Genomic DNA, 240767 nt, shown 5'->3' with positions numbered 1-240767 from the left:
ACTCAGACTGAATCACGCCACCAGCTGGCTTGGGTCTCCAGCTTGCACACCGCATGCTGTGGGACCTCTTGTTCCCGTAACCGGTCCCCTCCTCTGCATCTCTGTAGAGCCTGTTGGTTCTCTTTCTCTGGGGGACCCTGATATCTGCTCCATTCTAAACACCTTTTGCTAACAAGGTTCTCAGCCACCTTGTACCAAGGGCTGTTCACACACCATCTGCTATGGGATAAGACATGCTTTGACCCATGTTCCCCAAGGGCCCATGTGTTGCAATTTTTTAAAAAGATTTATTTATTTGAAAGACAGATGTACAGAGAGGCAGAGGCAGAGAGAGAAAGAGAGAGGTCCTCCATCCGATGGTGCACTCCTCAGATGGCTGCAATGGCCGGAGCCAGGAGCCAGGAGCTTCCTCCAGGTCTCCCACGCAGGTGAAGGAGCCCAAGGTCTTGGGCCATCTTCCACTACTTTCCCAAGTCATAGCAGAGAGTTGGATTGGAAGTGGAGCAGCCAAGACTCAAACTGGCGCCCATATGGGATGCCAGCACTGCAGGTTGTGGCTTTACCTGCTACACCACAGCGCTGGCCCTGATGTGTTGCAATTCAATCTCCATTATGAGGCATTGAGAGGGTAAAGCTGAATCTGACCATGGTGTTTGGATACAGGGCCTTAGGGAGGTGACTGGGATGAGCTAAGATTCTTGGGAGGAGCCCCCATGACTGACTGCAACTCTGGAAGAGAAGAGACCAGAGAGACCCCTGCAGGTGCACCCCTTGTGTCTCAGCATGCGACGCCAGCAGGCCCTTGTCCACAACTGTGAGCCGAAATAAACCCTTTCCTTCGGAAGGGCCCAGGCGCTCGAGTTTCCTTGTGCAGTGACAAGTGGCCCAGTACGTCCTCTCCCGAGGCCGTGGCTGTGGACTGAGCTGTCAGAGCCGAGCCGGCTTTCTCAGACCACTCCTGGTGCAAGCTGGGTCCTCTGGGATGCAGCTCCTGGGTCAGGGTCGAGAGTATGAGAGTTTGCTGGGAAGTGGTATCTGTGGGAGGAGAAGGGAGCACGTGGGGTGGGAGGGGGAGCCCCCCCCCCCATCACAGGGAGACCAACAGTCTCTACCGAGGGGCTGGGAGCGCTGGGCGCACGCTGCAGGTGGGATGAATCCACCATGGGCAGGAGCGGGCGGGCTCTCGTCCCCTGGCCTTGCTCAGCCCCAGGACAGGGATGTCCCTGAGCAGAGCACTCAGAAGCAGGGCCCAACCCTGAAAGAACAGCCGGAGGCTGCTAAGAGCCAGGCTGCTGCTCTGCGGATCTGTTGAAGCACCGCTCTGCCCGCCATCCGGGCACCTTTCTCCCCTGGCAGAGACGAGGCGCAGGTCCAGCCACATGAGCCCATTCCAAGCCCCTGCTTGCATCGCGTCTGCTAACCCCAGGTGGGCTGCAGCCAGTCAGGTGGCCCAGCCCCCCGGGAAGGGTCACAGAAACACATCCAAGCCCACCATGGGGCTTAGCAAGGGCGGAAGAGTTCCAGGCGTGGGAAGAATCGGGACCACACATCAGGTCCACTTGGGATAAAGGCCTTTGGAAAGTGCTGGGCACTGGCCTCACGGGGTTACTACTGTGACCACGTGGCCAGGGGCCCAGCTGTGCTAGGCCTAGGAGTGCCACAGACACCCATGAGGAGGGGCAAGCTCTTGATGACATCCCTGTAGATCGGCTTTGCTACCTGGAAGTCACAGCTGCAGTTTGGGCATGGAAAAAGCCCAGTGGACACAAACTCACGCTGTGTCGTCCGCCCAAGACCCCTGCCACGCAGACTGGGGCTGGCCGCGAGGATCGACAGCAGCGTGGGGCGCCAGCAGGGGCGCCAGCCCAGCTTATCAGATGAACCGAACGCCCTGAGTTCCGGCTTCTTCCCGAGGGGAAGCCCGCGCCCTCCACTTAGTGCTGGCGCCTGGCCATTCCCCCGGCACTCATCCTAGCGGAGCCCGGAAGCTCCGCCTCTCATAGCGGCTCCTCGGCTGGGCCCTGGCCCTGCCCCGAGCGCTCCAGGGAGGATGGAAGCTTCAGGGCCGCCCCAGGCCAGGAGGTGCGGCCTGGAGACCCTGGGGAAGCTTTTCCCCAGCTTCTGCTTCCTCGGCTGCCTGGTCACCTATGCGCTGCTGGGAGCTGTGCTCTTCTCGGCCATCGAGGGCCACCCGGTGCTGGGGGCGCCGGACAATCGGGAGTTTGAGGAGTTCCTGGAGACGCTCTATGGCATCTTGGACTGCAACAGAACAGGTAGGAGCGTCACCTGCCCCGGGCAGGCCTTTTCCCCAGGTTGAGAACAGAGGCCGCCCTGCTACAGGCTGAGGCTGGGAGCTGCCTGCTGGCGTCCTCCCCTTTCCTGGGTGGGTGGCTTTAGGCCAGTTCTCTCTGCACTTCAGTTTTCTCCTCTGGGAAATGAGGAGAATGAGGACCCCTCTGGGGTGCAGTGAAGAATGCAGGAAACGCACTGAGCCCCCAGCTTCATGATGCCTCCACCAGAGGGGAAACTGAGGCTCAGAAACCTCTTCCCCAAAGGAAGCTTGCGAAGATGCATTTCACAGAGCAAGCTAAAACACGAGGGGCACTGAAACAGAAGGCAAAGACAAACCAGGCTGTAGGAGTCAGGGGAAGAACAGGGCAGGGAGTCCCCAACCTGCCCGGTCCAGTGGGGCCCCAGCTGCCTGCCCAGGGCTCCTCCCAGAAGCTACCCCTTGCTTTGCTCCCAGGGACTAAAAGGTCAAGGCAGGCAGTCTTCTGCAGTAAAGGGGCTACTCCCTGCACCCTGCCAGACAGACGCAGGTCTGCTCAGTAGTCCTGGGAAATACCTCAGTCGCTGCCCAGTTGCTAGAGGCCATCACATCTGGGTCGCCAGCAAGTTCCAGGCTCTCCCAAGCAGCCCACACAGGACAGTCATCCAAGCAGCTTGTATAGAATACACGGGTTCCTCCCCACCTCTCCTTACTCAGCCTTTCAGGGCTGAGCTGGGCATCTGATGTTTTCTGGCTCATTCCAGTGCACAGCGAGGTGAGGAAGCCCAGGGCTGGTTCAGGCCTGTTGTGCACCGGGTTCACCAGAGGGGGTTAGAGGGGACCCTTGGGGGCCCCTTTTCACATATCATCTCATTTAACCCTCCAAAGGCCCCTTAGGAGCCGGGTATGCCTTGTCTTCCTTTTACAGGAAACAGAGGCAGGGGGAGGTTAGGGAACTTGCCCCCAAGTCCACACTAGCAAAATGGAGCCGGGGATTCAACCCCAGGCATTTGGGCTCCAGAGTCTGGACTTTCAGCACCATGTCCTGCTGCCCCCCGCCCCCACGTCCCCCGGGAAGGAAGCGGATGCTCAGAAACAGACCTCAGAGGCCGGGGAGGATCAGAGCCGGGTCTACACAGCAGGCGTCCGACTTCCAGGCTGGTGCCATTCAAACGAATAGAGACTTGCACTCGGAGCTGGCTTGGTGCCATCCTCCCCCACTGTGCCCCAGTCTGATGGGTGGCTTCTGGGGACAGGCTCACCAGCTGCTGAGGCCAATAGAAGCACTTAGGAATCTGTCTGAGAAGCCAGGGTCCCCAGGCACTCTGTCGGCCCTGGGACCAGTGTTTTGGGAGCCAAGGCTTAGGAGTTGTGGAGGAGAAATCACACACAGCCAGCCCAGTGTGATGAGCGTCGCCAGCCCTGTAAAGAGCTCCCACAGTGGCACCATTGGACCCCACGTGTCAGTTGCATTTCTTGAAAGAGTTTTTGCTTTTGATTTGCAAGAGTGCCACGGGACAGCACGGTAGTAGTCATCCCCCTTGGAAAGGTGAGAGAAGCGGAGGTTCAGAGAGCTAAGACGTCTCCCCGAGTCTGGCATAGCTCAGGCATGGCGCCCACAGACCTCTGCTAGGCTCTCTGCCTGTGGGGCCACGTGGCTGCCTCACACCACACGGATCAGATGTAGGATCTAAGCTACAAGATCATTTTAAAGGCAGGCTCCGAGGACCAAGCTGCGGTGTCGATGGGGCCACGGGGTGGGGGCCGCTTGTCCTGGGGGAGGACCCTGCCCGCTGGAAGGCGAGCCCCTCCCTCACTGTGCTCTCTCCTCCTCCAGCGGTGGAAGGCAGGAAGGAGGCCGTGCGGGTGCACCTGCAGCAGCTGAAACCACAGTGGTTTCACGGGCCGGCCGACTGGACGTTCCCCAGCGCGCTGTTTTTTTGCTGCACTGTGTTCAGCACCGTGGGTGAGTGCGAGGGCAAGGGCAAGGGCAAGGGCAGGCCTGCAGGAAGAGAGGCCTGGGGAAGGGTGGGGAGCGGGGAGGCTGGGCCCTCGGGTAGCGATGCTGGGACACTCATGTAATAGGAGGTGAGGCGGTGGCGGCGTGCCTACCCTGGCCCAGCCTCCTATGCCTGGGCAGGCACCATGAGCAGGGCTGCCATGGGCCCTGAGGTTCCTCTGGGAGAATAACACGAGCGTCCTTCCTCCTCTCGGGTGGGTGCTGCCCCTGGCTCAGCCCAGTTGGTTTGGGGACGGGGGGAGGGCTTCCCGGAAGTGGCATTGGAGTTAGTGTCTGAGGATCTCAGGGATTCACCCTGCAAAGATGGGTGAGAGAGTCTCCAGGTGGGGAAAGCCTCCAGGCCAACCCCCCCCCCCCCGGGGTGCACAGGCCCCTTGGAGGCAAAGCTGAGTGGGTGGGCAGAGTCAGGCCTCCTGGGCTGGGAGGATGGGGCTGGTCTTGCACTGGGCCAACAAGCTGTGCTCCAGGTTGGGCTGCCCACCCTCGGCTTCCCTTCAGGGGGTGCAGCAGGTGGGCCAGGATGCAGGGTCTGAGCCAGGCCAGGTAGGAACTGACTCTGCGGGGCAAGGGTCACAGAGAGCGGGGGAGGTGGAGCTGCCCCCAGCCTCTGCGCAGGAGCTCTTGGGTGTGACCATGCCCCAGCCACCACCCCTCTGGGCCAGCCAGAAAGATTGGGACCTCCGTCTCCATCCCAGACAGCCACAGAGCTGGGGCTGCAGCTGGTCCTGTGGCCTGTCATGCTCGGGGTGGTGGTGAGCCTGGGGCCCCCACCCCTGCTTTTTTTTTTTTTCTTAAAGATTTGTTTTATTTGTTTGAAAGACAGAGTTACAGAGAGAGGTAGAGACAGAGAGAGAGAGGTCTTTCATCTGACAGTCACTTCTCAATTGGCCACAATGGCTGGAGCTGGGCCAATCTGAAGCCAGGAGCCAGGAGCTTCTTCCTGGTCTCCCATGTGGGTGCAGGGGCCCAAGGACTTGGGTCATCTTCTACTGCTTTCCCAGGCCATAGCAGAGAGCTGGATCAGAAGAGGAGCAGCCAGGACTAGAACTGGCACTCATGGGATGCTGGCGCTTCAGGCCAGGGCTTTAACTTGCTGAGCCATAGCGCTGGCCCTGGGACCCCCACCCTTAACCATGTTAGGTGTGCCTCTTGGGGGACACTGAGGGTCAGAGGCTGACTTCCTGTAAAAGCAGCAGCCAGGAAGCCCGCTACCCCCTGCTGCAACCAGCAGAACACCCAAGCCAGCTGGCTTGCAAGTTCAGGGAAACGTGCCACCTAGGATAAAGAGGGGTCTAGGGGGAGGACAGCTGTGGGGCCGCAGCTCGGCTGTGGCACTGAGCACGGGGCTTCTCTATCCTCCTGCTCAGACAGGGTCACGAGAGGCCACCGAGGCCCACGCCCTACCTGACCGTAATGGCTTCCGGCACAGAAAGGACGCCTGTTCCTTCCATGGGTGACAATCAGCCAGGCACTCTTCCCAGAAGCCCCCACTGGGCCTCCCAGCCACACCCAAGCTGGGAGCCTGAAAGAGGGCTGGACCACACCGGAGCTCCACGAGAGAGCCCCCGCCCCCCTGCCCTCGGGGTTCCTCTTCTTCAAGGGGATGTAGATGTTGGCAGGGCCAGGCGACAGGCAGGAAGAGAGCTCATCACCCAGCAGGTGCCCCACATGGGCAAGGTGCGTGAGGGACTTTGTCGTATTTAATTCTCACAACTCTCTGAGCTCAGGGTGATGGGGCTCAGGTGACGGGGCTGAGATGGGAGTTGGACAGAGCCAGCAAGGCAGGGGCAGGGCTGCGGTCCAGCCCCACTGCTGGGCCTCCGGGGGCAGCTGGCCCAGCTTCTCAGACACCTCTCCACTGGATAATTCTAGGGTGTGGGTGGGCTGGCCTACCCATTGCCATTTTTAAAAAGGATTTATTTATTTTATTTGAAAGGCAGAGTGACAGAGAGGCAAAGTCCAGGAGAGAGAGAAACAGAGAGGGAGAGGGAGAGATAGAGAGATAGAGAGAGAGAATCTTCCACTTGCTGGTTCACTCCACGATGGCCAGAGCTGGGCTGATCTGAAGCCAGAAGCCAGGAACTCCATTGAGGTCTCCCACATGGGTGCAGGGACCCAAGCACTTGGGCCATTTTCTACTGCTTTCCCAGGCATATCAGCAGGGAGCTGGATCGGAAGTGTAGCAGCCAGGACTCAAACTGGTGCCCATGTGGGATGCTGGCACTGCAGGCCAGGGCTTTAACCCATTGTGCCATGATTTCTTAAAAAATTATGTTGAGGGCCAGTGCCATGGCTCACTAGGCTAATCCTCTGCCTGCGGTGCTGGTACTCCGGGTTCTAGTCCTGGTTGGGGCGCTGGTTCTGCCCCAGTTGCTCCTCTTCCAGGCCAGCTCTCTGCTGTGGCCCGGGAGGGCAGTGGAGGATGGCCCAAGTCCTTGGACCCTGCACCCGAATGGGAGACCAGGAGGAAGCACCTGGCTCCTGGCTTCGGATTGACGCAGTGTGCCGGCTGTAGTGGTCATTTGGGGGGTGAACCGATGGAAGGAAGACCTTTCTCTCTGTCTCTCTCTCTCTCACTGTCTAACTCTGCCTATCAAAAAAAAAAAAATTATGTTGAGAGGCACAGAAACAAAGAGACAAGAGACAGAAAAAGAGAGAGGGTCCCCATCTGCAGGTTCACTCTCGAATTCCTGCAATTGCCAGGGCTGGGCTGGGCTGAAGCTGGGAGCAGGGAACTCAACCCAGGTCTCCCGTGGGGAAGGTGGGGACCCCAGTACTTGAGCCATCACTGCTGCCTCCCAGGGGGCTGCATTTGCAGAAAGCTGGCGTCAGAAACTGGAGGGGGTACAAACTCAGGCCCCCTGATGTGAGATGAGGGTGTCCTGGGGGCCAGGCCAAATGTCCACCCCCACCCCCACATACAATGTTGAGTGGCAGGCTGGTCTCTACACACAGAATCAGATTACCTCTTACCACCCCCACCAGAAGTGTCTCCAGACTTGGCCAAAGGTCCGTTCCCCTGAGACGCTGATCCATTGCAATGGATCCGGACCTGTAGCTTTGACATCACTGTGGAACTTGTCAGAAATGCAAGTTCATTCTCAAGCCCCATCCTAGACCTCCCTACCCCACCGAGCCAGAAACCATGGAGGCGGGGCCGCAGGGTTCTGATGCGTGCTGATGTGTGCGAAGCACCAGGCCAAGGCACAGGTTCTCAGCGGTGGCTGCACATTGGACTCACCCAGATGTCTTTTCCAGGCACCTATGTCCGGACCCTGGCCCAGGCCACGAGAGCCAGAGTCTCCAAGGCCAGGCCAGGCCTGGGCGGCAGCGGGCTGCAGACGCCTCCAGGTGGTTTTACTGGAACTCCAGCCTGTTAGACGCTGGTCTAATGGAAACGCATTAGCTGCCCTCAGGACGGCCAGGCTGCACTCCCCATTGTCCAGGGCAATTAAGACCTCAGGCCACGCGGTAATTAAAGCTGGAAGGGGATATGGGGGATGCTCCGATGGGTGCCTCCTGCCCTCATCTCCCAGTCACCTGAAATGCACCTGGCCTTGGTGCTAAGAAAGGGATGCCCAATAGGTATGAGCCCCCTCAACCGCCCCCCCTTATACCCCGCCCCAGTCAATCCCAACCGGGTCAGCCTCTTTCAAGGAGAAAGGAGAGTGTGCGCACTATTAAGTCCTCACGGGCTAGGGGCAGTGCGCAGTGAGCAGATCGGGTCGGGACACGCAGATGCGTTCCGGGAGATGATAGGACTTTGCACTGTGTGCATCTTGGCATTTGGGAACTGGGGTGGGTGTGTTCTTCCTGACACAGGGGCTGTGTGCTCTGAGACTTGCTTCCACGGTGCATTTCCTGGCCTGAGCCAGGCGCAGCTTTCGGCTGCAAACAGCTCATCCACCCTTCCAATGAGAGTGTGGGGTTGCGCATGCGTGTGGGGAAGGTCTTGGGAGGGGGAAGTAGGGGATGCAAGTCCTTGCTGGCTCTGGGCTGTGTGGCCCTCAACACATCACCAGACTTCTCTGTTCCTTATCCATTAAAAGAGGAAAACAGCTGAGGTTGCCAGCTTAGTATTGCTGTGCAGATTTTGACTCTAAAAGTACTGTACAAATTCTGCAAAAAAAAAAAAAGCATTATATTCTTTAAAAAGATTTTATTTATTTATAAAGCAGAATAACAGAGAGATCTTCCACCTGCTGGTTCACTCCCCAGATGCCCACGATAGCAGAGCTGGGCTAGGTCAAAGCCAGGAGCCAGGAGCCAGGAGCTGTGTCTGGGTCTCAGGCCGTCACCTGCCACCTAGCTGGGACAGAAGAGGAGGCAGGACTCCATCCTGGGCACTGATAGGGGACGCGGGCACCCTGGGTGGCAACCGAACCCACTGCACAACACCTGCCCCACTCTCAAGAGAAATCTGACGGGGCCCCTGGCCTGGAGGCTGCGGGGGTTACTAGTTCCTATTGGCTGGGTGGGAGGGGGCCTCTCCTGACTTTCCCTGTGGGGACACAGAAACAGGGGAGCTTGCTCGTGTTCTCAGAAGTGGGTGGGACACGCTGCGGGTGGGTGCTGCTGCCAGCCGCTGATGTCTCAGAGGGCTGGCGGCCCTCAGAGCCCATGCCAGCCTGGCCACAGGGGTCCCTGCTGAACCCCTCGGGGCCCTTGCGCCCCCAGGAGCAGTTCCAGCACCCTCTGGAGGGCACTGACATCTGCCGGTTCCTCCTCGAATCCTTCAACCCCGCCCACCAGTGACTGGCACACAGTAGGAGCTCAATAAATACACTCATTCAGTCAACATCTCGTTACCCATGTGCCAGGCACCGTGCGAGGCACTGAGGGGTCCAGGAACAAAACAGACAAAAGTGTCCGTGATGGTGAAACGGGCAGTAACCAAGTGCACACAGTAGGTCGGATGGTTATGGGAGTTAGAGGCAGCAGCTTGGAGAGGATGAGTCTAGAGTGTGAAATGGGGAGGGAGTGGCCTGGAAATATCCCCCTGAAAAGATGGCGTCCAAACCAAAGACTGAAGGAGGTGGAGCAGTCAGCCGTGTGGCTCTGTGGACTCTGTGGAGTAGGAACCTTCTAGGCGGAGTGAAGACAGTGCAAAGGTCCTGGGGCAGGTCCCGCCTGGCTTGTTGGAGGGGCAGGAAGCAGGACGGTGTGGCTGGGGAGGGTGGGACAGGAAGCTGGGGTACAGGGTCTCACAGGCATTGTGAAGACTGGATTTTATCCGGCATGAGATGGGAACCTGCAGAGGGTTCTGGTCAGCTTTGATTAAAGGGGATTATTCATCTGAAACAAGAGAACGAATTAATGAGTGAACCAAGAACACGGCACTGGTGTGGTCACAGAGCCGGGCCGCTCAGCTGTGCTTCCCTCCCAGGTCCCTAGGAGCCTGGAGTTGGTTTTAGATGTGGTGGATGCAAGATGGGCAGTTCCCGCCCCGCTGTTTTCCCACGGCAGCCCGGGCTGTGCCTGGCCCCCCACCTGCAGGAAAGGCACAGGAAGACATCACCGACGACACCTCCTGTCTGTGGTCCAGAAAGCTGAGCACTCCTCCTAACAGCGGGACTCTCCACCCACCACCCTGGACCCGGGGACCGGCATTCCTTCCCCTCTTGTGCACAGGGGCACCAAGTGATAAAGCCCCTTGCCCCAGGTCACACAAGGTCACAGTGTGTGAGTCACCGAGGGAGGGCTTTGCGTGATTCAGGTCTGATCCCAGGGCACCTGTTCCCAGCCACCCAGCTGCACCGCCTGTTCTCTATGATGGCTGCGGATTCTGTGAGCAATCAAAGAATGAACCCAGTGATCCAGATTCGGGGCTGCCTGCTCTCGCCTCCATCCCTAACTCCGTCCTGGCCTCCCCAAGGTCCCCTGTCTCCCACCCCATCCCGCTGAGACCCCTTGTGATGTCATGGAGGCGTCTGCAGGGTCCTGCTCCTTGGGAGGCTCCTGGGGGCAGGGGCTCCTTCCTGGGCCCCTCCAGCTGCGGTAGCCCCTGTTTCTTGCCTGGTGACCGCATCGGGCTGGTCTCTGTGAGGGAGATCTCCCTCCGCCTTTCCTGCAGGGCGCGGATGACGGTGCGTGGGGCCCACATTGGTGGTGCAGGAAAACCGCCTCCTCTCAGAGGCCCTTCCAGATTGCGGTCGCTAAGACTCGGGCACCTTTTAGGGGGCAGCGCCATTTTGCAGCCTGCCATGCTGATGAAGGCAACTCCCCCACCCATCTGGCACCTGAGCCCCTGGACCCTGCCCACCTCCCTGGACACTGACCCCACCCACCGGCGTTTGCTTGGTGCCCTCAGCCAAGCTGACAGCCACACCCTGGGTGACCTTGGTGACGAATTAGAAGGTAACATCGCTTTTAGGCAGACACAGTCCTGCGTCCTGAGCCCTGAGCTCCTGGCTTGGTAAGTACACCTCAGACTAGATTTCAGCTGCACACACTGCCCTCCCACCATGGGAATGTCCCCTCCTTAAACCTGTCACAGGGCCTTTGCGCCTGCGGCTGCTTCTCTCCTTACCTCCCAACCTCAGCTGCTGGTGAGTCACCGCACCAGCAAGTGTTCCCGGAGCCTAAATCCAGGAGGCGTGCCTTTGTTCTAATCACTCATAGAACAGTCTGCTCTTACCGTGGCTGATCACGTGCTCACTAGTGTGGTTATTTGGTCACTTTGCCTCTCTCAGCAAGCTTGGATCCCATCTCTACTTTGCTCAGCCTGGTGACGCCAGTGCATGCAGTAAGTGCTTAATACATACTCATCAAACAAATGAATGCACATGTGGCCTGAGTGGCCGTGGAGCAACCTGGGACAGAGCCCATCCCATGGCTCCCCGCCTCCCTGGTGGGGTGGGCACCCCAATGCCGCACGGCCCTGGAGGGCAGCACTTCAGGCTAGAGCTTGCTGTGGGCAGCTTCGGTCCTGGAGGGGCAAGGGCTCAGCCAGCCCGGGCATGGGCTGCACATTAATTTGCATAACCGGGCTGAGTTTTTCTGCATTACTTGTCCTCATGACCCTGGCATTTCAACACCGGCACTGAGCACAGAGCTGTCTCTTCTGCCTGTTGAAGTCTCGGAAGCTTGGCCAGCCCGGAAGTCTCTCTACTCCTGCTCCTTTGGGAATGTGAGGGTGGAGCTGGGGTGGGGCGGAAGGAGGGGCCCAGCGGCCCCTCCCTTTTCTTGGAGGACCAGGTCTGACTGGCTCATGGGCCCCCGCCCTGGGCTGCACTGCGCTGCACTCCCAGCCCCGCCCCTTGTCACACGGATGCTGTGGCTCTGCGCTTCAGTCTCCCCACCAGGGAAGGCTGCTTGGTTCTCAGGGAGCAGCCACTGCCAGCCCTCAGCGCCAACACGCACCCACGGCACGGCAGGTGCTCCCCCAGCCGGTCTGTATGTGAGTACGGACGGGCACCCCTGCTTTATAGCTAAGAAGCCTAGAAGTAGGACAGGCATTTGGCATGGCAATTAAGATGCCACCTGGGACACCTGTGTCCCAGGTGGGGGGTGGGGGTCAGAGTCCTGGCTTCTCACCCTGAAGAGGAGCCGCCCCTCCCACTGCAGGCACGTGGACACTTCCCGACCACTGCTTCCAGCCCCGCGGGTAAACAGCACGCCAAGGAGGGGCCACGACGGAGGTCTCTTTAGAGATTTTTTTTTGGGTGGGGGGAGCAGACCACTTCCCAGCCTCGGTCTTGTTTCTCAGGTTACAGCCGCATCTTCCCGGTCACCAGGCTGGGCAAGTACCTGTGCATGCTGTACGCCCTCTTCGGCATCCCGCTGATGTTCCTGGTCCTCACCGACATCGGCGACATCCTGGCAGCCGTGCTATCCGCATCTTACGGTCGGCTCCGGAAACTGCCTTTCCTCACCCCCCACCCCTCCAAGTGGTGCTCGCGACCACCACCGCCGGGGAGACAGCCAGAGGCCACTCGGGGAGGGGACGCCACCGCCGGCCCGCAGATCGTCATCAGCGCCGAGGAGCCCCCGGACCCCAAGCCTGGCAGGTGTCCCGCAGCCGCAAGCTGCAACACGGAGCTGTTCGAGAGACTTCTCACCAGGGAGAAACAGAACAGCCTACAGCTGCCGCCGCGGGCTGTGGAGAGGAGCAGCTCGTGTCCCGAGCTGGCCATGGGGCGCTTCTCCTACTCCATCATCAGCAACCTGGACGAGGTGGGGCGGCAGGTGGAGACCTTGGACGTGCCCCTGCCCGTCGTCGGCCTGGTCGTGTTCGCCTACATTTCCTGTGCGGCGGCCATCCTCCCCTTCTGGGAGACGAAGCTGGACTTCGAGAACGCCTTCTACTTCTGCTTTGTCACCCTGACCACCATCGGGTTTGCGGACACAGATCTGGAACACCCTCACTTCTTCCTCTTCTTCTCGCTCTACATCCTCGTGGGCATGGAGATCCTGTGCATCGCCTTCAAGCTGGTGCAGACCAGGCTGGTGCACGCCTACAAGAGCCTCCTGCTCTTCTTCGCCAAGGGCAAGTTCAACGACCTCGTGCGAGAGTGAAGGCTCCCGGGATGAGCTGGGTTCTGGGCCCTGTCTTCCGGGGCAGCGTGGTCAGAACTGGTGGCGCTAAGTAGCCTGTCACCTGAGACTTCGGGGTGTGGAGACACATCCATGGGGTGGGGGGGGCTTCGCTCAGTCTTGAGGTCCCGTAGAATGCACTGACCTGCTTTCCTGGTAGGATATAAGGGGAAAAACAAACCCTCTCACCACCCTCTGAAGTCCAGTTAATTCCCGTCTGCATTTTTTAAAAAAGGCACATGCCCCGTATCCAGACAAAACAGTCTCTGGGTGCCACTGGTTTCCTTGTGACATGAGAAAAAAGTCACCCTCACTCCTGGGATTCGTCCTTCCAGCTACGGTCGATGTCTCCCCGAGTCACTCCCTGTTCCCTTCCGTGAGCAAACGGCTGCACGAATGCATGCATGAGCAGCCCGGCCCCGGCCTGGGGGAGCGCACGGATGCCACCCGAGATCACAGTGGCCTGGGTACCTCCTGCTCGCCCCTCTTTCCTTACATGGCCTGGGGATGGCGCCTGCAGAGTGAGCTGCGTTGGGCACAAGTTGACACGTAGGTGGATGGTTAGTTCCTGAAAGGGTTGGCGTGCACTGGGTGGACGCACACCTGAGCTGTTCCTGGATGGGGTGGCACTGGGTGGGCAGCTCGGGGTCGCTGTCCCCGCACGCCCTGGCACCCCAGCGCCATCTGCCTGAAGACTTTCTGCTTTATAACATGGGCACAACCAGGGCCACACAGAAGCGCCCAGGTGTTGGCATTTTGGGAAGCAGCCCTCAAGCAATGACTGACGAGAGCCCGCCTTCCCTCCCTGCCCCTGGGCTGCCTGGGGCACTTCCCCCGCCGGCTCCACTCTGCGTCAGCCTCCCTCAGGTCCTGTGCCATTTCTCGGCTCCCTGCTGGGGCTTCCCAAGACCACCCCACAGAGAGCCCACTCACGCCCACATCCTCGTCTCAGGGTCAGTTGTGGGGACTCCAGCCTGGGCGCACACACACACACACCCGCACCTGTCTTACTAGTTCCCTGGTGGGTTTTTAGAAATGTCCAGGACGAGGTCTGAGTTCATGGGGAGAATCCTGCAAAATCCACCCGTGTCCTGTGATTCCCGGGGGACTACGGGTGTTGCGTGAGCATGGGAGGCCCGGGGTGGGAAGAAGGCCAGCACCTGGCTTTTGAGGTTTCTCTGTTCTGGCCTAGGTCCTGGCCAAGGCCCAGGGAGACCTCGGAGGGGTCTTGGATTTCCCTTTCTGGATCTTCCCGGCCTTCCCCACAACTGTTGGACCTTCTGCCCCTCACCCCTTGAAGACAACGGAGAGCCCCGTAGCTGCATCACAGGCGGCAGTCCCCAAACTCACATTTGCCCCAAATCTGTGGTTCATGCATCGCTCGGTCTAAAAATCAGTGTCCTGCCCCCATGAGCCTGGTCCTGGGCCTGCGGCGGGCTCAGGCTCCTCGTCCTGTGTCCCCTGGTGCTGTGGCATTGGAGCCCACCTGGACCCCACCTTCCACCAAGACCGGTGCACTTGGGTGCAGGGGTGAGGACGGCCCTGCTGTGGGTGCCCGCTGCTCGGGTGACCCAGTGCCTGGGAGTGCCCCTGCCGGCCACTGGCGATGTGAGGCTGCCCACCCAGGCCCATGGCGCTGTGGGAGGAACAGTCAGCTGCATGGCTGAGGTCTTGGAGCTGGAGTGGGGATTCCTGGTGCATACGTTCCACACGCACAGACCCCATGCCGCTTCCTCTCGTAAGGGCCCCTGTGACCCCATCTAAACCTAGTCACCCAAGGCCCCAGCCCCACATCCCAGCACAGGAATTTGGAGGGGCCATTCAGTCCCCACAGCACCCCGGGACTCAGTCGTCATTGGTCTAGGGGGTCCCCTGGACACTGGGATTTTATTATTTGTTTGAAAGGAGAGTTACACAGAGAGAGACAGACATGCTCCATCCACTGGTTTACTTCCCAGATGGCTGCAACAGCCTGGCCCAGCCGAAGCCAGGAGCCTTTCTGGGTCTCCCACAGGGGTGCAGGGGCCCAAGGACCTGGGCCATCCCCCGCTGCCTTCCCAGGCCACAGCAGAGAGCTGGACTGGGAGTGGAGCAGCCGGATCTTGAACCAGCGCCCACATGGGACAGCTCAACCCGTTGAGCCACAGCACTGGCCCCTGGTGCTGGGGTTTTTAAAAGGTCCTAGGGGACCGGTGTGGCGCTCTGAGTTGAGAAACAGGGCACGGGCTGCTCGCTGGGCCTGCAGCGCCCTTCTTCCTTGTGGGGTCGATGAGGCCGTGCCTCCCTGGCGAAGCCCCTGCGTCACCCCTCTGGGTGGTGTCCCTGACTCCCGGAAGTGGCTGCCCTTGTCTCTTCCAGCGGCGTCCCCTGCCTCCCTCCGCTTGTAACCGGATCGTAAGCCAACTCTGAGCTGCACAGATACAGTGAGCGTGTGTTTTCCCAGCATTGCTGTCTCTCCTGCATCTCTGCCGGCCACCGGTGGAAGAAGTCAGGGGGGACCTCAGGCGCACACGGGGCCAAGGAGAGCAGCCGGCCCTGATGGCACACGCGCCACAGGCCAGGCCCCGCGCCGAGCCCCTCATGGGCACCATCTCACCCATGTTACAGGTGATGAAACTGAGGCCCAAGGTCTGGGGCCAGGATTCACGGCCAGGTCTGACCGGAAGTGGATGGGCAGCGCCAGCTTGCCCGGAACTCGGCAGACTAAGATTTGCGGCCCTGCCCAGGCCTGCGCAGGCAGAGCCGAGGTCTCACAAGGCCTGCGGGTGATGGTGATGTTGCCTTTAAACTTTGATTCTGAGACTCACAGCTGGAAGGGGTCCGCTCGCAGCTTCCCTGAGTGGAGCCGGACTGCAGGAGGACAGCGCGTGGGCAGGGGGCGGAGGAGACGGTGAAGGCGCAAGGCTGCCTGCAGGCTGGGCCCTCCACCGCCTCCGTCCCTGCCCCTGCCCCCGGGAGAGTGACGTCACTCTGCAGCCGCACGTTTCTCCTGGAGTTCGGGTGAGGCTGCTTCCTGCCTGGCCGGGCCTCACCTGGGCCCCCAAGCCCTGGCCGGCGGGTCTCAGCGGGGCCACAGCCCCACCCTGGGAATTCGGAGGCCTGGAAGTTGCCTTGGTTGCTCCAGCCTCGGGCAGCGAGGGCGTTAGGGTGTCACCTACGGCTTCCACCTCCCGCACCTGGACCAAAGCCCATGGTGGCCACGGGGGCCTAGGCTGGGGGGTGTGTGTGGTGTCGTGCTGTCCAGGTGTCCACCAGCCTCTGCGCGTGGGAGGGTGAGTGGCCCTCGAAGTTCCAGGGTGCAGGTGATTCCATCCCATCAAGGAGATGAGGCGCGGCTGAGGGGGGCGCTCCGGCGGGCCTAATCCCTGGGGGCCCCAGGGGCTGCGAGGGCAGGCGCGGTCAAGGGCGAGGCCGCGGGTCCCGCAGGGTCAAGTGGGGACTAGGGTTGTTGGAAGAACCCCAGTCCTGCGGCCGGGCTGCGCTTCCGCGAGTGACCAGCAGGTGGCGCCGCCAGACCGCGCGGGGCCCGCGCTTCGGGGCCAGCAGGTGGCGCCTCCGGGCTTCTCCCGCCGCATCTGCGGGGACAGCGCCGTCGGGGGTGGGCATCTCCCGCCAGCATCTCCTTGTCCCCCGGCAAGGGCGCTTCGGAGCGCTGTCCCCTGTGCCTGAAAGTACAAGTTCTGCCCGGCTCGTCTCAGGGCTAGACAAGTTTCCTCTTGGCAGGTGCTGTGCTGTCAATCATCCCACCAAATGCTCCGCCCCCCTCCCCCCGCCCCCCAGCAGCCTCACTTGCAGGAGATACCCCGGGGCATCCGCGTCCCCAGAAACACCCAGGAGGCCCAAGAAGGCCGGGGGCTTGGAGTGGCTCTGCTTCCTGGCGTTTTCCACCCGACCTGGAGCGCTGGGGAGAGGCGGGCCAGGAGCAGGAAAGCCTTGGGGGCGGGTGCTGGGACCCCAGGGAAACCTGCTGTGCCCCGTCCTGCTGGGTGACCTCAGACTGCGAGGTCCGGCCTGAGGGGAGGGGTTGGCCAGGACAGCCGCACTGGACTTTCCCAGCTGCTTCCAGACACGCGTGCACCCGCCCTTCCCCCGGGCTGCAACCCTAAGGTCCGGCCACAGCCGACAGGAGCCACAAAGTGGCTTTCCGCCCTGGGTTCCTCCAGGTGGGAGGACCCCCACTGTGCCCGGTGTGCAGAGGGAAGGTGACTGATGGAAGGCGTCAGGCCAGGCCGGTCCAGAAACTTCCACCGTGCTTACCTCTCACTCCCCTGCGGACCGAGAAGTGGTGTTGCCCCGTGGTTAGAGCCCCTGCCTGGGGAAACCGGCGGCCTGGCCAGCCTCGGGGACTTGTGGGATGGACGTGGACCTGCCGCCCACATCCGAGTGCTGTTGAGGAGATGGGAGGGGCTGCCGCGTGGGGAGTGCTGGAGCTCTGGCCCGGCCTTGCGGGCTCCTAGAGGTGAAGAAGCCCACCTCCCCTCTGCGAGCAACTGGGTTCCAGGCAAACTCCGCCCCCAGTTCTCGATTCCTGCTGCCGCACCCTGGGGGAGGCATTAGTGATGGCGCCTGTCGCTGGGTTCCTGTCACCCACCAGGGAGACCTGGATGGAGTTCCCTGCTCCTGGCTTCAAGGACGTTTGGGGAGTGAACCAGCAGATGGGGACTCTGTCATTTGCCTCTCAAAAGAAATTATAAATATTAAACCATCTCAGCTGTCCTGACGGCTGTACTAGGGGCAAGCAGTGGCACCCTGCCACTCCCCCCAGCAGCCCCCACTGCTTGAGATGGCGAGAGCAAGAGCCTCCGGCTGGGGCTGCCATTGGGGCACAGTGGGTTAAGCTGAGGCTTGTGATGCCGGCATCCCACATGGACGCCGGTTCGAGTCCTGGCTGCTCCAGGTCCGATCCAGCTCCCTGCTAATGTGCCTAGGGAGGCAGCAGATGATGGACCAAATGCTTGGGCTCTTGCACCCTCGTGGGAGACCTGGATGGGGTTCCAGGCTCCTGGCTTCAGCCCAGTCCAGACCTGGTCATTGTGGCCATTTGGGGAGTGAACCAGCAGACAGAAGCTCTCTCTCTGTCTCTACCTCTCTCTGTCACCCTGTCTTTCAAATAAATCATTAAAAAAAAAAAAAGGCTCAGGCCCGATGGCTTTTGGCCTGGCCTGCAGGCTACTTCCAGTTTGACCCCTGCTGAGACCCCAGTCTTCCAGGCCCAGCGAGAATGGGCAGCCCCCCCACCCCCGGCACACACTGGGCACACACACAGGCCTCCCCCACCCCCACCCCGCACACACAGGGCACACACACAAGCCCCCCCCCCCCCCCCCTGTTGGCACACACACAGGCCTCCCCCCACCCCCGGCACACACCGGCGGCCGCCTGCTCAGAGGCCAGGGGTCCATGGACACCATTGTCCTTCCCAGCCTGTCTGTCACTTCCTGCTCTGCCCCCGGACTCCCTCTCCTCCACTTTGCTGCCCCTTCCATGAGCCTGCGTGCTCTGAGCCTTGCGCCCGGGACCCTGGACTACTTAGCTGTATCCGTGGCCACCTTTGGTCTCAGCACTCAGCCACACCCCCGACTTCTCCCCAGAGCTCCAACTCCATCGAGAGCCAGGACCTCCAACTCCACCGCCCCAACCCAGCTCTGCCCCGCCCCTCCAGGCCTGCACCCCCCCTCCCGGGGAGCGGCAGCCCCAGGCTCCACTTTGTCTGGAAGGCACGGGTGCCCACTAAGAGGCCCAGGCCTGAGTCCACCCCTTAGTTCCAGAACAGCCCGTTTCCGGGGGAGCTAGTCTGCTTATTTGAGAAGCTCCCAGCTGACTGATCGTGTTTTCATTCATTTTCTGCACCACAAGCTTTTGGCTGGTGCCCTCTGCATGCCCAGCATCAGGGTTCCGCCCTCATGGAGTGAACAGCTGGCGTCCAGGCAAGCATTGGCTACCTGGGCACAGCCAGTCCAGGTGGTGACCTGCACCCCTCCCCCAACCCTGCCCAGGGGTGAAAATTCAGAGCAGCCAGGCTACCCTTGGTCCCTCTGCCCCTGTGTCCCAACCCAGCTCCGTGGAAGCCCAGCACCCTCCGAGGCTTGAGTGGCCGGGGCAGCTCAGCGGTTGTCATGGTGACCGGCATGCACGTCTGCTCAGGAGAGAACTTTGAAGTCGACTGGGATGTGAGGCGACAAAGGGCGTCTCACTCTTGGATGCAAATTGTGGCTCCCTCCCTCCCTCCCCCGGCTGACGTCCCTGCTGGCTTTTGTTCTTGCTGTCCAGACCAGAGAAAAACCCCCTTCAAGGGCTGCACACGCAAGGCATAGGCAGTTAAGGCCTCTCTCCGAGGTCTGAGCTCCCGTAGTCCCGCTCAGAGGGAGGCAGGGGTGACGGTGCCTCTGCCTCTTCCATATTCACCAAGCACCCACTCATGCTCAGCTGGACTGCAGTGAGTGCTGGAGACTCGGTGACACCCACCTGGCCTCTGACCTTCTGAGGCGTGTGGGCAGGCCTGTGCCTCAGTTTCCCCAGAGTACCGCAGCGCTGACGGGACGCCGGAGTTTCCACGCAGTGTTTTCTGCAAGTCAGCAGGAAGAAGCTTGTCACCCATGCCTGTTTTGGCAGAAGCAACTTTGCTCTGTCTTACACATTTGGCTCCCCTCTAACATTTTTCTCTTTTTTTAAAAAAAATTTGTGTATTAGGACTGGTGCTGTGGCATAGTGGGTTAAGGCTCTGCCTGCAGTGCCAGCATCCCATTTGGGAGCCAGTTCAAGTCCCAGCTGCTCCACTTCCAATCCAGCTCTCTGCTGTGGCCTGGGAAAGCAGCAGAAGATGGCCCAAGTCCTTGGGCCCCTGCACCCAAATGGCAGACCTGGAAGAAGCTCCTGGCTCCTGGCTTTGGATTGGCACAGCTCCGGCTGTTGTGGCCATTTGGGGAGTGAATCAGTGGATGGAATATCTCTCTCAATCTCTCTCTCTTTCCCTCCCCTTACCTTGGAAGTGGAGCAGCCGGGATTTGAACCCATGCCCATATAGGATGTTGGCACTGCAGGCAGTGGCTTAACCTTCTATGCCGTAGCGCCAGCCCCTACAACATTTTTCTTGAGGAAAGAACTCCATAACTGAAAAGCATAGCATGGGGTGAGGATGAAAACCAGTGGCCAAGGGCTCACTTGAGCACTTTCCAGATGGCAGCTTCTGTGTGTGTGGCCAGCCTAGGGGCCTGCAGTCCAGGGCTGGTGCACAGGACAAAGGAAGACGCGTGTGGCAGGGAAAGCTGCTGGGACCACTGACATCTGCCTGCCTTTTTTTTTTTAAGATTTATTTTATTTATTTGAAAGAGCTACAGAGAGAGGTAGAGATGGAAAGAGGTCTTCCACCTGCTGGTTCACTCCCCAGATGGCCACAATGGCTGGAGCTGCACCAATCTGAAGCCAGGAGCCAGGAGCTTCTTCTGGGTCTCCCACAGGGTGCAGGGGCCCAAGGACTTGGGCCATCTTCTGCTGCTTTCCCAGGCCACAGCAGAGAGCTGGATTGGAAGAGGAGCAGCTGGGACTAGAACCTGGCGCCCATATGGGATACCAGTGCCTCAGGTGGATGCTTAGCCTACTGTGCCACAGCACCGGCTCCCCCGGTGAGAAACTTGTAGACAGTTTTATTGTGCACTTGGCCTTGCTGCAACAGAGCTGCATGTTGGTTGCACACTTTGCCAGCAGTGGTTCGAAGGCGTGCAGTGTGAGCGCACGAGGACCGACCGCCTTGCTCCCAGTCTGTGATAAACAAGTCCAGGGCCACACCTCTCACACCTGTGTGCTCACCACCCACAGCAGACGCCCAAGAGTGGCGCTGTCGGATCCCAGAGCAGCAAGTGTCCCTCTGTGGACAGAGCCCATCTCCAGCCTCACACAGCTGCTTTCTCCCTGGGCGGCAGCAGGACACCAGGGTTGGGCAGGTTGAGGAAGCGCTGGCTGGAATCTTGTCTTCCGTGTATCAGTGCCATCTCCCCTCTTCCCCTGGGCATCAGCGCTTCCCCCTCTACAAGAAGGTAACTCTCACCCCTCCTGCCCCAAATCAGATGGCAGGGTACATGAACAGGTGCTGGGAGCCCCACAGCTGTTGGCCGTGAGAGGTGTGGGGTGTTTCCCACCTTGGCTATGTCCTGGCCAGCTGTCCCCAGGTTCCAGAACCTGGGTCAGCGAATTCCTGAAGTTTCTAGAAGGATGCTGGCCAGAGCAAGGCCCATTCTGGCTTGCCTCCTCTCACCTCTGGGTCCTTGCCCACTCTTTCCTAGAGTGAGTAGGCCAGGCCCTGACTCAGCATGCAGCCAGCCCAGGGTTCGCTGCCTACTCGGGGTGCCTCACTGTTTGTGTGGTCTGGACACATACTTAAGACCTGCCTGTGCCATCGGATGTGTGCTCGCTGGCTTTCAGGGAGCACCTGCACCGGGGGCGCGGTGGTGAGCAGGTCAGTGGGCTTGCCGTGCCGGAGGTAACAGTGTCCTGGGGCCTGGCACTATCAGAGGGCAATTTTAACTGGACAGAAGCCCATGCCCAAGTCCACACGCCTGCCATGCTCTGGGGGTGAGCAAGAGGCTTCTGGTATGGGCTCAGGTATTAAGGCCCACATGCAGGGTCACCCGGAGGGAACAGGTGCATTGGAGCTTAAGGGAGAAGCCAGCTCAGAACAAAGTGCCCAGGCAACTGGGGCTGTGTGTCTCGGGCAGGGTGCACCCTGGAAGCTGGCACCGCCGATGCCCACCCAGCCCAGAAGGCCAGGAGCCAGCGGGCCATCCAGCAGGCCCTGGGCTTTGCGCTCCTGTCCTCCAGGGGCTCAGAGCCAGACAGGGCCAGGGAGGGCTCTGAGAGCTCCCTGTGACTCGGGCTGAGACAGCCCAGGAGGCACAACTTCCTAGGGAAACACAGGGTTTACGTTCTTGCGTGGTGGGAGGTGCAGTTGGTAACAACCACCACACCGTGCGTGCAGTCCTGGGATGCAGGTCCAGGCGCTCCAGCACCACAGCCTGGAAGGCCTAGAAGCAGCGGAGAGTTAGCCTCACGCTTCTGGAGGCTGAAGTCCAAGATCAGGCTGCCAGCGTGGTCATGCTTCGCCGAGGGCCGTCTTCCTGGCTGCAGGTGAAGCTTCTGTCCCGGTCACCCATCACCGCCGCCCATCACCCAGCCTGAACTGATCTGTGTGCATTTAGCCTGGACACACGCATGGCTTTTGGAGTACCTGTTTTTAAGTTTTCCTAAATTGAGTCATCCCAGACATGCTGCCCTGGGAGCTTTGTGTTCATGGCTGAATAATGCATCTTTGACATTTCTCCCTGGTAAACACCAGGCCGCTGACTTCTCCTAGGCGGTCACGGGGTGTTCTGTGCTACAAGCGGCCACTGCTCTGATTTGCAGGCCCCTGTATGCAGGAATTGGGTTTCCAGGTTTTTGCCTCATGCAATTCTGAAGTCATACAAATAACTTTACCCACAAAGATTTTTCAAACAATTATTTCTTTCCTGAACTTATTTGAAAAGCAGAGACAGACAGACCTCTCATCTGCTGGTTTACTCCCCAAATGCCCACACAGCCAGGGCTGAACTAGACCAAAGCCGAGAGCCGGGGTCTCAGTCCAGGTCTGCTGCGTGGGTGGCAGGACCCAAGCACTTGAGCCTCACCTGTCTCCTCGCAGGCACGTTAGCAGGAAGCTGGAATCGGGAACCAAGCTAAGACTCAAACCCGAGCGCTCTGATGTGGGATGTGGGTATCCCAGCAGTATCTTAACTGCCAGGCCAAATACCTGCCCCAGCATACAGATATCCCCACAGTTTCTGAAAGGTCTCTGTCCTTCATCCTCTCCCAACATCTGGGGTGTTGGCCCAGTGCGGGGGGTTTAGCAGACGTCTGTTCACTCCACACTGCCCCCTAGAGAGATTCGTAATCTGGAGGAATTAGGGTTGTGTTGCCTTGAACTTCAACACTGAGCCCCAGGGGTCACCTTGCCAACAGCAGCCCTGGCCACCGGGCAAAAAGTGTGGACCAGAACCTTCCCCAAAATCTCCTAGAAAAGGGAGGGCTGTGCGTGAGCACGCATGTGTCATGCATGTGTGTGTCATGCTCGTGTGTGCCATGTACACGTGTGATGCGTGTGTCATGCTTGTGTGTGTCATGCTTGTGTGTGCCATGCACACGTGTGATGCGTGTGTCACGCACGTGTGTGTCACTTGTGTGTGTTTGTGTGTCCCTACAGCACCCAAACAATGGTTTCGCTGGGAGACAGCATCTCCTACAACAAGACAGCAGTCGATGGCAATCCGATTGAGATAATGACTGGATTAGCTCTCCCGCCTCGGAGATGGTGACAGTGATTTCTCAGGTGCCTTTTGGTTACACACAAGTTTCTGCACAACGAAATTAGGTTTGGGTCTTTGCAGCCTGCCTATCAGACTATCGATTACCCACTAAAATGTGCCCGGCAGATGTCTGGGTGGGTGTGCAGTCGGCATTGCAAGTGGGTGAGGACGGCTCTGAGAACGGGCTGTGGGAGCCACCGCAGAGGTGTATCCCAAGGCTCGGCTCCCTCCCAGGCCCCACCTGTCTACACCCGCCTGGCAGCGCCTACAGGGTCACACATCAGCCGCTCCCAGAGCACGAAGCCTCAGGACACAAGGTCCCAGTTCTCACCGCCCTGACCCCAGACCCCTGTGTGACCTTGCACAAGGCACCCTCTAGGGTCTGTCCCCGCCCACGGGTCTGCTTGTGTGTCAGAGGCAGCCACACGACTTCAGCACCTCTAAAGCCCGTTCCAGCATTCCCAGTGGAAATGCAGTGTGGGGAAGCCACAGGGGCAGCTTCCAGCTGTCCAGCAGCCCCATTTGTAAAGCAAGAACAGGTGAGATTAGTTTGTATATATATATATATATATACACATATTTATATATTTTTGACAGGCAGAGTTAGTGAGAGAGAAAGACAGAGAGAAAGGTCTTCCTTCCATTGGTTCACCCCCCAAATGGCTGCTACAGCCGGAGCTGTGCTGATCTGAAGCCAGGAGCCAGATGCTTCCTCCTGGTCTCCCATGGGGTGCAGGGCCCAAGCACTTGGGCCATCCTCCACTGCCTTCCCAGGCCACAGCAGAGAGCTGGACTGGAAGAGGAGCAACCGAGACAGGACCGGCCCCCCAACTAGGACTAGAACCCGGGATGCTGGTGCCGCAGGCAGAGGATTAGCCTACTGAGCCGTGGCACTGGCGAGTTTTAATATATTTTATCCAACCCAATGTCTCTAAGCTATGACCATGTCAGCTTGCAAACAACGTAAACATTACTAATGAAATAAGTACCTTTTTTCACACGGTGTATAGGAAGTCCGGTCCGGATCGTCTCCCATAGCTCATCTCAGTTCTGCCTACTTGCATTTCAGGCAGTTCATGGCCACGTGTGGCCAGTGCCTACCGGCTGCACACACAGCTTAGGTACCGGCCGGTCCACAGACCCAGCTCTGGCCTCAGGGCGCACGCTGCTCGTCCCACGCCAGCCCCGTGGATCTGTGCGTCTGCTCTGCGTAGCCCTGCACGAGCTGCTCTCAGGAAAGCAGAAGGTGGGGCAGGCCACCTTCTCGGCCTCCAGGGGCTTACGGCCTGGTTGGAACAAAGAAATGAGAACGCACCCAAGTGAAGCTCCTGGGGAGCGGTGTGGGCTGCAGAGGTGTGGGTGGGAATAGCCCCAGGGCCCCCTGTGCTCCTAGAGGCAGAAATGCAGGCCGGGCTCTGTGGTTCTCTAGCGCCTGCCTTTTGTAGGCAAGAGAACATGGTCCCTGGATAGCAGACAGCAAATGCACCGCGTATGTGATCAGGGAACTGGCACATAAGGCCTTGGCCTTTCTTGGTCTCTTCCTCTGCACCAGGCAGCTGGAGGCCCCGCCCTCACGCAGTTCAGCGGTGGGGGGATGCAGAAGCCAGATGTTAACCAGGCACACTGGAAAAGCTGTGACTACAAGGACAGGTGCCGGCTGAAAGGTTTGGGGACCCCCAATACGGCAGGGACTGGGTATCGGGTCCCAGGAGTAGCAGCTTTCTCATCTGGGTACTTCCAGCTCACTGTGTCTGACCACAGTGGTAGAGGCTTAGAGAGAATTGACCAGAAAAGGAGGAGGAGGGAGGGCCTTGCAGGCGGCAGGCACAGCCTGAGCAAAGGCCCTGGGGTGGGAAGCAGCACAGAGTGTGTGCACAGATGGCAGACCAGGAATGGGAATAGATAATCGGATAATGGGACACAGAGCGGGGAAGAGCATCCCCGGGGGAGGCGGTGTTGTCGGGAGAGGTGAGGCGCCCCAGGCTGCAGCCCCAGGAATACACAACAATGCAATCACAGAGACAGTTGAGGCCAGGCAGGAGCCCAGAGTGGCTTCAGATCAGAGAGGCCAGGCTGCAGGTGGCAGGTGAAGATGCTCAGGGCTCGCCAGACACGTCCCGGCTGTGCGCCACTGAAGGGCTCCCGACAAGCGGACGGCCCGGCCAGCTTGGTCTTCGAAGCTCTCTCAGCCGGCGAGGAGAGTGGACCACGGTTGTCTGGGTGGCTGGCAGGCACTGGGGCGACCGTCACAAGGCTCCTGGCGGGCGTGAAGCGGCAAGGCACGGGGCTAATGGAACACAGCCCCGCACAGCTGACTGGCTCTCCGGCAGCCTCCAGTCGCAGCAATGTCCCCAGACAGGTTAGTGATTCTATTAAAGCAGCCAAACCTGGAGAGCCGTATTTACAGATAAGGCTGCCGAAGCCCTGAACCCAGTGATTGAATTATTAAGTTAGAGCATCTGTGACTTAATTTCACTGGCCATCAGCAAGGCATCCTTCAAGTAAATTGACGTTTGCTTTGCCTTGCCCTCCTGGAACGATCGATTTGGTTAGATTTTAGAGAGAAAATGTTCTTTGGAAGCAGCTACTTGGAAAGCCTCAGCGAGGCATGGGAATGAAATGCATGAATTGCAGTCTCATTAATGATATGAATGTTATGCAGCTGATAGAGTTGGCATCAAGGATGAGACGTGGCCTGCTTGAGACCTACCTTCTGTGCACACTTGAAGTGAACGCCACGTTTGCGGCTGTTCCATGGCAAGAAAGATCCCCGGGCCCGGGGCCCGCTGTTGTGGTCTCGCGCGCGTTTCTGCTCACGTGTTGTAGCACTTGTTGGGAAACAGGTGCTTGATTCCTGCGCTTTGTGGACCCGTCCGCTTCTCCCTCTGATTCTGTCCATTTGTGGTCCCCGTATTTGCAGCCCCATCCCTGGGGGCAGGTGCACGGAGACCGTTGTGTCTTCCCGCGACCCTTGTTATCATTGTCAAAGCTGCTTTCTGTATCTCTGTGTCCGGTTTAATTTTTTTAAAGATTTATTTATTTATTTGAAAGTCAGAATTACACACAGAGAGAAGGAGAGGCAGAGAAAGAGAGAGAGGTCTTTCATCCACTGGTTCACTCCCCAGGTGGCCACAATGGCCAGAGCTGCACCAATTCGAAGCCAGGAGCCAGGAGCTTCTTCCGGGTCTCTCACGTGGGTGCAGGGGCCCAAGGACTTGGGACATCTTCTACCGCTTTCCCAGGCCATGGCAGAGAGCTGGACAGGAAGTGGAGCAGCCGGGACTAGAACCGACGCCCATATGGGATGCCGGCACTTCAGGCCAGGGCGTTAACCCGCTGTACCACAGCGCTGGCCCCGTCCGGTTTAATTTTGACATTTCTGTGGATACTTTCGAAGTTCGTGGAAAATGAAAATAAAAGATAAGTTTATCTTGGTAAAAAAACATTTCAAAATCCCTGCATAGTTTTTCCATCAGACACACATTTCGCGTGGACTTATTGTCCGCGTCGTTGATCTGAAGTCGGTGTTGCTGCTCAGCTCTGAGGCGTCTAGCGTGGGTCCGTGTCATGGTTTTCCCAGTCTTTTGCTTTCCACCTATGCTGCCTTTGTGGTGAGGAGTATTTTACACACAGCATGTGGTTGAGACTTTTTAAAAAAATCCATTCTGACAATTTCTTGCTCCCAATTGCTGTGTCCGTGAACGTACAGTGGAATTTTGGATCCAGCTGGAGTCGGCCATCGTTTAATGTTTGTTTTCTGCTTTTTTTTTTTTTTTAACTCACCTGTCCCTCTCTTCCCACCCTTAGCTATGTGAATACTTTTAAGAAGTCCACTGAGTTTTTCTGCTGGCTGTTTAGTCATTCTGGGCACTGTGTTTCCAGGGCTTGCCCCGGGGTGACCTCCTACACCCTTCTCTGTTCACAGCCCGTTCACAGGTAATTACAGAGCAGGTGGCACAAAATTTAGAAATGTGGCCGCAGGATACCCCACACCCCTTCAAGTTAGAGCTCTGTGGCTCCCTGATCTATGGCCATGTTACAATGACAATTTTAAAGATTTATAAAGAAAGTAAGAGGGAAAGGCGGAACACGACATAAAATCCAGCCAAGAGTCTTTTCCACTTAGCCAGATTCTCGCTTTCCCCGTGCCCTTCGTTCTTTACTGAAGCTTGAGACAGAGCACAGCCCCGCCTGCCCCTGGGGCCCGCTCTGGACAGGAAGCCCGTGCCTCTTCTGGGCACCCCTGGTCCACAGCCCCTTTTTGATGGACACCTCCTTTGGGCGCGGTGGGTTGGCGTGAGGGTGGGAGGAAGGCCTCCCGCATGGAGAGCCAAGTCCATCACCTGCAGCTGGGGCTCGTGCTTCTGGCACGGGCCCTGCAAGTGGTGAGTTTCCATTCTCCTGCCTCGTCCCAGGGCCCCTCCTGGGCTCCTCCCTGACAAGCGCATCCGCTCTGATGCACGTGATACCTGCTCTTGACCCAAGGCTGCCTAGAGTCGGCAGCCGTGGGCGTAGCTCTATGGGGGACTAGTGGCCACGTGGTCCTTCTCCGTGGGCATCTGCAGCTCCTCACTAATTTATCGGCTGGTGGTGGACACCAAGGTGGCCGCAGACACCCTGGCGGAGAGGGCTTGTTTCAGGTCCCCGTGTCAGCCCTGGGTCCTCTCGCCTCCTCTGGCCCATCCTTCCTGCCCCAGCCTGACGGGCTGTGGAGATGCGGAGCAGAGACCCTCCCTGAAGCCACCCAGTCGCACGCTGGCTCCCCAAGGGTCAGCTCCGGGAGCACAGGCCTGGTTCTGCACGAGGCCTCTGCTGAGCTGGCGTTCAGTCCGGCTTCCTGGGGGAAAGGGAGACTTTCTGGGCCAGAGGGCAGGCGCTTACTTCATCCCGCCCGGCTCCTCCTGATGGCTCTCCCGAGGGGCGGTGCCAGGCCCCACTGCGCCCAGGGAAAGGTCCTGCTGCCTCGTGGCTTCCCCCACAAATGCCGGCTTCCGCTGTTGCCCCGGCTACGGGCGTGGCACTGTCTCACCACGGGCAGTCAGCTGCCCCTTGTCTGACTACTGGGGTCTCTGCGTGTCTCTTCCTGGGACTGGCAGCTGTTTGGGCTCCCCTGCTACCACCTGCCTGTTCTTAGGGTGTCCCCTGCTCTCTACGCTACCTCCGGTCTCTCCCCTGTGTTAACTAGGACAGCAGGTGCAGCTGCCTCGGGACCACCGTGCCCCTTCTGGACGCCTGTGTTCTGATCCATTGTTTGCACTCCACAGCTCCCTGGCCATGGAGTGAGTTTGCCCTCCTTAGTTCCAGGTTCTGTGACGGGGGTGGGGGGACATCTGAGGGTCTTCCTTGTGGGTCGGCAGCCTCCCTCCTCTGTGCCTTGGATTTCCCAATGACCGAGACCCCGATGACGTGCCGGGCGCTGGGCAAGCCCCCTCCCTTCTGATCCCGGTAACCACTGGGAGGAGGGACTGGTGTGAGGCTCGGGGCCAGAGGAGAAACTGAGGCCCACGTGAGGGTTACATGGCACGCACAAAGGCAAACACCTTGTGCACATGCCCCAGCCAGACGCTCGCCACAGCTTCCTGTGGGTGTCCCAGCCGGTGCCACACAGCGCCCTGGCGGCTCCACGCCTCACCCCTCCTCAATGTGGAAACCTAACGGAAAGCCAACACTGGTGGTAGCACTATGCCTTCTCAGTCCCTGCCGTCTACACGGGGTGTGGGGCCGCCAGACTGGGTTCCCTGGGGAGCAAACACAGGTGCGTGCCCCGGGCAGCATCCTCAGGGCCTGGGGGAGCTGTGGCTGCCGATGGCAGAGAAGGAAACTGCCCTTTCTCAGGTCCCCACAGCTGTGCATGGCAGGAAGGGACCCCTCCCCATCCCCCCATTCCCTCTTTGTGAGGGTTTCCTGAGCACTGTCTGTGTTTTGGACCATCGGTAAGGAATGAGCAAAAAGGAATGTCCCAGTCCTGGTACCCGGGGAGACAGAAAACAAGTCACACTCATGGGGAGACGTACTCGGGGGACAGTGGGTACATGAGGGCTCATTAGGGAGGGACCTGACACCGAGGCGAGATCCAGGGAAGATTGGCTTCTCCCAGGAAGGGAGTTAGGGTTGGAAATGAGAATACGAAGGAGGAAATGAGGAAAGGAGTGAGGGCGTCTCAGGAAGAGGAAAAAGAACGTGCAAAGGCCCTGTGGCAGAGAAACAGGGAGAGGAACCAATGAGGCAGGACAAGAGGCAGGGGCTGAGTGGTACAAAAGGAGGCTGTGGGGACTGAAGGCCCAGGCCAGGCAGGGCCCCCAGCTGGGCTCTTCAGCCTGCGGTGCCAGAAGCCTGGGTGTGTGTGAAGGCCGGCTTTCTTTGTTCTTTCTTTCTTTTTTTTTTTTTTAAGGTTTATTTATTTATTTGAAAGTCAGAGTTACAGAGAGTGAGGGAAAGAGAATGAGAGAGAGAGAATCTTCCATCTGCTGGTTCTCTCCTCAAATGGCTGCAGTGGCTGGGGCTGGGCCAGGCTGAAGCCAGGAGCCTGGAACTCCATCCAGGTCTCTCATATGGGCGACAGGGACCCAAGCACTTGGGCCGTCTTCCGCGGCTTCCCCAGGCGCATTAGCAGGGAGTAGGGTCAGAATGGAGCAGCTGGGATGTGACCTGGTGCCCACATGAAATGTGGCGTCACAGGTAGTGGTTTAACCCACTGCGCCATAGTGCTGGCCCCCATCTTTTATTTGAAAACTGATCTGGCTGAGACAGAGCTGAGTGGAGACAGGACGATGCGGCTTTCCTGTTTTGTCCCCTCTCAGCGATCTCCTGTCTCCCACTGGACAAAAGGAAGGCGTTACCTCTCATCCAACTTGACCACCTCACCTGTGCTGGTGTTCTGAGGCATTAAAACCCGCACCATTGGTGTCAAGTCTCCGAAAATCCTTTCCCTGGCCATCTCACTAAGTAAAACACTTTTACAAATATGTATGCATGCATGTATGTATGTACTTAAAAAGGAGAGAGAGAGAGGGAGAGAGAGAGAGAGAGAGAGATCGTCCATCTCCTGGTACATTCCTCAAATGCCTACAACAGGTTGGGCCAAGCCGCAGCCAGGAGCCAGGGGCCAGGAACTGCATCACGGCCTCCCATGTGGGTAGGACCAGGCACGGACCCAAGCCCTTGGGCCGTCATCTGCTGCCTCCCAGAAGGTGCGTTAGTAGGAAGCTCAGCCAGAACTGGAGTAGCTGGTGCTGGAATCAGGCACTCTCATCCGGGTTTGCAGGCGTCCCAGGTGCCAGCTGAACTGCTGTGCCATTATGCGCTTCTGATACAACTTTCCTTTGGATGTTTAATAATTATTTATCAGAATCCATATTAAATGTAAGACAAACACACCACTTAGGCACCACTAATAAATGTTCAAATCATGTAATCTTAAAGGGAATTTTAAAACTGAGAGCCTGATGGCCCTAAGAAAGCTGTAAAAAGTTAATGCATATTCATGTATTGCAATTCACCTAACAGATAATATTGGGAGTAAAGAATTTAAATAGGGGCTGGCATTGTGGCTCAGTGGGTAAAGCCTATGATGCCGGCATCCCAGATGGGCACCAGTTCGATTTCTGGCTGCTCTACTTCCCATCCAGCTTCCTGTTAATGGCCTGGGAGAGCAGCGGAAGATGAACCATGTGAGAGACCCGGATGAAGTTCCTGGCTGCAGCCTGGCCCAGCCCTGGCCATTGGAGCCATTTGGGGAGTGAACTAGTAGATGGAAGATCTTTCTCTCTCTCTGTAATTCTTGACTTATAAATGAATAAATAAATCTTTTTTAAAAGGTTTATCTATTTATTTGAAAGAGATACACAGAGAGAGGAGAGGCAGAGAGAGAGGTCTTCCATCTGCTCATTCCGCCCCCCCCCCTTTTTGGCCATAACGGCTGGAGCTGTGCCAATCTGAAGCAGAAGCCAGGAGCTTCTTGCAGGTCTCCCATGAGGGTGCAGGGGCCCAAGAACTTGGGCCATCTTCCACTGCTTTCCCAGGCCACAGCAGAGAGCTGGATCGGAAGTGGAGCAGCCAGAACTTGAACTGGTGCCCATATGGGATGCTGGTGCTGCAGGTGGCGGCTTTACCTGCTATGCCACAGCACCGGCCTCATAAATAAATCTTTAAAAAAAAAAAAGAATTTAAATAAGGCATTATGGTTGGAAGAGGAATGAAAACATACTTTAAAAGTGTAATGGACACAATGTACATTGATTGCAACTGTGGAGGAGAAATTTGTATTTTGAAGTCTAATATGGTGGTCTTTCATGTTTTAGACTATTTTTATTGCAATGGGCACATTTAAGAGAGATATAACATTTGTATTCATGAAGGTCAATATATACAATATACCCCAAACTATTTAAATTTGTGATTTATGAAAAAGTTCAGATGCCAACCTAAACACATGCAAGGCACATATATTTTGTTATTTATTTTTTAAAATTTTTTAAAGTTTTATTTTATTTATTTGAAAGGCAGAGTTATAGAGAGTAGATACAGAGGAGAGGTCCTCCATCCACTGGTTCACTCCCCAAATTGCTCCCAGCAACCGGGCCTGGGCCAGGCTGAAGCCAGGAGCTTCTTTCAGGTCTCCCACGTGGATGGCAGGGGCCCAAGCACTTGGGCCATCCTCTGATGCTTTCCCAGGCCATAGCAGCGAGCTGGATTGAAGTGGAGCAGCTGGGACTTAAACCAGCGCCCACATGGGATGCTGGCACTGCAGGCCAGGGCTTTAACCCGTTGCACCACAACTCTGGCCCTAGGCACATATATTTTATTTTATTTTTTTAAGATTTATTTATTTTATCTGAAAGGCAGAGTTACAGAGAAGCAGAGGCAGAGAGAGAGAGAGAGAGAGAGAGAGAGAGAGAGAGAAATCTTCCATCTGCTGGTTCACTCCCCAGAGCTGGAGCTGAGCCAATCCAAAGCCAGGAGCCTCTTCCGGGTCTCCCTCGTAGGGCACATATATTTTAAAAAAGTGTTTTGGAGCCCCTGGTGCAGGCCGTGGTGCTCTGGGGGTGGCAGCAGGGACCAGGAAGAGGGGCACAGGGACGGGGATGTTCCCAGGAGCCACCTTCTTCCTGCTGGCGGGGCTGTAGTGTCCACCACAGCGGGATGACTGCATACAGGGCAGAGGACAGGCTCTGTGCTGGGGCCCTTCCTGTCTGGCCAGTGCCAGCCACAGCGTGGGCACAGAGCAAGTTCTCAACGAGTGTTCAGCGCCCAGAAGAATGAGAGGCCGACAAGTACTGGGCACCCACTCAGTCATACTAAGGACGCCCCGCACAGGGCGCATCAGCCTCCCCATTTCAGACAGAGGGGTTCCGTCATCTGCCCAAGGTCAGGAAGCAGCAGACTGGGGCACAAGAATCCTGGCCGGGGCCCTTACCTGTGAAGCCTGCCACCCCCCAGGCCCCGGGCAGAGCCCACACTCGGGGCATGCCGCAGACGTGACGCCTTCACAGCCATTGAAACCGCTTTCTGCCGTCTGCCGGCTCCTCCCCAGCGGTTTTCCTTCTCTCCTCTCCGTTTAATATTTCAGTTGCCCACTTCCTGGGACATCCCGGGGACCCGTGTCGCTGACCTACTTACCTATCCAACCGTCTTTCTCACATCCTGGGCAGGGAACACAGCGGGGCTCTTTAAGGCAGCAAGGAGGGGGACAGAGCGGGGACACACGGGGGCTCTGCTGCTCAGCGCAGGCTCCTGCTGACACAGGCGGACATGAATAAAACCAGGTCAGCGGCGTCTGCCGGGAGACCACGACAGGGCAACGCTGATGCTCGTGTGGCTTTCCAAGAAAACAGCTTCCGGCCCTTCAGCCGCCCAAGGAACTCCCAAACTCCCCCGGTGTGTGTGCACCTGTGTGTGTGCGCGCACCTGTGCGCACACAGGGGCGCGCTTATCGGGCACTGTTTGTCTCTCCTGTTTATAAAAGGAACTGGGACATCGAAAGTGGCCTCTCCCCCTTAAGAGTGAAGACAACAGCTCCAAGCAGGCGCTCTGCTCCCTTAAGCTCCATAGCTCTCCGGCAGGCACGGCTTGGAGGGGCGGAGGACGGGCGGCACAGCTGTCCCCTCCCTCTTTACCAAGTGTCCAGGAGCCCTCCCAAGGCCAGCTGCTCCTGGTGGTCCCAGAGGCCCCATCCTACTGCCCAGACTTTCTCAGACCTAGACACAGGGACCTGGGGCTGTTTACCGTCCCTCTTTCCCAGTGTGTCCCCTCACCTGCTCCAGGGTGCCCAAGGCTCAAAGCCTCCCAGAGGCGCCACTGGCTGGAGAGGGGCGCGATGACGATCAGGGGTGAGAGGGGAGCTTCTTCATGAGTCTGTCCCTGGCTCGCAACACCCCAGGACCCCTGTGCCAGGCACTCACCCACCCTCAGCGCCACGTCACCGACATTGGGGAGCAAGGATCCAGAGAAGTAGCTCCAAGCAGCTCCAGCCGCTACCGGGGGCCACAAGACAGCACCGGTCTCTGCCTCCTCCCCTTGGCCCCTTCATTCCGGGATCTCACGGTGGCCCCTCGCCCTGGCTCCTGATCCTGTCCCTCGGCGCCCCTCGGCCTCACCCGACCCAGGTCCCCAGGGCGCAGAGGCGGCCCCTCCCCGCGGAGACGGTGGGGCGGGCGCAGAACCGCACCCCCCGCCCCCGCCCCGCGTCGGCCGTGACGTCAGAGCCGGACCCGCTAAACTGAGCAGCGGCGGCCGAGAGCGGGGCGGAGACTGCGACCAGGAGCCGCCGGCACGGACGGAGCCCACAGCGGCGCAGGCACGGAGGACACCTGCCGGCAGCTGCACCCGAACCCGAGGTACCGCGACCCTACCCTCTGTCCGCCGGACTCGGCAGGGAGGAGCGCGGGGCTGGGGGAAGACGAGGAGGGTTCCCCCCAAGGCGCCGCGCGCAGGGCTCCGGGGACTCCGGAGGCGCAGAGCGCACGGTGTGCGGGACCCCGCGGCGCGTTCCGAGCGCGCCGTGCGGGAGGCGGGAGCCTCTGGGCGGCGGGGAGCCGGCCAGCGGCTGTTGCTGGGTCCCCGACGGCGCGCAGCGGGTGCTGTTTCGCCGGCTCGCGGGCGCTCGTGGGCACGCGCTCGGGGCAGGTGCGCGCGGCTGCCCGACGGCCCTAGTGCGGCCGGCCACGTCGGAGCGGGCGCGGGAGGGTGTCCCCGCCGCGCCCACCCTCACCGCGCGCTGCGCCCCGCAGCCGCGCCGCGAAGCCATGGCCCTGAGCGAGCTGGCGCTGCTGCGCTGGCTGCGGGAGAGCCGCCGCTCGAGGAAGCTCATCTTGTTCATCGTGTTCCTGGCGCTGCTGCTAGACAACATGCTGCTCACCGTCGTGGGTACGTCCGCGCCCGCGCCCGGGGTCCCCTCCCGGCTCCCACTCCCTGGCGCGCAGAGAACCCACGCGTTGAGCAAAGCTCGGCCCCCGCGCACGGCCGCGCCCGGGCTCCGAGCAGCTGCATTGTGGCTTCGCTTTCCTGGTCACCAACGACGACATCCGATAAGACGCGGCGCGCGTGTTTCCTCCCGATAGCGCCCGGCTTCCCCTCGCCCACCCGCGCCGCGATGAGAAAGATTTCCAGGAGAGGAGCCTTTCTCAGAGGTCGGAACGGTGGGCGGGGGTGCTTTGGCTACCGGAACAGGTGGGACGCGTCGCCGTTCCGAGGTAGGAAAGGCAGGGAAGGAGTGACGTGGAGAGACGTCGTCATGGAGGGTGACACGACAGATTCGCCTCTGCGCTGCGGGAGCGGACCGGACCTCATGTTCTTTAGTCTTTTTCTTACGTGGAGGTCTGGGAAGTTCAATGCAAGTGGAAACCCCAAGTCTCTTAATTAGCCCAACCGAACAAGGGTGTGGTATGTTTTCCCCTAAGGGTAGCCTGGTGTTTAATGACTCCAGTCATTTAGGTTCCTCGCCACTTGCGCGTTCTCTCACAGCTGCGCTCACGGCCACAGTCCGGTTTTCAGATCCTGGATTATGGAGAGCTGTGAGGCTGGTTCGGGGTCTCCCTCGGGGTCTCGGTGCTCCTCTGTCCCCGGGTTGACCGCCTGAGGCTTCCCCTGTACTGAAGAGTTCACTTCTCCTTTGAGGGTCGTAGGAACCCTTCGGTGTGGGCTCCCGCTCAGGTGGCAGAGCTGAAGGGGACCTGTTCAGTCTCAAGATCCTAACTTCCTGCAGGTGCACTGGGTTTTTTCCACAGCGCCTAATGCAGTTGAGCTCTCTGTTGCATTAAACCATTGGGAAGTGTCTTGGGAGCCTCCTGGGGGAGCGTTGGTGACCCCAGGTCAGCCTTGACTTCATGCTGTTTCACTTTGCTGAAATATCCCTGGGAAGGGACACAAATGACAAACATCTCTGAGGTCATTTAAGTCGGCCCAGCCACCCGCCCTGGTAGCGAATGGCTGCCCAGGGCCTCTGGGGGGCTTGATTTCTCGTGGGAACTGAGCAGGGTGGCAGTGTGTGAGGCTGGGTCCGGTGCCTGGGGGGTGGGGGAAAGCACACCACCTCCCTGGGCCTGAGCTGGCGTCCGGCCCCTGAGCAGCTGTGCTGGTTTTGCCCAGGGAGGGTTTCAGGGTGCTCACCGCTTCCTGCCCTGCTCTTGTCTCCAGTCCCCATCATCCCCAGTTACTTGTACAGCCTTGAGCACGAGAATGCGACAGAGACCCAGACGGCCAGGCCCGTGCTCACGGCCTCCTCCCCAGGCCGCTTCCACAGCATCTTCTCCTACTACGACAACTCCACCATGGTCACAGGGAACGCCACCGGAGGCCTTCCGCAGGGGCAGCCACACCAGGCGTCCGCCACCACCCAGCGCCCGGTGACCAACGCATCTGCTGCCCCTGCCGACTGTCCCAGTGAAGACAAAGACCTCCTGAATGAGAATGTGCAAGTTGGCCTGCTGTTCGCCTCCAAAGCCAGCGTCCAGCTCATCACCAACCCTTTCATAGGGCTGCTGACCAACAGGTGGGTGCTGTGCTTGTCCCGAGGGTTCCTGTTGGTCCCCACTGCTGTCCCCCGCGGCAGTCCTGCTCAGTCCTTTCTAGAACCTGGAGGGCCCGGCTGGTCTCCTTCCCCCACGTCTCTGACCTCAGCTGATCACCATTTCTCGTGTGTTCTGTCTGTCCCTGCTCCCCTCTGTTGCTCAAATAAAATGATTAGCTTCTGTCTGCATGTGGGTTTCACCAGCGCCTTGGGCAGCCACTGTGGCCATTGCTGGGTGTCTGCCATACAGCTTCCTCTCATCTGACCCCTTTGGGCACACACTTTGTTCTAGGATGAGTGGTTTCTCTCAGAGAGCCTGGGTTGTGCTGGTCCCCTTCCACTGCACAAGGGCAGAGAACGGGGGCTGTGGTCTGGGGCACGCAGGCTGCCCGGGGCAGCCCTGTGGTAACCTGGGTGTCATGGAGTCTTTTGGGCCCTCCCTTCTCTATCGCTGGTGACTGTCCAGTCAGTGTGTGTCCTACAGCTGAGACAGCCCAGTTTTACCTGGTAAGGTAAAACCCCTGCAGGACAAGGGGCAGGCAGTCCTGGTGGGGCTGAGCGAATGGTGGTGGCTGCCGTGTGCCGGCTTACAGAAGCGGTAGACGGGGAAGTGCCCAAAGGCCAAGCTGTGAGCCGGGCTCTGAGTGGCATCAGCGTGAGCACAGGGGGCCGAAGACAGGAGGAGGTGGGAGAGGAACTGAGGAGGGCAGGGCTGGGAGGACTGGAGATCCTACCAGAGGGCAGTCGGGAGCCCTCGGAGATGGCTAAGCCAGAGGCTGGCATTTGGCATTGTAAGACACTGCTTGGAACATCGCGTCTCATACTGTGTTCCGAGTCCCGTCTCTGATGCTGACTCCAGCTGCCTGCTAATGTGCACCCTGGGAGGCGCGGGTGAGGGATTGAGTACCTGGGTCTCTGCCACCGACATGAGAGACTCCGGTTGAGTTCCTGGCTTCAGCCTCACCCAGCCCTGATTGCTGCAGGAGAGTGAACCAGTGCGTGGGAGAGCTCTGTCTCTCTCCAATCACAGATTTTTTTTTTCCCAAAGAAAGTGATTCCAAAGCCAAACTGAAGAGCAAGTGAGCTAAGCTAAGGTAGGGGAGGAGGGATGGTTTCATGATTTGCGGGGCCCGATGTAAGGTGAACATGAGAGCCCCTGGTTCAGATATCGGGCGTTTTAAGATGCAGCAACAGAGCATGAAGGCAACTCGGGGCGCCCTGTGCAATCCTGGGCTTGGGGTCTGGGAGCTGAGGAGCCCTGGCAGGGGCTCCGAGGGGTCAGCTGCCCACGGTGGGAGCAGCTCAGGCACACGGAGGTTGCTGCTGCTGAATCGTAGTGAGGTGCTCGGGAGTGCCGTTGGATTTTCAAATCATTTTTAAGAATCTCAAGCCCTGTCCAGCCCTCCAGCCTGTGCAGAGCCGTATTATAAGATCCTCAGCAGATTAGCCCAGCCACAGGCTCATTGTGAGACCCCCAAGAAGCGCCATTATCCAGGTGACACTCAGGGGCTCGTGTCTTCCCCAGGAGGAAAACCAAACAGATGCGAGCGGTTGCAGGATTGTGTTCTGTCTTATTTAACACCAAGCGCGCGTCTAAAATGCATCTGGTATAATTACAGAAAACGGCTCAGGGTTTTGTATTCTGAGAGAGCAAATACTGGATGTGAAAATTGAGGACATTATCGTAATAGTGCCTTGCCAATCACTTGGGCAGGCACGTGAGTAGCCGTACAGTGGGATACTTAGAAGCCTGGCTGAAATGATGCGAGTAGTCTAATCTTCCAAATGCAAATGACAAATGAAAAACCTTTTAAAAATCCCATTCTCGTGTTTAATGACTTGCTAGGCTATCGGGGGAGAAGCTTGTTTAAAAGCGCAGAGGGCTCTCCCCTATTAAATACTGCACGTGCTTTGAGGCTGCAGCTACCCAGGGCTCTTGTTGGGAGGTTCCCAAAACACTGTCTTCCACGAGAAACCTAATTTTGTTTCCTGCATTGCGAAATGTAGTCTCTTCTTCCCACGAGTTCCCACTTTGATCTGGAGCAAAAATTCAGTCCCTAACTGACTCCCCCAGCGACCCTGCACATTTAAAAATGACCTTGGTCTTGATGTGCTGCCTGGTCATGTGGACGTGCAAGCAGGTTCTAATATCGACCTTGGCAAAACGATCGAGTGAACTCTGTCGTGCCTTAAAATGATAGTGATTTGTAGCTCTTCTATTTCTCAAGCCCTGGGGACATGAAACTGGGGACTGGCTGCTCTGCTTGGCTTCAAGACTTGGCTCTCCCTGCCCTGCCCTCACCCCCCCCCCCCGAAGTTCAGATGGGAACTGACAGAAAGGGACAAATACATCCCACTGTCCCCGGGAGCTGCTGCACACCGTCTTTGGATGTAATTTGCACCAATCACCCTCAATTACTAACAAGAAGGAATGACGTGTGTTGTCAGTGTTGTAAGCAGGTGTTTCTAACAGCCTTTTAGATGTGGTGAATATGTTTCCGATGAGGGAGTCACTAAAACTCTATGTAACTCACCTTGGCGATGTCAAACCAGTGGTTCCTCTGTAGAGACATCGGAAAGTTCACAGTAAATGGATTTAAAGGGTGAGTTTGGGGGCAGACATTTTTGAAGTCCATGCAGTTTTTTCCTAATGCGCATATTCCATGAACTTTTTGAAGCCTCCTGTGCGTTCTTGGTGAGAGCGTTGTTAACAGCGCAGGGTGTTGGAGCCCGCAGGGCCAGTCCATGTACCTTCCAGGTGCAGGTGTTTGCAACACAGGCGGAGTCCTGTCTCCACTTCTCATTCTCTCCAGCTGCTCCCTGTTAGCACAGTTTGTGCCCTTAGCTGTTAAAGAATGTGAGAGAAATCTTCCATCTGCTGGTTCACTCCTCACTTGGCTGTGCTGATCCAAAGCCAGGAGCTTCTTCCAGGTCTCCCACGCAGGTGCAGGGGCCCTAGGGCTTGGGCCATCTTCTGCCTTCCCAGGCCATAGCAGAGAGCTGGATCAGAAGTGGTGCAGCCGGGACTTGAACTGGCGCCCATATGGGATGCCGGCACTGCAGGCGGCATCTTACCCGCTATACCACAGCGCCGGCCCCCAGATTGCTTTTCTAAATCAGCAGGGAAGTTAGAAAGCAATCAGATGGATTCCTAGCGCGTGGACCCTCGCGGCCCCAGAAAACAAAATCTTGCCAGCTTTTGACATGAGCTGCTCCAGCGTGGCTCTCGCCATGCCCCTGCCCCACGTCAGGCTGCTGCAGCCCCTTGTCTTAATTTAAGTGGGACCCTCTCTGAAATGAGTCGCCCCACGCCTGTGTTCATGGCCGTGATGGTGCTCCGTGCCCCGGAAGCAGGAAGGAAGGCTGCTTTTCTAAGATTCAGATAAGATCTGGTGCCAAACCCTGAAAAGACAAAGCAGCAGTTTGTGGGAAGGCTGGACATGTTGGCGTGGCTGTAATAGGTCTGCGTTAGTCTTCACCACACTTCTCTGTAAGAAGTGGTAGCGGGTGTTGAAGTAACGACAGCTGTCATGATTTGAGCCCGTGAGTGAGGTGTGTGAAAAAGCAATGTTCTAGGCACACGAATGGTGTGAAAACTCCTTTGTGTTTCTCTGCTGTGCAAGCCAGGTACAGATGTCACGTCGTTAGCTTCACCTGCTTAGCATGAAGCAGATGCAGTGCGTGCGTCTTTAGGGCCGGAAGATCTGGCAAACCCATCGGGAGAGGAGCCCCTTGCTGGGGGCCGTCTCCCTGGGCTTCTTCCTTGACTGCAGCGAGGTCTCGGTGGTCTGCTCTTTGTCAAGCCAGTGGCAGTGGCTTAATTTATTTCCATAGTTACCTAGTATATTTCAGAGCGGCTATTTTCCCTGGCACATCTTAGCTTCCATCCCAAGGGCAAGGAGGAAGCCACAGGGCATGAAAAAATCTCTGGGAAATCGACTGTGGTTATTTTCTACCCCCAGTGGCAGCCAGTCGGCCAGAAGTGGGCTTGGTAGGAATTGGCCATGACCTTTGCAGCTCCCGTGGGGTGAGGAAACCAGCGGTTCTGGAGAGGGATCTCCCACTCTCGACTGTGGATGATGTGAGGATGGCGGGGGGTGGGGGCGGGGGCTGATAGAGTCTCTGCTTCTGCGGCGGGAAGAAGTTGCCAGTGGAGCTAGAATGTTCCTCATGGCATTGTGGGAACCAGGGGAAGAGGGCTCGCCCCGGGGAGTAAGGAGCCGGCGTGACCCCCTGCGTGGATCCACTGGCTGCGGAAGGCAGGCAGACCCCAGGGCCAGCCCTGAGAATTTAGTTGCTTAAGTGACAGATGTCGTTTTCTCCTTGAGCAAATTTGGAATTGCCTTCTGTTTGCCGACATTGAGGAGCGTGCTGAGGCCACTGGGAGGGGGACATTCCCTCGCCTCTGGTGTCACTTTGCACCTTGCAGAGTCATTACTCTGTGTCTTTGGCACGTGCCCTGGTAGAGGACACGTAGCTCCTGGCCAGCCTGAGAGAGCAGCTGTCGGACAGGGAGGAGCCTGTGTTAGTGTCTGTGGCTGGGAGAAACTTCCTGGTGTTGGGAGAGAAAGGGCAGCTCATCAGTGACCCCAGGGGACGCGTAAGCAGCAGAACTTTTGTTGGTTTACGCATTTTTCTAGGGATTTCAAATGTGATTTTAACTCTCGTTCTAACTGGATTCACTGCCAGGGGGCAGTGAATTGTCCGATGGCCGTGGGCTGGGATGACTCACGGAGATCCTCATGGGACCTTTGGTTAAAGGTTTGCTGAATCTGGTCTAGCTCTGCTGAGCAGCACTTTAATTAAGATGGCATCGGATTGAGACGAGGGTTCTGACACAGATGTTTATGACTAATATCAGTTACGTTTCCGTCCGTTTTGGAGACATTGGAAGGAAGAGGGCCTGTATGTTCTGCCCACTGCTCGGTGGCCCTGGGGCACTGCACAGCCCTCCTACATGGGTGTTCAGAGGGCCAGAGGAGGCTGAGGGTGGCGGTCTGGGTCCAGGGACGTCCCTGCTGCCTGCGGTGAGTTCCTCACCAAGCTCCAGGAACGATGCTGCCTGGTGCTAACCACTGGGCAGCCCTGCTGGCCGCTTGACCTGTACTGAAGGTGCAGGAGAGGGTGGCAGCCCCAGCCCTTGGCCTGCTCTGAGCTGCGCCGTCCCCAGACCTCCGCTTTCTCGTGGACCTTTGGGTTTCCTTCCAGCCTCGCTCCCAGTTATTACCCCCGTGTGCTTTCAGAAAATGCCAAAGGAATTAAAGCAGTAGCAAGCCCAGTGTCTGGTGTGCTAAGGGCCTAGCCCGTGGCTTCCAGTGAGACGGTGCCCGCTGGGCCCGCTGGCCGTCGGGGACCTCCGCCCTGTGGTTGGCAGCTGCCCCCGAGTGGACACCAGCGGGGCCTGAAGCACGTGAAACACGGCGTGCTCCTCACCATGAATTTGGGGCAAACTCTCTACATTCCCCGAGCCTCAGGGGTGGCTGTGTGAAAACAGGGGCAAAGCCAGCTCCTCCCAGGATGCTGGCTGCTCAGGAAGGCGGAGGCGGCGGAAGCTGTCCTTCGAGGGCCCCCACCCTGTCATTCCCAGTCTTTGGCCCCGGGGAACGTGGTAAAGTTTGAGTGGAGTGCCCTGGGCAGGCGGGCGTGCCCGGGTGCGCTTGGCCTGTAGACCTCTGCCTGGTCTCTTTCTTCATGCCTCGGGCTCCTCCTCTGTGAAATGGGGAGGTGATCATTGCCCTCCAGCAAATCGGGGAGCTGCTGGTGCAAGAGCTTGGAGACCTGAGTGTGACCTTCAAATGAAGGTGTTCATGGTTCTGACTTGAGGCGCTGCCTGGGCCCTGGGACACTCAAGCAGTTGGCCCTCGTAGCTTCGTTGGCTCCTCCCTCTCCAGGTTCCTGAGGGAGGGTGCACGGAGCCTGGAACTGCTATGGGCTGTTGTGGGTGGGATCCACCTACTACAGGTGTTGGCATCCTTCTCCGGGCAGGCGGCCAGGGAGCTGCGTGTCAGAGACCCAGCTACTTAATCCAGGAGGAGGAGGAGGGAGGAAGTTGTGTGTCTTTAAAAAAAAATGAGAAAGGCAGAGCACTGAGAGAGAGGAAGGTGGAGAGATCTTCCCTCTGTTGGTTCACTCCCCAAGTGGCTAAAACAGCCATGACTGGACCAGGCCGAAGCCAGGAGCCTGGAATTCTGTCTGGGTGTGTGTCAGGGCTCCAAGCACTTGGGCCATCTGCTGCTGCTTTCCCAGGTACATGAGCAGGGAGTTGGATCGGAAATGGAGCAGCCGGGACTTGAACTGTCAGCGTTCTGATCTGGGATGCCGGCATTGCAACCTGCCGTGCCACCATGCCTGCCCCAGGGAGTGACATTTCTAAAGCACCAAAGCACTGCCTATGCCCTGGGCGCTCTGGTGGGTGGACAGCTTGACACGCGTGTCTTCCCTTCTGCCAGTGTGGGGAGTGGGGCGTGGTCTCTCCATGGGCCTGAGAGAAGACTCTGCTGGGTTAAGTGGCAGGGCCAGGAGTCCAGCCTGATGTGGGACATGGGAAAGCCCGGGCCCTCCCTCTGCCTCTGCCCGTCTGGTGCCTGAGCCCCTTGTCTGATAGTGCACCTGCCCAGCAAATTGGATTTTGAATTTTTTGCACAGCAAGCGAGGCCCCGTTTTCTAGGCAGGGCTCGCCAGGGCCTCCAGGAAGCAGATCTGCAGTGTTGCTTCCTAATGCCCCTAAGACGCGGCACGGTTGTCTTTGAGTCACTTGGTGGCCTTTATCAGCATCGCTTGGTTGCAGCTGTCTCTTTGGGGAAGCTCTGGCAAAGACTATCATGAAGGGAATTTGTATTTTTTAATGACAGAGTAGGGGCCGTGTATTTGTGTTCCGGCCTCCTTGCCAATAACGTGTTAACATTGCTTGCAGCTCCATTTCTCTTCGGAGTGCCCGTCCGCAAATGTATTCATGTTCCGAGACAGTCAAACACAGAAAGGTCACGTAGGAAGCACTGAGTAGATGAATTTTGAGAATAGCCGACCTAACACTTGTTCACTTGATCCCAGGGGGTGCCGGGGGAGAATCGGTCTAAGCCTTAGGAAAACACCCGCAGTCACCAGGTGTTCCGGCTTGTGTTTTGCAGAATCGGCTATCCCATCCCCATGTTTGCGGGGTTCTGCATCATGTTTATCTCAACGATCAGTAAGTGTGCAACATCTCCCTCCCCGATGCGGCCACCTGTGGGCTGACTTGAAGGACACAGCCTGGGGGTGTTGGGAGTGACAGTCGCTGGAAGGAGCGCGTGGGGAGGGGGCTGGGGGGGGGGTCTCCAGCAGTGCCCCCGCGGGCTGGCGCTGATGCAGGCCTGGGCTCTTGTCCCGGCAGTGTTCGCCTTCTCCAGCAGCTACGCCTTCCTGCTCATCGCCAGGTCGCTGCAGGGTGTCGGCTCCTCCTGCTCGTCCGTGGCTGGTAGGTGTGGAAGCACCTGTGGGGGGGGGGGGGGTGCAGGGGTGGGTGTGGGGGGAGAGTGCCCCTGGTAACCCCGCTGGGCCCATTCCAGGTATTGGCCTGGTGGTGCAGATTCCCGGGGAAGCCGTGCACTCTCCCCTTAGGTCCTGGTTGGCTTCCATGGCAGGTTTGGGAAGACTGGAAGTCTGTGGGAGGGGAAGGCCAGGCACGGCCACTGTCTTGGTGCGCCCCAGAGCCGGACTGCCACCATCTCTTTCCCCGTTCAGGGATGGGCATGCTTGCCAGTGTGTACACAGATGACGAGGAGCGAGGCAACGCCATGGGGATCGCCTTGGGAGGCCTGGCCATGGGGGTCTTAGGTGGGTATGGGCCCCATGCAGGCAGCAGGGGACTGTCTGGTGCTGGACCTCAGCCAGCACCCCAGGCCCGGTGGGACCAAGGCTGCTTTCACATGGACAGACTGCCCAGCACCTTCCTTTGGTTGGGAAAGGGTGGGACGAGCCCTGAGCTGGGAGGACCTGGGCTTCCTCGCTCCCTGTCCCAGATCTCCCCAGACCCAGGTGTAGACATGAGGATGGAGTGGAATGGTGCACCAGACGTTTCTCTCTGGAACGTTCTGTGAGTTACAACCAGAGAGACATCCGCCTTCCGCTTCTGCCTCCCCCTCCTGCCCTGCCGGGGGACAGCTATCTCCCTGGCCGGGGGCTCGGCTCTTGTCCCCTCCGCTTGTTTGCTCCCAGCCCTCGTTTGGAGCCCGCAGTTTTGCACACACTGGTTTGTGAGCAGGGATGTCCTTGTCGCGCTGTGCTACACAGGCGGCACAGCCCCGTGACCAGGCTCTCACTTCCCTCGATCTTAGCTTTTGGGGTGACTCCAGCCTGTTCGTTCTTGGGGAGTTGCTCAGGCACCTTGACACTAAAGGGAACCTAGGGCCACCACCCCCAACTGTTTTGAAGCCAAGCAGAGAACCACAGGGGACAACAGATGATTCTGGGGGGTGGGGGCCACGCTAGGTGCCGGCGCCAGCCCCTCTCTCGTCCTCGCAGTGGGCCCCCCCTTTGGGAGCGTGCTGTACGAGTTTGTGGGGAAGACGGCTCCCTTCCTGGTGCTGGCTGCCTTGGTGCTCTTGGATGGAGGTGAGTAAGGCCCTGTGGGCACCTTGGCCGTGACCCTGGCATCCCTGCCGGCTGTGCCAGGGCCATGGCCACTGTCTGACTGGGGGCCGTCTTCTCTCCTTGCAGCCATTCAGCTCTTCGTGCTGCAGCCGTCCCGCGTGCAGCCAGAGGTAAGCGGTGGGGGGAAGATGGCCTAGTGGCGGCCACAGCCCTGGTGACTCGGCTGACACCCGCTTTTGCTTGACAGAGTCAGAAGGGGACGCCCCTCACCACTCTGCTGAAGGACCCGTACATCCTCATCGCCGCAGGTGGGCCGCTCTGCTTCTGCTTGGTCACGGCTGTGCTTGGGAGGAGGGGTGGGTGGCAGGGTCGCTGTTCATTTTGCTGGGGAACGTGGCTGGGGACATCCTAGCCTGAGAAAGCCGTAAGCTGCAGGAAGCCGTGTCTCCCAAAGCTCAGCCAAGGTCTTTGTTTTTCATTTGTTTTTGGGGCCTGCCAAGTGCTTGCATAGGCTACAGAGATGCTACTCCCCGCGAAGGCCGTCATTGTTTGGCCTGGAACTTTCTGGAAGAGGTCTGCCTTCTCACTCAGGCTGAGGTGCGCAGACTGACCTTGGCTGTGTCAGAGACTGGCAGCAGAGACCCAGAGTGCGGACTGGGCGCCTCTTCCCGCGGAGAGCGCTTCCCTGTACCGCAGCCAGGGGGCGCTGGAAACCCCTTGGGTCCAAGGCCCAGGTGGCTAAAAGAAAGCCCTGGGGTTCTGGGGAGGGGTCATGGGCTGCATGCTTCCGAGGGACTGCCCCCTCCGATGGCCCAGTCGCAAGCCGGCGGCCTCCCCGCCAGGCCGGGGCTGCCTGTGAGGGACCAGCCTTGTGCAGCTGCTGCCCGGGGCCTGGTGGCTGACGTCAGCAGCCACCCTGTGCTCTGGGTCTGGGAGGAAGAGACGTGCTGCTGCCTGGGGCCGCTCTGCAGACCTGGCGAGGGTGACATTTGCCTAAGCAGGGCTCACACTGGGAGGCCTGGAGGGGGTCTGGGAGAGGCGGTGCCTGCCCGTACTGTTTGCAAAGCAAAGCCCTAGGCTGGTTTTGTGGACCCCTTCTGGTCAGGGTGGAACGCAGGGGACCATGGCCCAGCTGCTGCCCCTCGTACTTACCGGTCAGAGTACCAGAAACCCGGTGCCCAGATCTCTCCGTGCTGGATGCACAGATCCCCTGGGGCCTGGCCGTCTGTGTTGGGGATGTGGAGGGTGTGTGTGTGGGGGGGCACAGATGTGACACTCCCCGCCCCCAACCCTAAGGTTCTTTCTCTTGGAAGCTCACTGCCCGATCCCTAGTCATGCAGGAAGTCGAGAGATCCACCCAGCACTGCTGGGCCTTGCACAGTGCCAGGCAGCCCTGGTGGGGGTGGGGGGAGTTAGAGCACGGGGAGTGGGAGGAGCCCAGTCATTTGTGTGTTCTGCTCTAAATGTCACAGGGAATGAAAGAAATCCTGTGTCAGGATGCACGTACCTGCTTCACGATTGCACAGTGTTCTTTGGGTTTGTTCTAGCAAATTACAGGTTCCACAGGCGCAGCTACGCAGGAAGCTCGCAGAGCGAGGGAGACGGTTCCGGGTGTTTTTTCCCATGTGCTTCTGTATTTACAAAGGGTCCTGGGTAACAGTGATAATGAGTGTGTGCACAGATACCCTACCTGTGCAGCTGACTTTACACCAACCTTCCACAGTGCACCTATGCTGAACACAGGGGGTCCTCCTGGGACTTCTGGCATCTCGGGGCATCATGAGAAATGTCCATGGGCATCGCACAGCAGAACACCTGCAAGAGCCTTCGGTTGCCCGAGACAGGAGACAGGGTGTGGTCAGGAAGCTGCCTGGCTGCCGAGCGGCCTCAAGTTACTTTGTGAATAAATTGGAGCTCCCTTCTTTCATCAACAAACTGGGTGGTGATTGCTGGGGCTCCCTCAGTTCCCAGGATTCTGTTTACCATCATGAATGGTGGTCGCCCCTCCCTACCCACTTGACTTGCAGGTCATCTCTCTCTCAAGCAGGAGTGGTTCTGGCCGCCCAGGCTGGGGGCTTGGGGTCTCCCTGGATACAGCAGGGACTCCGTGTGGAAGCAGAGACTCTAACCTCTTCCTCCCTTAAAGGCGCCATCTGCTTTGCAAACATGGGGATCGCCATGCTGGAGCCGGCCCTGCCTATCTGGATGATGGAGACCATGTGTTCCCGGAAGTGGCAGCTGGGTAAGGCCCCCGCGGCTCTTCTGATTCTAGAACTTTTCATGCCGGGATGATGGAGTGAGTGCTCTGCTGGACTCTGGAAGGGGCCAGTGCCTTGGGTAGCACTGGGGTGGTCTGTCCCTGTGCTGGTTTTACATCATGCCTGGTAGATGTGTCCTCTAGATGAGAAGGGGACAGTACATTGATTATATTCACATAACCTTTTTTGGTCATCATTGTTCTGTTTATTTATTTATTTATTTTTTTAACAGGCAGAGTGGACAGTGAGAGAGAGAGAGAGAGAGACAGAAAGGTCTTCCTTTGCCGTTGGTTCACCCTCCAATGGCCACCGCGGCCTGTGCGCTGCGGCCGGTGCACCGCGCTGATCTGAAGGCAGGAGCCAGGTACTTATCCTGGTCTCCCATCGGGTGCAGGGTCCAAGCACTTGGGCCATCCTCCACTGCACTCCCGGGCCACAGCAGAGAGCTGGCCTGGAAGAGGGGCAACCGGGACAGAATCCGGCGCCCCGACCGGGACTAGAACCCGGTGTGCGGAGGATTAGCCTAGTGAGCCGCGGCGCCGGCTCTGTTATTGTTAACCTCTTCCTGTGCCTAATTTATAGACTAACCTTTATCACGGACATGTATGTGTAGGGAAAAAAAAACCAGTCTACGTAGGGTTTGATGCTGTCCTCAGGTTCAGACACCCACTGGAGACTTGAAATATAGCCCCTGGGAACAGGGTGGGGGACTGCTGTAATCGTGTTACAGTTTCTGTTAGACTGGGTTCAGCGTTGATGCTTGTGTGACTTGCAAATACTGTTCCAAGCTGAGGTGTGTAGGGGACTGTGATGCAGTTCCTTTCTTTTTACAACTTGTTTTTCCTGGAGTTAGCATTGCCTTGCTTTTTCATTTTCTTCCTTTTCCATGTGACGTTTGTGAGTCCATCCCCCAGCCCCTGTGGCAGAGATGAAAGGGCCCCTCAGCACAGTCAGGCGCGTCCCCGAAGCTTCTGGGTCTTCACTTGTTTGCGGGTGTGGTCCTGGCTTCTCCACTGTAGGCCTGCTGCTTTGCCGGGACTTCCTCCCTCATCACCTGGGCGTCGTCTTAGCCTCTCGTGCATCTCCGTGTCCTTGTCCCCTGGGGCCTCTCTCAGCCCCTCGTGCATCTCCGTGTCCTTGTCCCCTGGGTCCTCCCTCAGCCCCTCGTGCATCTCTGTGTCCTTGTCCCCTGGGGCCTCTCTCAGGCCCTCGTGCATCTCCGTGTCCTTGTCCCCTGGGGCCTCTCTTGGGTTTGCTCCCGCGTTGTGGTAGAGCATAACCTACAGCAGCTTTCTGAAGGAGGGTGTGTGGCAGGCGAGGTGACAGTCCGCGTGTGGGATTCCTGGTTGGCAGTGACTCCGCGTGTGGGATTCCTGGTTGGGAGTGACTCCGCGTGTGGGATTCCTGGTTGGCAGCGACTCCGCGTGTGGGATTCCTGGTTGGCAGCGACTCCGCGTGTGGGATTCCTGGTTGGGAGTGACTTCCCACTGGCGTTTGGAGCTGGAATTCTGTTGCTGTGTAGCACCCAGCGCTGCAGTCGGAGACCGGTGTGGTTTCCTTCCTGCTCCCCAGGTCTGAGAAATTGTGTGCAACCCGACGCTCCCACCCGTTTGCGAGAACTCTCTCCAGCAGGTTATATGTCGGACCTCTAGATCTCATTCTTCTAGTTTATCTTGTCTTTTGCTTTGTACCTTCATCTTTTAAACTATTGGATTTTGAGAATTGGTGCTATCATGTCTTAAACTTGAAGAGTCCTTTTTCCATATACCTGGAGTGGTTTAAGTTTTAAATTTTTCTTGACAATGAAACAGTCTCTTATTTGGCAGGAAGGCTCTTGTTCAGTTTCGGTTTTCAGCTTCTCCTGTTGCCTCTGGCTTCCAGACTGCCTGGGGTTCCAGGGTCCCTAAACCACTCAAACTGTCCCCTGTGGGGTGACGGCAGGAGGACTGCTCGGAGGGAGAGGCGATCCCGTCCCTGTCCCCGCCTTCCTCCCTGAGTTCCCTGGGTTATGGGGCCAGAGTGTCCCTTCTCACGGAGCTCCCCACGCACGGCGGAACATTCCGGCCCTCTGCTGCGTCCCTCACTGTCCCCTGCTTGCTTCTCCCTGTCACCGCTGTGTCTCCTCTTCTGTCTGTCCTAAGGTGATGTGTACGGGGAAGAGGGGGGAGGGGCATCTAGAATTTTCTTTTATTCATTGACTAATATTTACATGTTTGGCATTCAGTGTTGTTACTGTGACTGTAAAGATTGTTCCAGGCTGAGGTGTGCGAATGTGACCTTATCATTACTGTTGTTATTTATTTTGAGGGGTGAGAGACAGACAGGTGTGCTGAGAGCGCACCCATCTGCTCGTGCATTCCCCGGATGACTGGGCTGGCCGGGGCTGTAGCCAGACACCGGCCATGCAGTGCAGGCCTTCCACGTGGGTGGCGGGAATGCAGCTACGTGAGCCGTCACTGTGGCCTGCTCGGGGTTTGTATCAGGGAACTGGAGTCGGGAATCGACCTGGCGCGCTGCGGCAGAGTGTAGGTGTCTTAGCCACTGGACTGCATACGCGCGATGACCCCAGATTCCTTACCGATGAATTTGGGCCATTTTCCTTTGGAGTTGTTTGCTCTTAGAATTTTAACTGTTCCTAGTGGACGAAGATCCTGGTCCTTGTCAGAGGTTTCACCGATATGGCCCTCACTTCATTGCATGTCTTGGACTTCGTGGGTGCTGTTTTTTTCTACTTGGAACATTCAACATGCCACTCTTAAGAGTTCGCAGTCTTCACTTTTGTGTCATTGTCGCTTCAAAGCCTTTCCCACGCCAAAATTACCTACTAAAAAAAAAAAACATGCTTTTCTCTAATACTCATGTGATTTTTTACATTAACATAGTGGCCTTCTAAGGCATTTATTCTGGTACACGCACGGCTCGCGACCAGGGTGCGGTGTGTCGTCTGTGTGGTCAGCTTGTTGTCCAGGCTGTGGTCCCCTGACTTCTCCTGTCTGCAGCAGCCTCGCGCTGGCCGTGTGTTCTCGGCTGTCTTTCTGGATCCTTCCATTCTGTTGATCTGCTTGCCAATCCCTGGGTCAGTCCCCGCCACCTCCCTAATCATAGTAGCTTTCAATGCTGTTTAATATCTCTAAGACCAATCCTTCATATGTAGCTCTTTATGACCCTAATGATTATTCTTCCGAGAGATTTCTTTTCGTAGTTCCTCCATCACACAGGTGGACATCTTTAGGTGGAGCCCCAGTCCTGAGCGAAGGCAGGTGGCTCTGTTTTTCTCGGGCCTCAGGTCCCCGGTGGAGTGGGGTGGGGAGACACTGCCTCCTGTTGTAGACTTTCCCTGCCCTGCCTGCCTCGGGCCGGCATTGAGTTGTGTTTTCAGCCCTGAAAAAGCTCCGCCTGGCTTGGGGCAGGGACTGGTCGCGGGTCGGAGGACTGTGTTCAGGAATCAGAGTCAGGATGGTCGTGTGACCTTATGTACACACTAGACCTTATGAAAAGGTGGATTTTAGAGTGTGAGTTGTAGCACACGAGAAAACCAAAACAAGCCCCACATAATGGGAGTTATTTGGTGACGGAGGAAGGACTTTTGGAGCTAAGTTAAGGACAGGCAGACTTGCTGCTCCGAGCTCCCGGGGCCGAGAGGAGACCACCTGCAGGGGCTGGCGTTGCAGCAGGGGGAGTTGCTACTTGGGACGCCCCAGTCCACATTGGAGCGCTGGGAGTGAGTCCTGGCCACTCAGCTTCCAGCTCAGCTTCCTGCTGATGTACGCCCTAGGAGGCTGTAGGGGATGGCGCAAGTGTTCGGGACCCTGCTACCTTGGTTGGAGACCCAGATAGAATTCCTGGCTCCTGGCTTTAACCTGGCCCAGCCCCAGCTATTGCAGGCATTTGGGGAGTGAGCTAGCGGATGGAAGATCTTTTTTTCTCCCTCTCTTGTTCTGCCTTTTCCATTAGAAAAAGAGGAGCCCTTCAGAGCTCCCAGAGCAAGCGGGCCACTTGGCGGGGGTTGGGGGGACATCCTTCCAAAGCTGGGTGAGCACCCGCGAGCTTTGCAGAGGACAAGGACACCGTGTCGCCTTGTCGCCAGTGCTCATGCAGTGCCTTCCAGCTTTGCCTTCCCTCTGATCCTGGTGGCAGCCTGAGCGGCAGGTGTTCTGGGGAGGGGCCCCCATCCAGTGGGAGTGGGGGATGTGCAGAGCCGCCTGAGTGGAGCCCCTGCCTTTGCTTTGCAAGTGCTCTTGGGCAGACACTGCTTCGATGCTTCCGCTGTCCCTGCCTGACCGACTTATGATCCTAATTGAATGTGTCCTAGCCGTGCCGGGGCACTTAGCTGCTGTGCTCTCGGCCTCGCCAGACAAAGCCCGAGGCTCTTCCTATAAAGTCTTTAAGGTCAGTCAGAAGGCCAGGGCCATCCGGTGAGATAGCCGAGCGCAGGCTGCCTGTGTGTCACCGGGAGAGGCCTCGTGGCTTTGTCGCTGAGCGAGATGCTCGGGATTGGACCAACCGGACCGGTGCACTGCCCGTTGCCTCCAAGACACACTTGCCTTTCGACAAGAGAATCTCACTTGTGCATCTGCTCCGGGATGCGCTCCTTTGTGTGGTCCCTGCAGCTGGCAGCTCTCAAACCCTGGGCCTGGGGATGGTGAGTGTGGAGGAGCCAGTGCCGAGGGCCGGGCAGCCCCACGGCTGTACAGGGACCACCTGCCTTTCTGCTCCCCTCACTGTCCCTGGAGAAGCGCCCTCACATCAGAGGTCAGAGCAGAACATTATTATTTGCACCATGGATGACACGCGATTGCTCCTGTGGGCGTGGGTTTCGGGGCAGAGACAGACGGCAGCGCGTGCTCACTCCCGAAGGCCCTCTCACGAGTCTGCCCATGCGTGGAAGCTCTGGGTTTGGGCAGGTGGAGAGAGCATCTTTTCTCTGAACCTCAAGTTCTAGGTCTGGACCTTTCCCAGACAGCTGGAGACCCAGGAGGCAGAGCCGGAGTCCAGGGGGAGGTTTGTAGGCCCCAGAAGCAAAGCGTAGGCCCTGGGGAAGAGGCCCCAGGGCAGGCTGGAGCCAGTCTTTGTTCTGGCTCTTCTGGCCCATTTGTCTATGAGATGTGGCACAGTGAGGGTGGACCCAGGGACCCTGGCTGCGGGGCGGGACCCGCTATGCTCTGGCCAGCTGTCACCTCGGGCTGGTCCCACGCAGCCCCGCTGGGCCCCAACATGCAAGGAGCTTGCCAGCATCCTGTGGCTCTGGGCTGTGTGACTCTCAGTCCCCCGAACCTCCTGTGGGGTGGGGCAGCGTGAGGCCATCGCCCCGCCCTTGTTCCAGGCCCTTGGGGACCCTCAGTCACAGCTGTGGCTGAGCAGGCTTCTCCCCTGGGTGTGTCAGAGGCTGGGGTTGAAGCCCAGGTTTATTAATTTTTTTAAAGATTTCTTATTTGGAAGGCAGAGCCACAGAGAGAGGGGGAGGGGAGGGATGATGGAGGGATCCTCCATCCGCTGGGTCACCCCCCAAATGGCTGGGTCAGGCTGTAAGCCAGGAGCCTCCTCCAGGTCTCCCGTGTGGGTGTGGGGTCCGAGCGCTTGGGCCTTCCTCTGCTGCTTTCCCAGACACATTATCCAAAAAGGAGCTGGATCAGAAGCAGAGCAGCCGGGACTGGAACGGGCGCCCATGTGGGATGCTGGGATGCAGGTGGAGGCTCTGCCTACGCCACAGCGCCGGCACGAGGCCCGGTTTTACAATGGGCCAGGGAGACACACTCTCAGCGTGAACTCTAGTGTGGGCGGAGAGAAGTGGGGAGCCGTGGAGCTCCAGTGAGGGGGGCAGCAGCCAGCAGGAGGAGGCCTGCTGCACGTGGCCGTGGGCACCGGGTTGGTGTGGAGTGCGTGGCTGTTTCTAAGGGTCTTATCGTGCAGGTTCCCTTCTCCTCTTCAAAGCCACCCTTGTGGGTGTTCTTGGTGGGAGCGGTGGCTGTTCCTTGGGCGCTGGAGAGGGTGGGGTGACCTCCCTTAAGCCCCGGCTAGCAAGCTCACACTGAAGCCGATGCCTTGCTCCACACGCCTTCTAATCGGTGCTGTTTCTTGAGAATCAGGAGGTGGAGTTTGCTGTCCTAGAGCTCGGGCTGTTCATGGAAAATAGCACGCACCCTGCTCCTGGGCCCCAGCTAGGCCCTGGGCACTGCACAGGTGCATGCTGGGAAGCGGCAGCTGTCCTGCGCACCTGCATTCCTGCTCGAGGCCTTGGTTTGGGGCTGTGGCGGGGGCCCTGCTCCCAGAGTCGGGACCCAGCAGGTGGTCTGGATCTCAGGCCGGGTTCTCTGGGAGCCACTTCTGTGCCAGGGCTCCAGACGGGCTGCCCGGGGACTGAGCTCCGCCCTGAATTAGGTTCTGGTTGGCTGGAGCCGTGTTGGCCTGCATGGGGTTTCTGTTTTATGAAACTGAATTACCAGCATTTGCCAGAAGTGGCAGCTGCTTTATCAGACGGCGTCTGGGTGCTTTGGGCCACACTGTTAATTTTCCTACGGTTGGCTTGCTTGGTTCGTTTGTGCCTGCCTGGGCCTTGGAGACACTTGTCCTGAGATTGGGGTCATCACAATTTCTTACCATCCAGAACCACACCCTCTCTAGAGTGGGGAGTCCGCCAGGTGCCTTGTGAAGCCAGGTTTCAATGGCGTCTTCTGGGGCGGGGAGGGGGGACTTTGCCAGCTGTAGGCTCCGGGGCCCGAGAGCAGGGCATCTGTCCTTTTGTTCTGTTCCAGTCACAGTTCAAAGGTCATCTGATTCTTTCCTTTGGAGATGCTGTGACAAGACAAGAGTCACGTTGGCTGTGTCTGTGCTGCGGGCCAGTGCTGTGTTGGGCACGTGGCTGTCAGAGCAAGTTTGCTGAGTCAGATGACGCTGAACAATTATTTGGCCACCGCGTATTGATAAGCATGAAAGAAATGACTTCCCGGAATATGAGATTCTTCTTTATTATTTCCCAGAAGCTCCGTGTCTGAAATGATTTGGTTTGTGATTTAGTTCGTGCCACTTGTCATTTTGAAGTCCCTATTGCATTGGGAGGCTCCGCTGTTTCTGGGTTTGCTAGGTCGCCTTAGTGCTTTGCCCTTAAAGGGACAAGGTCACACTTGTCCATTCTGTGCTGGTGAGCTCCCGGGACCAGAAAGGCCTGCGGCCAGCTGTGTGCTCAGGCAGCAGGCACTGGCCGACCGCCTACCTGATTTCCACATGCCTACGCGATTTCCACAGTCATAAGTTTGAGAACAAAGCGACTTTACCACTGTGGTCCAAGGCTTGGAATCAAATGTACATCCAGTTTGTAGAAAAAGCTTGAAGAGCTGTCTGTCAAGATTGTCCTAATACGGTTTGGGGACCAGAGGGAGCGGTGTGGACAAATCCCCCAGCAGAGGGCACGTTCAAGGCCACCCACTGCCAGCGTGAAAATGTTGGACACATATGACTTCGCCACGCAAACTGGCTGCATAATGTATGGTTTTTCCATGAAAAGAGATCGATAAAGCTATAGAAAAGGAATCAGGATGTAGAACAGAAAGTATAGTAAAAACCTATTTTTTTTTTGAAAAAAGAATCCTGTGCACATATATCTAGAAACATGTATGAACTCGGACAGGAAAATCACTGGTGGTGATCTGAAGGCTGGGGTTTGGGGTAACTTCAACTTCGTCCTTCTGGCTAACCTCCCCCCTTTTCCCTAATTCTTGTCATGATGTCTGACCTCTGTCACATGAAATCACAAAGAGAAGGGACCGGACACTGTGCGAGGCCGCGCTGCAGGTGGGCCGAGGGAAAGTGGCGGCAGGCGCTGCCCTGGTGGTCCCCACGTCCGCCCCCGCCAGGCCGAGATGGAGTGTGATAGAGCGGCGATGGCGGGGTGCTTTTCATTTCTGGAGTGTCGCAGCTGCTGCTTGTGAGACCGATAAGCCCCGTGGGGTCCAGACGGAAGCCGGCCGCCACCGGATATTAGCTGCCCGGGTGCGGGCCCTGGGGCGCCGTGTCAGCGGCTCTCATCAGCGCCGTGGTGTCTGTGGTTATTAGTTTTCTACCCTGGGACTGATGTCAGCACTGATAAGGTGTCCTTTTCATAAATTTCCAGGCATTGCTTTCTTGCCAGCCAGCATCTCTTATCTCATTGGAACCAATATTTTTGGGATCCTTGCACACAAGATGGGGAGGTAAGATGGAAACCTCGCTCATCCTGTCGGTCGCGTGCTGCTTCAGAGCGCTGCTCGGTTCTCCTGCCGTGGCTGCTCGGGGCCGCTGCTCGCTTGCCTTTGACGATCTGGGCTGGCGAAGAGGCCGAGTGCGCGTGTCCTGATGGTGCCTCTTCTCCCGACAGGTGGCTCTGCGCGCTCGTGGGGATGATCGTCGTTGGAGTCAGCATTTTGTGTGTGAGTAAACAATGGCACTTGACAAACGTTTGTGACAAGTCTGTGACTTGACCATTCGGACAAGAATCACCAAGCCACATTATAAAGCCGTTTGTTACAACTTTCTTATCTTCAACATTTTTTTGGACAAGAACTCTCCAAGTGGTGTATTTTCATTCTGTCCAAGGTCATTTAAAATGTTTGCTTACTTTGCTTGCAGTTGGCCACGGCTCCTCCACCTCCATCACCTTAAACATTGCAGTGCTTGAAACACCTCAGGACAATGAGCCTGAAACAGCACCATGGTTTTCTAGAATAGGACATTTTCTACCAATGGCCAGTGTCCACGCCAGAGGTGGCCTTCTGTCCGTGTCAAGGCCTGAGCGTGGACTGTGCTGATCGCCACTTGTGGCACTGGCTGCTCTTCCTGGTAGTCATGGAACCTGTTTCTAGCTTCGATGGTCTCCCCAGACCCCATCCTTTCTCCTCCCGTTCCCTCGGAAGGGAACAGGCACACCACGCAGAGAAAACATTTTCAAGACGATTTTGAGTTGGATATCTTGATATCTGACACTAACACGGATTTTCCTCTTACAGATTCCTTTTGCAAAAAACATTTACGGGCTCATAGCTCCCAACTTTGGAGTTGGTTTTGCTATTGGTAAGTCACGTGGGCCTGTGCCTCCGTTTGCAACTACTCTTGCGCCAGGAAAGATCTCCTCTCCCTTTGATCAGCTGTTAGGTATTCCGCCTCAGTGTGCAGGGGCTCAAAGCGGCTGAGGGCAGCTTGGCTCCACCTCATCCTTACATCGTCCGCGTCCTAGCTGGTTATTTCCTGAAAACCAGCATGCAAAAAGCCCGATATTGACAGGAACAAAGCCAGCTCTCCAATGCTGTGTGCTTGGACAGTGGAAGGAGGCCCTTCCCCAGGGCACATCTGCCTGGCTCCCGTCTGTGAGCAGGCCTTCCCGGGTGAGGCTGAGGGAAAAGACCAGTACTTCTTGTAGGGTTGGAACAGGGGAAGCAAGCTGATAATCATGGCCATCTGTGCGGTAGGGGTTTTCACAGGCAAAGCAGCTGGGTCTCTGTATTGTTAGGGACAGCAATGAATACGTGAGGAAAAACCCTTGTTCGTGTTGTGAAGAGTATACTTCTGTTTGTTATCCTTACCCACTGTCATGATACAAGTAAGTGCAGAATCCGTCCCCCATCGAGGCCGGGGCTGATCTTTGAGTGGCACAACAGAAAGAATGACCTGAGTCTTTCTGACCCCCGGCGAGGTCAGGCTCAGGTAGTAGGTGTGAAGGAACTTTAAAAAGTTGGTGGAAAGTGGAGTTAAAGGAGAAGTTGATTTTGGTGCAAAGAAATTTTGAAGTCTGTTTTTTTCATAATATACAATTTCCATGAACTTTTTTTTTAAAGACTTATTTATTTATTTGAAAGGGTTACAGAGAGGGAGAGAGACAGAGAAGGAGAGAGACGGAGAGGGAGAGAGACGGCGGGGGGGGGGAGGTCTTCTATCTGCTGGTTCACTCCCCAAATGGCCGCAATGGCCAGACCAGGGCCAATCTGAAGCCAGGAGCCAGGAGCTTCTTCCAGGTCTCCCGCACGGGTGCAGGGACCCAAGCACTTGGGCCATCTTCCCCTGCTTTCCCAGGCCACAGCAGAGAGCTGGATTGGAAGTGGAGCAGCTGGGGCTAGAATCGGCACCCACATGGGATGCTGGCACTGCAGGTGGCGGCCTTACCCACCACGCCACAGCGCCGGCCCCTCCATGAACTTTTTGAAGTACCCTTGTCTGTTCTTACAGTGTTGTCATAGCATCCGTCCCCGCTGTAGTTGATTTTTCAGCTCTGCCTGATGCCCAACTCTCACATTAGTTTTGCATACCTGTCCCAGCACCTTGCATGCATGAGACAGTGAGCAAACACCACTGGAGTGAAGGCCACTGCCGCCGTACAGCTGAGGGTGCTATCATTTGAGTTCCCTGCTCGGTGGACTCGGGGATCTTAGCTCATTGTCATTGTAGCCGGTCGTTAGCAACCCATTTTATAGGTGGAGAAACTGATGTTTACAGAGCTGGGCATGACCACACCCACACAGCCCAGTTCTGGGATTTGAACCCAGAACTCTGAAGGCATGCACTTTGTCTTTGCTGCTTGTCGCAGACCCGTCAAGAACCGGGTGACAGAACCGCTGGTTGTGGTGGTGGTTCTTAGGTAACTAAAGGAACCGACCTCTCCGAGTTCCAGTCTGCAAGACTCCGCTGGGTACCTCTGTGCATTCTCCACCTTCGTAACCCCTCCGGTCTCCGTGTGAGGCCCAGTGTGGATGGGGAGGCAAGGGGCAGAGCAAGCACTCGGAGGCCCAGCAAGGACTTGGGGACCCTGGAGTTCCCGCGCAGTTTTCGGCCATGTGTGCTGGGGGAGAGCTGTGCTGTTGGGCTGTGCCACGAGGCTCGGCAGGGAGGGTGGCACAGCGCAAGAGCCGGTGGGGCACTGAGTTCAGGGCGGTGGGGTGACTGTCCGGTTTCTGTACACTGCCCCCTGCCTGTCCCCAGGGATGGTGGACTCGTCAATGATGCCCATCATGGGCTACCTCGTGGACCTGCGGCATGTGTCTGTCTACGGGAGCGTGTATGCCATTGCGGACGTGGCTTTCTGTATGGGATACGCGATAGGTAAGGGCACGGGCTTTTCAAAGAACCTTTTACCTCGGTGCAGAGCAGAAAATGCTTACGAAAGTGATTGAGTCTTTGCACCCTTGTATCTCCAAGACGCCTGGAGACGGCTTTGTCTAATTCTCTGTCCCTGAAAGGTCCGTCGGCCGGCGGGGCCATCGCAAAGGCAATTGGGTTTCCCTGGCTCATGACGATCATCGGGATCATTGACATTCTTTTTGCTCCTCTCTGCTTCTTTCTCCGGAGCCCACCTGCCAAGGAGGAAAAAATGGTAAGAAAAATGTAGGGTGCAATGAAGCACTTCTTGTTTTCGCATGGTCTTCTGGGTAATCCCTCATAGTTATTTCCTCCTAGTTTAACTCTGAAATGTGTTTTTGCTCCTTTGGGGCAAAAGCCTCCAAACCTAAATAATGAGTTTTTTAGTTTGTACCACATGGGGAAGTTACTTTATTTTTGATTTATTTTATTTATTTATTTGAAAGAGTTAGAGGTAGAGACAGAGAGAGAGGTCTTCTGTCCACTGGTCCACTCCCCAATTAGCTGCAACGGCCGGAGCTGTGCTGATCAGGAGCCAGGAGCTTCCTCCTGGTCTCCCACGTGGGTGCAGGGGCCCAAGCACTTGGGCCATCCTCCACTGCTTTCCCAGGCCACAGCAGAGAGCTAGATTAGAAGTGGAGCAGCCAGGACTAGAACCAGTGCCCAATTGGGTGCTTCAGGCCAGGGCTTTAACCTGCTGTGCCATGGTGCCGGCCCCTACTTTATTTAACTACTTTCACACTTAAACTTGAAGAGTGAAATGATTGTATAAATTAGCAGCCATATAGCTCTTTCATCAACCAGATAGAAACCCGGCATAGTTCAGTTCCTATGGTTCTGGTGAATGGTGGACATCCATTTCCTGCCTCCTGGACTAACTCCCAAGATCAGCCGTTTGTGGTGCTGTTTGCTTTTCTCTTAACCCTTACAGCCTTCTGTGAGAGTTGACGTTTTGGTCTGTACTGTATGTAGGATTCCGGTAATGGGCTCAGGCTTTTAGAAGTGGGAAATCATAGTGTAGATGGTTGGGGTACACATGTGAGTCTCCCTACAGCTGTTGAGGTCATAACTTCATGAGCAGAAGCATCACCAGGGACAAGAGGGAAGGTGTCCCTCTGAACAGGTGCATGGCTGTTGTCTCTACTTGGAGTCTTGAGTCGTTTTAAGTTTACCTTACCCAGCAAGGAGAAACTTAGTTTCTGGTCATCCATGATGATCGGCCATGTTGCTGCTGTCTGAAATGTCGGATGCTACCAGGCACGTGCCAGCTGCAAGGGGGAGCAGGAACTGTTTCTGAATGGATGTGAGCTTCACTGGGGGTGCTTTTGTGGAAATGTATCAGAGATTCTAACGGCTGCACTGAGTGTGTTATGATGCCCTTTGATGGTTTTCTCCAAAAGTGAATTTACAGGCCCTGAAGTTAGGTGACTGCGGATGTTCGTCTAGGGCATTTGTTAGTCATTCACCCACGCAGCACAGGTAAAGAATGCACCACGCGCTGGGCACTGGCCTCGTGCCCTGCATCATTCAGGATTTAACCGCAGAACTTTGAGCTACCCAGGGCCTGTTGGGCTCCTGGAGAGTGGAAGGAGCTGGGGAAAAACATAGACGCCCCCTCCCTCCCTCCCTCGATGCGTCCCTGGCCCTGAGCAACTGTGGCATTTTCTGAGCCCTGTCTTAAGGGACTTAATTCTTTTCCAGGCTGGTCGTATAAATTCCCAATCCATCTTTGTTTGGCTGACTAGCACAGTAGCTTGTCCGAATGGGGGTCAGGAAGTTCCTGGCACAACAGTGGAACACAGTCATTCTGTGCTTCTATAACGATTTGATTAAGGCTACATGAAGGTTAATTTCAACCTTTCAAATGGCTAGCAGCTGCTTCTGTCACCCGGGAGACTGTTGAGGGCTCTTGGGAACTGAATCGGCCCTACCAGGCAGGGGCTATGGGATTCTGTTTCCTTTTGCTTTGCATCCAGTGGGGAAATGGTAGCATCTACCTTACGGGTTGTCGTGAGGGTTTTGAAAGCTGAGATCGCAACAAACTGCTTGGGAAACTGGCTCAGTAAATGTATTTCCACCCTCGCTCCATTCTTCATTCTTTTACCCAACAGCGTCAGGCCAGAGAAACCCGAATTTTCTCCCTTTCTTCTGCACTTTGTGCGAGAGTTTCCTTTTGCGATGCAGACCCAGGACTGCTGAGCAGGGGTGCCTTGCCGTGGCAGCAGATGTTAGAAGCTGCCGCTGCTCTGTGTGTGTGTGTGTGTGTGTGTGTCTCTGTGTCTCTGTGTGACAGCTTATCTGAGGCAGCGGGCGTAAAGGGTGAAGTCAGGGTGAGTTTCACCGCCATGTTCTCAGAATGGCAGAAGGCAGGCCTCAGGAGCTCCTCTGTCCCCATTTAAGCCAGTTCTTTAGCTCGTCTTAGAAAGCCAAAGGAAGTGGACGAGACAATCTTGAAGGCAAAACAATAAGAACTACAGTGAAAGCCAACTTTCATTGTAAAATGTCTCAAGTACCTAGCCAATCGTTAAAAACTTGAAGTATGATCTTCCTGTCCACATTTGAGATATTATGTTGGCCATTTGACTGCCGTAATGGCAGCATTTGAGGGGGGAAGCCATGGCCGCTGTGTGCTCATTGTGCACGCAGAACGGGGAGTAAGCGGACGAGGCCGACGGACCCTAATGATCAGGGGCCATGCGGGCGGCGCAGCAGTGTGCTCTGGGGGAGGAAGAATCCATCACTGTGCACTTGAGCAAACCCGGCAGGGCTGAGCGCTGGTGTTCGGGGGCCGGCGGTCACCAGGTGCAGGTGGACTGAGTAAGGAGGCGTTCAGCCCTCAGCAAGTAATTGTCTCATTAGACAGCATCTTGATCATAAGGGGTTTGGACTTAAGCGGCTCTGTATTGAAAGGGTTCACGGATCACAAGTCATAGAATCGTGAACTGTTTTATGAGCGCGCACATTTCTTCTGCTTGGTTTACTTGATTTCTGTTTCTTCTATAATGAGTTATTTGGATTGGTGGAGAAAGAACTGTTGTCAGCAAGTGTAAAAAATGTCAACACTGTCATTGGAGAACTGCGTGCCAGTTGTAGTCGGTCACACGGTAGCCCTTCGCTGTCCAAATGCCCAGCTGAGAGTAGCTGTGTTTGGTGAGGATTTTTTCCAGGTTGAATTACTTTTCTGAGTCTGACTTACTCTTGGAAGTTTCTAATTGGTACCCAGAAGGGAAAGCAGGTGGTTTGAGAATGGCAAAGGCCCTCCCATCACCAACTCTGCTTTCTGGATGCTACAGGCTGGCCAGGATTGGCTGACTAGAGGCTAAGGAGAGCCAGTGTGCTTTGCATGTTATAATCCACTTAAAGGAACTTGTCCCTTTGCAGGGCATGTATGCAGCAGATGCAAAACCACTGTTTTCTCTAGGTATGTGCAAGAGAGTGACATTTGTCCAGTATGAACCCCTGGTGCCTTTCCAAGTCTCAAAGCCTGGAATTCTTACTTTTGAACGTTTTTGCTTTTGCATTTCACTTGGTGCAGTCATGCGTTTGCCATTGATTCTGCCCCGAGTCAGACGTGAGCTAGGCACCTGGTGGGGGCAGAACTCGGCTCTCTGTAACTAGGCTCTGCTTCAAATCCAACAAACTCCCTTCCTTTGCATTCTCTCGTCGTAGAGGGCACACACCTTTCTCCCTACAGCAGAGCGTGGAGTGTTGCTTTAAATTACCTGCCTGGCTGTCGGGCCACTCTGTGTTCCTTAAGCCCTTGACTCACACACACGAGTTCATGCTGACTGCACGCTACCTGGCTTGATCATATGTAATGTAACAAATACCACTACTGGTCCATTTTTTAAAGATTTATTTAAGAGACAGAGTTAGAGATAAGAGGGAGGGAGAGAGAGACAGAGAGGTCTTCCATCTGCTGGTTTGCTCCCCAGATGGCTGCAACAGCCAAGGCTGGACCAGGAGCCCAGATCTCCATCTGGTTCTCCCACATGGGTAGCAGGGACCCAAGTATTTGGGCACCATCTGCTGCCTTTCAGGGTGCGCGTTGGCAGGAAGCTGGATTGGAAGCAGAGTAGCCAGGACTCCAACCGGAACTCTGATGAGCAATGCAGGCATCTGAAACAGTGACTGGACCACTGTACCCAGTGCCCCCCCCCCCCCCCCCAGTGCAGCGTTTTATTCAAAGTCCATAGATGTGCCAGGCCCTGGACCTCCGCGTCCTTCAAAAGATGACACATATGTGCAGTCAGGTCTAAGGTGGGGGGGGGACCAAGCAAAGAGAGGCCCTTGTGAGCTAGAGCAATGGCTATTTTTTCCAAGGCACCCACTTCATGTGTTTCTCAACGCTACACATGAGTGGACCTGGACTTTCATTTTTAGCCTGCTCCATCCTCCCTGGCTAGAGTGATCCTTGGGCATATTTGAGACTCACTCATCTGGGGAGGTGAGACATTGAGCTGTCAGGGGCCAAGGCTTTATGTCACACAGGGAGAAGGGTTCTGTGTCCAGTGTCTGCTGCCTAATTTTTAGAAACTGAGCTCTGTGTTAGATACATGTATCCATGCACTTGGAAAGCAGAAGACAGAGTTATTTGAAGCTAAGTCTGAGCTGGCGCAGGGGATCAAGGGAGTCCTTGTCTTCACGTGTCACACAGACGGGTCATTTGAGAATCTCTTGGGAAGTAAGTGGGTTAAGCACGGAGTGGAGTCATGTCAAGTCTGCAGGATAAGAGCTGGGGGTAATAGCTAAGACACCAAGAAAGGTTGTGATAGGCCAACGTCAGGAACGTTTTAATCTGTGTAGACTTGACAACTGCATGAAAGGGTTCTGGGGGAATAGTTCATAGTGGGCAAACCCCAGGAAGACACACCTGATGAGGAAGAGAATTCGCTCGAGCCGTACGCAGCACCCCACTGCCAGCCACAGCACTCGGGCTCCCGTGGAGTTGTGCAGGAGTGGACTGTGCCACGAGGCTCCACAGGCTCCTGCGTGCCCCATTCTTGCGGCACAGTCAGCCCTCCGTATCCACGGGTTCTGCGTCCATTGGCTCAACCAACCACGGCTAGAAAACATTCAGGAAAACAAACCCACTGGTCTATGCAGAACAATCAGATTTTTTGGTCATTATTCCCTAAGTAATACAGTTTAACAACTGTTTACATAACATTTAAGTACTAGACATAATCCAGAGATGATTTAAAATCCACAGGAGAATGTGTGTGTTTTATATAAATACTGCTGTTTCATATAAGGAACATGGGCGTCCGTGGATTTGGACATCTGCTGGGGGCCACGGACCGGTCCTCCATGCATACTGGGGGCCAACTGTACACCCCTTGGTCATATTCTTTACCTGTTCTGTGCCTGTGTCCTCAGCCCACCACAGGGTTACTCTGAAGTTGCCGGATTGCGTCTAGAATGCTCAGTGTGGTCCTGGCATGCGTGGTGTCTGCTGTTAGACTCGAGCTTGGTTCTCTGCACATCTAGGAAGAATAAAGCCCCCGAGTGTTTCAAGCATCACGTTTTAGCCCCCAGTCTCTGTTTTGTCTTTTCAGGAACAGCAGACGACGGCGTGACTTTCCATCACAAGAGGAATTTTTTTTTTTAAATCAGAATTTGTGAGAAGGTGAAAGCCCTGGAATGTTTAGGAAAAGGTCTCAGGGGCCATGGTGACAAGGTCTTAAACTATTTCAGGGGAGTCTGAGTAGACAGCTGGTGTGAGAACCCGACCCGTGCGTCCAGAGAACGGAGACTGCAGCCTAGCCTCGGGTGCGTCTCTAACCTGAGTGTCCCCTCTTCCGGAGAGGGCGCTCCCCGAAGGATGCAAAGACACTGGACTGGATTGCTTCCAGGATCCCTACTCCAGCTGCAGACTTCTAGGTTTAACTCCTTTTAAACTCGGCCCTCTCAGCCGTGCTTCCTAGGCTGGGTTCAAGCGCGGACTCGCGGTCCCGGAGAGGCGTAACTAAAGCCGCACCGAGACCGCTTCTACAGTCTCCTGTTGGCTGGAATTGCCACTGAGTGAACTCCAGGTCTTCTAGGCCAGGCACCTGCTGATTCCTCCAAATGACTGGTTAACAGCAAGTAACAGTACAGAGCTTTCAAACCAGTAATCCTTACCAACAGGTAAAAATCCAGCTTACCTTTTACAAAACACGAAATTAACACACTTGTACTTTGCTTTCTTGTAGGCTATTCTCATGGATCACAACTGCCCCATTAAAACAAAGATGTACACTCAGAGTAACATCCAGTCTTATCCACTCGGTGAGGAGGAAGAATCCGAAAGTGACTGAGACTCACATACTCCAAGTGTTTAATTGTATAAAAGTGTCTCCCGTGACCTGACTCGTCCAGAACCATCTTAGTCATGCCATGCATCCCTGGCGAGAGAGTAAACCAACCAAAGGTTATTATTTCTTTTCCATGGTTATGATTGATTGCCAATAGCCTTATAAAGAAAAAGCTTTTCTAAGGGTTTGTATAAATAGTGTTGAAACTTTATTTTAAGTATTTGATTTTATTAAATATTATACAATATATTTTCACGAAATATGTAAATCTATAAATATTTGAATCCAAATCAAGTATTTTTTAACTTACATTCACAAACACTTGGGCAAAAAAAATCTTATATTTTTTCTGAATATTGGTGACGAGTGTTTAAAGCATACACTGAGACTTTTCCGACAATGAGAAAGTAGAAGTCTGAAAAACAGAATCGAGTAAGACAGCGTTAAGTTACATAGTGACACTGAATGAGTGTTGCTAATTTGACGTGTAATTACCATCCATATATTCGTTAGAAGCTAGTTAAGTACAGAGGACAAAGACTTGAATCAGCCATCTATTGGATTTATCCATAAATCTCAGCTGGCATAGATTTCCTATGTCATTACCTGCCTGGAAAGAGATGGCTGTCAATTATGTTGACTTTTCATGTGGTTGGTGGTAAACGTTAAAGCCACAAGGGAAAAACAGGATTCTGGAAACAGAGAAAAGCACCCACGCATTCAGTTATGAACTAGCTTTCCTGTTAAGATGTACTTTTTTATGAGATAAAAGAAAATTCAAAGTGTACCTTACACCGTCAGCTATACTCAAGCATGGTATAGTTTATCAACACCAAGTTCAAGTTTTAGAAAAGCAAACTTAAAAAGCTGCTGTGATGGGAGAAATCAGATTGTTTCTAGATCATCCAAGTGTTTTCTAGGGATCTGTTAATTTGGGGTTGTCGGAAACTATTTCTTTCCAGACTCCTGAAAGTTGTTCTTATCTTTAGTGTAAAAACAAATTTTAAAAGAAGGTAAAGGAATGAAATTGTTTATGTCCTGAATCACTTTAGGAGAAGAGACAAACGTAGGGTGGTCAGAACACATCCCCTTTCCCAGAAAGAAAAGAAAAAGCAAACATCTAAAAATGTGCCCCATGTCATCTAGTGTGCTGTGTCCTGTAGTTTTTCTAAGCATGATAGCATTGATGTGCCTTTTCTGTGAACAGCAAATACAGTTAGTGAATAATTGCCAGTCTCATTGTTCTGTATGATTGGAGAGTGAAAAAGCGTGGAATACATCTCCAGTATAATACTTAATTCAGCAGTTCTGTAATCAAAAGTTCGCCTAATGTCGGTTTTATTAAGCTGAGTTGTGCTTGTGTTCACCTGGACATCGAGGAGCAAACAATTTTAGAAGAGACTCAGCAAACTACTTGTTCTCTAGGGTGAAGCGGCTAAGACTTCCCTTTGCTTTGTGAACCTTTTCTGGGGGGCTTGTGACAATTTGAAGCCTGGTTTCCAAGCAGCTTCATGCAACCATGCTTCCTGCTAATTGACATTGGGCAGTTCACACACGTGTGCCCTTTTGGGAGATGGCTCTGGCGGGGAGGAACTCTTATGTGACTAAAAAAAAAAAGGCAGGAGCAGTGCTATTTCCACAGGGGGACAGCCTTCAGCACTGGTTCTCTTGGAGTTTGTGGCCCTCCTTGCCACCAGTACCACATAGTTTCTTCCTGTTTTATTTTTGCCCTTAAGGCCTCAGCTTGTGAGGCTGGCGAAAGCTGGCCTGCTACTGATCTGGCAGGAGCTATGCATTTTACAGAACTGCTTTGTGAGCAAGGGATATGTTCTATATGAGGGGAAAAAATGACAAGGTCTTGAATGTTCTGGGCTAGCCAGACTGTAGAGGGTTTTCTTTTTTTGATTACAGCTACAGAACAAAACACAGTTCTCCAAACATTTGTTTGAAAAGTTTTTTTTTTGGTGGTGGTGGTTGGTGCCTGGTAATAGAGAAACATCTTAAAAGAATATTCAACCATTTCTACTGACTCCTAAGTGTTATCTGTCCAAATCATGTTTTATGGTTTACTTAATAAATATTCTCAACACCGTACCATGCCTATTTGTATTCCTTTATAAACCAAATATTGCTGTTGGAATAAAATACATGATATTGTTTTGACGTGGGTAATGTTCTGTTATGCTTGTGAGCATCAGGTAAGAGCAATTCCAGGTTAGTTTGAAGTCATTTTTGGCTTTCTATAATTGTGGAACTACCCACATTAATGTGGGAGGGGGAGCAGCAAATTATCCTTGCATCTCTAAATTTCTGTGGTTGTCCTGGTAACTGAACATATGATGTCCAGCCAACTGACATAACAGCTTAACTTGGGGCCCCCAGATGCCTATACATTCTCTAAAACCTGTGGAATTTGGGACGTTTTGAATGGCTTTTAGCTTTTGTAGCTCAGTTTGTGAGCTTTAATCGGCTAATAAAAGGGATCCACAACTCAAAAAGGATTAGGGGAATCTTATTTTGTTGCTGGTAAAGCTGTTATGTTAACTTAGAATTTCTAAGTCCCCTAAAAGTGAATAAACTTAAAATCACTTAAATATATTGTCTTGAGAGGGAGAGAAAGAACGAGTGTTCCCATGTACTGTTTCCCTAAATGTTTCCAACAGCTGCAGCTGGGCCAGGCTGAAACCTGGAGCCCAGAACTCAACGTAGGTCTCCCAAGTCAGTGGCAAGGACCTAAGCACTTGAGCCACCACCTGCTGCCTCCCAGGGTGTACAGTAACAGGGAGTTGAATTGGGAGGATTCAAATCCGGGTACTCTGATATGGGATACTATGTCTCAACTTGCTAGGCCAGAGGCCCATTTCCAAACACTTCAGATTTTATTCTTTATTAAAATCTCAGGGCCAACTAGTTTCAAACTGCCTTTCAAAAAATTTAAATATAGTTAAATTTTGAGTTTGACAGTAGCACCCAAAATATCCACAGTATTTCAACAAGTTCCCATGTTGAATATAAGGCTTGATATTAAGAAATGTAGCATTTAATGATTTTAAAATAATGTTAATTTTGCTCAGTATGTCTAATATTTCATCTAAATATCAAAGTATGTACTTTAAATAGACTAATTACTAATATATATAGCACAGGCAGTCCCACAAATCTGATATTTCACAGGTTAAACAGTTAAATTTTAATGCCTATAGGCAGTTTGCAAAACAGTTATTTTGTTTAGCAAAAGTGGAATCTGTATGCACTGTATTCCACGGCGATACAACAGTTACCTTTTTTAGATGTTGTCAAATGAAGATTTCTTGTTTTCTGCAATAGGCTTTATTATTTCTTAGCTATTGATAACATAGCATGGCAGCAAGATTACATCGGTAATGTAATATAATACAACTGTTTTCATTGAAGCCATACATCTTACTATACTCTAGGCTGTTTGGAGTGTTCCCCCCTTGCACTAAGGTACAACTGTGATGCCGCCACTGCCTCTTCCAGTAGATATAAAATATTGCACTACATTGAAGATATACTTTACCAATGTCATTAGCAGCATTACTGAGCTTTCCGTAACTGGGGTTCTACAGAGTTAAATACTTTTAAAATGAGAAGATTCTTAGGTGAAACCAAGTGTTAACATTATTTCTACAGCTCTTTCAAATGCAGCAGTTTCAGCAGTATGCTTGGGTATCACTACACTTCCATGGTTTAATCCATAAACACCAGCCACTTACAGACACCCCACTTCCCAGGCTGTCAATGGTAGGTTACTGTTTACAAGACGAAACATGGTTATACATCAGGTAGATTGAGTAAGCATACTGAAACAACATTTTAGCGTTCAGAGAATTCGGTGTGTCATCTTCCATAGCAGTGTCCTCTTAAAATGCAAGCATGCTTAAATAAACAACAGAAAGAGGGGCATACAGATATATTTTTGTTATAAACTTAGCCAAGAAAAGTATTTAGTGTCCTAATATTTCACTTAAACAACAGGAGTGACCATTAGCTATTGGTTTTAAGTGGAGTAATAACTTTTCTACCCGCAAAAACATTCTCTGTTAAGCGAGACCTTTGATGTGTACGGTCCTGTACTATTCAAAGCACTTCTGTGGCTACACCGCTGTTTTCCTCATAATCCTGTGATGTGGTTCATCTTTCCTACTTTAGAGACGGGGAGCTGCAACACGGGGCCTTTTTGTGATTTGCCTATGGTCAAACAGTTCTTTAATGGAAGCCCTTGAACTTAAACTCTTGGCATCCTGGACTAAAAACCTGAGTCACAATTTTTAATAGTATACTATACTTTTTTTTTTGCCAGCTATAAAAGCTGTCCCACTAAATTCCTGTCAGTTTCACTACATATTAACTATCGCAGCAGTTACCTACAAAAGGGAAAAACACAATCTTTCAGAGTACGTAACAGGCCCAAGCTTGCATGTTTTCCTCACTCATGTGTTACTGGAACCCCCAAGATGGAATATCGGAGTACATCCTCACTTCAGAGAACTGGTCCCAATTCCTGTGTGTCTGTGTGGTCCATTTTTATTTAACTTAGCAGTCTGAGTTACAGTGGTATTCAGAATGATCACCATTTCTTTAAGCCTGTAAGATGCCAGATGAAGCAAAAAATATATTTTGCATGATTCTTCACAACACACTCCTGCATGAACATGTTTTAAAACAAAACCAGCCAAAACTTAACAGTCATTTTAAGAACAGTCCTCTGAAACTTGAAATATCCTTGTACATGCTTTATTTCCTATGGGAGAACTGAAGATGAAAAAAATCATCATGAGTATTTAAAACTTCCACTTAAAAGGAAAGCGTCAACATTTTGAAAGATATTTCAAAATCCTACTGGTTACTGCTTTTCAGTAATTAAAATTTGTTATCCTACAAAATTATTGACCAACTACATTCTGTAATTCCCAATTATATGTTGTTTTTTCAGTGCAAGCTCTTCAAAGTAATCACTTATTTTTACTTTAGCTGCACAAAAACTTTAGAAAAAAATTTCACAAAGCATAGAAAGCAATATATGTAATTTGTTTTTACTAAATCAGCATAACAGACTAAAGCTGTGCATCTGCTTTTATGTTACATTTGGCAAAACAGAAACCACCCTCCTGAACCCCCAAATAACAAAATCTCAGGTCTATCGGGATGATAAACTTCCTAACACAAAACAATGAGTCCTTTCATGACTGCTACTGTCACTCCGGGCATGCAGCAAGCCTGTGATGGAAATGAAAGGTTTCAAGACTAGACAGTATCCTACCTAAAACTAATTCAAAAACTAAAAGGAAGGAGAATACAGCGAGGCATCACACATACACAAACATGGAAAGTTAGCTTATTACATAATTACACAATTAGAAAAAGGTAAAAATAAATTAGTAAAAATGAATTCCCAGTATAAACCCAAAAAAGCATAGCTATAAATGCAACCCGAAACCACCAATTTAGTGAGCTGGTCATGTTTTTGCAGGAAAACAACCTTTTTCATTCTTGTTCTTACACAAGTAACTCTAGAGAAGCAGGCCAGAGTGCATTGTAAGAGGAGTTTAACGTGGTTGTAGCTGAGTACTTGAGATGCGACCTTCCCCCAGTCATTTAAAAGTTGAAGCAGCTTTTGTGTTACACAGACTCAGAGGGGCCAAACAAGTCATCTGATATGCTGCTGAAAGGCTGCGCGTCTATTAGCTGGCTTATTTCGTTATCAAGGTCCTCTTCTGCATCATCTGTGTACTTGCTTGCTTTTTTGGAGTGCTGGTCTAAAGACAGGCTTTCTAAAGTTTCGATATCTTCAATGCCTGCTCTGTAGTGGATCATAAGAAGGGTGAGAGCTTGGAGTCTTTCACCTGATTTAGCTAAAGCAGCAGAAAGAAGGGATTTTTTCCTTGTATCAGTTGTCTCTTTTTCTTCTCTAACAAGGGAATTATTGTGTTCCAACTCCTGATCAATTTCATTCTGCAGTTTATCCAACATGAACTCCAGTTTCTGGACCCTCTCCTCTGTGGGCAAGCCCCGGTACAGGTCCCGGCCGATTTCCTTGACTGCAATGAAAACGCTGTCATCCAGCCCGCCTTCCTTTCTCACTAACTTGATGCCTGCACTGCTTCCCCGTTTGGAAGGACTGTTTGGACCACAGACCTCTGTGTCACTGCCTTCATTGTCTGATGTATTGGGTGTGTGTTTTGGTGAAGGTTCTGCAAGATCAGTTCCTGGTTCAGAAAGGCGAGTTTTAGAGACTTGACGCAAATTTAACAGACGTGAGCTAGTATTGATGATGTGTCTGGTTAGACCTGTTGTTCTATTGACTGACTTGTTAGCTTCTGCATCAACACGAGGCAGGCCGACAAGGGGTTCCTGTCCGTCCAGCCTGAGGTTTTTCAGGGTCCGGTCTATTCGCCTGTCAGTTGCTCCGCAAAGAGGAGTCTCGGCCAGACACTTTTCTTGACATTTTTTATGGCAAACATACGCACAGAACATACACTGGGAAGCAGCTTTAGTCCAGACTTTTTTCTTACAGTAATCGCACCAAGTTGGGTTCTGGAACTGGGTATCCTGGAAATTGTGTTTATTTTCTGTGAAACCCATCTGCCCAGTAAGGTGCTCTTCTTTAGGGAGAGCAGAAACTTCTTCCACCAAATGCAGTTCTTTTTCTTTTTCTATGTTAGGAACTATATGGTGGTCTGGTTCTCCTTCCTTCAGATATTTGAAGTGAATAGTAATGTCACCAAAGCAGAATTTGTCATTGAATCCCTTTTGCACACTCAGATTGCGTAGTGCAGTTCTAGTGACAATAGCCTTAGGGGAGGGGGCTTCCAGTCTGAACTTTGAAAGGTATTCCATGTTTGATGTAGCTAGGCATCCTAAAGCCACCTCTTCAAGTTTTAAACTAATGTGTCCTAAACAGATGAGACCCCCCAACTTGAAAGGATCCTTGCACCACAATGCAACGTTTAAGTATCTGTGGCAGGCTTCTATGTCAAACAAACAGGATGCTCTGGTTCTTGTCCATTTTCCCAGCTTATTACGATAAAGAATTTCTGACGATTCCCATGTCTGACGATCATCCGAACTCTCCTTGGTAGGGCAGGAACTTTCTGAAGCAAATTCTTTCGCCACTTCTTGCTTTGCTGCAGCTGGCTTGGGTACAGTGGCATCTTCTCCGTGTTCCACAGCTTTTGCTTGCTTTTCAGCAGCTCTGTCTGCAGCAGCGGGGGGCAGCGCCTTCTCTAGCTTGTCAACAGGAACATCTGGTTCTGCCTGATTTGGGGCATCAGCAGACGGCAAGGGAACTTTCACTTGGGGTCTTGGTGGCACAGGTGGTTTGACAGTGGATCCTTGGGTAGGTTTTGACACTTGCGCTGGATCTGTTACCTCAAAAGTTTTTAGAGTTGAGGGTTTTCCTTCTTTGGGTGGGATTTTTGGTGGTAGTGGGTGACTTCCTGCAACTAACTTACGGTTTAAAACTGGTGATATAGCTCCAAGGGGTTTAATAGAAAGCGTTGTTGGAGTGCGTTTGGGACTATGACTCAATGACTGTGCCTCATCTTTGAACTCACTTTGTGTTCTGACATCACCTGCCAAGTCTTCAAATTCAGAATCCAGGTCTCTGTTTTCAGCATCTATTGCCAATCCAGGGGCTTCCTCTTCATAATTCGGTTGACACGTGCTTGACAGGAAGTTTTCTTCCAGCTGGCCAAAGTTCTCTTGCAGCACTGCGCCTGCATTACTCTGGCCAACAGGCCTTTCATAGTACACCAGGACTCGGTCACCAGCCTGCTTGATGAGCTTCAACACTTGCAGTGTCGATGTTATTTTCACACCTGTTTTAAGACATTTAAAGGGAATTCATGTAGATTATTGCAATAAAATTGCCTACAATTGTTGAATATAAATGTCATTACCTCATGGTTATTGAACTAATGGAGAAGAAACAGGGAAACACCAAAAATTTTTTATTTGGCTTTTGGATGACTGATTTGCAAAGCTGGGCACACTGCTACCCTGGAAATGTCAACCGTTTAGAACCAGATGTAACACAGTTCCTCTGACAGTTCCAAGCTGCTGAGCTCCTAACTGCTTTGATCCCCTCTGGGGTTACAGACAACAGATTTCTCAGTGTGAGCTGAAGAGGTGAGCAGAGGGAGACCCACTGGAAAGGATTCCACTAATGCTGAAACCAGACTCCCATTGAGGGGAAGTGCCCAATATTCTAGTGATGACAAGCTATGTGACAAATGAGTCAAATGAAGACTAAAGCTTGAAATAAATACAGTAAAATACTCCTCTATGAATAGTGGACTGTTTCACAGATTCTTTTCAGCCCTGCACATCAAACTCATCTTTTCCAGGACCAAAAAGAACGCTAAGGGATAAACTGCTTTAAAGTTACTCAAGTTGGAATGCTCTCCCACTGCAGTTGCTTGGGGAAGATGAGGCTTTCAACTTTCATAGCTTGGAAAACTTTCCACATCCAAGATCCACTTTCAGTTCATCTCTGACCAGTCTCCTATTTTTTTTTTTTTAAACTCTTATAATCTGGTCTGCTAAGTGGGTATTTTTAGGTAATTTCCCAGCCCAGTGATTCCTTCTTTCTTTTCATGGTCCTGTTGCTCTGATGCCACCTACTCTTCTACGCGGCCTAAGTCCAAGATTACATGATGTTTCGATTTGTTGAGCCCTCTCCTCTTCTACTCTATTCCTGCCTTTTTGGCAGCTTTGCTAGTCTCACCATCTCCCTTTCCTGCTCCTCAGCTTACCACTTGGATCCAGCATCAAGCCATGCTAGACATTCAGTGCTCATTTTTTGAATTGTCTCTAAACAACTGAGCCTCCAAAGCACCCGCTTCCAACTTGTCCTGTTCCCCCAAAACCCCCTGCCATACTTTCATTCTACAGATGATGCCACCTTATTTACCAAAAAGATGAACAGGAAACCACCTCTTCTCTTTGCCAATGAAGTTAGTGTTATCTTCTTTCAGAGGAAGAAGTATCCCTTTATCGGTACTGTGGATCCTATTTTCCCATCTCCCTCTGGATTTCCTCAATTATCCTCACTCATTTTTTTCTTTCTTTCTTAAGACCTTCCCTTTCCCTTTGTTTCCATGATGCTGTACTAAATTGATTCTAATCATTTTTCCTGTGGTTTCTTTTTACCCACTTACACCTGCTTTTTATAAAAAACAGTACCAAGGTTTTCCTACCATTAGTTTCCTTAGCCTTTTTGCTAAAGTAATTATGTCCACTCCAATAATTTCAAAAACTATCAATTTGTCTTTGGTTGTTTCCCTTCCTCTTCACTCTAGCCCAGTCTTCCCAACTAACACTGGCTATCACCACCTAGAAGTTTCTTTGGTACCACATCTTCAGCACAGTTAAACCCCTTTTAGACCATCTCATCCTTCTGCCCTCACCACTATGAATCAACCTGCCACTCTCCAGTTAACCCAAGTGGAATCCTGGAGATAGCTGTCCCTATAGCCATTTAGTTGTCAACTGCACCTTGGGCTTCCAGTCCATTTCCCTTCCCTCGTCAGATCCTCCTCAGCGCTGGCCTCAAGTACAGTAACAAACAGTTCTTAACTGCCAGCCCCTGCTCAGACCTTCTGGAATCACAAGCGTCATGCTGCAGGTTTTCTAAAGCTTCAGCTCAGTAACCTTCAGCCTCCAGACTTGATCACCCTGAAATCCAGAGCTTCCTACCATGGTTCTTCATGATTTTTCTAGCTTAACCTACTATTACTTCCCTTGAAACACAGTGTCCCAGCAAAACTGTAGTTTGGCATGCATAAATTAAAAAAGAATCCACCTAATAGTCTGTAGTAAGCAAAAATTTCGACTCAACCTAAATCCATTTTTTTGGTGTGTGACTTCACATCTGCCCTCATCTCATCTCTTCCCCAACCGCTGGGTGCTTTGTACAGATGGCCACTATACCGCTCAGCACTGAGTCATCCAAACTGGAATTTTCTTTTGGAATATTTCAAACATACCCCAAAACTTAGGAAACACCCTTGAGCTTCATATATAACATTTTGCCAATCTTATTTTAACTATCACCAATCCACTATTAAATATTTTTAGAACTACTGCATATTTATATAAATAAGTCAATTATAGCTATAAAATTTTTAAAAAATGCTGCTTGATATGGGACAAAGTTAGTAACACTAAAAGACTACTATAAAAAAATTATAAAAATACACTATAGGGGCCAGTGCCGTGGCTCACTAGGTTAATCCTCCGCCTTGCGGCGCCAGCACACCGGGTTCTAGTCCCAGTCGGGGCGCCGGATTCTGTCCCAGTTGCCCCTCTTCCAGGCCAGCTCTCTGCTGTGGCCAGGGAGTGCAGTGGAGGATGGCCCAAGTACCTAGGCCCTGCACCCCATGGGAGACCAGGAGAAGTACCTGGCTCCTGCCATCAGATCAGCGCGGTGCACCGGCTGCAGCGGCCATTGGAGGGTGAACCAACGGCAAAGGAAGACCTTTCTCTCTGTCTCTCTCTCTCACTGTCCACTCTGCCTGTCAAAAAAACAAACAAACAAACAAAAAAAACCAAAAAACAACAACAACAAAAAAAACAAACACTATAGGATTTCAGTTTGTTTCCTGGGGTTGGGGCAGGAGAAGTAATTCTGTGTAGAAAAAAAAGCCAAAAGAGAGACATAATAAAGTTCTTCTGTTAAGTCTCAAGTTTCTTAACAATCTACATATTATGTACAACATATAGTTCCTAATTTCAATACACTTTTACAAATGTTATATGTAAAGGGATAACTTCTGGCTTTTGGTTCTGCATATATTTATATTGCTTGGATTTATTCATTTCTAATTTTATTTCTTTGAAAAGCAACAGCTGGTGCTGGACTGGGTTGACGCCATGAGCCAGGACTCAATCCAAATCTCCCGTGTGAGCAGCAGAGACCTAGGTACTTGGGCCATTACTGCTGCCTCTCGGGTGCTCATTAGTGGGAAAGGCACTCCAGTGTGAGATGCAGGTGTTCCAAACAGCATTTTAACCAAGTTAAAATGGCCAAATGCCTGCCTCTGTTTACTTCTGATGATATTTACTACTTACGAAACTGAAAACAAAACCCTAAAACAAGATATAAAAAAAAAATTTTATCTTTTTGGTAAAATCAAAATAGGTTATATGTGAATATATAAACTTGACACTGAACTGTAGTTTTAGCTGGGGGAGAATAACTAAGACAACTATGTGATGGATGAGGTTTCTCTTATGCCCTTGTGGTGCATCCATGGGGCTGTAGCAGCAGCATCTGGAAGTTTGATAGAAGCGCAGATCTTGGGCCCTGTTGGTCTGCTAAATCAGATACACATTTTAACACCAAGTCTGGATGACTGGTATTTACATCAAAGTGTGGGAAGCGCTGCTGATGCCATGATCAGAAAGATTTCCATATGACAATGTTGACTTATGTGGGCAACTAAATCATTTTCATGATGGATTTGAATCAAAGACAGAGTTTCTTGAACATATAACTAGGAAAACTGCTGATTTGTGAACTGTCTTATTGTCTTGGCTGTGAAAAAACATGCCACACTGTACATAAAATATAAACTGTGACCAACCACATGTTCAAGAAATCTCTTGACAAGCCTAGAATTGGTTGGTCAGCTATTTAAGGGCCTGAAAAAGCTTGGACTTTCCCCCTACTGCTGTGTATATGAGTCCTGCTGCTCAGCTGTACACATCCAAGCAAACAACCAATCAACAGGGAATTTTTCTTGTTGTTGTTAACAATTCAGTTGACAGGAGACATGCAGGTGACATATTTTCCACTAATGATCAGGGCTGAACTCTGAATAACAGCAATTAACAAATGCTGGCCATTCAGACAATATGGGGCCACAGGACAGTTCAGCTGTATCCTCTCTGTTCATTATTTAATTCAAGTGATAAGGTAAGAGTTACAATTTAGGCTCATGGTAGTAATGCAGAAACGTTACTGTTGATTTGTCTTTTACATTTAACAAAAAATAAATACAGGTGTAGAAGGTGGGAAAGGAAGGAGAATTAGAAAGATTACAAAAAAATGGCCTAAAGATGAAGAAATTTAAAGATTTATACCTTAGGACTAAAATGGCAAATATGTTTTAAACACATTTTTAGGCTTCCTTCAGATTTTTATTTATAATAAACTTACTTTTTTTTTATAACTTTGCAAGCAAAATAAAAAAGTGATTATTAGAATAAGGAAGGGAGTAAAAACTTCCTATTTTCATCCTAATTTCACTGTAAAATACATTGCATATTAGTGTAATTACCTCCAATAGCAATAAGTCGATCTCCCCGCTGAAGATCTGCAATAGCAGCAGGCGAGTTTGGGGCCACCGTTTCAATTATGACGTGTCCAGCATACCCATCAGTTGACTGGACGAGACGAAGCGTAAGTCCAACACTTTGTAAGTTTCCTTTTATTAATTCAACCTTTGATAAAGATGAAAAGAAATGAAAACTGACTTAATACATTCATAGTAGTGGAGAAAATAGTTCCATCCTGAGAAGGCTCCATTCTTGCTGCTGATTGTTGTACCACAGTGACTATTATTATGGAGACATAAAGGAGGGAAGAAGGATTTTTTAAAAGATATTTTATTTATCTGTTTAAAAGGCAGAGTGACAGAGAGTAATCTTCTATCCACTGATAAATAGCCACAACAGTCAGGGCTGGACCAGGCTAAAGCCAGGAGCCAGGAACTCCATCTTAGTCTCCCACATGGGTGGTAGGGGCCCAGTGCTCAGGCCATCTCCTGCTGCTTCCCACGTGCGTTAGCTAGGAGCTGGATCAGAAGTGCAGCACTCGCACAGTGCTCTGGTGTGGGCTGCTGGCACTGCAGCATTGGCTTTATCACTGCCACAACTGTCAACCCAGAAATCACTGTTCTAACGATATGAATTAACATACTCCCATACTATACATTTAAGTTATCCCCCCAAAAAACACCCCAAAACAGAAAACACAAATAAACAACACTTTGTCTTCAATGTGTCCAATCCATGACCATTGTATAAAGTTTGTAAATAAAAGGAAAGGTGATGGCTGACACTGTGTTGTAGTGGGTAAAGCCACTGCCTGCAGTGCTGGCATCCCATGTGGGCACCGACTTGAATCCCAGCTGTTCCACTTCCCATTCGGCTCTCTGTTATGGCCTGGGAAAGCAGTAGAAGATGGCCCAAATCCTTGGGCCCCTATACTTGTGTGGGAGACCCAGAGGAAGCTCCTGGCTCTTGGTTTTGTTTTGGCCTGGCTCCAGCTGTTGTGGCCATCTGGGGAGTGAACCAGCAGATGGAAGACCTCTCTCTCTGCCTCTGCCTCTCCCTAACTCTGCCTTTCAAATAAATCTTAAAAAAAGAGATAAAAGTGAAATGAAAAATATTCCTAATCATACTAGGTGGAACTGTTCATCTTTTTATTTTGCAAGATACATGTTAGCAAACTGAGAACTGACTCAGACCTCACACTGTAAATATCATATTGTGAATGCAACTCTGAATCTTGCTTTTCTCAAATATAACATAAATAGTATATGTCTTAGGTGTGCCTTTGAAATTCCACTTTTTTATGGTGTATGGTTGATTCTCTGTATCTACAGGCTCTCTATCTGTGGATTCAACCAACCAGCAACCAAAAATATTTAGAAACAAAAACTGCACCTGTACCGAATATTGTCACTATTTTGTATTTACATAGCATTCACATTGTATTAGGTATTGAAAATAATTTAGAGATGACTTTAAGAATATGTAAGGATGTATATAGGTTATGTGCAAATACTATATCATTATATTAGAAAACTGAGTGCCCATGATTTTTGTTATACACTGGGGGTCCTGGAACTGGTTTCTTATAGATATTACAGGATGACTGTGGATTTTCTTTTTGGGGGAAGGCAAAGGAAAAGAGTTTACATTGTGCTTTATTATGTTACCCTGTTAATGAGACACCCTGCTCTAACTAACTCATTAAGATAATTTTGTTTCTAAACAAATCTGTCATCCAATTTATGAGAGACACATATCCCAGATTAACATCACTTGTGAATTCAGAAAAGCATAAACCATGTTATCTGTCTTCATTCAAATCGATGATTTAAAAAAAGGCTAGAACACCACATCCCTTCAGATGACAAGAATTCAATTGGTGTTTACTGAGTTCAATTACAAATTGCTCTAATTGTATTACCTGCCTACCCACATTTCTTATTTCTGTTCTTCAAGGGTGTGTCATGAGGAACTTTGCAAAAAAACCCTGCTAATATCCACATACATCACTGTCTATGTTGCTTTATAATATAAATACCACTTAGTGAGAAATTCAATTTTCCTACCTAATGATGTTGGCTGATAAAAGATAACTTACTTGTTCTTTAATTTGGGTATTAATACATTTTGTAAAGTTCTTTTTATTTATGATGAAAATCTTAATCTTATTATGCTCCAGAAATGGAAAATGTGGTCAAGTTATGGATTACCTGAAGATTTATAAAATCCCTGAAAAAAACACACAATTTGTGTTTAAAACTCCCCAAACATCCATCTTGCCTTATTATATGGTAAATAATCACTTTATACTATTAAAGTGTTTTTGTTACCAATGCCCTTAAGAACACATTCCAGGAATATAAAAATATTTCTTAGAGAGTGCCAAAGCTGAAAATTTAGAATGCAAACTTTAATAATTACAAAATGCTAAGGACAGCAAATGGGTAAAAACCTACACTGTATGAATATGAGTACTGCAACATTTAAAAATTAACACTTGTAATGTGTTTTGGTAATTTAGTCTTTGCTCTTAAAGTAGAATCAAAGTTGGAGGGATGGGTTCAAGAAGTGAACTAGGGGTCGGCACTGTGGCATAGTAGGTTAAGCCTCTGCCTGTGGCACTGGCATCCCACATGGGCACCAGTTCAAGTCCCAGTTGCTCCACTTCCATCTCGCTCTCTGCTAATGGCCTGGGAAAGCAGCCGAGGAAAGCCTAAGTGCTTGGGCACCTGCACAGCATAGGAGACCTAGAAGAAGCTCCTGGTTCCTGGCTTCAGATTGGCCCAGCTGTTGTGGCCATCTGGGGAATGAACCAGTGGATGAAAGACCTCTCTGTCTCTCCCTGCCTCTTTCTGACTCTCAAATAAATCTTCAAAAAAAAAAAAGGGGGGGAGGGGGCGCCTTGGCTCACTTGGTTAATCCTCCACCTGAGGCGCCAGCATCCCATATGGACACCGGGTTCTAGTCCCAGTTGCTCCTCTTCCAGCCCAGCTCTCTGCTGTGGCCCAGGAAGGCAGTGGAGGATGGCCCAAGTGCTTGGGTCCCTGCACTCATGTGGGAGACTAGGAGGAAGCACCTGCACCCTCATGGGAGACGAGAGAGAGAGAGAGAGAAAGAAGAGAAGAGAAGAGAAGAGAAGAGAAGAGAAGAGAAGAGAAGAGAAGAGAAGAGAAGAGAAGAGAAGAGAGGAGAGGAGGGGAGGGGAGGGGAGGGGAGGGGAGGGGAGGGGAGGGGAGGGGAGGGGAGGGGAGGGGAGGGGAGGGGAGGGGAGGGGAGGGGAGGGGAGGGGAGGGGAGGGGAGGGAATTAAGCAGACCAGCGTGGGGTGCAGTGGGTTAAGCTGCCACCTGCAGTGCCAGCATCCCATATTGGTACCAGTTTGCTCCACTTTCTGATCCAGTTCCCTGCTAATGCACCTGGAAAAACAGAAGATGGCCCAAGTGTTTGGGCTCCTGCACCCACATGGGAGGGGAGGGGAGAGAAGGGGAAAGGAGGGGAGGGGAGGCGAGAAGCTGCTCCTGGCTTCAGCCTGGCCTAGCTCTGGCCCTGTTGAGGCCCTCTGGGGAGTCAATCAACAGATGGAAGATCTCTCTGTCTCCCCCCACTCCAACTCTGCCTTTCAAATAAAATAAATCTTTTTTTTAAGAAAAATTTATTTATTTATTTGACAGAGTTGTAGACAGTGAGAGAGAGAGACAGAGAGAAAGGTCTTCCTTCCGTTGGTTTGCTCCCCAAATGGCCGCTACGGCCGGCGCTGTGTGCTAATCCAAAGCCAGGAGCCAGGTGCTTCCTCCTGGTCTCCCATGTGGGTGCAGAGACCCAAGCACTTGGGCCATCCTCCACTGCCCTCCTGGGCCACAGCAGAGAGCTGGACTGGAAGAGGAGCAGCCGGGACTAGAACCCGGCGCCCATATGGGATACCAGTGCCGCAGGTGGAGGATTAACCAAGTGACCCACGGCGCTGGCCCCCATAAATCTTTAAAACAAATAAAAAAAGAGAAGTAAACTAAGGTTAGTGTAGGTATTCATGTAATTTAGTTTCTTAATTCATAAATATTCAAAATGGAAAGCAAAGTGATTTTAAGTAGGTATAATTAATCAGGGTAAATACTAAACTCTCTCCCTTTTCCCTTAATTTTTACTATTGACTTTTAGTAAATATTATTAATTTCAAATTTAAAAGAGGAATGGAATTAAAACTATTTCTTCTACTTTTCTTTTTTAAAGAAATGTTTTGGCCGGCGCCGCGGCTCACTAGGCTAATCCTCCGCCTTGCGGCGCCAGCACACCGGGTTCTAGTCCCGGTTGCCCCTCTTCCAGGCCAGCTCTCTGCTGTGGCCAGGGAGTGCAGTGGAGGATGGCCCAGTTGCTTGGCCCCTGCACCCCATGGGAGACCAGGAGAAGTACCTGGCTCCTGCCATTGGATCAGCATGGTGCGCCGGCCGTGGCGGCCATTGGAGGGTGAACCAACGGCAAAGGAAGACCTTTCTCTCTGTCTCTCTCTCACTGTCCACTCTGCCTGTCAAAAATAAATAAATAAAAATAAAAAAAATAAAAAATAAAGAAATGTTTTATTTGTTTGAAAGAGTGATGGAGTGGGGTAGGGGGAGGGGGGGGGGGAGAGGAGAGACAGCTCTTCCACCTGCTGGTTCGTTCCCCAAATGGCCACAATGGCAGGGGCTGGTCCAGGTCAAAGCCAAGAGCCTGGAGCTCTGTCTGGGTCCCACATGGGTGGCAGTTGGCCCATCTTCTAGTGCTCTTCCGAGGCCATTAGCAGGGAGCTGGATTGAAATGGAGCAGCTGAGACACAAACTGGTGTCCATATGGGATGCTGGTGCCCCAGGTGGTGGCTTTACCTGTTACGCCACAATGCTGGCCCCAATAATTTTTTTAAAAAACATAGTGAGTTTACTTACCCCGCATCTTATGTGTGCTTGCTTGCCCTTCTGCCATGTGGTAACAAAACACAAAGGGGCCTGCCAAATGCTGGCCCTATATTCTTGGATTTCCCATTCTCCAAACAGTCAAATAAACCTGTCTTGTTTATAATTACCCAGTGCTGCTTTTCTGTTGTAGCAGTAGAAAACAGACTAAGACAAAGGGTTTTTTTTCTTCAGGATAGCTCTTACTTTAATTGTAGGATTTATGTAAGTATTACTTCTGTAATTAGTTCATAATTCATCATTAATTTATATATATTTAAAAAAAGACATTAATTTATTTAAAAGCCAAGAGTTAGAGAGAGAGAGAGGGAGAGACACAAAGAGGAGGAGAAATCTCCCATCTGCTAGTTCACTCCCCAGATAGCTACAATGGCCAGGGCAAGGCTGGACCAAAGCCAGTAGCTTCATTCAGATCTCCCACCTGGCTGGCAGGAGCCCAAGCACTTTTCCCAGGTCATAAGCAGGAAGCTGGCCAAAAAGTAGAGCAGCCAGGACATAAACCAGTGCCCATATAGCATAGTGCACCACAGGTGGTGGCTTTATTGGCTATGCCACAACATCGGCACCCAGCTGGCAGGAAGCTTTTACATTACCTCCTACCTCACTACTGCCAAAAAGAAGCCAGTTAACAAATGTAGATGGAATGAGGTTAGAAAGAAATTGTTCTGTAACCCCTCCCCACACATACAAAGGCAGAGGGACTATTTTATATTAAAAAAAAATAAAATAAATAAAAACAGTACAAAGAGAGACTAAAGAGACATAACCCAAAGCAGAGTACCACATGAATCTTCATTGGATTCTAGGTAAACAACATCAACAAAAACAATACAAACAATATTTTTGGGACATTGGGGACATACAGCTTAGAGGCAAAGTTAGGAAAAGGCTATTTATTAATGTTATTACTAAGATTTACGACTATCAGTGAAAAACAGGGATGCAAAAAGAAATCTAATTTTCAGACTGCAGCGTTCAAACATTAGTTTACAGGATCGAGACTGAGGACCTAAAATGATTTCACAACTACATGATAAAGAAACTGTCTTGGGGCAGTAAGTGGTGCAGCGGTGAAGCTGCTGATTGGGACACCTGCCTCCTGGAGCAGAGTGCTGGACTTCAGTCCAGTCCCCCCATCCTGTATCAGAGTGCTGGACTTCAGTCCCAGTCCCCCCATCCTGTACCAGAGTGCTGGACTTCAGTCCAGTCCCCCCATCCTGTATCAGAGTGCTGGACTTCAGTCCAGTCCCCCCATCCTGTATCAGAGTGCTGGACTTCAGTCCCAGTCCCCCCATCCTGCACCAGAGTGCTGGACTTCAGTCCCAGTCCCCCCATCCTGTATCAGAGTGCTGGACTTCAGTCCAGTCCCCCCATCCTGTATCAGAGTGCTGGACTTCAGTCCCAGTTCCCCCATCCTGTATCAGAGTGCTGGACTTCAGTCCCAGTTCCCCCATCCTGTATCAGAGTGCTGGACTTCAGTCCCAGTTCCCCCATCCTGTATCAGAGTGCTGGACTTCAGCCCCAGTCCCCCTCTCCATTTCAGCTTCCTTGTAGTGAACACTTTAGGAGGCAGCAAGTGATACTAATAGCTGGGTCTCTACCACCTGTGTAGAATACCCAGATTAAGTTTCCAACTCTTGACTTCTGCCTGGTCCAGTCCTGGGTTTTGTAGGTATTTGGGAAGTGAACCAATAAATGGGACATCCCTTTGAAATAAAAAATAAAAAAAAAAGAAATGAAATATTAAAGAAAAAGCCTGTATTATTAGAAGAGACAAAGTGACAGAAATGTCAGCATTTAGCAAGAAGAAAACAACCAGTTCAGATCCACTTGAAGTAATATACTTCCAAACAGTAGAAATTATACTGATGGTGGTAAATATCTACTTTTCACAAAATCCTAAGTTTTAATCCTGTCAGAAGCTTTCCTCTATAAAGAAAACTAAAGATAATATCTGGGTATAAGTGAAAGTAAAAGAAGGGAGGAGGAAAGGAGCAGTAGGGAGAGCAAAATGTAATTTCTTATAGCAGAGTGAAGAAAACAATAAATGTGGAACAATATATTGTTCCTTAGGCTGCTATCATAAACTTTTTATTAAAAACACACAAACAAATGGGAGAAGACTCTCAGTTAATTCCAACAGTCACTAATAGCTTTTCCTTTCTTTTAGGAGGCCAATGAACTGTTCTGAAGTACCAACAAAATCTGGGTGTTCCCTTATTCCTAACAATAAGCTACAATTCAGAAAAAGTTAACATCTATATAACTTCTCTTATAAAATTTTTGTAGATGGTCAAAGTCTGCTCTCTGTTTCTTTTAGAGAATGAAGAAAACCTAGTTCCCTCACTGTCACAAGCAAAAAAATCAACATTTTTTGTGGCATGGGAGACAATAAATAAAGCTACAACACTTCTCTTTCATACAGTGATCTGATTACATACAAGAAACTTGAAAGTTTCAGGCCAAACCTTGCGAGGTCAACTCTGTGGTGATATAAGTTTTAGAAACACCAGGAACCTGATAGTGCTTAAAAAAAAAAAAAAGAAAAAGAAAAAGAAAAAAAAGAAAGAAAGAAACAACAAGGATCCTATCTTTGTCAGAGACTTGTAAGTGTCCTGGTCAATATGTGAACACTAGCTAGCACTGTTTTACAGCGTCTAAGCTAGACTCCAAGAAGGAAGCACAAATATGCCACAAGACATGTATGTTTAAGGTGCAATGGAAATTCAGGGGAGGTGAAGACTGCCTTTGGGTGAATGGTCTGGAGAAGACAGGGTGGGAGAAACTCATTCGAGGTCATAGTAGCATTGATAGAGCAAAAAGATGTAGACAACAAGCCCATCAGGAGATCAATCATCTCTATCAAACAAGACTTAATGGAAGTGAAAACTCCCACCTGTTTGTAACAGAACATTGTTTTAGTAGAAAAACAGTGCTTCATGGATGAGAACAGGATCCAGATATTGTGGTCATAAAATAAAATATCCTACAATGTGAATGTATAAATATGTATAAATACATATAAAGTTTACAAATCTGTTAATATAAATTTGTTGTAAATGCTGTTTCAAACTGTTTCTAACACCTATACTTTGTCGCATAATTTATATTTTATAAGAGAAAAAAAGAAATAAAATTAATAATACTTATTAAATACTGACTACATGCTTAATAAAACAGACACCAACATTTACCAAGTGCTCCCGGCTTCAGGACTGTCTCTACAACTCTCTAATCCTGCATCGTGACCGCGGCAGACAGTCTTGCTTATCTAACCTGGTTTCACGGCCCTGACGCATTAGATGGCACATACCAGATCCAAGTTTGACCAATCAGACTTGCCTTTCTGGAAGTTTGGAATTCTGATTTAGAGGTTCCTTTACTAGGATAACTATACTTGTAGCTGTGACCATCTGTGTATTCTTCTGGACTGGAAAGTGGAGAATGCTTTGAAGAACAAATCACACAAACAGCTCAGAGCAGGGAGAGAAGCCAGCGGACAATGTTCTAGTCTCTGTTTCCAGTTTGTTTCTAAGGCCTGGTTGTACTTGTGCTTAAAGCTGTGCAAAGCCTAATCCAAACAACACGAACAGTGGCCCTAACATATGCCCTTGGGGTCCAGCAAACACTCTGGTATCCTTTTTTGCCTAAATTTTAGTGAGTGTCTGTTTTTTTTTGTAACAGGTTCTAACCTACCAGGCACTGTGTTAGAGACTATTAACACAGTACAATATTTCATTAAACTCAAAAGTGTTACATTAAACTGGAAAGCTACAAATAAACTGTAAAGGTATGTTATACTCTTTGTTGCTCAGCCTATATCAACTGACCTGATTTATGTTGAAACCAAGAAGTAGATTTCTACTGGGGGTAGAAATACTATTTCTATGGCACTCAAAATAAACAAAAAATCAAGTTGAACAATTATCTGGAATTGCAGACGTCTGCTAATTGCATGAGTTGAATCACTGGAGTCAATACACACAGCATTGTGGACAGCCTGTACTTAACTTCACCAAGAATGTCAGTCATGGGTTAAAAAAAAGTCTAGCTCTATGTGCATCCCTCTTGTAGACAGCAATTTGGTAACATCAAGATAGGCTTTAAGAGCTCTCACACGCTGACATCCATCTAGCCTTTCTTGGACCCAGCTGGCATGCCTTGTTTTCACGCAGGGTGAGGGGGCGGGGAGAGGGAAAACATATTGATTTTTTAATGCCTTCCTAACACACATAATTTTATAGAATGGACAGAGAACATATTTCAATAACACATCAATATAACTTTTATTTTACAAACTATTCTCTAATACATGTGTTTATAACAGAACAAAAGCCCCAAACTCTCCAAAACAGGAAAGATCATTAGGTGAAAGACTGAACTGCTATGAGCAGCTATACTTTGAACAGGCTTTCACCCAGTAAGTTTCTGAAAAAGACATTACGAGGACTATTTCCCAGCTTTTTTTTGGGGTGGGGGGTATCGAATAGTGGGACAGGAAGGGTGAAATATGACATAAAACAAAATATCAGTGCTTGCGTATGTACAATGTCAGTAGAAAGCTGAACTCTTCACAGCAGGCTTTTGTCTGTTTGTGTGGCAGAAAGAGAGACAAGGTACACAGTGAGCCCCATTAGCTGGTTCACTCCCTAAATGCCAGCAATGCTGGGCCATGGCTGGAACCTAAGCCAGAAGGCAGACAGGAACCCAATTACTTGAACCATCATTACCTGCCTCCCATCCCCCGGCCCTGGTCTGCCTTGGCAAGAAGCTGGAGTCAGGCGGCAGAGCCAGAATCAAACCAGGTATTCCAATGGGGGATGTGTGTGCGGGTCTTCACGGCTAGGCTAATGCCTGCCTCACAGCAGGCTTTTGATTGCAGATAACCATTCCCAGCCCATACCAAAACCAACACCTATCATACCAGAATTCTCATTGTATTACAATGAAAGAGGATGTTCACTATCTTCAGAAACAACAGTGTTTTATAATTCTCTGCCTTCCAAATGAAATGGTGGTAATATTTTCAGAAAAATCATTAATGTTAACCCAACACAGATATGCTTAACAAAATCTTTTGCAAAGGTACCCTTGAAAAACAGTTAACAGAAAAAAATGCAATAATGATTCACTCCCTGAAATGTTCAGCACTGGATCTGGGGGGAATAGAAACCAGTAACACAGAGAAGTGCCCTAGCCCTAGTATAGGCATACAGTTAACACTTGTTGAGTGACTTGACACTTACAAAGCAGACAGAGTACCCCTAAAACCTAAATTTGACACTTGAAGGAAGTGTAGGAGGGGTCTGCCAGGTCAGTGGAGGAGATAATACATCCACAAGATGGCAGGAGTGGCTGCAGGCGAGGGTGACAGCAAGCATGATACGTTTGAAAATCTCAAGAAGCTTCAAAATCACAACTCCGACAAGTTGGGTCTTTGTATGGAGGGACAGATTTTGGTTCACTCAACTGAGCATTTTCAAAAGACAAAGAACAAATTTCACCCCCAGGTTCATGCCCAAGATGGCCAAAATTGATAACAGTAAGTGGCAAAAGCAGCATCTGAATGTGATAATTAATGCTGCAGTGTGACAAGAAATTTAAATGCAAATAATATTTAATTCACATCGATCCATTCAAGCCTTTAAAAAAAACTCCAATTTCACGAATAAAAGCATAAGAAGTGTGTTTTTTTTTCCCCTTAAAAAGACAAGTCTAACAAGTCAAAAGCTTAAAAGTGTGTGTGAAATTGCTTCAATGTTTGATTGCTGGCTACAAAACATACCATTTACAGAAAGTTCCTAAAGATTACGTGAAAAATAGCCATTAAAGACTTCTCCTGGGGTGGGCATTTGGCTTAGTGGTTAAGACACACTTGGGCTGCCCACGTTCTATACTGCAGGCATGGGTTTGAGTTCTGGCCCTATTCCCAACTTCAGCTTCCTGCTAGTGCACATCTTGGGAGGTAACAGGTGACGTCACCCATGTGGGAAACCTGGATTGGGTTCCTAGCTCCTTGCTTCAGCCTGGTCCATCCTCAAGCTGTTGCTGGCATTTGGGGAGTGAACCAGCAGATGGAAGATCTCTCTCCCTGTCTTTCAAATAGACAAAACACATTTAAAAATTTTTTTAAGTGCTTCCTGTTTCACCGGCTACTACTACATTCTCCCTATTCACAAAGTTAAAGCCCTCTACTTGAAATTAAATGTCCAAAAGAAGGCCAAGACCCTAAAAATATATTCACAAAGTCTCTGCTTTTCTCAGGGAAATTGCAAATTGAGAAAATATGGTGAGGATACTTGTGATTTGAAGAGAATGCTCAAATTGGGAGTTATGAAAACATAGAACACTTTACTTCTGAAGGTCTAAACATAATGGACAACATGGTAAAAGGTCAGAGGTATGGCCTCTACAGCACAGGTGTTAGCTCTAAGTTCCTGGTCTAGCTCAGACCGGCCTTGTTGCCTGCCCTGCCAGGCCACAATCCAAGAATTAAGGCCTAAGGACTATTTTTTCCACCTACTGGGCAAACAGAAACTTAATTCCCCTTCTCTCTTCCTTCCTTTTCCTGTACCGTCGAGGCTCTGAGCTTACCATCAAAAGGCCAGGAAAACAAAATTAAATGAAGAAAGATTTCACTTAACACAATTCTTTCTAGGTGGCCAGGGACTGGAAACTTCAGGGCCACCATGATCTGAGAACAACAGGATATTGTCCTAGAAAATTTTGTTTTTTAAGAAGTACAGTGATGAAAGATGTAAATGACAGCATGGCTGATGAGGGAAGTCTTGAAGGAGTCACACATTGTTTAATCCCCAGCAATTAAACATTTTTTGAAAGGGCACTTTTAACTCATTGTAGGACTCCTGTCTTGTGCAATTACTGTTGCATTTGTGTGCAGTGAGTTGTTGCCTACATTCTAAAAGAACTGAAGCACATGCTCTTTCAGCCGTAACCCTGGTTTTTGTAGATGGACAAGGAACCTGTATGAGCATAGGTTTTATGGGAAGCCCCAGGTTTCTGGTTTTTTTTTTTTAAAGAACATAGGAAAGGACATTCTTTTTGTTTGCTTGCTTTTTAAAGATTTCTTTATTTATTTGAAAGGCAGAGTTACAGAGAGGCAGAGGTCTTCCATCCACTGGTTCACTCCCCAGATGGCCACAACGGCTGGGGAGCCAGGAGCCAGGAGCTTCTTTTGGGTCTCCTACAAAGGTGCAGGGGCTCAAGGACTTGGGCCATCTTCTACCGCTTTCCCAGGCCATAGCAGAGAGCTGGATTGGAAGTGGAGCAGCCAGGACTCAAACCAGTGCCCATATGGGATGCTGGCACTGCAAGTGGCGACTTTACCCACCATGCCGCAGTGCCGGCCTCCAACATTTCTGTTAAATCACTTCCTCCAGGTCTCTTTTTAGTGTCAAAGCAGTTCCCTAGCTTGACCTGCTTTCCCCTCAGTTTTAAAATAGTCATCATCTAGGGATTTTTCCTGGCTTCTTAATTCTTACTATTCCAGAAAAGTGCGCTATTCTTGTCTCAGGGCTGATTGGTAAGCCTTCTAAGCAGGGGTAGACCTATAGTTATAAAGTTTTAGAAACTACATGCCTGAGAGTAGAACTATTTTGTCATGCCAAGCAAACATTCAGGATACTGATATTATGTTCATGAGAATATGGAACAACTAGCTACTTTGGCAAAGTAATCAAAATTCTACATGCTAAGGACACCCAGTAGTGACTGCTATAGACTATTTGTGTGTGTGCCCTCACCCTCTCTCCACAGCTCATATACTGAAGTCCTAATCCTCAGGTGGTGGTATCTGGATGAGGCTTTTCGTGGGGGATTCGATCTTGATGGAGCCCTCATAGGGAAAAGATGGCAGCTATGAACCAGGAAGTGAGCCTTCATTAGACAAGGACTCTACTGGTACCAGTTTTATATTTCCCAGCCTCCAGAACTGTGAAAAATAAACTTCTGTAATTTCTGAGACTCCTGGTTTAAGGCATTTAGTTAGCGCAGGCCAAATGGGCTAAGTCAGTGACTAAAAATCACTGTCTGGGACGAATGGCACATATATCACTTTTGCTTAGCTTGCTTTTGGGACCTAGTAACTAAATTCTAATCATCAGGGGCTCTGGCACTTATGATTAGAGTGTTGTAAGATTTCTCAGGGCTGTGATGCGGCTCAGCGGGTTAAGCTGCGCCTGCAGCACGCGCATCCCATATGGGCTCAGTTTGAGGACAGGCTGCTCTACTTCTGATCCAGTTGCCTCATGTGCCTGGGAAAGCAGTGGGAGATGCCCAAGTCCTTGGGCCCCTGCACTCACATGGGAGACCCAGACGAAGCTCTTGGCTCACAGCTATTTGCGGGGTGAACCAGTGGATTGAAGACCTTTCTCTCTCTCTACCTCTCTCTCTAAGCGAATAAATAAATCTCAAAAAAAAAAAAAAAAAGACAAAAAAAATTATAAGATTTCTCTACAAACTTTGAACGAAAATTGATAGGCCAAGATTTACAATTAGGAAAACTTTTATATTGAGCTACTCACAAGGTGAACTTCCACGTACAGCATACTTGGCACTGAATGTGTTAGAAATGTAACTTACTTTTTATCTTTTTTTTTTTTTTTAAAGATTTACTTACTTGAAAGTCAGAGTTACACAGAGAGAGAAGGAGAGGCAAAGAGAGAGAGAGAGAGGGAGGGAGGGAGGAAGAGAAAGAGATCTTCCATTGGTTGGTTCACTCCTCAGTTGGCCACAAGGACGGGAGCTGTGCCAATCTGAAGCCAGGAGCATGGGTCTCCTACATGGGTGCAGGGGCCCAAGCACTTGGGCCATCTTCTATTGCTTTTCCAGGCCACAGCAGAGAGCTGGATCGGAAGTAGAGCAGCCGGGACTTGAACCGGTGCACATATCGGATGCCGGCATTGCAGGCGGTGGCTTTACCTGCTATGCCACAGCACTGGCCCCTAGAAATTTAACTTTCTGGTCACTTCATTGAATACCAGGTGTCAGGTCAATTTGTTTATGGTTTTAGAGCACAAATTACTGCCAGCCTAGGGGCTAACAGATTACTGCCCATCCCAGTTAAAAGCAACAAGGTTTTCTATCGACAAATTTCTAGCCTACCATCCATCACTTTTAAAAATTACAAAACTGATGACCTCACTAACTCCATTAGCACTATGAAAACATTCACAATGAGAAGGATATGTTCTTGTTTGTATTTCTTCTCTTCATCTCCCCTCATCCTCTCTCTCCCTCTCTCACACATAAACAAATCACTTGGGTGTAAAGTAATGAGATACTTAACTCAATTTAGAAGCGACTGAGTTAAAAAAAAAAACTGGATAGTTAAAAAAACTATCACTCAATTTCTGTTTATAAAGCATATTTCAGCAAGGTATTAACTTCTGAGAAGTTAATAAAACAACTTCTAGGTTACAGAATGAAAAAGGTAAAATACTGAGTCTCTGAAGGATCATTTTCATATCTATCTGATCTACCTCTAAGCACTGGCAGTTTTTTGTTTTTTGTTTCTTTCTTTCTCTTTTTTTTTTTTTTTGGACAGGCAGAGTTAGAGAGAGAGAGACAGAGAGAAAGGTCTTCCTTCCATTGGTTCACTCCTCAAATGGCCACTATGGCTGGAGCTACGCTGATCCGCTGGCAGGAGCCAGGTGCTTCCTCCTGGTCTCCCATGTGGGTGCAGGGCCCAAGCACTTGGGCCATCCTCCACTGCCTTCCTGGGCCACAGCAGAGAGCTGTGAGGAGCACAGAGGAGCAACCGGGACAGAATCCGGTGCCCCAACTGGGACCAGAACCCGGTGTGCCGGCGCTGCAGGTGGAGGATTAGCCTAGTGAGCCGCAGCACCGGCAGCACTGGCAGTTTTAACAGTAATGGAAAATGCATACTAAAATATTTCATAGAACCATCAACTACTTTAGAAACTAAGCTCCCTGCTTCTAAGAATCTTGCTAAATCCTCAATCATCTTTCACTCAGTTCCATCACTCTAATGGAAAAATGGAGAGACTATTTATGAGGGATCTTCAAAAGGTTCATGGAAAATAATGCAAGCTGAAAAACCTATGCATTGATTTCAAACATTTTTTGCACTAAAATAAACTTATCTTATAATTCCATTTTCCTATGAACTTTGAAGTACCTTCGTATTAGCTGTCTTCTTTGAAATGAACTCTTATCAGCCAAGAGGATTCACACCTTGGATGCACATGATCATCTTTTTCATAGAAAGTGTAATTCTTTGAAACAGACATATGGCGAATGTCTTGCTTTTATCTCCTGGCATAATAATATACTATCAACTCCCACAGAACTTTTCCATGACCAGTCATGAAATTTAACTAACTCATAAAGTTATAAATCAGAACAGTTTTAAGCTTGTAAGTCCACACAAAAAAAACAACAAAATTTTTCAACTGAGGAGTAGTGCTATTACAGAAGTAAATTTTAACATCCCCTCAATGATGACAAAGATATGATTTTATACACACACACACACACACAAATTCTTAAGAGGGCAGATTTCTATAATTTCTCAAATGGGCAGACTTGAATAGTACAGGAAAGAAATTCTAAATTCTGTCATGCAGATTCTACATGTAAACATTTCTTTGTCAGTATAATGCCTATATTTTCAGTGATTAACTCTTAAAGGATAGCTAAAAAAAAAAAAAATCACTGAAATCAGCCCCTCCTAAGAACCATGGCAGATTCCAAATTCTCTGAAGAAAAATTGCAGTGTTGTCTGGGATAGCTTTATACTTAAGAGTTGGGTTTGAATTCTGGCCTTAACTTTTACTAGTTTTGTGACTTCAGGCAAGGAATTTAACCCCTATGGGACTTATCTGACAAAAGGGATACTAAAATTCTCTACCACACTGGACTGTCAATACTAAATCAAACTACAGGCAAAAATGTCTAACACAGCCTGGAACTTCTGTTATGCCCCCTCGGGACGACTTCTTACTTGGTGAACACACAGTGTGTGGGCAGGGGTGCCCTTCAAGCTTCAAAGCTGAAGGCCAGCTTGGCCATCTGACAGCCTGGCCTCTAAAGCAAGTGTAGTGAATTAGGACTGCATCCACTGGTCCCCTCATCTAACAGACAACAAAGACGCAGAAATATGCTGATAAAGTAAACTCCATTATCCAAATCCAAGTAGTCTATGAGATCTAAAGAATAGAAATGATCCTCTGCTCAGGTTCAAAAGGCTGTTAGGAAAATAATTACACCTGAACAATTACCTGCAATATACTTTGGTTTCTTTTCTCCTTTTTCAATCTGACTGAAGTCTCCATTAAATCTTCTGATTTAAAATGAATCTGAATTTTATACAACCATCACAGTAAAATAAAAAGCTCAGAAAAGTGTACAAAGGCTAAGGTTGCTATGGAAACAATTAAAACACTTGTCCTTTTAATTCCTTTTAAATAAAAATACCTCCTACTCTGAATCATCAGGTCAGACCTAAGCTTACTATCCTTTCACGGTACTTCTTCAGGATGATTTACTAAGGAAGGAAGAGGGCCTCAGGGACAGATAGTTGTATTTGATTTTTTTTTTTTTTAAATAGCTTTTTATCTTGAAATAATTTGAAACTCACAGAAAATTTTCAAAAATTAACAAAATATTTACATTTGTCCTGAGCCTAGATTTCCCAATTGTTAATGTTTTGTCACATCTGTTTCCTTCTCTCTGGTTGTTTTCCTGAGTCATTTGAAAATAAGTTGCAAATATGATGCCTCTTAACCCTAAATACTTATGAGAGAGGCAGAAAGAAAGAAAGAAAGAAAGAGAGAGAGAGAGAATGAATGAATGTCTTCCATCCACTGGTTCACTCCCTAGACGGCCGCCAACAGCCAGGGTTGGGCCAGATCAAAGCCAGGAGCCAGAAACTTCATCTGGGTCTCCCATGTGGATGCAGGGGCCCAAGCACTTGGGCCATCTTCTGCTGTTCATTAGCAGGGAGCTGGATCGGAAGTGAAGCAGCCTGGTCTAGAGCCAGTGCCCATATGGGACGCCGGTACTACAGATGGCAGCTTTACTCGCTACCCCACAGTGCTGGCCACTTACGTGTATATTGCTTAATGAGGACATTCCCTTATAACCACAATATTATCAATTATCAACCACAATTATCAAAGTAAAAAAAAAAATTAACCTGGGGGCCAGCATTGTGGCATAGTGGATAAAAGCTGTCTTGCCACCAGCAATTCATATGGCCATCAGTTCAAGTCACAGCTTCTCTACTTCTGATGCAGCTCCCTGCTAATGCACCTGGAAAAGCAGTAGAGGATGGGCCTAGTGCCTGGGGCCCTGCACCCATGTAGGAGACCCTGAAGCAGCTCCTGGCTCTTGGCTTCAGCCTGGCCCAGCCCAGGCTGTTGCAGCCATTTGTGGAGTAAACTGGGAGACAGCAGACAGACCTCTCTCTGTAACTCTGCCTTTCAAATAAAAACAAAACAAATATATTGGTACAATATGATAAGCTACAGGCCTTATTCTAACTGGGATGCAGTTTTGAAATATGTATCAATACTCTTATTTCTGCATAATCTGTGACTAAGGATTTACTTAAATCAATAGCATTTAGCAAACTACAGTCTGTGAGCTGTTTTTAAGGAAGTTTTATTAGAAAACAGCTATGCTCATTGTCTAAAGCAGCTTTTAGAGCCAGAATAGCACAGCTGAGTAGTTGTGACAGTGACTATCTGGCCTACAAAGCCTTAAAATTATCTGACTTCATAGAAAAAAGATATCACTAATTGTTCAGAATAAATGTAAGCACATATACACAAAATGGCAATAATTATAGATTTCTTTAAAGCATCAAAAACTGGGGGAAAAACCCAATGTTGATCAGTGAGTGTACAGTTATATTAATCAGTGAGTGTACAGTTATATTAAGAACACAGTGAAATACCATGCAGACATTAAAAACAATGACCTGTGTCCCCGAGAAATATGATCACAGTATATGATCATGTGAGGATAAAGGCAGGTTACAGAATTAAATTATAATCTCCTCCCTCCCTCCCTCCCTCTCTCCTCTTCCTTCCTTCCTTCCTTCCTTCCTTCCTTCCTTCCTTCCTTCCTTCCTTCCTTCCTTCCTTCCTTCCTTCCTTCCTTTCTTTCTTTCTTTCTTTTTCTTTCTTTCACAGGCAGAGTTAGACAGTGAAAGAGAGACAGAGAGAAAGGTCTTCCTTTTCCGTTGGTTCACCCCGCAAATGGCTTCCATGGCTGGTGCGCTGCAGCCAGCATGCAGCACTGATCCAAACCCAGGAGCCAGGTGCTTCCTCCTGGTCTCCCATGCAGGTGCAGGGCCCAAGCACCTGGGCCATCCTCCACTGCCTTCCTGGGCCACAGCAGAGAGCTGGACTGGAAGAAAAGCAACCGGGACGGATTCCGGCGCCAGAACCCAGGGTGCCGGTGCCGCAGGCGGAGGATTAGCCTAGTGAGCCGTGGCGCCAGCCTCATTTTATTCTTTAAAAATCCACATTCTATATGTGAATAGCATGACCAAGTATATGTCTTATAGAGTTTTTAAAAAGATTTATGTATTTTTTTTTTAAGATGGATTTATTCGAAAGGCAGAGTTACCGAGAGACAGAGGCACAGAGAGAAAGAGATCTTCTATCTGCTAGTTCATTCCCCAACTGGCCACAATGGCCAGAGCTGGGCAGATCTGAAGCCAGTAGACAAAAAACTTATGCTGAGTCTCCCACACAGGTGCCGGGGCCCAAGGACTTGAGCCATCTTCCACTGTTTTCCCAGGTCACAGTAGGGAGTGGAGCAGCAGGGACTCGAACCGGTACCCATATGGGATGCCGCTACTCCAAGAGGTGGCTTTATCTGCTAAGCCACAGAGTCAGCACCTATACAGTGTTTTTAAAAAGTCAACAGTAGTCTCTCTGGGTAGTGGAATTATGGTTGATTTTGCAGTCTTCTTTATTGTTTTCTAATTTTTTTTCTAAAGGGGAAAAATAGCCCAAACCAATTTCCAAACATATATACTTTTTAACTTATAAAGATGCCTATTTTATTGTTAAAATATTCAAGTTTCCTCAAATTTCAAAAATAAATATACCATCACTAATATTAAAAATCTGTTGGGGCTGGGACTGTGGCACAGCAGGTTAAAGCCCTGGCCCGAAGTGCCAGCATCCCATGTGGGTTCCGGTTCTAGTCCCAGCTGCTCCTCTTCCATTCCAGCTCTCTGCTATGGCCTGGGAAAGCAGCAGAAGATGTCCCAAGTCCTTGGGTCCCTGCACCCCACGTGGGAGACCCGGAAGAAGCTCCTGGCTTCGGATTGGTGCACTCTGGCTGTTGCGGCCATCTGGGGAGTGAACCAGCGCAGGGAAGACCTCTCTCTCTGTGTCTCTACCTCTCTCTGTAACTCTGTCTTTCAAATAATGATAAGAAATCTGTTCTTGAGGCTGATGTTGTGGTGCAGTGGATTAGCCAGCCACCTGCAAAGCTGGCATCCCATTTTGGTGTGGGTTCAAGTCCCAGCTGCTTCACTTCTGATCCAGCTCTTTGCTAATAATGTACCTGGGAAAGCAGCAGAAGATGGCTCAAGTACTTAGGCCCCTTCACCCATGTGGAAGACCCAGATGAAGCTCCTGGCATCTGTTTGGTCTAGCCCCAGCCATTGCAGCCTTTGGGGAAGTGAACCAGCAGATGGATGATCTCTTCTGTAATTCTGCCTTTCAAATAAATAAAATGAATCTTTTTTAAAAAAAATCTGCTCTTTAGGATATTTATTTCCTCATGCTCAATGGCTTCCTACTTAAACTTCTGATAACATTCTCAGTGCTGATCAATTTAGGAAAGCTAATTCACACATTTTCATTTAGAAAACAAGCCATGTGTCATACTCTAAGAAATACGCTTACCCAGAAGCAGTTTTATTTGTAGTGATTAACAAACATTCTTATCTCTTCCAGTATACAGCATACTGTGTATTTATAAACTGAAATATAACCACCTATTTGTCTAGTACAATCCAATATCAATGTAAATGAACATGCTTTTAAATGGGAAACACAGCTGTCTCAAACACCTTTAACCTATTCATGCTCAATATTTATGTGGAGAAATATAAAATACCTAATGGAACTATGAAAAGGAGTGATTTAAAAGGACATATGAATTAAGTGTTGTTACCCATTTCCACTTGCCTGTTTGAAGCAAATGCAAAAATTTCAACTTAGTTTTATTTCCAGTTTATTCATTTTTGAAGTCAATTACTAAATGACAGAACTTCACTTTTTAAAGTGTTGAGTGCAGGAGATCTCCAAAGTTTAGTAACATGAACTACTACTTACTCAATGTTCCAAAACTATGTTAGCAATTACAGATAACTAGAAGTGTTTTCCATGACATGACATTAACACTCTATACCTCAGAAATTTTAAAATTTCTTATCTTAAAATATTCCTGAAATTTAATGTTTGCCCATATTTTATTCTCAGTTGAGATGGATGGCAATTAGTTGATATCTATCCTCTTATGATAGTCCTTAGTAAATGTGCTCATGTTCTCAAATCACCATATGGCCCTTTTTTATTAAAATAAAAAAAAAAAAACAGATTTATTTGTTTGCTTGAAAGGCAGAGTTACAAACAGAGACAGAGAGAGAGATACAGATCAAGATTGATCTCTATCCCAGATGGCTGCAGTGGTAGGGGCCAGGCCAAGCAGAAGCCCCAAACCCCACCTGGGTCTCCCCGTATGTGGCAGAGGCTCAAGCACTTGAGTCTTCTGCTGCCGGAATTCCAGGAGCATTAGCAGGAAGCTGGACTGGAAGTGGAGCAGCCAGTACTTGAGCTAGTGCTCCAGTGGTTTAACCTACTTTTAACAACATAGCCTATTTACAAAAAATATAAAAGGATGTATTATTTATTTGGAAGGGAGACTGATGGAGATGGGAAAAGGGAGTAGGGAGATTCCATCTGTTAGTTCATTCCCCAAATGCCTGCAACAACCAGGGCTAGTTTAGGCCAAATCCAGGAACTCCATCTCCATCTCCTATGTGGGTGGCAGGAACCCAAGTACTTGGGCTATCATCTCCTGCCACCAAGTGCATTAACAGGAAACTGGACGGGAAGCACAGAAGAACCAAAACTTGATTACAGGCACTCTGATATGGGTATGAGTGTCCCAAGAGGTGGTTAACTCTCTGAACCGTGCCTGCCATGGTCTTCCTCACCAAGATACTGTAAGGATTTAGAAAGGAGTGGAAGGGTGGTTTGGTGCAGCAGTTAGGTCACAGATTAGGATGCCTGCCTCCCAGAGCAGAGTGCCTGGGTTTGAGTTCCAGTTCTGCTCTTCATTCTGGTTTCCTCCTAATGGGTACTCTGGGAGGGAGCTCAAGTAGTTCCACCCTTGTTATCCATGTGGTAGACCTAGATTGGCTTCCCAGCTCCTGGGTTCAGCTTGGCCTGGTCTTGGCTGTTGCACGCATTTGGGGAGTAAACCAGAGAATGGGGGAATCTTTCTCAACTAAATAAAAATTTTAAAATGGAGTGAAAGCAAGGAACTTATAAGAGCACACAAATATCTGCATTAAAACAGGAAAAATCAAAGTGGTGTGGCATTTAGGCAAAGTTTAGTAATGACAGTTGCTATGTACACTCTGAGACGTTTACTATCATGTCTATTTTAAAATATATTTATTTACTTGACAGGCAGAGACAGAAAGAGAAACAGATGGATGGATGGATGGATGGATAGAAAAGGCACTCCCATCTGCTGATTCACCTCCCAAATGTCAGCAATGGCCTGGCTGGTCTCAGGCCAAAGCTTGGAGCTGGAATCCAATCCACAGTCTCCCAGGTGCATGGCAGGAGGTCAGCCAGTTGAGCCATCACTGCTGCCTCCCAGGGTCTGCATTAGCAGGAAGCTGGAGTCAGGAGCCAGAGACAGGTATTGAACTCAGGCACTCCACTCCCATATGGGATGCAACTGTCTTAACCACCAGGTCAAATGCCTGACTCTATTACCTCCATTTTAGAGATTATGAAATAACTTGCTCACAGTCATAGAAGTGGAATGGAACAACATGGACTTGAGCCCACATCTTCTGGGCACCATTTGTGGATACAGTATTGAAGAAGGGACAATTACTAGTGTTGGATTCACACTGCCTGGGTTTACAGACTTTTTTACCACCTCATATCTGGGTAATTTGAGTAAATTATTTTCTCTCTGTCTGTTTCCCTGTATGTAAAACAAAATAACAGTGTCTATTCTCATGGGGTTGCTCAATGAGGATTAAATGATTAATGCATATAAAGCCTTAAAACTATGACTGGCACAGAAATTGTTCATCTTTTGTAATGCTAACTACCACTGAACTAACGACACCTAGGCAGGGAGTTAGAGACAGATGTCTAACTCCACCTCTCATAGCATTTTCCTAAGTCAGCAGCTACCTCCTAGTTCTGCACCCAGGATCTGTATTTCACTAAGTGGTTTTTTAATGGGAAGGTGCTGCTGTGTTTTTGAAAAGGACGTTTTAGTTTATAAGAAAGTATGGATGGAGGCCGGCGCCGCGGCTCAATAGGCTAATCCTCCGTCTTGCAGCGCTGGCACACCGGGTTCTAGTCCCGGTTGCCCCTCTTCCAGGCCAGCTCTCTGCTATGGCCCGGGAGTGCAGTGGAGGATGGCCCAAGTGCTTGGGCCCTGCACCCCATGGGAGACCAGGATAAGTACCTGGCTCCTTGCTTCCGATCAGCACGGTGCGCTGGCCGCAGCACGCCGGCCGCGGCGGCCATTGGAGGGTGAACCAACGGCAAAAGGAAGACCTTTCTCTCTGTCTCTCACTGTCCACTATGCCTGCCAAAAAAAAAAAGTAAGTATGGATGGAAAGAATCAGTTTTACTTGATCAAGGGTCTTAAACAAGTTTAAAATGGTTTTTTTTTTTTTTTTTTAAGATTTAATTGAAAGAGTTATAGAGAGGGAGAGGAGAAGGAAAGGAAGGGGTGGGAGGGGGAGGGAGGGAAGGTGGGAGGAAGGGGAGGGGCAGGAGGGAGGGAGGGACCATCTTCCATCCACGGGTTCACTCCCCAGATGGCCGCAGTGGCCAGGGCTGAGAGCCAGGCCGAAGCCAGGAGCCAAGAGCTTCATTCAAGTTTCCCACTTGGGTGACAGAGGCCTAAGTACTTGGGCCACTCTCTGCTGCTTTTCTAGGCCATGAGTAGCCAGCTGGACCAAAGTGGAACATGAACCAGTGCACATATAGGATGCCAGCATTTCAGATGGTGGCTTTACCCGCTACACAATTCCAGCCCCCTAAATGTTAAAGTTTTATGAACACTGCTTCCTTAACTTGCTCTCAAAAGCTCTTTAAAAGTAAAACAATCTAGGTTCTTACTAGGGTATTGTAAAACCAGTCTGCTTTATTTTCATGATCTAAAAATAATATAAAGTCCAAACTGTTCATCTTAATAGATAAGACATTTAAAGTCATCTCAATGCTGAAATAACAGCATTGAAAAGACAAAAACAGAAACAGAAACCAGTAAATAAGAGATGTGCATGGGGAAAATCCCCTCTCTGGACTGACATGTTAGTTTCCATACCTTAAACCCAACCTGTCCAGAATGGGACCCTGTCCCTCCCCTCCTCCTTCTCTCAGCATACCTCACCTTTCTGGTTTCCTCTTTCACTCCTAGAGCCCCTCCATTTCCAATGGTACCTAAGCCACACTGATTCTCTTTTTCCACTTCCATTTTCACTAGCCTGGTTGACTTTGATTATCCCTCACCACTGTTTCAGATCTTTGCCTTGTCAAATCATCCCTTGACGTTACTTAGCCATCGCTGCCAGATTCAATAAACATTATTGTTGATCGCCCACTATGTGCAGACATTTTAAATCTAGAACCTCATTTAGCCCTCAGATGATCATTGGAAGCCCCAATAGTCTCACTTAACAGAAGAATGAAGAATTTGTGGATTATAGGTTTAGGGACTTCGAGTAAGCTCATGCTGCCAATAAGTAGCCTGTGACTCAATTCCGGCTTTAAGTACACCTATTGGAAGATTCTGACGAGATCATTTTCATTCTAAAAGGTTCCAGAGTTCCTACTGTCTCAGAGAATAACAGCCACACTTCTTAGCTTGATATTTTAAAGTACTATAACATGTCTGACCTATTCATTCTTGCTTTACATAATCGTCCTATGCTACAATATTTTTTTAAAGATTTATTTATTTGAAAGGTAGAGTTACAGAAACGCAGAGAGAGAGAGAGAGAATATCTTATCCGCTGGTTCAATCCTCAAATGGCCGCAATAGTCAGAACCGGGCCGATCTAAAGCCAGGAGCTTCCTCCGGGTCTCCCACATGGATGCAGGGGCCCAAGCACTTGGATCATCCTCTACTGCTTTCCCAGGCCATAGCAGAGAGCTATAGACCATATGGGATACTGGCACTGCAGGTGGAGGCTTTACCCACTATGCCACAGCGCTGGCCCTCCTACCATATTCTTTTGCCCAGCTTGGATAACTCATAATATCCTAAATACACAGAAATATTCTCTGTCTTTATTGTGGTTTATGCCTGGTCCCCACCTTGAAATGCCCTCTGTGCCATCTCAAAATTCTACATGTACTGTGAGGCAAAGTTCAAATGGCACTTCCTTGATATATTCTTTTCAGGTTTTCCCTAAAGAAATGAATGCTACTTCCCCTTTATCAGAACCACATAGTAGCTTATTCTGAATCTCTTACAGCTAACAGTAATAATGGCACAGTGCTCAGAGCACTAGTGACCCTGTATCCCCCACTGCTTATTTCTCTTGAAGGCAAGGATTATACAATGCCTTAAACTTCTTAGTCAGTTTCTTCCCTTCTCATACTCAACAGTGACTTAATACTGAATTGGTCTGTTTATGTTTCTGTATTTAACATAAGCTCCTACCCCTTGCTTTAGAACACCTGTGAAAGGGAACTGCATCCCTTATTTTTAACCAAGATGAAATTGAAGAGTGGAAGTGTCTGTTGCACAGGACTTATATTTAAAATTTCAAAAGCACTTAGTTGACTTAAGAAGCCAAATTATAGAACATTATATATAGTTAAAATTTCATTGAGTCCCCACTGTATTCTCAAGTATTATCAAATTGAACTAAATCAGAGTTTTCATAAAAACTGACATTTCCAAAAGAGCTTTATTTGCTTTAATCTTTTTCTTCTTTTTGATAAGATTAAGACTGTAAATGGCAAATGGTTAAACAGGAGCACCAAAATGCTGTGTGCAAGGCATCTGGCCTTAAACAAACACTCCAAAATGCCAACTCTGAGGCACCTAGGCTGACGTATTCATAAGTCTGTCTGTCTCTGATGCTCTTCTTTGAAATCACAGGTCTTCAGTGAGCTCCTTTAAATTCTTTGTATGAACAATATGTGCACAGATCTGGACTTTGATGCCAATTATGCACATCTGTAAACTAAAATCCTCACTTGAAAAATCAGGTTTTTCTCAAAAGTAACATTGAGCAGTAAATTTCATTTTGTGGACTTCTTCACCTTAAACATTTTTTATTTAAAGCACATATAAGATAGGCTCAAAGGGGGAAAGGTAACATTAGTGTGACTGAAAGTTATGTGGAAACTCTGGAGGTCTGCAACGAAGAGGACTGAGGATACAAATGGAGGCTCAAGGAGAGGAAAGCCAAGTCTTCCCACCATTCTCTGAACATCTGCTGAATCCCAGTGCTACGAGCAAAAACCATCACGATGCCTGCTGCAATGGGAGATATTGCTGGAGGGAACCCAGATCAAGTGATGAGACTAATCACACAAATATAAATGTGAACTTCCAACTGTGATGTGTATTTACCAAGAAACTACAGGGTAATCAGGGAAGGTTTCCCAGAGGAAATGATGACTGATGTATTTAATAGTCAAGCTCTGATAAAACACCTGAGTATTCCAAAACAGAAGGAGTTTAAAACGTGGATGGCTAGTTGGTGATGGAAGAACTGAGTACCAAAGAGGAGATAGTAAAGAAATTCAAATATGAGAGCAGTGAGAAGTCATTACCAACCTTAGGCTGAAGGACAGAGGGAGAGTGGAGAACAGGGGCTACAGCACCACGAAGTTGGAAACATGGTGGGCTTATCCTGTGAGAAGCACGGAACCATGGAGGACAGCGTGGCTGCCAGACCCGGTACACAAGGCAGAGGAGGAGAGGAGGAGTACCCTCCTTGGTCCACTCCCGTTTCCCATCAGGTTTTCACACTGGTCAAACCCAGCTGAAAGCTGGCTGGCACTGAAAACTTGAAATAGATCCTGCAAAGGTCAGCCCTCTTACAGCACAGAGCTGAGTGAGGCCCAGGAAAGCGTATGAGGTCAAACAAGGTAAGGTCTGGCACAAGAAAGAGTTACGTGTGAGTGGAGAGAGGAGTTGGGGAAGGGTACACATGTGTAAAGGTATACAGGGAATACAGTAAACAGACTATGGCAAAATGAAGAAGTGAAATGGGAATGAATGAAAGATGACCAGTATGGTTAAAGCAGAAAATGGGAGGGTTGAAGGGAAGGCAGAGAAAAACACAGGGAGGATGGCAAGGAATGACTCTATTGGTTATAACAAGGATTTATCCTTATTCAATGAGCAGTAAGAAATCATCAAGAGGTTTAAGCGAACAACTGATGGAATCAAATATTTATCTTCAAAGATCACTCATCTTCTTCTCTTGCTCCCAGGATGCTACCTGAACAATGGCAACATGCCAAGGATTCTACCAGGTACATAACACACAGCATAAAAGGAATAAAGCATTATCTGTGCCCTGCTCAAATGTGTAGCATGAGTACAAGCATTATCATCAAAGTGTGTTTAAGTATTCTTTCAGCATTAATCACCTGATTTTTATCAGGGAAGTGAGACTTAATGTCATAGCCCCACTGACTTAGTAAACGTGTTAATTAAGTGTCCTACGCTTTACTTTTTGTATTTATATGCTTTCACTAATCACTCACCTTTGTCTTTTCAGGTGAAGAACACTAATTTTTTCCCCATGCATTCATCTTTACATGGCTATCTCATTTCCATGTTAATTTTAATTCTCTTTCTCCCCACCTTATCCACATCCAGCTGTTAGAATTTCTTGCAGAACAGCAACCGGAAAAGCACAAATTATTCCCTCTGTGAAAATAGCACGGCTTTTAAATAGAGCATAAAAAGACTTCATTTTGTGACATCTACAAGAAAAGCTGAATTTCTTATTTTGAAGGAACAGTGACATTTTGTTTATTTCTTAAAGCAGTCTAGGTCCCATGTAATTTATTTTTATTTTTATAAAGATTTATTTTATTTATTTGAAAGAGTTAGAGAGGTAGAGCCAGAGAGAGAGAGGGAGAGGTCTTCCATATTCTGGTTCACCCCTCAAATGACTGCAACGGCCATAGTTGAGTAGATCCAAGGCCAGGAGCCAGGAGCTTCTTCTTGGTCTCCCACAAGGGTGCAGGGACCCAAGGACTTGGGCCATCTTCCACTGCTTTCTCAAGCAATTGCAGAGAGTTGAATTAGAAGTGGAGCAACTGGGACTTGAACCGGCATCCATATGGGATGCCGGTGCTGCATGCTGGCGCTTTAACCTGCTGTGCCACAGCGCCAGCCCCGATCCCATGTAATTTAAGTGTAGTCTGGAATTCTGTCATATATACAAGGAAACTTCAAACAGTTCATGGAAAATGGAATGAAAAGGTACAAAAAAATTTTAAATCCATGCAGTTTTTTTCATAGTATGCATTTAACTTTGTGAAAACGTTTCATAGTTGTCTTCCTTCATTTTGTACCTCTTGAAACTTCTTAGAGAAGCTCAGAGCCATGTACAAATCTGACTCTATACCATACATTCCTTCTTCTAGATCTATGTTGTCCAATAAGGTAGCCACTAGCTATACAAGCACTTGAAACGTGGCTAGGATGAACTGAGATTCAATCTGTGGGTTAACTGTAAAATATACACCAGATTTCAAAGACTTTGTATGAAAAAAGAATTCAAAATATCTCATTAATCTTTATGTTGGCTTCATATTAAAATGACAATGCTTCAGATATATGGATCAAACATTACTAAAATTTTTTTCACTTTTAAAAATATGCCTATTAGAAGATTTAAACTTAGATACTGGTTTGTGAGTTTCATTAAATCACTGAATATTATACTTGGGGGCCAGCGCTGTGGTGTAGTTGTTAATTCTCTGTCTGCGATGCCAGCATGGCATATAGGCACTGGTTCTAGCCCCAGCTGCTTCTCTTCTGATCCAGCTCTCTGCAGTGGCCTGGGAAAGCAGTGGTGAATGTCCCAAGTGCTTGGGCCCCTGCACCCGCATGGGAGACCTGGAAGAGGCTCCTGGCTTCACATTGGCCCAGCTCCAGCTATTGTGGCCGCTTGGGGAGGGAACAAGCAGATGGAAGACCTTTCTCTCTGTCTCTTCCTCACACTGTTTTAACTCTATCTCTCAAATAAACACCTCTACCTATCTGTGTCTCTATCTCTAAAATAAATAAATATTTAGAATATTAGACTTGGTCATTCTTACCCTATTTTCCGTATCTTCAAGCTAGATCTGTTTGTGACAACGTATTCTCCTAGTAAGTAAAGAGATTTTTCAGAACTTCTGGTATGGATTTTTGGTAAGAAGCTTTCTGAAGGGTAAAAACACATTTATTAATTCCATTTGTTCTCAATGCTCATTTACATCTTAATATTAGACAAGACTGATTTCCCTAAATATTGTTTTTTTCTCCCCTTCCTCAGCCAGTTGCTTTAACCTTTACTCTTGAAATACAGAGTTGTTGGGCACTACAATAAGTACCTCTAAATCAGACTCAATCTTGGCAAGAGAACGTGGCTGATCTTATTTTGAAGGCCCTTGCTTTCAAATCTCATCTCTCTACACTTTCTGATTTCTCCTTCCTCTGCTCTGAAGGGCTTCCATGATCACAACTTCTAAACTGTCTCCTAATTATTAGAATAGCATTCACAGTCCAGTTTTTGTTACAGACAGTGGAATTAATGGAACACATACAGATAGATCTTTCAGTCAGAGGCTCTTTGTACATGGGGAAAGTATTTTATAGACTCTAAAGTACTAGATATATTAGAGATTTGGACTGCATCTCTCTTTTCCTACCTAACAACTGTTCTTAGAAAGCAGGCATAATCTCAAATTTCTCTTTAACTGTAAGGGTATGTTTAAAAAATAAATTAAAGTGAGTCTCATATTAATGATTCACCCTCAGAAATAGAGTTTTTAGAAAAATGAGACTTTGATAAGCAAATGGCAGAAAGAACAAAAAGCACTACTCAAAACAAACAGAATGACAAAATCCAGAATTTATAATGTAAATTCTTCCAACTTCATAATTTTTGGTAAGTTTGAGCCCAAAAAAGCCCTTCTTAGTTACCAATTCCAAGTTGCCAGTTGACACCATGTAATACTCTGGAAGGAATGTATTTATTCTGATTAAGAGTTCTAAATTATCATTTATGGATTCTCCCCCTCTGTTAGTTGAACATTCTTCAGGGGCTTAACACCTCCTGTTTTTCAGGTAGGTGTGAAATACCTGGCATCTCCCAATGTATTTCACCATAGTTCCCTTTGATACCTGTTTACTGGGCTACATAAGACATGAAGTACTTATATTCTTTTATTTTAACTAACAAATACCATTCTAGAATTTCTCTTCTGCCCACCTACTCTACATCAAGGGACTCAGAAGCTTCTTTTATAATTCCTTTTCCACTTCAAAACAGGAAGAAATTCACATTCATACTTCTTGTCAGTGACATAGTTGTATCAATGCTATTTGGATTTTTAACCCTAATTATAGAAGGAAAGACTTGGTCTCTTATGAAGGCAATTGCAATTGAGTATCTGAATACAAAGTGTAGCAAGTTGAAGGACACACAGTAGGGTCAGCATCAGAAAATGTAGGTAAGAGCTTGTTTCTAAATTCAGAACTCCTTACACCATTTTATTCAGAAGAACAGCTGCTTATAAAGATCCGCCATGCCCTTTCCACCCAAGAACACCCACAGCACATTTTCATGGTGCTCTCTCTTCTCCCACAGTGACCTCCAACATCCCAAGGTGGACAAAGAACAGAACAATCTGTTTGAAGAATCAAGTGTGAGTATGGATAAATGACAAGACATACAAGGCACAGACAGAATAGTCAAAATGGGTAGAGAGAAACAGAATAGAACATTTACTAACAATGTCTCTTTATTTTTGTCTGTAAGAAGGGGTAAAGCAAGTGGGAGATCAATGGCTTGGAAACTCTAGTTCTGGAGGGTAAGACTCAGGATTTCTCATCTTAAAGCAATGTGTATAATGTGACACTGATGGGCTCTGCTTTACCATGCACACAGTAATAATTCTACAGGAGTTATATGTCAGATTAATTTATTCTGAATATTGCTTGATAAGCACTCTAAATTCTACAGTTGTTTTCACAGTTCACTACTGAAATATAATGGCCTTAAACTTCTTTAAAGGAGAGACAGTGCCCCCTTTTTTTTTTTTAAAAAAAAAAAGACTTATTTATTTAAAAGGCAGAGCAATAGTGAGAGGGAGCTATATATATATATATATGTGTATATATATATATATAGATCTATTTAAGCGTATATGTACATAGATCTATGTATGCATCTATGTATATAGATCTATCTATCTATCTATCTATCTGAGACACAGACTCACACACATACATCATCTGGTTCACTCTCCAAATGGCTACAACAGCCAGATCTGGGCCAGACCAAAGTAGAGAGCTAGGAACTCTATCCAGGTCTCCCAAATTGGTGACAGGGGCCTAAATACTTGAGCCATCTTCCACAGCCTTCCCTAGTACATTAGCAGGAAGCTGGATAGCATGTAGTTGGGACTTGAACCAGCACTTTGATACAAGATGCCAGTGTCATAAGCAGTGGCTTTATCTGCTGTGCCACAATGGTGGCCCATGAAACTTTTAAAAAATCTTTGAATTCCTTAAATTTGTTTCTTAGTGAAAGAGAAGCAAATTTCATCACTGAACCCAACTACTGCAATGTACTGAAATACATCATAAACTGCATTGCCTCTTTTTGGTGTAGGTGAAGATATTTTTGCATTGATTCTGTAAGATGATCTCTGCAAAATGATCATCATCTAATTTTTAAGTCTAATATCTAATTTATTTACACTTCAGTTACCCTATGGGCTTCTCATGACGGATTGTTCCTTATTTTCCTTATTATTTTTAAAGCTTTATTTACCTATTTGAATGGCAGAATGACAGAGAGAGTCAGAGAAAAAGAAACAGAGCGCTTCCATATGCTGATTCATTTCCAAAATGCCAGCAACTGAGGCTGGGCCAGATCCAGGTGGAAGCCTAGAACATGGAACTTCATCCAGGTCTCCCACATGGGCGTCAAGGATCCAATTACTTCGACTACCATCTGCTGTCTTCGCGGATGCAGTAGCAGGAAGCTGGATTGGAAGTGGAGTAGCTAGGACTTAAATTGGCACTCTGATATGGGATGAGGGTGTCTTAAGCAGCAACTTAATCCATTCTGTGACAATGACCAACTCTTACTATTTTTACCAGTTACCTCATTTATCCTATGCATTCTTTTATTCTGATAATAATGAGTCAAGCAGGGCACCGACCTCAGCATATTGGTCTGACCCAAGTTTTCCTTAAATTTCTAATAAGGTATTTCTAAAGTAGGCTTTCTTCAGGCTATTTATTATTCTTTTCAATTTTCCTCTTATATCACAATCTATGTAAAATCTTCTTAAAATTAAAAGTCATCAAGTAGATTTAAGTCATTTTCTTGTGGACTGGCCACCTAAAAATCATTCATAACCACTCTTCCCTTTGCCTTCAAGTTCCACAAAGGATCTAGTGGCCAATCCTTCCTGGCCACGAGAAGTTGTGTGACCCATTTCTGACCAATAAGACTTAAGTGAAAATCCCTGGGAGAAGCCTCCATTTAGCAAAGCCCCTGGCTGACACAAACTTTTGGCCTGCATTAGTCCTTACTCTTTTTCTTCAAAGATACATATGTAGAGGAGCACTAGATATCTTGCAACCCTGAGATAAAAAGGATGATGGGAAAGGAAGCATGCTCCTCGATAACAGTATTTTTATTTATTTATTTATTTTTTGGACAGGCAGAGTGGACAGTGAGAGAGAGAGAGAGACAGAGAGAAAGGTCTTCCTTTGCCGTTGGTTCACCCTCCAATGGCAGCTGCGGCCGGAGCGCTTGCGGCTGGCGCATGGCGCAGATCCGAAGCCAGGAGCCAGGTGCTTCTCCTGGTCTCCCATGGGGTGCAGGGGCCAAGCAACTGGGCCATCCTCCACTGCACTCCTGGGCCACAGCAGAGAACTGGACTGGAAGAGGGGCAACTGGGACAGAATCCGGCGCCCTGACTGGGACTAGAACCCGGTGTGCCGGCGCCGCAGGAGGAGGATTAGCCTAGTGAGCTGCAGCGCCGGCATGATAACGGTATTTTAAGATTTAAGAACTTCAGATACATTTAAAACATGAACTGAATGAAGTGTCTTTCATTCTGGGTATTCATTACAACTAGTAGATAATGTCAGTGAACAAATGTGAATGTTTAACATGGACTGAAACCTAAAGACTGCACAAAGACAGCTTCTTAAACTCATCAAATAATTTAGTATGCGTGCTTTTTAATGATTCTCTATTTTCTATCTAAATTTGAAATATATCCCAAACTATCCAATCCTATACTCTTGATGTTTTATGCTGTATTGAACAGACTACTTTTCCTCCCTAGAGTTTAAATTCAGACATATATAATTTAATGCCTGTACACACTTACTATTGCTGACATTTTCCACAGATATAATTAGTAATCTAGAACTATGTTTTCAAAACTGCCTATGACATATGCTAAGATCTGAAATAATGAGTCCAGATTAAAGTCTTACTAACCTTTGTTATAAAATATTAAAACTGTCTAATCTCATATCTTTGTAAATATGATACAGCAGTGAAAATGCCAATAGCAATGGCAAGCTATAACCAATTCAGAGGAAAGTAAAAAAATTTACCCAGACAAAACAATGTTTTATTCATGTAGTTATGTATTTCAAGACAAATTCTAAAACTGGTTATTTTATTACTCTAAGGAGCTGTTTTAAATTGCTTGAGATGTAATGTAAAAGAGGGCTGGCACTATGGCGCAACAGGTAAAGCCACCATGTGAGGTGCTGGCATCCCATATGGGTACTGGTTGGGTCTTGACTTCATATCTGGCTCTCTGCTATGGCCTGGAAAAGCAGTAGAAGATGGCCCAAGTCCTTGGGCTACTTCACCCATGTGGGAGACTAGAAGAAGCTCCTGGCTCCTGGCTTTGAATAAGCCTAGCTCTGGACGTGCAACCACTTGGGGAGAAAACCAGTGATGGAAGGCTTCTCTCTCTTTCCCTGCCTCTGCCTCTCTCTAACTCTGCCTTTCAAATAAATAAATAAATTGTTATTTAAAAAAAAAAAAAAAAAGAAAAAATAATACGGGGGCAAGAATAGCCACCAAAGGAAGAAGAAATCTTGCTTAAAATCTGTTTTGATGCTGTCATTACCACGCTCAAAATCTTCCCCAGCTCCTCACTACTTTCATAAATTCATACTCCATGAGTCAGCCCATTTCCCTTGCCAGTTTTATTTCTCCTTACTTCCACACCCGATCAAAATTACTCTACTTCTTCCAAAAACTTTCACACTGCCAATTTTTTAAGTAAAGATGTTCCCAACAGTTACTACATAAAGTTAGGAACACTTGAAGTCAAAGGAACATCCATAACAATGCCATACAGTTGTCCATTAGTATTTAGGAGCATTTTGTCCCCCTGTAATGTTGGGGACAAGTTTACACTAAAAAATTGTTTATCTAAAACTAAAATTTAACTGAACATGCTAATTTTCTTCCAAGCCTGTTTCATACACACTCTTCTAGCCCATGTTAGTGTCACAGAGGCTCTTGTCTTGTTCTCCCAGCATCTAAAACAGCGTCTAGCACAAAGCACTCAGAAAATATCTGCTGAATGAATGAATGCTCTGAATTCATAAGCCCGTTAAGGTGTGTAGTACTAAAACACTTTCAAAGTTCTGGAAGGAAAAATTATCTATGCTTCTCATTCAGGCAAAGTGAATGCTAAAACTAGTTTCACATGAATTTGTTATCATTATTGTATTGTAACAAGAGAAATGAAATATATTCTAATTATTTGTACATAATAAAAAGTAACTCTAGGAATATAGAAATATTAATATATAAGCATGCTTACAGAATAAACTTTATACAGCTGTAAATCTATTTTACCGTCTTAATAGAACTCCTTTGTTTTTCTTCCCAAACACTACTGCTCAACTCAAGTGTGCAATGAATATTTGCCTCTCTGTCATAGGATCCAAAAATGAATAACCTGTGGTATAAAAATAAAACAAGGAGAGTATTATTCCAGTTATATGCATTAAAATGTTCTTTCTGATCATTTAACAAGCAAAAAAATAACACAATACTCCATTACTATTAAAGTTTTAGTAAGAAAAAAAATAAATCACACATTTGGTATACCCTCTAGTGGAAGAAAGAAGTAATGCTAAAATTAGTTGAGATCTCACAACATGTTTCTTTCTCTGCACCTAAGTCAAACCAATAGTAATATCTACTCAACAGGAAGAGAAATTGACCAAATTTCTGTATGTGGTAGCAAGTTATAGGTCTTCAAAACAGACAGCTGAATTTTAAAAAAGCTACATAGTGATTTATATAGTATACCATCTGGAATAATTAAAGTAAAATACAATTACACACATGCACATGCGTGCGCACACACACACTCTTCATCTACCACCCCCCACTCATCCACATCATCGACTAATGTGACCTTAGACAAATTACTTCACTTCTCTAAAGCTATCTCCTCTATTGGAAAATTCAGGGCAAAAGCAGTACTTACCTCTGAGAGTTCTGAGAGTCAAAAAAGATAATACACACAAAGCATTTTGCAATAATGTCTTATAATCAGTAAATGTTCAAGAAATGTTTGTTGTTTATATTATTATCTTGAAAATAATTATCAAGGAATAATGGCACCACCCAGTTTTACCACTTAGTATTTATTTCTAAAAAGGACATTGGAGGCCTAATCCTGAAATTATAACAAAGATTTATGGCCGGCACCGCAGCTCACTAGGCTAATCCTGTGCCTTGTGGCGCTGGCACACCGGGTTCTAGTCCCAGTCGGGGCACCGGATTCTGTCCCAGTTGCCCCTCTTCCAGGCCAGCTCTCTGCTGTGGCCAGGGAGCGCAGTGGAGGATGGCCCAAGTGCTTGGGCCCTGCACCCCATGGGAGACCAGGAGAAGCACCTAGCTCCTGCCATCGGATCAGCGCGGAGTGCCGACCACAGCGCGCCGGCCGCGGCGGCCATTAGAGGGTGAACCAACGGCAAAGGAAGAGCTTCTCTCTGTCTCTGCGGAACTCAAGGAAATCATGTTTATATCTCCCAACTGAGAAACCTGAATGAACTCACGGCAAAAAAAGGGGGAAAAAACCCTAAATTTGAATAACTCTTAAGAAATCTTAAAAGAAATTTTGAACTTACCGCTTAACAGCCTTATAACCAAAAAGAAGGTAGGCCAAATACATTAAGAGAATTCATAATTATAATTTATTAAATTTAGAAAAATAAGAACTTTCACTCACTAAAGCTTTGCTGCCCCCTTCTGTTCAAAGAGTAAACTGAGTGCCTTGGCTATCAAGCAGAGAAGGCTGTGCACCAGCCAGTGTTCCCGAATTACCCACAGATACCAATCATCTTCAGGATTTAGGAATGAGAACGCAGAGTTGTCAGACATTATACCCTGAACATAAGTTAGTCCATATTTCTCACTTTTCAAATGTTCTTTAAAATAACAAAACTTAACATAAACAAACTCAAAATGGGTCATGGACCTAAAACTATTAAAATTTGGAAGAAAGTATAAAAGCAAATCTTCCTCACCTTGGACTAGGTGGCCATTTCCTAGATATGATACCAAAACCACAAGAATTAAAAATATAGACAGATTGGACTTAATTGAAACTAAAACTTTTTACACTTCAAAGGACACCATCACATAAATGAAGAGAGCCCACAGAGTGTGAGAAAATGTTTGCAAATCATGTATCTGATAAGGGCCTAGTACCCAGGAAATTTGAAAAACTCTTACAAATAACAACAAAAGACAATCTACTTGAAAACTGGGTACAAGTAATTAATAGATACTTCTCTAATGATATGCAGATGCTCAAAAAGCACACAAAAAAGTACCCAACATTAATAGTCATCAGGGAAATGCAAACTGTAAGCACTTCATGCTCACTGGAATGGTTCTAACCAAAAACTGACATTAATAGGGATAGGTGAGGATATGGAGAAGCTGATTCCTTGTATATTATTGGTGGGAATAAAAAAGTGTTGTTGTCAGTTTGGAAAATTGTTTGGCAGTTATCTAACACAGGTTTGACATATGGGCCAGCAATTTCATTCCTAGGTGTATAATTAAGATTAATGAATGAATACATTCCCATAAAAACTTGTAAATGAACATTGACAGCAGCACTATTTGTAACATATGTAAAATATGGAAACCATCCAAAATGTCAAGTGATCAATGGGGCAAATAAAATGTGTAATGGAATATTACCTGGCAGTAAAATAAAAGTAGTAAGACATACTACAATATGGATGAACCTTGAAAAATTTCTAACTGAAAAAAGTCAATCACAAAAGGCCACATATTGTATGATTTCCTTTACAAGAAGTGTTTGAAATGGGATAATTTATGCAGACAGAAAATAGATTAGTATGTTAAACAAAAATTAAAGGAGGCTATTGTTTTGAACTGAGTTCTTGCTCTAACAGACTGGAATGGAGTCCTTCATATTAAATACAAATAATCAAACTGAAATTTTAAAGAAGCAGACAGATACAACTAATACTGCTGTCATTTTTTTTTTTTTTTTTTTTTGACAGGCAGAGTGGACAGTGAGAGAGAGAGACAGAGAGAAAGGTCTTCCTTTGCCGTTGGTTCACCCTCCAATGGCCGCCGCGGCCGGCGCGCTGCGGCCAGCGCACCGCGCTGATCCGATGGCAGGAGCCAGGAGCCAGGTGCTTTTCCTGGTCTCCCATGGGGTGCAGGGCCCAAGCACCTGGGCCATCCTCCACTGCACTCCCTGGCCACAGTAGAGGGCTGGCCTGGAAGAGGGGCAACCGGGACAGAATCCGGTGCCCCAACCGGGACTAGAACCCGGTGTGCCGGCGCCGCTAGGCGGAGGATTAGCCTAGTGAGCCGCGGCGCCGGCCTCATTTTGTTTTTTTTACAAGTGGTTACTTAAGGTCAGGAAGGAGAACCAGAAGAGAATGGAAATTGTTAACAAATATGGGATTTCTTTGAGAGGTATGAAAATGTTGTAAAATTAGATTGTGATGACAGTTGTATAGATGTGTAAATAACAGTGAATTATGCACTTTAAATGGGTGAGTTGTACAGTATGTAAATTATATCTCAGTAAAATTGCTTAAAGAAAAAAATGAACTACAAATAGCAATTTTCTTGATGGGTTATACTAAAAGTTTAAAAAATATAATAAATGTTTGGTTAATTATTATAAATCAAGATATTTAAGAATTTATTTTACTCCAAAAATTTATTTCTTGAGAAAAATTATTATTTCTTAGGATCTTCATAAAGTATAATATGTGCATAAACCTACTAATATTTATTTTATTTGCAAGAATGACTCACTAATAGCAGCAGATATAACAAGAGCTTCACTTAAGACTCTCTAGACTGACTATTTGTTTCTTACAAGCTCTAGATTTGATCTGTCTATCCTGGGACAAAAATCCTAGTATTTCTTGTGCCTACTTTTGACTTGATCTTAGTAGGTTCCTTCACCATTATGACTCTGTTGACTGTCAAGCTTCAACTCTCAAAATATTTTACACCACTTTTCTGATTTCTTGACTAACACCTTGACATGTGAAAAACATGGAAATTTCTGAAAATGCAAGAAAGGAAAACTCCTACTGGTAACACTAGTACCAGTGGGACAAATTTTGAAGACACAGGCTTTAGCTTAAGATGAACAGAAATCTCCATATTTAAGCAAAAGGATCAATTTTCATTCTCTATGTCCTTAAACTTGAGTTGCAGAACACGTCTAGAGAAATCTAATCATGCTCTACTACTTTACATTCATAAAATCAAATTCATATAGCATTTCTAATCAAAAACCTGAAATGTGAAATGCTCCAAGATCTGAAACTTTCTGAGCACTGACATCATGCCACAAGTGGAAAATTTCACACCTGATCTCATGTGAGGGGTTGCAGTTAAAACACAGGTACACTTAAAATACTGTATAAAGTTACCTTCAGGCTACCCATATAAGGCACATAAATAAATTTAGTGTTTACAGTTGAGTCCCATCCCCAAGATATCTCATTATGTATATGAAAATACTCCAAAGTCCAAAGTGCTTCTGGTTTGAGCATTTTGGATAAGGCATAGTCAAGGTGTACCTCCTCGACTAGTCCTGGAAGGCAGAAGCTTCATCTTGCTCTTTTTTTTTTTTGACAGGCAGAGTGGATAGTGAGAGAGACAGGGAGAAAGGTCTTCCTTTTGCCGTTGGTTCACCCTCTAATGGCCGCCGCGGCCGGCGCGCTGTGGTCGGCGCACCGCGCTGATCCGATGGCAGGAGCTAGGTGCTTCTCCTGGTCTCCCATGGGGTGCAGGGCCCAAGCACCTGGGCCATCCTCCACTGCACTCCCGGGCCACAGCAGAGAGCTGGCCTGGAAGAGGGGCAACCGGGACAGAATCCGGCGCCCCAACCGGGACTAGAACCTGGTGTGCCGGCGCCGCAAGGCGGAGGATTAGCCTATTGAGCCTCGGCGCCGGCCCCATCTTGCTCTTTTGATCTATTCTCCAAAAGCTAGGAAATAATGTTTGCTGATGAAGTCAATGTCAATGATACCATGATTTTGCTACACTCAAATGCTCTACCTCTCCTACCTACACCCATCCCAGAGTCATTCACTTAAAGCCTATGCTAGTTATCACATGTGCCTTTCCTTCCTGTTCCGACTGATGATACATGTCCTTCAAGCACTTACCTCCTCACCTTTGACCTACAACACCTCTTTGTCTAGAGCTTCAGATGGTCTCAGTTCACTCTATAATAATCTGAAAGCAGGTGTTTCTTAATGTCACTTTTTTTTTTTTTTAATCATTAGGGTAGGGCTTTTTTTTTTTTTTGACAGGCAGAGTTAGACAGTGAGAGAGAGAGAGAGACAGAGAGAAAGGTCTTCCTTCCGTTGGTTCACCCTCCAAATAGCCACTACGGCTGGTGCGCTATGGCTGGTGTGCTGCAGCCGGCGTGCTGCACCAATCTGAAGCCAGGAGCAAGGTGCTTCCTCCTGGTCTCCCATGCGGGTGCAGGGCCAAGCACTTGGGCCATCCTCCACTGCTTTCCCGGGCCACAGCAGAGAGCTGGACTGGAAGAGAAGCAACCGGGACAGAATCCAGTGCCCCGACCGGGACTAGAACCCAGGGTGCCAGTGCCGCAGGCGGAGGATTAGCCTAGTGAACCGTGGTGCCAGCCTCTTAGTGTCATTTTCAATAACTATCCTTTGATTAACAGATTACAATCTTCTTTGCCAGCAAAGTTGGCCATGAGTTTTCACATGAGACAGCTATACTTCATTCAGACAGGTCCTTGAAAATACTTTAAAATTCTGACTTTTATCTTACTGATCTTTTTCCAATGACCTAAAATAGACTACACATCTGTCTGCTGGTCTGTTCATGAAGTGTTTCACAGCAATGTGAACTCAAAAATACCTTTTCCATGTACCAAGTTTCTATAGTACATATTATTTGTCAATTCAGTTCAGACAGCCTTACAGAGTTGATTTGTACAGGTATTTTTTAAGGCTTTTTTTTTTTTTTTTTAATAGTCTGTTACTCCTAACTACATTTTAAGTTTCTGGAGGGCAGGGACTGAAATTAATACTTTTTTTGGAGAATCTTTTCACAAAATTATTTCATTCACTCTTTTGAAAGGCAGAGTGACATATCTTTCTTTCAGTGGTTCCCTCCTCCAAATGCCCTCAACAACTAAAGTTGGACCAGGTCTTTGAAGCCAGAAACCTGGAACTTAGTCTAAGTCTCCCATGTGGGTAACAGGGAGCCAGATACTTGAGCCATCATTTGCTGCACCCCAGAGTATGCATGAGCCAGAAGCTGGAATTGGGAACAGAGCAAGGACTGGAATCCAGATGCTCTAATATGTGATGTAGAATCACATCCCGAGCCGGCGCCGTGGCTCAATAGGCTAATCCTCCACCTTGCGGCGCCGGCACACCGGGTTCTAGTCCCGGTTGGGGCGCCGGATTCTGTCCCGGTTGCCCCTCTTCCAGGCCAGCTCTCTGCTATGGCCAGGGAGTGCAGTGGAGGATGGCCCAGGTGCTTGGGCCCTGCACCCCATGGGAGACCAGGAAAAGCACCTGGCTCCTGGCTCCTGCCAGGATCAGCGCGGTGCGCCGGCTGCAGCGGCGGCCATTGGAGGGTGAACCAACGGCAAAGGAAGACCTTTCTCTCTCTGTCTCTCTCTCTCACTGTCCACTCTGCCTGTCAAAAAAAAAAAAAAAAAGAATCACATCCCACATCTGAGTGCCTGTTTGAGTCTCGGCTCCTCTGCCCCCAACCCAGTTCACTGCTACTCTGCCCCCAACCCAGTTCACTGCTAATGAGCATTTAAAGCAGAAGATCACAACACAAAGTGCATGAGTCCCTGACACCCACGTGGGAGATTCAGATGGAGTTTCTGGCTCCTGGCTTTAGCATGGCCCAGCCTGGGCTGTTGAGGTGGATTTGAGGAGTGAGCCACCAGATGAAAGATCGGTATCTCTATTTCTCCACATCTCTATCACTCTGTCAAATAAATAAATCTTTTTTTTTTAATTAAAAAGAACACACATACAATTACAACCTGTGTAAAAAACAAACATTATTTAGCCTCATTTTCTTCAGATTTTTAAAAACCAGTTACCACTCATGTTAAAAGCAACCAAATTTAATCAAACTCAGAAGCTTTACAAATGCAAACTAAAAATATTTTGTGATTATAATTCCTTAAACAGCTCTTATAATGAATTTTAAAATTCCTTAATATTAGCAGCCTCCCCTACTGAAGAAGTAAACATTTCACCATACCATATGGACATAACGCTATTTAAAGCCTGTTTCTCCTTTCTATCAAACTTTAACCTCAAAACTGCTTCACCTAATATGTGAAATCAGATGGTGTCATGCAAAAAATAATTTAATCATATAGTTGAATATTTTTCTTTGTCTTACAAAACCAAAGTAAAAGTATGTGTTTCTGTTTCTAGGAGGACATCAGGGGTATAGCTCTGTCTCCCTAAATACCCAATAAAAGTACAAAAAGCAAACAGTAACATCAACATCTGCAACACCAGGTGACCATTACTTTGTGTAACAGCAATGAAGTTGTCACTCAAACTTTTCCAGACACTGCAATTATAAAAACTAGATAAAAAGAATTTTAAAAACACAATTACAATGAAAACTTGCTTTGAGTTTGATATTTAATCTCAAAAACCTGCAACTGTAAAGAATACAAATCATTAGCTTGTGGTTTTCTAGCCTAAGGACATTGTCCAACCTGAGCCTAGCTTTAGGGTTGCAGGAAAACAATGGTGCAATTTGATCAACAGCAATTTGAAAATTCAAGTGGGTTTTAAATATTAAAAGGTAAGAGTATAAAACCAGCAGGGCTAATTTGTAAATAGTCCTTGACCATATGACCCCATTCTGGGTAGAGCATAACTGTGGGGAGCAGCTCGGACTAGACTAAGTTACTGGAATTAAGACTTATTCTATGCATCTGCTCTCCCACAATATGGCGCTGGGAGAGAAGTAAACAGCTTCTACCCAGCTGCCTCTCACCAACTTGACAAGCTGCAGAAGCTGCTCCTGATTGGAGGAGAGCGGCGTGCTCGGCGTGTGGGCAGCCGAGTTAGGATTGGCAGAGGAGGACTATAAAGGAGGAGAGAGACGGCATGCACCAGGAACATCTAAGGGGAACATCTAAGGGAACACCTGTGCAGCCCCCGAGAGAGCCGGCCAGCGGTGTGCCGCTCCCCTGCGGAAGTGGGGAATGTGGCCAGGGGGAACTGCCCTTCCACGGAGGTGGAAGGGATAGTAGCCAACCCAGGAAGAACCAGCAGCAAACCCAGGGAGGGCCGAGCAGACGAAAGAACAGCGCAGGGTCCTGTGTCGTTCCTCCACGAAGAGGGGGAGCGACACATAACTGCAAAAAATTCCTGAACATCTTGTAGTAAGCATTCTTTTCTAACATGTACGGACAAAGTTTAAAACTATTTGAAATGTATTACAGGATTGAGCAAATGAATAAAAGTGCTGATGTGGTGGGAGGCCATGAAATAAGAAATGAGAGGAGAGAAGCCAAGACAAAGAACAATCCCATGAGGATGGATTGGAACTGGAGTGTTAGGTCAACTCCTGGTTTCTCAATTATGAATGTGACTGGTATATTGCCTACAGATATATACAGAAAAGTATTTCTTAACTCTGTCCACTGCAGGAGCCTGTGAACAGATGAAGGAGCATATACCCAACACTCAGAACTTGGTTTCTATACCATTCTCTATTAACCAGGGCTCTTGGGGAAAATAGCTAACTCTAGAATTGTGGCAGAGTAGATTCAAAATCAACCTGTAAGAGCTTGCTGTACCAGAAAGTAATTAGGTCTTGAAAAAAGAAAAGAAAGAGTAAAGTCAAGTCACAAGCACCCAGGAGCTGGCCTGAGAGGGCTTCTAGTGGCCAAATCTGAGATAATTTAGGTATTCGCATAATTAAGGTCAGAAAAGAATTACAAACATTGAGAAAAACAAGAATTCATGAGTACATGCTGATAATAAATGAGTGAGTGAATAAAGAAGGATTCTTGGTAATAGAATAGAAAGTCAACTATTATGACTATACTCGTGTTATATTTAACATTAGAAAAAATGTTTAAAGATGTATTTTTCAAACCCAATAATATAAAACATCCTAAAAGCTCCTGAGAAAATTAAGGTTTTAGAATAGCATAAAGTGTGTGAAAAACTGACCTTAATTAGAATCTCCTGTTAGGCAGGAAGTCAGATATGAGCTTATGTGTGTGTGACAAAGGCCTAAGAAGACATTTAGGTCCAGCACACGCATCTCAAAGTCATCCCGATTATGTTTCAGGGGCAGCCCAGTATTTGCATCCTGCCCTGCTCCTTCTACACAATAACCTGCCAGGTGGGGGTCCCCGCCCCTTCTGTCTGATATCTGCATTTCAAATATCCTGTTCTGGATCCTGATCCTCCAGGGGGTCCTGCCCATCCTTCCTCTAACCCAGGGCGATGCCAGCCAGGCTTCCCCTTGTCTGATAACTTCAGGGGAAAACTCAGATAGGAATTTTTCTATTTACATCCAAGAAGTCCTTTGTTCCAAGAGGAGCAGAGGTGGAGAGGCAAGACCCATCCACTTAAAAACCCCTGGCCTCAACCAGACTGCGCGCTCAGCCCTCTGCCTCTATGCTGAGCCACCCGCCTGGCCTTGCCAGGTGTACTCTCTCCAGTCAACCATGTAAACCGGCTCTTCCCCAGTCTGAGCGACTGGGCACTCTCTCTCAGGTTCTGTCTGGAGAGGTGCCCATCGGTTCTTACGGATGTCCCTTCCCTAATAAACCTTGCTATTTTACTTTCCACTACTCTCTGTCTCATGCCTGAATTCTTTCTTGCGCGAAGACAAGAACCCTGTAGTTCTATGGTAACACTTCTACTTGTAATGAGTACAGCTATCCTCAATACTGCTGTGGAGTCCAGCACTCTCACACAGCCAAACTTTACAATCCTGCCTTCATTATAATCTTAACTTTTTAAAAATGTAAATTGTTGATAAAAATCAGCTCCCTCAAATGTTTCTATTACATCAGTCATTGTCTCTTACATCTATATGACAAATTCCTCCGATAAACCGGAGGCAGAATATTTTCTCCTGAAAAATATGCAGTTTTACCAGAAAATATGATCTAACTGTATGTGATGTAATGGATGTTAATCCCCTCAATTTAATCATTCCATAACAAAACATGTTGTATACTATAAATAATTTTAACTTAAAAATTTAGAAAATAAAAGTAAACAAATATTTTCTTTAAAAAATGGATATGAGCAAAATAACACATCAAGTTTCTTCTGTTACTTTGACTACTAGAAAACTGATCTTTTTTCTATATAGTTGTTTTTTGTATAATTTATCTTCTGTTTAATTATACGTAAGTATGTCTTCTTTGCAAAACACCTCAAATCCTTTAAGACAGAAGAGGAATTATAAATTAAAAAGTAATAATATGACTGAAATTAATAGCAGTACTACAAAACAGCAATTGAGTTCATCTGCAGTTAAAAAAATCAGCTTTTGTCAACTCAAAAAAGGTAATTGTTTAGAATGACTGCCTTTTTCTTAAGACTTGATAAATCAAAGTTTTAGAATCAATTTTTACAAACAAAATTCTTTTTCCACCTCTAAGCTGTTGCTTGGGAAATCCAAAGGTATATTTCAGATATAAAAAAGAAATCTCCCTTTATAGTGAGACTGTTTTCAATTAACAAAATTTGAATTTCAATTCTCATAATCAAACATGCAAAAGAGAACATAGCTTTGTTTAAGGTTTCCTTTTCTTGATAATACTACAATGAGCATATTAAGACTTGATAATAGAAACTATGAATTGCAGGCTTGCCATATGGGAAGCACAATAGTTCAGTTAACCTATCTCTGATCTCCAGTCTCAGCACAGTGGCACATTTGCCCAATCAAACAGGAAGGTGACAAGACTGGAATGTGAACTCAGTGCTCTCTATACTCAAAAATCTATGTTGCTTCCATGTCTGCTTCCTTCAAAAGCATAAAGCTTTGGGTTGTACAACTCTTCTAACAATTTCAATGCACTGTTTGCATTCTATTAATAAGACTAAGTTATGTTTTCACTGGCAAAATTTACTCTCAAATCTTACCACAGTAAGTTTGATAAAAATCTTCACTCTCTGCTAAGTCTAAAATTACTTCCACATAAAAAGTTAAAGTCCTTACACAGAACCATTTTATTTCAAAGTAAACAGTTTAAAAAGTAAAAAAGAAGTCCTCTGTTGGAACCATGGCTGTCTGTGGATAGTAAGTATGATACACCACTCCATGAATCTGGGGGGAAATTACTAGTTAGTAATAAACATTAATAAAAATATTTAGATTAAATCAGAATAAACAATTTGTAAGACTTTATAACTACTTGAACATGTTTAAACAGGCTTGTCCAAGTTAGGGAAATATGAATATGTGTGTATAGTAGCTACAAACCCGGGAAACTTCTACTCATGACAGTAAGACAACTTTGATCTACAAATGGTTTATAGAGAATTCCACCACTGAACTACCAATGCCTCACAACATCTTAAGTGCTTATGTCCTTTCAAAAGATTTGATCATTGCTTGTTTCAAACCTTTGCTTCTCACTAGTTATTAAGCCACTGTTTTCAAAACATGAAATAGGCAGTCTTGGTCATTCCTTCAAAAGAATATAGAAAGGCACTGTCATTTGTTTTTTATTTCCTCCAGTGTCACTCTCTTCCTGCTTCAGAGATTACAATAAACTACACAAATTGAAAATAGATCTTTGTGGGGCAGGCGCTGTGGCACAGCAGGTAAAGCTGCCGCCTGCAGTGCCAGCATCCCATATTGGCGCCGGTTCAAGTCCCCACTGCTTAACTTCCAATCCAGATCTCTGTTATGGCCTGGGAAAGCAGTAAAAGATGGCCCAAGTCCTTGGGCCCCTGCACCTGTGTGGGGGACCCGGAAGAAGCTCCTGGCTCCTGACTTCGGATTGGTGCAGCTCCAGCCATTGCGCCAATTGGGGAGTGAACCAGCAGATGGAAGACCTCTCTCTCTCTTTATGTAACTCTTTCAAATAAATAAATAAATCTTTTTTAAAAAAAAGAAGAAGAAAATAGATCTTTGTAAGAATTAAGAGTTAGAATAGGAGAGAGGAGGAAGAAAGGTGGGAGTGTGGGCAGGAAAAATCACTATGTTCCTAAATTTGCATATGAAATACATGAAGTTTGTGAACCTTAAATTAAATTTAAAACAAACAATAGAAACAAAAATACTTTGGTTAGATTTCTATCTCCCCTTTAGTCTGAATCCTACATATTTGGAATTTGTCTAAATTAAGAGTTCTAAGAAAAAGATCTTCAGAAAAACAGTAATGTAAGACTTTAACGAGAATATAGAAAGATTGTTCAGAATTCAATAGGAATATAAAAAAAGCAAGAATAAGTTGACAATAGTAACTTATTCTCTTCTAAGAGAATATTTAAAATAGGGGCCAGTGCTGTGGTGTAGCGGGTAAAGCCACCACCCGCAGTGCTGACATCCCATATGCATGCCAGTTTGAGTCTCAGCTGCTCCATTTCCTTTTTTTTTTTTTTTTTTTTTTTTAATTTATTGACAGGTAAAGTTACAGACAGTGAGAGAGAGACAGAGAGAAAAGTCTTCCTTCCATTGGTTCACTCCCCAAATGGCTGCCACGGCTGGCGCTATGCTGATCTGAAGCCAGGAGCCAGGTGCTTCTTCCTGGTCTCCCACGTGGGTGCAGGGGCCCAAGCACTTGGGCCATCCTCCACTGCCCTCCTGGGCCACAGTAGAGAGCTGGACTGGAAAAGCAGCAACTGGGACTAGAACCCGGCACCCATATGGGATGCTGGCACCGTAGGCGGAGGATTAACCAAGTGAGCCACGGCGCCGGCCCCCAGCTGCTCCACTTCCAATCCAGCTCTCTGCTGTGGCCTGGGAAAACAGAATAAGATGACCCAAGTCCTTGGGCCCCTGCACCCTTGTGGGAGACCTGGAAGAAGATCCTGGCTCCTGCCTTTGGATTGGCACAGCTCCAACTGTTGAGGCCAACTGGGGAGTGAACCAGTAGATGGAAGACCTCTCTTTCTCTCCTTCTCTCTCTCTGTGTAACTCTAACTTTCTGATAAATAAATAAATCTTTTAAATACTATTTAAAATAATCCTTAAAACTGTATGAACTAATAACACAGCACTGCAACACTTGAGTAACTTTTTTTTTTTTAAAGATTTATTTACTTGAAAGTCAGAGTTACAGACAGGGAGATCTTCCATCTGCTGGTTCACTCCCTAAAAGGCCTCAAAGGCTGGGGTGGAGCCAGGCTGAAGCCGGGAGCCAGGAGCTTCTTCTAGGTTGCCCACATGGGTGTAAGAGCCCAAGCACTTGGGCCATCCTTTGTACATCAGCAGGGAGCCAGATTGGAAGTAGAATAGCTGAGATTCGAAACAGTGCCCATATGGGATGGCAGCACTACAGTTGGTGGCTTTACCACTATGCCACAGCACTGGCCCCAACATTAAGTAACTTTTACAAGTTCAGGTTCATAGATAATGTCTAGAAAGCTCTTTATTAGATAGTGTTCCTGTTCCCAAGATAAAGTTGTGGCCTAGGGAAAGGTGCTGTCTAAGGAACCCAAGTCTACCAGACTAACAGAAAACGAGTGATAAAAGGGACTATTTTCTATGCTTTCCCCTTTGGTTCAATTACGTACTCTCTTTAATTTTTGACACAGTCACAGAAACCAAACAAAATAAAGTTTATAGTGAAAAGTTCAGCCTTCACCTTGAGCTTTGCCCATCATCAACCCAGCTGCCTGCCCTTTAACCGATAGATATTTCATTGGCTTCTCATGCATTCCATCAGAGAACATAGAGTTCCTTATTAAATTATATAGTTCCTTTTATAAAAACGCTGGTCCCAAGTACTCCACAAATTCTAATATTTTTCTCAATTCAACATGACTTAGCAATGTCTGACTATACTTTCTCAATGCCTTCTGCAATTTTTGATTCCTATAGCAAGGTTTTAAGTGAGCAGTTATCACAGATAAAGCAAGAGATTGGCGAGCAAAGGTAATACCAAAGCCAGTGGTCAAACAGCCATAGGTTAACAGACCTATAATCAATCTACAACCCCACCAGTAACACTAAGGCAGAAGAATTAGTTTTTTCTAAATACCTAACTAGTATCTATTATGCCTGTGTTTACTGTACACTACAGTTCCTTTTATAAAATATACAACACATTAGTCTCTTTTTGATTAAAAAAAATTCCTTGTCAACCAGACTTTGATGTGCGATGCACAATCCTCAGTTACTCTAGGACTTAGGCTTATTTTGAGTATACTAAATCTTTTTCTATCAGCAAGGACACAAATGTATTAGGTACAAAATAGAATCTCTGTACTCAAGTCTTTAGTTTTATTATAAGTTGGAAATAAAAATAAAAGTGGTAAGTACCAACTAAGTGGTATAAACAAATGTCACAGTAAGGTAGCATAATGATAGTACACTTGTATTTAGAATGAGCAGGAGAGATATTAATGAGGTGGCTTTTAAGATACTCTATGAAAGGCTGATTTCAGAAGCAAAGAAGGGAGTAGGCCAGAAAAATGGCATGGAATCAACACAAGGGCTTGGTACTTTAAAATATCTATGCAGAGAATGGCAAACTACCGCTGATGGCCCAAATCTAGCCCACTGCCTCTGGACCACCAGTGGTTTTTAAACCAAAAATCAGAAGAACAACATTTGATGACACATGAGATTTATAAAATCCATATGTTGTTTTAATGGCACATAGTAATCCATTAATTTACATCTTGTTTGTGACTATTTTGTACTACCAAACAGTTTGGGTAGACGCAACAGACCATGTGAATCACAAAGCCTTAAATATTTGCTATCTGGTCCTTTAGATACAAAGTTTGCCAATCCCCTCTTAGGAAGGCCTGTGTAGTTGAAGCATTGTGAGTGAAGGGCTAGGCAGAGAATGGTGAGAAAGAAGTTAGAGAGGCAAGTGGGACCTAGAGTTTGTGATGAGGATTTGGGTCCCTATCCTAAGAGTAACGGGGAAGCTATTGAAGAGTTTTAAGTTGGAGAGTGACAACTGGATTTGCATTTTGAAAAGATCATTCTGGCTGTTTCTATTGGGAACCAGTGTTAGGAGGTAAGTAAGAAGGGCAATGCAGTAAGTAGTACAAGCACAGAATGAACATAACTGGCCAGGCCATGGTGTTGCAAAGTAAAATAAAAAGACTAGATAAGTTTATTTTTGAGACCTCTTTCAGTTCTAAAATGTTAAGAACCCTTATGGGTTTTGCAGCTTCTCTGAGTATTTCTGATTATCACAAACAATTCTCAAAACTGTTATTCTAGAACAATTCTCCAATAGGTAGAGTAAGTTAAAATATGCCTACAGAACATATAGATAAAGAGTTTGGAAATTATTGCAGAATAAGACCTCTTCTCCCCCTGCCCCTCGCCAATTCACAGCACTTTCTAAAACATAGTTTACATTTTTCTGTAACCTAGAAAGGATAATTTTTATGAAATTAAATTTATAGTCAAAGCATCTACAAATAAATAATATAAACACAAAACAGAAATAAATATAAATACAGCTTAAGTACACGTTAGCCCCACTTTCTTTCCCATTAGGTGGTAATGACAAAACAAAGAACATACCTGCTACATTCTAACAACGTAACTTTAAGACGGCCTTCAGTAAGCGCCCATTGTTGTATGTGAATATGTTCTTCATCTTCTTCAAATCCTTGCAAAGTTTGGTATGGAAAAAACGGCTTAAACCTGACAAAAGTAAAGACATGTCTAAATTTTTGAATAATAAACAGCTACAGATTAATGTATAATATCGGAACTTACCTCTATGAAACACACACACACACACACACACACAACACCTAATATCATGTGTATTCTACAAAGACAACCACATTCTCCCACAACTGGCAACAAATGGTGCCTTCTCTGCAGCAACCAGAAATCTTATTTTCTTGGCATGTCCTCACTGAAAAGGCAAGACAAATGGAACAGAGAAAAGGAATGTCCAGAGGCACTCAGCAGGTCCTGTGATTTGGGTGGGGCAAGAGGAGAAGAGTTTCCTTACAGTACAAGATCAAATTTCAGAATACACTGCTTCATGGAAACAGTACATGTACCTGATGGGTACATGATGACAACACAATAACAGCAGCAATGATATCAACAGCACCAAAGGTATTCACTGGAGATGTTTACTGTCTGCCAGGGAGTATGCTAACTGCTTTACCTACATTATCTTACTGAACGCTCACAACCCTGAGCTGATGGTATTATTAGCTTCCATCTCTAGATGAAAAGAATAAGGCTTAGAAATATAGAAGGATTTGTTCAACTTTACAAAGTATGTGGCAAAACTAGAATTCAAGTTACTCTGACTTCCTTAAAGCTCAAACTATGTAACACCTCAGTTACCTATGAATTATTCAGGCACCTATATGTTCATTGTTAATAGTCTTGTTTTTATAGATACCTGTATTGAGTTTATACACTACAGGTTAAAAAAAATTTTTTTTAAATAAAAGATTTGTTATTTGAAAGTCAGAGTTTCAGAAAGAGATGGAGAGGTTTTCCATCCGCTGGTTCACTCAAGTGGCTGCAACAGCTAGGGCTGAGCCAGGCCAAAGCCAAGATTTCATCTGAGTCTCTCACGTGGGTGGCAGAGGCCCAAGCACTTAGGCCATCCTCTGCTGCATTTCCCAGGTCATTAGCAGGGAGCTGTATAGGCAGTGGAGCAGCCAGGATACAAACTGGTACTCATATGGGATGCCAGTGTCACAGGCAGCAGCTTAACTCGCTATGCCAAATCACCAGCCTCTAAAAAACTTTTAGTTTGAAACATAGCTCATATTCATCCGTTAAAGCAAGAGACGAAGAAAGTGAGAGGAAATTAGGCTTGCAACCCTATAGTTTTCAATTCACCCTACACACCATCATTAGCCATAACTTGCCTGTTCAAAGCTTTAATGGCTTCCCACTGATGGACCATATAAGAAAGTCAAAAGTTCTTGGTTTCACATTCAAGGTCCACTACCATTAACTTTTCCAATCACACACTTCCTTAAAAGGCATAGAAACTGGAAGGTCTAGGAGGTCACCTCATGTCTGCAGAAGACATTATGCATATTACGGCCTGCCGGACTTTTGTACCAACCTGAGGTTTTTCCTGTTCCTCAAAGCCTGTCCAGATGCTATATATGCCCAAACTTGGCTTCATAATAGACCACATACCCTGGTTACCCTCCTCAGCAGTCATTTAAACTGCTGTGCATTTAGGTCTTGACATGTCAAACACATCTCAGTCTCACAATTCTCTACACCCCTCACAAACGTGACAATGTGCCTCACACACAATCAGGACTTGAGGATGTGTTAAGCTGATTTATAAAACTCCAATAGCAAAAATGAAATAAACCTTAGAAAATATCAATAGCCCACTGAAAGATACTGATAGGGGAAAGAGGTGTCTTAAGGTTTCCCAGCATTAAAGAAAAAAATCTTTTTAAGGAAATATAAGAATGTACACAGACAAAGCTCAGTGGTTTTCCCCTGTTTCTGAATTAGTACAGAAAGCAGTAGGGCCTTCACTTTCTCCCTACTACTGCGCTAATTTGCATTTGAAGTAATTTGATTCACATATACAGCTATCAAGCTTTTGGAAGAAGAAAAACTAGGAACCAAATTTACCATATTAATACAAGGTTGTAGTTAAGTGCTTTTTCTTTTTTTAAAAGATTTATTTATTTGAAAGGCAGAGTTACAGGCAGGCAGAGACAGACACGTCTTCCATCAGCTGTTTCACTCCCTAATTGGCTGAAATGGCTGGACTTGGCCTGTCCAAAGATAGGAACCTGGAGCTTCTTGCAGGTCTCCCATGTGGGTGCAGGGACCTAAGCACTTGGGCCATCTTTTACTGCTTTCCCAGGCCAAACCAGAGAGCTGGATCAGAAGTGGGGCAGCCAGGATTCAAACTGGTACACAAATGGGATGCTGGTACTGCAGGTGGTGGCTTTACCCACTAACCCACAATGCCAGCCCTGTAGCTAAGTGCTTTAACACACTGGCCTTAAGACTCCTAAAATACATGTAACTCTGTTACTCTACAGAAAATAACAAATATAGGGCTGGCAATGTGGCATAGTAGGCTAAGCTTCCGCCTGCAATGCCAGCATCCCATATGGATGCCAGTTCATGTCCCAGCTGCTCCTCTTCTAATCCAGCTCTCTGCTAATGGCCTGGGAAAGCAGTGGAAGATGGCCCAAGTGCTTGGGCACCTGTACTTGCAAGTCTGGGTCTCCACTTCTGAGACCCGGAAGAAGCTCCTGGCTCCTGGCTCTGGATAGGCCCAGCTCTGGCACTGTGGCCATTTGGGTAGTGAACCAGCGATTGGAAGACCTCTCTCTCTGTAACTCTGCCTCGCAAATAAATAAAATAAATCTTAATCAAAAAATTACAAATATTGCTAAATACACTAGAAACTTTGAATTTAATAATGCTAGTTAGCTAAGTCACAGCTGCTGAGAATCAGCTGTTCTCATCAAGTATAAAGTTAGGAGTGCAATAACAAGGTTATATGTAGGAATATGAGTTGAACGTTATATGAAGTAAAGGCTAGTTTAAGTTTATTAACGCCTGGGGGTTTTGCTGAATGTTTATGCACAGAAAAATAGGAAAGCTGTTCGTTCAGCAAGCCAATGAATAGAACTCACACACTCACATTTAGCAAGACACTCAGCTTTCAGAACTTCTAGTCTTCAAAAACTTTAAAGCCAAAGCCTTTAAGTATCCTAAACCTATAAGGAATCCAAACAATGAGGCAGGTTATGCCTATCCTTCCCTTTTATTTTCTCATCTCACTGTACCTTTGCTTAGAATTCATTAGTCTTTATCTCCTATTAACCAATCAACCAAAACATGTCAGTTTTCTCATTCAGGCTCCTAGCAAACTAGCCTTCTTTAAGAGCTACCTGTACTTGCCTGTGTAGAAAATTTAAAAAGCATCAGAAGACTGGCTTTCAGGCTGACAGCAAGAGCAGTTCTGCTGACCTGCTTCCCCAGTCAAACCAGTTAAAGTTGTTTTAAAATAAAGCTAAAACCAAGTAACTGAAACCTTTTGGAAATGGTCCTAAGAGCAAACAGCAAATGAAAAAAAAAATTATTCAAGAAAAGTCGAGCTGTGGTATTTCAATGAACACTGCTTGATCTCTCTCTCCAACAAGCTCAAGGAGGCAGAAATTCTGCTCCAAAAGAGTGGCTTCATAGTGAGACAGGCAGCAACCCTACAACCCAGCACTCAGCTCCCAGAGTGGGAGTGTCTCCATTCCTAGCTCTAGAGTCCTTACTTGAAAAGGAGAGAGGGAGAAGCAGGTCAAAAGAGGGGGTCCTCAAATCTCTTCCATTTACAATAGAGTATGGAAAAGCTCAAACGTGATGGCACTATCAGAACCATGGAGGTCGTAGTATAGGGCAATGGGGAATAGATTCATGGATTCAAGCAAGATACAGCCTGAACTCTAGACCACCAGATTTATAGCAGAGAGGCAGAGTACAAGGTGGCTAGGAAGAGCACCCCCAGAGTTAGAACAAGTAGAAGACAGCGACCTTGGAAACTATTCCTGAAAGAGCCATAATTGCATTAGCTTGCAAAACAACTTGGGCCTCAAGGTACTGTTGAAAGCAAGTACAGCATCAGACTTAACACTGCTGTACAGACTGCACCTCAATAATCCCAGCAGAAACTAGAAAAGAAACAAGGCAGTAACAAGTCCTGGGAAGGAAAGACCAGTACCCAGAACTGATACAAAAGAGTATCTAAAATGTCTAGCTTCCATCAGGGTATTACATGACATTTAAAAGATGCCGTAAAATACTTATTTCACACATATGGCCAAAACATGCAGAAAAAGACCTGAAAATAGCCATTATAAATATGCTCACTGGGAGGAAATTTACACAACTAAAGTAAAAGGAGGCATTATGAAATGTCAAATAAAGAGGTAGGAATTATTAAAAAATAAATAAATTGAAGTTCTGGAGTTGAAAACTATGTAATAATTAAAATAAAAAATTCACCAGAAGGGCAGTACATCTGAACTGGCAGAAGAACTGGTGAATCTGAAGACAGAGTAACATAGGTCATACAAGTAAAACATCAGAGAGAAAAAAGAACTAAGGAAAATGAACTTAGCTTTAGAAAAATGTGGTGGGCGAAAAGAATGGGCCATCAAAGAAGGAGGTACCTTTCTTTGAAGGGAGGAGAGAACTAACTTCCACTCTGACTATGGCCTTGTCTAAATAAGATCGGAGTTTGTGAACTCAAGAGGCTTCCATAGCCTTGCAACTCATGACAAGAGCCTCGGTTGATTACTGACATCTTGAGAGTGTCAATTGTTAAACCAAAAACAGGAATCATTGTGCACCTACTCCCCATGTAGGATCTCTGTCCTTAATGTGTTGTACTATGTGAATTAATGGTAAAACTACTACTCAAACAGTACTTTATACTTTGTGTATCTGTGTGGGTGCAAACTGTTCAAATCTTTACTTAGTATATACTAAGTTGATCTTTTGTATATAAAGATAATTGAAAATGAATCTTGATGAAGAATGGGATGAGAGAGGGAGTGGGATATGGGATGCTTTGTGGGTGGGAGGTGTGGGAGGGAGGTTATAAGGGGGAAAGCTGCTATAATCCAAAAGTTGTACTTTGGAAATTTATATTTTTTTTTGACAGGCAGAGTGGACAGTGAGAGAGAGACAGACAGAGACAAAGGTCTTCCTTTACTGTTGGTTCACCCTCCAATGGCCACTGTGGCCGGCACACTGTGCTGATCCGAAGCCAGGAGCCAGGTGCTTCCCCTGGTCTCCCATGCAAGTGCAGGGCCCAAGGACTTGGGCCATCCTCCACTGCACTCCCGGGCCACAGCAGAGAGCTGGCCTGGAAGAGGGGCAACCGGGACAGAATCCGGTGTCCCGACTGGGACTAGAACCCAAGGTGCTGGCGCTGCAAACGGAGAATTAGCCTATTGAGCCACGGCGCCGGCCGGAAATTTATATTTATTAAATAAAATTTAAAAGAAATGAAAAAAAAAAAGAAAAGAAAAATGTGCTGGGGCTGACGCTGTGGCGCACTGGGTTAAAGCCCCGGCCTGAAGCACTGGCATCCCATATGGGCGCCGGTTCTAGTCCTGGCTACTCCTCTTCTGATCCAGTTCTCTGCTATGGCCTGGGAAAGCAGCAGCAGATGGCCCAAGTCCTTGGGCCCCTACACCCATGTGGGAGACCTTGAAGAAGCTCCTGGCTCCTGGCTTCAGATTGGTGCTGCTCCAGCCATTGCAGCTATCTGGGGAGTGAACCAGCAGATGGAAGACCGCTCTCTTTGTCTCTACCTCTTTTTGAGACCTCTTTTGAGACCTCTATCTTTCAAATAAATAAAAATTAAATCTTTATAAAGAAAAAAATGTGCAATACTATTAAGCACATCAACCAGCACATAACAGGAGTAACAGAATGAGAGGAGAGGAAGCAGAAGATTCAAAGAAATAAAAGGATTGGGAGTAGATAAGGGATTAGGAGAATGATAATTAAAGGTTATAGGTTTTGTTTTTGAGGTAATAAAAACGTTCCAAATTTGACTGTGGTAATGATTGCATGTACATATATGAATATACTAAAAGTCACTGAAATGTAAGCTTTAAATAGGTGAACTATATGAAATTTTATTTTTAAAAGATTTTTTAGAAAGGAAGAGTTATTGGGGGGTGGATGGATGGAGGGAGGAAGGGAGAAGAAGGAAGAGAGAGAGAGAGTCTTCCATCTGCTTGTTCACTCCTCAAATGGCCACAATGACCAGGGGTAGGTCAGCCAAAACTAGAAGCCTGAACTCCATTTAAGTCTGCTACATAGGTGGCAGGGGCCCAAACATTTGGGCCATCTTCTGCTGCTTCCCCAGGTGCATTAGCAGGGAGTTGGATTGGAAGTGGAACAGCTGAGACTTGAACTGGCACTCATATGGGATGCTGGCATTGCAGGTGGCTTAGCCCACTGTGCTACAACACGGGCCCCAATATTTCAACATTATGCTGTTTTTAAAAACACAAAAGCCCAGTTGCCCAGAAATAATCTCGCTACTTCTTTGATAGCCACATATTTGGTTAGAGTTATCTACTTAAACAAAACCATAAATGACAAAGCTCCATTAAAACAAATTATAGGGGCCTACGCTGTGGTATAGCAGTGAAGCCGCCGCCTGCAGTGCCAGCATCCCATATGGGCACAGATTCCAGTCCTGGCTGCTCCTCTTCCGATCAGCTCCCTGCTATGGCCTGGGAAAGCAGTGGAGGATGGCCCAGAAAAGGCTCTTCACTCCTGACTGGCCCACCTCCAGCCACTTCGGCCACTTGGGGAGTGAACCAGCGATGGAAGAACCTCTCCCTCTGTGTATTTGTGTGTTTCTGCTTTTCTGTAATTCTGTTTTTCTACTTTTCAAATAAATAAAATCTTTAAAAAAATTATAGTCCCTTAAATGCATATGAAAAACAAACATCTATTGAATAGTTACCATACTAGGTAATATTTAAAATAGGTGCTGGCACTGTGGCATAGCGGGTATTTATTTGCCTACTTAATCCTATAACAACCTCAAAACTAGGCATTAGCACACTGTACATAAAGAATAATCCTGGGGCTGGCGCTGTGGTGCAGTGGATTAACGCCCTGGTCTGAAGTGCCGGCATCCCATATGGGCGCCGGTTCGAAACCTGTCTGCTCCACTTCTGATCCAGCTCTCTGCTATGGCCTGGGAAAGCAATGGAGGATGGCCCAGGTCCTTGGGCCCCTGCACTCATGTGGGAGACCCCGAGGAAGCTTCTGGCTTCTGGCTTTGGATCGGCGCAGCTCCAGCTGTTGTGGCTAACTGGGGAGTGAACCACTGGATGGAAGACCTCTCTCTCTCTCTCTCTCTGCCTCGCCTCTCTCTGTTTATCTCTTTCAAATGAATAAACAAATCCTTAAAACACACACACACACACACACACACACACACACAAAGATTAAAAAAGAGAAGAAAGAACAATCCTAAGAGTTCTCACACCTTAGTAAATGCCAAAACTGGAACCAAAGTTTGAGGTGGCTTGAAAAACAGGAATTCAGTTTCTTACATTTGGAGGCTAGAAGTATAAGATCAAAGTGCAGTCAGGGCAGATTTCTGGTGAGGCCTCTCTCTCATCATGTCCTTTTATGGCCTTTTCTGGTGTATATTCCTGGTGTCTCTTTCTTAAATGGTTTTACAGGATTAAGACCACACTCCCATGATCCATTTACCCTTAACTATCTCCATAAAGGCCCCATCTCAAATACAGCCAGATTGAGTGTTAGGGCCTCACCATATGAATTTGCAGGGGAAGGGGCACACACACAGAAACAAAGTTCCTAACAGAACAGAATTCCAGGGCTTGATCTCCATAGCCCTGGAGGCTGACTTGATCAACTCTTTGCCTTTTTTCTGTGGTAATACATGCTCTAAATCTCATCTTCAATGTTCCTGACAAGAGGCTCATAGTGTCACATACATGATTATGTTTGACTGTCACAATAACATGCTAAGGCATGGGATCCAAATCATTTCCTCATTTCACACAAATATGAGAATAGAATCAGGGAAAACACAAAGAATCTCCTGAACACTGTGTTTTTTTTTTAATTGAAGAGTTACATGAAGACACATGCCCACTAAGTGAGGGCATTAAACAGGAACCCAGAAAACAGCATATCCAAGTGAAGAGAGCAACAATGTTCTAAATTCAGATGACAAGAGTGTGTTAAGTCAAAAAAACAAAAAACAAAAACAACAACGAAACACCCCTCCACCCCTCAGTTTGGAACAGGTGCTGAAAGCTCTAAAAGAGGTCTTGGATGGCCCACTTGGCTAATCCTCTACCTGTGGCGCTGACACCCCGGGTTCTAGTCCTAGTTGGCGTGCTGGATTCTGTCCCGGTTGCTCCTCTTCCAGTCCAGCTCTGCTGTGGCCCGGGAGTGCAGTGGAGGATGGCCCAAGTGCTTGGGCCCTGCACCCCATGGGAGACCAGAAGGAAGCACCTGGCTCCTGGCTTTGGATCAGCACAGCGCCAGCCGTGGCGGCCATTTGGGGAGTGAACCAACGGAAAAAGGAAGACCTTTCTCTCTGTCTCTCTCTCTAACTCTGCCTGTTAAAAGAAAAAAAAAAAAAAAAAAAAAAGGAAGGAAGGAAGGAAGGAGAGAGGTCTCCAGAGGGGAATAAGAAGGACAAGTAGAGGAATGAGAAAGGAGAGTGGTACCTTGAATATTTGGTTAAGGAACTTTGGCGACAGAAAAAAGAATTCAAACTTGACTCAAGAAACATCTTGCTTTGAATGGTATAAAGGTTGAAGAGTGGAACACAGAGAAGGAAACAAGGGGCTGGTGCTGTGGGGTAGCAGGTGAAGCTGCTGCTCATCTCATATGGGTACCTGTTCCAGGCCTGGCTGCTCTACTTCTGATCTTGCTCCCTGCTAACACACCTTGGAAAGCAGTGGAAGATGGCCCAAGTGCTTGGGCCCCTGCACCTATGTGGAAGACCCACAGAAGGCTTCTAGTTCCTGGCTTTGGATCAGCCCAGTGCTGGTTGTTGCTGCCATTTGGGGAGTGGACCAGACCTTTCTCTCTCTCTCTCTCTCTCTCCCTGCCTCTGTGTAACTCTGCCTCTCAAATAAACAAATATTTAGAAAAAAAAAAAAAAAGAAGAGAAAGAACAAAACAAACCTTCCTATCGGGTCTCTCTATAACTATATATATATATTTATAATTTCATATCTATAGAAAATATTCATATTATATCTACATAAAATAATTTATTTTAATATCTATATGAAATATAAATACATAGATCAAATATTTAACTAGGAATGTGATATAAATGTTATTAATTATATAAAATATATATGAATTGGAAATAAAATTAAATTGGGAAAAGGCAGAAAGGAAGGTAAGAGAAGATATAAGCTGAATTATCTATTTTGGGATATTAATAGACAATCTATAGCTGTTGAATCAAGAATAACTAAATGATCTATTTAGCAAATGAGGGTAACAATTTTAAGTACAGTTAACACTTACTGAAAACTTAGCATGTAAAAGTTTTTATATTTATTGATTCCTGCAACAATTTTATGAGACAGTTACTATATTTTAAGTCCCATATTGGAGCTGAGGGTGATGAGACACAGAGAGGTTATATAACTTGCTCAAGGATACACAGCTTAACCAGGGAAGAATCTCGGCAGGCCAGCTCTAGAATTTAGGCTCTTGACCAAAGCTTCATAAGTTGTTAAAAACCAAAACAGTAAAAATGATTGCTTCTGAAATGTATGACTTAGGGCAGGAAAGTAGAGGGCTTAGGGAAGTAACTGCTGATTTTCATTAGAAGTACTTCTGTCCTAATTGGGGTAATTTTTTTTTTTTGGTTGTTATTTATTTATTTGAAAGCTGGTGTTAGAGAGAGAGAGAGAAGATGGGAGAGAGAGAGAGAGAGAGAGAGATGGATGGATCTTCCATCCACTGGTTCACCCCCCAGATGGCCACAGTGGCCACGGCTGAGCCAGACTGAAGCCAGGAACCAGGAGCTACATCAGAGTCTTCTTCCATGTGGAAGACCCAAACACTTGGGTCTTCTGCTGCTGCTTTTCCAGGTCATTAGCAGGGAACTGGATAGGAAGGGAAACAGTAGTCAGGACATGGACAGGCGCCCATATGGGATGCTGGTATCACAGGTGACAGCTTTATCCACTCCACCACAATGACGGTCCTACTAATTTTTTTTAATTATATGCATTAACAAAAATGAAAAGACAAACAATATCAAAGTTGGAGAGGACGTGAAACTGCTGATGTACAGTATTATGACTTCTTTGAAAACTGTATGGCAATATCTACTAAACCTAAACAGAGGCACAACCAATCATATGGCAAGCCTATTCCTAGATATATGCAATATATATATGCACAAATGTTCATGAGACATATGTAATAATAGACATACTAACACTACCCAACTGACTATCAACAACAGGATGGATAAAGTGAAGTAAAGTCATACAGTGAAATATTCCACAGCAAAATAATGAATAAACTGTCTATATGTGACAACATAGACTAATCTCATAAACATATTGCTGAGTCACAAGAAGCTAGACAAAAAAATAAGTGCCTACAGTATCATTCAATTTATACCTAGCTCATAACAGGCAACACACACACACACACACACGCAAGCACAAACAAAAAAACAGTAACAGTAAAGATGTCAGCAGTCAGGAGAGTAGTTTTAGGCAGAGTAGGGGGAACAGTGCCTGGGTAGCACATGAGGAACTTCCTAGTTGTTGGTTAATATTCTGCTTCTTCTAAATGGGTCTGTTCACTTTGTAAAAATCCATTAGGATGAATTTTCATGAGTAGTATACTTCAAGTGGTAATAATACTGCAATAAGTTTGAAGGAAAAATGTTTAAAAACATATATTACCTTAGTAAAATTTAAAAATGTGTTTAAATTTTATACCTACAAGAGAAGCCAAGCCTTTTTCTCATACCCATTTTCTTTTTAAAATCTAAAATATGTTTTTACTCTAAGATGTCTCTTCAAGATTGCTCCATAAGCACCCTGAATGCCAGCTGGTGACATCTCCATCACATGGCAAAAATAAAACTGTCTGCAAACACTGTGATCTTTAGAGAGAGTGTTTACTATGAACTCAATGAAAACATATGCTGAGGTCTAGATCTATTCTTGACATCAGCTGGGCTCCTTCGTCCTTGCCCAGGAGATAAATCTGCTGGAGTTTCCAGCTCAATAAAAGGGAAAACTTTGCAACAATTAGAGCTAGCTTAACACACACACACACACACACACACACACACACAAAGAAAAGAAAGAGAAAAGAAAGAGAGGAGAGAGGAGGGGAGGAGGAGGAGGGAAAAAGGGACATGGCCATCTCAGTGCCTTCTATCTCTAAAAACACTCAAAGGTTAGGTGAAGATTTACCCACATCACCTCTGGCTTTATGCAAAACACAACACTTTCATTTATGCCCTCGTAGGGGTGGAGAACTCTTTCTGCCAAGGGCCATTAGGATATTTATATCATCTCTTGTGAGCCATAAAAAAGTATCAACTTAAAAATTAACCTACTATAGATTTACTGAATTTTGAGTGCCACCTGAGGTTGCTTTAGCAGGCCAGACCAAATGATTTCACTGGCGTTATAGGGCCCGTGGGCCAGAGGTTCCTCACCCAATCCTCCTCCTACATTTAAAATACAATTTACAAACATCAGGGGGTGGGTATTGTGGCATACTGGGTAAAGCTACCTGAGAGGCTGGCATCCCTTATGGGTGCCAGTTTGTGTTCCGGCTGGTCCACTTCCAGTCCAGCTCCTTAATGATGGCCTGGGAAAAGCAGCGGCCTAGGAAAAGCAGGAGAAGATAGCCCAAGTATTTGTGCCTGTCACCCACGTGGGAGACCCGGGTGAAGCTCTGGCTTCAGCCTGGCTCAGCACTGGCTATTGTGGTCATCTGGGAAGTGAACCTGCAGATGGAAGAATCTCTCTCTCTCTGCAACCTGACTTTGAAATAAATAAATCTTCTAAAAAATCCATTAGTCCGGTTCAGCAATGTGGCATGGCAGGTAAAGCTGCCGCCTGCAGTGCCAGCATTCCATATGGGCGCCGGTTCGAGACCCAGCTGCTCCACTTCCAATCCAGCTCTCTGCTATGGCCTGGGAAAACAGCAGAAGACAGCCCAAGTCCTTGGGCCCCTGCATCCGCATAGGAGACCGGGAAGAAGCTCCTGGCTCCTGGCTTCAGATAGGCGCAACTCTGGCCGCTGTGGCCAATTGAGGAATGAACCAGCAGATGGAAGACCTCTCTCTCTGTGTCTCTCCTTCTGTGTGTAACTCAGAAAACATAGTACAACTGGTCCAAAATACTCTTAATTTTTGGTAGTCATAAACCCTAAGCCTAAATTTCAAACTTTTAATTTTACTTGACATTTCCTTTGATATTACATTAAAATGATAATTCATACGCCAAGCTCCATGATACAAACCAAGGAAGTTACTACCATATAATTTCTCCTGAGAAGCTACCTGCTAATCACTCTGATCCCATCCTAGTCCTGTGTTAAGTTCCTTTTAACCATTCAAGCTCTCTTTCAAAGTCATCTCCTCTCTGTAAACTTGTTTTCCTCCTCTACCATCTGGTAATTGCTTCCTCACCTGTGTTCTGAAAGCACTTTTTATGTACTCCTACTATGCTACTAATAACCCTGTTTATATATCTGTTTCTGTTTTTCTAGCTCTTCCCACGTCTGCCTCCCTGCAACTAAATTGAGAGTTGCTTGAGAAAAAAGCAGTTTGCATTGTAGGCAGTACTGAATAGTGGTTAGCGCAGTGTTAGGACCAGACAGTAGTTAAGAGGGGAGTCAAGACTAGACAGCATTGCATGGAATCCAGTTGTGCCACTTCCCAGCAACAATACCTCAAGTAAATGATGTCTTTAATCCTCATCTGCAAAAGAGCAACAATTACACCTACCTACCTCACAATGATGTTATAAGGACTGAATGAAATAATGAAAAAAGCTTAGCACCATGCCAGCAAACAATAAATATTAGTAGTTATTATTACTGTTTAAAATCCTGATATTAAATACCTGGTGTGTAAATTGGCATTTAATCCACTATTTAATGACACAATGGCATTAATTTTTAGTTGTACTAAAATATTTTGGATTTTTCTGAAAGTCTTCAGAAGTTTCTAAAGAAATTCCAAGAATGCTTCATTGATTTCTAGCATAACAACTATTATTCTTAAGTTACATTATGTATTTCTTTTCTTTCTTTGTGAGGATCATAGGAGCCTTAAGTCTTGGGAGAGGATAGGATTTCCACTGAGAAAGCAGTGGAAAATGGCCCAAGTGCTTGGATCCCTGCACCCAAGTGGGAGACCCAGAAGCTTCTGGCTTCTGGCTTTGGATAAGCCCAGCTCTGGCCATTGCGGCTATTTGGGGAGTGAACCAGAGAATGGAAGACCTCCCTCTCTCTCTGCATCTGCCTCTCTGTAACTCTGTCATTCAAATAAATAAATAAATAAGTCTTTCAAAAAATATACTTTGATATTCAACCTTGATTTTCACAACCTTGATTTTTTGTAACAATGTATGGTATTATAACCTTTATTTTACATATGAGGAAACCGGAGATGAGGAAGTTCAAGCAGCTTTGAGATCACAGTGATAGTCAAAACTGCAGAAGACATACTCAATCTGTGTACCTTACTACACCAAGATCGACAACCAATACTAGATAGAAAATGAAAATAATGCATCTACTAGTTACCAAAGCTGATTGAGAAATAGAGACAACCTTTACATACGGTTAAAATAAATAAACCTCAAGTTAAATTAGGGGCTGTGATGTTGGTCTTGGGATTTCTACACATTTTTTAAAAATTATCAAGAACTCCAAACAGTGGTTGCTTTATGTGAGTTATATACATTACTATTTCCCACATTAAAAATTTAAAATGACAGCATTCATCAATACAAGAATATACAAATTTACATTTCACTGTCTGTCAGAGTGGATGTCATCACAAACCATTTAACTTCTGGAAAACTTCACCATGCACTTCTAAGAGAACAAGAGTGACAAAGGTAGAGAACACTTCTGTATTATGGTAAGAATGGTTTTGACTATAGTGTCAGACTCCCATAGCAATCTCAGAGATCCAAAGGGGTCCACAAACCACATTTTAAAGACCAGTTAAACAATTCTTGGTCATGGTAATTCTTATTGAATTCTAAAATATACTGCATTTCCTTACTACTTTAGGTACACAGTTTCTAAGAGTTTTTTTTTTTTTAATATCCTGAATGAAGAACTGTTTTAATTTATTTCCAATCAGCAGTAATTCTCTATTCTATGCTTTGTGCCCTGAGCAGGGATGGTATTAAACATTTACTGAATAAACTGAATCCCTTCTGAATTCTTATGCATTTGGGAAGAGAAAACATCTTAAGGCAAAATGATCATTTCCCTACTAAGGTAAAAATACAAATAATGAAGTATGTGATACAGGCAAAAAATTCCATTCCAGATATGAACTGTGGAAAAGCAAAAGATCTAAATGAAGGAAATGAGGAGAAAGTTAACACTTGAAGGTTATAACTGTACAGCTTTCTCCTAAAATTTCTCTACCAAATCTGTATCTCTGTACCTCTTAGGTTATGATTATCTAACTCAAGTTGGAACTATTAAGTGAAAATATTTCTAAGGTAAGCATTTGTATCTGCATATCTGAGAGAAATCCCCACATCAGACTTATTTCCAAATAAAAATGTAGCTCACACAAATAACGAAGGAGTGTTATTTGTATGTATTACGATGTACATTTATTCTTTTCTCTAAGAACTTTTGAAACTTTAGATTTTATTTCATTTAGTCTCAAAAATATCAAGTTGCATTATTTGTCCAAGAATATATTAATCCAATAAATCAATACTACTTCCAGAAATAAAACAGGAATTTCTCACCTTCTACAATCCTACTGTTTCAGGGATAGAAAGCAAGTGACTTTGAAGAGAAACATTAAGAGCACAGACATCCCCCAGGCTCCAACAATTACTACTACCAAGTTCAGTTCAATAAATGCTTGTTGACTGGCATGAATCTCAGAGTTACTGAATCCAAATCCTAATTCTGTCCTAAAACTTGCAAATATCCTGAATAACTTGTTCAAATATTCTATATAGGTAATATATTCTTATTTTAATAAGCAATTTACTATAACACAGACTATAATTTAGATACACTATGCAAATGATTATGGGCTTTACTAAACACTAAAACTGCACAAGAATTTTCTCTTTACATTTCGCTAATCTCAAAATATCAAAACTAAATTCTATTTATACTACATACCATGTAGCATTAGTAAACAAAAGTACATGTATATTACTACAGTCTTCCTATGTCAAGAACTTAACACTCTAATCCTGATTAAAATCCAAAGTTAAACATTGAGAATAAACTTTTCAAACATTGAAATAGACCAAATATCATCTGTCCTAAATTTTATAGAAAATATAACACTTAATAATGATAACAAAGTAAGATTTTCAGGGAATTATAGAAATACTCATCATCCAAGCAAGCTAGTTATATTAGAATGGCTTTTACTTTAGCTATAGCAAGTTTCAGAGAACTAAAAGCTTTGAATTATTTACTTGCATGACACCCAGTGACTACAATAGTGAGACTGTGCAGTTATCCCCCACATCATCTTTAGTAATAAATGTTAGTCCAATCTAGCATACAGGAAAGACTACTGTGTAAAAAGGACAAAATAAAGCATACAACAAAAACATAAGGCATTATTTAGGAAATATTAATATGTGCATGAGAGTTCTAAGAATATAACATGTATCATTTTTTAAAATTCAGATTCTTATAGTTGGCTCCTACACAGAAATGATCTCTCCATTATTGTTAAGATTTTACAGGAAAAAATTAGTCACTTATAGTTGCAGATTATACAGCTAGAATAATAGAGTTGATCCTTGGAAAAAACACCATTTCTAAACATACTGAGGTCTCAAATACCTGTTAAACTGGTGCATATCTTACCAATAATCTAAGTAATAGGTCCTTAATACAAAAGAAGAAACCTAATCAGTTTATTTTTTGACTATGCTAATCATCGTGTTTTTAAGTACACAGCAACAAGAAACCAATTGTGCTGGTGACTGGGAAATTTTCTAGTTTTTTTACCAAAGTGACACAATCCAAGCTCAAACATTTCAGTATCCCATCTACCACATCAGCAGTTCCATTCTCCTTACAGTACAGGAAGAATTCACAGCATAAATACCCAGTGTGTTAGAGAACAAAGAGAAATGTGTTCTACAGCATTCTGCTGATTTTATGAAAATTGGCAAATAATATATATTGTAATTCTCTATCAGTTCAAGCAAAGTGTAATCAATCCACCATCAAGAGACCTTTCTAACAATGTGGAATTAAAAACCAAGACTTCTGAATGACAGAAGGTTGCAAATGTATCTTTGGTTGGCCTTTAGCCTGTGTGTGGGAATGAAAAGAGCAAACAGTCCACATGGTACCTGGACTTTGAATTATTTACTTGCATGATGAAGACGACAGACCTCAAAGACGGCATGATGAACTGCTGAAGACTTCAATCAGCATAATTGTGAGTGTGTGTGTAGGGTGGAAGAGGAACTCCTCTTCAATACTGACTTCACAATACTATTTGGTTCCACGTCATCAGTCTGTGTTTATGATGACAGCCTTTAGTCATTAAAAAGAGTTAACATACAGAAAATACAGGGATTCCTCAGAAAGAGTGACTTCAAAATCATTTCAGTTACATGGTTCAGATTACTTTGAGGAAATCTATCTTTGCACACTTAAAATTCTGGCAGTTTTATACATACTTTGATGCAAAGTTTGTACAAAAAAAATTCTAATATTTAAAAGGCTTAGGCCGGCGCCGCGGCTCAACAGGCTAATCCTCCGACTAGCAGCACCAGCACACCAGGTTCTAGTCCCAGTTGGGGTGCTGGATTCTGTCCCGGTTGCCCCTCTTCCAGGCCAGCTCTCTGCTATGGCCCCGGAGTGCAGTGGAGGATGGCCCAAGTGCTTGGGCCCTGCACCCCATGGGAGACCAGGATAAGCACCTGGCTCCTGCCTTCGGATCAGCGCAGTGTGCCGGCCACAGCACGCCAGCCGCGGCGGCCCTTGGAGGGTGAACCAACGGCAAAGGAAGACCTTTCTCTCTCTCTCTCTCTCTCTCACTGTCCACTCTGCCTGTCAAAAAAAAAAAAGGCTTATCCTGGGGCCAATGCTGTGGCATAGCAGGTTAAGCCACTGTCTGCAGCACCAGCATCCCATATGGGCACCGGTTCAAGTCCTGGCTGCTCCACTTCTGATGCAGCTCCCTGCTAATGCACCTGGGAAAGCAGCAGAAGATGGCCCAAATACTTGGGCCCCTGCACCCAAATGAGAGACTCAGAAGAAGCTCCTGGCTTCGGATTGGCCCAGGTCTAGCTATTGCAGCCATTTGGGGAGTGAACCAGCAGATGGACGATCTCTCTCTCTGTGTAACTCTTTTTTCTTTTTTTTGTTAAAGATTTTATTTATTTAACAGGTAGAGTTACAGACAATGAGAGAGAGAAAGACAGAGAGAAAAGTCTTCCTTCCATTGGTTTACTCCCCAATTGGCCATAACGGCCGGAGCTGCACCGATCCAAAGCCAGGAGCCAGGAGCTTCTTCCTGGTCTCACATGCGGGTGCAGGGGCCCAAGCTCTTGGGCCATCTCCCACTGCTTTCCCAGGCCATAGCAGAGAGCTGGATCGGAAGAGGAGCAGCCGGGGCTAGAACCCGGTGGCCATGCCGGCGCCACAGGCGGAGGATTAACCTAGTGCGCCAAGGGGCCGGCCCTGTAACTCTGCCTTTTAAATAAATAATTTTTTTTTTTTTTTTTTTTTTTGACAGGCAGAGTGGACAGTGAGAGAGAGACAGAGACAAAGGTCTTCCTTTGCCGTTGGTTCACCCTCCAATGGCTGCTGCGGCCGGCGCACTGCGCCAATCCGAAGCCAGGAACCAGGTGCTTCTCCTGGTCTCCCATGCGGGTGCAGGGCTCAAGCAGTTGGGCCATCCTCCACTGCACTCCCTGGCCACAGCAGAGAGCTGGACTGGAAGAGGAGTAACTGGGACAGAATCCAGAGCCCCAACCGGGACTAGAACCTGGTGTGCCGGCGCCGCAGGCAGAGGATTAGCCTATTGAGCCGAAGCGCCGGCCTAAAATAAATAAATCTTTAAAAAAAGATTTTTTTAAAAAAAGGGAGAAAATTTAATGCATCATATATAAAATATATCTAGTAAAATATTTGACATCTCTAAATAAAATATCTGATAAATGTAGGGTATTCAACAATTGTGTATTCTATTAGTTACTAAAAGGAAACATACATTTGTTCAAACAGCTATTTCATGTGTGACATTTTTATCTCTAATTAGACAGATATTATTTCTATTTTATAAATGAAGAAACTGAGAATAAGGAAGGACAAGGCATTTTGGCCAAAGGCTCTTGCTTGGTGTATTACTAACAACTGAAGTCAGGTCCACATCACTGCAAAGCTTTATGAACTGGGGAGAAAAAAAAATAAACCCTACGAATTCCTCTATAGCCACAATAAAAAATATACATAAATGAATATTTCCATAGTACTAGCAGGCTTTACTTATCACCTGTAGTACCACTAATCTAAAGGTAAATGATTAACACTCATATCTCATTTTTCCCTAGTCAACTACACTAAGCACACAGTTTTAGGCTAGTTTCAGCAATATGCCAAGAGAGATTTTGAAATGACTCTGTAAAGTGTCTGCTAATGACTAGGTAGCTAGCTTTATGGCTTTCCAGCTAAGTGTAATATACTTTGATGCCATGCCAAAAAAGGTGTCAGTAGGCCCTCTGTCTCTGAGGTAGGAGCAAAGTGATTTGCTTCCTGGCGACATTGTTCTCAGAAAATGGAGACTGTGGTGGGAAGATATGCTGGGTATCTTTTTTTTTTTTAAAGATTTGAGAGTCAGAATTACAGCGAGAGAGGGAAAGACAGAGAGACAAAGACAGAGAGAGAGAGAGAGGGACAGAGAGAGAGAGAGAGAAAGAGAGAGATCTCCCAACTGCTGGCTCACACCCAAAAGGCCACAATACCAGGCCTGGGCCAGGAGTTTCATCTGGGTCTCCCACATAGGCACACATGCCCAAGTACTTTGGTCACCCTCTGCTGCCTTCCCAGGAGCACCAGCAGGGAGCTAGATTGGAAGTGGGGCAGCTGGGACTCGAACTGGATGGCAGCTCAACCTGCTGTGCCACAGCGCTGGCCTCAGTATCTAATTTTTTTAAAAAGGTGATTTAGTAGTAGAAATTAACTAGTTATGTCAGATATTCTTATTGAACCAGAGAGCCCTTTAGAACAGGGGTCAGCAAACTTTTTCTGTAAAAGGCCAGGTAATAAATATATCAGAATTTGTGGGTGTATATCGTTTGTCACTTCTAACATTTTATATAAAATTTAAAAATATAAAAACCATTCTTAACTCATAGGCCGAACAACATGCAATCTGCAGACCCCTGATTTAGGATAATAGTTTGTTTATCTCCACAGAAACAACATAGCATGGGCTCCAGGAGTTTAGGATTTTTTACTTAGGACTTTGAGAAAGTTACTAATCTTCTCTAAATCTCAAGTTTCAACATCTGTAAAAGAGAAATATTAACCTCTCCCACAAAGGAGTTTTAAGTGCCAAGATAGTAAGGATATGGACTACTAATACAATGCCCAGCATAGACACACTTTGCAAACTTATTACTCCTGCTCCTGTTCATATGATAAACTGTTTGTGACACCTGTAAGTCATATTAAATGTCTTATCAGGCATGCTTCTCCAGTACAATCATTTCTAATGGTCTGCTTTGGCTACTTCCAGGGACAAACTGGCTTTCTGGGATAGACTACTGAGCTGTACCCAACTGATTAGAATCTAACATCATCCTCATAATTACTCTTCTCCCCCTCAATATGCAAATTCAAATTTCTGGAGCAAAGATTTAGTAATATATTGTCTTCCAGCTGAAGTTTTAAAAGCCTAAATCACAATAACTCAAAAAATGATGATGGAAATCCAAATTGCAAGAAGTAAAACCAGAATTAAAGTGGAGAACACTTAGGTGTACTAAGAAAGCCAAGAATACCCCTGTATTACATGGTGGGCCCTCCTGATCCATGGGAAGTTGATTATAAGGGCACCAGCAGATGTCTAAAACCACATACGGTGTCAAATCCTATATGTACTATGTATTCTCCTAAACATACTGCATACAACAAAATTATCAGTGTTTACAAAGTTATCAGAGAAACTAAACTTTCCTCTTCCCATTTCTCACAAAACCAAAGGTCTTAAATATTCACATATCATATGCTATTATAATAAACTTTAATTGTTCTTTGTTTCCTCTAGATACACTAACTGGCTTGAGAGCAAGACTCACATTATAACCATTTTTATCATTTTTACCTAGGGATGGCAGTCTGCAGTAACCACTTACTGAAAAGAAATGAGTTTTAAAAACAGATTTCCTCTGAGTAGTGGTACCAGAAAAAAGCACAAAAGATTGCAAATTAGCTACTAATGTCATCATTACTCCATGACAGCTACAGTAATATGAACAATAATGCCACTGTCTCTACCTTCCCAAAATATCAACCCTGAGTTATATTCTCCACTAACATTAATAAGTAAAACTGTGATTGCTGCAATCATTAGAGAATTTTTAGTAGCTACTTTTAAGTATTTTCCAACTTAACTTTTAAAAGTTAATATACAGAAAAAAAGTATGAAAGATTAAATGAATAAATACATCATACTTTACAAAGACTTCATCAACTTTCAGTGAATTTAAAAGTTTTTGAGAAGACATGGATTACACAAGACTATAAGATATATAATTACACTAAGAAGGAATGTTTTTCTTATTCATCTCAAAAGACCAAGGAAGAACTAATTGTGAACAAACTACATTATAGAATATGAGGCCTTCCAGACCAACCCTAATCCAGTTCTCCAAAATTAATGTTGTCCAGATTAACACAAAGATGCTAAAAAGCTCTATAAAATAGTGGGGACAGTGGTCTTCCTTGTTCTCCAGTCACCGAGGGTATTTGAAAATTTTCCATAAATACATTTCAAGAGTAAAAGAATTAAATAGTTATGACAAAAAGTAGTCATGCACAGAAGACATTCCATGGATCTATAAAGTGAAGTTTTCCATACTTCTTCATTAAATTCAAATATAATGTCAATAAACAGATGTCTCCTCTTTTGCAGATCAAAGAAGCAAATGTTTGCATAGTTAATTGTTAATGACTCATTCCACTTAAGCAAAACATCCACCAAACTCAAATGAAAAGCAGCCATTATCTGAATACTATCCCTACAAGGCAGAGAAATGGAAATACTTTGAGATTTTTTTTCTCTTGAAGAATGCTTTTTTCAATTTAATATTATATTGATGATGTATTTAAAAAATTAAATTGTTCAATGAAAGTTTCTTCAAAGATATAATATTCAAAGAGATAAAAGTGACCACCTTTTCCCATCTAGCTATTAAGTCTCCCCATTTATTCCAGTAAGAGTCTCAAATTCACATGACTCCAGGCCAGGCAAGTGCCATCAGTTCAGTGCAACTAAGATGGATCAATAAGTTATGTGCAGGAACCAAGTCTCAACTCCAAAGTTGCCTTTTCTTCATTTAATTGTTGCTATTAGGAATGTAAACCTGATACTATAAAATATTCCAGTTTTTCCTAAGAAATGCCAGAAATTCAAATGTGATATCTTCCATTTTTAATGTTGGCAATTAAAAAAAAAATAAAATAAAAACAGTGCAGGCCAAACAAAAAGCACCTCCAAAGTAAATCTTTCCAGTGTGCAACCAGTGCTAGCTACAGAGCAATAATACTCTAAAAACAGAATCCTAAGTCAGAATCTCAAATATTTAACTCCTAAATCCTAAACACCTCTCCCCACCCCAGGACTATTACTCAGATTTCATGTGGAAGACATTTCTCCATGTATTAAAGAAATTTAGTAGTCTTTCTCCCTTGAAGATGAATTTTGGGACTAGTTTTTACAAAAACATTACTACTTTAAACTATTACCAAAACAAAACAACAATGAGGTGAATTAATCAAGAAATTCTTTGGGGCCCGTTGCTGTGGAACAGTGAGTTAACCCTGGCCTGAAGCACTGGCATCTCACATGGGCGCCGGTTCAAGTCCCGGCTGCTCCTCTTCCAATCCAGCTCTGTGCTAGTAGCAGAAGATGGCCCAAGTCTTTGGGCCCCTGCACCAGCGTGGGAGACCCGGGAGAAGCTCCTGGCTCCTGGCTCCTGGCTTCCAATCAGCGCAGCTCTGGCCGTTGAGGCCATCTGAGGAGTGAACCAGTGGATGGAAGACCTCTCTCTCTCTGTAACTCTCTCTTTCAAATAAATAAAATAAATCGTAAAAAAAAAAAAAAAAATTCCTGTTACTGGCGCTTAGCCTAGCAGTTAAGATGTTCACAGAGAATACCTGTTCCTGACTCTGGCTTCCTGCCAGTGCAGACCATGGGAGGCAGCAGTAATGGCTCAAGTAATCGGGTTCCTGCCACCCACATAGGAGACCTGAATTGTACTGATGGCTTCCTGGCCTCAGCCTCAGCCTCAGCCCAGGGTATTGATTACATCTGAGGAGTGAACCAGTGGATGAGAGCTAGCTCACTTGCTCGTGTTCTCTAATACATAAAATATTTTTAAAGATTTACTTATTTATTTGAAAGTCCAAGTTACACAGAGAGAGGTCTTCCATCTACTGGTTCACTCCCCAGTTGGCTGCAATGGCCAGAGCTGTGCTGATCTGGAGCCAGGAGCTTCTTCTAGGTCTCCCATGTGGGTGCAGGGGCCAAAGGACTTAGACCATTTTCCACTGCTTTCCCAGACCATAGCAGAGAGCTGGATCGGAAGTGGAACAGCCTCAAACAAGTGCCCATATGGAATGCCAAAACTGCAGGCAGCAGCTTTACCCACTATACCACAGTGTCGGCCCCACATAAAAAAATTTTTTTTAAGAAAGAGAAATTCCTAACTTCAATAAATTAGTAAATATATTTTCTACATACAATTCAATTTAAAAAATACAATGTTTTCCAAATTCTATTAGTTGAGAACAAGCGTCAATCAGCTGGGTTCTTAGGAGGCAACCATTTGAGTTACTCAGCAATTCTACAGGAAACACTAGGAACTGACAGTCCAGATAGGCCACTTCACTTTAGCAACATGAAAAAGGAAAAACAAATGAAGGAGGCTTTGAAATAACAACAAACTTTGTTATGTAATCATTAAAAGTGCCTAAGACTCTACAGAATTTTCCTACTGCTTTAGTTCTACTAAGAAGATCAGAAGGCTAAAATGGATAAACTTAGCAAGACCTTCTATTTGGAAACACAATCTGCTGGATTATAAAAAGGAATGCTATGTGGGACAGCACCCAAAGATGTAACCTTATCTTTTAACTTTAAGAAGATCCTCTCAAATTTTTCAATTTAAGAAAAAAAAATTTAGCTTTATAGGTTCACACTATTCAAAGTTTTAGGTTAATTTGGAAAGATACTCTAAGTATACAGTATACTGATGGCATATTTTAAAAAAATCTCTTAAGAGTCTCCAGAACAACAAAAAAATGCTGATTTTATCAGGGCAGGATTTCACCACTTCACAGCTGTGTGACTTTAATAAGTTACTTAGCTACTCTAAGGTCCATTCCCTTATCTATTAAAAAAAAAAAAGATAAATACCAGTTACTTTAATTCTCATTGTGTGAACTGTGAAACACCCTAGATATTTTGCAATTCATTCTCTTATCTGAAACCTGAATCAGTCCCACAGCATCACCAATTTAAAACACTTTGAGCAGAACAGCTACAAAGAAGCAGTCTTTTTCATCCTCATACTTCTACTTTTCTTGACTGAACCAAAAATCAGCTTCCTAGTTATCCAGCCCCATCAATCCCACTCTAGTTTCCATCTTATTAAGTAAAGCTGATTCATTTCTCACTAAACTCGAAGTTCCATGAGGGTTGAGGCTATTTCTGTCCAGTACTGAAGCCCAGCACCTAGAATAGGGATTAACATTTAGCAGGTATACAATACACACAGACCGAATGATGTGTTCTGTGTAGTTTTTTTAATTGATTGAACAATGAGACGCTAATACAAGTGTGGCACAAAAATGTATACACTTCTGGATGTAACCATTTAATGCCCAAGGTTTAAAAGCTGAAATATCCTACCATGAGGTGGGTATTTGGCTAGGAGGTTAAGACACTTGCTTCCCATATGAGAATGCCTGGGTTTAAGTCCTGGCTTTGGATAGAGACTCCAGCTTCCTGCTAATGCAGATCCTGGGTCCCTGCCACCCACATAGGGGACTTAGATTGAGTGCCAGATTCCCAAGAGTTTTGAACACTAGGGGAGTGAACCAGTGGATGAGAGCTGGCACATATTTATTCTCAAATAAATTTTTAAAACATTTGTTGGGCTGGCGCCGCGGCTCACTAGGCTAATCCTCCGCCTTGCAGCGCCGGCACACCGGGTTCTAGTCCCGGTCAGGGCTCCGGATTCTGTCCCGGTTGCTCCTCTTCCAGGCCAGCTCTCTGCTGTGGCCAGGGAGTGCAGTGGAGGATGGCCCAAGTGCTTGGGCCCTGCACCCCACGGGAGACCAGGATAAGTACCTGGCTCTTGCCTTCGGATCAGCGCAGTGCGCTGGCCACAGTGGCCATTGGGGGGTGAACCAACGGCAAAGGAAGACCTTTCTCTCTGTCTCTCTCTCTCTCACTGTCCACTCTGCCTGTCAAAAAATAAAAATAAAATAAAATAAAATAAAATAAAATAAAATAAAATAAAACATTTGTTAAGGGCTGGCATTGTGGTGGAGCAGGTTAAGTGGCACCCTGTGACCCTGGTACCCCATATGGGCGCTGGTTCAAGTCCCAGCTGCTCCACTGCTGATCCAGCTCCCTGATAATGCACCTGGGACAGCGGCAGAAGACAGCCCAACTGTTTGGGCTCCTGTACCCACACAGAAGACCAGGTTGAAGCTCCAGGCTCCTGATTTTGGCCTGGCCATTGCAGCCATTTAGGAAGGGAACTATCAGATGGAAGATGGATCTCCCCCACCCTCATCTCCCTCTCCCTCTCTCTGTAACTCAACTAAACAAATAAATCTTAATTTTTTAAAATAACATAACCAAATTCATGCTGTGGATCTGAAAAGTCCTTAGGACACGGTAAATGAAAAGCAATTCTGCCATACTATAAATGAACAGTGGAGCTTTTCAAAGTTGAAGATGATCAAGTCTCTTCAAAGCAACAAACTTCTCAATGGCTCTATAACTCTCATTCATAATTTCAGATTTAAATTAATTCCAAGTATACACTAAAACACTCAAAATTACCTGCAACCTTACTGACACTAACTAGTCTGTAAGCAAACCCAAAATAACAAAAACCTAGTCAAACTGTATCACCAGAAAGCTACACAGAAAACATCAGAATTGAAGTTCTCACAGACCATCAAAATCTGTAACAACTTTTTCTCATGCCTTTGTTAGCAACGCACTGCTATAAATAAACATCTCACTGCCTAAACACTGGACCTCATTTATAATTTAGTCACTTATATTCCAGAGCTTAAAAGTAGGTTTCATATAGTATGTTCTGCTTCACAGAACTGGAAACTCAAGGAACAAGCAAGTTCACTATCCTCTCAAATCTCTGGAAATATTTCCATCTATAAAGTACAGAGCTGTCATTCTGTGCTGCTAGCACAAACAAAACATAATTAGTAAGGTCCATCTACCTGCCGCACGCCCCAGTCAATAACCATGTCAGCCTGTGAGTATTTCTTTCTGGATTATCTGGCGCCCTGATACTTGAGACTAAGACTGAAAATTAGTGATCTAGTAATATGCAACGTCCAGTAAAGAGCATTAAGGCAAATACAGGACGGGCAGGATTTTATAATAAATGGCAAAACCCAAAAGGCTCAAACATTTCAGTGAACACAACATGAAAGTTGGGCAGAAAGAGGAATTCAAAAGGAACAGCCTTGTACAGCTCCTTCCTCCCCAGCAAGCCTTTCAGAGCGAAACTGGATGAAGCCCCTACTCTTGGAGAACTTCCTTCCCCCACCACTTCTTCTATGAAGAGGAAGGAGACTCTGAGTGCATGTGCATAGCATACTATGCACAATGAAGCCGTTAGATGCAAGAGTGTTTTTCAAATTTAAAATCACTACCTACCATTAATACACCGGTAAAATGGTAGGGTGATTCCACGCTGAGGAACTTAGCGCCCGGGAGAGTAAAGTCTCCAGGGTCTGCGCTACAGAACCTACCCAACGCGGGCAGGCGGAGGGACCCCAGCAGCGCAGAGAGCACACCGGGGGCGGGCTCCCGACTCCTCTCCCTCGCCGTGGGGAAGAATCCCTTTACAGGAGCTGCCCGCTCTGCGCCCAAGGTTGCCTAAGCCCCAAAGCAAAGGCGGCTGGCAAGGGCGAAAGCCAACAGATGGGGGCCATGAGCAGCCGTGGCCGGGAGCAGTTTCTCAATGGGGCCAAGGCGATGCTGCAAGCAGCGACCACGTATGGAAGTTTCTCAACGGGCCCGGCGGCCAGCTCCCGGGCACGCGGGTGGGCTTCCCTTCCATTCTCTAAGGAGTCCAACCCTGCCCCGCGGGCCAGACCTCCAGGCGCCCGCAAACACGCCCAAAGGTTGAGCCTCCACGAATGCCCTCCGGGCGCCCCGCGCGCGGCCACCACTTGCCCTCACCTAGGGCCCTGTACAGGGTAGGGGGATCTCTGGGGGAGCCGGGGCTGGGGACGTCGCTAAGCCTCTGCCCCGACTCGTCGAGGCGGGCGGCAGAGCCCCGGCCAGGCCCGGCTTCCCCGCGCCCCTGGGCCCCCGCGCCCCCGCCTGCCCCTCACCTGATCTTGTAGTTGGGGAGCGTGTGCTTGCGCTTGATGATTTTCTTGAGCTGGTTGACGATGATGGAGGTGAGCTGGGGCATGGGCCGCCCTTCAAACTGCGAGCGCACCTCGAAGTCGATCAGCGGGTCCTCCACGAAGGAGAAGAACCAGTGGGTGAAGGGCACGCGCGTGAAGACGAAGCGCAGCCGGCCCACCACCCGGGACAGCTTGACGTACAGGTAGGCGGACTTGCCGAAGACCAGGTCCACGTCGATGGCCAGGTGGAAGCCGCCGTGGTACTCCACCTCCGCCTCGAAGGCCAGCTCCTCGGGGCAGCTGGGGGGCAGCGCCTCGCCGTCGGCGCCGTCGGGCTCCCCGGCGGCCGAGGCCACCACGGGCCGGACGAGCTTGATGGTCTTGATGAAGGGCACCGTCTCGCCCAGGAACACTTCCCGCAGGCTCAGCCCCTCCAGCAGCCGCCCGGCCGTCTTGGTCTGCAGCAGCTCCTCGAACTCCACCTTGATCTTCTTGGTGACCCAGCGGCGGGTCAGCGCGGTGTCCCGCAGCTCCCGGAACAGGAACAGGATGGTGGCGTTGAGGAAGTAGCAGGTCTCCCGCGTCGGCGGGGCGGGGGTCTCGGGGGCCGGGGTCGCGCCGCCCTCCAGGCCCCCGCCCGAGGGCTCCTCAGCCCCGCCGCCGCCATAGAGGTACTCCCTCAGGGGCAGGCCCGGCACCGGCTTGAGGTAGCGGAAGCCTTCGCCCGCGCGGGCGGCCTCGTCCGGCGGCGGCTCGGGCTGTCTGCGGTAGAGCAGCAGGAACTGGGTGAGCAGCGTGAGGAAGGAGCCCAGCACGGCCGACGCCAGGATCATGAGCAGCAGCCCCATCCCGCCACCGCCACCGCCTGCGCCCGGGCCCCCGCGCCCACAGGGCCGCCTTCTTCACGCCGCCGCCTCCGCCGCCTCCATCTTAAGGACATCGGGCGGCGGGGTCGGGGCGAGCGGCTCCCTGGGCCTCGTCCGGCCGCTCGGGCTGGCGCGGTGCGGCGCCAGAGCCTGCGGCGGCCCGCGCCTCCTCAGACACTCCGGGGGCGGCCGGTGTGGCTACGGCCGCGGCGGCGGCGGCGGCGGGGGGGGGGGCGGGCGTGGGGGCGGGACGGCGCCTCTCTCCGGACTCCGCTCATTGGGCGAACGGCTCGTGACGTCGGCAGCGTGCTCGCTCCCGCCAGCCGGCGTCCCCCGGCAGCTGGCGTCCGGGCGCGCGGACGCTGGTCCTGCTTCCCCTCGCGGGCGCCCTTCCAGCCCCGCCCCCCGCGCCCGCATTCGGTCCCCGGCGGCGCGCGCCGCGCGTGGCACGTGGCTGTCACTTCGCGAGCGGCGGTCGGGACGCAGGCTGGAGGAGACGGTGGTCATCCCTCCCCCCGGCCGGGTCCCCGTGACCTCTGCAGCAGCCTGGCCCTTCCCGCAGCGGGGTTTCCCCCTTGCGCCCCGGGATAGCGGCGGCCCCTACAGCGCAGTGCCGCAAAGGAAGCTTCGCTGGCCGGCGGGAGAGGACCGCCTTCCTCGCGGACAGCCACCGCTGGCCATCGACCCGACCTGCAGATTCTCTGGGTCCGCGGGACCGAGGGGCGGGGAGGGGCGCGGTAACTTTGCCACCTGAGTGGGTTGTTCAGAAAGAAGTTTTTAGATGAGGGTCTGGAGGAGTAATGAGCGCGATGGGAGGGTGACTTAGCGACTCGCTGTCTTGTCCTTGTGCGTTACCACACTTCGGCCGTCCAGGAGTCGGTGACCAGCTTGCGCCGCGGACCCTGACGCAGACCACGCCCGGGAGCCGGGACTGCCTACGCCAGCCCCCAAGGTCTTGGTCACTAACTTGTACCGCCACACTGAGATTCGCTACCGGCGTTAAGGGTTCCCTAGTGCACCGAGGGGAAAACTCAAGGGAATCTTGTGCCGGGGAGCACTCGGGCCAGAGCCTTAGCGTTCCCGAAGCCAGGTTCCCCGGCACCCTCTGAGGGCTCAGCGGTTGCATCATAAAGGGTTCTATCCTTGCAGTCACTTGGATCCCACTGCGAGACCTACAGGTCAGTAATTCCAACCCATTCTGCTGGCCTTGAGACACCAGGGCAGGGCTCTTCTCAAGCCTTTGTAAATCTTCAAGCCGGAGATTCTCTTGACTCTGGATGATTCTAGAATAACAACAACAAGTTAAAAAAAAAAAACAAAATCAGAGTTCTGACCCAGGTGAGGCACATAACAACTTGGGAAGGAACCAGGCGACCCTCATTTTTCTTATTCATGCCCAGCTGTGAGACCAGAGTGGTTCCATTACCGGGAAGACAAAACAGGTGTTTGCAAAGAGCCAGACTCAAACCCTTGCTGAAATCCTGGCAACTTTTGTTCCCGGGGTCAGTTCTGGCTTCTGGTGTTGGCTTCCGGGCTGCTCTCCCCATTCTGTGTTGTTTCAACCCAGATGGGAAATGTGGCTCTTGCCTCAGTTTGCACCAGAAATCTTGTGTGACATACAGAAACCTCCCACTGAAATATTGACTTAAACTGGTTCTTAAAATAGGCTCCACCCACCTTCCTTCCCCACAAGGAAAGTTGGAGGTTTTCATGGGAATGAGTTCTAACAGTCGTCTTACAGGCTCCTGTCCCCTCTTCTTCAGTCCTCAGAATAACTCCAGGAATCCACAGTTTTCACCATCCATCATTATACAGAGTCATTCGGTTCCCCTGCAAAACTTGAAATTTACAAAGGAGCTCAGCAAACCTTTGGGAAGGTAAAAGAAAAATACTTTCCCTTATACTTACAGTGGCTAACACTGTGACAAAGTGGATAAAGCACTTTGCTGCAGTGCCAGCATCCCATATGGGCTGCTGGTTCAAGTCTTGGCTGCTTTACTTCCAATCCAGCTCCCTGCTAATGCACCTGGGAAGGCAGTGGAGAATAGTCCAAGTGTTTGGACTACTACTCCCTGCACCGACATGGGAGACCCAGAAGAAGGTACTGGCTCTTGGATTCAGTATGTCCCAGCTCCGGGCTATGTTACAATACCAGCCCCTAAATTAATATTTTTTAAAAGGGGGGCTGGTTAAGTTTTGGCCTGCAACACCAGCATCCCATATCAGAATCCATCAGAGCACGGGTTTGAGTCCCTGCAGCTTCTCATACTGGTACTGATTCCAGTCCCAGCTGCTCCATTTCCAATCCAGCTCCCTGCTAATGCACCTGGAAAGGCAGCGGAAGATGGCCCAAGTCCTTGGGCCCCTGCACCACATGGGAGACCTAGATGAAGCTCCTGGCTTTAGCCTGGCCCAACCCCAGCTGTTATGGCCATTTTGGGGGTGAACCAGTGGATGGAAGATCTCTCTGCCTCTCCCTCTCTGTAACTTTGCCTTTCAAATAAATAAAATTTTTAGAAAAATTAGAACATGGGGCTGGTGCTGTGTTGTAGTGGGTAAAGCTGCTGCCTGGAGTGCTGGCTTCCCATATGGACACCGATTTGAGTCCCATCTGCTCCACTTCTGATCCAGCTCTCTGCTATGGCCTGGGAAAGCAGTAGAATGTGGCCCAAGTCCTTGGGCCCCTGCACCCATGTGGGAGACCCGGAATAAGCTCATGACTCCTGGCTTCAGATCAGTCCAGCTCTGGTCATTGTGGCCATTTGGGGAGTGAACCAGCGGATGGAAGACTTCTTTCTCTCTGCCTCTGTAACTCTCTGCCTTTCAAGTAAATAAGTGACTTGAGGTTTGAGATTTTTAGAGTATCTCTAATGTCTAGTGCCTAGCACTTCAGAAGTGATCAGCATTTATTGAATACATCAATGAGGAAATGAGTAATAATATCCATCCCTCCATACACATGAAAACATGAGTGTTTCCTATTATAACCTTCATGAAAATCTTTTAAATCAATTCAAGGAGCCACTGATCAAGTCGTTGCAGCCTTTTGGGGAGTGAATCAGTGAATGGAAGATCTCGCTCTGTGTCTCCTTCTCTCTGTATGTAGTAGTAGTTCATGGTAGTTCAAGGTAGTTCATGGAAACAGGGTCTTGAGAACAACTGAAAATCTATGATTTTGAGTAGATTTTTGAAGGAAGGCTGCCTACTGACCTTCCAATGCATCTTAAGTACAGGCTGAGTAGTCCTTGTAAGAAATGCTTAGGACCAGAAGTGTTTTAGGTTTAGTGTTTGGTGTGGGTGCTTATTTTTTGGAATATTTGTATTGACTTTGGAGGTTGAACATTCCTAATATGAAATCCAAAGTTTAATGCTCAAAAAATGTGAGATTCTGGTTGAAATTAAGCTGCCCCAACAGGGTAAACACTTATTCCCAGAGTAAAAGCAGTTGAATATTGGAGACGGGTTGCATGTAACCCTCATGTTCTTACCAGTTAGAGAAGGCCTGGGCCACTAATGCTACTAAACTCTGAATCCTCCCTAATGGCCACTAGATAGGATGTGAATGTGGAGCACTGTAGGTAGCATGAAAACCAATCGATAGAAATGATATAAACTAATGCAAAAGTAGGGGGAAAGCATAGAGCAGTTTAGAGTTCTTGTCTAACAACTGATCCCTCAAACCACTTTGTGAATAAGAATTCAAATTGAACAGCTGTGTTTTAAATGTCCAACAAGTGCCAGGCTCTGGGAATACTGAGTGAACAGAACAGAGTTCCTGCCCTAAGGGGTGCCAGGCCCAGGCAGAAGCAGACACACGCCTACATGAGTACCATCTCCTATCAGGGTCCTGTGTGAGGTTAGGGGCAGGTCCTGTTGACCACAGGAACAGAAACTGCCTCGGGCTAACCTAACTAAAACTGCATTCATGGTAAGGATACTGGAAAATCTCAGGAATTCAGCTGCAAGCTGTTCACCTAGGGCTGTCATTGAAACCTCAGAATGAGAGGGCTGTTTCCATCTCATTCCCTCTGTCCCTCACCTGCCCAGTCTCTGCTCTCTCCATCTCTCTGCAGGTCAGTGTCATTTTCCTCTGTAAGCCTCTCGGTGCCTACTCCCCCATAGGCTCAGCATGCAGGCAGCTTTGGAAGACACCAGCTCTGCACCCAGATCTGGAGGACCTCTGGTGCCTATTGTGGTTTGCTAGCTCAGTCTCAGATTCAGATCCTAATCTCATCTTCTGTAACCAAGGACTTGCTGTCTCAGGGCTGCTCATGGGTGAAGCAGCTTCTTCAAGGAGGGGGACCTGGTTTAGTGGATGTGATGGACAATACTAGTTTGGTACAGGATGAGATGGATTCTGGTGGAGGAAGATGGGAGGTTTATTGGAGCAAATTGACTTTACACTGGTGTTTGGTGATTAGAAAGCTCTTATTTTAAAAAATTTACTTGAGAGTCACACACCCACCCACACACACACACACACGGAGAGAGAGAGAGAGAGAGAGAGAGGGAGTAAAAAAGAGATCTCCCATCTACTAACTAGTTCACTCCCCCAAATGCCTGCAATGGCCAGGGCTGGGTCCAGGCTGTAGCTGGGAGGCAAGAACTCACTCCAGGTCTCCCACAAAAGTGGCAGGAGCCTAATCACTCCTGCCTCCCAGGATCTGCATAAACAGGAAGTTAGAGTCAGGAGCCACAGGCACTCTGATGTGAGACTGGGTGTCCTAACCACTAGGCTACCCCTAGCTCAATGTTGTGATCAGGAGGCAAAAGCTCAGAAGTTGGAAATACAAGAGAGTTTAGGGAAATTGAGACCAGAAACCTGGAGGAGGGGGTATGTAATAGGGTTGATCCAGAGAGCGGGGGAGGGAGATGGAGGCAAGACAGTAGATGAGATGTGAGTTGAATTCCATCGGTTGAGTGTCAGGGCATGCTGGGATACTATTTTGCAGTCTTTGTAAAGTCTCCAAACGTTTTAAGCAACAGCATGGAATTGACACTTTCCCTTCCATCTCCTCTACCTGCAAAACCTCAGCTCTGGATCAGTCCAGCTGTCTACACCCTGCCCTCCGCAGCTACAAGTGCGTGGTCTTCATTCTCATTCAGGCTCTCAAGGCAAGACACTTCCTTCATCACCTTAGCCACCAGTTTGCTCCTATTTCCCTCAACAGTGACAACAAAACCTGACCAATCCCGGGCCTTTTACCTTCGCCTGCTCCCCAGCATGCTCAAAGAGGACAGACCCTCAGGCTTCTTGCTGTCCTGACGCAAGCTCGCCTGGAGACATTCCCATCGTGTCTTGCTTCTTTTCTGCGGCAAAAAACAAATCACAAGCAGGCATTCAGATCCAGCCTGGTGGCGAAGATGCCCGTGTCCCACATCAGACTGCCCGGTTGCAGTCCCCAGCTCTGTCCCTGACCCCAGCTTTCCCCAGTGCAGACCCTGGGAGGCAGCGGTGCTGGCCCAGGTGGCTGGGTCTATCAGCCAAGATGGCTGGGATAGATACGCTTGTCTTTCTGTAAGAGTTTCAGATGTGGGACAGAGAGGAGTGGTATGCAAGTTGGCAAAGGTTAAGGAGATAGTCTGTCTGGCAGGGCGGATCGACAGCTTTTCAGAGGAGTCCGAGATACAGGGTGCCCAGTCTATACTCAGACTGGGGTTTATGTGGGTAATGGGTTCATGTCTTCCTCTGTTTCTCCCCCCTCCCCACCTTGTTCTTGGACAAAGGGCTTCCTAGTTCTGAAATTCATGGAATTTCTCCCAAGGTTTTATCATCCAGTGGTAACTGACTGGGCAGCTCTCTCTGCCCTGGGCTGGGAAGATTCTCCTGCGGGTGTTTCCAAAGGGAGAAAGCAGGCTGGGACTACCCACAACGGTATCAGGCTGCAGGCAGGAGTTGGATGTGTCCAATGCTGGGCTGCTTCTGACGCGGCTAGTTCCTTCCTGCAGGACATTTTTGTCCCTTTCTTTCCTTCCTTTTCACACACACAGACCAATGTCTACCTTCCTACCCAACAGGGAGGCCCAAACTGCATCCCTGGCCAGTGCCTGTGTTTGGGGAGTGAAGCAGTGGATGGGAGCGCACGCTTGCTCTCTCCTGTCATTTTTCCTCTCAACAAACTTTTTTAAAGTTAAAAACAGGACACAAAACCAAACCTAAACCCTGCTGTCCAGTTTGTCCTTTGTGTCCATACTGTGGCTCCCACTCTCCTCCAGGGTCTATCTCCCTTTTTCTCAAGCACATGCCCCCAACCCACCTAACATTAACATTATGGATGCTCACCTGGCTCTTCATAGAACCCCAGAATCCTTTTTCACTTTTTAAAATAATTTTTATTGAAATATAATTCAATATCACACATCCATTTAAAGTGTACCGTTCATAGAGAGAAATGCCTTAGTATATCAGTATTACTGCCAATGCAACTTTTATCAAGAGAGAAATGCCTTAGTGTATCAGTATTAGTGCCAATGCAACTTTTATCAAACTTTGTTTTAAATATATGTCAAACAAATTAATAGGTATTATATGCCTCTATGGTTTTAATGATTTTGTGACTTTTAAAATTTATCTGAATGGCATTAAGCATGTTTTCATTTGATTATCATGTAGATCCCTTGCCTATTTTCCTGCTGCACTATAGTCACTTTACTTTTTATTTGTTGAACTCTTTATTTAGTGATGCCAGTAAGTCTTTGATTATAATGTAAATTAAAAATGTTACCTCAAAAATAATAAAATATTATAAAACTACTGAACTTTAAAAGTGTACAGTTCCAAGGATTTTAGTATCTTTACAGAGTGGTGGACCACAGCCACCATGAATTTTTAAACATTTTCATCGCCTTAAAAGGAAATCTTATGCCCCCTGCAGTCACTGCCCCTTTCCACCCCTCCATAGGCCCTGCAGCCCTGGGCAACCAGATCTACTTTCTGTGTTCGTGGCTCCACCCATCCTGACCTTCCATGTGAGCGGAATCATCCAATCCATGGTATTCTGTGACTTGCTTCTTTCGCTTCCTATAATGTTTGATTGTTTTTAAAAGATTATTTATTTATTTGACAAGTAGAGTTACAGACAGTGAGAGGGAGAGACAGAGAGAAAGGTCTTCCTTCCATTGGTTCACCCCCCAAATGGCCACTACGGCTGGAGCTATGCTGATCCGCTGGCAGGAGCCAGGTGCTTCCTCCTGGTCTCCCATGTGGGTGCAGGGCCCAAGCACTTGGGCCATCCTCCACTGCACTCCTGGGCCACAGCAGAGAGCTGGCCTGGAAGAGGAGCAGCTGGGACTAGAACCTGGTGCCCATATGGGATTCTGGCGCCGCAGGCGGAGGATTAGCCAAGTGAGCCACAGCGCTGGCCCCGCTATAATGTTTTCAAGAGTCAACCATGTTGGAGTGTGCGTCAGTACTTCATTAATCTTTGTGGCTGAATAATATGACAATGTGTGAGTATACCATAATTTCTCCACTGATCAGTTGCTGGTCATTTGGGTTGTTTTTTACTGTCTATTATGAGTACAGATGCTAAGAACATTTGGGTCCAAGTTTTTGTGTGGATATATATTTGTGTTTCTCTTGGTTTTAAATTTAGGAATGGAATCCTGTTTAGCTTTCTAAGTAATTGCCAAATGATTTTCCAAAGTTGCTGCACCAGCAGTTTATGAGGAGTCTGATTTTTCTACATCTCACCAACACTTGTTGCTACCTTTTTAATGATGCCATCTCAGTAGGTAAAAAGTGGCATCTCAATGTGGCTAATGATGTTGAGCATCTTTTCATGTGTTTATTGGCCATTTGTATATCTTCTTTGGAGAAATCCCATTTAATCCCTGGGCCAGTTTTTATTTGGGTTGTCTTATTTAGTAAAATGAGTTCTTTATGTATTCTAGACACAACCACCTTATCAGATATATGATTTCCAATTTTTTTCCCATTCTATGCCTTATTATAATTTCACTTCTTGATGGTGTTCTTTGAATCATAAGTTTTTAATTTTGATGATATCCAGTTTATCAATTTTTTGCCTTTATTGTCTATACTTTGGTGTCATATGTAAGGAATCAGTGTCTAATTTAAGGTCATGAAGTTTTATGCCTATACTTTCTCCTAAGAACTTTACAATTTAGCTTTTAAATTTAGATTTTTAACCAGGTTTCGTTAATTTTTGTGTGTGATATGAGATTGGGCTCCAATTCTATTCTTTTGCATATAGATATCCAGTTTTCTGGCACCATTTGTTAAACTCTTCTTTCCCCCACTGAATTGTCTTGCCTCCTTTGTCTAAAATCAATTGACTACAAATGTCACAGTTTATTTCTGGGATCTCAGTTCTATTCCCTTCACTTACATGTCTGTCCTGCCAGTACCATACGGTCTTGGTCACCATTGCTTTGTAGAAGGTTTTGAAGTGAGGAAGTATGAGCCCTTCATCTTGGTTCTTCTTTATATTTCCTTTTTTTTTTTCTTTTTGCTAACCCGACTCCTTCCTTTTTGAGGCTCATTGTTATTAAAACATCTCCTGTGAGTAGAAGTGGTCACTAAGAGTCACTGAAGTACCCAATAAATATTTGTTGACTTTATAAAGGCAGACTCTGCGTGGGGATCAGAGTCCAGGAGAATGCTTTGATTACTTTAAGGGAAGTCTGATTCATAGTGCTGGGGATGGCTGGTGCTGGAGTTCCTTCTGACCTGGTCATGGTGTGCGTGTTTGTGTGACTGTAATACGAGGAAGCCAGGCCAGTTCTGAGGTATAGAAACGAGAATGTGAGACATCCCGAGGGGTTGGAGGGAGGTCATCCTGTAATCCTTCCAGCTTCAAGAAGAGCAATCAATTTCCAGCCCCAGCAGCAAATCCTGAACAACAGAACTGGCTCTTGGGAAAGGTCAGGTGGCAGCACTTTCTTTGGGCACAGAATGGATGCCACATGGACTATCTGGCTTTGTTGCCAATAAGAACAACACAACAGCATTCAGATTCCCAGGTGTCTGGTGGCAGAGCGGGTGGTCCTCCAGCCTTAAATATTTCAGTGACAAAGGGAGAGTGATCAGGACCCTATTCTTCACTGAGTTAGCTCTTGAGACGCACCCTTGGGATAGCAGACTGGATGCTTAGAAGCCCAAGGATTAGAAAATTAAAGATTATGTGACCACATTTGTATGGGAGTGGGGAATTCCTACCCTTTCTCCACACCCTTGATCGGACTTATCTCATTATTGGGTTAAGTGTCAGCTTAGCTGTCTGCCATATAAAATAGGTGCCTGTGCCTGTGCTTGTAAGTTGAATTCTAGTTGCATTTCTAAGCCATGCCCACTAGTCTACCTTTAAATAGTAATGAATCATTTAGATCTCCCTCTACACCTTTTCTCACTCTTACTTGGTTCAGAACTCAGGTAGGAAAAAGGAATGCTATTGAACTGATTGATCCCAAAAATCTTGCCATTTTTTATGCCCCCTAAGAGATTAGCTGTTACTAAAACAATCTATTCTGATGCTTCTCTTCCTCTTTGCTTGGTTTGTTTTTTATGGCTACTATTCTTTCACTAAATCACAAGACTTTCACTTAAAATCTCTGATCTTTTCCTGGATGATGACATCCATTTGAAAGCCTCAACTCAGACTGCTCCAGGCACCCTCTTCCCTGCCTGCTCCCCCCAAAAAAATCCCTAAAGCAGCAAACGTCTCCCTTCTGGCAGAGAACTCTGTTTGCCTGCCTGTTATCCACTCTCCCTGCGTTCCTTAGTAGCAGATTTCCTGTTTAATCATGATTGATGTTGCGTCTACCTAAATGACTCGTTACTCCATCTCCCTTACAACTAGATACATCCACGTGACCAGCCTCAATATGCAGGGACATGGAAATATCCTGAAAATAATTGACTCGGCCAGAAGCTACACCATGTGCTCTTCCTTCTTCCAGTTATCTGGAATCTATCAGGATTTATAGAGCTCCAGTAGCTATTTTAGACTATTAAGGTAACTGTAATGGGAAGCCACACGCTACACACGGCAGAGAAGGATGGATGCCTGGATTCTAGGTAATCTCTTGGAACCATCGTAGTACCCCTGAACTTCGATTAGTCAAACTTAGTCCTAATTGTCTTACGCTGTAGCCACTCCTTCCAAGGTGGCTCCTCCTCTGTGTTCCCTATTTTCAGTAATGGTCCTACCATTCAGCCGTAGTCCAGACCTTAATTCCCTCTGTGACCCTCCACATTCTTTAACTCTATTTTCTCACCATATCTCAAATTTGTCCCCAGTCATCTATCCCTATCACCAGAGCCCTGTTTCAGACCTCTTTGTTTCTCTTCACATGGACTTGAGTTATTCAGCTACTTCCTGACCCTGTCACTCTGCCTGTCTTGCCTCCCATGTTGTATCCTGAGGACTCTTTTTCTAGGGCAAATCTGATCATGTTACTCCATTGATAAAAATCCTTCAACGGCTCCCCATAGTCATGTTAATAATAACAGCCCACGTATATCAAGAGCAAAATGAATGGGATGTATTGTGCACGATGGAAGCATTTAAACTCTCACAACTGTCCTTTGGGGCAGGTACTATCATCTCTATTTTATGAGGAAACACATTATATGAGGAAACTGGGTTTTATAAGGAGACGGATACTAACGCAGGTAAATAACCAAAGGTCACCAAGCTGATAAAAGGGAGAGTAGAGATTTGAAGGAGATTTGTCTAACCCCAAGCCTCTTATTTTAGGGCCATTCCTTTAGGACACATTCAAAACTCATTAGCATAGCCAAACAAGTGCTTTTTCATCTGCTCCTGCTGACACTTCTGTCTCCTCTTGCCACTGCAGAAGTAGATTTTGAAGATACTGATGAGCTTAGCTCTGTTCAAGCCAGGAAAGTGAAATTTCAACAAGTCTGGTTTTGGTGCTATACGGGTAGAAAAGTGTAATATATTTCCTCGCCCCTTATAAATGTCAAGCTGACACTCCTTTAACAAAATGAGGGAAGTATAACAGATTTACCTTATCAAAGTTTTACATGCCATAGGAACTTTTAAAACAAAGATCCAGGGAACTTTTTAAAAAACTTATTTATTTATTTGAAAGTCAGTTACAAAGACAGAAGGGAAGACAGAGAGAGAGAGAGAGAGATCTTTCACCTGCTGGTTTACTCCCAAGATGGCCACAACAGTCAGGGCTGGGACAGGCCAAAGCCAGGAGCCAGGAGCTGCTTCCAGATCTCCCATGTGAGTGGCAGGGTCCCTAACACTTGGGCCATCCTCCACCGCTGAAACGGAGTAGCCAGGACTTGAACCACTGTTGCATGCAGTGGCTTAACCTGTTAGGGCACAGCATTGGCCCCTGAAAGTGTATTTTTGTGCTTATGTTCGATGAAGGACAGACAGCCATGAAGACATGGGATTGGACAAAAGGCTATAATCTAATAATGGTAACAGAGGAGAGGGGAAGCGTAGTGAGCTCTGTCTGTTCAGATTCTCCCTGAACTCTCCGTGCAGTCCATCCTCCCAGGGATGAGGCAGGAACCCGTATGGAAGGAGAGTCTTCCAGGGAGAAGAGAGAGTGACTTCTCCAGGTTTTATGGCTTGCTTTGGGGGGAGAGAGCTTCTAGTTTCAATGACCTGCCTTGGGGAGGAGGAATTCTGGTTTCTATGACTAATGTCCAGGGGAATGAGGTGGGTAAGGGAGAGAGAGGCTGGAGACTTTGCAGAAGGCCAGAGAGAGTTGACCCGAGGCAGCATGTCCTGGTGCCATGCTTTGTCGTGTCATTTTCTGAGACCAAACAGTACAAATGAAATGTGTAAACTTAAAGTAATGTGACTTTTCATATACTGATTTTTCAAATTTTCATATATGTCCAACCACTTTAAAGTTCTGTAAAATGGGAACCCTTAGAAGTACATTCAAATGCATATTAAGGCTGCCCACTTTTCCTCTGGGCTCTAGCTCCAGCATTTCTTGGAACGACATGATCAGATCCTATATTTATTTAAACTTTTGATATGTTATAAATTTAATATTTTTATGTTTTTGATGTTATAGTAAATGTTGTTTACCTTGATGGCTGAGTGGCTTGGTGCTCCCTTAAATTTTGCACCCAAGGTCAAGTGCCTTTTTTATCTCATCCTAATCCGAACCTTGTCAGCTGTCTGCAGCCTATCACAGCCCCTGAACACACAGTGATCTTTGCTAGCTCCCTTATTCTTGCTCTTCTTGCCTAGCACATAGTAGGCACTGCATACATATTTGTGAGCACATGAAAGAAGACTTTTTCTTCCAGCCAGCACATCCTTTGGTCATCTGTCCCCCATCTTTTGCCCAATATAATGTGGGCTTTTTCAAAGCCAACTTGAGTGTCACCTCTACCAGGAAGCTGTCCCTGATTTCCCAGGTCCCCTTCCCTCCTGACTTCCTCTAAGTCTGGAGAAGGAACTTGTCCATTGTATTCAGGGAACCCTGAGCTAACCTCACAAGTAACCTTCCTTACTGTGTTCTGAGATGCCCTGCAACTTGTTCTGAATCATAAGCTTACTTTTGAGCTCCTTAAGAGCTCACAAGATGGCTTTCTCATCTGTATACTCAGATCCCAAGTGTACTTTCTAGTGTTAAGTTCATAGGGTGGATGGATGGATGGATGGATGGACGAGTGAGATTTGTTTTAAGACTTAACTGGTAGCAGATTAGGGTGGGGGTGGGCTCTGAGTTGAAGGGTACTGAGACTCATGAAAAGCCTTTGCCAAAATCCAGGCAAGAACTGTTAAGGGCCTGCACCAAGACAGTGGCAGTAGGTTGGATTTAAGAGCTAATTCAGAGGAAGAATCAATGGAATTTGATGGAGAATGAAGCGGACAGAGACAAAGAATCCAAAGGCAACTGAGATTTTGCAGGTGAGTGAGTCAGAATACAGGGGTTTCATTAACAAAGACAGGTAGTGCAGGAAGAATTGGCTATAGGCCGATGACCCTCACATGGACACTGATCCAGACAATAGGAAGGGCTTGGCAAGGAAGCCCGGAGAGATTCCTTGGCCTCTCTCAAGTGCCGCAGACGACAGTGTCAGAGCCTGGGTCATAGCTCTGGTGTACTAACTCCTGGTGCCCCTTCCTTTCCTTGTCCTCAGACTTTTCTCAAATATTTGATTCACAAAGTATTGGTTGTTTTCTCTTTCTCAATTGAAATGAAGAAACACTGCTTCTAATAATACATTTAGGAGAGTCTAACAATAGCTCCCCATCCTGCTTTACGCTTTAATTACAGTACGTGCCAATCTCAAGACTTCTTATCTTCCATTGAGGCTGTCTACCAATTTCAACCCTCCTTCCTTCCAGTTCAGAAACTGACCTAAATCCTGGAGCTGTGAGTCTTCTCAGAAGGTCATTTTGATGGAGCCTCTTCCTGGAACACCTATAATCAGAGCCTTTTTAAATACATGGGGCCTAAATGAGTATTTTTCTTCCTTCTAAGTTGTTCTCCAAACACTCCACTTCTCTCCCTCCTCTGACATCACTCCTGTCTGGGCCCTTGTCATCTCCTCGCCTAAGTTCCTGCCACTACCTCCTAATCTGCCCACGTCCCACCTTCCTCTCTTTCCTTCCTTCTGCTGCCAAGCCAAATGAAGCCTCTCCTTGCTTGAGCTCATGGGTGACATGCTCATTCCAACACAGGACCCTTCAGGCCTTCCACAGCCTGGCTCATGCCTACCTCTTTCACCCATCACTCAGCACTTTGCCAGCTCTTGGGCTATGCTCCAGCTTCTCCCAGAGGAACACAGCTCTGCTAATACCTTGATTTCAGTCCTGTGAGACCTCCTGGAGGTCAAATTATTGACCCTCAGAACCACAGGATAATGTGCTGTTTTGCTTTAAGTCACTGGTTTGTGGTGATTTGTTCAGCAGACAGGAGAAATGAATCCAGTTCCCTTTCTCATGCAAGGTGAGAGCCCAAGTGCTTTCCAGGGAGGTCCAGGGTTCCAAATGACTCACTCGGGCCCTGCCACCTCCCTCCCCTGGGCTCCATGGCATTCACTCTTCAGCTGCACCTGCTCCTGGCGTTGGCCATGCTCCTTTGTAGAAAGAATGGATTCTTTGGCAACTTTTCATTTTCTAGAAGAAATAGAGGAGGGGTGTCCTGCCTATGGTTACCTGGCAAGGGCTTGAGCCCCGGATGCCTGCCCTGGCAGCCACAGCGATCTGTAAGCTTCAGTTCCTGTTTAACTTTCACTTAAGCCTCCTGCCTCAGAAAGCAGAGATGGTGGGTGTGTGACCCCTGACCACCTACTGTTTCAAATCTCTTCCAGTGAGAAAATCCTTCTGCTGTCCGCCTTATTCTTTGCCGTAAGAATAGCTTATTTCCTGCAGTATGAAATTCAGCCACAGAAACATTTCCCTGTCGAAAGACACAGGACAGAACGCCCAAAGCTTCAGAGCGTACTGCTCAAAACAGGCAAATTCCAAGGAGGAAAGGACCGGCCTGGCTTTTCCTTTAGCCAAGGATTTAGAGCGAGCTGTGTGGAAACCTGGATCACTGTCCAGGTATTCTTGGCAACATCAATCTGAGCGCACATGACTCTCTTTATGTGCTGACCCAGCATTTATGTTTCCAAGCAAGATAATTTGATTGGTTAGCTTGCAGCCACTCTGGGTCTTTGTGTCCAGTCACCTTGGAGCCAATCAGCTTCCCTGGTGTCCAGTAGATGTGTATTGTATGCTATTTTAAGACTGATCCCTTGGGACCAGCGCTGTGGTTTAGCAGGTAAAGCTGCAGCCTGCAGTACTGGCATCCCCTGTGTACACCAGTTTGAGTCCCGGCTACTCCACTTCCGATCCAGCTCTCTGCTATGGCCTGGGAAAGCAGTGGAGGATGGCTCAAGTCCTTGGACCCCTGCATCCATGTGGGAGACCCAGAAGAAGATCCTGGCTCCTGGCTTCGGATCAACATAGCTCCAGCTGTTGTGGCCATCTGGGGAGTGAACCAGCATATGGAAGACCCTCCCCCAACTGTGCCTCTGCCTCTCTATAACTCTGCCTTTCAAATACATAAATAATTTTTTTTTAAAAAAAAGACTGATCCCATGTCCAGTCATTTGTAGCCAGGAGAACAGAGGTGGCTTCCCCTACGCAGTGTGTGGGTACAAGCCTAACAGGGCAGGTGCACACTGCTGAGTTTGTTCAGTCTGCCTGGCATTCTTTTCTTTGAGGAACTGCTCTTCTTCCTTGGGGCTATTCCGGAGTTCTCAGTCCCAGGCCTACCCACTGGCCTTAAGGACAGGCACATGTCACAGGTCTGGCCAACTTACAGTACCCCATCTGTCTCACAACAATGATTATGGTAGAGATGGTGGGTGTGTGACGCAAGCAGGACCAAGCAGAATCTCACTCTAGGAGGGCCAGCTCAGGCTGTACCAGCAAACACTTCTTTCTGGGGCCTCCACTGGGAGACCGTGAATCTGGAGGCAGCAAACGGAGAATGTCATTCGTACAAGAAGCCACGCAAAGATGAGAGGCGAGAAGGGGGCTGGTTCTCAGCACGGCGAGTCCCTGGTTCCAATGCTGCAGGCTGTTTTCTGTGGCTCTTTCCTTGACTCTTGAGTCACCCTACTGCCCCTCCCAGGTTTGTGAACCAATGCGTTCCCTCCTGCTCTGTAGCTGGTTTATATTGTGTTCTGTCACTTGCTCCCAAAGGAATCCGGGTGATAGAAGGTCTTGGGTAGGAAAAAACTCACTGGGCAATAAAGTATTTAGACTTCATGCTGGCTGAGAGATTAATGCCTCAATTGCCTTTGGGGTCTTTGGAGGGCCTGACCTGGCACAGCCCAAGGACATAATTATATATTTGGTTCCTGAATAAGCCTCATGAAATCGGATCCCCTTACTCCCTATCCCCTTCCCTCCAAAAACCCCTCAATGGGTTCCCATGGCTGGTATAATAAAGGCCGCACTCCTCCACAGGCCTGAGGGACTGGCTGCCGCCGTCTGGCCCAGGGATCTGCAGCTTTTTCTGGAAAGGGTAGGGAGGAAATGTTTGAGTCCTTGTGACCCATAATGTTTCCACTGGGGACAATTTAATTCCACCATTGTGGCAGAGAGCAGCCATATGACATAAGGACACCAATGCTAAAGCCAATAAAAGTTTATTTATGAAAACAGACAGGAGACTAAATGTAGCTCATGGGCCACAATTTGCTGACCCTTGGTCAGAAAGGCTTGGAACCTTGCCCCAGTCCTCTTATCCGGCCTCTCTGGGCTCCTCCCAGGAATCTGTGGGCTCCAAACCACAAGCTCTGTCCTCTCACAGGGCCTCTGCCCACGCTGCTTTCTCAGTCTGGCATATTCCCCCACACCTCCAGATGGCTAACCTGTGCTTCCCACCAGGATCACTGCTGCACTGTCATGGCCCCAGGAAGACTTCCCTGGTACCCTGAGGCTGGGCCAGACTCCCCTAGCACATCCATCCCTAGCACTTCTTCACTCTCCTTTGTGACATTTATCATGGCTGCAACAGTCAGTATATCCATGTTGGTTTGCTACCTGTCTCCCAACCACATGCACGCTCCATAAAGGACAAGCCCCCATTTTGTTCAGTAACTAGCATAGTGCATAGTACATAGTAATAGCTCAATTTGTGTTTCCTGGAAAAGAGGGAGAGAGAGAGAGAGAGAGAGAGATTTTTAAAGGAATTTATTAACACATTAGATTCTCAGGGTCACAGCAAAACATGAGAATTACTACAAAGTAATTTTCATGTTAATGTGATATCAATAAAGGAGAACATATTCAAGGTCGTTCACAAAGACACGTCTAGGAGCAGAATGATACTTCCTTTCCTCCTTCCTTCCTTCTCTCTCAATTTTTGAAATAACATACTTTTAATTTACATTATAGCCAAAGTTTAATGTGCCACTAAATAAAGAGTTCAACAAGTTAAAAATAAAGAAGAGCACAGTTCAGCAGGAATATAGACAAGAACAAATGAGAGAGATCTTTCATACGCGGCCAGCATGCACATTCGCGGGCAGCTGTGTCGGGGCTCCATCCCAGGCACTCCAATATGGGATGTGAGCGTCCCAAGCGGCATAACCTGCTGTGCCATGATGCCTGAGCCAACTGCAAACTTGAAAAAAAATTGGAAACCCATGGGTTTTATATGATTGAAACCAAGATATCAAAGATAACTCTCGTTAATTATTATTGTGCGTTTCTATTGATGGTCTAGAAATATTTGAATGAGTGATAAAATAAGGACACATTTCATGAATTGTCATATAGGAACTAAATTTTTTTCTTTCATGGGAGAAATAATCACTTGTTATGTAAGTATAATCAAAACATAGACATAATTTCGCCAATAATGGTCTGGTGGATTACGAATAAGTAACTTTTTAAAGTTTCAACTTGACTATACTTGCTTCAAAAATATCAAATGAAAGTAAATGTAGAAAAGGAAATTTTATAGGAAGGAAATTTTAGCATGAAAATATGAACACTGAAAGTCAAAGTAGAAATTCTAATTGTTGGGTGTAAAATTATAAATAAAGTTATTTGCATAGGCTGTGGTTTTTATTTAAAAATTGGCAGTGGAATCAAATCTTAATACTGTTATACAACTGTTCACAATTCCAGTGTTCCTTCTCTAAACTTAGCTGTCAGTGTAAATCACCTCACACTTCACTCGCTTGTGCCTAGCCTTCCGTACGGATTTAAGAGTAGTGGGAAGTGTTTAATACTCCTGTACTTTCTCAGCTACCTGTGTACATTTTCCATGGCTATGCTAATTCATGAGTATTTTAGGAACCATAAACAGAACACAAATGAAAGAACACAAAAAGGCATTACAGGAAACGATACCATGCAATGCAAAAGTCTCCTCCATGCAGTTCTCAGGATGGAAGGCATGGCTGAGTTGATTAACTTGCCTTTTCTCTTGAAGGTTCCTACCACTTTAAAGCTCTCTGCAGCCGATGCAGTGTCTCTCATGGAGACGGGCAGCGGTAACTCACACACCATGCCAGGCAGATCCAGTAGCTTGTTTTGAGGACAGAGGCAAAAAATGTGGGGAAGTGTTCCCTGGGGTCTGTGCAGTGTCGGACCCAAAAGTGCACGTTGAGGTTTGGGATAGTGACGTGCAGGTTCGTGGTGTGTATGCATGTGTGGTGATATGGTGATCTTTTCACCCAGATCTGAGGGCAGTGTGGAAAGGAATTTCCTAATGATTTCATGAAAGGTCACCTGTGTCGTGAACAAAGGCTTCCGTGTAGCCTCAAGGAATCCATGGAGCGGCCAGTGATGTGGTTCAGCGGGTTGGTTAAGCCATTACTTATGATGCTGGCATCCCATATCAGAATTCTGGCTGTTCCATTTCCTATTTAGCTCCCTGCAATGCACCTGAGAAGCCAGTGGAGGATGGCCAAACTGCTTGGGCCCCTGCCACCCACATGGGAAACCTGGATAGAGTTCTGAGCCCCTGCCTTTGGCTGGAGCTGTGGCCATTTGGGGAGTGAACCAATGGATGGACGATCCCTCTGTTTCTCTCTGTCACTATGCCTTTCCAACAAACCAACCCTAACAACAGAAAAAGAATGCATGGAATGAATGGGGCTCAGAGGGTGGCCGATCCTTCTAGCCCACGCTGTCCCTTCCTGCCAGCACAGGTCAGAAAGCTGGGCTTCAGCAGCTCGGCCTCTCACTCCGACTGTGGGCTCTGCACTTTTGCAGAGAAGCAGCCGCGTCTTGTTTGCTAAGGAAATACACCCTTAGCAATCAAGCATTTTAGTTCTTCATTTCCTGACTGGAATAGCAGGGTTTCAAGGAAGCACTTTGACAAGTAACTTAATAATAAACACATCAGAAAGAAACGGAACTAATGGGCAAGAAAGATAAGATCTTCATCTGCAGAAAATGACAGTGCTTTCTTCTCCATTCATTTTATTTGAGAGGCAGAGTTTAAGAGACAGAAAGACAAAGGTCTCCCATCCATGGTTCACTCCCCAGATGCCTACAACAGACAGAGCTGGGCCAGGTGGAAACCAGAAGCCGGGCAGTTACTCCCGATCTCCCATATGAGTGCAGGGCCCCCAACAACCTGAGCCATCACCTGCTGCCTCCCGGCAGGTGCAGTAGCAGGAAGCTGGGATTGGGAGCAGAGCCAGGACTCCAACTCGGGCACTGCAGTGTGGTATGGGGGCATCTTAATACCCACCCCTTCCTTTTTTTAAGTCAAGGGGAGAGAAAAGCAACCCAGTCTGATCATCAATGCCTACAAAGAGCCTTTTAAACATAAAGGTAGCATTTATGGGCCTGGTGCAACAGGCTAAAGACCTTACATAAAAACTAAAGTAGGGGCCAGCGCTGTGGCATAGCAGGTAAAGCCGCCACCTATAGTGCTGGCATCCATATGGATGCAGGTTCAAGTCCTGGCTGTTCCACTTCCGACCCACCTCTCTGCTACGGCCTGGGAAGATGGTCCAAGCCCTTGGGCCCCTGCACCTGCGTGGGATACTCAGAAGCTCCTGGCTCCTGGCTTTGGATCTGCCTATCTCCCGCCGTTGTGGCCATCTAGGGAGTGAACCAGCAGATGGAAGACCTCTCTCTCGCTCTCGCTCTGGCTCTCTCTCAATCTGTGCCCCTGCTTCTCTGTAACTCTGCCTTTCATAGAAATAAATAAACCTTAAAAAAAAAAAAACACTAAGGTAGGTGAAGATTTCCCATTTTACAGAGAGGACAATGGAGGCAGAGAGAGGCTAAATGGCTTTCACAAGTTCACAGAGCTGTCAAGTGGTGAGGAGCAGTATTCCCAGCCAGGGTCATCTCTGTCCACATTGTGACCTCATTACTGTGATGACACATGGGCTGTTTGGTTGCTTCCATCCTACATCCAAAGGAACCGAATAACAAACACTGGAAAAGAGACATGTAGTGGGATCCCTAGCTGATCACCGTTCTTCTATTCATTCTTCAGCTTCTCCCAAGAGACAAAATAAGTCTCATTAACACTGTGCCAACAGTTAATAGGCTTGTGTTAGTGTTAGGTTACAAGACGTTGAAAATAAATGTTTGCCCACCCTACTCTTCCTATTGGGTAAAAACCTGACCTCTGAACTTTGGAGCGCCTCTTCCCTCTAATTACAACATGTTAACTTGCTTCATCTTTTGAAGACCAATGAGCTTTGCAAAGTTAATGCAAGTTGAAAATGTGCCCACAGGCTCTTGAGTCATAAGATGGAGAAACATGTTGTAGTTCTACGAAAATATTGAAAGTATCTTTGTTTTGCCAATATCTTTATGGTTAAGGAGATTTTTAAACAGCTTTGAGACATTTTTCACATGCCATAGAATTCACCCATTTAAAATGTGCAGTGCATTAGTCTTTAATGTATTCAGAGTTGTGTTACCATCACCACTACCTAATTTTAGAAGATTCTCAACACCCTAAAAAGAAACCCACATTCATCAGCACTCACTCCCCGTTTCCTCCCTCCCGGCAGCCACTTCATTACTTTCTGGTTCTGTGAGTGTGATTCGCCTGGATGCTTCATATAAAATGGGCTCTACAGGAGGGAATTCAGAAAGTCTGTGGGCAATGGAATCGGAAGCTAAGCTAATTTTGGTGCCAAAAAATTTTGAAACCCATGATACAAGGGGTCTTTGAAAAGATCATGGAAGTGGGTGTTAAGAAAAAACTTTGTGTGGATTTCAAAAATTTGGGGAACCAAAGTAAACATATCTTTCAATTCTATTTGCCTTGGGTATTTATTCTGAGAGGCACAGAGATGGAGAAAAATTGGAGTGGGGAGAGGGCAAGGGAGAGAGAGACAAAGATCACCCGTGCACTGGTTTAATTCACAATTGCCTGCAACAAGTAGGCTGGGCCAGATCTAAGAGCCGGGAACTCAATCCAGGTCTCCGGAATGAGTCGCAGGGACCTCAGTACTTGTGTCTTCACCTGCTGCTTCCCGAAGTGTGTTCTGCAGGAAGCTAGAATCGTTGAGTTGACCTGGATTTCCATCCCAGGCACTCTGATACAGGATGTGGTGTCCCAAGTGGCATCTTACCTACTGGAGGAAATTCCTGACCCTCTGCGAACTTTTTAAAGCATGCTCAGGGAGCTGACACTGTGGCACAGTAAGTTCATGCTCCGCCTGCTGTGCCGGCCTCCCATATGGTCACTCATTCTAGTCCCAGCTGCTCCTCTTCCTTACTCAGCTCTCTGCTATGGCCTGGGAAAAGCAGTAGAAGATGGCCCAGGTGCTGGGGCCCCTGCACCAGCGTGGGAGACCTGGAAGAAGCTCCTGGCTCCTGGCTTGGGCTGTTGCGGCCATTTGGGGAGTAAACCTATGGATGGGAGATCTTTGTCTCTGTCTCTCCCTCTCGCTGTCTGTATCTCTATCTCCCAAATAAAATAATAAAATACAAAAGTATGCTCAGTGTGTGTTATTTTATTACTGTTTCTTGCACTTAGCATAGCATTGTCAAGGTCCACACATGTTGAAGTATGTATTAGTACTCAATTCTTTTTTATGGCCAAATAATGTTCCATTACATGAACATACACTTTGTTGATACATTCATCAGTTGTTAAACATGTAGGCTGTTTCCACTTTCTGGCTGTGATGTATAATGCTGTGATGGACAAACATGTATAAGCTTTCCTGTGGACACGTTTTCATTTTTCTTGACTATGCACCAAAAGGGACAATTGCTGGTCTGTATGGTATCTTTGTGTTTAACTTTTTTTTTGCCAAAAAAATGCTGCATATTTTATTAGATTCTACAGTAGAAAAATGGGGACAGTAAATACTTCAGTAAAAGTCCATGAGTTGTTTGAAAGAACCACACCTGGCTGAGGTGTCTCTCGTGCTCCCCTGGTCTCCCCAGAGGCTGCCTGCTCCAGTAGTGGGGCATCTTGTGGAGGACCCAGCAGCGCCCCCATATATGGAGGGCATGGATTTCACTGAGGTGGAAGTGGTCCCGGAGAGAGAGAGTGTGTCGTCTGTGATCACTGACCTTTATCCTCTGAAGTCCTCTCTCGCGCACAGTGTCGTTCTCTAAGTGTAGGGGGTAGGGGGATGAGGTGGCAGAAGTGGATGCAGCCACTGAGGCCCACCCGTGGCTGGTAGGCAGGTGCTCGCCCCGGGGCAGGATGTCCTGGCATCCCTGCTGGTTGGGGTGCTCGCAGAGCACCCAGCTTCTGCTGGCCACGTGGCTGAAGGAGGTCGGCAGGTTGGGACAGTCGCTGCTGTACTTGTAGGATTCCAGTTTCTCCACTATTTCTCCATCACCTGTCTTGATTTTAGCCATCCTAGTGGATCTGAAGCAGAACCTCACTGTGGTTTTCAGTGCATTTTCCCAAAGTCTAACGATGCTCTTCTTTGGAGGAATAGCTGTTGTCTTACTATTGCTTGCTTTAAAATTAGGCTATTTGTCTTTGATGGCTAAGTTGTAAGTGGTTTTCTTCTGTATGTTCTGGATGCAAGTTCATTCTCAGATATGTGAATTGCAAATATTTTCCCCAAGTTTGTAAGTTGCCCTTTTCTATTTTGATTATATCCTCTGAAGCACAAGCACAGCCTTTTAAATTTTGCTGGAGTCAAATTTATCTGCTTTACCTCTTGTTGTTTGTGCGTTTTGGTGTCATACATAAGAAGCCATGGCCTAATCCAAAGTCACAAAGACTTACTACTACATTTTCTTGTGGGAATTTTATAATTTTAATGTGTGTGTTAAGGTTTCTAATACATGTAAATTAATTTTAGTGTATGGTATGAAGAAGGGGGTGTAACTTCATTCCTTTGACATGGGAAGTCAGTTGTCCCATGATCAATTGTTGAAATGTTTTTTTCCTCATTGAATTGTCTTGATACCTTTTTCAAAAGTCAGCTGATCATAAGCATGAATGATTATTTCTGGATTCTTCTACTCTGTTGATCTACGAGTATTTGTTCATCCTCTCACAACCATACTGTCTTGATTACTGTAGCTTTGTAGTAGACTTTAGAAGTATGAATCTTTGCACTTTGATTTCTTTCATGAACATTTTAGCTACTCTGTGTCCCTTGCATTCCTATTTGATTTTTTATGTGTGCTATTATAAATGAGATTGTTTTTCGTATTTCGTTTTCAGGTTTTCCTTTGCTTGTAGAGATACAACTGATTTTTGCATATTGATCTTGTATCCTGGACTTGTTTATTAATTCAGATCGTCTACATTTATGATCACATCATTGGCAAACAGTGACAGTTTTACTTCTTCTTTTCCAATCTGTATTTCACTTGTTCTTGTTGCCTAGTAGCTTTCACTAGGATATCCAGCACAAGGTTTAGTAGGATGGCGAGAGCAGGCTTCCCCTTCTTCTTCCTCCCTTAAGTATGACAACAGTGGTGCATTTTTGTAGAAATCTGTCAAACTGAGGAGGTTCCTTCTATTCCTAGTTTGTCAATCTTTCAGCATTACTTCTGGATCCCTAGAAATGTTCTTACATTGCTAGCTATTTTTTTTTCAGTGTTAGGCATTAACAATTGAGGTCTTAACACAGGAGAAGATGACGTAGCTCTCTTCCTGCCTTGCATTCCCATTCCTAGGTTATAATTACAGTCTACTCTCGGCTAGGTCAACATTCAGGTCCGATACTCTTGAGGTCATCTATAACAGCTCACAGGTAATTCAGAGTAAATGACGGTTACTTTTCCTTTTTTTGTGTGTAACTTTTCCTATTCTCTGGAAGTCCCTGCCTTCTTTTATCATTTCTTTTTTTATTTTTTATTATTTTTTTTTTATTTTTTGACAGGCAGAGTGGACAGTGAGAGAGAGAGAGACAGAGAGAAAGGTCTTCCTTTGCTGTTGGTTCACCCTCCAATGGCCGCCACGGCCGGCGCGCTGCAGCCGGCACACCGTGCTGATCCGATGGCAGGAGCCAGGTACTTCTCCTGGTATCCCATGGGGTGCAGGGCCCAAGCACTTGGGCCATCCTCCACTGCACTCCCTGGCCACAGCAGAGAGCTGGCCTGGAAGAGGGGCAACCGGGACAGAATCCGGCGCCCCGACCAGGACTAGAACCCGGTGTGCTGGCGCCGCAAGGTGGAGGATTAGCCTAGTGAGCCACGGCGCCGGCCTATCATTTCTTTATTTATCTCTAGCACTCTCAGTAGACCCATTCATTTGATCTGCTCACAAGTATGCTTTCTAGAGCCTTCTGATGAGCTGTGGTCTGAAGCTCTGGTGCACAGAGCCATCCGGGGCCTCCCCCTGCCATCTTGGGGGATTCCCTTCACCTGCTACTTTGGGTCTCATTTTTCCTATTCTCTGTATTGTGTTCTTCATTAGGCTCTCATTGTGTGGGGTGCGTATCCTAGTACCTCCCGGAGAGTGTGTGGGAGGTGAACTTTTGAGGGTTTGCTTTTCTGAAAACCTCTTTATTTTGCCCCAGACCTGATTGCTCATTTGGCTCGGTGGAGAGAGAAATACTCTCCCTCCAGAATGGTGATGACAGTGCTCCACTGCCTGACAGCGTGCTCACCAGCAGGTCTGAGGCCGTTTTTATTCTGCTTCTTTGGAAGTGATTTACTCTTCTAGGAGCTGATGGGATCGCCTCTGTTCTGGGAGTACCGAAGTGCCACACTGGAGCGCGTCACAAGCGTCGGTTTTCACCCATTGTGCTCAGTACGTATGAGCTTCCAGCGGTGACTTTCTCCCCATGATTGCCTCTGTGTTCGCTTCCTGGAGCGCCTATCAGTCAGAGGTTGGATCTCCTTGTTTTTCTGCTGATTTTCTTCCCCTTTCTTCGCATCTTTCCAGCTCTTTTTAGTTTGTTCCCTGGGAATATTCCTCAACTTTATCTTATAAACTTTCTGCTGAGTTTTTAATTTCTGATGCAATGCTTTTCATTTCCCAGAGCTTCTTTCTCCTATCCTTTGAATGCATTATCTCCTCCAATTTAACATCATTCAGCTCTTCTATCATGGATGCAAAATCTTGTAACTCTCTGAGTTAGGACCATTTTTGAAGTTGTCTTCTCTCTGCAAGGTTTCCCCTCGGTGGCTCTTTTCCTGTTTATCTTGGTCTCTACTTTCATAGTAAGCCTTTTCCCAGGAGTCAGGTGACGTTTAATTGCCTGCACATGTTTAAGAGAGCCAAGCCAGAAAGCCGATGAGATCTGAGTACGTTGGTACACTTGTCGATTCTGAGCTCAGCCATGGAATGACCCGAATCAGTCACGAGCTGGATAATTGCCCACGTTGTACCTTTACACATTTCCTCCTGGGTAAGCCAGGTTCCCCAGAGATTCCTCTTTGATTTCCTCACCTGGAAGGCAAAGACCAGAACGTCAGGTTTGGGAAAGAGAATGAAGGCAGAAGCAGGAGGAACCTTGCACATCAGTAGACAGATTTACTAACTCTTCATGATGCTTCCGCGGGGCCCCTGCCCATTGCTCTCCTTTCTTTCCTCCAGTGCCAATGCCTCCAGTCACCAGTGATGTGGAGTGAGAGACGAGAATCTTCAGTTTTCAACCAGTTCTAATTTTAGTCTCCTGCCTTCACCCTGATTTCTAAAGGCACTTGGTGCCACCAATTCTTGAGTCTTTTGGGTTTTCTCCACATTCCACACATCAACTTAGCTCTCAGCTTTCCCCAGCACTAGTTTAGGATTTGGCTTCCTTGGGTCTGTTTAAGTCAGTTAGCATTCGCCCATCTGTTTTCCAGAATTCTGATGCTCTCTACCAGCTTCCAGAGTTTCATGTTTCTCCTAGCCCACTCTCCCTGTCCTTGTGGGTTTAAGTCTGTACGAAATAATTCCTTAATATGGTTTCAAATGATGTTTTTGGAGAAGAAACATAGATAGTTGGGGTTGACCCACTCTCTTTACCTGCGAATATGATGACTTGTTTCAGAACATGCAGTCCCAAAGGTAGTGAACCTTTCTTCTAGTTCAGGTTCCTTTTCCCCTTTGAATTCCATTGTCCTCTCTCAACTGACACCTAAACTTTAGGTTATTAATTTTTGGTTTCTTTTGCTCCCCAGCTCTTCCTTTCTCATCACTGAGTGACAGACACCTCCAGACGGTGGTCCTCAGTCCTCATCTGTGACACTCTCATCCTGCAGGTCTTCAGAAGCCTACACCTCAGAATGGCCTTCCTGGGCTACACAGTATAGGTGGTTCCCACGCTCATCGCTCTGTCTTATATCGTTGATTATTCATGGCACTCACACTTATGCTTATGTACTTGTTTGTTCTCTGTTCTCAGGGAGCAAACTCTATGAAGGCAGCAACTGAATCTGCTGCCTTAGTCAACTATGCAATATAATAGGTGCTGAGAAATACTGTCTGAATCAAGGAGTGAAAAAAATCTGCCTTTTCCTCTATTTCTTCACATACGTGTCTTCCCTCTCTGTTTCTATACTCAGCACACCTACTCATTAACAATCCCCTGAGGCATACTGATACGCTATGCCTCAGTGCCTTTGCACATATGGTTGTCTCATAATTCTCTTGCTTCCTTGCCTGAATTCTCTGGCATTCTGATCCCTGTTTCGTTGGGAACTCTTCTTCTAGAACACACTTCTATCTGCTTCCGTCACTCCACATGGTCCTCTAATTTACTGATACACCAATCACTCTATGTGGCCTGTGGTCCTTGAGGGTAAAGACTATAATCTTATCTATTCTTACATCTCCAGACCTGGGAATCCAATGTGTGCTGAATGAATGATTTGGATACATTTAGCACATATGCACTCCTGTCATTGAGGCAATTCCGGAGGTTTAGAGCTGTAAGCCCTGCAAGGCACACCTGTGGGTATATTTGTTTTCGATGGGCTGAAGAGGAGCTTTGATACTTCATGAATTCGTTGACAGGTACTAGTTTATTAGGAGCCTCATTGGGCTTTATATGTGCATATTTAAAAGGAATCCATTTGAGAACCTGGATTTTCTCAAATGCCTGAATACAGTGATCTAATAAGTCATGTTCTCAAAACTCCACTTTTCCTGAAACTTTACAGAAATGACCTCAACTCTCATTCAACCCCAGCAAATTCTGTCCTTGTTTGTACAAAAGCCACTTTCTTCAAACCACACCGGGCTTTTCTCATCCTCTGGGACTTCCAGATCAATTGATGCAAGAAGCTTGCATGTTTCAGGGTTTTTCATCCTCACTGTCTCATTTCCTGGCTCAGACTGAAAAAAAAAATCTCTGGATTGAAGGTAGACCAAGAGCTGGCGTAAGAGCATCAGTCCTGCTGATTTTAGACCCTCTGCCTTTTTATAGCCACTCCTATCAGCGTGAGCGTAATAAAGAGTGTTCCAGACTTAGGTGTGCTCAGTCTTTTCCACAAAATTGCTTAATGTGGAGACCTTTCTTCTTCCACATCCTCTGGCTGCCTGAGAAGTCTAAGGGGATCCCATTCTTGAAGGAGGGGAGTCAATTGTCTTCCTGATCAAGGACAGCTCCCCACTATAACAGTAATACACAATTCAATTATTCTATGAACAAAATAGGCCCACATTTCCAATGTAATATGAAGGCTACAAATATTCTCCTTCAAAAATATTCCACATCTCTACTTTGCAAAGCTTCTGTCAACGGATTTCATATTACGTTTAACCACAAAGCCACACCACAAATGGCCTTGCATATCCACCCTCTACCTGCAGCCCCGTTTCAGAATTTAGAGGTCACACATAAAGCTTGAACAAATTGCATTTAATTTGTGAAATCAAGACTGTTTCTCTCTCTCTAACTCATAAATTTTTTTTATTAGAACATTTCTAACTGCTCACTCTACTGTCATGATAGATGCAGGAACAAAACAAAAATTCCAGAAGAAATTCTAGAGCTGTGGTTTTAGAAGAGCCAAGAAATGAAAAATGAGAATCTGCTTAGAAAAGGGGAGAGGAAAAGGCTTCTCCCCCCTCCCACCCCACCCACATACGTGTTCTTCCTGGGCCTCCCAAGGGCGCATGGAGGCTCTTGCTCTGATGGAGTTTCTTTCCCATGGAGACTTAAAGAAGGTCACCGCTCCCAACAGGACTTTGAGTCAGATGACCTTGGAAGCAGTGGGCTGCCCTCTGAAGAGCAAGGGCAGTCTGCTCTCCTCACTGCAGAGCTGCAGGCCTCTGCCATGCTTGTGTGCACTGTGGTTCTCAGGGGAGAGTGCAGGGAGCAGTCCCCTCCAAGGCCATTTGACCAGGAACAGTCTCAGGTATAGTGTCCCACAGCACACACCCCGGGAAATGTGGCCTGCCAACTTTATGAGATGATAGCCGCTGGGTCTGCACATTAACTCACACTCCTCTGGGCCTGGGAATCCTCCTCTCACAACCCGACGTTTCCCAAGGAGGAGTGCTCATGTCCTTGAGGCCTAATTCTGACTGTGCTATTTGACCAAACACAAGTCATTTCCTCCAAAATAACTTTATAGCAGTCAAGGTGGTCGTTTCGTTTCTAGCTATCTGAATTCTGTGCCTCTCAATTTGTTCAAAATTCAGACAGAATTTCTTTACTGGGTCCATGAAAACCCCAAGACCCATCAAATTTGGACTCCACTGATCATGATGTGTTAATGGTGGTTTATGACGGAGTTGAAAGCAAAGGAACAACAGGATCCAATCAAGAAGACAGGGAGGCCGGCGCTGCGGCTCAACAGGCCAGTCCTCCGCCTGTGGTGCTGGCACACTGGGTTCTAGTCCTGGTCAGGGCTCCGGATTCTGTTCCGGTTGCCCCTCTTCCAGGCCAGCTCTCTGCTGTGGCCCGGGAGTGCAGTGGAGGATGGCCCAAGTGCTTGGGCCCTGCACCCCATGGGAGACCAGGAGAAGCACCTGGCTCCTGGCTTTGGATCAGCGCAGCGTGCTGGCCGCAGCGGCCACTGCGGGGGTGAACCAACAGCAAAAGGAAGACCTTTCTCTCTGTCTCTCTCTCTCTCTCACTGTCCACTCTGCCTGTCAAAAAAAGGAAGATGACAGGGAGACCTGATGGAGACTAGGAACCTGATCGAGGGCACAGACAGGGGAGAGAGGACACATTGAGGGGCGGGGCATGGTGACTGGTGACTCTGGGCAAGAAGGATAGCTGATGGCTGACCGTGTGCCTGGAGCCTCACGGGGAGGAATAAAGGAGGAAGGTAGGTTATGACCTTGATCCAAGCTGCATGTCCTTGACAGGTAAAGGTGGAGGAGGGGAGAGTGTACCCTTGGTCAGCAGGAGGAAGGGGGAAATTATGAGACCAGGGCTAGGCTGTTGGAAGGAAATCCTCTCCTGGGGCTGGGGTGGAAAAGTAATAGGACAAGATGTGTGCTTTCGGAAGCTTGCTCTTGGGGGCTTCACTGTCCTTCTCATCCAGCCCCACAGCTTGGGGAGAGACCAGCAGCTTCTCACCCAGGAGTGCTTTCGCATCTGACGTCTGCATTTGCTGTTCTCGCGTCTGCCTGTGTCACGCTTCCACAAGTTGTGATGAATAGGTCTGTGCGGACGTCCTGGCTGTTGTGAGCAACCTTCCACGCATTGCAGCCTCCTCTCCCTCACAGAGGGGCTGTAAAGAACAAGCCTCAGACCACAGACCTCGTGTGCCTGCTCTCTAACAGATCATCCTCGTGGTGAAAAGTCACCTCCCAGTGGGGATGTCGCCTGGGGATAATAATTCTGCACTCAGACGGGCATGAGGAAGCTTTTTTTAAAAAATTTATTATTTTATTTTGACAGGCAGAGTGGACAGTGAAGGAGAGAGACAGAGAGAAAGGTCTTCCTTTTCCGTTGGTTCACCCCTCAATGGCCTCTGTGGCCAGCGCACCGCGCTGATCCAAAGCCAGGAGCCAGGTGCTTCTCCTGGTCTCCCATGGGGTGCAGGGCCCAAGGACCTGGGCCATCCTCCACTGCCTTCCCGGGCCACAGCAGAGAGCTGGACTGGACAGAATCCGGCGCCCTGACCAGGACTAGAACCTGGAGTGCCGGTGCTGCAGGCAGAGGATTAGCCTATTAAGCCGCGGCGCCGGCCAAGACGGGCATGAGGAAGCTTTGACATGATATCCCAAGCAAAGGGCCAAGAACAGTACCTGCAGCAAGCACATCACAGTAGCCACTTAACTGTAGTTACTCTCATCAGTACAAACCCAGCATAGAAAGACAGTGACTTCAGATGTAATAAACCCATGCTTGACTTCATCCCAGAATTTTCAACAACAAAGGCCATAAAACCACTTTTCCTATAAAGAACACAAAGTGCCTTATCCATTTATCATCCTTTCGAATCTATAAATAGTTTGTGTTGTGGGCTGTGCACCAGCTGGTGACTCACACTTTGCAAGGCTATTTAGGGATCTTTGGTAAACTCATCTTAGGGCTCAAGGGACTTCAAGGCATAGTAAGTTGAATGGTGGCCCCCTTAAAGAAATGTCTGAGTCCTAACTTCTGGTTCAATAAATGTGAAAAAAGGTCTTTGTAGATATAATTAAGTGAAGGGTCAAGATCATCCCGGGGGCTGGCGCTGTGGCATAGCGGGTAAAGCTGCTGTTTGCAGTGCCGGCATCCCATATGGGCGCTGGTTCTAGTCTCGGCTGCTCCACTTCCGATCCAGCTCTCTGCTATGGCCTGGGAAAGCAGTAGAAGATGGCCCAAGTCCTTGGGCCCTTGCACCCACATGGGAGACCTGGAAGAAGCTCCCGGCTCCTGGCTTCGGATCGGCTCAGCTCCGGTGGTTGCAGCCAGTTGGGGAGTGAACCAGTGGATAGAAGACCTCTCTCTCTCTCTCTCTCTCTGGCTCTGACTTTCAAAAAAATTAATATTTTTTTTTAAAAAGATCATCCTGAATGAACTAGGTGGGCCTAAGTCCAAAGGCAATTGTCTTTATAAGAGATAGGAGAGGGGGCCTGCGCTGTGGCACAGTAGGTTAAGCCTCTGCCTGCCTGCGGTACCAGCATCCCTTATGGGCATCGGTTCGAGTCCCAGCTGTTGCATTTCCAATCCAGCTCCCTATTGATGGCCTGGGAAAGCAGTAAAAGATAGCCCAAGTGCTTGGGCCCCTGCACCCACAGAAGAAGCTCTTGGATTAGCCCAGCTCAAGTCATTGCAGACATTTGGGCAGTGAACCAGTGGGTGGAAGATATCTCCTGCCCCCTACCTATAACTTGGCATCTCAAATAAATAAATAGGCTGGCGCCGTGGCTCACTAGGCTAATCCTCCGCCTAGTGGCGCCGGCACACCGGGTTCTAGTCCCGGTCGGGGCGCCGGATTCTGTCCCAGTTGCCCCTCTTCCAGGCCAGCCCTCTGCTGTGGCCAGGGAGTGCAGTGGAGGATGGCCCAGGTGCTTGGGCCCTGCACCCCATGGGAGACCAGGAGAAGTACCTGGCTCCTGGCTCCTGGCTTTGGATCAGCGCGGTGCGCCGGCTGCAGCGCGCCGGCCACGGCAGCCATTGGAGGGTGAACCAACGTCAAAAGGAAGACCTTTCTCTCTGTCTCTCTCTCTCACTGTTCACTCTGCCTGTCAAAAAACAAAAAACAAATAAATAAATATTTTTAAAAGAGAGATATAGAAGAGGACTAAAGTGAGCAAGAAGAGGAGAAAGCCAAGTGAAGATGGAGGCAGCAATGGGGATGATTCAGCCACAGCCACAAACACCTGGAGCCACCAGGAGCAGGAGGGAGCCGGGGACACTTCTCTCCTGGAGGCTCAGGAGGGGCGTGGCTCTGTAGATTCCTCCACTGCAGACTTCTGGCCTGCACAGCTGTCAGAAAATAGCTTTGCCCAGTTTGTGGCAAAGAGTTAACATAACCACAGGAAACTAGAATACAGCGAATAGAAACATACTCAAATTAGCTTCGACAACAAGAAAGATGGAGGAAGAGGGGTTTCTAGGAGGACCTGAGTGGCTATTCTGGATTCCAAGGGCAGGAAGTTCAGGCCAGCCTCACAAGGGACAAGGCCCTGGCCCTAGAAAGCTGGGAATAGGGTGGCTGTCTTGTTCATGGACATCTGACCTCTTCTCCCAGAGCATCTGTGTCTTTCTCTGTGTGCAGGCCTCGCTCTGTCTGGTTCTCATGCACTTGGCTAATCCTTCAATGTGACCTGTTTTCACTTCCCCTGTCAAGTGCCCAACAGAACAACAGATGCCTCTGGTGCTTGATTTCCAATTCCAGGGAGTGAGAATAAGTCGGCTTTGATCCAATCTGTTCTTTCTAAGGAGTGAGCCCTGTGTCTGGGGGTGAGGAGCAGCCAGCTGGTATCTTCCGAGGTTTCCACTTGAATGCCAATGATAGTTTTGATAGTTTTGAAGCAGACTAGCAGCCAGCTGAGATGTCTCTGTCCACCGGCTTGGCAGGCCACAAGAGAACCTAACCTTCTTTTCGAATCCTTCTACTTGCTTTAGATCATGTCCTTGGTCTGATCACCTTGCCTCCCACATCTCTTCTCTCTGGCACAACTGCATCGTATACAGCAGGGGGAGGAGAGAGATTCTCTTTCCAATCAAAACTTGAACTTAACTTATTGGAACCAAAATGGTATTTTTATCTATTACGGTCTTCTGCCTGAAACAACAAATATGTGCTACTACTGGTGTAATATTTGGCTTGTTCGGGACTCAGACATGGTTAAAAATTCTGGCTCATTATTTTTTCATGCTAACTACACACTGCTCCTAAAGGCCAAGGGCTACATCAGAGAACTTGGAAGCTGAAGGACCTCACCTTTGACCATAAACCAAGACGCAGTCAAAGCAAAGCCTCTGATCTACAGCGCGGACCTCAAGTCCAAGAGAAACCCATGGCAGGGCAGGCCAGGGATGTGGCCCAGCAGGAGAAATGGATAATCATTCACTATCAACGAGCACATCTTGAGTCCATGCTAAGAGCTGTGCATGGAGCTACAGCTAGGATACACAGGGCTGAACAAGCAGGACATTGTGCTTCCCAGGTGGAGTTTATGGCTATGGGAGAGGCAGGCAGAGATAAAAGAAAATGACACAAACGAATGTGTAATTGCAAGGCATCATAAACAGAATGGCAGAAACGGGCCCTGGCGAGATGAGAGTGAGCAGGGCGACCAGCTGCAGGCCAGGAAAGGCTTCTCTGAGAAAGGCACCTGCCCTGAGATCTGAAGGATGAGTGGGTGTTTAACGAGGTGCAGGGGTGCAGGGTACGCGGGGGCTATTCCAGTGGAGGGAACATCGTGTGCAGACAATCATTATCCCACCCGGGAGAACCCATCAGACAAACCCACACAGACGCGAGCACTGACTCGTGACAGATGAGCCATCAGGCAGTTGGGCTCTGCTTTTGTGCCACCTATAGAGAGAAGAGGCTTCCAGAAGTTTCCCACTGGTTTGCTGAGCCCTAGATCTCCTGAGAGCAGTTTTTAAGAGGCCCCTGGAACCGTGGGCACCGTTGAGTGCCCCCAGGGCTCTGTGTGTCAGCCTTGAGCACACTGTACCAAGGAGCTTCCAGTCTAAAGACCCCAAGAAAACAAAATAAATGCGGTCAGAAAGGAAATGAATGTTAAGAAGAGAAGCTACCTTGTTTTCTTTAATCTCGTCTCTAAAGGGAAAAGATGGGATTCCTTGGGCCTATGGAGAAGCCAGTCTGAGGGCTACCCACAGAGGCCTGTCCACCTGAGGTCTGCCTGGAGGAGTAAGCTCACCACCCCAGGAGCAGGAACCAATGTGGTTAAAAGTGGAGGCCGTGCGTAAGAGGAGCCTGGCTCCCCCCAGCTCAGCTTCTCGGCCATCCCTCCTCCTGTGTGTCCCAGAAGTCTGAGTGCAGGTCTCTCTCCTTCCCTGCTTTGTCATGCTCGGCCTACCTGTCTGTCTCCCCCACTGAGCTCCAGGCTCATAGGGTGTGTCTTCTCCAATTTCTGTTCTGTGCTTGCCACCTGGCATCTACATGATAAGCATTCAATAAATATTTATTAAAGGAACGCCCACATAGGCCTTATTGATTCATACTCCAACATTCTGAGGCTGAACTATGTTCTTAGAACTAGGTAAACGGAATGAAATCAAGGGTTTTATTCACATTGCCTTGTACATAGCTGATGCCCAGTGGGGCCTTGCTGAAGCGGTGGTTATAACCAGCTCCACGTTCATGCCCTGGAATGTATGTGTGGCACAATCTGTTTCTTAATGGTATTGGTTTTGTAACAAAGCAGCACTTTGAGTAGCATTCCTACATCCCTAAGTTAGTTACTTCAGTGGAGCCTAGGGACCTCCCAGCTGCCATTCTCTTTGTACATAACAGTCTATATTTCTGCCCCTACATGAAAGAGAGGATGTAGGCTTTTCAGTTGGAACCAACCCATGTAGGGCAGGACAACTGTCCCCCCCCCCTTTCCCCCTTTTTTTTTTTGCCTTGATATTCAGGCCTGAAAGTCCTTCAGCGGAGGCAACTGAGTTTTCTGTAGCCTCTTTTGCATAATGAGTCCTACTAGTTAAGACCCAGAGAGAGGGTGGGAGGCATGGCAGCTCGCCAGCCTGGCCTGCGGCATTTCGATAAACAAACACCGGTATTTATCAGAGCTGCTCCGGTGTGCTTCTTTGGCTGTAGGAACAAGGAACCCTCCCTGGCTGGTGTAGTTTTCTCTGTATGAGATAAATGTTTGGGGCCAGTAAAGGAAAAAGAATGTTTGTGCTCTGCTCCCCAGCTACCTAGGCTAATTTACCGCACTAGGAGGTCTTGTAGTTCATTAATAATATACAAATAGAAATCAAGGAAAGAAATTGCCTTGTTAATTGACTTTTGTGATCCTAATCTAAGACTCATTGGCTTTCGACATTACCCAACAACAGTGTTTGCACCTCGCTGGAACAATTGACTTTGCAGAGCGCAGGAAGCCACCAGAGCAGAAGCTGGAAGTCATCGCAGCTCGAGTTTGTAAACAGACCCCTGCCCCCTGTCCGTTCTGCCTAGGATCTGGAGGTAGAGGGTGCACAAGAAGCAGACGAGGAGGTAGGGGTAGACGCGACTGTCCTGGGGTACAGCCGGATATGCCACACGGAAGGGCACACTGGGCTGGGCTGGCATGTGGAAGGTGTTGCCTGGCCCTCCCCTGCCCCAGCTCAGATGACTGCAACGAATCCACTAGGGGGGTGGGTGTTGTGGCATAGCAGGTAAAGCTGCTGTCTGCGACAGTGGCATTCTGTATGGGCACCAGTTGGTGTCCTGGCTGCTCTATTTCTTTTCTTTCTTTTCTTTTTCTTTTTCTTTTTTTTTTTTTTTTTGACAGGCAGAGTGGACAGTGGGAGAGAGAGACAGAGAGAAAGGTCTTCCTTTGCTGTTGGTTCACCCTCCAATGGCCGCTGCGGCCGGCGCGCTTTGGCCGGCACACTGCGCTGATCCAAAGGCAGGAGTCAGGTACTTATCCTGGTCTCCCATGGGGTGCAGGGCCCAAGCACTTGGGCCATCCTCCACTGCACTCCTGGGCCACAGCAGAGAGCTGGCCTGGAAGAGGGGCAACCGGGACAGAATCCGGCGCCCCGACTGGAACTAGAACCTGGTGTGCCGGCGCCGCAAGGCGGAGGATTAGCCTAGTGAGCCGCGACGCCGGCCTGGCTGCTCTATTTCCAATCCAGCTCCCTGCTAATTGATGGGAAAGCAGCAGAAAATGACCCTAGTGGTTGGACCCCTGCACCCACGTGGGAGACCCAGAAGCTCCTGGCTTCTGGTTTTGGTCTGACCTAGCCAGGGCTGTTGTGGCCATCTGGGGAGTGAACTTGCAGATGGGAGATCTCTCTCTATCTCTCTCTGCTTCTCTCTCTCTCTTCAATTCTGCCTTTCAAATAAATAGAACAAATCTTAAAAAAAAAAAAAAAAAAAAAGATTGAATAGAACCATACCGTTAGACCCAGCCCACTGGTTCAACTAGGAGCAAGATTCATCAGTCTTAAGAAACCAAATCTCTCCCAAGTCTGCTCTCCACTGACATCCCCGGCTTGACTTCTGGTTCTCCTTGTGTTTTCTGACCATCGCCTATGGAAAACACAGAAGCTTTCTCAGTTCAATAATGATGAGCTGAGAGTAGTGGAGTTCAAGGATGAGATTTTCCAGGCCAGCCTTGGCAGTCAAATAGATCTGGATTCAAATCCTTACTCACTCAATCTCCCCACAGCCTCCAGTCACTCACTCCAACATGTCTGGGAGCTAGACATTCAAGTCTAGCTTATCTAGGCGTTAGCAACTGCCTGGGCTCCAGTACGAGCTGTGCTGAGTCTGCCTGGGACAGCTGGATGGCAAATCTGACTCCACCTTGAAGCCACTCACCAGAGAGGGGCAAGGAGACTTTATGCCAGATTTCACCGACGAGACCAAGGGCGTCTTTTAATTGCCGACTCCGCAGCAAACCGACACAATGCTCTTGTTGGTTTTTCTGTTCTCCCCAAGGTCCTCCTTGATTGTTTTGCCTCTGAGGTTTTTCCCTTTGACCCTGCCCTTCAAAGCCTCCTAATTTCTCTCCTTCTCTCCCTTCTTGATTAAAATTATGAGAACAAACTGGATGTGGAATTCCAAGCTTGAGATCCATTTTCTGTTCTGTGACGTGGGACTGATCACTCCTAGTCACCAGGCCAGAGGAGGAATTACATGGGCATTAAGTGAATGTGAATTCTCAAGCAATGTTTTTCAGACATGACCCACAGTATCAGTTCTATGGGTTGCTGTGGGGAGCAGCCCGGACTGGACTGAGTTACTGGAATTAAGACTTATTCTATGCATCTGCTCTCCCACAATATGGCGCTGGGAGAGAAGTAAACAGCTTCCACACAGCTGCCTCCAGTTCAGCTAATAAACTGTAGGACCTGCTCCTGATTGGAGGAGAGCAGCGTGCTCGGCGTGTGGGCAGCCGAGTTAGGATTGGCGGAGGAGGACTATAAAGGAGGAGAGAGACGGCATGCACCAGGAACATCTATGGGGAACATCTAAGGGAACCCGTGCAGCCCCCGAGAAAGCCGGCCGGCAGTGTGCCGCTCCCCTGCGGAAGTGGGGAATGTGGCCAGGGGGAACTGCCCTTCCACGGAGGTGGAAGGGATAGTAGCCAACCCGGGAAGAACCAGCAGCAAACCCGGGGAGGGCCGAGCAGACGAAAGAACAGCGCAGGGTCCTGTGTCGTTCCTCCACGAAGAGGGGGAGCGACAGTTGCTACCAGCATTAAAACAAAGTGCAATAAAATAGAACAGGAATATTGGGCTGCATCATTAATCCATATGCTGTGAGTTATGGTTAAAAAAAGTTGGAAAACATTCCTTGAGGAGCCACAAAGTTTAAGGTATTTGTTGGTGAAATTTGTCTTCGGTTTTGAGGTGGTAATCGCTGAGATTTATTGAATCATAAAACTTCCATGTTGAAAAGATCAAAGACACCTTCCCCCCGAGACCCTAGCCAGGAGATGAGTGACATCATACCAACAGAACAATCTGGTAGCCCAGGGACCTAATTCTGTCTACATTTTTGTTAAGTTCATATAGCATTTATAAAAACTTGCAATTAGTTGCTAGCACTGGAAAATCAGGAGATTGGGCTTTAAAAATCTAGATTTCCACTTCTCTTGAAAACGTGAAGCTGTGGCCACAGCAGCTGCCTTCCCCACGGCCCCCTGCCTGCATCCTCCCTCATCTCCGGCTTCCAGGCTTCCAGTTCTTGGCTGATGCCACAGGGGCAGAGATCTGTTCACGCCTCCCCTTGGAGTCCTTCCTTACCTAAAGCTGGGTGTCTGTAAAGAATCACCTAGTTGGAATGTCTCTGAGGCTTCCTTTGTGCTTAACCCTCTTTTGTCCATGGAGCAAAGAAGCCCAGAGTGAAGGAGGTGACTCAGGCAAGGTCGCCGGGGACTCCATCCATGGGAACAGTGGAAACTGACACCTTAGAGATGTGCTCCATTCACGTCAGAGGTCAGCAGCCCTCACTTTTTCTCTGGGGTCTCAGCCAAGGCAAATGTTTACCTTGCAAAAGTGAAATTAGATCCAGAGAGCGTCTTGCTTGGCTTACGTGGTATTGAATTGTCTCTGACTTTGCCCTCCGTGACTTCCTTGTGGCCTTGCCATGGCTGCGGCTGCTTGGAGACCAGCTTCGGCTGGTGGAAGTAAGTGGACTTCGGAAGAGGACACTGCTAGCTAGTGCTGGCTCTCTGGTTCACCCCGCTATGGTTCAAGGCCAGAGACAAACAGCTTGGGGGCATTTTTTTGTCGAACACAGTCACAGGCAAAGTCAGCATTAGCAGCCTGACCTCCATGTGACCCCTGACTGTCTCAGAAATGAAGTGGGAGGTGGAGGAGGTGGACCTGGCCTGGTGGGGGCCGGGGGGGGGGGCAGATGGGAGTGGGGGAGGGGCTTTGGCAAAGGAAGAAGCCACCCTGAACCTGGCCCTGGGCCAGAGGTGTGGCAGATATGTTAGTGGTTTTAAATTTTTAAAAATTACTTTTGCATTCTGAAAGTAGTTGAACACATGTAAATACAGGAAGAATAGTACAATGAACCTCCGTTTGTCTCTTATCCAAATTCAACACTCACCAAGCTTTCACTTTTACTATGCTTCTTTCCTTCCCTTTTAAAAATATTTATTTATTTATTTATCTGAAAGGCAGAATGACAGAGACACAGAGAGAGAGAGCAGGGGCGGCGGCAGTGGGGGAAGAGACAGAGAAAGAAAAGTTGTCCACCCACTGGTTCACTCCCCCAGTGCCTGTAACAGCCAGGGAACTCAGGAACCAGGAGCTCCACCCTTGTCACCCACGTGGATGACAAGGGCCGAGCACTTGCACCATCATCCGCTGACTTCCGGGGCCTTATCAGGAAGCTGGACTGGGAGAGAAGCTGCCAGCGCTCGACCCAGCACTGGAATACAGGACGCTAGTGTTGCAAGCGGTGGCTTAACCTGCTGCACCACAACACAGGTGCCCTCCTACTTTTTTCTAAACTTTTACTTTGACACATAATTTACATAGAGTCAAATGAATGAATTTTGAACAGATCAAGAGTTTTTAAACTTTTATAATTTTGAAATAATTGCATACTTAGAAAAAGTTACAAAACAAATGCAAAACATTCTCATTCTCCTCGCTGTGACTTCTTAAATGGTAACATTTTACCACATGTGTTTTATCATTCTCTTCCCATGCTTTATGCCTACACACTCTATTGTTAGTCTTTTTCTGAAAACCCAGACACTATTATTATTTCTTGGAACCATTTGCAGGTCAATGAGTTTTGAGCAATCCTCACCCCTCTGCTCCCATTGCTCAAATCAAGTTGAGTTGTAGAACATTTTCAGTGCTTCAGAAAGTTCTCTGGTGCTCTTTTCCAAAAGCAATAGATAAAAAATTATTTTTATCACCATGGAGTATTAGTTTGTCTGTTCCTAAACTTGATACAAATGGAATCATCCCCAGCTTCATTTTTGCTAAATTATTTTAAAGGCAATCCCAGGCCTCATGGTCTTTCTATATGCTGTGAGTCTCTGAAAGTCATGGGCATTTTCCTAAGAAATTGTCCATCCACCATGGCCAGTGTGGCTATGTAAAACTTCTTCCTAACCAGCTACTCTGCTATCTCCATTTACAAGAAAAGGTGGACGCTCAATGGGTGGGAAAACTTGGCCAAGGTCCCCCAGGGGAGTGCGCAGTCTTCCTTTAGAGCTGAACTTCCCGGCGGCTTAGTTTCTGCGGTTGCCCCAGGCCGGGGTCCCCAGCGGGCATCCTGGTGCCTTTGGGGAACAGGAAAGGCCACATCCTTGCTGTGCCTCTCTCACTCTGCGTGTGGCTCCTCCCTGCTGGCCCCCCACAGCCCAGGACAGTCTAGAGACGTCCTCACAGTGACCTTCTGAGCTCGCACTGCTGTGTTCTATGAATGCTGGCTGCCTGTCTCTGAAGACAGAAGAAAGGGAATGACCAATCCCCAGGGGCCCAGGGACTGCACTTGAACACTGCTGAGAGCTTCCTGTCCATCACAATCCACACTTCAGAAAGGTGCAGAGGCCAGTTAAGTCATCAAGATGCGGAAAAGTCACATGCCTTTCATATTTTGGATCAAATTTGCAAATGGTTTCTAATAACTTGCAAATTCATGTGTACACACACACAAATGAAACTAAAACCCCAGTAACCTAGTATTCCAAGAGACAGTTGGGTCGAAAAAAAATCTAGAATATTTCTCTCCTCCAGGAAGCCCAGTACAGAACTCACCAGGAACAAAAAACTTATTACAAACCTGAATCAATGCCTATTAGTTGCAATTTTATTGTATCTCATAAATGGTAAATCAGACTTAAATGCAATCACAAATCAAACCCTACACCTTCCCTGAAGATGTATTTGTTTTGTAAAACAAAACAAAACAAACAAAAAAACCCCTATTGTTTATTTTTAAAGCAGAGCTGGATGGGGGTGTTTGAATGGAAATAGATTTTCAGCAAAAATGTATTTCCTGTTACTTAGAAATAGGTTCTGTGTTCTCCACATGATGGGCCTGGTGGCTTTTACACCAAAGCAAGGTTTCCAAGCTGTGTTCCCTTTCTAGGCACAGGATCAAGAGGCGGGTCCCAAGGACTGGAGGAGGGGACAAAGGAGGCTGCAGTGGGGCTCCTCCCCGCCCCCTGAAAAACTGTGGGGATCCTGCACAGCCCGTTTGTGTTCAAAACTTCCATGCAAGACGGCCTTTGGCAAGCTACTGGCCTTGTGAGGTTGCAGGGTAGGCATTAGCCTCAGTGTGTAGCAGGGGCCAGAGAACATGGGAATTTTTTGAACAGGAGTTTTTCTGTGGTTGAATGAGAAACACTTACAAAATAGCCTGCTGCAGATTTATTGAATTCAAGTCCCACCTGCGTGTATCTCTGCAGGGCCAGATCAGATGATTTCACAGGCTCTATAAGGGGTCAGAGGTTCCCCAGCCTTGCTGGGCCTGAGAAAGAGTGATTCGCTTTGCACAAAACTCTGCCTTGGATGATGAGGGAGTCAGCTACCCAGAAGGCCAGCAAGGAACAGACTCACTAGCAATTCAAACACAACTGTTCCCTTGGAGCACGGTGACACGAAGCTCAGGTCTGGGCAGAGAGGTGTTCCAGAACTTTCTCCAGCTAGTAGTGCTGGAGCCCCTCTGATCCTTGTTTCCCCACAATAAGTCAGCTCCACGGGGCAGTGTGGGGCGAGATCACTGCCCTCAATCTCCGTAGTCTCACGTGTGCTTCAGGCCCTGGAAGCCCTTCTTGAACTTTTGTTATTTTCTCCAAAGGGCCAGAGAAGGTCCCCCGCACTCTCCGCCCCATCAGAAGTGAAGCTCTGATACACAGCGCTCCAAAATGCCACAGCCACAGGGGAACAAGTGGAACATCACCGGCTGGGGGCTCTGCACCAGCCATCGATCCATCCACAGGAGACCTCAGGGAGCCCTCGCTGCTACCTCATGAGGCGAGAGCTGCTCTCCCCACTCGGCAGATGAGACTGAGAGGGCGTGAGTCAGCAGCTCCAGTCACCAGGTTGCGGGAACTACAGGTGAGCACCGACCGCAGTGACTAAGGCACTGGATGCTGGCGTTCCGGATCAGTGTCTCTGGGCCTGTGTGCTGGCGTTACTCCCTATTCCTGCTAATGGCTGTCCTGGGAGGCAGCAGGTGATGGTTCAAGTACTTGGATCCCCATCACCCACATGGGAGACCTGGACTGGGCTGATAGATTCTGGCTTGGATCTTACAAAGCCCTGGCTGTTGTGAGCATTTGAGGAGTGAACCAGTGGATGGAAGATATCTCCTCCCCAACCCTGCCTTTTAAATAAAATGAAAATAAATAAATAAATGAAAAAAAAAGAAGAAGAACTGGGACTGGCACCTATCTCCCTGCCTGGCACCCTCTGTCCTGCAGCCCAGCCTCTTGGCCATGACCTCAGCTGCATGGCTCCCTGGCTTTGCCAGTCAGGGATCTCTTCTTCGATGCTCACCAGGATTCTGTCCTCATTAAAGGCAGGAAGTAATCTGGGTAATGAATATATTAATTTTTTATTTGGGGGCCAGTGTTGTGGTGTAATGGGCTAAGCCTCCGCCTGCAATGCCAATATTCCATATGGGTGCTGGTTAGAGTCCTGATTGCTCCATTACCAATCCCACTCCCTGCTAATGTGCCTGGGAAAACAGGAGAAGATGGCCAAGTGTTGGGTCCCTAAATCTGCGTTGGAGACCCAGAAGTATCTCCTGGTTCCTGGCTTCAGACTGACCCAGCTCCAACCATTGCAACCTTTGAGGGAGTGAACCAGAATTGGAAGATTTCTCTCTCTCTCTCTAACTCTACCTTTCAAATGAATAAATCTTTTGAAAAAATGTTGATCCAACTTCTTGTCTCTAAGCAGAGACTGATATCATGTGACAATAGGAACAGAGTTTGTTTGGCAGTGAGAGAACCAACGTACATTCACGTGTGAGTATGGGCCGCCCCACACCGAGAAATCCCCCACATGAGTGGGCTGCAGAATTACCCAGAAACCAGGGAGAAAAGGACAACAGAAAATGGTCCCTACGAATGGGAAGGCCCGCGGGAGCTCACAGCCGAGGCACCCACGAGCGGGACGTCCGGGAGAGGGAGACAGCTCCAGGTGAGGCCCACGCTGGAAAGACGGCTCTCTCCCACGCCCCCTTCTTCTCATTTAGCCCAGTGGGATACACAGACGGGGCGGGGTCTTAGCATTCCCCCTGGTCCTGGATGTGACAGGTGCATCCTGGGAAGGTAGGTGTATCAAACACAATTAAAGAGACGGTATAATTTTGCAGGCATACACAAGTTCAGCTCGCCTAACTAACTTCCAGCCTTCTTATCCCACATCAGCAGGGCTCTCCTACGCCCACCCCTGCCAGGGGAAGCCTGTGATGTCTGCTGCTAAGCTAAGCCCTTGTCCGTGCTGAAAGCAGAGAGGCACCTGAGGTCTCCCCCCTCAGAACCCGTACGATTCCCCCAGAGCCCGATGTTCAGAGAAATGGGGCAGGCAGAACTCTCTAGAGAAAAGCCTTTTCATTTCACTTCATTTCATTCCACAAACACAATGGGAATAATAATAATAAAAACATGCCCTCCTAGTAGGATTGCCGAGTCAGCAGGCCTAGGCAAGCAATTCCAAGGAAGTAGAAAGTAGAAAGTCTCCTGGCACACCTGGAGACTGGCGACAAGTCAGGAGCGAGCACAGGCAACCAGAAACGCACCCAGAGAGCCAGGGCCTGGGAGAGCGAGCGAGGCTGCAGTCTTGGAACCAACTCCTCTCGGGGCTCCACGGCCCCCAGGAGCAGAGGAAGCGGCCGAGTGGCTGCCCAGGGTGCTGCTGCCCGCAGCTCTGACCGCGCCACTGTCTCTTTCCCGGACTCGGTCACAGCCAGGGAGGGGCTTCCTCCGCCGCGTGCGCAGACTGCGGGCCTGGCCCCCCGCCCTCCAGGCCTCCTGGTAAAGCGTGGTGCCTCTCCTTTCTAACCTTGGCCGGGCCCAGCAGCTCTGGCAGGGGGCAGACCTCTGCCCCTCTCTGCTGTCGCCCAAGCGGACCTCGCCTCCCTGTGTCTTCCTCGCTGTGCCTTTCCCACCTCCTCCCATCTCCCGCCCCCCCCAGGCAGCTGACTCTGCCACGGAGCCGGCAAGGGAGCAAGCTGGGGTCTGACGGAGGAGGCAGCTGTTCTGAAGGAGGCAGAGCGGCTCAGGCTGGGCTGGGTCGTGGAACCTGTGCAGCTCACGAGCCCTCTCCTCTTTCGGGTCGCAGGTGTCTCCCTGGAGAGAAGTCCGCAGCTGCTCAATTCTTAGGGGAATAACCTAAACTCCTTAGATGACATTCAAAGCCTGCATGAACTTACTCTCGACCTCATGTCCCGTGCTCAGATCCAGAATGTTCCAGAATGCCCCACGCTCGCACAACTTTTCCCCCACCCTCACTGCTGCTGACTCCTCTCAATCCTGGTCCAGCACCACCTTCCCCTGGGGCTGGAGAGGTTCTCCCTGTGTGACCCCCACATCTTGCCTGTCAGCCCTGTAACCGGCAGGTAAATGTCGCCCACCCACTGCTCTAGGCTCTTAAATCCAGCTCGGGGAAGAGATGCTTGGGACGAGTGTCACGGGTATCATGGTGCAGTGCGGTGGGGGGTGGCAAGTTCCGGTCAGTTCCTGACGCAGAGATCCTGTTATGGAGCTGCCCAACTCTGCTTCAGGGCTGTTGGTATTCAAAACGTCTGCCTGGGCTGGTGTTGCTCTCCTACGCTCCCTTTATACCCGCAGTCACTGCCAAGGGTCAAGGCTGTTGGTGGGAAGCAACTGCTTCCTCATTTTTCACTGTTCTCTGTCCCCAAAGCGAAGTGCAGGGCATCGTTGTGGTGCTGGAACCTTCTACACGTGGATATGGCTCCGATTCAGCAGATGTTTGCGTGCTTGGAGGAGACCCTGGGTCTCCCCCGGAGAGAGGCTACTCTGTCGGGAGAGATGGGTGCTGCACCTCCAAGTGCCCCCTTCCAGTAGAGAGAGCCCCAGAGGCTCTGGGCCTCCAGGACTGGCAGTCCTGCTGTGGTGGGAGTGGAAACCTGGAGCTGCCCAGGGCTGCAGTTGCAGACCAATGATTTCCTTCTGCTGGCCACAGTGCAATGGGATTTCATCCTCTCCAGCCAGGTTTCTTCTCCAGGCCCCTTGGGCGCCTTTCTGCTTGGATGAGGAGCCAGCAGAGAGATGCTCAGCATTGGGACTGTAGAGAAACTGCCACCCACCAACCACAGGTGGGCAGCAGTGGGCAGGGGCTTGACTGGTCATTAGGCCCATTCCTGTCTCACCATTGAATAACGCTCAGAGGTTGGAGTATTGTATTGTGTGATATTCTGTTATATTACATCCTATTATATTCTGTTATATTATAGTATAATTATATTATATACATTTGAGGGGCAGAGAGACTGAGAGAAAACAGAGTGAGAGACTGAGAAACAGAGACAAAAAGAGAGAGCCCCCATTTACTCATTGAATCCCCAAATACCTGCACCAGCCAGGACTGGGTTGGGGCCAAAACTGAGGGCCAGGAACAAATTCAGACCTCCTGTGTGTGACAGGAACCCAACCACGGACTCTGCAGTGCTGCCTCCCAGTGTCTGCCCAAGCAGGAAGTCAGGGTCAGAAGCTAGAGGTGGGAACTGAACCCGGGCACTCCTATCACCAGGCTAAATGTCTGCTCATGTTCTGTTTTAACTTAGGAAGAGCATGAGCCTCAATTACTTACGGAAGTAACTGAGTGGGCAACCTGCCCATCAAAATTAACCAGCACAGGGGCTGGCGCTGTGGCATAGCAGGTAAAGCCGCCGCCTGCAGTGCTGGCATTCCACATGGGCACCAGTTCAAGTCCCGGCTGCTCCTTTTCTTTTCTTTTTTTTTTTTTTTTTTTTTTTTTTTTTACAGGCAGAGTGGACAGTGAGAGAGAGAGAGACAGAGAGAAAGGCCTTCCTTTGCCGTTGGTTCACCCTCCAATGGCTGCCGTGGCCGGCGCGCTGTGGCCGGCGCACCGTGCTGATCCGATGGCATGAGCCAGGTGCTTCTCCTGGTCTCCCATGGGGTGCAGGACCCAAGCACTTGGGCCATCCTCCACTGCACTCCTGGGCCACAGCAGAGAGCTGGCCTGGAAGAGGGGCAACCGGGACAGAATCCGGCGCCCTGACCGGGACTAGAACCCGGTATGCCGGCACTGCAAGGCAGAGGATTAGCCTATTGAGCTGCGGCGCCGGCCTTGGCTGCTCCTTTTCTAATCCAACTCTTTGCTATGGCCTGGGAGAGCAGTAGAAGATGGCTAAAATCCTTGGGCCCCTGCACCTGCATGGGAGACCCGGAAGAAGCTCCTGGCTCCTGGCTTCGGATAGGCACAGCTCCAGCCACTGTGGCCATCTGCGGAGTGAACCAGCAGATGGAAAACCTCTTTCTCTCTCTGCCTCTGCCTCTCTGTAATTCTGCCTTTCAAATAAATAAATCTTAAAAAATAAAGAAAAAAGTATCCAGCACAAAACTAACAGTCCTAAAGGGGTGGATGTTTACATCACAACAACTGGCCTTTCTCCAGTGGAAGGCAGCTACTCTGGAGTAGAACGGCGTCTAGGCCGCCCGACCCCATGCCTGTGTCACACCCGGTGAATCGCTGATCCAGTGGTGGGCGCCTGAGCCAGGTAGAGCCAATCAGAGTGCTTCCCTGGGAACTGTCCAGGTCTGACTCATGGGAAGTGAGAGGCACCTTCCCACTGAAGACAGATCTGTGAGTGGGCATGTTCTCAACCACGTGGAGACCACTGAGCTGCAGCGAGGGAGAAGGAGGCTGACGGGCAGAGTCCGTGGTCTCAGCACCTCCTGTGGCCCGGCGGCAGCTCCGCCCTCCCAGCGCTTAGCTGAGAGACCTCCCTTGCGTGGGGGTCACAAGTCTGCCACTGGTGACCGAAGTGTCATGATTCACAGAAACAAAACCGTGCATGCATTTGACACGCCAGGAACTCCTTGTCCTTAAAACCCCTGGCTTGTGCTTGGGACGGACCATAACTTCTACAGGAGATGACGTCACGGCAGTGTCAGGTGTCTGTGTCAAACATTCAGCTCCCAAGGTAGAGTTTTCACACCGAAACACACACAGCACAGCCTTCAGCTGGCCTAACTTCTGCTCCATTGTCCTTCATCTCACCTTGAAGTGTGTGTGCTGGGATAGAGGAGCACTGGCCTCAGAGCCCTGATCCTGTCCCTTCCCAGCGATACGGTGCCAGGCTAACCCCTGAGCCTCTCGGGAGGTTTTTGCTCTCATCTCTTTAAATGGATATGACAGTAACACCAAATTCATCCGTGTATGGGAGGCCCACACAGTGACGGAGTTCCAGATCCGAGTTCTGTGGTCACCTCTTGGGAAACAGAAAGCAGATCACGTGGCCTGACAACTCGTCACTCGTCTGATTCAACTCAGTCCCACTGATAAATATTGACAAGGGGCTGCTAGATGCCAGTTCTGTTGTGGGAGTCGGAGATGCTGTCGTGAGCAGGACAAGTGAGAGCTGTCTTCTGCAGCTGATGGTAGGCCCTAAACACGCAAACCAAGAAATGAGCAAGCTAGAAGATTGTGGATGGAGAGAAGGCCTCTGAGGCAACCGGGATACTGAGTCAGGGGTGTGTGCTTAAGAGGAGAGCAGGCAGGCTGTCTGAAGCAGGGGCTGTCCTAGAAAAGCTGGGACACACGGTGACCATGAACACAGGCCCATCCAGTGGGGCCATGCACCCAGTGTGCGGGTGACTGGCCCGGGACAGTGAGAGATGCGGGTGACCGGCCTGGGACAGTGAGAGATGCGGGTGACCGGCCTGGGACAGTGGGAGATGCGGGTGACTGGCCTGGGACAGTGAGAGATGTGGGTGACTGGCCCGGAACAGTGAGAAAGTGGGTGACCAGCCTGGGACAGTGAGAGATGCGGGTGACCAGCCTGGGACTGTGAGAGATGCGGGTGTCTGGCCCGGGACAGTGAGAGATGCGGGTGACTGGCCTGGGACAGTGAGAGATGTGGGTGACTGGCCCGGAACAGTGAGAAAGTGGGTGACCAGCCTGGGACTGTGAAGATGCAGGTGACCAGCCTGGGACTGTGAGAGATGCGGGTGACTGGCCCGGGACAGTGAGAGATGTGGGTGACTGGCCTGGGACAGTGAGAGATGTGGGTGACTGGCCCGGAACAGTGAGAAAGTGGGTGACCAGCCTGGGACTGTGAGAGATGCGGGTGACTGGCCCGGGACAGTGAGAGATGTGGGTGACTGGCCTGGGACTGTGAGAGATGCAGGTGACCGGCCCAGGACAGAGAGAGATGCGGGTGACCGGCCCGGGGCAGTGAGAGATGCGGGTGACCGGCCCGGGACAGTGAGAGATGTGGGTGACTGGCCCGGAACAGTGATGTATACAAATGGGCTGAAGGACGCTCCGTGCGTGTGACCTGGCTGGTTCTGGACTTTGTGGCCCACAGAGCAGATATGCAGTTTAATCTGTGTTCAACCGTAGGGGCAAAAGGCATTGGCGGAGCAGTGACTTGAGGGGGAACAGCGCCCACTCTGGCCGCACGGCTCAGTCACCGCCGTCCTCGGCATTTCTTTACTTGGAATGATATCTGGAAAAGACTGATTTAGCATCAGCCTTGCATCGGGCCGCTGGGTCTCACTCAGTCCTAGGCCCAGCATTTTGGAGTTTCATGCTGCAGATCTGTTCAGAAAGGACCTCCACAACTGGATTTTTAAAATTTTCTTCTGCGAGGATTCTGATGTTGGGAGGAACACTCCTTAGACACTGTCGGGCAGACCACGTGATTTTATCCTTCAAGACTGAGCTTGGACAGGTGTCTGAATTACCCCGGGCCACAAGGCTGGCTGTGAGCCGACCACACCTGCCTCTGTCTGGGGCTGCTTCACCCTGCCACTTGGCCATTTAGCTTTGACTTGACTTGACCGGAGACTCCCAGCCCACAAATGACACCAGCATTGCACTGCATGCTCTGGCCATTTGACAGGAACTCCGTGGTGTCCGTTATTAATGGATCAGCAAGCCAGCTGTGTGAGGTGGCTATTTTTATGGTGACTTAGTGGGGTCTCTGGCCTCTTTCTCAGCCTTGCTATCCCTTTCTTAGCTTTTCATTCCGTTTTCCCATGGACTTTAAATGTCCCTGTGGATGAGATACAAGCAAGTGCCAACCTCAGCATCAGACCTCTTTATCGAGGCTGATAATAGAAAGCTGAGACTTAGACTGGTTTAGACGATAGGGTCGGTGCGAAAGCTAATGCAATTTAGAAGTCTGGGGAAACTGCCTTCAGGTAGTGCTTGATCCAGTCTCTAACGCTGTCCCTGAACTTGTTTCTTCACTTCTCTGCTTCACGGAGTGATCCCCAGGGGCTTCAGGCTCCCCTGAGTAGGGAACGCTTCTGTCTGAGACCTTCAGAGACAGAGAGGGCGACCCCTCCCCCGGACACGCATGGATCTTGTACGGTGTTCAGGCTGCTTTTCCTAGACGGCTCCATCTTGGTCAGATGCCGGCTGACTGGGGGAGGGGGCTATGTCACAGAGAGGGTGCCAGGCAATCCCGTCCTGAGCTGGTAGCAGACAATGGAAGAGGGGGGCCGGCGCTGTGGCGCAGCGGGTTAACGCCCTGGCCCGAAGTGCTGGCATCCCATATGGGCACTGGTTCTAGTCTCGGCTGCTCCACTTCTGATCCAGCTCTCTGCTATGGCCTGGGAAAGCAGTAGAAGGTGGCCCAAGTCCTTGGGCCCCTGCACCTGCCTGGGAGACCCGGAAGAAGCTCCTGGCTCCTGGCTTCAGATTAGTGCAGCTCCAGCCACTGTGGCCATCTGGGGAGTGAACCAGCGGATGGAAGACCTCTCTCTCTCTCTCTCTCTCTCTGCCTCTCCTCTGTGTAACTCTTACTCTCAAGTTAAAAAAAAAAAACTGAATAAATCTTTAAAAAAAATGGAAGAGAGGATTCTCTTAGGGAAATCAGCGTCCTAGGAGGGAGAGAGGCAGGGCTGGAGGCCACTTAGCCCAAGTTTTGGGGTCTTACAAAGGCAGCTACACTGGCTCTCTTGATCAGGAAGACACAGCTTCAGAGCGTGGGGCCAGTTTTTCGCTTCTAGATTCTGACCTTTCCAGCGCCTGCCCAGCTGTTCCTTTTGCATCCTGCATCCCAGGACCCAACCTCAATGTCCTTCACCGGGTCCTCTCAGGGGACACTTACTGCACGTCCACTCGAGAAAACACGTCCAGGGTATACATTCAAGTGACGAAGCATGTTACACAAAGTGTTTCGTGCAAGCCCTGCCTCCCACCAGAGCAGTGCCCAAAAGCCTCTGGCAGGCTGTACTTCACCTAGTTCACAGTGATTCTCTTTGCCGAGTGGGGTTGGGGAGCCTGCACTTTCATATTATTTGCTATCTTCGGCAGCAAGCATGTAGTACTTTTGGAATTAAAAATATATAATACAAAATTAAAACAACACACACAATAAAGTAAGCTATTGGGGTGGGCATGTTGGATGGGTGCGTCCCACTCATTACACCCTTGTTCCAGAGTGTCTAGCATATTGCAATAGTTAGAAGGAGGCTGGCGCTGCAGCTCACTAGGCTAGTCCTCCGCCTGTGGCGCTGGCACACCGGGTTCTAGTCCCAGTTGAGGCGCCGGATTCTGTCCCGGTTGTTCCTCTTCCAGTCCAGCTCTCTGCTGTGACCTGGGAAGGCAGTGGAGGATGGCCCAGGTCCTTGGGCCCTGCACCTGCATGGGAGACCAGGAGGAAGCATCTGGCTCCTGGCTTCAGATCAGCCCAGTGCGCCGGCCGCAATGCGCCAGCCGTGGCGGCCACTTGGGGGGTGAACCAACGGAAAAAGGAAGACCTTTCTTTCTGTCTCTCTCTCTCTCACTGTCTAAATCTGACTGAAAAAAAAAAAAAAGAAAGAAAAGAAAAAAGAAATGGGGAAACGATGACTTTTCCCAGACTCCCTTGCAGCTAGGGGCCTGGGTATGGTTTAGATGGAGCCAGTTAGACACCCTTATACATGACTCAGAGGGTGGGAGTGAAGAGTGAAGGGAAGGGAATCTGAATTGGGCTTTACTGGGCTGTGTTTGCAGAGACCTCCGTGTCTGATTACTAACGCTGGGGGGACGGGGTGTGGGATGCCATTTACTGCTTTGCATCCAGGCGTCTGAGTGGTTCCCAGGAGGCTCCGATGGAAGCGTTCCAGGTTAGCAGGTAGCGAGCCTGCTTCTCCCGCAGAGCCCCGCTCTGCCTGGTGATTGAAAATTCTATGTCCCCCCAACTGTGCCTCTGCTTCCGTAAAGGATTTGTAGTAAGCTCTTTCCTGGTTAAACTAGCCACAGTGCTTTTTATTTTTCCTTGGTAGATACAATTTCATGGAAGTCTGGAAATAGAAGTATAATATTTATATTGGGTTAAAGCCCTCCAATACCTTTTGAACACATGAGGGAATTAATTTTTGCTTCTTTTCAAAAATTTATTTGTTTTCAATTAAAAGAAGAGAGAGAAGGAGAGACAGAGACCGAGAGAGATCTTCCACCTGTTGGTTCACTCCCTAAATGCCTGCAACACTGGGGCTGGGACAGGCCGAAGCCAGGAGCCTGGAACTCCATCTGGGTCTCCCACAGAAGTGGCAGGGACCCAACTACTTGAGCCGTCACCCGCTGCCTCCCAGGGTGTGCATTAGCAAAAAGATGGAATTGGAAGTGGAGCCAGCACTTGAACTTGGGCACTCTGATGTGGGATACAGACCTTCCACGTGGCATCTTAACTACTATATCAGGGGTCGGCTCTGTGGCATAGTGGGTTAAGCTGCCTCCTGCAGCACTAGCATCCCATGTGGGCATTGGTTGGAGTCCCAGCTGCTCTACTTCCAATCCAGCTCCCTGCTAATGGCCCGGGAATGCAGTGGAAGATGGCTCAAGTCTTTGGGCCCCTGTACCCACATGAGAGATCTGGAAGAAGCTCCTGGCTTCTGGCTTCTGGCTCCTGGCTTTGGCCTGGCCCAGCCCTGGCTGTTGTGGCCATTTGGGGAATGAACCAGAGAATGGAAGATTCTCTCTGTGTGTGTCTGTGTGAGTGTGTGTGTGTGTGTGTGTGTGTGTCTTTCCTTTGCTATCTCTGTAACTGTGCCTTTCAAATAAATAAATAAAATCTTTAAAACAACAACAACTACATCAAATGCCTACCCATGCTTCTTTTAAATTAAGCTCATCTAGGGAGACTAAATTTTGTAAAAGTCCACTGTAGTAATTTATGAAATATGACAGCACAAACTGAAAAGTGTTCGGTTTGTCTCCGAAGGCACCTCTACATTTTCTCTCCTGTGCACACCCTGCATCTCTGCTTTGGTCATCCCGCAATTTCATTTAGAGCTGCTTGGCCACACTAGTTGTCTTAGGCCAGATGCACATGGAAACACAAGAAATGAATTGCAAGGAAATGCAAAAGGGTGTAGTCCATTAGTCTGTTATTAACAATAGCTTCCTTTAACAGGTAAGTTAATGGTGACTCCTATTTTTCCCTTGAGTTGTTAATCTTTTAAAAAAAGAAAAACAAGAACACTGCTTGGTGTGTCATTTCTGTACCTTGAAGTTAGGGACTTGAGTCTGGAGAAGAGAACAGCCTTGTCTGATGAGGTCAGCCTGGCAGTCCGAAGCGGAGTCCCCAAGGCTGGGGGGAGATTGGAAACTGGACAGACCAGCATCTGAGCAAGCCCCCAGAGTCCCAGCACCTCCTAACACCCCCCGCTGGCTCTGCTTTGCCCTGTCCTGTCACACACCACCTTGCCCGCAGCAGCCCTACACACCAGACCGCCTCCCTTGCATCCCTGTTTGGCATTGCCAAACCCCCGAGGCTGGCAGAGCAGGTGGCATTAGCATCACCGCAAAGAAGGGGAAGCTTACGAGCAAAGAGTTTAAGGGACTGGTTCAAGGTGACCCAGACAGATGGTGTCCCAAGACCTGAGTCAAGGTATCTTACTTAAAATGCAGGGTGTTTTCTAGAAGGCCATGAGGCCACTGGGTTTTATCCTTTAGGATTTTACCCCTGTGTCAGTGGTGGCCCCATTTCTCCCTCTGCCTCTGGGTCAGCATTAAAATGACCCATAGGCATCTTTCAAGGTGGCGAGGCTTTGGCCAGAGTACCTTGGCCTCTGGCGGTAAAACACGCAGTTCTCCAAGTACACAGTGTCGCCCGCTGTCGTCTGCCAGCACTCCTTTTCCTGAGTGAGCACCCAAGCCCAGAGAGGAGCGAGAGGAGCTCCAGGCAGCTAATTCTCTGTGACCACTGGATGTCAGTACTGATCTGTGTTTGATAACTGAACCCCTTCCCAGGCCAAGCAGAGGCAGCAACACCAGGCTTTAGGATGGAACAAGAACACTAGGTTCGCCAAAAGCAGAGTGCACTATGCTTTTTAACTCAACAGCCAGGCTTCTTTGGCCCCATCTTTGAAAGGCTGCCGTTTGTGGGGACTTCCTCCACATTCTTGAGCTAGCTGCTCTAGATCTGCTTTCACGAGACTGAGAGAAGAACCACCCTTCCAGACATGGGCCCAGAACATCTCTGTTGGCCGATGAATTCCCTTTCTGAGGGTGGCACAATTCCAAGGGTCAAATGGCAGGGACCCAACTACTTGAACCATCACCTGCTGCCTCCCTTCAGCAAAGCCAAGAGCGGAAGTGGTTGTCTTCGAGACAGGGAAATTGGGGGGGAGGGAGGCCGTGGAAAATGGGGTGATGCCTTAGACTACGGGAATATGTGGTTCAAGTGCAAATGGAAACGAGACAGTGTTCCAGCAGCTACCACATGCAGAAGAAAGGGGAAAGAGAGGACGGGCTTAGAGATGTGACACAACAGACTAGGCATCTGGGGAACCCTGGACTGGAACCTTTACCTGCATAACTCACTTCTCAGCCCTACAGCAAGCCCCCAGGGCAGGACTAGACAAGGAAATTTAAGTTAAGAGAGGTTAAGTCCCCGGTGGAGCTGGGCTCCAAACCCAGGCCTGCCTGATTCCAGAACTCACGCTCGGGACCACTCTGCTACCCCGCCTCTCTCACCTTCCCCACAGCTCCAGGGGCTTGTCCGAGATCACACAGTACTTGGGGCTACGGAGGTAGAGTGGGGGAGAGACTCAGGATTGGAGTTTCTGGGCTGTCTTGAGTGTTCTTTCTGTGGCCTCCCCGGGCCTTGTTCAAAGGTCTGCATCAGAACGGGGGGAAGGTGAGGCTAAGGACCCTGCTCCCCATGGCAGCTTGGGGAGGGTTCCAGATGGCTGTGGGAGCCATTTGAAACGGGGAAGAAACACCGATCTGACCCGATGGCCAACGCACGCCTCCCAGGCCCCTCCTGCTTCTTCTCGTGTGTGCTGTCCCCCCGCCCCCGCCCTGATTCTGAGAGCCCCCAGCTGCCAGATGATTGTCTCTCCTGCCTCGTCCCCCCCTGGGAGCTGTTTTCAGTCCAAGACAGACTTCCAGGCTGCTCCACCTGCTGTGCACATTGTCAGGGGCCCACCCAGGGGCCGCAGCAGGGCTCCCACTGGGACTCGGGTTCCTGCCCACCTGTGGGTCTCCGCACACTCCCCTGTCAACTGTCCGTATGCTCTACTGCCTTGGCAGAAACAGCCTTTATTGAGATCACGTCCACACCCTGCGTGACCCATTCAGTTAAAGTACAAGAGTCCATGGTTTTAGTTACCCGCAGTCTGTGTAACTCTCCCCACAGTCACTGTGCAAACATCTCCATCACCTCAATGTCCCCTGCAGGGTCGCCTCTGCAGTTTCCCCAGTCCCATGCTTCCAGACCGAGGCGAGCGCGTGTCTGTTTTCTGTCTACAGCGTTCCCTGTTCTGGGAATTTTCCGTGTGCAGAGTCATTGCCATGGACTTTCGTGTCTGGCTTCTTTCCTCTAGTGCAGTGTTCAGAAGCTTTATCCATGTTGTAGACGGACCAGTGCTTTGCTCCAATTCTAATGCTCCCATCTTTCAAGGTTCAGCTTGGCTACCACCTCTGCCAGGAAGCCTTTGTAAGTCCCTGGGCCCCCAGACTGCCCCCTGTGCTATGTACAGTGTAGTGCAGCATTGTTCCTGTCTCCTGCATGACAGCCTTTCTCCCCTGCTGGAGTGTAGCACAGGCGGGCTTCCTGGGAACAGGCCCTGAGACAGAGAAGTTTTCCAGGGACTGCTTGGGACCTGCCTCGTCAGAGTCACGGATGCGGAAGTGGTGCAATGCGAATGTTTCAACCAACCTCCAAGAACTCTGGAGTTGGAGTGGCTTTAGAGTTGGGTGAGCGTTGGACCCTTACACCCCGACATCAGCATAAACTGTCGGCAGCCATTGCGTGCAGCTGCTCCATGAAAATGTTGTGACCTTGGGCAAGTCCAAGGGCAAATCCTGGAGAGGGACTCAGCTGAAAGCTAGCAGCAGGTGGCACTCCCAGCAGCTGGGGCACCATGGTGGGCACTGGCAACTGGAAACAGGGTCCGTGCCGTCTCTCCCACTTGCCTCTCCCTCCCCACCCCCGCTAAATCTCCATCTGTCACAGAATAGCTGAGTTTTCTCATCTGTAAAATGAGGATACTATAGTCCTTACCACATGGAGTTAATGTGAACACAAATGGGTTAATGTGTCTAAAGCATTCAACAGTGGCCAGTCCAGTCCCGTGTCCAGTGTCCAGCTATGAATAAATGGCAGCTGCTGGTACTCCAGTAGATGTTCAAGGCCATCAGATAATTGGCTGATTTAAGAGTAGAAGCATGGAGGGCGGGTCGATCCAGCTCCCTGCTAATGCACCTGGGAAGGCAGTGGAAGGTGGCCCAAGTGCTTGGGCCCCTGCACCAGTATGGAAGACCTGGAAGAAGCTCCTGGCTCCTGGCTTAAGCCTGGCTCAGCACTGGCCATTGTTGCCATTTGGGGAGTGAACGAGCAGATGGAAGGTTTCTTTCTCTGCCCCTTCCTCTCCCTCTCTGTAAGTCCACCTTTCAAATAAAGACAGAAATCTTTTTCTTTTTCTTTTTTTTTTACATCTCCTCCCTCTCTTATTCCCACTCTTAACAGAGATCACTTTTCAGTTAACTTCAAACACTTAAGAATAATTGTGTGTTAATTACAGAGTTCAACCAATAGCATTAAGTAGAACAAAAAAAATACTAAAAGGGATAAAGTATTAAATTGTACATCAACAGTGATGACAAGGGCTGATCAAGTCACTGTTTCTCATAGTGTCCATTTCACTTCACCAGGTTTCCTTTTTCTTTTTCTTTTTTTTTTTTAAGAGTGGAAGCCTTGTGGTGTAGCAGGTAAAGCTTCCACCTGCAATGCTGGCATCACCCTATAGGCACCAGTTTGAGTCCCGGCTGCTCCTTTTCTGATCCAGCTCCCTGCTAATGTGCTTGGGAAAGCAGCAGAGGATGGCACAAGTCCTTGAGGCTCTACACCCACATGGGAGACCTGAATGAAGCTTTTGGCTCCTGGCTTCAGCCTAGCCTAGCCCTGGCCACTGCAGCCATTTGAGAACTGAACCAGTGGATGGAATTTCTCTTTCTCTCTAACTCTGCCTTTTAAATAAATAAAATAAATCCTTTAAAAAAAAGGAATGAACGCTGGTATAAACTGAGGGCAGCAAGTGAACCAGTTGTCAATATTGAGTTGTTACCCCTGGAAAATTATTCTTTAAATTAGGAGATCTGTCAGACATACCAAGGTGTGCATGATTTACTGAAGACCCAAGTTGATTTTCAAAGTCATGGACACACTTGAAGCCTTTTGTGAACCTCTCCCATGTCCCCAGGGGAATCGTGAAGGCCAGGGTCCTCGTTCCCAGGGGCGCTTTGGTGCTGTTGCCATACGTAGATGAATCTCAGTAATAGGCCATCTTTTGCACATTTTAAAACTTTTGGTAATGACATCATCGAGCAGCAACCTCCTGCTTCTTTCACTTGATACAATGCTCAGCATCAAATGAGATTTGCCTATTGTTTCACCTGCAGCTCTGGCCCAAGTATAAGCTGAAAGTCCTGCTCCCAAAGTGCAAGGAGTCAGGGGAGACAGAGTTTTTCTAACTGAATTGCTTGACTCCAAAGTCTTTCCAGCCATCCTCATCTTTTGGAGAGGTGGGGTAGCCTAGTGGCTAGAGCCTCCAGTGCCAGTTTTTGTGGGTGTGAATTTCATGTCTGCCACTTGCTAGTGGGGAAGGCTTGGGTAGGCTACGACACCTCTGTGTCTGCAGCATGAGTACTATAGATCTCATTACCTCCTTCACGGGATTGTGTGCAAAGCACCAAGGGCAGGAGCTGATGATGTCACTTCTTCTCCCAGGGGCAGGAGCTGCTTCGCAGGGTGTGGTTAGCAGGCTTAGCTCTTCCTGTCTCGCTTGGGCTTCTGAGCAGATGGCGTGAAGCACCACTCCAGGAGGCATGATGCCAGCCCCTAGGGCCTGGCCCCTGCTGCGCAGGAAGGCCAGGTCGTCAGTCTGGGGCTTTCCCCGCTGGAGAAAGCCGGGAAGCTGACATCTGGAAACTGATCGCCGTTTCTTCCCTTCCGCATTCAGGTTTCAGAGAATCCTCAGAACTAGAGGGTGTTCTGGGGTCTTTCTCCTCTGTCTTCCCTTCACTTGAGTGGTTAAAATGTATTTTCCAAAGTCCCTACAAAGTTGGAAGGCACACAGGACGGGTGTCAGGGTAGACTGTGGGTGGATGGTCAGCCCGCGCGGCTCTCAGCCACCCAGATGTACGCGTTCTGGCTCACCACACCTTCCGACGGAGTCTGCACGGAGGAAGAGAGGTCAAGGCGAACCGATCGTCTCCTTTATGTCATACGGCTGATCTTGCATGCCGCTGTGCTCTCGTGAAATAATCCATGACGGAACTCACCACCATCATCCGTGTCTGTTTCCACCATAAATCCGATTTTGGAGGATGAGGATGTCTGGTGATGTCATTTCTTCTTCCCAAGGGTTTAAACTTTGTGTTTCCTCTTTTAAAAAGTGAAAGTAGGCCGACGCCGCGGCTCACTAGGCTAATCCTCCGCCTTGCAGCGCTGGCACACCGAGTTCTAGTCCTGGTCAGGGCGCCGGATTCTGTCCCGGTTGCCCCTCTTCCAGTCCAGCTCTCTGCTGTGGCCAGGGAGTGCAGTGGAGGATGGCCCAAGTGCTTGAGCCCTGCACCCCATGGGAGACCAGGAGAAGTACCTGGCTCCTGCCATCGGATCAGCGCCGTGCACCGGCCGCAGCGCGCCGGCTGTGGCGGCCATTGGAGGGTGAACCAACGGCAAAGGAAGACCTTTCTCTCTGTCTCTCTCTTTCACTGTCCACTCTGCCTGTCAAAAAAAAAATAAAAATAAAAATAAAAAAAATAAAAAGTGAGAGTAACTTGTGTGTGTGTGTTTAAAGAAACTAAAAGCCTGGGCTTTGGAAGATGGTTAGCAACAGGCATTTAGGTAGGAACAAGGACAGCAAATGGTGTCAGCTTCGACCTGCTACATGTGGATGTCTGGAGGGCTGTGTGGGGGAAGAGTCTGAGACCGAATCTGCCATATGTGGAAAAGAGCTGTGATTGATTAGTGATGTCTGCAAGCATTCGGCTGTAAACCAAAGTAAGTTTGCTCTCGAGGGGCAACCGTTTTCCATGTGCTTTGTTTTCATTGAACCATTATGTCAACTGGGTGAACTTAGTAGGGCTGATCTGCCTTCCTATTCATCAGTTTCAAATACCTGTGGAGCAGTTGCTGTTCTAGGCTGGGGGAGGGTCTCTAAGGAGGACCACCACTTTCTTCCTTGCCTACTCGTGGCTTCTGCCCCCCACTGCAAGAAATGGGGTCTCATTCCCTTCCTCTTAGATCTGGGAGGATTCTTCGGGAGTGGCTGGGCCGCTGGTTGCAGTTGAAAGAACATTCTGGAACTTCCATTGTAAGTCCACTTCGGCTGCCTTTGAATTTCGCCATGGTCTTCTTGCAGCACTTGCTTCTGAAGCCTTGATCTGCCACGTAAGAAAGATCGCCGTCTTCCAGAGAAACCACGTGGCCTGGCCGAGCAAGGCCTCTGGCTGTCGCATGCAAGAGGCCAACTTAGACTCCCAGCCCAGCGCAGGTGTCAGCTGGATACCGCTGAGTCACAGCTGAGGCTGTGCACACCGGAAGGATCACCACGCTGGGCCCTGCCTGGACTTCTGACTCACAGAACCAAGAGGTGAATCGATCGTTATTGGAAAAGTGACTAAGTCTGGGGAGGTTTCTTCTGTAGCAAGGTCGTGTTATGCAACCAGAACACGGACACTGGCTTTCAGGCATAAGACCTAGTTTTTTTCCTTTTTTTTTTAAAGACTTATTTATTTGAAAGGCAGAATTACAGAGAAAATGCACTTGGGCCGTCTTCTGCTGCTTTCCCAGGCCATTAGCAGGGAGCTGGATTGGAAGGGAAGCAGCTGGGATTTGAACTGGCGCTCATATGAGATGCCAGCATTGCAGGTGGTGGCTTTACTTGCTGTGCCACAATGTTGGCCCCAAGACAGTTTCCAGAATCCGTAGACAGCTCTGGGTCACATGGGAGCAGGTGAACAAATAAATCAGGATTTGGAGAAACCACCCACATAGGAGACAGAGCCCACATACAAGACAGAGCGGTAGTTCCGGCTCCAGGTGGGTGCTCTGTCCTCCAGGGAAGGTAAGCCTTGCTGAAGGCAGTGGCATTTGCCTGGGTTCAGGCCACATTGCTCCTGGGACACAGAGCTCACAGAAGGTCGCCTGGTTCTTTTTCTGAAGACGCTCTCAGTAGGAGAGCAGGGCTCCCAGTGCCAAGTCTAATCTAGGTGACTCTGCTCTCTTGGCTGCAGCTGGCAGGTGTCAGGGTGGGCAAATACCCCAGGTGGGCAAATCAAGTCTTCCATGCCAGGGAGCCTGAATTCAGAAAGGAGAGTCTCCGGGGCTGGGCATCTCCAGAACCAAACCACGGTGACCGCGGCCCCTACTCTGCCGCCATTGACAGGAGGCAGCTGTGCTGCGCCTCGCAGGTGCCAGCAGCATCCCTGGCCTCCTCCTCGTGGGCGCCTGTGTTAGGTAGGAAGACAGAAATGAGCCCGTGTGTGAAAGGCGCCTAAGCAAACAGAGCACCTGTGCCTCGAAGCAGCCTGGAATTTTACACTGCAAAGTTCTCCCCTTACTCCAATAACCTGAGCTGGTCCCAGCCTTCTTCCCAGGAGAATCCTCTGTGTCGGGCACCAAGAGGGCACACGGGGTAATAAACCCTTCGGAGGAATTCCCCCTCCCCCCATTTTTTACCTGGGAAGCCCTTCATCTAGAAGGGGTGGGAAGCAGTAGACCGCACCCTAATAAGCCCCAGTCTGAAAGCTGGCTGGGCACCCACGCTCAGGTCCACCCAGAGAGGCGCCCATCCGTGCTTCCTCTCCGAGCCTGGCTCCCTGGCTTACCTCTACTCCTGTCTCAAGTCTGAACGCCTTTGCTTACTCCAGGAAGACAAGAACCTGGCTTCCGCTCACCTGTAGCCGACACCTGTAGCACCCCCCCCCCCACAGGTGTGACGATTGAAAACGTCCCCAGACATTGCCCAATGTCCCCTGGGGAGTGGAAGTGGGGGTGGGATCATCCCCCCTTGAGAGCTGCTTCTCTGGAGTGATGGCCCAGACCCCATGAGCTGCCTTATCGCCGTCCTTGCAGAGAGAATAGTGAAACACTCCTATCCGTGACACATCCCAGGGGCGGCTAATGATTTAGAGACAACCAAAAAAAAAAAAAAATCTTTGTTCCACGGCAGGGACGGTTGGAATGCAGTTTGTTACGCAGCTGAGCTCCGGTGGGCATTGGGGCAGCAGGAACTGTTCGCAGGGGGCCTTGGAACAGCCTTCTAGAGACTGCTGGGCCTGCCTGGGGCTGCACATAGAGGGGGAGTGGTGAGCTGCAGGCCCCAAGGACCAGCTGTGCTTAGGCCACACTTGACTGTGCACACGGGGCTGTGGCTCCGGGGAGCTCCGAGATTACGTAATTCTGTGCTTTCCAGGGAACCTAAAGCCCCTGCCATCTCCGTTATGTGCAGGGAAGATGCGTTCCTCAGTGGCTCTGACAGGCGAATGTGTGGGACTTGGAGCTCGATGTCCAGGGAGAAGGTTCTTGCTGACGTCACTGCCCCTGGGTTTTTAACCTTGAACGGAAGACAGTGTTTGAAGTGGGCTGCATCGCACCTTCTTATTGCAGTGTCAGGAGAAAGTGGAGTCCTTGGCCGGTGCTGTGGCTCACCAGGCTAATCCTCTGCCTGCGGCGCCGGCACTCCAGGTTCTAGTTCCGGTTGGGGTGCCGAATTCTGTCCCGGTTGCTCTTCTTCCAGTCCAGCTCTCTGCTGTGGCCTGGGAAGGCAGTGGAGGATGGCCCAAGTGCTTGGGCCCTGCACCCGCATGGGAGACCAGGAGGAAGCGCCTGGCTCCTGGCTTAGGGTCGGCACAGTGCTGGCCATAGTGGCGGTTTGGGGGGTGAACCAACGGAAGGAAGACCTTTCTCTCTCTCTCTCACTGTCTATAACTCTGTCTCTCTCTCTCTCTCTCTCACTGTATTACTCTGCCTGGAAAAAAAAAGAAAAGAAAAGAAAAGAAAAGAAAAGAAAAGAAAAGAAAAGAAAAGAAAAGAAAAGAAAAGAAAAGAAAAGAAGAGTGGAGTCCCTCAGGCTTGGTCAGTTGGATGAGTGTCCCATGGTCCCCTGGGCTCTGTGTGGAGAGAGGACCCCCGCTGCTCAGGGATACCCACTGTGATGTTCCCCAGGCCCTAACCCTGGGGAAGTACACACAGGAGTGCAGAGCCCAGCAGGGCTTGTTTTGCTGCATTGTGGATGCTTTCTTCTGAAGCTCCAGTTTACTTGCATAGAGCTACTGCTCATCTACTGCTCACAAAAGGATGAAAGCTCAAGAAATTTGTCCATTCTTGGTCCAGCTGTGGCTTTTGGTCGCCATGGCAATGCCTGCATCCTGTGTCTGCAGCAGGCCACTTGCAGGCTGGAGGACAGTGATGTGGGGCAGACAGACCAGCGGTGGGGGTCTGAGAGGCCTGAATCCTAGTTTTAGCTCCAAGGTAAGCAACCAGCCCCTCTGAGCTTTTGGAACAGGGTGCAGAACTAGTGGGTCTCAAATGTCTTTTCTAGCAGGAACATTGCACAGTAAGTTACGAGACCAGGAGGCCTTAGGCCTCCTTAAGGGAATCCAACAGGCAAAGCCACTTGGTACTGGTGATTCTCCACTCCCCATCTTCCAAGGTTTTCCTTGTAGGACAGAGGCTGTCTCTCTGTTCCTGGCCACCAGGGGGCAGCACTCAACCTACTCTCAGGGAACTGGGATTCGGATCTGGAGAGGGATCTACAATGGTAGTGTCTGGTAGAGTGGGGAGTGCCCAGTGGTGCCAAGCCTTTCCTGTGACACCAGTGTGACTGTGTGTCACTGGTAACGTCCATCATCTCGCCACTTTCCCCTGTTTCCTGTTCTGTTTTGTGAGCAAGTCAAAACTTTCAGGAACGATTTGATGTTTTGTGTTCGCTTGGCCAGAGTTGATTTCTAGTCTTTGAAATTAGGAACCTTGACCAGAACCTCGGTGAACTAATTAACCCAGTTAATTATGATTGAAACCATTTTAAGATCCTACCTAATCCTGAAGGTCTTTATGGTTTCAAGGAGGATGGTGGCATCAGTGGTATTTCAACCCAGGTCACCACACAGATTGCCACCTCCCAGTTCTGCTCAGCTGGCATTGGCTGTGTGGGGCACTGTGTGAAGTAGGATTCTGAAGCCTTAACTCACTAGAAATACGTCCATCAAAGCGGAGATGGTTGATCAAGACAGTCCCCCGGCAGGTGGCCATTCCCTATGCCTTACTCGAAGGTGGGGATTTCAGGATACTGAGGAGATACATTTCCTGTTGCTGACTTTATGGGGTGTCTCAAGTCCCCTCAACTCTCCTGCCTCTATGGAGGACCGCTAATAAGCTTTCTTTGCCACCATTTTCTGGCAGGAAAACTTTTCTGAGAAGCCAACGATAAGAGCACCCTTTATACTTTCGATCATCTCTAAGTATTGGGGCAGAAAGAGACCCAGTGGGAGCTGTTCCCACGACTACAGCTGCAAAGCCCAAAGGACCCCCCTCCAGCCATGGAGTCAGAGAATCCAGAATGACTGAGCTCTTGGAGGTCACCCACCCTATACCCCCGTTTCACAGATGGGGAAAATAATGCCCAGTGAGGGAGGAGATGACTTGCCTGTGGCCCTGCGGTCAATCTCGCGGGTTTCACGCATCACTGGGCTCGCAGGCCACTGTGCACACACCACCACCCTCTCGCATCCTTTCATCTGCCTCCCGACATTTGATCATTTCTATACTTGGAATAGCCCCCTGTTTAACTTTCCCGTAGCTGATTTAACAAATAAAGCAACACAACTTTATCCTGTAGTTCTGGAGGTCGGAAGTCTGACATGCATCCCCCCAGGGCTGCAGTCAAGGCCAAGGGGGCGGTCTTCCTCCTTGGAGGCTCTGGGGGTCCAGTCCATTTCCCTGTCACAATCTCCATGGGTCTCCCTGCCTCCAAGGCAGATGTAACCACGAGCCACAGAGCCCCTACTCTATGCCAGAAATGTGCTGAATGTTACTTGTTAAAATTCTAACAGCCCCCAGGTGGAATAGTGTCACCAGTACTCTGCAGGCTAGGAAAATGAGCCTCATGAACTAAAAGCCTGCTAAAGGATGTGGGGGTGGTGGACAGAGGATTTGAACCTGGGTCCCGAACTCCAACTCAGGTCCTCTTCCGGTTCCCCTTCCATTGCCTTGAAATAGTTGCCAAATAAATTTATGAAAAATTGCATAATGCCACGTCTTTCATCTGGATCACACAGCTGGTCTGAGACTTTCACAGTTTACAAATAGGACCCTTAATGCAAATTAAGTTCACCCTGACATCTGGGTCTCTCAGAGGCATTGTGGGTCCTCTCACCCTCAGTGAGGGGTTGTGGGAAGAAAGCCGTCTTCCAAAAAAGAGGGAAGCACAAGAATCCATGGAAAGCACTGAACAGTGGGCCTGGCATCTGCCAATCAGTGAACACGCTGATAAGCCCAGTCAGACAACAAGGGCTCTGGGCTGCATCCTTCACTGAGTGACATCCCTGCCACAGGCCCCCTTGTGTGTCTACTGTTTACGTGTGTGCTTCTAGTCTCTTCCACTCCCCCAAGTGGGAAGACTTTGTGTGTTTTATTCAGTAATAGGGCCAGACTCACAAGAAGGTGCTCAATAAATAACTGGATAGTTGGATGGATGGGTGGATGCGTGGACAGATGAATGGATGAAATGGATAGATTGATGGATGGGTAGTATGGATGGATGAATGGATGAAGTGGGTAGATTGATGGATAGATGGCTAGATGGGTGGATGGATGGATGGATGGATGGGTGGAACAGATGGATTGAGGAAAGAGTTTCTAGTTAAAGTCTCAGAATGATATTCTCCCTTTCAAGTGGCAGTTAATTTTCTACAGAGTTGACCCACGTTACCCAAAAGGGCAGCTCCACAGGAGAGGGTCTTAGATCAGTTATGAAGGCCGTGTGATGAAGGCACTCCCTGGACCCCTCCCACAGTACGACTTCCTGCTGTACAACCCTGGGCTGACCTTGAATGAGGTGGTGTTTACAGCTGTGTCTTACCCCCACCGGTCTTGCATTCATTAAGCAAGTGTTTTTGCAAAGTAGAACTACAAGAACAGGGACAAAGAACCCCATGCTTGGAGGAGTTCACACCACCCATCCCTCTCCTCCCCTCCACACATCTAGTGTGTGTGTGTGTGCTTTTAAAAAACAAACAAACAATTCATGAACAACTGTAGAGAGAGGAGAGGAGTGGAGTCCAACTCTCTCTTGGCAGGAGGGCATCCTGGCTACCTGGGGCCCTGAAAGGGTAGCCCCAGTCCTTATTGGTTTGAACTGCTGGGCGTGGGGCTCTGTCTGTCTCCCCCCGGAGTGGGCCCCAGGGCTGCTGTGGGCTGACACTTCGCCTCTGCGTCTTCTGTTTTCACGGCCGTTCCAGCGCTTGGCAGCGCCCCCGGAAAGAGCAGGAAGCTTGGGTTCTCCTCTTGGCCCTGCCTGGCTGAGCTTGACTGGGCAAAGCACTTGCAGGACCTCAGATCACTCATCTGTGAAATGAGAGGGTTGGACAAGAGCAGCCATTTCCAAACCTTTCTTGTTTTGCCCTGGAATCTGTGCTTTGAACAGAACCTAACTGGGCCACCTCTCCCTTGGAAGAACGTTGAAACAAAGTGGGGAAGAGGGTGGGGGTGGGGAGAGGCAGCAGGGTGGCACCGACTCCCGGGCTCCAGCCCAAGGGGGACTCCGTGGAACCCCTCGGGTCCCGCAGAACAAGGTTCGGACACTCCTCTGGATCTCACCCTGCTCTCGCTGGAGTTGCGTCTCGCCACAGGGAGCCTAACGCCTGCAGCAGTTAGGAGGTGCGTGTGGCTGCTGGCACTAAGAACCTGACCAGCAGGGGCTCAAGCCACTTAGGGCACCATGCATTCATTCAGCATCTGGGTGAGGAACCCAGAGTCCTGGCCTCCTCCTGTCCCCTCATCCTGAACATATGACCGCCGTCCTGAAATTAGGCTCCTGGGCAGAACACGGCTGCAGAAGCTCTGGGCATCATATTCAAACAGGAAAAAGGGAGGAAGGAGGAAAAGACGGGCACGTGGCAAGTCAATGTGCTCCCTCAGCAAAGCTTTCCTGGGAGCACTCCCGTGTCTCCAGCTGAGGTCTCCTTGGCAAGAGCTGTGTCACGTGGTGGCTCCTGGCTACGAGGAAGACAAGACAAGTTGGCATTATTAGGTTTGGGTTTTTTTTTGGGGGGGGGGGTTGACAGGCAGTTAGACAGTGAGACAGAGAGAGAGAGAGACAGACAGACAGAGAGACAGAGAGAAAGGTCTTCCTTCCGTTGGTTCACTCCCCAAATGGCTGCTATGGCCGGCCGGTGCTGCGCCGATCTGTAGTCAGGAGCCAGGTGCTTCTTCCTGGTCTCCCATGGGGTGCAGGGCCCAAGCACTTGGGCCATCCTCCACTGCCCTCCCAGGCCACAGCAGAGAGCTGGACTGGAAGAGGAGCAACCGGGACTAGAACCGGCGCCCATATGGGATGCTGGCGCCGCAGGCGGAGGATTAACCAAGTGAGCCACGGCACCGGCCCCCACATTATTAGATTTTAAACTGGGGTATGCTGACAACCAGCATAGAACCAGGATTCTGCTAATAATCGTGATGCACAGAATGGATACTGAGTATACCAGTACACCGGTACTCAGTACAGCAGGAAAAACCACAGTAAGTTAACATCTACTGAGCACGTACCAAGAACCAAGTACCAAGTACCATACTGAGAACTTCACAACCATTATCACCTTTAATTCTCACCTCGGTCCAGTGGGGTAAACGCTCATCATTCCCATTTTACAGCCGAGAATGTTGATGCATAGAAACATTATGTGTCTTGGCCAAGATTCCATAGCAAATAAGTGATGTAGCCGGGATTTGAACCCAGATACTTAGACGCGAGAGCCCAAACCCTCACCCACCAGATTATACCTTCAAGGCAGAAACTGTGAACTAAATTACACTCGAGGCTTTTCATCGCTGTGCCGGCATCTCTGAAAGGAAGGGGCACACAGAGCTCTTGGCGCCCGCCGAGTGCCAGGCCCTGCCTTTCGGCTTCTCTGCTTCCTTATCGTCTTTCTCCTGGCGTTGAAGGCAGCGGGGCTGGACCGCATGAGCCAGGGTGCACGGACCAGAAGGTGCGCACTTCAGACACGGTTTGGAGGGCTGCGGTGCGAAACGGTCCCAGGGGCTTGACTTGCAAGGAATGATTTATGAAGCAAGATTAAAGGAGCTAAATATACATGGGCTGGCACGGTATGAAAAGAGTGAGAAAGCGAGGGAGGAAGAAGGCACACAGACTGCCCAGTGTTCCAGAAGTCCCGGGAGGGCTGTGGCCATGCGAGGCCAAGGGATCGCAGCTCGGGTCCAGTTGAAAAGCGGAAAACAGCAAGCGCTTGGCTCCATCAGGGCTCGCTCAGCCGTCAGCTCTGGGCGGGGAGGTTGGGTTGGCGCCTGCCTTCGTGGTGCTCGGGAGTCAGGAGGCCTGCTCCGAAGCTCAGCCGTTGGGGGAGAATGGTGCGGGCAGAACTCAGCAGAATCTCTTCTCCCAGGGGCAGGGGAGTGACGTCTTTGAGACAAGTTCTGTATCTTCAGGTCCCTTTTGTCTCTGGATCGTCACAGTGATATTATCCCCATTTTCCAGATGAAGAAGCTAAGGCAAAGCTGAGTGACTTCCAGGTCAGGCGACATCACACAGCCCCAGTCGGTGGCACACCCAGGAGTGGGGACAGCAGGAGGAGCTGAGACCTTGTAAGTGCACGGGAAACAGTATCTGCATTGGGCGCAGTGGCTGAGACACTGCTTTGGAAGCCTGGATTTGAGTCCTGGCTCTGCTTCCAGCCCTAGCTCCCTGCAAGTGCACGCCTGGGAGACGGCACGTGAGGCTCAAGTGATTGGTCCCCACCACGCATGCCGGAGACCCGGATTCATTCCTGCTCCCCCTTCAGCCTGCCCGAGCTGTTCTGGTCATCTGGGCAGTGAACCAACAGACAGCAGTCTGCCTCTGCCATTCTGCCTTCCCAGTGAAGAAAAATACATTCATTTCAAATATTTTTTTAAAGAATTTTTTTATTATTATTCATTTGAAAGACAGAGTTACAGAAAGAGGTAGGGTCAGAGAGAGAGGTCTCCCATCCGATGGTTCACTCCCCAGATGGCTGCAACGGCTGGAGCTGCGCCGATCCGAAGGCAGGAGCCAGGTGCTTCTTCCTGGTCTCCCATGCGGGTGCAGGGGCCCAAGGCCTTGGGCCATCCTCCACTGCCCTCCTGGGCCACAGCAGAGGGCTGGCCTGGAAGAGGGGCAACCGGGACAGAATCCGGCGCCCCGACAGGGACTAGAACCCGGTGTGCCGGCGCCGCAGGCAGAGGATTAGCCTAGTGAGCCGCGGTGCCAGCCCTGAGATTTCCTTTTACGATTAAATTCTGTTTTAGCCTGAGGAGACCTATAAGAGGATGTTGGTCATGTTCTGTATCTCGATCCATTTGTGTGAAAATTCAAAATATCTTCACACTTTCTATTAAAGTAAACAAAAGGCATAGAAAGGGTCCCCCCTCAAAAAAAAAAAAAAAAGAAAGAAAAAAAGAGCAGCAGAGGATGCCCCAAGTGCCAAGTGCTTGAGTCCCTGCTACCCATGTGGGAGACTTGGAAGAAGCTCCTGGCTTTGGCTTTGCCTTGGCCCAGCCCTGGCAGTTGTGGCCATCTGGGGAGTGAACCAGCAGATGGAAGACCTCTCTCTCTCTCTTTCTCTCCCTCCCTCTCTATCACTCCAATTTTCAAATATTAAATAAATAAATATTAAATAGAAAAGAAAAGAAAGGTTCCCCCAAATGTGGTCCTTTTTTAAAATATTTTGTTTATTTATTCGAAAGCCAGCATTACAGAGAGGGAGAGGGAGAGGGAGAGGGAGAGGGAGAGGGAGAGGGAGAGGGAGAGGGAGAGGGAGAGGGAGAGGGAGAAAGGGAGGGGGAGAGAGAGAGAGAGAATCTTCCATCCACTCATTCATTCCCCAGATGGCTGCAGCAGCCAGAGCTGGGCCAGGCTCAAGTCTGGAGCCAGGAGCTTCACCCAGGGCTCCCACGTGGGTGAGAGGGACCTCAGGACTTGGCCATCTTCTGCTGCTTATTCTCAGGCCTTTAGGAGAGAGCTGGATGGGAAGTGGAGCTGTGGGACACAAACAGCACCCATAGGGGATGCTGGCATCGCAGGTGATGGCTTTACCCTACTCCACACCACCGGCCCACTGCTCCTGCTCTTAGTGAGACACATGGTCAGCTAGAAGAACACCCCAGCTTCTCTTGCCACTGGATGCAGCCTTGTGACTAACGGGATGCCAGGGCCTGGAGAATGGGACAGCACAGGGTACAACTTGCAAGAAATCACTGTAAGGCAGGTGACATCTCTTCATCCCTTCTTGTCTCCTTCTTACGGGTTTGAACAGAGATATGATGGCTGGAGCTGCAGCTCTCTTAGTCCAGGAGGTGGACAGGATCCTGCGGAAGGTGGATCAGAAGGCGAGCTGGTCCTGCAGCTCCCACACGGGGCGGAAGTGCTTCCCTCCCCTCTTGTTCCACAGTGCATGTGCTTGTCTCGATTAAGCAACTCTTTTAAGTTTTTTGTTACATGCAGCCAAACTAATCCCAGTTGGCATACATGGGGGCACCAAATCCAGCTTAATCCAAGGAGGCGGAGGAGAAAGTGTGACCGGCGTCGACCGACTAATGGGTGCTTTGTTTCACGCACTGGGTGCTGGGCATGCAGGTGACCATGAGGTTGTATTTTACAGCTTTGCATTTCCGGGGCCCTGGGTCCTTCCTCTCCGGCAGCCTCCCCAGGTCGCTGCCCTTTCTCCTGGGGCCCGGCAGCCTGATTCGACAGAGCTGAGGCTGATGTTAGCTGGAGTCCTAAGGCCTTCCGGGGAGCTGGGGTTCTGGAAGATGAGCGACAGGAGGAAGAGAGGACAGGGGAACAGAACAAGGACAAGAGGGTCACCTGCAGGGCCTCCGTCTGTCTCTCATTCCTGTGTTTCCAAGGCCGGACCAGGTTGGTGTAGGGCCTGGTCTACTCCCAGCTGCTCCATTACCACCTTAGCCGTCTCAGCCCCCTCCGCTCTCTGCCAGGCCCCTGCCAACATGCAGGCCCACAGCCTAGGGCTGCCCTCACCGTGGAGGCGTGACCTCATTAAATACTCACAGCGCCCTTTCGAGATGAGTAGGGCTACCCCCCTTCCCAGACAGGTACACTGAGGTCTAGAAAGTGATGGTGTCCGAGGTCGTACTGGCTGTCACAGCTTGCACTGGAGTTGAACCCTGGTTGTCTGACTCATGTTATTAACCTTGACACCTCCCATAAACTCCTGTGACCTATTTTGACTAAAGGAGAATGTTTCGATGACCGGGCTTTGCTTCTTCTGAGATCAGACTACTGAGTAACACATAAGGTTTGGCTGAGGGCCGGCTGCAGGGTAAGCGCGCGATGATCGTCAGCTATTGGAATAATGAAAACAACCGGTTATATAACAGGAGCAGCTTTCATGAGGGCACTGGTGTTGACAGAGGGAGGTTCAGCCTCCCCCACCCCGGAGCTCTGTGTAGCCGGTTACTGGGGTCCCCAGGCGGGCTCGCCATCTCCCTGCATCTCACTCACTGACAGTTGGCAGTAGGCAGTATTGATGGCCCCTCCACGTTGTCCCAGCAATTCCAAACTACTGTCATGGCCTTCTAATAATTGTGTTTACTTGAAAGGCAGAGAGAGAGAGAGAGAGAGAGAGAGAGAGAGAGAGAGAGAAGTGCATGTGCGAGCTTTTCCATCCGCTGATTCACTCCTCAAATGCCTGCAACAGCCAGGGCCGGGCCAGGCTGAAGCCAGGAGCCAGGAGCTCCATCCGGGTCTCCCACACTGCTGGCAGCGTCTCAAGTGCTTGAACCATCATCCGCAACAGCGGGAAGTTGGTTGAGAAGTAGAAGAGCTGGGACTTGACTGGGCACGCTGACATGGGAAGCAGGCGTCCCAAGGAGCAGCTCACCCCACGGTGCCACGCTGCCAGCCCCATGGCCTCCGTCTTACCTGATCCTCGCCACAGACCTGTGAGATGGGGAGAGCATCACGTTTTGTTCCTGGTTCTCAGATGCAGAAGTTCAGCCTAGATGGGTTCAGGGAGGTGCCCTGCGTCACACAGCCAATCGGAAGCTGAGCGGATCTTCCCCTCTGCATCCAAGCAGGAGACAGGTGTCTAGAGAGGACCACTGAGTATCACACGTGTATCACCTGCGGGGACCACCTCACCCAAGTCCTTCGTTTTCCAGATGAATGAACCGAAGAGCAGAGAGGGTCAGGCCTTGTCCAAGTTTGCAGAGCTGGCGCGAGATGCCCACGGGGGGTTTCTCCCCCAGTGCTGCTGGTGTGAAATGACCAGGGCCATGCAACAGCAGACAGCACTTCGAGTGGAGCTGCTGCAGAGCGGGAAAGAAAGTGCCCTGGGCAGCCGTGCCCGCTGGGGCGTGTGCAGAGCAGGGGCCACGTCCTGAACACAAATGATTCCGCTTCCTGGCTGAGGATCCACGGGGAACTGGCTTCGCCCCACTCCGCCTCAGTTTTTTCATCAGCGAAATGGAGAGAGCCATGCTCACATTGCGTGTTTGTTTATGGACCGCATGTATGTGGACCACTTAGCTCAAGACTGGGCCCTGGTAAGCACTCAGCGAGTGAGGCGGCTGCTCTCCGTGTTGTTAGTGAGGCTGTTGGGATACACTTTAGTCTCCTCCAGGTCTCGCAGAGCGCCAAGCCCGGTGGGCGGGGACTGTGTCCCTGTCACTTGTCCCTGCGTCTCTGGTGCCCAGACATTGCCTAGATCTTTCTTGGGAAAGATCTCCTGGGTTGAACTCAAGACTTGCTCTTGTTCGTTGTCACTGTGGGGCACGTTGCACTTTCCCCATTGTCTGAAAACAGGATCCGCCCAAGCCTTGCCAAGTGCCCAAGGGGCAGGCCGGGCTGATGGTGTTCCCATTCCCAATTTACAGCTTGAGACGACCGAAGATGCTTCCTGCTCGAGTCACAGGGCTCGACTGAGATGGGGCCCTTCTCTGTAGACTCTGGGTCACGTGACCATGGTGTGGCCACCATCACAGGAACAGGCCCCCAGAGGGACAGTCCCCTTCCTCAAATCCCAGGGTCCCTCGCCCCTAGACCCAGAGCAGGGATGACGAGTAAGGTCACGCAGTCGCACTGATCTTGGCCCTTCTCCCTACCCAGGCTCAGCCCTGCTCTTGGACGCCAGCCCATCAGAGAGGACCTTGGACGCTGCGTGGACTCCAGTGCCTCTCAGGCAGGGGCTGCCTGGGACAGCTCAGCTCTAAGACACCCAAGGGCTGCATCCTGGCCCAGCTGACAGCCCCATTGACAGTTTTATTACCAAGTTTTATGACTTCCAAGCTTAGTCACTGCTTGTGTCAGCCTGCCCAGAAACAAACACATAGCATAGCCCTGACCCAGACGCCGAAGCTGGGAAAGCGCACCCGCCCTGGGCAGAGCTGGCTCCCGCAGCCAGGCCCTGGGCCTGGGAGGCAGCAAGCTCGTGGCTGGAGTGCACTTTGATGACCCACCCCTTTGTCCTTCGATTTCCTCAAGTCTCTACCACTGAGTTTTTAGGGTGTAGGCGGCCTTGGACAGCCTGGCAGAGGCCAGGGACGTCTGATCTTGTCAGCTGACACCACTCAGCTCCCCAAGACTCTCTCGCTCCCATCCAGCACTACAGTCCCTCTTTCCGCTGGGCCAGAGGGGGCGGCCACAGCAGCTCTGCCCGGCTGTGGGCGGCAGAGCCCCAGGGGTGCAAGGAGCCCCGGATGTAGGCGGCCCCTCCTGCCTACCGAGGCAGCAAAGACGTGGGGATGGCGTTCCCGCTGGCTGGCCCTCCCTCCAGCTTATTTGGGGCAGCACCCAGGCTGGAGAAGAGATAAGGAACCAAATTCACCAGGAACTGGCTCCTGCCTCCAGCTGGGGACAAAGAACTTGGAGGGGGCCACTGAACTTGCCCAGGTCCTCCAGGTGGTGGCTTCAGGACACTTGGCCATGTCACCTGCTCTTGTTCTCCAGGTCCTCACTTAACGCTGTCCCTGGATCAAGTCATCATCGCCGCTTGCCTGATTAACTGCAAGAGTCGCCTCCCTGATTGCCAGGAAGGCAGCCCCAGGCCAGCCCCTGGAACTGGAGAACCATCGTCGTCTCCTTCTTCCTCTCTTTGGGAATTTTCCCTTCTCAAGTGCAGCCCTTTCTTTCATTTCTCCTTCTCTCTTTGCCAACATACACGGATGGTTTATTCTAGAAATTACTCTTGACCTCTGGCTGATTATGATACAGTAAGATCTGCTGTAATGTTGCTAGAGTGGGACTCAAAACCCACGTGTGCGAAAGGCGGGGTGCCCTCCCTGGGAGGTGTATGGAATGCTGAGGAGGGCCTGGGCCCTGGGGCGGCTCCAGGCTGTGGGGGCCACCTGTCAGGCCACATGCAGAGTCACAGACATCACCACAAATGTGTATCAGGGCAGGGCTGTGCGGCGGCAGCACTGGCACCTACAATTGGGACTGTTAGACCCAGAAATTCTAGATGGAAACCTCATCTCCGCTCATTTGATGACACAGGTCGATGCATTCCAAGTTTTCAGCCATAAAGCTCATGGAGCCGTGAGGTTTGAAACTGTCCTGTGGGAGGTACTTGGCCTTGTGTTATGCTGTGGCAGGCACTTGGCCTCGTGTTACGTCACTCACTGAGACGCCCGCACTTCACTTTGGAGTGCCTGGGTGTGAGTCCCGCCTTCACTTTCCGATTCCAGCTTCCTGCTACTGTGGATCCTGGGAGGCAGCAGTGGTGGCTCGAACACTTAGGTCCCCGCCACTCACGTGGGACAGCTGGGCTGAGTTCCAGGTTCCCAGCTTCAGTCCTGGCTCGGAGGCTGTTGCGGGTTCTTGTAGAGTGAACAAATACATGGAAGCTACCACCTCCCTCTCTCTCTGCTTGTATCTCTGCCTCTCAAATAATAACTACAAAATACTTGATTGGGGCCGGCGCTGTGGTGTAGCGGGTAAAGCTGCCACCTGCAGTGCTGGCATCCCATATGGGCACTGGTTCGAGTCCCGGCTGCTCCACTTCTGATCCAGCTCTCTGCTATGGCCTGGGAAAGCAGCAGAAGATGGCCCAAGTCCTTGGGCCCCTGCACCATGTGGGAGTCCTGGAGGAAGCTCCTGGCTCCTGGCTTTGGATAGGCACAGCTCCAGCCATTGTGGCCAATCGGGGAGTGAACCAGCAGATGGAAGACCTCTCTCTCTCTCTCTCTCTGCCTCTTCTTCTCTCTCTGTGTAACTCTGACTTTCAAATAAATAAATAAATCTTTAAAAATAAATACTTGATCAACCAACCATTGCTGTGCAATAATCAACCACGTTTCAGGCTTACCACAGTGGTGTTTATCCCTGGGGGCTTCAAGGGTTGCTGGAACCTGCTCATGTAGCTGTGCTTGGCTGGGCCTACCTCGCTTCAAGCTGCATGTCTGGCTGACTCAAGTCTACACCATAATTCTCACTGCAGGCCCAGTCCAACGTGGCAGCAGCTGCCAGCGAGAATCTCCTCTTAACACAGCAACAAGACACAAGAAGAGGGCAAGCCCATGGCTCAGGCACATCTGAAGCCCGGTTCGCATCTTACGTACCAGCATCACAGAGGCTGATGCCAGTGGCAGGGGTGGCCCTGGCAAGAGTGCGCATGCATGGAGGAGTGAAGAATCCGAGCCAACAATGCAGTCAGCCAGGGAGGACAAGGCCACTCAATGCATTGACTTGCAGGGGTGACTTGCAGTAGGAGCCTACAAAATGGCAACAGCCATCACCCACAGCTCCCGCCAGTGTGTGTGAAGCCAAATGTCTCAGGCCCAGTGTTTGGCAAGTGGCAAAGTCAGGAGCAGAACATGGGCTTAAGGCCCCTTGCTACCATTCAACATTTTCTAAATGGTCCCATCACCAACTTCTCCTGAGCCACAGAAGTGAGACCCCTGGGCCATGGGGACCCAAGACCTCTCCAAGGCATGTAGACCGGACATCAGAGGGAAGACATGCCCCCAGCTCCCCTTGCTTAGTGAACCGGGCACCAGCCGGCATGGTGGGAGGAGCAAGAACTTGGGTTTGAATCTGCTTTTGGAACTCACTGGCTGGATGCCATTAGGCTCCCCAGAGAAGGCTTTCCCTAAGACCTCCGTGCCATCCTCTCTCCCAGCACCTGGAGGCACTGAGTGGATGAGGCAGTGAGGGCCAATGGCATGCTTGGCTATGGGCAGGGCAGCCCACACGGGTGGGTATGACAGGGAAGGTGGTGGGATAGCCTGTGGGGGCGGGTCTGTCAGCACAGGTAGCAGGGAAACCAGCTGGTGTCCCAGAGCCTCTCTGTGTCCAGACCATGTGCTAGGGACGTGTGTTTCCAGCCACAACACGTGGGCCTGGCTGCAACAGAGCACCAGATGCCAGGGACCAGTGACCGTCACTCAAATGAGGATGTCCTTGGACAAGCTCGAGCCAGTCCCTGTAGCCAACCCCTGCCTCAGACTGGGGCTCCTAGCTGGTGGCAGTCACAATACAGAAAAAAAACACCCCACAAATAAGTTGGTAATGTTTACAAGCATCAGGTGAATGGTTGGTGCTATAATGTTTATCACTAACAAGCAGTTTCAACAGAAAGTAGTAGTCTTCGAAATTTGGATCAGCATTTTAATCCATCAGTTGCCTGCCCAGAGTGTAAATCCTCCCACATCTCCTGTCCCTGGCTTCCTCCAGAGCCCCTCCTAAGGAGCCCCTCCTCCTCAGTCACTCAGTCCCATGGGGCTTTGCAGCTGACTGGCCTCAGGCTGGGGCATCCGCACGGCCATCATGCCTTTGGCCCAAACGTGGTCTTCTCTTGAGCAGCACTCCTCTGAGTTTCATGCCAAGTGGCCCCTCCTGGAGCCCTGCACTAGTTAATTCAATGTATGTGTCCACTTGACTGGGCTAGGGACTCCCAGACATTTGACCAAGCATTATCCTGGGTGTGTCTGTGAGGGAGCTTTTGAATGAGATTAACATTTGAATCAGTAGACCCAACAGATCGGATTCTCCCTACTACTGGGGGGTAGGGGTGGGGCTCATCTAACCAGGTGAAAACCTGCAGAGAACAGAAAGGCTGACTCTCTTGAAAGTAACAGGCAATTCCTCCTGCCTGATGGCCTTGAGCTGGGATAGTCATCTTTTCCTGCTTTGGACTTGAACTTAGACATCAGCTTGTCTTAGGTCTCCAGGCTGCCAGCTTTGGGACTGGAACTCACTCTATTGGCTCTCCTGGTTCCTGGGCTTTTGGACTCGGATTGGATTTGCACCCTGAGTTCTCCCGGGCTGTAGTTTGCAGACCACAAACCTTGAGACTTCTCAGACTCCTCTTTAGCCAGTTCCCTAGAATCAATCCATCTCTCTCCCATCCACAACAGGAAAGGATAGTTGTATATATATAGGGGTGTGTGTGTGTGTGTGTGTGTGTGTCCTTCCTGTTGCTTCAGTTCCTTTGGGGCACCCTGCCCAATCCAAGCCCAATTCCTCACACCCCCTTTTGCACTCCTGATCTGACTCGTACACGCTGGTGGTCCCCAGGAGAAGATGAGAAATACCTCCCACCCCGGGCAGCCATGGCCACTGCCATCACACCTCTTATTTCTGCTGCCTCGCTGGGGTGCCAAGTCCTGCTGCTGGGTGGGCGGAGCATTCCCGATCTGAAGATGAACTGGCCTAGTGGGGTCATTTCTCCCAAAGCCCTGTTGGAGCCACAGGGGCCAGGCTTGGTGGGTGCTGGACTGGTTTGTTTTTTTCAAAGGTTTCAGGCTGAACGTCAGGGCTGCTAATCCATCTCCAAATGGCTCTTGGCTCAACTCACATGAAATTAAATCCAGAATTAAAATTCAGAGATTGTTCTGGAGCCGAAGGGCAAACTTAGCTATTCCCTCAGGATAAAGCAAAGCCGAGGCTGGCTTGGGAAGGGTTTGCATCAGGGTCTGCTGGGTCGATGGGCTGACTGTCGGCTGCATGTTGAACGGAGTCAGAGTGCCTGTCACCATGGAGCTTACCAATGTCATGGGCAGCCTGGAGGGGGGTGCAGGAGACTATAGAACCTTGGAGAAGAGGCAGCTTCCTACCCTTCTATTCCTGCACACCAGCTCGCCACCCCCTGCCACCCAGAGCTCCCGCACTCCTGTTCGTGGGGCAGGCAGCTCCCCGCAGCCTTGCTGTAGGTGGTAGCCTTCCTCCAGAGGCTGCCTGTGCCCGTGGCAGGAACACAGGAGACACAGAGATCCCAGTAGAAGGCTGCGCTGTTCTGTCTTAGCCCTTGGGCAAACCGCTTTCATGCCACTCAGCCAAGCCCGCGGGGCTACCTCCTTGGCTGCTCAGTGTATAACCCAACCGCATGGGAAGCAGTGCAGTGTAGTGGTTAATGGTTAATTCTAGAAGGACTTTTTGGATTCAAATCTCAGCTCTAGCCCTTGGTAGCTGTATGACCCCAAGCAAGGCAGTTCACTTCCTGTGCCTCAGTTTCTTCATCTATAGAATGGGGGTGGGGGCGGATAATGGCTCTCACGTTCTCATCTGTGTTTCAGTTAATGTCACTAACGGATTAAATGAATGAGATCACCAAGCACAGGCTCAGACTTCATGGGCATGCCCTTGGGTCAGCTCTGTCATTTCATCAGATCAATTACAGGTGGCCCCGGGACCCCTCTAGGGCTCCTCCTGTTGAATGAGACGATCGCGGCCTGGTGTTGCCTGGTGCAGGGTTCGGAGCAGCTTCTCTGAATTCTTGCCCCTTCTCCTTTAGGAGTTCCTTCTCTCTTCTCACTGGTGGGTCTGAGACTTCGCAGTAACCCATGAAGCCACGGAAGTGTAGCCAGGAGCAGAGACACGGTCTCACCTGTGGTCTTGCCTTGAGAGGTCCTGCAGCCGGGGAAAGGCTCTACCTGGTCTCAGGATTAGGAGTGGACATTGCTGCCCGAATGTCTGACCTCCTCCCCGCCACAGGCCCTGGGGACCTTGCAAAGTTAGCCCACGTCTGCTGCAGGATGCAGGCAGAGCTCAACAGGAAAGCCCCAGCCCTGGATGCCACCACCAGCCTGAGGTGACCCCCAGTTGTCAGCTCTCCCTTGCCCCAGCGTGGGTGCCACGCTCTCCCTCCTGGTTGGGAGACCATTTTTACCTCTTGTTTTTAGGGGTGTGTGTGTGTGTGCGTGTGTGTGTGATGATTCCTTTTCTGTGTCGACTTGACTGGGCCATGGGGTACCCAGCTATTTGGTCAAACATTACTCTGCGTGTGTCTGTGATGGTATTGCTAGGGAGATGGACATTCGTGTCGGTGTCTCAGCTCAAGCAGAGAGCCCTTGTGTGGATGAGCCGCACTTCATCCTTGAATGCCTCACCTCGCTTTGACGGAACGGAAAGACAAAGCCTTCCCTTTCTAAGAGAGCCTCCCTCCGTCCTGGTGGTCTTCAGACAGGGGCACCTGCTTTTTCCTTGGCTGAATCCTCAGCTCTACAGCCTGCCTACTCCCCCTGCAGATTAGATCAGCGTCCACAATCCTGGGAGCCAGGTCCTTGTACTAATTCTCTCCCTCCCTTGAGATATATGGGAGCCAGTGCTGTGGTATAGCGGGCTAAGTCTCTGCCTGTGGCGCCAGCATCCCATATGAATGCCGGTTCATGTCCTGGCTGCTCCTCTTCCTATCCAGCTCCCTGCTAATGCACCTGGGAAAGCAGTGGAGGATGGGCCAAATGCTTAGGCCCCTGTGCCCACCTGGGAGACCTGGCCCCTGGCTTCAGATTGGCCCAGCCCTGGCCATTGGGGAGTGAACCAGCAGATGAAAGACCACTCTCTCTGTCTCTCCCTCTCTCTGTCTGTCACTCTGCCTCTCAAATAAGTAAATAAATCTTTAAAACAAAAAAAGAAACCTATGGGCTGCTGATTCTGTTACTGCAGAGAACTCTGACCACATCTCCCGGAAGGCCCAGAGGTCCCCTAGTTTAAGAGGCCCCTGAAGGCATTGTCATCTGATGTCCTCGTGCAGGACCTACTGTTCCCCATTCTTTGAGCTCCACCTGGCATCTGAGGGATCACGATGCCAATCTCCTCACCAGGACCGGGCCTGCAAATCTGCCGGGCAAAACCCATCGGAGAGGCTTGCCCACGCTGCGGGAAGAGGCTCGTGTGAGAAGCAGCCCTGCAACAGTGAGGTAAGTGGATGACCTCGATCGGGAGACAGTGTTTGTCGAATTGAGTCATCAGCGGGTTAACTTTCCTCATATGAGTAAAAATGATATTTGGGATTAAGTCTCCACTGCACGGAATGCATTACTGGATTTCCGCCGCTTGTCATTAGAAAGGGGCCGTAACCTTCGCAGAAGCCGTGTGCGGGGGACAGGGGCAGCTGGTAGCGCCGCCGAGTGCGACTGACCACCAGGGATTAGGGCCCCACAGAACTCATTCCACGCCAAGCATAAGCGGATTGGGTTTTGTTTTTGAATAAGCCGTATTACAAACTGGCTGCAGCTCACATAGGCTCTGCAAGAGCACGGCAGGGCAGGGCTGTGACGTCCCCGACTGGACAGACAGCAAAGCCACTCCCTGGACACCGCTTTCTCCTGCTCTGAATTCAGGCACAACCCCGAGAGCCTCACTGCTGTCCAGTGTCTGGGGGGAGGTGCAGAAGCCATCGTCCCACAGAGCTGCTCTGTGTGGCAGCTTTGGGCCCCACTGCTGAGTTGCAGGGGACACAGTCGGGGCCAGGTGGGCATGGCTGAGTCTCACGGGAGCTCGTCTTGCTGTACCCCCTGGGCTTCCTGCAGCTGCCCCCTAGGTGGGGACCCTTCCCAATGACTCCCCATTGAGATAAACTCTCTATGTCCCACCCCCTCCCATGGCTCCCCTCACTCCCTGGAGACCCTGCCTTCATTCTAGAATAGATCAACTGTTCTCCAGGTGTGTTCTGCACATGGGTACAGGGGTCTAAGGACTTGGGCCATCTTCCGCTGCTTTCCCAGGTGTGTTAGCAGGGAGCTGGATTGGAAGTGGAGCAGCCGGGACTCAAACCAGTGCCCATATGGGATGCCGGCACTGCAGGCAGTGGTTTAAGCCGCTTGTGCCTCGGTGCAGCCTTCATTATGCTTTCAGAGTGTGAAGGGACTGTGAGGCCAAACAGTTTGAGAATCTCTGTTCTAGATGTTTCTGTTTCCCTGCAGTATGAGGTGCCACATTTACTGCAACATGTATGTATCCCTGAACCATCTGCATGTGTGAACTGTGCCGCCATTATTATTGGAAGCCCATCTTTTTTTTTTTTTTTTTTTGACAGGTAGGGTTATAGACAGTGAGAGAGACAGAGAGAAAGGTCTTCCTTCCATTGGTTCACTCCCCAAATGTCCACTATGGCCGGAGCTACGCCGATCCGAAGCCAGGAGCCAGGTGCTTCCTCCTGGTCTCCCATGCGGGTGCAGGGCCCAAGCACTTGGGCCATCCTCCACTGCCTTCCCGGGCCACAGCAGAGAGCTGGACTGGAAGAGGGGCAACTGGGACTAGAACCTGGGGCCCAAATGGGATGCCAGCGCTGCAAGGCGGAGAATTAACCAAGTGAGCCACGGCGCTGGCCCAGAAGCCCATCTTTTTAAACACTTTCTTGACACAGTCTCTGAGTCTTACACCTCAACTTCATTTCCCTCATGAGCCCTGTGGTTTTTGTTGTATGATTTTTTTTTTTTTAAATTTAATTGTAGTCAAATGGACACAACTAGAGGATAGCATCTTGCCCCTTGTGAGCGCCCAGGCTGTGGTCCCAAGCAAGCTCCCGCCGCTGGGCAGCCATCGCTCCCACCCAGCTCCACCACTGCCTTCCTCTGGAAGCAGGGGACTCTGTCCCCAAGAAACTCCCCACTCCCCTCACCGCCCTCCCCCCACAACCAGCACTGTGCCTCCTACGAGGGTCCCTCCATGTTCCTCGTGTAAGAGCAATTATGGAGTATCTGTCTTTCTAGATCTCTCTGGATCCTTTCTCGCCAGCAAATCTTGTCTTAGAAAGACGCAGCACGGCGCTCCATCTTCACATGATGTGCGCTGGGACTGCCGGCCCCAGAGCAGTGGTGTGTTAGAAAAAGCATAGAATCCAGAGAGCCTTGATATAGCATTTACTTGAAAGGCAGAGCTGGAGAGAGAGAGAGAGAGAGAGAGAGAGAGAGAGAGAGAGAGAGAGAGAGAGAGGAATCTATTGGTTCACTCCCCAAATGCCCATGAGAGCTGGAATTGGGTAGTGCTGAAGCCAGCAGCCAGGAACCCCATTTGGGTCTCCCATGTGGGTGGCAGGGACCCAAGGACTTCGGTCATCATTGCTGCCTCCCAGGGTGCGCAGGAGCAGGAAGCTGGATCAGAAGTGGAGGCAGGAGTCAATTGCAGGCGTTCTGACAGGGAATGTGGGCATGCCAAGTAGCGGCTTCACCTGCTGGGCCACACCACCCATCCCCTCTGCGGGCTTTGTAATCCTCACAACCGCCGCAGGGGGAGGCACCCTAAAGCTTGGAACATTCAGGTTCTATGCCAAGACCATGCAACTTCAAAAGCAGGAATTTCGATATAGAAGAAATCCGATGCTTTGTGATTAGTTCGGCAGTTGTTCTCCTGAGAGAGGTTTGGGGTGTGGGGAGAGCGGGATGGGCCATGGAATGGTCAGGCCCCTGGAGCCTCCAGGACAGACACCTTCAGGGGCGCTGTGGACTCAGGGTCTGGGTCCTAAGCCGGAACTCCTCCCAGTTCCGCCAGACTTCCTTAGTCGGCAGAGCTGCGTGAGGGTGCATGAGGGTCAGTCCCTCCCGCGGTCATGGGCCACGGGACAGAGCTGCGTGTGTGGAATCCCAGGACGAATGCAGATGGGATGGTTGCAGGCCCGCATAGAGCGCGTGGTGAGAGGTAGCCCTGCGACTGCAAGCCCCTGGCCACTCCCACCCCGAAATGCTGGAGCCCTCGGGTGGGGAAATCTGCAGAAAGGGGGTGGGAAGCCGATCACGGGAGGTAGGAGCAGGGCATCGCCAGCTGCCACCGTCTGAACCTAAACGAGAGCCTTAGGGTTTATAAAGTCACGGCGGTGGTTCCCCTAAGAGTGGAGTGAAGTTGACAGAGGCGTTCCCTGGGAGAGGATCACACGCTGGTTTGGGAGCTGAGGACTGAGTGTGAACTGCAGGGCTTTCCGAGGTGCTAGGGGCACTGCCGACCACCACCGAAACACACCTTTCCTCTGGGCGCAGCAATCCCACTGCATCCTACAGCATAAACCCAGCATAGCAGGTGACATGCACAGGCATCACTACAGGGTCACTTCCAAGAATCGCAAAAAAAGTGCCACATACACCACACCCAACCAACCAAGAACCCCAATCTGGAAACCATTGGAACGACCATCGACAGGAGCCCAGTTAACGAAATCATGGTCCCCCAGCCAGACAGGGAACAACGAAACCCTTAAAAGGAGTGAGTCAGGCTGGCGCCATGGCTCACTAGGTTAATCCTCCGTCTGTGGCGCTAGCACTCCGGGTTCTAGTCCTGGTTGGAGCGCCGGATTTTGTCCCGGTTGCTCCTCTTCCAGTCTAGCTCTCTGCTGTGGCCCGGGAAGGCAGTGGAGGATGGCCCAAGTCCTTGGGCCCTGCACCCGCATGGGAGACCAGGAGAAGCACCTGGCTCCTGGCTTTAGATCAGCGCAGTGTGCTGGCCGTAGCGGCCATTTGGGGGTGAACCAATGGAAGGAAGACCTTTCTCTCTGTCTCTCTCTCACTGTCTAACTCTGCCTGTCAATAAATAAATAAAATAAAATAAAATAAAAAGGAGTGAGTCAAACCCCTATCAGGAGCCGGATCAGCAGACAGGATATATTGTTAACAGTGTAAAAAGCAAGTGTAAGGATAATATATGTCTCCATTTTGTCTGGGGGGTGGGGGAATCCAATAGGTAAATGTGCATTTATGAGATAAGAAAAAGATTAATGATACACATCGCAATAGTAATCCTCAGAGGGGTGAGATTAGAAGCAGAGAATAGAAGAACATGAACTTAGAAGTGCATATGCTTATACTTTATATCGCGTGTGACTCGGTTCTATATTTATATAATAGAGTAGGAAAAAAAAAGTCCCCACTTACTCTGAGGAGGAGCTGCCGTTGCAAGCAGTGGGGCGTATGTTCCAGAACTCTGTGGGTGCCGGCTTTGTGCTGAGGATCAAAGCAGGACATCCCAGTACCTGCATCCCGCGTCCCTTCCCACGCCAGGAAGAGCTTCTGCGCGTGCGTGGGAGGGAGGGGTCTTGAGGGTGGCGGCGTGGGGAGGGGCATAGCTCCAGCTGTCCCCATAGACCCTTTACCCCACACGTCTCCATTCCCCAGACCTCTGTAATGCCCCCTCCACCTGCTGCCAACCCCCGAGAGGAAAAAAAGCAAAGCGTCGTGTTGAGGATGGGGTTGCTAAGATGTAGGGCTGGGTCCGCACGCAAAGGAAGTAAGAGGAAAATTTGACGAAGCCCTGGAGATGGCTGGCAGAAACCCAGGAGAGCTTAAATTATCTCCAGATTTCCATTTCCCTGGTAGAGGCTTAAAATCCCATCCCATCACACGAGGAGCCCAGCTGGCAAAGGGTGCTGAGCCCACTGGGCCCACACGGGACGTCTCCCCGCTTTCTGTCTCTCTGCTTCCTGCCTTTCTCTCCACCTCCTGCTTCTCTATGTAACTGCCTGTCTCCCTATTCTCACCTGCATCTTTGCCTGCTGCTCAGTACCCCGGGGCTGGCCTGGGAGCGGGACCCCTCGTGGGTGCAGCCCCTGCAGCGCTGGCTCCTCTGCGGGAGAACTCTGCCCACGTGGACCCCTCTCTGGCTCCGCAGAGCAGCGTGGGTTGGGGCTTTAGTGGCTGGATTCCTCTCCTGGTTTAGCTTTCTCTTTCCCCCTCTTTTGTACACCCCAGTGTGCAGGAAGGCTAGGAGGAAGAGGGGCTTTGAGGAGTTTCTCTACCATGTGAACCAGGACTCGAACTGGGAGAGAAAGGCTGGGGTTGGGGTGGAGTGGCCAGCCTGCTAAACCTGCCCAGGTCAAACAAGAGGCAACTGGACATGGTCTCCTCCAACAGGGCCTTCCAGGAAACTTTCTAAACCATACTCCCTAGGGGCCCTGGACAGAGCCCTGGCAGCCGCAGACTCTGGTCATTCCACATTAAAAAAAAAAATGTATTAAATGAACAATGAGTTCACAGTGACGATGGCATCTTGCCATTGGAGAGATTTTATTTTCCACTTGAAAAGCTAATGAAAACCAGTCGTGGTGAAAAACCCAGCCAAAGGGGGGAAGTCAGGCTTTCTTTCCTGCAGGAGGAGAGTGAGTCCCAAGTTCCAGGTGGTTCCTCGGGGAACCCACGCTCGGGGAGCCGTGGAGGTTTGGCTGCTGGGAGTCCCCCAGACTCTGGTGAGAAAGTGGCCCTTGGGCTGGCAAAGGCGAGGGAGCCAGGAGCGCGCTCCCTGTGTCGACGGGCGTGGGAAACACCTCGGCAGCATCTAAATATAGCAGCCAGGGCAGTGCTCCAGGGATGGAGAGGCCGGAACTGGCTGCTTTAAGAAATGGAACACTTTCTGAATTGTCCTTTTTGGTAAGTTCTCCATGTGGAGGTAGACGCAGGAAACAATGGTGCTGAGTCTACAGTGCCCCAGGCGTTGGGCTTTGCCCGAGGCTTAGTCCAGCGATTGCCTTCTGCTACCGGCGTGCTCTGTTCGTCTGGGCGCTGTGTCTTACTGGAACTGACAGAGTCCACTGCCTTGAGGAAGCTGTGCGGCTCACCCCACCCAGGCTCGTCTTCCCCCGCCAGGGTGCCTCACTTCTGCTGGCCTGTGAGCTTTCAGGCGCTCTCTCCCCTTTCTCAACAGCCTCCAATGGCTCCCTTTTTGCCCCCAGAAGTTGCACTTTTTAGGCTGCTGATCAAAACACTTGGTGACCTTGCTCCTTCCTCCTTCATGGCTGCACCTCCCACCAGCACCCCGAAAGCCTCTCTGATTCCAGAATTAAACAAATGGCTCATGCCCCTCCCCATGCTCTTTGTACCCTGGTGCTTTGCACATGCTGTTCCTGCTCCAGGAATGCCTTTTCCTGCTGCCTGACTGGCAGGGATTGTGCAACCTGCCCTGCTCTGGGAAGTCAGTCCCGAGCCCTCAAGGCCACATGGGGAGGCTCTGGTTGGAGCCCTTGGGGTACCAAGTGGCCACGCTGCCAACCTGGGATCCGCCAGGGCCTTAGTTTGTGTATCTGTAAAGTGGGGATAATAGGATCCCTGCAAGAGGGAGGTGAGGATTACAAATGAAACCAAGCCTGCCAGGCCCCCGGGCTCTCAGCTCATTGCTGACTTGGATTGCTATTTTTTTTTTATTTTTTTAAATTAAAAAAAATTTTTTTTGACAGGCAGAGTGGACAGTGAGAGAGAGAGACAGAGAGAAAGGTCTTCCTTTGCCGTTGGTAAACCCTCCAATGGCCACCACAGCTGGTGCGCTGCGGTCGGCGCACCGCACTGATCCGAAGGCAGGAGCCAGGTGCTTCTCCTGGTCTCCCATGGGGTGCAGGGCCCAAGCACTTGGGCCATCCTTCACTGCACTCCCGGGCCACAGCAGAGAGCTGGCCTGGAAGAGGGGCAACCGGGACAGAATCCAGTGCCCCGACCGGAACTAGAACCCGGTGTGCCGGCGCCGCAAGGCGGAGGATTAGCCTAGTGAGCCGCGGCGCCGGCCAAGGATTGCTATTGGATGATGGCTGTTTTGAAGTTACAGACATTGTCCGTCATTTGTGTGTCTGACTTCTGAGACGGAGGCTGGTTGGGGAGGGAGTTGGCTGCGCCTGGTTGTCAGAGAGAGGGGCAGCTGGCGCATGGGTTGGCGTTTGTCCCTCTCTCTGGGTGAGTGTCCCTGGCTAGGACTGATCCTCCCTCAGAGCCTGGTTGCAGGGCTCACCCTAGGGGCCCAAGACACTGTGCCCTGCCCAGAGAGGGGGGGGGAGGGAAGGAAACTGACATCCTAGGGCTGCCTTGTAAGGTCCCCTGGGACACAATACCTGCTCTCTCCAGGGAGCTGAAGCTGGGGCCACGGACCATCCTCTGTAACCAAGGCTTAGTAGGTGCTGCAGGGGACTGAAAGAGCCCTTCAGGTATGCTGGCTGTCTGTGGTAGGGGTGAGATGGGGTCAGAAATGACAGCAGCAGGGACCAGTGTTGTGGCCCAGAGGGTTAGGCCACTGCCTTCGATGCTGGCTTCCTGTATGAGCGCCAGTTTGAGTCCTGGCTGCTCCGCTTCTGATCCAGCTCCCTGCTAATGTGCCTGGGAAAGCAGCAGCAGATGGCCCAAGTGGTCGGACCTCTGCCACCCACATGGGAGACCCGGATGGAGTTCCAGGCTCCTGGCTTCAGCCTGGCTCAGACCCGGCTATTGTGGCCGTTTTGGGGAGTGAACTAGTGTATGAAAGATCTCTCTTGGCCGGCGCCGCGGCTCAATAAGCTAATCCTCCACCTAGTGGCGCCGGCACACCAGGTTCTAGTCCCGGACAGGGCACCGGATTCTGTCCCGGTTGCCCCTCTTCCAGGCCAGCTCTCTGCTGTGGCCTGGGAGGGCAGTGGAGGATGGCCCAAGTGCTTGGGCCCTGCACCGCATGGGAGACCAGGAGAAGGACCTGGCTCCTGCATCGGATCAGCACGGTGCGCCGGCCACAGCACGCCAGCTGTGGTGGCCATTGGAGGGTGAACCAACGGCAAAGGAAGACCTTTCTCTCTGTCTCTCTCTCTTACTGTCCACTCTGCCTGTCAAAAACAAAAAACAAAACAAAACAAAAAAAAGAACTCTCTCTCTCTCTCTCTGTGTGTGTGTGTGTGTGTGTGTGTGTGTGTGTAAAACTCTGCTTTTCAAATAAATAAATAAAACCTTAAGAAAAAACAAACAAGAAAAGAAATGGCAGCACAAGGAGGGGCTTCCTCGCCTGGGTGCCTGTGGGCCCAGGCCCCGCGTGTGTGCCCCTCCCTAACCCTCACAAGCACCATGGCCCTGCCAGCATCCTGCAGACACCCGAGCAAGGCTGGGAGTTGAACACAGATGCCCCCGAATCCAGACCTCGGGCACACAGACACCGGGCATGCAGTCTGCCGACAGCACTGTGACAGCCAATGTGCATGCGTGGGCAGTGGGCAGTGGGCACTTCCACAGCGCAGCCCATTCTCCTGGCCGGTAGCCCC

At 48.8% G+C, this 240767-nt stretch overlaps 3 protein-coding genes across 7 annotated transcripts; 2 read left to right on the top strand and 1 right to left on the bottom strand.

The window, feature by feature from the left end:
- The first annotated feature begins 2050 nt into the window (after positions 1–2050).
- On the top strand, positions 2051–12806 carry KCNK18 (potassium two pore domain channel subfamily K member 18). Its single transcript, XM_002718679.3, has 3 exons — positions 2051–2273; positions 4107–4235; positions 11998–12806. The coding sequence occupies exons 1-3, from the start codon at positions 2051–2053 to the stop codon at positions 12804–12806; spliced, it is 1161 nt and encodes a 386-aa protein (XP_002718725.2).
- Positions 12807–31059: 18253 nt separating this feature from the next.
- SLC18A2 (solute carrier family 18 member A2) lies at positions 31060–66477 on the top strand. Its single transcript, XM_051824209.2, has 16 exons — positions 31060–33993; positions 34387–34522; positions 35792–36146; positions 43292–43350; positions 43534–43617; positions 43884–43976; positions 44664–44753; positions 44859–44902; positions 44980–45040; positions 46879–46974; positions 55098–55176; positions 55341–55392; positions 55969–56032; positions 57932–58051; positions 58189–58322; positions 64282–66477. Exons 2-16 carry the CDS (start codon positions 34402–34404, stop codon positions 64384–64386), a joined length of 1557 nt encoding a protein of 518 aa, XP_051680169.1. The 5' UTR covers positions 31060–33993; positions 34387–34401; the 3' UTR covers positions 64387–66477.
- On the bottom strand, positions 47173–154567 carry PDZD8 (PDZ domain containing 8). Of its 5 annotated transcripts, none has more exons than XR_011382761.1 (11): positions 153456–154567; positions 126408–126530; positions 111009–111111; positions 76689–76851; positions 69887–72224; positions 64990–65075; positions 64694–64798; positions 64234–64473; positions 63444–63573; positions 62961–63152; positions 47173–58302 (listed from the first exon to the last, which is right to left on the bottom strand). XR_011382761.1 is itself a non-coding variant. In XM_002718680.5 (5 exons), exons 1-5 carry the CDS (start codon positions 154319–154321, stop codon positions 70027–70029), a joined length of 3453 nt encoding a protein of 1150 aa, XP_002718726.1. In that variant the 5' UTR covers positions 154322–154567; the 3' UTR covers positions 69126–70026. The 5 variants fall into 5 exon arrangements, 1 of the variants encoding a protein (XP_002718726.1); XR_011382763.1 differs by lacking the exon at positions 47173–58302 and adding an exon at positions 61927–62186; XR_007911132.2 differs by lacking the exon at positions 62961–63152.
- Positions 154568–240767: the final 86200 nt, after the last annotated feature.

The sequence above is a fragment of the Oryctolagus cuniculus genome, chromosome 15 (genome assembly GCF_964237555.1).
Source record: "Oryctolagus cuniculus chromosome 15, mOryCun1.1, whole genome shotgun sequence".
NCBI classification, from domain to species: domain Eukaryota; kingdom Metazoa; phylum Chordata; class Mammalia; order Lagomorpha; family Leporidae; genus Oryctolagus; species Oryctolagus cuniculus.
This window is presented reverse-complemented; position numbering and strand designations above follow the sequence as displayed.

Bases quoted from the DNA above. Each gene is read 5' to 3' on its own strand.
- PDZD8 (XM_002718680.5), bottom strand. From the start codon at position 154,321: ATGGGGCTGCTGCTCATGATCCTGGCGTCGGCCGTGCTGGGCTCCTTC. The intron at 126,531-153,455 runs GTGAGGGGCAGG...TACTTTTGTCAG, and splicing joins CTCCCCAACTACAAGATCAG to GTTTAAGCCGTTTTTTCCAT. The intron at 111,112-126,407 runs GTATGTTCTTTG...TTTATACCACAG, and splicing joins ACGTTGTTAGAATGTAGCAG to GTTATTCATTTTTGGATCCT.
- KCNK18 (XM_002718679.3), top strand. From the start codon at position 2,051: ATGGAAGCTTCAGGGCCGCCCCAGGCCAGGAGGTGCGGCCTGGAGACC. The intron at 2,274-4,106 runs GTAGGAGCGTCA...CTCCTCCTCCAG, and splicing joins CTTGGACTGCAACAGAACAG to CGGTGGAAGGCAGGAAGGAG. The intron at 4,236-11,997 runs GTGAGTGCGAGG...CTTGTTTCTCAG, and splicing joins CACTGTGTTCAGCACCGTGG to GTTACAGCCGCATCTTCCCG.
- SLC18A2 (XM_051824209.2), top strand. From the start codon at position 34,402: ATGGCCCTGAGCGAGCTGGCGCTGCTGCGCTGGCTGCGGGAGAGCCGC. The intron at 55,177-55,340 runs GTAAGATGGAAA...TTCTCCCGACAG, and splicing joins CTTGCACACAAGATGGGGAG to GTGGCTCTGCGCGCTCGTGG. The intron at 58,323-64,281 runs GTAAGAAAAATG...GCTTTCTTGTAG, and splicing joins CTGCCAAGGAGGAAAAAATG to GCTATTCTCATGGATCACAA.